The sequence below is a fragment of the Xenopus laevis genome, chromosome 8S (genome assembly GCF_017654675.1).
Source record: "Xenopus laevis strain J_2021 chromosome 8S, Xenopus_laevis_v10.1, whole genome shotgun sequence".
NCBI classification, from domain to species: domain Eukaryota; kingdom Metazoa; phylum Chordata; class Amphibia; order Anura; family Pipidae; genus Xenopus; species Xenopus laevis.
The window spans coordinates 25,692,612-25,980,969 of NC_054386.1; the positions used below are offsets into that span (position 1 = coordinate 25,692,612).

General features: G+C 37.8%; 10 protein-coding genes, 1 long non-coding RNA gene and 1 pseudogene across 18 annotated transcripts in view; 3 read left to right on the forward strand and 9 right to left on the reverse strand.

Annotated features, from left to right (window-relative positions):
• Nucleotides 1-2,759, reverse strand: part of irf2bpl.S (interferon regulatory factor 2 binding protein-like S homeolog) — a 3,502-nt gene extending 743 nt beyond the window's left edge. The window contains 1 exon segment of the mRNA NM_001086557.1: nucleotides 1-2,759. This exon segment is cut by the window's left edge and continues 743 nt beyond it. Within this exon segment, the coding sequence (NP_001080026.1) occupies nucleotides 478-2,550 (2,073 nt within the window). The 5' untranslated portion in view covers nucleotides 2,551-2,759 and the 3' untranslated portion in view covers nucleotides 1-477.
• Nucleotides 2,760-18,325: 15,566 nt separating this feature from the next.
• batf.S (basic leucine zipper transcription factor, ATF-like S homeolog) lies at nucleotides 18,326-23,886 on the reverse strand. Its single transcript, XM_018232453.2, has 3 exons — nucleotides 22,678-23,886; nucleotides 20,682-20,786; nucleotides 18,326-18,798 (listed from the first exon to the last, which is right to left on the reverse strand). Exons 1-3 carry the CDS (start codon nucleotides 22,936-22,938, stop codon nucleotides 18,622-18,624), a joined length of 543 nt encoding a protein of 180 aa, XP_018087942.1. The 5' UTR covers nucleotides 22,939-23,886; the 3' UTR covers nucleotides 18,326-18,621.
• A 7,181-nt stretch (nucleotides 23,887-31,067) lies between these two features.
• Nucleotides 31,068-37,781, reverse strand: tmed10.S (transmembrane emp24-like trafficking protein 10 (yeast) S homeolog). Its single transcript, NM_001086292.2, is given in 5 exon segments — nucleotides 31,068-31,599; nucleotides 31,727-31,853; nucleotides 33,061-33,134; nucleotides 34,665-34,785; nucleotides 37,554-37,781. Coding segments are annotated over 5 exon segments (624 nt in total). The 5' UTR covers nucleotides 37,734-37,781; the 3' UTR covers nucleotides 31,068-31,477.
• A 20,173-nt stretch (nucleotides 37,782-57,954) lies between these two features.
• fos.S (FBJ murine osteosarcoma viral oncogene homolog S homeolog) lies at nucleotides 57,955-60,791 on the forward strand (the record flags this gene model as incomplete). The annotated part of the gene is given in 4 exon segments (NM_001093908.1): nucleotides 57,955-58,182; nucleotides 58,616-58,840; nucleotides 58,959-59,066; nucleotides 59,224-60,791. Coding segments are annotated over 4 exon segments (1,107 nt in total). The 3' UTR covers nucleotides 59,854-60,791.
• Nucleotides 60,792-83,893: 23,102 nt separating this feature from the next.
• zc2hc1c.S (zinc finger, C2HC-type containing 1C S homeolog) lies at nucleotides 83,894-91,596 on the reverse strand. Of its 4 annotated transcripts, none has more exons than XM_041574726.1 (4): nucleotides 91,457-91,596; nucleotides 85,177-86,412; nucleotides 84,824-85,143; nucleotides 83,894-84,260 (listed from the first exon to the last, which is right to left on the reverse strand). In XM_041574726.1, exons 2-4 carry the CDS (start codon nucleotides 86,366-86,368, stop codon nucleotides 84,006-84,008), a joined length of 1,767 nt encoding a protein of 588 aa, XP_041430660.1. In that variant the 5' UTR covers nucleotides 86,369-86,412; nucleotides 91,457-91,596; the 3' UTR covers nucleotides 83,894-84,005. The 4 variants fall into 4 exon arrangements, with proteins under 4 accessions (XP_041430660.1, XP_041430659.1, XP_018087944.1 ...); XM_041574725.1 differs by having other exon boundaries at nucleotides 84,824-85,110; nucleotides 85,144-86,412; XM_018232455.2 differs by adding an exon at nucleotides 86,826-86,937 and having other exon boundaries at nucleotides 84,824-86,412; nucleotides 91,457-91,499.
• Nucleotides 91,535-100,912, forward strand: acyp1.S (acylphosphatase 1, erythrocyte (common) type S homeolog). Of its 3 annotated transcripts, none has more exons than XM_018232019.2 (3): nucleotides 91,535-91,618; nucleotides 95,662-95,789; nucleotides 98,893-100,912. In XM_018232019.2, the coding sequence occupies exons 2-3, from the start codon at nucleotides 95,706-95,708 to the stop codon at nucleotides 99,106-99,108; spliced, it is 300 nt and encodes a 99-aa protein (XP_018087508.1). In that variant the 5' UTR covers nucleotides 91,535-91,618; nucleotides 95,662-95,705; the 3' UTR covers nucleotides 99,109-100,912.
• Nucleotides 100,913-105,341: 4,429 nt separating this feature from the next.
• On the reverse strand, nucleotides 105,342-170,464 carry eif2b2.S. The gene is made up of 4 exons (XR_001932878.2): nucleotides 169,818-170,464; nucleotides 108,614-108,725; nucleotides 107,343-107,409; nucleotides 105,342-105,627 (listed from the first exon to the last, which is right to left on the reverse strand). It is a non-coding gene; the product is annotated as a eukaryotic translation initiation factor 2B subunit beta S homeolog (long non-coding RNA).
• A 109-nt stretch (nucleotides 170,465-170,573) lies between these two features.
• LOC108699839 lies at nucleotides 170,574-181,555 on the forward strand (annotated as a pseudogene).
• Nucleotides 181,556-188,895: 7,340 nt separating this feature from the next.
• dlst.S (dihydrolipoamide S-succinyltransferase (E2 component of 2-oxo-glutarate complex) S homeolog) lies at nucleotides 188,896-203,563 on the reverse strand. Its single transcript, NM_001087234.1, is given in 15 exon segments — nucleotides 188,896-189,453; nucleotides 190,719-190,886; nucleotides 191,513-191,596; nucleotides 192,373-192,446; nucleotides 192,938-193,068; nucleotides 193,979-194,076; nucleotides 195,726-195,802; nucleotides 196,042-196,197; nucleotides 198,556-198,667; nucleotides 198,749-198,804; nucleotides 199,088-199,162; nucleotides 199,283-199,338; nucleotides 199,442-199,487; nucleotides 199,566-199,599; nucleotides 203,468-203,563. Coding segments are annotated over 15 exon segments (1,359 nt in total). The 5' UTR covers nucleotides 203,525-203,563; the 3' UTR covers nucleotides 188,896-189,318.
• Nucleotides 203,564-212,296: 8,733 nt separating this feature from the next.
• fcf1.S (FCF1, rRNA-processing protein S homeolog) lies at nucleotides 212,297-222,381 on the reverse strand. The gene is made up of 8 exons (XM_018232457.2): nucleotides 222,241-222,381; nucleotides 219,175-219,242; nucleotides 218,289-218,357; nucleotides 217,981-218,129; nucleotides 217,785-217,857; nucleotides 216,406-216,493; nucleotides 214,564-214,658; nucleotides 212,297-212,706 (listed from the first exon to the last, which is right to left on the reverse strand). The coding sequence occupies exons 1-8, from the start codon at nucleotides 222,241-222,243 to the stop codon at nucleotides 212,658-212,660; spliced, it is 594 nt and encodes a 197-aa protein (XP_018087946.1). The 5' UTR covers nucleotides 222,244-222,381; the 3' UTR covers nucleotides 212,297-212,657.
• An 8,424-nt stretch (nucleotides 222,382-230,805) lies between these two features.
• npc2.S (Niemann-Pick disease, type C2 S homeolog) lies at nucleotides 230,806-238,481 on the reverse strand. The gene is given in 5 exon segments (NM_001090006.1): nucleotides 230,806-231,160; nucleotides 231,402-231,574; nucleotides 236,421-236,528; nucleotides 236,610-236,703; nucleotides 238,430-238,481. Coding segments are annotated over 4 exon segments (453 nt in total). The 5' UTR covers nucleotides 236,695-236,703; nucleotides 238,430-238,481; the 3' UTR covers nucleotides 230,806-231,073.
• A 9,023-nt stretch (nucleotides 238,482-247,504) lies between these two features.
• vsx2.S (visual system homeobox 2 S homeolog) lies at nucleotides 247,505-281,753 on the reverse strand. 3 transcript variants are annotated; one of them, XM_041574940.1, is made up of 5 exons: nucleotides 281,329-281,753; nucleotides 270,448-270,616; nucleotides 264,768-264,891; nucleotides 255,264-255,444; nucleotides 247,505-248,322 (listed from the first exon to the last, which is right to left on the reverse strand). In XM_041574940.1, the coding sequence occupies exons 1-5, from the start codon at nucleotides 281,600-281,602 to the stop codon at nucleotides 247,949-247,951; spliced, it is 1,122 nt and encodes a 373-aa protein (XP_041430874.1). In that variant the 5' UTR covers nucleotides 281,603-281,753; the 3' UTR covers nucleotides 247,505-247,948. The 3 variants fall into 3 exon arrangements, with proteins under 3 accessions (XP_041430874.1, XP_041430876.1, XP_041430875.1); XM_041574942.1 differs by having other exon boundaries at nucleotides 247,505-248,259; nucleotides 270,535-270,616; nucleotides 281,329-281,752; XM_041574941.1 differs by having other exon boundaries at nucleotides 270,535-270,616; nucleotides 281,329-281,751.
• Between the last annotated feature and the right edge of the window lie 6,605 nt (nucleotides 281,754-288,358).

Sequence of the window (288,358 nt, forward strand, 5' to 3'; positions counted from 1 at the left end):
CCACTTGCACCCACCAACCTGCCTCGTCCCAATTAAGTAAGGAGTACATTGGGGTGCACCATTGCTAATCCCTTAGGCATGTCTGTATTTCCATGATAATTACAAATGTCACGGCATTACCCCTTGGAGGATAGATTAAAAACCACAGAGTTTTATGGTGTCTCTTCAAGCAACCCCCTAATGCCAATAACTGATTCACTGCACACTGTAAGTGTCCTGCCCTTGAAGTTGCATGTGTAGACCAGTAGGTTCCCTTAGCTTGTTTCCAGTAAGAGGCATTTTGGGAATGTTTTAGGGAAAAAGGGAACAATTTGACTCATTACATTCCATTTTTCAGAAAGACATCCTGGTTCTTTCCCTCACAAAACCCCAACCATTAGAACCTGTCTTTGGGTTGCAGGTTACTGGTGAGGAACTGAACATATACATGAAAGGGACCCCTAGCACAGAATAGGTGCCCATCTTTTACCAGTGTTCCTAAGGGTCCCTCTCCTTTTTCACCTTGACATCCCCTGCCAGGATGGTGGCAATTTCCCCTTGCATGAATGCCCATGGTACATTAGAACCCACTAATGGGCACTTCTCCCCACTGGGACAGTAGACTTCGCCAGTTGCCCCTTGGGCTTTAATGCTGTCACGGGAACAAGGAAAGCAGAATTTGTGGCTGGGCACAGATGGACACTGGACAAAGTGTGTGTCCTCTAGACGCTCATGACAAATGGTGCAGCAAAGAGGGCCACTGTTAGCCATGGGTGAATCAGGAATATTTTGTGGATGCACTTGGTCCATTCCCAGATGAGGGGCACCCCCAGCAGGTGCCACTTGGAGACTCAGTTCTACTGAACCTGCTCCATTGCGAGAGTTAAGACGTCTTTGCCCTGTTACTGATGCAGGTGAAACCGGACTGCTACTATTTCTGCGAGCTGACGAAGTGGTGGAGTGAACTGGTGGAATACCACCTGTCTGTCCTTCCTTGGGGGAGTGGGCATTGCCCAGAGTGTCTGTAACAGACTGAAGTGCTGCCATAGGTGATGGGCCATTTGGAGGGGCACTCTCGGGTGGGGTAGTGCGCTGTGGGTGTCCAGGGCCTAGCGGTGGGGGAGGAGCAGAAGGTACTCCATAGGCTGCAGATGACGAAGAAGATGGTGTGACTCCTGCAGGTGCCATGCTAAGTTGCTTTATACCATCAGACTGTCCAGTTATCCACATTTGTCCATCGGCTGAGTCTGGTTCTGGGGAAGCTTTGCGTTTCCTTACACCACTTCTGGTCTGCCCACTGCTGCCAGCTGATGATGAGGCAGCTGCAGCAGCCAGTGCCCGTGGCAGGTTTACAAGTGCGCTGGGCAGCATGGGGCACCCAGGGTCAAGGTAGGGTTGGGGCAGCATATCAGCTCCTACCATTTCTTTAAAAAAGCGTACAGATTCGGGAAGCAAATCCCCAAGCAAACGCCAGTCTCCAGAACCATGTTTTTTCTCATATTCCAGGTATTTAAAACCAGATGACAGACCACGACCAAAGTCCTTCATGCAGTCCTGATACATCTGTTTGGCTACACCCGAGGCAGAACTAAATATATTAAGTGAGCCACTTGGATATTCTACAAACAATTTCAATTCATAATCCAGCAGGCCTGGCTTTGAGGCAGCATCAAATGCAAAGACTCTCCCCAGCAAGTTATGGTCCTTTTTGAAGCGAACATCAAAGGGCGCAGAGGCAGTTAGCGTGAGCAATGCATCTCTCACTGCTTTAGGCTTCCCTACCCACTCTTCTGTTCTATTACGTAGGCTCTCTGTCAGTTCAGAAAGAGCCTCGCTGTTCCGTTGCTTTTCTTTAAGTTCACGTTCCTGGTCAGTACTAGATACAGAACCTGGCCGCTTGGGGTCACCGGATGAAGAGGCTGTAGGTGGAACACCGAGGCCACTGGAACTTGCAGGGCCTCTTCCCAGAACATGTGGTGCTCCTGTTGGATTGCCTGATGGTGGTCCATTGAGAAGAGTCTGGGGTAGGAGATTAGGAGGCACACTCAGTTGCCCTGGCACCAGCTGTGGGATTAGCCCATGTCCTGATCGCCCTCGCGAGTTGGGGCTTTGCCTGTTCAGCTCTGGGGGTCCATCTTCCCCTGGCTTGGGGAACCCATTAAGGCCATTGGGAAGGCGAGCAGCTAATGAGTATTCAAAGCGACCACGTTCTGTGGCCAGTCCATATCTCTCCAGCCCAGAGGCAGCTGATGCCTTAGTGGCCCCATCTAAGTGGTTTAGCTGAGCAGTATCTTTTGCCGTCAGCGCTGCCTGAACTGCTGGGTGTTGTTTGTTGGAGGCTCCTGAGCCAGGGCCCTGGGGGCCAGGAGAACGACCATCCTGGAAACTGTGGCTGCGTTTCAGTTGCCGAGCCGTGTCAATGACAAATTCGATTCTGTCTGCCCCCTCATAGTTGACACAACCGCGACAGACAGGCTCAGTGAAGTCCCAGATCATAGCCCATGGCATCCGTGGCAAGTCACACAGGTAACACGACTGACGGCGTGAGGAGGAGACCTGTGCAGCCGACATGCTGGTGAGCGAAGACTCAGGGGAGGGGGGAAGGAATAGTCAGCGTCGGGGGAGCATGCAGTGCAGGGTGGTGCTGGTTCTTTCTGTTCGATCCGGATGCTGCTGAGGAGACGGTGGCTGAACAACTGTCTGTTTAACACTCCAAGTCTGTCTTTCCGACGTTCTTCTCTCGCTCTCTCCGAAAGCCGCAGCCCGCCTGGCACGCGCACTCACATAACCGCGCACACGCCGCCCGTCACCAAGGGTTGGGATTCCGCGAGTGCGTGCGCGTCTCCAATCTGCACCGTAATGACGTAGCCCACGAATGCCACCTGGCTTTGTCGTCATCTTCCCCCTCCCCCCCCCACACTGACAAACATGTTGTCCGCCGCTAGTCACGTGACCCGCATACCAGTTGTGCTTGGGAACAAAATGGTGACGCGCAATGAAATACAAAAGCAAAACGATGACGAGGGCCGCACCCGGGTTACGGATCTCCCCTTTGATTCTGAGCTCGTGCAAATGATATCTATTAAATGGATAATCAGCAACAATTCCACAGTGTTTTATGTGTGTTTGGCTTTAAAAGGGCAGAGGGAACGGGTGAGGTCCTGCTTGCCTCTTTGGGGCAGTTGCTAGTATATTAGTCAAATTGAAGTAGAAACAAGCGAAAGCTTCGAGAAACCGCCTTCATTCCTGTGATAAATTATTTGTGCTGAATTTAGGACGTTTTATAGTATGTAAATCAGTAGAGATGGAGCAGACCTGCTTCTCATATTAGTGGAGCCTGCCCTAAGGATCTGGCCACACGGGCAGATTTGGGGAGTTTAAGCGCTAGGCGACTAATCTCCCCGATCTGCCTTCCGTAGGGTTGCCACCTTTTCTGGAAAAAAATACCGGCCTTCCTATATATTTATCTTTTTTCCCTATTAATAACATTCGGATCAACCATCATTTTTACCGGCTAGGCCGGTAAAATACCGGCCTGGTGGCAACCCTAGCCTTCCACCGGCTAAAATGTAAATCGCCTGGGGGCAGGCACACAGAGCACTTCGTTTTACAAAGTCGCCACAACCTGCCTTCTGGCCATTGTGTGCGTGGCTCCACCCCCTTGCACGGCACAACCCTCCCCTTTTACATCACGGCTTTCCCCTTTTGTTCCCGCCCCCACCACCGGCCGCTAGAAATTTTTTAATCAAAATATCCTGGGCCAATGCAGTTTTCTCCTGATAGGAGCACCGGCCCGGGGTGTCGGGTAAGTAAATGCGACCACTTGGGGGTGCCTAACATCTGGCTTGCTATGATTGTGAAGGAAAGGAAAGAAGATTTAAAAATGTATATAGTGTAAGTAAAGTTTATTCTGCTTGACAATCATAATAAAAAAGAATTTGGAATTATTTCGTAGGGTGACAGGTCCCTCTTAAATCTGTTTGTCAGATATATTAAAGGGATACTGTCATGGGAATTTTTGTCAAGTTAAAATGCACACGTTAATAGTGCTGCTCCAGCAGACTTCTGTACTGAAATCGGTTTCTTGAAAGAGCAAACAGATTTTTTTATATTTAATTTTGAAATCTGACATGGGGCTAGATATATTGTCAGATTCCCAGCTGCCACCAGTCATGTGACTTGTGCTCTGATAAACTCTTTACTGCTGTTCTGCAAGTTGGTGTGATATCAACCCCCTCCCTTTCCCCTCGGCAGCCTAACAACAGAACAATGGGAAGTTAACGAGATACCTGAAACAAGATAACAGCTGCCTGGTAGATCTAAGAACAGCACTCAATAGTAAAATCCAGGTCCCTGCGACACATTCAGTTACATTGAGTAGGAGAAACAACAGCCTGCCAGAAAGCAGTTCCATCCTAAAGTGCTGACTCTTTCTGAAAGCACATGACCAGGCAAAATTGTTATGTTTTGGGTAGCCGAGGATGAGTAGAATATAACAATGCTTTATTAGCAGAGTCTCATGCAGGCATTACACAACAGTAACTTTCACTTTTAAGCTACCAGGAAGTATTCATAGTATAAGTCTGAGCACAATGACATATACAGGCCATTTGTATAAACACCACATATTCCCCGTATAGTAGGAAAGCATTTGAGCAAATGTAATAAACAACAGCAATGCATCTTAAAGCAATAACATACATTCTTCACATGACATAGTCCTGGGTCCATGCAGGTAGTTTTCTGATTATCTCAGTACGCCTTATAGGTTCACTTTCTTCAGGCCTATTGCAGTTGACATCAGGAGTAGGAAAATGTCCTTCATCAAATGGAGCTACTGCAAAGTCATATCTAACAGGAGCAAGACGACTTGCATTCCATATGCGTCCATCAGACAGTTCATATGTATATGGTCCTCGCTGGCTTCTCACTTCAAGTGGTGTAGTAAATTTAGATTGTCCTTGTTTCAGTATTCCTGGTTTCTTAATTCTGACTTAGATCCAGGCTAAAAGTGTACTTCTCTTGCACCACATTTTCTGTCAGTATAAGCCTTGTATTTGGCTTGTTGACGTTTCACAATGTCAGCAGTAGATAATTTTGTAGGCACAGTATTTTGTGGAAGTTTGATGTCTGCAACATGTAACTTAGTGCGCATCTGTCTGCCATGTAATAATTCAGCTGGAGATGATTGGGTTGTTGCATGGTGCTTTGCTCTCTAGTTATGTAGGAACTCTGTTAAGATTTGCTGTCTGTAGTGCTTCTTTCAGACTTCTGTTGAATTGCTCGATTTCTTAATTTTTTTGTGGGTAATACACTGAAGATTTCCTATGCACAATATTCCTCTCTCTCAGAAATAATTCAAACTCAGATGAGACAAACTGTGGTCCGTTGTCTGATATTAACTCCTTTGGATTATCTTCTCTGCTGAAGACTGTAGACAGACATGTTATGAATGTAGCTGATGTTATATGAGAAACAAATACAATTTCAGGCCATTTACTGTAGTAGTCTATCAAGTTTATAGCAAATCTGCAGTCTATAGGAGCATCTGTAAAAGGACCGACAATATCAATAGCAAGTTTTTCCCATGCTGAATCAGGGAATGATGTTGGTTTTACATCTAATCTCTTGTGTATAAGGTTCTTTGTACAGCCCAGTGAAGTTTTGCTTTGTGGTGAAATTTTAGACACTGGCTGTGTGGCAGGCACTGGTGCTGTAGTAATGAGACCATCAACTAATTGTAGGGTTAATGCAGCAAAGAGATCCCTTCCAAGTATAGCAGTACCCTTATTCACAATTTAAAAATCACATTTTGCAGTATTTGATTTAAATTATACAGTCACTGGCAAGCAACCAATCACAGGGATTGGATCCTTTAAGTAACTGACCGTTTCAGGGCAGGTGCAACAAGCAGATCTTTTGCAAAGTATTTCAAGAAAATATCCTTTGGTAGTATAGAAACAGCTGAACCTGTATCAAGCATCAGGTTAATGGAGTGTCCATTGTCAGCAGACGCAGTATTGACACTGACATATAAACTGCATATAAACTTGTCTGGAATAAATGTACCGGCATTATCCACACTTAATACTGTAACATTTGTAGTAGTGACTTCATGAACATCTTGAGCAGAACTACGGCAGATCTTAGCAAAATGTCCTACTTTTGTGCAGTTGCAGCACCATTTAGCTTTTGCAGGAAATGTAACATGATTTGCAGTGTGATGTGTTGAACCACAGTGAAAGCAGTATTTTCTATTTGTATTTGCTGTATGGTTTTGCAGTGTAGGTGAATCCCTTTCCTTAGCACTGTATTTTGCCTGTGACTGTGCATTATTAGGCCACAGTGTTGAATTCACAGTCTGTACATTCCCAGCAGTTCCCTGACTTAGAGTTTTAGCCTCTGCCACTGCTGTTTCAATTTGGCTAGCAACTTTAATAGCCTTTGCAAGGGTTAAATCCTGCTCTAGGAGCAGTCTCTCTCTAATGCGAGGTGAGTTTGTTTTTTCCACTATTTGGTCTCTTAGTATTTCATCTGTTAGATTCCCAAACTCACAGGTAACAACCAGCTCTCTCAAAGCTGCTACAAATTGTTCTGTGGATTCGCCATTACATTGTCCACGTTGGCGGAATTTATACCTTTCAGCAACCACATTTACTCTTGGCATGAAAAAGTTCTTTATAGCAGTAAGAGCAGTTTCATAAGTCTCATCAGGTAATGGTAATGTATAGAATATACGCTGTCCCTCTGCTCCCAGGCAGTGAATAAGTAAAGCAAGCTTTCTAGCAGCAGAAATCTCTCCTTGGTCAGCAGCAATAATGTAATTTTCAAACATACGGATCCAAGCAGTAAAAGGTATGGTAGGCTCACCAGGATTTGGGAGAAAAGGTGCAGGCTGCTGCAGAGGTAGAAGAGCCATCCTTGTCGTCAATCTGTTATGTTTTGGGTAGCCGAAGATGAGTAGAGTATAACAGTGCTTTATTAGCAGAGACTCATGCAGGCAGTACACAACAGTAACTTTCACTTTTAAGCTACCAGGAAGTATGGACAGTATAAGTCTGAGCACAGTGACATCTACAGGCCATTTGTCTAAACACCACAAAAATGACCTGAGATGGCTCCCTACACACCAATATTACAACTAAAAAATACACTTGCTGGTTTAGGAATGAAATTTTACATGGTAGAGTGAATTATTTGCAGTGTAAACAGTGTAATTTGGGAATAAAAACGACACCATAAAAATCATGACAGAATCCCTTTAAGGACAATACCCAGCAGACTTCTTGGCTCACAAAGACTGTTGTTTTTATTTACATGTGGCCAAGGTTGTGGGTGCAGTGCAAGGCGGGGTGTCCTGCTTTGTCCTCAAAAGCCTTTTCCTGTTGTGACGCTGAAATGACTCATTTCTTAATCATGTTTTGTGTGCAGAGTGGAAGCTGCCAGTGCATATATTAATGTGTAGTGTGCTGATGCTTAATGTGAAGCAGCTTGTTTCTGTGTCTTGTTGGGGCTCCTAATGATACTACTACTGTGTGTTACAGCACCTTTGTATGTGAAAGGGGGGTGAACCCTGCAGTGTCAGATCATGTAAGCAAATTATAAGTATCTCACTTCTCACTTTCCTCTGTTTATGAAGGGTGAATCTGTCAAGGTAACTTGCAGTGAACTATTATTATTAGTTATTGGCACTATCCTGCTCACTTTTTTTTTTGTATCCCCGCCCTGTTTCGTGATTACTATAATTATAAACACAGAGTTACGTGAAAACAGAACAAATACTCGCCCCAGCTGCTTCAGCTTGTGTACATGCATGGGCTGAAACAAAACACAGCATTGTGTTAATCTTTACAGTATTGCGTTACATTGTTCCTCTGCTGTGTTTTCCTGTCTCTTGGGCAGATGTCCAGCAAAGGATTCTGGGATTCCAAGTTAGTTCTCTTGGCACTGAGCCATTTCTCCCTCCCTGCAGATGCCATTTTGTGTTGCCAAGGCGAGTTTTAGATGAGCGCTGTCTGACCCCACCCACAGGAATCACTGAGCTTTAACCCATTCGATCCTGTGTCATCACAGACCGTATTTATTTCCCACAGAATATTCACCCAAATCAAGAATGAACTTTCTTAAAATATGAGTATATACATCTGACAACCTACTCTTCTACTACCAACATAAACACTTACAATGTACAGTGCATTAACCTTCAGCTTTCAGCAAACTAATGTCCACTTCTCAACACATTAACCTTCAGTTCTAAATATAAACAACTACAACTAACTCCGCAGCTAAGAACATACTACCGTTCGGCTATTAATACTCCTAAGCACTGACTCACCTACCCTGATATTCTGTCACTATATATGTATTTATGAGTGCAAGTGCAGTGTGCAAAGTCATCATGTTTTTTACCCATACTACAACATTAATTCCAGTCTAATTACAATTATGAGGGGAGGAAGAAGCCAAATACATTTACATTTAGTGTATAAAAATTGGGTCAATTCTATAGAAATTAGTCCCTGTACAAGTCATTTATATGGAGTCCCCCCATAAACACAAGTAAGTAGTCAACATTTTTGTCCACACACCCCTTGGGTTGTAGGTTTTGTGCAAAAGGTTGAACTTGTTAGATATATTTTTCATCTACAGCTACTATGATACAAACTCACCAATCCGTTTTTTTGAAAAGCAACTATAACTAGAGAGGAAACAATTGCTGTATCTGCTGGAGGGGGGGGGAGGTCAGGAACTATAGGGGGATTGTTAAAGGAGAACTAAACCCTTTAAGAAAATCCATACCCACCTACCCTTCATAGACCCCCCTTCCTGCTCCCCCCAGCTTAGCTGCTACCCCTGGTAAATGCATCTAACTCTTTACTTACCCCTCGGTGCAGATTCAGGGCATCGGAGTTCATGGGCACCATCTTCCGGTACTTCGGTAATCTTTGAGTCTTTTTCTTTATCTTCGCCAATTTCAAGGGAAGATTGCTCCAACTGCGCATGCGCCGATACACTGCTCTCATTCCAAAATTACTTAAGAGAAGAAGATGGCTGCCGTGAACTCCGCTGCACAGAATCTGCACCGAGGGGTAAGTAAAGAGTTAGGGGTATTTACCAAAGGTACCACCTAGGCTGGGGGGGCATCTATGTAGGGTTGGGGGGTAGGTTTTTTTAAATTAATTAATTCCTTTAAGCAGCTGCAATATATGTTCATGGAAGATGTCTTGTTCCCAGAGTTTAGGGGCCCAATGAGCTTGCTGTGGGGCCCAATAACTATAGATGGATCTCAATATAAACAGCTGATTTGTACTCTATAATAATAAATAGTTCATAAAAATGCTTTCATTAATTAATGGGCTAATAAGCCAGTCAGTTCATTTGGGGGAGCTTGTCCTACCTTTAAATTCTACCCACATTCCTGCTCCTGTCCCATTGTTTTGCATTGTCATTGCTTGACAACTTAGTTAACTAAGTTTTTACCAAAGTGATGCAGTTTTAGACCTGGCATCAAGGACTGGCCATTCAAGGTGTTAATGAAAGGTGCAAGACAATAAGAACCATTCTGTACACATGTTAAAGTTGATTTTTAGTAAAGTTTGAGTTTATATCATAGATATAGTAGCTGTGGATGAAAACACATGTCCAACAAGTTTCTGTACAGAAAGACTTTTCTGTCAGTTTATCCCAAGGCTGCAACAAATGCAGGAAAATGCCTGACAATTCTTTATTTGTATCTGTAGTAGTAGTAGTGTTTTTGAGAAGAAAAGCACCCACACTTGCACTTCTTAGTGTTTCCCATTGAAGTCTCTATCGTGGTGGCAAGTGGTAACAAGCATTTCATTTCAGGTGACATTAATTTAGGTAAAAGCAATTATAAAAACAGTTAAGGGGTAATCTGTGTCCCCTGGGGCCGCAAGTGCAAGAGTGCAATTGTGCATTTCCTAAACACTTGCACCCCCTTGTTAGCTGGTCTTTGCATGGAGTGCCCTGTCTGGATGCAGCCTGTACTTACTGATGCTCTGTACATCTAAATGATGTGCACAATACGGTGCAGGAGTGGGAACCCTATTTTACTCCCCCCTTCTGCCTCAAATGAATTGAGTGCTGCCTAATGCAGGTGTAGTACACAGGTCTTTTTGCTCAAAAATTGAACACAGAGGTAAAATGCCCATTTTAGAAATAAAAGGCCTATTTAAAGTCAACGTGAAATTAAAAAATCCCAGATGGCAATCAAACATTGCCTTACTCTGCAGGGCGATTTGAGCCCCTAAGCCACCCGAGGCAGGTCCTGGGATGCCACCCCCCCCCTCCCCATGGCTCTTACCATCTTCTGTCGGAGCAGAAGGTGGTACATCGCTAATGCAGAAAGCAGAGTGGGAGGCCACCAAGGCCCAGGCCTAGGGTGGCAGGATTTTAGGGGTGGCATGCTGCCAAACCACACCCACATTGGTTCAGAAACACTGGGGATGCACAGAGATACTATCGTTTTTTTAAATTTCCCCATTGCTCCGGTCCCGATGATGGGGAGGGGACGGGTGGTGACAAACGACAGCTGGCCTAGGGGTGCCCGCTATGTAAATCCGGCCCTGGCAGAAAGCGCAATTGCACTCTCATGCACTGGAAGACCTGAATTAAAAAATAAAAGAATAAAACCTGTAAATTCAGCTCTTAAAGTTACCAAGAGGGAAATGCTACTTCTGTTACCCACTTCTATGCCACTGGTATAGCAATCACATACTACACTTACCTTCAACTTTTCTGTCTAGAAATTCACTTAACCTGTGCTTGGGCACTTCATCAGGTCCTCCCCTTTAAGTATACACAACATTTAGGGATGATGCAAAGCTTGCTTTTAAGACAACTACTGGCATCTGGCTTCTTGCTGTGATTATGCATTCGAAAGAATAAAGGAAACAAAATTGAGGTAATTTGATTACAACAAGTTTATTTGACTCTATCACCATAATAGAAGAGGATATAAACAAACTTCATGGAGTAACAAGTCCCCTTTAATTAGAATACTTGTTATAAAAACTCTTTATGCAATAAAGCTTACGGGAGCAAATGCAAGTTTGAAAGCCAATGAATGTATTTGCACCCAAAACCACACCCTAAACTTCCACATACTGTAGTTGCCCTTTACGCCACTGCATTCAAACCCACCTCCTGTTGCAAACTGTGTCCAAATGCGCCCAGGGTCTCATATCATGCAATGATGTTGCAGAGACAAAGCTTCATGTTCTTTATTCGAATACAGAGACAATTCATCTCCTACGTGAACTTTTTAGCAGCGGAATTGGGCACCACAGCATACACATACACAATTTGCTTAATTTATGGGAAAACTTAGTTATACTGAGGCAACACCTTGAAAGGCATTCTGTCACTTGAAAAGATTTGTTAATATCAGTTAATAGTGCTACTCCACAAGAATCTTGCACTGAAATTCATTTATTTAAAGATTTATTTTTATATTTCATTTTGAAATTTTACATGGGTTTAGACATGTTGTTAGCTTCTCAGGAGCCCTCAGTCATGTGACTTGTGCTCTGATAAACTTCAGTCACTCTTAACTGCTGCACTGCAAGCTGTGCAAGCCACCTCTCAACAAAACAATTGGAAGGTAACAGAATAACAACTCCCTGACACCTTAGATGCTCCCATGCACCAAGCACTCCACTGTGGAGGAGAAACAATAGCTTATCTGAAAGTATTTACATTGTGAAGTGCTGGCTCTTACTGAAAGCAAAGTCGGTGATGTAATAGGAAGTGCAGTTACACACACATAGGCAGAACCTCTCCTGAAGCTGCAGAAACTGCTCCGCTGATGTCACTGAAATAGTGTGTGCATGCGCACATCGGATTTTTCGACGCAATCGTGCAAAATCTGCAAATATCATCAAAAATCGGGGGAATGTGGGAAGTAATGGGAGAGCGTGACACACTGTAAAATCTGGTAACTCCTGGTAAAATTACAGGAGTTGACAGCTCTGTAGAGACTAGGAGAATAGAGGTTGACTGAGTAGAGGGAGAATAATAGTACTAAAAGTTGGCCCCTGGTCTAAGGTTTTTTTGGTCAGCCCTTGGTCTAAGGTTTTTTGGTGGGCCCCTGGTATCTCAGTCCGACACTGAGCATGTGTAATTGCTAGTGTCACTTTACCAACAGTATCTGAGTCACAAATAACCTTAAGGATTCTTTAATACCTATCCAACAATAAAAAAAAAAAAATTCCTTCATCAAATTGTGGACCCAAAAAGGGTGTTTTACTGGACTTTGGCTGGATATTGGTGAATTGTTGGCATGGTTTAAACTGCCCTGCATCATACTTCTTTATTATAGTTACCACTCCGTTATATTAAGCAGTATAAAATCAGTCTATAAGTAAGCATAAATGCAAGGCCTGAATAATTAAGGATAAACAAAAGTGGTTTGATATGTTTTAATTTAGCAACATATTATTAACACAATCTTAAAAAATGTAGAGGTGCTAGAATAATTTAATGGGTCGCACTGCCAATTTATTAGGAATCAGTGGGTTTGTGGATAATAAAAACACAGAATAAAAAAGTGGTCAAAATATCAATAAACCTGAAATAAACTGTCAGGAGAATCTATTTTGGCTGTCTAAATTTAGGCTGATGATTGGATGGTGATTGGATCTATCTGAAATTTTCTAATCTTTTGTGTTTATTATGTACCTAAACAAAAATATGCTTTCAAAAATTATTTACAGATTTTGTACTACCATTTATTTACATAGCATGAAATGGGTTTATGTGTTCAATGCTGCCCCCCAGAGGCAGACCATAAAAAACTTTTTTTAATTTTGAAAAGTGGGTGCTAACTTAGTAATTTAGCAAATGCAGTGAAAACAAAAACTCCCCAGCTTTCTCACTGATGCTCACTGTACTGACGAGGTTTTTGAAACCTCAACTAAACTCACTTTCTCAATAACCATGAGTGTCATGAAACTTATTAAAACAGGAAAACCGCACAATAACTACAACTTTTCCATATTGTCGGACAAAAGCCAGCGCTGAAAACACCCATAAACCTTTAAAACCATGTATCAAAGAAAGACATTCCAGTTGTAAAAGGGACATCTGCCATTGGCTTAGCATCATTTCAACAGGTCTTAGCTGGAGTATTTTCGTATTCAGAATTGTTGCAGTTTTGGCGCATAATAAATCCCGGAAAAGTTGAGATTTTTTTCTGCAACTGTTTTGGATTTTTGGTGTCAAAAAGCCCAACCCCAAAAAAGATGCAATTTAATAAGTCAGCACCCTTGGAGTAGGTAGGTAGGCAGGCAACTGATGTATGTGCCCTAGTCATGTGCCTCTTCTGTCTACAACTAACTCTGGCTTTGGTTAGCATTGCTGACTTGCATTAATAAGAGGACTAGGTTTAATTCCAGCAAGGTCACTATCTGTAAGGAATCTGTGTGTTCTATCAATGTCTGTATGGGGTGGGGTGTTCCTGGGGCTGCAAAACTTTGGTAAGATTACCAATTTTTTACCAATAAATTGCACCTGATCTATAATAGGTTCTATCTACACTCCTCTACCCTTTGCAAGTGTTAACATGACAGGGGGCATATTTATCAAAAAGTGAAAATAGAGTTCGCCACAGTTCACAAAAATAAAATTCTGCTCCTCTGTATTCATTGGTATGGGGTTTTTAAAAGTCAATTTGTTTCATTTGTAAAAGTATAGTTCAGTGCATGCATGTATGGATGTTGTCTTATAACCAGAAGGGGAAGGTAAAGTATGCAGTGTCGGACTGGGATGCCAGGGGCCCACCAGAAAACCTTAGACTGTGGGCCACCGGAAAACCTTAGACAGTGGGCCCACTTTCCAAACTATTATTCCTCCTCTTCTCTCTCAACCTCTTATTCTGCTTGTCTTTTATATCTACTGAGTATATTTTTCCATTAATAAGCATTTTTCCCCCATAAAGGAATAGGTAAGAATCATGAAATAGGCTAAATGGTTAGAAGCAAGAGGCCCCACTGACACCTGGGCCCACCGGGAGTTTTCCTGTTATCACGGTGGGCCAGTCCGACACTGAAAGTATGTATCTGTAATCTTGTGATGTTGCCTTTTTTATGCAGGTCTCAGGACAAGAGCAATATTGTACTCTTAGTAATCCAAGAATACTTCCTCCTCTTCTCTGGCCAGACTATTTGTGTGTCACTTATAACTGTCAGTATGCAGCACTGCACAAGCCAGAAAAACTTGGTGAAATACCTGTAGGAAGCTGGAGTGTGTCAGTAGTATTATATTTGCTCAATAAATGTTCATAACTCATAAGTGTCCAACTGTAGTTTCTCCAGCTATGTTGTATAACGAGAGAGATCTGGCTGTGGTACATTTTCTAAGATAATGAAAAATACTCTGATTATTGCAATGAGTTTATTTCTATTTTCTTCAGATAAGCAGATATACTCCAGCCAACAACTCCTACATTTGCCTTACTGTGAATGTGCCCTACAACCACCACCTTATACTGATTAAAGGTGTGACTGACAATGAGCCAGGTGAGCTGCTTGAGTTCATGAGGTTCTACAGTTAAGAGGATGGATTGCGCCCCTTTCACCTGGCATTTCTCTCACCGGTGTTTTTGCCCATTCTGTTGCACCAAATGTCTTGCCTGAGTTTCACAACACCTTTCTGAGTTACTAGCAACTTTTTAGCAAAGCAGGCAACATACTGTAATGTTGGCACTAAGGTGTGTTGTTTGCGTTAAATAGCACAGAGCAGTGATCCCCAACTAGTAGCTTGTAAGCAACATGTTGCTCTCCAACCCCTTGGATGTTGCTCTCAGTGGCCTCAAATCACGTGCTTATTTTTGAATTCCAGGCTTGGAAGCAAGTTTAATTGCATAAAAACTAATTATAGTGCCAAGCAGAGCCTCCTGTAGGCTGCCAGTCCAAATAGGGGCTACCAAATAGCCAATCACAACCCTTATTTGGCACCTCAAGGGACTTTTTCATGCTTGTGTTCCTCCACAACTATTTTTACATTTGAATGTGGCTCATGGGTAAAAAAGGTTGGGGACCCCTGGCATAGAGTGTCTTTTTACAGGCCACCCTTCAAACTGAGCCACAGTTTCTACCTAACATCAGTGTACAGCCATTTTCTACCAACCAAAGGCCGTTGTGAGGTCACTACCTTAACACTGGGGATTGGCAGCACAGTGGATTACGCCATGGTGAGTTTGGTGCAAGATACTCACAAGAAAGGCATTACTTTGTAACAGGATTTTATAGTAGAGTCCTGCTTTCTGTGTCTCAGTTAGGCCTAGTGGGGGCCCTAACTGAAAGGATAAGTAAAGATTTACAATAAGTGAATGTTACATTGATGAGGGTGCTATTGTAAGAGCTTTTGTAAAATTAAGGGATATATTTAATACAAATTCATTTTCTTACAATAGCGCCACATGCTGTTCAGTTTCTGATCACCAAGTAGTCAAGGAAGTTGTCAGGAGAAAGAAAAATGGCTGCTCTGATCTCTTTCTGGTTAATAAAGATGAAAAAAAAAGAGAAATGTTTTTTAATTGTTTTCCTAAGCAGAAGAGCTATTTAAGCAGAAGAGCATCAAAGCAGCCCTCTCTCTTTCTCCAGTCTTGATAACTTGTTGGTCAGAAACTGACCAGCAGGTGGCGCCGTTGTAACAAAATTCATTCATATTAACAGTACATGTATCCCTTAATATCCTGGAATGAAAAATAAATAAATAATGAATGTACATTGCAAAAATTCTTAGAAAAGCACTCTCATTAACTTTACATGAATTTATTTTAATCCTTTAAGCATAAAAAAATCTCAATTCTTTATTAAGCTTGTACTTGCATCCAAGCAAGTAAAATATAAAAGCTTGTCATTTTCTTTGTTAGGTAACCAGGTTAATCAGGACAGGCATCTAAAACTACTAGGACGTGCCTTCTCTATGTGCCTTCTCGCTTAAGATGATCTCTGGGTGGCTCAAGGGCTACCAAATCTGTTTTTTTGCTCAGACCACCTCTGTTTACTAGCCCGTTTTAGCCTAGACTTGTCTACCCTCTGAACAAGAAAAGTAAGTCTGTTCTATAAATCTGCACACCAGTAAAAGATAAGTTGTATTACTTGTAATTACTTGAACTATGTGCAGTGTCACATTTTAGGTCCTGTTTATGAATGGATTAAATAAAACTATTTTTGGCCACATTTTTTTGGTTCACTTATTTATGAAAAAATACTAGTTCAACATAAATGTTTGAATTTTTTTTACTGCATTTGTTATGGATATTCTGAATAATACCAACCTGTTGACCAGTGTTTAATTTGATTTCTATAAAAAAAAAATGTGAAGGGGTCAGAAGAGTCTATCTTTTTTTTTCAAGTTTCTTTAGCATAAATAACTTTTGTCATGGGACATTTTTTAAGATATTATATATATATATAAATCCCTTTCAACCAAAATGCAGTCTATTAAAATTTTGTTTAATATTAGCCTGTTTATACAAGGCCCTTTTGTCTAAGGTAATTTTGTACTAGGTACATTTACAAACCCTTGTGTTTGTGAGTATTGATTACTTTTCCACTTCAGTAAGAGCATTGCTAAAACTGTACAAAACCTAAAACTGTGGGAACTGTTTGTGATCCAGCAAAGACAAAGCAAAACACAGCTTCATGCCATTTTTTTTATAACTTGAAATATGTATTTTTTTTAACAAAGCTTTATTTAAATAAAATACTGAACCGAATCCTAATTTGCATATGCAAATTAGGGGTGGGAAGGGGAAGGGGAAACATTTTTTACTTCCTTCACGTACTTTCTGTGACAAAAAGTCATACAATTTCCCTCCCTGCCCCCTAATTTGTCTATGCAAATTAGGATTTGGTTTGGCCGGGCAGAAGGATTTGGCTGAATCCGAATCCTGAACCGAATCCTGTATTCAATGCATCCCTACCATAAAGTTTACCCAGTGGAGAGTCCCCCACTACTATTCTGTGGGCATAGAAGCTTGAGAAGCTTTCAGGGCATGTGTCAGCGTGGGTGGGCTCGCTCTTCTATACGAGTAGGCGAGGTTATAATTGTTGCCCCCTTAAATTGGGGATGTACAGTATGCCTAAACTGAATATAGCTAAAAAGCATTTTGTTAGGCAGACTGTATTTTATTTTTAGGGTTTGAAAGTCTAGTAATTTACCCTCTTCTATTTTGTCTTGAATATACTTTATTTTGTAACTGGCCCACAATTGAGGGTCTGGTATAGTCTGCATGTGTGGCAGTTTGGGGTTACACCGGATTGGGGTGAGCCTAGAGCAATAGTTTGCTTGCTTTGGGCAGAGGCTATAATCCGTACTCCATGCCCACACCATTTCTTTCATGGGTGGAGTTGTTCTTGTTATATATATATAGTTACAGCCTCTATATAGGAGGGTTTTAAGTTCCTTGTTTGACTTTATTGCTTGGGCCTCTAGGCGTATGGCAGGGTTGTCTAAGGATGGGATTGTCCAACACTTTGCTATAGCTAGCTTCACTGCCAAGTAGTATAAGAAAAGGTTTGGGGCTGCCAGGCCCCCAGCCTGTGTTGGTAATGGTAGTTTAGCCATGGCTATTTTGGGTGTAGAGGGATACCAGTATAGCTGTGTAAGGAGGCTTCTAATCATTCTGAAGGAACTGTTTGGGATCTTCATAGGAGAATGTTTGAATATATAAATAAATTTGGGGAGCATCACCATTTTGAATAGGTTGATGCACCCGATCAAGGATAAAGGTAAGCGGATCCATGTTCTTACTTTCTGACCCAGCCCCTGTAGTAGAGGTAGAATATGTATTTCTTTAAATGCAAATATGAATTTTCTCAAAGCTGAATATAAAATATCGTTTTTCTGTAACTCTGTTCTAACAATGCCGTTATATAGATATTAATTGAAAACAATAAAAATAGATTTCCTGTTTTCCGTGTAATCTAATACACACTAATATAGGTCAGTACGTTTGCTGGGCAGAGATTGGGTAACCATTTCCTGCAAAATCTTTCATCGTCTATATCAAGGTGCTTATCTTGATCAGAAAGCCACCATAGTGGAACTGGAAGAGGCTGGAAAACTGGTATTTCATTGCACAGTGCCTCAGTGTAGTTGGGTATAAGGAATACACCTTAGTGAGCACCACAAGGAAATAAAATAAAGACATTGATGCAGATATACACATTATATACTATACACAGCTTGTTGTATCATATATGAGTAACATAGGCACTTGATGTGATTCATGACCACAGACACTATAGTCTTACACCTTTAGAAAGGATAAAGTACCAGTATTGTGCATGCTGTTGTCTTATTAATACTCAAGTACACAATGTATGCTTTCCTATATTGTATAAATAGATCTCAAACACTCACATGTACTTTGCATTTTTATAACATCTGCCCATCTAATGTGAACTCCTTATATTAAGAGTTGCCCAACACATGATATCTAGGTGTTTTTTTTTCAGCACATTCAGGCATTCTACAACAGACAAATGCACTTTTCTACATTCGCTTTAGAGAACATACCCGGAAACCCAACATGCAATCATGAGCCCAAGAGCATATCCTTTTATGAACTATGTTATTGTTCATTCATGTGGTATCACTGTCCCTATCTCCTTAGTGCTGGTAGCGAGTGGATCCAACGTGTGGGAGAATTGCTTGTGGTTTTGTTGGACCGAGGACACAAACAGGTTGATGAGTACTAAGCACACATGAGAGGTATTTGAGTTCCTCTCGCAGACCACAGATTTCTCCCCGTAGTACCGAATTCAGGCGCTCCAAATTCTCACTCTCCTGGAACCAGACAATAACAATAACACCTCTGGTTATTACAGTTCTGACAGGAACTCTGGTTTATGCACAAATCTATATTCCAGAGAACAGTTTAAATGGAAAGTAATCTTTCACAGCAAGTACAGTATCTTTGGGTAATGAATACAACAGCTCCCTAGTGCAAAGCAGTAAATAAAATTTAACAACAAAGCATTATACAAAGGACATTCAACTGAGCAGTAACTACAGTAAGGGGCAAATTCACCAAGGGTCGAATATCGAGGGTTAATTAACCCTCGATATTCGACTGGGAATTAAAATCCTTCGACTTCGAATATCGAAGTCGGAGGATTTTAGCGCAAATAGTTTGATTGTTCGATCGAAGGAATAATCCTTCGATCGATCGATTAAATCCTTCTAATTGAACGTTTCGAAGGATTTTCATCCAACGATCGAAAGATTATCCATCGACCAAAAAAACCTTCCCCATAGGCTAACATTGAGTTTGGTAGGTTTTAGATGGCGAACTAGGGGGTCGAAGTTTTTTCTTAAAGAGACAGTACTTTGACTATCGAATGGTCGAGTAGTCGAACGATTTTTAGTTCGAATCCTTCGATTCGAAGTCATAGTCGAAGTAGCCCAAAAAACACTTCGAAATTCGAAGTTTTTTTACTTCTAATCCTTCACTCGAAGTTAGTGAATGGGCCCCCTAAGTATCTCTCACAGAACAGTAAGGGCAAATGATATCTTCTATAAAGCAGTATGCTTCCTTAAATGCTATATATAGAACAGATCATCACCATTTTGGAAAGTGTCTGTGACACTCACATGCTCAGTGGGCTCTGAGCAGTTGTTGAGAAGCTGATCTTAGGGGTTTTTGCAAAATATCAAGCAGAAAATGAGGTTGGACTGTAATATAAGCTGATGCTACAGGACTGATTATTAAATTCTGATGCTAGTTGCACTGGTTTCTGTGCTGCCATGTAGTAATTATCTGTTTTAATTACTAGTCAGATATCAAACAGACAACCCAAAATACAGCCTTGTGGAGAGTGTGGAGACGCACACAAATACTTGACTTGTGCAGACAAACACTACTTACTCAAGGGACAACGGTCTCTGCAACCTGATCTGATTGTACTATGTTATTATTTTTGAGTAATATGATGTTGGTTATAGTGAAGGAAGTGCCTTTCCCTTTTCTTTACCCCTGTACCCGGATTCTTATCCTTACTAACAACCCTCCCTTTCCCTTCCCTAGTGGTGTACTAAGTTATGCGTAAAGAAATGTGTATGATGCATAAAAGTCAATAAAGAACATTTGGAAATTAATTACTAATCAGCCTTATGTTGTGACATTTCTATTCTATGTGTACTGTATATTGTGAGCTCAGTAAGTGACAGCAGCACAGAGCATGTGTAGTGAATCAGCAGTCTTGTCAGCTTATGCATGCCTTTATGAATGCTTTATTGTGCTACATAAGCAATAAATGCTATATGAATACAAATATAAATCTACTTGTTAAGCTATGGTTAACATAAAAATACAGCAGCAGAAACCAAACCTCCGCTTACAGGAAAAGGTAGTGAGCAGTGGGGGCTGTGAGTTTGGAGGGGTGGAGGTGTCTTCCTGTAATGGGAGGGAAAAGAAGTTTTCGACATACAGAGAGGATGCAAAGAAAAAGATTGTTGCACATACAGTAAATATATCAATGAATATCATGCAGCAGAGCACACTGCATCACTTTTTCCAGCTTACAAATTAGCACTCTAGTAAGCAAAAAGCAGCTCAAAAGTCAGGTCCATAGAGATGTTTTTTTCGGGCAGTGGTTAACAGAATGGTAAAATGATTCTGCAGAGAACTATGTGCAGAATTGAGCATTCAAGAGTGCCTGTTTACTCACAATGTGCAACAAGTCTGCTTTCTGTGTCTGCCGGTGACGGCTTTTCTGTGCTGCAATCCTATTTTTTTCTCTTCTCTGAATTTTCTTTGTATCGTCTGAAGAATCCTAAAAAAAAGAGGCAACTAGTGTTAGATTGCTTAGAGACTATTAAGGCAGAGACCCACGGTCAGATTTGGGGATATTCTCTTCTTCAGGACCATTGATCTCCCCGAACTGCCTTCCCCTGCGGCTAGAATGAAAATCGCCCATGGGATGGCACTCAGCAGTTTGTTTTCCAAAGGTGCCCGAAGCTGCCTCATGAGGAAACTCCTGGCGACTTTGGTAAACTAAGCGCTCAGATTGCCATCCCGCCTGCGATTTTCATTCTAGCCAGCGGAAAGGCAGGGGAAGGCAGTTTGGGGAGATTAGTCGCCCTGAAGAAGAGGAGATTTGTCGCTGGGCAACTAATCTCCCCGAATCTGACCATGTGTCTCTGCTTTTATGTGCGAATGTGACATCATACAGAAATGGTCACAGTCTAGAGACCTTGATGTCACTGAGAAATCATCAGAGTAGTGAGCATTCGAGAATTGCATCAACTAGAGAACTCCACGTCAGGGTCTGTGGAAGCAGCTACAGCCTTTTAATGTATATCAAGAACCCAAAAATGGATAAAGGCAGCGGCACATGTGGTTTGAAACTTAAAGACTACATGAAATTTGCTGTTGAAAATCATTTCAGTTCTTGCAACAGGAACATATAAATGAATCCAGATTTTATTTTGTTTTTGATATATGTCCATTTAAAGGGATACTTGAATTAGAACCATATTCTTTAAGCAGCAACTGGCATGTTTATTTTTTTAAATATCTGTAGTAACTCTACCCCCTCCCAAACAGGACTAGAATGTGCCTATTTCAAGATACCACTTGAGCAGTGGGGTTGCTGGCCACCATGTTTGACAATGTTGCATCAAGTAACCAAGCTCCCTGGCAGTGATAGCCAAGTAGAAGTATGCATATTTGAAGTTGAAATTACTAGGATGCCAGTAATGCTTCTGGTTAGCTATAGTTTGTTGTTGTATCAAAAAATGCATCCAATAGAGATGAAATCATCTACAGACTAATACTGGGGATTGCAAATATGATGCCCTCCCACCAAAGTAGTCAAATTGCTAACCCTGTTGCCTGGGATGCTGCACTTTTTCCATAAAAATCACAACGGCCTGGATACTTTAATGAAAGACATTATGGGGCAGATTTATCAAGGGTCGAATTTCGAGTTTATGGCAGTTTCTAAAAACTCCCATAAACTCGAAATTCGGAAAAAAAACGAAATGTATTAAAAATGTATTAAAGAAAAATCTAATTTTTTAAAAACAGGTGAATAGGATTGAGCTGCAAATTTGAATGAAATTCGATTCTAATTATTTTCACCCAAAAAGAATTTTTTTTAAAAAAGGGACAGTAGATGATAAATTCCAAAATTCGAATTTTAATTACATTAAAATAGACGCAAAATTCGAATTTAAAAATTTGAATTTTCAATTCGACTCTTGATAAATCTGCCTCTATGTCTCACCACGTTGCAGCCAATAACTCAAGTATCCCCTGCAAGTCCACAAGTAATATAGTAAATTGTGATGATTTTACTATTCATGTACTTTAAATAGCCGGCATAGTGGACCCAGAAGTAAGATAAGATAAGATACCCCAAATGTGTGCTAAGCACACCTCTGCATCAGCCATTACAAAGAACTGGTAATACTTAACAAATTCATTGATATATCCTCATTATTAAGAGCCATAAACATTATTGCTTCAAATGAAAAACATCACCCTTTAATGAATCTGGACCTATACAGATAACATGCTTTTACACTGTATAGATTTTGGGACATCTATAAAATTGCGTGCTGGCCATGAATTACTATGACATGAGAAAAAACCTGAGACATCAAAAACCATATCCAACTGGGGATCTTATGGTCACAGAAGATTAAGAGGATTTGGCTTACCTGTTTGGTGCTAGAAGAGGAAGAGCTGGCATAGCCCTGCTCATTTCTGTCAGACTCTTGTTGCATATCCCCCTTGCCTCTTGAGGCGGCTCTGTCAGTCAAACTTTTCTCTCTGCACTTGGTTTCCTTTCCCCGTTTCTCAGGGGAGTCAGAGCCTTTGTCAGCTGCAGACTCTTTTCTGAGAACTTGTACTTCCTTTGCAGTATTTACGTCCCTTTTACACTTCTCCCTCTGTCTTTCTCTCGCTAGGTCATTAACCATGACGCCTCCACCTCTCCCTGCCACCTTTCCCGTGTGGTTTTGGTTTCTGGGGACCAGAGCTGGAAGTCACATGACAGAAACATATAAATGTCAGCTAAAAAACAAAAACACATTGGGGACAAGGTGAAAAAATACCCAGGAAACCCCCACATGTGAGCAGATAGAGGTGCGTGGGAGGCATGAGACGAGTAGTGTTTCACTGTATGTCTTACATTGTTATTACTGAGGTGGAAAATAATGGTGATTAAAAATAAGTGGAACCTTAATATAGTCAAAATAGTGATAACAGCAGGCAATACATCTAGGCCAGTGGTCCTCAACCAGTGGCTTGCGAGTAACATGTTGCTCTCCAAGCTCTTTGATGTATTTTCCAGTAGCCTCAAAGCAAGTGTTCATTTTTGGATTTCTGACTTGTAGGTAAGTTTTGAAGGCATAAAGACCATTTTAACTGCCAAACAGACCCACCAGTAGTCTGCCAGTCCACATAGGAATTACTAAATTACCATTAACGGCTCTTATTGGGCACCCCAAGGAACTTTTTTCATGTTTGTGTTGCCCCCCAACTTTTTTTATTTAAATATGGCCCATGGGTAGGCTGTCAGATTTTCTTGCCTTCCGCTTTTGTAACAGAAACTTATAAGACTATAATGGCCATACACTGGCCAACCAGCCAGGTCCCTGAATGATGTCACCACCGTACAGGGTATAAAATAGATAACTGATAAGCCCTGTAGAATCCCACTGTTAAAAATACTATAAAGCATATCCATCTGCTGTGTATCCTGTGCCTTTTCTCCTTTTTCAGCAATGAATAAAGTCCCCCATGGCTACACAGCAGCTTGTTTATATAAACTATAGTAGAACTTTAGTAGCAAAAACATTAGTTTTACCAATGTAAAAGGCATGCACCTGGGATGTAAAAATACAACTGCACTAGGCAAATTCAAAATGGAAAATGACCTTGGAGTCCTTGTAGATAATAAACTTGGCTGTTGCAAGAAATGCCAGTCAGCAGCTGCAAAGGCAATCAATGTGTTGGGCTGTATTAAAAGGGGCATAGATTTGAGGTAGGAAGGGGTCATTCTTTCACTGTACAGAGCGCTGGTAAGGCCCCATATAGAATATGCCGTACAGTTTTGGTCTCCAGTGCTCAAACAAGAAATTATTGAATTAGAGAGGGTCAAGAGAAGGGCAACTAAGCTGGTAAAAGGTATGGAAAATCTCAGCTATGAGGAAAAACTGGCCAAAGTGGGGTTGTTCATGCTGGAGAAGAGGGGTGATATAACTATGTATATATATAGGGATCATTTAATAATCTCTCTGATGCTTTGTTTACCAGTAGGTATTTCCAGCTGACACATGGGCACCCATTCTAATTAGAAGTAAGGGGTTCCGCCGAAATATTTGGAAGGTGTTTTTTTCAGTGAGAGCCATGAAGATGTGGAATCAGTCATACAGGCTGATACATTAGATAGCTTTAAGAAGGGGTTGGATGGTGTTTAGCAAGTGATGGAATACAGGGTTATGGAAGATAGCTCATAGTACAAGATGATCCAGGGACTGGTCCGGAATTTTTCCCCCTCTGAGGCAAATTGAAAAGGCTTAAAACAGGGTTTTTTCCTCTGGATCAACTAGCAGTTATATATAGACCTAAAAGGTTGAACTTGATGGACGTGTCTTTTTTCAACCTTATTATGTAATTCTCCCATAAAGCTTTAACTAAAGGCCAATAGCTCCTTCATATTTGTGATAGCTCTCTTGGTGGCCTCCCTCACTAGTTTACTTCGTGTACAGTCACTCACTTTTTGGTAAATGGCCTGTTTTTTGCTGAGAGAGCTGTGCCATACTGGTTTTATTTCTTTTCGATTTAACTGTATTACCAAGGATATTCATCAGCTTGAAAATGTTCTTATATACATACCGTGACTTATGCTTGTCAGTCATATTTTCACAGAGTTGCTTGGAGTGTTCTTTTGTTTTCATGGTATAGGGCAGTGATCCCCAACCAGTGGCTTGTGAGCAAAATGTATCAGCCTGTATGACTGACTCCTTGGCTGTTGCTCCCAGCGGCCTACAAACAGGTACTTTTTTTTGAATTCCTGGCTTAAAGGCAAGCTTTAATTGCATAAAAACCACATGTACGAACAAACAGAGCCTCCTGTTGCCTTTAAGTCCACACAGGAGCTATCAACAGAAGCCCCAGGAAATTTGTTCATGCTTATGTTGTTACACTTGAATGTGGCTCACGAGTAAATAAAGGTTGGTGACCCATGGTATAGGCTGTGCCACGATACGGACTCACCAGACACTGGTCATTGCATTTATACATACATACAGGTACGCTCCATTTAATTATGTGACATTGAAACAGAATTGAACCACTAAAGGTGTCATATTAAAGGGGGTGTACACTGCAATCGTGTTTACTGTAATTAAATTACATTAGAGATCTGTTCATTTTATTTTGATGCAATATTTCATAAAAAACTTCCAAGTGGGTAAATACTTTTTATAGGTACTTATGTGGAGTGAACTCATTTAAAATTATTTTTGTTACTTTGTTAGGCTATTTAAATCTGTATATATTAATATATGTGGGGGGAAAGATAGCATTGCTATTGTATTAATTTAGGTTAACAAACTGGGAGCCACTGTTTCAAGCACATGTGCCCCGTGTGATATTATTGTTGCTGAAACATTTTTATAGACATTTATATATTGAAAGCTGTATTTTTAACATGTGCATACAAAAGTGTGTTTATGATTAATATTTTGTAATTGCTAGAAAAAATATCATATCCCACTCATACATAATCCCACTCATATGTATAATCCCACTCATATGTATAATCCCACTCACGCATACATGTAATGCATGCATGCTTAAGTGGGGTAATGCATGAGTGAGTGGGATCATGCATGAGTGAGCAGGATTATGCATATGAGTGGGATTATGCACGAGTGAATGGGATTATGCATGATTGAGAGTGGGATTATGACAGATTATGCATGAGTGAGTGGGATCATGCATGAGTGAGCAGGATTATGCATATGAGTGGGATTATGCACGAGTGAATGGGATTATGTATGATTGAGAGTGGGATTATGACAGATTATGCATGAGTGAGTGGGATTATGCATATGAGCGGAGTATGCATGAGTGAGTGGGATTATGATGGATTATGCATGAGTGAGTGGGATCATACATGCTTACTGTTAACCTTTTAACAACCAAAAGATTACAACAACTAAAGATTTCAAAGAGGCCGTTCACTGATTACATTTTTATGAGGGGGGGTTTACATGTCCTTTAAACAATACAAAAACTATACAATCCGCATTAGATTACATGACAACACAGGACCCAGTGCAGTCTGTATATTCTGATTATTAACCAGTCTTGTAGTATCGGCTTCTGGCAGATATTATTTGACTTGTGCTCTTTTGATAATTTATGACGATCCCTAAGCAGCCCAGACCACACTGAGCATGTGCAGGGTCAGGGAAAGATGTTTAACAAAGTTACAAGATGGTGACCCCCTGTGGCCACCTTTGGAAGCATAAATCATTTATTTGATTAGGATTGTGGTGCAGTAAATTCATGCTTATGTTTAGTATACAAAATACAGCATTTCTAGCCTTATTCTATTTTAGACTTTCCTTGTCCTTTATTAAGTTCAGAAATAAAGTAAAAAAATCCAGTTGATCAAATGTACATGCTATGTAGAAATATTATGAAAATAGAGAATGGTTATAAACTGTGATCCAAGCAATGATATCCGTACCATACAGATTAATTTATGATAACCAGTATGGAAACAATATATGCACTTTGTTCTTCTAGAAGCTTCCCTAGGAACCACTTAATGCATATTTATAGGGTGTATGCCACCTGGTAACAGCAGAGACCAGTCTGGAAGCAATAAAAGCTTGCAGAACTGCTTTCTTATGGGATCTTAACTTTGTAGAAGGCAGTCCCAAAGCTCCAGGCTATGCATATGTATGTGAAAAGTATATTACTATTTGCTAATTTGCCGTTTGCTGAACACGTGTCCAGTAAGTTATGGTAAACAAGGGTAAGTTGTGCTCACAACTATTTTTTAAAACCATTAGGCGGAGGTGCAATGAGGCTGTGACCACAAAATACATATAGTCAAATACAAGAGTCCTCTGCACTCAACCCATTATCAATATATTTAAGATATATGTAGCTCCCACCCTTCCCAGCTATAGTCAGGTGATCCCACTGGTGTCTAATAAAAGGGCAGCCAAGTTTGGGAGTTTTACTTTGAAAGCAGCAAGTAAGTTGCAGGTAAAACTTAGTCCCTTTGTAAAATGTATAATGAAGCAATAGAATTCTTAATGAATCAGATGAAAATTGAGCATAGGACTGGCCAGATATGGGATGACTTCGACGTAGTTGGCCATCTTAAATATATTGCAATATATGGACAAACAATCCCTGTTTTGTTTAAAGGGTAAGGCATTTTTCAGTAGCAGTATGCACAAAATGTCGCTGTCTTAAATATATTGATAATGGGTTGAGTGCAGAGGACTCTTGTATTTGACAGTAAGTTATGGTGTCAGAATTGTTACAGCACATTCCTTGGCCCCATGTTTTATTAGTAATGTAGTGTTTGTACACATGCATATTTTGAAAAACAGTTTCTACTTTCAAATTATCATCATAAAGATGCTTTACTTCCTGTAGTGCTCTGCTAAACTGCAAATGGTATTGTAGCAAATACTGTGTCACTTAAATAGCAAAACGTGCAACAATTACACAACTGAAAGAAAATCAAACAATAAATTGTTATCATGGACAGCTCTCCATTTACCCTGCTGTTGTGGAGGAGGATCAGTCCATCATTAGTTTTATGGGATTGGGAGCATGTTTGTATTCTGCAGCCAGACACATAACTGCAGTGGAAATTCATAGTTTTGTTTCATTTAAATCATAATGCAAATGCATGCATAGCTTGGAGCTTTAGGAAAAGCAGCACATTAGCGTTATTTTGTGAAAATACAACTTTGTTGTTCAGGGGAAAGGAGATTTGCCACAGGTAACAAAGTAACCATCTATCAATACATGTAGAGCTGCTTCCCACAACAGAATTAGAAAAGAATCCAGTTGGCGATTGATCTCTGCTGCCACTAAGTTGCTTAAATATACCCTTTTACACTATAAGTATCTGTTTAGTGTCTTCCAACCCCTTCAAAAGTAACTGGTCTTGATCTCCTGCTAAATGTCTGATGAAAAGCTAAAGCCGATCTACACACAAAACTGACATTTTGCATAAAGAAAGAAATTTTAATTTTAAAGGTGTACTTCACCTTCAAACAACTAGTTGTTTTCAGATAGATCACCAGAAGTAAAGACTTTTTTCAATGACTTTCTATTTTCTACGTGTGACCGGTTTTCTAATATTGAAGTATAAAGCGTCACCTTCTGAAGCAGCTCTGGGAGGGGGTCGCCGACCCTGTAAACTGTTCTAAATGTATACATTTAATTGAAACATTTCTTATCTTTGTCCCTGCTGAGCAGAATCTCTGGGTTTCATTACAGGCAGCTGTTAGAACTGAAACAATAGTTGCTAATACTCTAGAGATGCTGCTGAGAAATGTATCAACTAAATTTGGCAAAATTCTAGTTTTAGAATTTTTAGTTTAGAGTCTGCACTTGAATTACTGAGCTGCCAGACTAAAATAACAAAGACAGGAACATTCAACTTTAAACTTAGATTTTGGAAAAACAGTCAAAAAATAAATAATGGAAAGGAAAGTAATTGAAAAAAAAAAAAAAAGTCTTTATTTCTGGGGAACAACAACTGATTTTAAAAAAAGTGTTTGGAAGGTGAACAACCCATTTAAGCAACTCTCCATTATACATAACTTAAAACTACTGAAAAGGTTTAATTCATTTTAAATTAATTACCATTTAAAGCAGTGTTTATCTTTCTGTTCTGGTTCTGACTCTTGGAAATGTAAACCCTATAAACCCTTACCATGTCTGGTGCACCATGTCATTACGTTGGCTTCTGCTACATTGTTTCAGGAGTCAGATCAGATTCAGGAGTACAGAGAATGTAAGGAGCCAAGTAAATACGGTTTTCAGTTGCAAATCAATTTAAACACAAAACAACTGTGAATTTCTACTTACTGCATGTTGGAACGTTGTTTGGAATTAAATTCTTTTATTAGTAAGAATTTTATTTTTGGGTTTAGTATACCCTTACATTGCATTTCAAGAGGAACAAAAAACATTAATTCACTCCTTCATTTGCCCCCGGCTATGAATGGAGTAAGTGTAACATTGGAAAATTAACACAGGGTTATAGTTTCCCTTAAAAGAAGCAAATGACTTAGTTTATGTAACTTATATTTGGTCACAGTATTTGGTAAAATGGTTTCCCAGGAAACTTAAAACTTGCTGATTTGATCTCAAATTGCAGATATGCGACTTACTGTATAGAAAAAAAAAAACTCTGGGCCATTGTATATTGCTTATATTTGAGTTAGTTGAGATCATGAAGATTATATAAATCCATATGAAACGTTTTCTTTCCTTATAGTAACCCCTAACAGTAAAAATACAGTAATTCACAATATAATTAATTGCACTGATTTTTATGACCATGAGAGGGAGCCCCAGCAACATTCTCTCTAAAACTCTCAGTGAATAAATAAAGCTACATGTACCAACATCATCAGTCAGTGTGTGTATAGTAACTGCGCTACACTTATAGACAGCCAAATTGCTCTGATCCAAGACTAAGTGGAAAACCAATCTAAACTCTTAAAAATCGGACGACGATGGAAAGTGCCATTTTTTTTTTTCATGCACTGGGATTTAGCTGGTTTGCATATACAAACAAGAATTTGGTTTTGTACTTAGATGAAGCTGTGATAGATGTTTTTGTTAATTATCCAAAAATGCATTTGGCGCATTCTTACAAGATGGAGAGTCAAAACATGGAACCACCCATAGACAAGTGGATAAGAAAAGAGGGAAATACCATGTAGCTTAAAGGAAAATTATACAGGTATAAGATCCCTTATCCGGAAACCCGATATCCAGAATGCTCCGAATTACGGAATGGCTGTCTCCCATAGACTCCATTTAATCCAAATTTTTAAAAATGATTTCCTTTTTCTCTGTAATAATAAAACAGTAGCCTGTACTTGATCCCAACTAAGATATAATTAATCCTTATTGGAAGCAAAACCAGCCTATTGGGTGTATTTAATGTTTAAATGAATTTCTAGTAGACTTAAGGCATGAAGACCCAAATTACGGAAAGATACGTTATCCGGAAAACCCCAGGTCCCGAGCATTCTGGGTAACAGGTCCCATACCTGTACCCCCAAAATGAATACTTAAGCAACAGCTGTTTTCTATTTATGATTACCCAATGGCACATACTGCTAGAAAAGTATATTATTATGAAAATGGTTTATTTACATGAAGCAGGGTTTTACATCTGAGCTGTTTTGTGCAATATCTTTTTATAGAGACCTACATTGTTTGAGGGGTATAGTTTTCCTTCAATACTACATGATGTGTATTTTCCAGTTAGTCACAAAGATTTCTAGCAACATTTATGCAAGAAACACTCAGACTACACAATTAATTCACAATAAACTGAACACAAAGTAAATGATCACATATACGGGTTTAATAGACCTAAAAACAACGGGACATTTATAAATTTCATTTTAAGTCTATTTTAGTTTAATTTAATGGGAGTGTGCAACTGTCACAAGCCTTGTGCAATTATGCAACATTTCTAAATTATTTTATCTAAAAGAAGTTTTTAAATTGAAAACACAACTGATGTAACTATCAAAATATTTTAGTTTAGTGCGACTGCTTCTGCTGCTAAATTGTACAACAGGAACTTGGGTATTTAAATTATTTTAAAAAAAACACACATTTTTATCTGAAACAAATTAAAAATGTCCCCACATGACTCTCTTACCACTTCATGCATACCCTCTCATACCATCAGGTGACCACTCAACCATCATGTACTGAACACAAGAATACCAAAAAAAAAACACCTCATTGGAGTCCTATGTTCATGGGTTCCACCCATCAGTCCTATATTTCATGACATGCCTCGTCATTTCTATAAGCTACCAATTTATTTTGTTCATGTTTTCACCATATTACACTTTTTATCAAGAACTGGGTTTCTGAAAATATTCTCTTTTTACAATAGAAAAAAAAAAAAAAACATCCCACACCTTTGTTGGAAAAAAAAAATCCAAAATATGCAGCAAAGTTTGCAGAGTATTAGAATCAGAAGAGAAAAATTAGAGTAGTGCTGGTCTTAAATTTCACCATATTGTTGGTGAAAACACAGAGCACTTCGACAATGTTGGAGATCTGTGGTAGCTTATTGAGGTTTCCATAATTAAACAGACATATCCATGGATAACCCAGACTGAGAAGTAGGAAGCAGCTCTGCAAACATTTCCCAGATGCAAACGCCTGATGGATGGAGAGGCCAGCTGTGTATCTGTAAAAATTGTTTCTTCACTCAATTAGTTTTTTGGCCTTAAAGAAACGGCGCAGATAGAAAACTTGCCAGGTGGCCAGTCCCATTAGGCAACACATAGAGAAAATGCTGAAGTAAAGAACACGTACATTGGTGGATTCTGTAAGAGATAAGGGAAAAAAAAAAAAGATGATGACTTTTATAGAATTATTTGGAATAAAAAAAAAACGCTAGAAATCGTACTTAACTGAGTATGATGCTTTTAAAATTCAAATAAAGTAACTCACCATTTGTGTCCCTCATTTCTTCCTCTCTCTTTTTCATATAGGCAAAATCATTGACGATAGATTCGGACAAATCCTCAAGACGCCGTAGTTCGACCTCAAGCGGTTTAAGCTTCTCCACCTTGGCAATCTGATGAAATAGACCACAGTCCTCAAATACTTGCATTTTATACCCTTATTACCTTCTATTAAAGGGCACCAGTCATAACTAAAATCATTTAGTAAGTAAATACACTATGCGAAAGTTCAAGAAATTCAGATTTTTAAAACAGTTAGAATTGTTTGTTTAATGTAAGTCATCAATCCCCTATCTCCACTGCAGTTCTAGCTGAGGCAGGCATCTTGGATTTCACTCGCTCCTCCTACCTATATCTTCCCAGCCAACAACAGCTCTGAAATCTCGCACATGTTCAGTTAAAATTCCCTGGTTGCTTAGCAACACTTCTAATCAGCCAAACCTCTGTGTTCGCTGCTGTTCAGTAGTGCTGCCACCTGCTGGAAGTTAGTGTGCGCCCTTCATTTGCATAATAACATCACCAGCAGGGGACAAGATAGGGAAATCTCGTGATACTTCTAATGGAGGAGTTTACTAAAGCTAGGCATTCTGGGTAGAATACCCAAGGCAGTGTTACAATGTGAGCATGCTCCTAAAATTTGCATGTTATAGTCTCAGTATGGACTCCCTCAGTGAAAGAACACATTTGAAAAAGTAAGGCATTTTTTTTTTTTTTTTTTTTTTAAAAACCTGCAGTTTTTTTCAAAAAACTATATATGTAGTTTGATTAAACGTGTTTAGGTTGTACTGTCAGATTGTTAATATGTGTTTGATTTTGGCTGTGATAGGTACCCTTTAAAGGGGATGCCAAATCGTAAAGTGTGCTTATTTTGCTACCAATTCTATAATTGTATGGCTCCTTTTCCCCACACAGCGTAAACCAAAAGAGCAGACATCTAAGCGGAGCTGCAGCCAACAGGGAATCGATTTGCTGCTATTCTACTCAGACAGGCCTACAAAACGTAAAGATTTTGTGGTTTTATCCTGCAGAAGAGAAGCAGCCACTGGATAGCAAAATCTGTAGGAAAAAGGGTATTGAAAAGTAGCTCATTTTGATCACTAGAAGAATAATAAACTTTATTTTTTACTATTTGTAACTTTATTATTTACTTTATGAATTTATGTCACTTTTATTTTTAAATCTAGTGGGATTCAGGTCTAGGACCCCAAATATCTTTATCATACCAGCAAAAGCTTTCTTCCCCTTACACAAATGGCCTGCCTCTATACCGACGTATACTGTGTATAATGGCAAAACGTATGTTCAGGTTTTTCAACCCACCTCTTCATAATTTTTTGCCTCAACTCCATGCTTCATAATGAGATTGACCATCTGATCTGGTACTCGCCCAGCACCTGGGATATAAAATAAAACAAAAAGCAAAAAAACGAAATCAATCAACTTAAAATTACATTTGATATCAATCAATTCAAAATGACTATGATGTAACAAAGCTAGTGGCTTGCCAACTTCAGTCAAGCAACCTTGTAGTTCTTGAAAATGGGCAGATGCAAATAGCTAGTTATGTTTACAAAAATCGCATGGTATAAAATAGAATGATTGGCATTGGATTGGAATTCCGGCAATACAGTGGTGCGTCTGTGCTTATAAGGGTATTAAAATACACAATATTTTTTTGGGGGGGTCCCAATTATTATATCTATAATCATTTACACTTGTTAATATAAAGGGGAACTCTGGCTTCCAAAACAAAATTTGATAAAGAGGACCACATAAAACAGGAACCCCTAATATACCAATCACAGCTACCTGTTTCTTTAAAAAGTATGAATAAATGCCATTTTCTATGCTGAAATCCAGCTGTTTAACAGTTCTTCTCTTTCTACATCATTTGAAATCCTGGCAGGGAAGGAGCGACTAACTAACTAACTGATGTTACAAATTGTAACAACTTCTCCACAACTTACAGACAGCATGCAGGAACTACATAAACCCACAATGCATTGCACTATGATGTTCCTTTCCTTATTGAAATCATGTGTGCAGGGAATTGTGGGGTTTGGAGGATGCAGGCCGAGGACAGATGGCTGTTGATACAAAGTAACAGTAGTCAGCCAGCTCAGCATAGTAGTCAGACAGATCAGCAGGAGAGCAAGGCTTAGGGTACTGTTCCAAATAATTAAAAATAATGAAAATTCTGAATATTTTTTAATTGATTTATATTGCAAAGTTGCTGGAAATTATGTTTACTTTTCAAAAAGCTTAAGTTATGTTTGTGTGGAGTTCCCCTTTAAACAAAATTGCCTCTGTTTCGAAGCTGCACAGACAGTAAAAACCAGTACAAGAGCGAAGTAAAATAATTATTCACACAATTAAATCTAAAGTTAGACACAGAAAATTGTTTGGGCAATTTAATAATTTATAAACGACATTTTTCAACTACTGTCCCTGTGTCGGCTCCTTTGGTAACAGTTTTATGGTAGTGTTGCGAGATTGCAATGGTTCATTGTCAATGATCTGGTCATTCAGGTCAAATAACAGGTAGTGTATCATCTTATGTATGGACTAGTGATGTGTGGGTCAGGCTTTTCCCGACCCGCCCACCACTCGCCTTCCCACCACCTGTGCCAGACCGAGCCCAACTTCTGGGTCTCTTTCATAGACCCGCGCCACTGATGATGTAAAAAAATGTGGCGGGGCGAGAGGCACACATCTATAAAAACTTAACCAGGAAGTCGGAAGCCGGCATTTGGAAGGTCGAGTGTGGGGAGAGCAATAGAAAGAGCTCAACCCACACCCGCCCGGAAAGGAGCGTGCAAGGTCAGCCCGAAACCCGCCCGGTATCGGGTCAGCCCGCACAACACAACTATGGACAGTTTAGTCTATCCTGACTAGTGCAAATTGATTCTAAGAATTCTCCTTACCTGCTGGTAGCTTACTATCGAAGCAGACCTCAAACATGTCATACTCCTCAGTGGTGAAAGCAAATTTCCCCTTAGAAGCATCTTCCTTGGAGTACAGAATGTGTCCAGCAGAGTCTGTAATCTGAAAAAAAAACAGTTATATATATCCAGTGTATGATTAAGAATGTTACTAGTTCATGCAGGCATTTGTGATTGTTATTGTGCTCTCATGGAGATTCCCAGCAATCACAAGACCCGACATTCATTTACACAGGGTTTTCATGAATGCGGATGTCAGCTTTTCAAAACAAGAGCCCAAATGAAGGCAGCCTATTTCCTATTCAAATAATTAGTAATGCCAACCAATGAAGACTTGTGTTTTGACTGCCTCAGTTCTCCCAAAGATTGTCACCACAAAGGCCTCAGAGCTAATGTAACAAAGAGCATTTTGGTCACCAAAACAACGTGAATCTTTCAGTCTAGGGTCCCTTTTCAAAAACATTATTGGAAACCATGAGAAAGATCCCCTGAATTGAAATGCTAATTAAGTCACTTAGCATTGTCCATATAAGCACAGGTGGAAAGGTGAATATGTAACTAGTTGCTTTTTTTTTTTTATAGTTCAATATAAAGTGGAGTAGGGATGCACCAAATCCACCAAAATGCTCTGTTACATTTGCTCTGAGGCCGAACTCCTGAATCCTTCGCGAAAGATTCGACCGAATTCTGAACCAAATCCGAATGGGTTGGGAAGGGGAAAACATTCACTTCCTTGTTTTGTGACAAAAAGTCTTTGGCCTAATCCAAATCCTGCTGAAAAAGGCCAAATCCTGGCTGAATCATGAACCGGTGCATCCCTAAAGTGGAGTAGACAGGGGACATTCTCACGCATGTCAGCATCACTAGTTGTCCACACTTTTCCGTTAATGCTGCTGTACAAATAAATCCTAAATGCTGTGCTCAGAAATCTCAAAGTACTCTTCATAAACACAACCAGCCATCATGCTCCAAACATAAAAAAATAAAACCCTTGACATTCATCTCCAAAGCTAATAACACCTACTTTCAACTCAATGGAGACCCTTTCATAAGGGATCTCTCTCAAGTGCAAGAGACGGTTCAGCTCATCAGAATCAACCAGCAAAACCAAAGCTCAAAAGACTGTCTAGAAAGGCAAAAATAATTGTATATAAAATATAGAGGCCTATAGGCAGAAGGGAGGTTTTAGATGGATACAATGTGGCAAGGTTTTGCATGCAATTTGGGACAGCAGTTCCAGGAGAGGATCATGCTTCTTCCTGTAACAGGCCAAATTGCAGCCCCCACTTGTACCAGTATATGTCCAACAGATGCAGGATAATGTTTAAAGGGGAAGTCTAAAATAGAATAAGGCTAGCAATGCTGTATTTTGTATACTAAACATAAATATGAACTCACTGCACTACAAACCTAAATAAACAAATGATTTATGCTTTCAAAGTTGCCTTGGGGGGTCATCATCTTGTAACTTTGGTAAACATCTTTGCAAGACCAAGACTGTGCACATGCTCAGTGTGGTCTGGGCTGCTTAGGGATCATCATTAATTATCAAAACAGCACGTCAACAAGTCAAATAATATCTACCAGAAGCCGATACAGCAAGACTGATAAATAGTCAGAATATTCAGACTACCGAATCCACTTTTTTGGATTTGGCTGAACCCTTCGTGAAAGAGTCAGCTGAATACCAAACCGAATCCTAGTTTGCATATGCAAATTAGGGGTGGAAAGGGGAAAACATTTTTAACTTCCTTGTTTTGTGACAAAAATTCACTTGATTTGGCTCTCCGACCCCTAATTTGCATATGCAAATTAGGATTTGGTTTGGCCAGGCAGAATGGTTTTGCCAGAATCCGAATACTGCTGAAAAAGGCTGAATCCTAGATTCGGTGCATCCCTAGACTGCACTGGGTCCTGTGTTGTCATGTAATCTAATGTGGATTGTTTTAGTTTTTGTATTGTTTAATACAAACTTTCTCCAACTCTCCAGAACCAGGGGCTGCAGCAAAATAATCCTCCAAAGAGAATCCCAGTTTATCTGTTTAAATTTAGCTCCATGATCTTTGTCCCTGCAACTGGAAACAGTAAAGGAGATGTAAAGTCAAAAATAAAATCCAATACAAATCTCTACACAGTCGCCGACTGCTCTGCAGGGAAACAGACAAAGCTGCTTGAGTTCTGCATGGCTGGGAAGTAAGGCTCCCCTGCTGTTCAGAAGTACGATTGTATACCCTGCAGAGCAGTTAGGGACCATCTGACAATTCCTATTCACGGCAGTAAATGAAGGGAGAATTTCACTGCACAAAGTCAGGTTTCTTATAAAAACAGTATATTGGAGATAGGTTTCTTTTTCATTAAAGTAAAAATGGGATTTTATTTATTCTTTTGCCTTTACATGCCCTTTAATCATAACATATGGGCTGAAAAGAATGAAATGAAGCCTTTCATGAGACACCAGACAAGAACACGTGTCCCTCAAGCAGCTGCAGTCACGCCCTCAATAGCTGGACACAACATCTGCTTATTCCCACACTGGGGTAAACGGAGGTTGGAGGGGGAACAGGCATTTCTTCTATGTCCTGTTCTCGCGTGATCGATCCCCGCATTCCGAGAAGTTCTACTACCCCTTGTGATGCCTCAAGCGCAGTTCTGAGAACACTTTGTGCCTTTATACATTAGAACAACAAACTCTGTGTTCAGTGCAGACGTCACACGACCCACACGCAGCAATGACATTTATCCACCCCCTTGTAATGCTCCTCACAAAGAAATCTTCCATTTCACAGGGTACCACTCACAGGCCAATAATGGCCATTGTCTCTCCACAAACATTACAAATCCCCGCCCCCTCTGTTTCCTTTACTGTCTCACCTTTAGCCGCACTTGGCCCTGATTGTGGACCTCAGACAGCTCGTATTCTCCAGTCACAAGCACGTTCTTGTGGATTTCTTCACGCAGACACTTACGGCTGTTGGGCGGCAGCGAAAAAGCGATGGGCCGCACGTAGCCGCAAAGAAGCAGCGAGAGGAGGACGGGGAACAACCGGGCCATGGAGGCAGAAGACCGGAACTAGAGGATCGGAAAGGGAGGAGCCAGGATAAGCGACTGAACGTTCTTCAATCGCCTTACCGTGCAAATTCAGCCATTTTACAGCCGGGCATGAGGAGAGTATACTTCCTACATAGCTCGTGGACATTTCTGATTGGCTGCTTCACGTTTGTAGGGCTACGTAAATCATAGCTGAACGTCCAGGGCGTAGCAAATAAACGTTTCCGTGGTTACTGAATAGGGTGGTTCACCTCCGTCGATACTTCAGATTAGTTCTTTCACCAGTAAATTTGCCTTCTCCAGCTCTCGGCAATTTCTTTATTCGTGGGAACGGAAAGTCGGTTGTAGGATTCCGTGCTCTTGGGAATAACATACTCTGGCGAATAAAGTGAAGGCAAATTTGTCGGTGAAAGAACTAATCTGAAATAGCGCCGGTGTGAGCGCCCAAGCGCAGGGAACTCGCATTGAGTTGTGCACAGATCTTATTCACACACATGAGACCAGGATGTTACTGTTTCATCAATGTCGGAAATGGAATTGGAACAAAACAAGAGGGGAGACTGGACTGAAATATTTCCTCTAAATCAGAATTCTTATTGTTTCTAAAAGCATTTTTTGTGAGAGAATAGGATTAAAAATGACAAAATATTTACAAATGTCCCAGATTTAAAAATGTTGGTCCTGTTGGTTTCCTGCCCTTCTCTCCGCAGTCTCCCCACCAGGGGAATTTTTAAAGAGGCCGTACGTGATAAATTTTAATATTCAAATTTTCGGATTTTTTTCAGGTTCTAATTCAATTTGGATTTTGCTGTAGTCAAAATACACAAAAAATAGCTCGAAATTAATATTTTTTTCATTCGAAAATTCACCTCGACTTTTGATAAATATGCCGTACTGTCTCTTTAAAAATCCGACCTCAACCATTCGCCATCTAAAACCTATCAAATTGCTGTTTAAGCCTATGGGGGACCCCCTACAAGCCATTTGGAGTGCATTGGTGGACTTTGAAAATTCAAAGTCTTTTCTAGGAAAAGAACTCTGAATCAAATTCGATCGAATGAGCAATTCCTTTGATTCATATGATTCGAATTCAGCCGAATACAATCAAAAACTGACCTATTCAACCAAAAAAAAAACCTTTGACTTAATTTCAGTTGGGTATTTTTGAATTTGAATTCCAAAGTTGTTTCAATTCGAAATTCGACCCTTGATAAATATGCCCCTTAGTATATTATAGAATGGACAATTCTAAGCAACCTTATTTATTTTTCTAATCATTTTTGAATCATTTGCCTCCTTCTTCTGACTTTTTCCAGCTTTCAAATGGGGGTCACTGACCCCAACTAATAACAAATACTCTGTAAGGCTACACATTTATTGTTTTTGCTACTTTTTATTACTCCTCTTTCTATTCGGTCCCTCTCTTGTTCATAGTCCAGTCACTTCTTTAAATCCATAACCATAGCAACCAGATTGCTGTAATTGCAAACTGGAGAGCTGCTGAATAAAAAGTTAAATAACTCAAAAGCCACAAATAATAAAAAATGAAAACCAATTGCAAATTGTTTCAGAATATCACTCTCTACGTCATACTAAAAGTTAATTTAAAGGTGAACAACACCTTTAAGATACGATACTCAGACCTGCGTGACTTATAATTACTAAGATATTGTTAGATATCACTTTTTTACATTTCGTCAGATATTTTTCGGAAACGCTGTTTATTATACATCACATTTATTAAGCACCTTGTTACTCACAGTTCAGATATCAACTTCTCTCTATGATCCACACCATCCACGCTGCAAAATATGCTGGCGCTATATAAATAAATGTTAATAATAATAATCCAGACTTCACAACCTACTGGGAACAGCAGACCCCCAGGAATTGGAGCACACGTCTTTTATCTCTATAGGCAGCGGCCACCTAAAAGGGTATATTAACCCGATCTCCACAGATATATTGTAGCATGGTTGGAATAATCATAGATGGAAAGTATATCCCTCCCAGAATCCTCTATGAGGCAGTACAGAGAGCTGTGAAAATGAGGGTCTGATCAGCAGTGAGGGATGATTAGACTCACCTGGAGTTAAAAGGTGTGGCTCAATTAAGGCCTCATCTGGGGGAGAAAGGAGAACCATTAAGGCTGTATTGGGGAAATTTCAGTTACACTGCATGCAACTGGTGTTATTTGGCATAAGGATTATTGCTGGACACTTAAAGGAGAATTCAACCATTAATTTAAAAAAAAACTCCTACCCTATGTAGACCCCCCCAGAGGAAATGCCCCTTTTCACTTACCCCTCAGTGCAGATTAAGGGATTGTAGTTCACGGCAGCCATCTTCCAGGTCTTCGTGTCTTCTTCCAGCAACTTCCGTCCGTTTCGGCGCATGCGCAGTTGTCGCGAACCAGGAAGTTGCTCCAACTGTGCATGCGCCGCCTATTTCATTCTCAGATTACCAAAGACCTGGAAGATGTCACCCGTGAACTACAATCCCTGAATCTGCACCCAGGGGTAAGTAAAAAGTTAGGGGCATTTTTCCTGGGGGCAGGGCAGCTAGGTTGGGGGGGAGGAGGGTCTTTTAAGTTAACGGTTGAATTCTCCTTTAAGGTTTTCTCCCAAGGTAGCAATGACTGGCTACAAGCTGCTGCCCTAAAGTGCTTGGGAGTGAGCTGCACCTGCTCCAGAGAGAAAGCCCAGGGAAGCTCCAAAAGGACTGTGAATGAACTTTGTATTTGCTTATTAGATTTAACTTGCTCAAGTGAGGCTGTGGGTCATTTGGAAAGTACATTTTTCTTTACCAGCACATACCTCCCAACATTTTGGAAGTAAAAAGAGGGATATAAAAAATTTTCACACGAAGCGCAGTGAAATTTTTTGACCACGCCCCTTTGTGTCCACACCCCCTAATTACCATGTTAATTTTACGAAATTTCGCAGGTTATGAAAATAATTCTCCTTATCTGAACTGTTTTTTTGTGTCACAAAATTGTTACAAAGTATCTTATTTGCACCTGTTAGCTGTTCTGGGCTCTCTGATAAAAGCCAATTAAGTGAGAAACTTTGTTTCTTTTTCTGGCTGTTCAGTACAAAGAAAATAGGGACTTTCCAGTACAAACGAGGGACTGTGGGTTGAGCTGTCAAGAGGAACTGTTCCTCCAAAAAAGGGACAGTTGGGAGGTATGCCAGCTCTAACTATTTTGCTTTAATGCAACCTCAGAGGTTAAGAACTTTCATTTTGTGTTTAAACTGCACATGCAAAGATCAGCTGGAAACCCGGTGTACTGTGTCTTATCTGTGTGAAAGGAGGAGCTGCTGCTACTATCTAAAGTGCGATCCCATATATATATATATATATACTTAGTCCAAGTGGGTTCAGCACACCATGTGGTAGGAAATGACCCAGGTGCTACTCTCATTAGCAGTATACAAAATAACAAAAAAGCGAGGTGCACACCAGGAAACTTTAAAGGGTTAAAAAATCCTTTCTTTATTTAATACATCTTTAAAAACAGATCAACGTTTCGGTCTTTGCCTAAGACCTTTCTCAAGACCAAGATCTATCATCCATGACCGCCACATAACATTGACAGGGCACAGTATCCTGCAGTTTTTTTTTTCAGTAAGATAATGTATAAAACACTGACAGAGTTTGTCTTAATCACTGTAGGGGTGCTAAATGTAAAGCGCTGCCAGGTTGGAACCAGCCCTGATACTTTTCAGGGAGCACCAGGGGTGCTTCGCCAATGAGGCGAGTTGAGGCTGTCGCCTCAGGTGGCAGCGCCCCACTAGGTACCAGGGGCAGCAAAAATGCTGCTCCTGGTACTTTAAGAGCGAATTTCCGGGGGAGGGGGGGGCAGCAGCAACTGTGCAGTAGAGTGAAAAGCTGAACTTTGTGGTTTTCACTCTTTTGCAGCCATGGGGCATTGATGAAGGAAAAAGTGGTAGAAGAGGATAAACCCATGGTACTTGCTGAAAAGGACCGCGGGCCGGTGCAGTTTTCTGATAACAGGAGCATAGGCCTGGATTATCAGGTAAGCGATTACAATAACTGGGGGGTATCTAACATTGCTTCTCCTTTAAGACTGTTTTTTAAAGGAGAACTAAACCCTAAAAATGAGGTGCTAAAATGCCATATTTTATATAATGACCTTATTGCATCAGCCTAAAGTTTGAGCTTCTCAATAGCAGCAATGATCCAGGATTTCAAACTTGTCGCAGGGGGTCATCATCTTGGGAAAAGTGTCTATAACACTTGTCATCACAAATTGTTATATAAAATGATGCTATAGAGCAGATTAGCATTAAATCTGGATGCTAGTTGCACTGTTTTCTGTGCCATCATGTAGTAATTATCTGTATTAATTACTAATCAGCCTTATATTGTGACATTTATATTCTATGTGTACTGTATATTGTGTGTGGGTCCCTAAGCTCAGTAAGTGACAGCAGCACAGAGCATGTGCAGTGAATCAGCAGAAAAGAAGATGGGGAGCTACTGGGGCATCTTTGGAGACACAGATGTTTACGTCTAAGGGTAGGACTACATGGACGTTTTCGGCGCGATCCAACGTGCTGCAACAAAACGCCAGCGTCAAATCGCATGCGCCGGAAATAAGGTTGGAAATGTCGGATGAAGTCGCAGCGTTGATCCAACACGATTGTCGGATGCAGACTAGGCTTGCAGCGTCTGCATCCCACAGTCGTGTTGCATCGGATCAACGCTGCGACACCATCCGACAATGCATTCTCTTACCTTATTTCCGCCGCTTGCAGTTTGACTCTGGCGTTTTGTTGCAGCATGTCAGATCGCACCGAAAACGTCCATGTAGTCCTACCCTAAAGGGCTGTGGTTACCTTGGGCTGGTACATAAGCACAAAACATAATGTACCAACATTTCTAGCTACTTCTTTAGTTAGGCTTTAGTTCTCCTTTAAAGGAGAAGGAAAGGTTAAAACTAAGTAAGCCTTATCAGAAAGGTCCATCTAAATATACCAGTAAACCCCCAAAGTAGTGCTGCTCTGAGTCCCCTGTCAAAAGAAACACTGCATTTCTTTCCTTCTATTGTGTACACATGGGCTTCTGTATCAGACTTCTTGCCTTCAGCTTAGACCTCATTGCCCTGGGCAAGAGCATGCTCAGTTTGCTCCTCTTCCCCTGCCCCCTCCCTTTTCTACTGTAATCTGAGCCCAGAGCAGGGAGAGACTCAGGCAGGAAGTGATGTCACACCACATTAATACTGCAGCTCCTATCCTAAACAAACAGAGAGCTTCTAGAGCTTTTTACTCAGGTATGGTAAAACATTCTACAGAATAAATATAGCATTCTAGCTTGCACTATTGCAGCTAATCTATTGGCAATAAAATGCCTCCGTAGCTTTCCTTCTCCTTTAAGCTTGGGTATCCAAGCATTCTTCAACATGTAATCAACTGTGAAAACAGTTATATTTGTGAACCCAAGCTTAAAAAACAGGGCCTTGGGACTAATGCACACATTGCATTTTCTCTGCCAGAAACCCCACTGTGTCTGTTTCTCCCTGTCTGAAACCCCTATATGTTTTGAAACAGGTAGATCATCATTTCTGTCATAACACACAGGATGGTAGGGAGAATGCAATATGTACTATATGACTGCTAAACTGCTTGAGAAAGCTATACTGTACTGAACTATACTAGTTATAAAGCTAATTTAGGCAGCATCCTGCGTATGACATTCAGGTAACATTATTAATAATAACCTTTACCTGCCCAGAAAATGAGCAGGCATGCTCATGTTCTTTGTAGTTGACATTACGATTGAATATAATATTCCCTGGTAACACTGACAGAGCTCTTTCATTCTGATCTATTTCTGGAATGGAATATACATGAACTGAGGGTGAGCTGTTCTGTGCACACAGGGAAAGTCTCTGAAGCCCATTCAGACGCACATTGGCGTCACTGCTTGGTCTAATTTTAGTGCAGTCTGACAGAGGGAGCAGCTATTCCTGTCTCTGCACTGGAAAATTATAAAAAGCTATGACCTGAATCTTATGATATTGCCTACTACATAACCTTGGTGCTGACTTATTTGTGCGCATTCCTGCTCCTATCTGTCAGCATTATATTTCTATTAAGCATATCTGTGTGTGTGAAATCATGTTTTATTAATGGAAGCATGTTGAATCTTGTTGAATCTTTAGCTACTGGAAGCTCCTGGGGCATGGTTCCCCCTTAAAGGAGAAGTCAACTTGTACGGGGAAAAAACCCTCCCCTGTGTAGGTCCTCTGCTGCTTAGATCACGGGCGCCATCTTCTCCCGATCGCTCTTCTTCCTGCTTTGCCTGACGTTTTTTGGCGCATGTGCAGTACGAGGCATTTATGATATTTATCAACAATTATGATATTTCTTGGAAAAGATCTTTCCAAGAAAGATTAATTTCAGCACACATGTGTAGAGCTGAATCGTCGGATATACAGGTAGAAACAATAGAATTCTACCTGTATCTGACGATTCCACACCCAATCAAAATTTTCCACCTGGGCAGATCGATGAGCCAACCGATATCCAATTCTTCTGCCGTTATTGGTCGACTCATCTCCCACCATTCACTCACCAAATATCGGACTAAATTTCTTTTGTACGATATTTGTGCAAATATGACCACCTTCAGGGATGGGAAAACACCAGTCAGCCTGATGAGCAGCCTGTGACAATGAAACCCAAGTTCATTGGGATGCCAATTTTTTAGAAACTTCACGGTAACTCTAACTGCTAATGGAGGAACCAAATGTAACACTCCTCTTCTTTTAAAAATGTACTGGATGTACCCAGTTAATTGTTTGGCTAATCGGGCTATATAGATCAGAATAAAAAAAATCACAGCAAGACAAGTGAAACATCAGACACTTCTCAATAGGAACAATGATCTTTATTTACCATAGAAATGTGCATATGTAACATATATCTCACTAAATGCTGTGATGATTAAACTCAATAAAAAACCAAAGTTAAAAAAATTCACTGGATGTTATTCTTCTGCAGAGATCCAGGTAATCCCCTGCACTGCACTGGGCAAGTACTGAATTTCTTTGGCAATTTTTGTACTGTGCCTACGCACATCTTAATTTACTACAAAAAAATCATTGGGACGAATGAATTATATGGTGCCTGTGAACACAGAATATACCCCAAGTTGGTTGGTTAAGTAATTATAGGAATAGGCTACAGAAGAGTTACGGTTATATTGTGCTAGAAGCACAGAGACACACCATAGAGATAAGATAAATCAAGAGTCACAGTGAGATACATTTTTGAAAAATGTGTCCCTTAGAGTTGGGGCCTAAAGCGACTGCCTTCTGAAAATTTTGAACCTAGTAAACATAGAAGAAGAAACATGCTTCCATCAAGTTTAAAACTTAAGGCAAATGAGCAGCAGTTACTGAGGAGGCAAATGGCCACCCTGTCAACTTTAAGAAGTTTTGAAAAGAAAATAGTGCAATAGTGCTGCACTAGTGATCCCATTCCGATGCAAAAATTGAAGCATGGAGCAGATATAGGGGTTGCGTTGGGGCTGCCGACTCAGGCAGCAGCAGCCTCAGAGAAGTCCCTGGTAATTATATTCAAGTTGACCTAATCTTCTCCAGTGTAAACAATAGCACTTTGTCTTTCCCATTTTTTTTTCTCTAGGTAGAGAGAAACCATATTTTTTCAGTCTTCTATTTTTCCTGGAAAGTGCCGTTGTGTGCTTCTTTAAAAGTTAATACTGTAAAGATGACAGAAATATGGCTTCAACACAGATCCATGTGATATACCAGGCTTCTCAAAGGATGTTTTACTCCTTTATGTACAAACCTTCAGCAAATTCTCTATCAAAGTACATAAAAACTAAAGTAAATGTTTTAGTAGACCATTTTAGGAAGACTATTTTACATTTTCCCCACCTACTACTCCTTTCCTTACTATTACATTCATAAGTGATGTGCTGGTTGACAGTCGACCCGCTCCCAATGGGTATTTATACACCCATGCCTGACCTGTCCATCTCTGATGTTACCGAACAAAGCAGGTGTGGGAATATAAATACTGACTGCCAGAGGTGAAAGTGGAGTGAAATTGCAGGTTGGGTGGGAAAAAGGCAGATTTCATGCCACGCCCTCAAAGGATATATGTTTTCCATGTTTTTTCAGGCTGGCCTGCACATCTCTGACAACCAAGGTTTCCCCTTAGTGTGCATTTACAGTAAGCATGGTTATACCCTTTTAATAATTGTTTGTTTTCAAGTGTTTATAAATGGGGATGATAGTAGGGTGCTTTCTTTACAAAACTGTGATATTATATCTATTCGGCTAAGCAGTAGTTCCATGTCTATTGGTTTAGAAAGTATATCAGAGCTTTCCAAAAGCTCAAACAAATTTTATGCATCAGTTTACATGGGGAGGAACTATATTTAGCGCATACATCTAGAATGGTTGGGTTGATTTTGTATAATCTGTGGAGTTAGATGAATTCTGTGCAGTGAGATTGTACCATTTTGTGGGTTTTTTTTTCTTTTGTAAATAAACTTTAGGACAGGAACTCTTAGGGGCTGATTCACTAAGCTCGAGTGAAGGATTCGAATGAAAAATACTTCGAATTTCGAAGTATTTTTTGGGTACTTCGACCATCGAATTGGTTAAATTCGTTCGAATTCGAACGAAATCGAACGAATCGAACGAAAAATCGTTCGACTATTCGACCATTCGATAGTCGAAGTACTTCCCCTTTAAAAAAAACTTCGACCCCCTACTTCGGCAGCTAAAAGCTACCGAAGTCAATGTTAGCCTATGGGGAAGGTCCCCATAGGCTTGCCTGTGATTTTTTGATCGAAGGATTTTCCTTCGATCGTTGGATTAAAATCCTTCGAATCGTTCGATTCGAAGGATTTAATCGTTCGATCGAACGGAAAATCCTTCGATCGATCGATCGCAGGATTAGCGCAAAATCCTTCGACTTCGATATTCGAAGTCGAAGGATTTCAATCCGAGGGTCGAATTTCGAAGTATTTTTAACTTCGAAATTCGACCCTTAGTGAATCGGCCCCTTAACCTACGTACGTTTCACTACTCAAAATATGGGCCCCCAAGATGTCCTATGATAATGGGACCATATAAAATATGAATTAAAATGAAGTGGAAATAATAAAACACAGACTTACTTTTGGTCCCCTGAGAGAAAGTTTAGAAAAGCTGCTTTAGGATAAAACCATCTCTCTTTTTGTCACTAGATGGCGTAAAAGAATGATGTCCAATTCCACCACTAGGTTGCTGGGTATTTGTACCTGATTTTTGAAAGTCTTTAAATTATGATTAATATGATAAGCAATTACATATCTGCAGAAATTGTAACATGTAACAATAATAATATAGGTTAGATGCTGATTCTGTTCTGGTCAATTTAGCATGTATACATCATTTTCTAAATCTTTTCAAAGTTTCTTTTACCTAGAAAAAACGCGGACCCCCTCACCACTTTCCCCCTACTTTTCAAATAACTTGACTTTGGGTTGAGAGGAAAATATGTGTAATATGCACTATATAGCCTACAGACCTGTACCATGTTTAAACATCAGTACATATTTCTTTTTTGCAATAACTTCTTTACTTTTGGAGAGGCTAGTTTATAGTGTACATGTGTTCCATATATTAGTTGCAGACCATAAAGGCTAAAGAGAATCTATGGCCACAAATGCAGCTGCACTGAATTTGCACTACCCCTTAAAACTGCTTGGGTCCAAACACACTCCTTGCTCTTAAATTGAATCCATCCTGCCTCTTCTGCTGCATTGTGTGCAATTGTGCCTATTGCCGCCGTGGAACCCTGGAGCTACCACTACCTGGAATGTGGTGTTTGAGGTTATGTAAGTGCGTGCAGCAGACTTGCTCCCAAAGAATCATAACACCCCAATGTGATTTTAACGGTAATCACTGGAAGTGATGCAATCCTGACCCAAACCTTAGTAAGGGTTGAAGGCAAAAAGGATTGTGAACCAGAGGGAGAAAGACGGAACCTCTACTATTTGCCATGTAGTTGTATATAAATGGGAAATCCAGAGGCCACACTAGGTGATGTAAACTCCATGGGGCAGGGATATCCTTCCTTTCTCTTGTCTCTTAAAAGGTGAACTAAAGCACCCCCAATAATAAAAACCCCTACATACTACCTTACATAGCTTCCCCCCCCCCCGTACAGGTGCAGAGTAAGCACAGCGGAGCTCATGGGCACCATCTTCCGGCTCTTCGGTATTCTTCGGGTCCTCTACCTTTTGGCAATTTCCATCACTTTTGGCGCATGTGCAGTTGCTTTGAACTGGAAGACTGCAACAACTGCGCATACGCCAATATGGTGTTCACTTCCAGAAGAGCCAGAAGATGGCGCCCATGAGCTCCGCTGCACTTACTCTGCACCAATATGTGAGTAACGAGTTAGGGGCACTTTCAGGGGTAATCACTTATGCGGGAGGGGGGGACTATGTAGGGTAGTGGGTAGCGGTTTTTATTATTGGGGGGTTTAGTTCTCCTCTAATGCTTCAGGGGTAGGGATGGGTGAATTTTTTCGCCTTGTTTCGCCGAAAAAATGATGCCCATAGACTTGTATGTGCGTCAAAATAAAAAGACGCGCATCAAAAAAATTGTCGCGCGACGCCCATAGACTTTAATGGGCGTCGGCAACATTTCGCCGCCAGCGAATTTTTGGCGAAGCGAAACGGGTCAAATTCTCCCATCCCTATTCAGGGGCAATAAAATGGACAAAGGAAACAAATTTGTGCACAAATAAAAATTCACGTCACGATATAATATTCGATTTTTATTACATTGTCACTTAATTGTGCACTTTTAATAAGTCATATAGCAAATGTAACAACTTTTTCAACTTTTTTTTTTTTTGCATATTACTGCAAACTATAAGAATTACTATCCTACTGTCGCATGAGGGACAAAGACTTTGCAAAATGTTCTTAAAGGCAAAATTGTTTGCAATGAGAAACATTTATTCACATTGCACATGAACTGCGAATGATTTTTCCATTAGCAACCTATATTACATTCCCACATTAATCACTTAATGACATGCACAGCAATTAAAAATCGCTATTGAGAAGTCTCTAACTACTTGTTACATGGAGAAATACAACACAACTAAAACATTTTCTGAGTACAGTCTAAATGGTCTAATCAATTAACCAAAAAGAAAGAGAAACTGAAACCTTGTTTGTGGCTGAGTAATACCTTCTATTAAAAACCCACTTTGGGAGCTGGTTTTTCAATATATACTGGACAAACCTTTACTTTGGCTCAATTAGTTCACCACTTAACTCTTAATTAATTATTTTATTAATTTAATTAATTAATATAGTATAACCTGTTATGATGAATTTTTAACAGGTTATACCATATTAATTAAGAGTTAAGTGGTGAACCACTTATTCATTTATAAGCACCAACTATCATTTCTTCTTATTTGCATATGTTTTTCTTTTTCATCTATATATTTAGCTGCATATTTATCAAGGGTCGAATTGAAAAAACTTCCAATTCAAAAAGACTAATCCAAATGAATCGATTCGCATTAGATCGAATTTGATTCAAAGTTTTTCCCCAAAAAAACTTAGATTTTTCAAAGTCCACCAATTGACTCCAAATAGGTTCTAGGAGGACCCCATAGGCTAAAACAACAATTCGGCAGGTTTTAAATGGCAAATGGTCGAAGTCGAATTTTCAAAGAGATGGTACATGATAAATTTTTTTCAAATTCGGATCAAATTTGGACTATTCCCTAGTCTAAGTACACAAAATAGCTCAAAATGTAAAAAAATTTCATTCGAAAATTCACCTCGACCTTTGATAAATCTGCCCCTTAGTGTAATTTCTACTATCCATCATTTTTTCTCCATAATATCTTCCAGCAGAGCCAGCTCAACAAATTATGGAGTTTATGGCAAATGTACAGTGTGAGGCCCTCCTACCATAGGCAGGAATGCTACAGAACCCTTAGCCAAGCTGCTATCTCAGTATGGCTTTAATGAATTTGTGGACTCAACTTGAACCAGGATGTTAATCAGACTTCCATTTTGACATATTTGTTCTTCTATCTAGTCTAGTGCCTCAAATAAATCATGCAAACTTGAATGGATAAGTATAATCATCCTTGCATACAACATATCCAGGAGTAAAAGGAATATATCTATCTATTTAACAGAATCTGTAAAGCTGGCCATAGCATTTACAGTATGTTGACTGTGCCATACTGTATAAATAACACAAATCACATACACAGGCACAGATTCTGGCAAATGCCAGAGAAGCTGCTGTAAGATGCCATAGACAGTCACTATTTATTGGGCCTGTGGAAGGCTGTTTGGGCCTCTGTGTACTTAAAATGCCAGAGCAGTCCCATTCAGACCTGTGCAAACCATAAGACTTGACATCCACTGTAACAAAATAATAGATGAATGAGAACACTTAGAATAATAATGCTTGGCAATTGCAACCCACTATATCAAACAGAAGCTGGAGCATCTTCACGAACCCAAAAATAAAGTCAAAACTGTCTATTTACTGGTTGATAGCCAGGATGCACAGGAGAAGGGGGAACAACTAAAATTAAACTTAGCGCATATTTAGAAGACCCTGTGCCATATTGGTTATGTTATCCCAACAGAACATTATATGATATGGCAGGCAGATATCTCTGCTGCACTAGAAATCGCTAAATCCAAGCTACATATCACAGCCCCCTCCCAGCAGTGCTGTTAGCTTCTAGAAAAGCATTTACCCCTGATGCAGTATAACTCATTCTCTTCACAACCAAATAAATGTTTATATTTCCTCAGCTTTCAACTGTGTGGTGTGAGCAGGTTAAGCAGTTCAACAGGAGCCTGAAAACCTGACAAAAACCCCCCCAAAAAAAACAGCACTTCAATGTTCTTTAACTTGGTATGTATTACCTCAAAGCTAAGAAGTAAAATGTCATATGAATCTGCTGTTAGTAGAACACCAATAGTGACGTGTATAATCTATGGGCATTTCTGAATGCAGCATACTAGAGTAGAACCTCAATTTTACATCCCCTGACTTTTCACCTTTAAGGTAATGTTTAGTATGTTAGAGAATGGCCGGTTCTAATCAACTTTTCAATTGTTTTTCATTATTTTTTATAGTTTTTTTAAATACTTGCCTTTTTCTTCTGACTCTTTGCAACTTTGAAATGGGCGTCAGACCCCTTCTAAAAAACAAATGCTGTGTAAGGCTACAAATGTAGTTATTTCTAATTTTTATTACTCGTCTTTCTATTCAGGCCTCTCCTATTCATATTCCAGTCTCTTATTTGAATCAATGCATGGTTGCTAGGGTCATTTGGACCCTAGCTACCAGATTTTTAAAATGCATATTGAAGAGCTGCTGAATAAAAAGCTAAATAACTCATAACCCTTAAATAATAAAAAAAATTAAAACCAATTGGATGAACCCTAATCCACCCACTAAAGACACCTGGATCTGCCTGATCAACTCCACAATCCCTCTCATTAAACTTACCTATGAGGCCAGAGGTATTTACAAAAAAATTGATAAAATCTGGAGACCCTGGTGGGAATCTGGGCTGGGAGCCTCAACAACTTTCAAACTTGCTGAAGATAGGACTGTCAATGCCCTTTGAGACTCACATGGGAATTCTCAGAACTCTACAGTAAACCAAGCCTGACTTTTTCAATTTGAACCTTAACTTTAATTCAATGACCAAAACCTTATAGGTTACATAACACACTGTATCTACTGTTTAACCGGAGCCCTTTATATGCTTGTTTTTTTGTTTCTTTTTCTATTATGGTTTTACTGTTCAATTGGGAATAAAACAATAAAAAGTTTCCTTTAAAAAAAAAAAGTTATCTCAAAGGTAAACCACTCCTTTAAATAGAAAAAGTATTACTAGCCATTTTTTTGCCCTCTCGAGAATTGGTTTCACGGGTCAAAACACCCTGGGTCCTTTAACCCTTCGTTTTCTCTGGTTCCTTTAAGGTTATTATAATAAGCACAGTTTTCTCTCATAGCAAATATTGAAATAAAACAAACAGCAGTTTGACAGACGGCTGAAGCTACTTAGGAGTAGGACTACACGGACGTTTTCAGCGAGTTCCGATGCGCGGCGACAAAACGCCCGCGTCAAGTCGAATGCGAAGGAAATACGGTAATCGAATGCATTGTTTGATGGTGTCACAACGTTGAGCCAACGTGACACGACTGTCGGATGCAGATGCTGCAGTCGTGTCAACGATGCGACTTCATCTGACATTTCCATTACTTACCTTATTTTCCGCGATTTGACGCCAGCGTTTTGTCGCAGTGCGTCGGATCGCGCCGAAAATGTCCGTGTAGTCCTACCCTAAAGCGGGACCGGACCCTGCTTATCCCACCCACACTCCTGGCAAGAATACAAAAACATCAAAATAATACTACAGTTAAAAAAGTTCCTGTAGAGCAGTAAATCCGTAAGTGGCTGCGACATCTACTGGCATGCTTTATGGCAGGCCCAAGCGATTACCCCTGCATAGAAGAGTGCAAGGAACGCTTGGCCAGCTGAAACAGCTCGTTCAGCAAGACCGATCTTGTCGCTTGCCGTGGCTCTCTCCGCGCAGCTGAATATTCATAGGAAGAAGTAAGGAATGACAGACCATGTGATCCACAGAGCTTCAGGACAGAAGCTATAGTGAGACAAGGGCGTAAGGAGCAAAGGAGCTTGATTGAAAAAAACACACACGTAGTCATAGTAACGCCGCACCCACTAGGCGGGACCACATGACGCCTAAATGACGTACTGTCCTACCCGTTCCCACAGAGACACACAATGACGTTGGCCTCCTGCCCATATTTGTCTAAAAGTGCGAGCCAAATATTTCTTCCTCACCATAGCAACAGCCAGAAGATCCGGTACGGCTTAGTAACAGAAGTGTTATTGGCTATCTCTGTCTTGGGGCGTGGCTCTACCTCCCATAGCAACGGTCTGAAAGTGTTTGTTGTGCTGCAACTTTGTGTGTTGGGGTTGCACTTGCGTGTTTGTGAGATGTCTGTAAACAGAAAGCGGTGGCTTTGGTATCTAGTTGCGATACAGAAACTTGGCGTTAAATGGAAAGTACATACATAAAAAAAAAAATATGTTGGAATTGAAATGTGTGCGTTAATGCCACAATTTAACTAAATATAAAAAGAAAGAAACAATAGAATTGTGTGTGGACTTATATGTGACATACAAATATGTAAACATGAATTTGTTTATATAAGTGTATATGTATTAATGTTATATCAGACACACACTTCCTATCCTTAAATGAGAACCAAACCCCACCCACCCCACATAGACTCCCCCAGTCTAGGTGTTATCTTTGGTAAATGCCCCTAACTTACCCCCTCGGTGCAGATTCAGGGCATCGGAGTTCACGGACGCCATCTTCTTCTCTTTGGTAATCTTCAGGAAGAGAGTGGCGTAGCGGCGCATGCGCAGTTTGAGAAGTCTTCGGTTTTGCGACTGAAATCACGAAAATTGCAGAAGCGCCAGGAAGAAAACACAAAGATTACCGAAGAGAAGAAGATGGCGCCCATGAACTTCAAAGCCATGAATCTGCACCGAGGGGTAAGTAAAGCGTTAGGCGCATTTAACAAAGGTACCACCTAGGCTGGGGGGGGGAGCAGGGAGGGAAGTCTATGTAGGGTAGGGGGTAGGAGTTTTTATTAGCAAGGGTTTGGTTCTCCTTTAACATTACTAGTAGTACACTTGTACATTGCTTTGCAACCTGCCACACAAACATACCTAAGAGCAGTGATCCCCAACCAGTAGCTCGTGAGCAACATGTTGTTCTCCAACCCCTTGGATGTTGCTCCCAGTGGCCTCAAAGCAGGAGCTTATTTTTGAATTCCAGGCTTGGAGGCAAGTTTTAGTTGCATGAAAACCAGGTGCACTGCCAAACAGAGCCTCAATGTAGGTTGACAATCCACATAGGGGCTACCAAATGGCCAATCACAGCACTTATTTGGCACCTAAGAAGATTTTTCATGCTAGTGTTGCTCCCAATCTCCTTTTCCTTCTGAATCCTCAAAAGGTTGGGGATCCCTGCCTAAGAGCATAGAATTGTGCTGGTTTTCCCTATTTTAAGACCAACATTTATTGGAACACAGAATATCAGACTGGGTGGTTCAATCACTCTTAATTTAATTTAATTAATTTAATGAATTAATTTCATTAATGAATTAATTTTATAATAAATTTACATTAGTGCAGATCATTTTAAATACGCTGTGACATAAACCCTAGTTAGTGTGTAGGAGGGCAGTGATTCAAAGGTCCCTGGGGTTTATATCACCTTGTTATAGACAATAGTCAGGGCCGGATTTGCATCCGCAGTGCCCCTAGGTCCGCATGCAACCTCCCGCGCGAGCACAGGAATGCTGAGTTCCTAATGCGGCTGGGCGGCATGCTGTCCCTAAAACTTCGGCACCCTAGGCACGGGACTTTGTGGCCTCGCCACAAATCCGGCCTGACTGTAATGTGACAAATAAAATACCCCCATCACTGAAGCACAACCCTCCAAATGCATATATAGATGCTAGATAGACAGACAGACACACTGTTGAGAAAAAACAGCTGTTACCTAAAATAAATAGTTATTTTCCATTTAAATTGGAATACATAAAACAAAGGAAAACACCTATTATATGAATTTACATTCTAACAGTATTCTCATAATATATTGGATATAATTGTAAAAACATGTATGCAAGAGAATTACCAGAACTACTTGTATAAACTCATTATGCTGAGTGTAGCATCCATTATCTTAAGAAAACAGATGCTAGGCAGTATGATTCTATACTAAGCAGAACAAAATCCACTTATGTTATAAAAATACTCAGCATTATTATTATTATTATTAATAGTAACACATATTTATAAACACCAACATATTCTGAAGCGCTGTACAATAAATGGGTGTATACATTGAGCATATAGATAACAGGCGTCTGTCTGCTAGCATCCTATGCGTAGGTTATACAGCAGTAGTACTCAACCAGTGGCTCCTGAGCAATATGTTGCTTACCAACCCCTTGGATGTTGCTCCCAGTGTCTTTACAGCAAGTGCTACATAGATACCTAGTTTTGAGGCAAGTTATTATTGAATAATAACAAAATGTCCTGCCAATCAGAGCCACCTATAGGGTGACAATCCTCAAAGAGTCTATGAAATAGCCAATGACAGTCCTTATTTGGCATCCCCAGGAACTATTATCATGGTTGTGTTTCTCCCCAACCTCTGTTATTCAGTATAAACACCTTTGTAACTGCATCTGCTTCATTTAAAGGTCCAGTTCGTGCCAGCCTTCTGTTTTATGAAAAAAATATAAATTTCCTCTCTTAAGATGATGATTTGGGTTCTGTGTGCCTGGACCATACATTATCTGCTATAAATTCACTCAAAAAAAAGATTATATTGTATAAAGCGACATACACAATATGCTATCAGTATGTGGCATTCAGTTAAAACACTCCAGATCCGTGCAAATCATGTTCTGTTATTATGTGCCTTCCTAACTAAAAGCATAACAGAATACATTGAATATAAACCTCCAGTAGGGCATTTATGCTCTTAATCTGATCTGTACAATATTTCCTTAAATGTGTTTGCTAGATCTACTGTGTAAAGTGTATCCCTCAGTTTTTCATATTAACCAGTTTCTCCTTTGAAGAGTTTAGACTGTGATTTGTAAAAAGCTCTGTGGTCCACTGCAATTATTGGTTATTTAAGAATATATACTGTAAGTAGGAAAATGTTGTCTAACTGGAAGAGCATTCTAAGTGAAGTTATCCGTGCAAGTTGCTGATGTCACTGCTGGCAAAGGGAAGCCCATTCCGGCCCTTAACTGTGGGAGGGAGGGAATCCCTGTCCCGGCATCAGATGAAGGAGGGAGAAAGGGAGGGAAAGGGAAACCCTTTGCTGGCCTCTTATGTGGGTGTGAGAGAATCCCCTGCAGGCCCCAGGGGGAGAGGTGGTACCTCCCACATTTGGAAGGGAGCCTCCAAATAGTAACAGGAAAACAAACAAAGAAGAATAAACCAAAACAGAACATGGAAACCAAAACAGATAGTATTTTGTTTCGCCCAACAATAGTTATTTTTGCACTATACACATATATACAGCATTACATTTCTGTATTTATGTATAGCACTGCACATCACAGGGGTGGACCTGGTGGAGATACTTAACACTAAGCTAATGTATGCCCCAGGTATCCTTGATCTGCTTCTATATATAGGAAAGAGTATATTTGTATACATAAGCATGCAGTGCTGTGTCATACTATACACAGAGCATCTGTTTTATATAATGTGTTGCAAATAAGATTATAATAAACATTTGACAGTGTGTGTGTGTGTGTTATACACAGAGGAGAAAATGTGTCTTTAGAACAGAGTACTGATATTATAGACAGATCAGGATCCTCCACAATCCAATAACATATAGAAAGGAGTAGGGGGTTGCTAGTTTACTATTTTTGTTTCTGGAGTTTAACGTTCAGAGCAGCAATTATCAGTATTAATCTGTTGTTATACAGATTAGTTGGTGACATTACTATCACGAGTGTAATGGGGACCATCTGGAGGTTCCAGTGTGGTGGGATGCTAAATCATGCATGGAAAGGGGCACAGTTGGGCAGATTTATCAAAGTGTGAATTTGAGGGGCAGATTTGTTAAATTGTGAATTTAAGGGGCAGATTTATCAAAGTGTGAATTTAAGGGGTAGCTTTATTAAAGTGTGAATTTAAGGGGCAGATTTATCAAAGTGTGTATTTAAGGGGCAGATTTATCTAAATGTGAGTTTAGAGTTTAAGATATAAAAATTCACCCACATTCTATTCATTCCTATGGAATTTTTTAGAACTGTATTTATCGAATGGTGAGTTCTAACTTTCACCCATTGAGAAATATACAATAATTCTAAAAATCCCATAGGAATGAATAAAATGTGGGTGAATTGTTATATATTAAACTCTAAACTTACATTTTGATAAATCTGCCCCAAAAACTCACTTTCTATTCATTCCTATGGGATTTCTAAAAGCCTATTTATCAAATGGTGAACTCCATTGATAAATATGATTCTAAAAAACCCATAGTAGTGAACAGAACATGGGCGAGTTTTTCTGTGGTGAGCTCTAATCTCACATTTTGATAAATCTGCCCCATAAGGGTAAGGGCACACCTGGCGATTCGGGGAAATTTAGTCGCCTGGCGACTAATCGGCTCTTCTGTGGGGTGACTAATCTCCCTGAACGGATTCCCCCTGTCTTCCGCCGGCTAGAATGAAAAATTGCCTGCGGCATGGCACACCCGGCGCTTCTCATTCTGAAGTTGCCAGAAGTTTCCCAGTGAGGCAACTTCGGGTGACTTCGGAAAATGGAAGCGCCGCATGTGCAGGCAATTTTTCATTCTAGCCTGCAGAAGACAAGTGGAAGCCGTTCAGGGAGATTAGTCGCCCCAAAGAAGAGCCGATTAGTCGCCAGGCGACTAAATCTCCCCGAATCGCCAGGTGTGCCCGGTATTCTTTTATATCTTTCACATGCAGAACAGAGTTTTCTTTTGTATTAAAAACAGCAAAGTGTTTAACTCTTAAGTATAGGAAGGGTACAGTGCCAATGAATAAAGATACATCGTAGTTTATGTGGAACGCAATTAAAGTGAATATTTTCTTTACAATAATGGCTTTTTTTCTACACCTTTCTCCCCAAATTGCTCCCCCAACCCCCTCCCTATTTGTGTATCTTTGCTCGGAGTCGCTAGGGTTCTTCCCGGCAGCCCTTCCCCTAGCCGCCTCAAACAGGATGTTTCCCTTATAAGGACATCTGCGTCATTTGGATTCCCGAGTTCGGCGGAACCATTGGGTTCATCGCGGGGGGAGTTGAAACAAACAAGAGCGTTTGGTAGCCAACGCCACCCTAAATATTGATTTACTTTATCTTGGAGAACCGAAGAACATTGATTATTCCGCATGATTTTAAAGAAGCTGACGGTAACCAACGCTGTTATTCGAATGATCTCCCCCTTTGCATGGTGGTAGAGGCGGAAATCCGTGACGTAAGTCACTCAACAGCGTATAAAAGGAGGAGAGCGGGCGAGTTCTGTCACAGTAACCGCAACGATCTATTCGGGAAGGGTAGTTTGAGAACTCGGCGATCCAGGACTGACGGTCTTTCACTGTCACCCACTACTGACAGAGCAGGATTTGCATTTATACTCCATCATGTATCACGCCTTCTCCAGCAACACTGACTACGATGCAGCTTCTTCCCGTTGCAGCAGTGCCTCTCCAGCCGGGGACAGCCTGACTTACTACCCATCCCCTGCAGCCTCCTTCTCTAGTATGGGCTCTCCTGTTTCTCCACAGGTAAGTCTATTATCCGAATAGGGGGGAGGCATAATTGCGGGCGGTGTATAATTTGTGTATAGGCTCATATAGGCATGGATATGCGACTGCCACTTATCAACCTAAGCACGGCACTTAGAACTGACACCCAAATAAGGGCTCACCTTGTTGTAGCCCCGACTGTAACCGGGTCTGTGCACCCTCCCTCCCCTCCCCACACTGTGTGTAAAGCGGTTCCATTGATAAAAATCCAGAGTTCATTCAGGAGACTCCAGAGCTGTTCCTGCGTCACCAGTGACGTCGGAGCTATTTTTGTCCTGGTGTGCTGCTATTGGAAATGCGGAACCCGGGTGGGATTATCATTTTCAAAGGCTGTGTGTATTATATATTATTCTCTGTCTGCATTGTTGCCTGTTGCATCCCTAATTGTATTTTATTTCTATATGTGTTTCAGGATTTTGGTGGTGATTCAAGCAGCAGCTTTGTACCCACAGTCACTGCCATTTCCACGTCACCAGATCTTCAGTGGCTTGTGCAGCCAACCCTTATTTCTTCTGTAGCCCCATCCCAATCTCGGGCACACCCATATGGGTCCACGTCCGTTTACAGCCGATCTGCTGTTGTGAAAGGATCTACTGGAAGAGGCCAGAGCCTGGGAAGAAGAGGAAAAATGGAGCAGGTAACTGTCAACACATCTTTCTTCTTTAATTTCTGCAGTACAGGAGTAGGTAGAGGTTGCTGCTCTCAAATATTCTTGATATTGACAGTCTGTCTGACTTTTTTTTTTGTTGTTGTAGCTGTCTCCTGAAGAAGAAGAAAAAAGGAAGGTTAGACGGGAAAGAAATAAGATGGCCGCTGCCAAGTGCCGCAACCGCCGTCGGGAATTAACAGACACCCTTCAAGCGGTAAGTAAACTGATAAATAGGCAGTTGCTGTTTATATAAGCCTACAGAGTAGTGCCATTATATTGAGGGATGGAAAATGGATCTATAGTGCTCTCCGTCCCTAGAGGATTTGAATGTATGTTTGTGGTTCTTATTTTACAACTTTCTTCCTCTGTAGGAAACTGATGATCTGGAGGACCACAAATCTGCCCTGCAGGCCGAGATTGCCAGCCTTCTGAAGGAAAAGGAAAAGCTGGAGTTGATCCTTGCAGCTCACAAACCAGCTTGCAAGATTCCACATGACCTTGAAGGGGCTTTTCAAGACTTGACCTCTACTCTTGATCTGGGTCTGATTGCAGAGACCCCCTGTTCTTCCAGCTCTCAAGAGCCTGTAGCAGAGCCTCTGTTTCCCATTGGCCTTTCTCAGTCTTCCATGCCTGACAAGGAGAACACCCAGATGCAAGTGTCTATGGATCTCAAATCTGAACCACTGGATGATTTCCTGTTTAACTCTCCTCATGCAGTTGTATCTGATGCAGCGCGCTCTGTGCCAGATGTAGATCTTGCCAGCTCTCTGTACACATCAGAATGGGAGCCTCTCTATAGCACTCTGTCTGTAGACACGGAGCCTCTGTGCACACCAGTTGTTACCTGCACTCCAACATGCACTACCTATACAACATCCTTTGTCTTCACATACCCAGAATCTGACCACTTCCCCAACTGTGGAGCCTCACATAGGAGAGGAAGCAGCAGCAATGAGCAGTCATCAGACTCCCTAAACTCCCCTACCCTATTGGCACTGTAATGCTGAGGGACATTCACACAACTATGGTGAGATGCTGCTGGGGACTGTTTCACTTATACCTGTTGAACTGGTTCATTTTGGTGCCTCCTTCCTTTGACTCCAAAATGCAATAAGGCACCACATGTGGCTTTTACTGTCATGCTTTGAGGACTTCCTCTTTTGCGGCCATAATTGTTCACTGTGCATGTCAAAAAACGATGGTACTAGCATGTGACCTTGGCTCAGATATAGGCAATGTTCTAAAAAAGTGTAAATATCACAGTGAGCACTGTATTAGGCCAAGAGTCTTCTACTTCCCAGTCATCACAAACTTTAGCACTAGTTCCTTATCTGATATATGGTTGTGTAGTTGACTCCTACTTCCAACTGCCACTGGAGCTTGACGCCTCCTACTGAGCTGTAGCACTGGCATGGACTTGTTGTGAATTCTGTTAATATGTAGCATGATGTTTTCCATACATTAACTGCTAGTGGCAGTGACCTACATTATCCTGTTTAGGTAATTGTGATATTGATTAAAGCCCTGTGCTGTTTGCTTGGAAATGCACTCTAAGCTAGCACGCAGGAATGTTATGGTGCTGGCTGAGTAGAAGGTGTTTAGAGGAGCTAGCTCTAAGTATCCTTGTATTAGCCATGATCGTAATTTGTAAGTCCGATATATAGATCATATATAGATATCCTCTAAAAGCCGGACACATGGTGAACGTGCTGTTTCTTCCGTTAATTGTAATACTGTCTTTCCAAGTTTTCCATGAAAACGTTTATTTCTTGTCGTTGTTTTTGTTTAATTTATTATGATTGATATTGAAAATATTTATATTTTTTATTTTCTACTTTGACATTTGCGAACATAGTGCCAATGAGTCTGGAGCAGGATCACAAGCATTTATTTTGCTTCTTGTCCAAGACACATAAGAATAAAATCTTTTTTGCATTCACTACAGTTGTGGTATTATTCCTATTTTGCGTGGTAGTTTTATTTAAAAAAAAAAAACAAAAAAAACCTTTGAGGGGGAGGCGTAATATTGCCAGATGAACCTGTCTATATGCTGTGGTAAATGTGGTGTTATAATACTATATATTTATAGAAATGTTGAAAAAAAAAAATGGGCAAGGTATCTGTTTGGTATTGAATGAACCACAGCTGCAGAGTAAAGAACCTGGTTGTTTCATCCCACCCAAATTAAAAGGGGTGAAATATACAGTATGTAGAGGTTTCCTGAGTAATTTACTAAGGAAAACAAATCTTTGACCATCAACCATAAGGCCCATAGATCTAACCCACTAGGCACTTGAATTGCGACTACTGAAAGCAAAATACTTCCCAAAAGAAATGCATTTTGCGTGTAGTAAAATGAAAGCAACATATTGCAATCAATGTCACTACTTGTTATACAGTAGTGACAAAACACCAGTGTCATAACATAGCCTTAACGTTGAGAAATATCTCATTAAATGGATAACGAGTTATATACATTAATAGAAAAGCTAAAATGCAGCAGTTACACACAATAACCCTTTCCTCCAACTTGCCTTGGGCCTGGCCCACTACCCAACAGGTAGTGGGCATCGAAGTTGGTAGTCACATTACAATAAGAAGGATCAGTTAAGCTTAAGTTTATATTCGTACAGCCCATGCATTTGCACACATGCTAGATATTTTATTTGGAAACCTTAAAAGGCAGATTTATCAAAGTGTGAATTTAGAACTCCCCACAATAAAAGTCGCCCATGTTCTATTCATTCCTATGGGATTTTTAGAATCTAATTTATCAATGGAGTTAGCTATTTGATAAATATGCTTTTAAAAATCACTGTCAGACACATTTGAGTTTTTTCTTACGGAGAATCAGTAAATTGTAAATCACGTTGTAAGGCCATCTTTAGCAAAGGACTCCGACGGTTTAGCAACTGCTAGAACAGATCACTGTCTGTATTTATCAGTGTTAAACTATATTTGCTTTGAATCTCATTTGCCATTTAGCTGTCTAGTCTCTGAATTCATTTAAAAAACTCTGCAAAGGGAAACGTGCATGTAGCCTGTGCTTTTGATGAATTTAGTCTAATAAGAAAATAGATTAAGATTACTTACAAAGTCATCCTCAAGGTAATTTTTTAATTTGACATGTCCATAATCTTGAGATAATCCACTAACAACACTGGTCCAACTAGAAACATTGACCTTTTCTCAATGTTTAACCAGATCTCTCTACAATTAGAAATACTAACATCAAGGCCAATATTCCTTAATATAAATCTTTGGACAGAGACAACTTTTTTCTAATTTTGGTTCTGTACATTACCACAATGAATTTTAAATGAAACAATTAAGATGCCATTGAACTGCAGACTTTCAGCTTTAATTCAGTGGGTTGAACAAAAAGATTGCATAAAAATGTGAGGAACTAAAGACTTTTTCTTAAAACAATCATTTCATTTCAGGGGCTCAAAAGTAATTGAACAATTGACTCAAAGGCTATTTCATGGGCAGATGTGGGCAATTCCTTTGTTATGTCTATCAATGAAGCAGATAAAAGCCCTGGAGTTGATTTGAGGGGGGTGTTTGTATGTGGAAAATTTTGCGGTGAACAGACAACATGCGGCCAAAGGAGCTCTCCATGCAGGTGAAACAAGCCATCCTTAAGCTTCAAAACAGAAAAAACCCATCCGAGAAATTGCTACAATATAAGGAGTGGCAAAATCTACAGTTTGGTACATCCTGAGAAAGAAAGCAAAAAGACCTGGACTTCCACGGAAGACAACAGTGGTGGATGATCGAAGTATCATTTCCATGGTGAAGAGAAATCCCTTCACAACAGCCAAACAAGTGAACAACACTCTCCAGGAGGTAGGTGTATCGATATCCAAGTCTACCATAAAGAGAAGACTGCATGAAAGTAAATACAGAGGATACACTGCAAGGTTCTACTACTCATAAGCATCAAGAATAGAAAGGCTAGATTGGATAAAAACATATAAAAAAGCCAGCACAGTTCTGGAAAAACATTCTTTGGACAGATTAAACCAAGATCAAACTCTACCAGAATGATGGCAAGAAGAAAAGAATGGAGAAGGTGTGGAACAGCTCATGATACAAAACATACCACATCATCTATAAAACATTTGGGAGGCAGTGTGATGGCTTGGGCGTGCATGGCTGCGAGTGGCACTGGGACACTAGTGTTTATCCATGATGTGACACAGGACAGAAGCAGCCAAATGAATTCTGAGGTGTTCAGAGATACTGTCTGCTCAAATCCAGCTAAATGCAGTCAAATTGATTTGGAGGCGTTTTATAATACAGATGGACAATGACCCAAAACATACAGCCAAAGCAACCCAGGAGTTCATTAAAGCAAAGAAGTGGAATATTCTTGAATGGCCAAGTCAGTCACCTGATCTAAACCCAATTGAGCTGCATTTCACTAAACATTAAAAAGAAAGACCCACAAACACAGCAACTGAAAGCCGCTGCAGTAAAGACCTGGCAGAGCATTAAAAAGGAGGAAACACAGAATCTGGCAAAGAGACTTCAGGCTGTCATTGTCAGCAAAGGGGTTTCAACCAAGTATTAGAAATGAACATTTTATTTTCAGTTTTTTAATTTGTCCAATTACTTTTGAGACCCTGAAATTAAGTGATTGTGTTAAAAAAGAGTCTTTAGTTCCTCACATGTTTATGCAATCTTTTTGTTCAACCCACTGAATCAAAGCTGAAAGTCTACAGTTCAACTGCATCTGACTTGTTTTATTTAAAATTCATTGTGGTAATGGCCAGAACCAAAATTAGAAAAAAATGTCTCTGTCAAAAGATTTATGGACCTAACTGTATATCAGTAAGCTTCTGCTTGATGTACATTGTAGGTTTCTATTCACCTCTTTGTAGAAGGCAATCAGCAGGATCCAAAGTGCATAACACAATATACACATATATACTTAGGGGCACATTTACAAAGCTCGAGTGAAGGATTCGAATAAAAAAAACTTCGAATTTCGAAGTGTTTTTTGGGCTACTTCGACCATCGAATGGGCTACTTCGACCTTCGACTACTACTTCGACTTCGAATCGAACTAAAAATCGTTCGACTATTCGACCATTCGATAGTTGAAGTACTGTCTCTTTAAGAAAAACTTCGACCCCCTACTTCGGCAGCTAATAGCTACCGAAGTCAATGTTAGCCTATGGGGAAGGTCCCCATAGGCTTGCCTGAGATTTTTTGATCGAAGGATATTCCTTCGATCGTTGTATTAAAATCCTTCGAATCGTTCGATTCGAAGGATTTAATCGTTCGATCGAACGAATAATCCTTCGATCGTTCGATCGCAGGATTTGCGCTAAATCGTTCGACTTCGATATTCGAAGTCGAACGATTTTAGTTCCTAGTCGAATATCGAGGGTTAATTAACCCTCGATATTCGACCCTTCATACATCTGCCCCTTATAGTCTTATGGTGTGACATTTATTCCAGTATCTTATCTCTTAATATCTGCTCTAAAAGATTTTCTATAGCAGATATCATAGTACAAGTACTGGTGAATATGCTAACACTTTTTATATGATTATAATTACTGGCCTATTATTTGCAGCTGAGAACAGGTTCCCTTTCTTTGAAAACTGCCATTGCATTAACAATTTGCCTGATAACAAAGAGAGTTGGATTCAGTAAAGATAAAGTAAAGTGGCCTGGCAGCACAGAGCTAAGATCCTTAAGGCCAGTGAAACACAAGTTGTAATAGACCCAATCGAAAACAATACACCTTTGTGTATATAGATAACTTACAATTTGGACCAGCACTACATTAAATTAATTTTTAAAAAGTTGCTGACATGTCATGACCAACAACGTAGTGCATATATGAGCTACCTTCAAGATGAATAATAAAAGGGTACTCTATCAGTCTTACATGCTACCTGCCATATTGGTCAACACTGCACAGTGACATCATACATTTCTAAATTGCAGTTTCCATAGAGATACAAGACTTGCTATTCAGCTTTGTAAAAGTGAGGTAATGTAGATGGTTGATGAAGAATAAGTCATCTATATACATTTTCATGACCGAATTCCTACTTGATCATATTTAGTGAACGCTACATTAAACCTACTTGAACCTACTTAATGCATTTAACATTATCAGGGACTTTAAATAAGCAATGGTAAACAGGAAAAATACCTCAGTGTGGGGGGAGTCCTGTTTGCCAGTCCACACAGGGCAATATAGATTCCAGGATTTTGCTCGGTTCCCAAGGCACTCTCAAAGATTCAACGAAAAAAGAAAAAGATGCGGTTCGCATCGGAGCTCACCCGGATCAGCTGTGTCCATCCAGTCGCAGCCTTTACGAGACGCCGGTTACTCTACTGAATTCATCACACTCTCGCGTTTGCGGCGCAGATCCTGGACATCACTCGGACAACAGTGTTCATGTGTCTGTGTCATTAATTTGCAAAAATATATACAATAAACATAATCAGATCAGTATATTAATTGAAATGGATATATAAAAATGAATGAATTAATTGAAATTGAACACTGAGTTGATTTATTTAAAATTTAAAATACAACCAAAAACAATAATTTTTACTTTATTGTTCCTGCTCAAAAGATGACATTAGACAAAAAGCAATGGTTAAAAAGTTGCAACTGGTTATAAACAGAAATAGAATGCTACAATATATACTGATTAAAAATGATACATGAATTGATACAATTGAACATGAGTTCATAACCAGTCCTCTAAAGAGAATACAAATGGTTTTAAAAGAATTTTCTCATTTATATCTATTTAATGATTTTATACGTTCACTTTAAAATACAGATATGAACACAATGGTTTGCTTAATATAAGGCTTTGTAAAAAACACGTTTATATAACAAATATATGATTTGATTATTTAAATTAATCACCACAATATGATATACATTTTCGTTGTTGTTTTTTTTTTATAACTTTCTTTTTATTAAGATTTTTCAAGAAAATATATTTCCATACAAAACATTGCAAAAATAAAGATAATACAAAAACAAAAGTGGGCAAGAGGTACACATATACAGGTACAGCAGAGTAGTATAATGAACACCCACCAAACATTTCCGTGAAACATACATAAAAGTTACCAGTGGGGCACAAAGTGTTCAGAAATAAAGGAAAACCTAGAGAGAACTCTATTGCTTTTTGAAAGAGGCAAATCGCAGAAGCTCCAATCAGTGGCTATATCTCCTCGTATCCCCCTCGGGCACAGTGAGTTCACAGGCACCCTGACCCCAATACGTTCCAACCCCACCAATTCTCCTACCATAGGAGATCAGTCCAATGGTCTGGATACAAGATATAGTAGCTGCCAAGCGCTCCAGACTAAATCACCCGCAGTGGTCCCCCCAGTTGGGCTGTGTCCCAGCTACACCAAATTTTATTAAAGTTATCTATAGTATCATTTCGAAGTGCAGTCAGCTGTTCCATCCTCCTTATATACCGAACTCTCTCCAGGAGGTCCGCCTCTGTCGGAGGGAGGGTATTTTTCCATTTCCCCGCTATAGTACATCTGGCAGCTGTCAAGATGGAGTTAGCTAGCTTTTGGGTTGGAGTATTTAAAGTAGGAATTCTCTTCCCCAGTACCAATATCAAAGGGTCTAGTGGAATATCAATCAATAACACTTTAAGCAAACATCGTGTCACTCCCTCCCAAAATGGCTTGATAACTGGACAAGTCCAGAATATATGTAGTAAAGTGCCTTCCTGACCACACCCCCTCCAACAATGAGACGAAACAGACTGAGGGAACCATTTATGCAATAAAGAAGGAGTGTGATACCATCCCATTAATATTTTGTAAATGTTTTCCTTCAGGGTGACACATATAGGTGTTTTTGTAGCATTCTCCCATATATTATACCAAGTATCCAAGTTTATGGGTTGACCCAAGGCCTCTTCCCACTTTTTCATATACACATGGGAGCGGAAGCGAGATCCCTGTCATTGAGGAGACCATACCACTGGGATATCAGCTTCCTCTGGGAGAACCCTGCCTTGCAGAGTCTCACAACCACAGTGATTTCTGGGGCTTGACCCCGCGGGCAGTGGGAGAGTGCAAAGTGCCTCAGTTGGAGATACTGCATTTTAGTAAGATTGCCTAAGTTCACCTCCTCTCTCAACTCCTGGAACTGTTTAAGTTTCCCCGAAAGGGGATGGAACAGTCTACCCAGATGAAATAAGTTCCCATCTCTCGCCAAGGCTATAAAAGGCTCTGAAAAACCTGGGGGAAAGTCTGGGTTCCTGACCAGAGGAGTCAAGTGTGCTGGGGGGCTATCCCACTTCCCCTTTTTCAATGTCTTCCGCCAGAGGGTAAGTGTATGTATAGTGGGGCCAAGCATTTTATCTCTAACCTCTAGCGGGAGTGGCCGGGTTGACCACAACCAGGAGGCCAAATGCGAGGGACCACTAAAGTCAGATTCCAGGGTGGCCCATTTCGTAGAAGGGATGAAAGCCACCCAGTCTCCCACCTGTTTTATCTGAGCTGCCAGAAAGTAATGCTGAATGTTCGGAACCGCCCAGCCACCCATAAGTCTGGAACAGTACATAGTAGTCCTGGAGACTCTATGCCTCTTATGCGCCCAAATGAAGCCAAGAATGGCTGATTGCATTTTAGAGATATCTGTGGAAGGCATGAGGATTGGGAGTGTGTCACATAGGTACAGCAGTCTAGGGAGTATGTTCATTTTAACCGAGGCTATCCTGCCCATCCAAGAGATAGGGTACTTATGCCAGGTCTGTAACTCCTGCCGTAACTTATGCAGAAGAGGCGGATAGTTACATTTATAAAGAGATGCGTAATCCTTAGCCAAATGAATCCCCAGGTACTTCAGAGAGTTCTCTACCCACCGGTAATGGAAGTTTAACCGCAACAATTTAAGCTGGGCATGAGGAATGTGAACAGGGAGGGCCTCAGATTTATCATTGTTCACCCTATATCCAGAAACACGCCCATATTCGGTAAGTAGGTTATGCAGATTTGGGAGTGTAATTAATGGACGAGTTAGTGTTAGCAGGATGTTTTCGTTGTTGTTTTTTTCAATTTATTGTATAAATAATATAAAATGCATGGTTATATCAAGTCATTTTTAAACTGTCAATTTTTAATCGTGTTATCACTATTTTGAACGATATATGAATAATAAGTATTGATCATTAATGAAGTTTGAATACACCTGTATTTTTTGAGCACTGATGTCAGTCACTGTTGCTATTTAAGTCTAGAGTCATGTGATATTCACTGACTCTGAGGAAGTGCCGGTGGATCCGGCAAGAAACGCGTGAGTCAGCGTGCATACCCACCGCCCAAACCCTTACCTGTGTGTATGATGAAATAAAGCCTGAATTTTGCATTTAACACTGTTGTCCGAGTGATGTCCAGGATCTGCGCCGCAAACGCGAGAGTGTGATGAATTCACTCTCAAAGATTGCTTGAAAAAATTATCCCACAAACCCCTGATTATAAAAATCAAAAATCTTTTATTAAGTTAATGTAACGGTTGGCACTCTAAAACTAGAACCGATGCCAAGCACCCTGGTCTCGGCTCGTGCTTCTGCCTGTAGCAGCCGCCTTTGGCCTCGGGAGGAGCCCTCAGCTACTCAGATGCCGCCAGGTCTTATAACGAGAGGTGCGAGGAGAGGGGTTCTAGACAGGCAGAGGGGCACAACAGTTGGCAAAGTCTTTGGGCTGAAGGTCGTGTTACAAGGCATTAGGCAATAGAGTAGTCAGATCAGGCCGGGTCGGGGCAGGCAGAGAATAAACATAGTCAGTCAGGCCAGGGTCAAACCAGGAAGTCAATCAGGAGGGTTAAGCAGAATCGAAGTCGGTAATCAGGCAACGGTCAGGTTTCAGAAGGTAGAATCGTCAAAAAGCCAGGCAAGGGTCAAAAACAGAAATCAGAATAACAGATAGCTCAAAGCTCAAAACACCACCAGGATAAACCTGTAACGGGCAAGGTCTGAAAGCCCAAATGGGTCATTTATAGTGTTCCATTTTTGTGCCATTGCGCGCCTGCATCATTACGCCAGCACCTCCACGTCAATATAAACAACGAGACGCGGGTGCGCACGCCCTAAGAACCTAAGATGTCGGCTGTACAGGAGCGGCGTGGTGGGCATTCAGCGCGAACGGCGCGGCGGGCGTCCCTGCCGCACCACTGGACCACCAGGGTGAGTACTTTTTATTACAGTTAACATAATAAAAATTGGTACATACTGACCCTCAGATGATCCACCTTACGCGTTCCATACCCTCTGGTACTGAAGACACCTATGACTAAGCACTGGAGGGTATGAAACGCGTAAGGTGGATCATCTGAGGGTCAGTATGTACCAATTTTTATGTTAATTTAATTAAAAAAATTAGATTTTTATAATCAGTGGTTTACAGAATAATTTTTTCAAGCAAACTTTAAATAAGCCAGATACCTCTGTTACTAAACTGTGGTTTCCCCTGGTTTTCCTTGTTCCTATAAAATATGCAGGGGCATTTCTACAGAGGAAGCAGACCCTATGGTTGCAGAGGGACCAGGAGTGCAGGGAGTCCACGAGGCCCTAATTAAGGAGTCATTTCCATATATCTTGATAGAAAAGGTCAACTTACCAATGTTTTGCTTTGGGGTCCAGTAAAATCTAGTTACGCCACTGAAAATATACATTTGGCTACTTTGGTGTTACACAATTATGATTACTCTGCAAGTACTTTCATGGCTAAATCTGATACACATGACTGCTGTAGAAGGCCTGATGAATTTTTAAGATAGGGAAGGGTGGACAGGAGGGACAGAAGGGTGGACAGGAATGTTATTCCTTTCCTTTTTTTAATGCAGCATTATGGGTTCTTTCCTGGTCTTCCTGCTCCCATACAAGCAAGACACCTGCACTGCTGTCAAAGTTCAAATTAAATGCTTTGCCCGACAACGCAAGGGCTGCTTTGACTAACACTGCAACTTAGTGAAAATCAACAAGAGAAATAGACATGTTGCCTTTCACTGCCCTGTGTATGTCTGGTAGGGTGCTTTTAACTAATTATAAGTGGTGACAGATGGCAGAGCCGTTTTAAGCCCTTGGTGGGCCCTGGACAAAGAGCCAAATGATGGGCCCCATGATCCTGCCGCAGGCAGGGCAGCAACAATTTTTGGAGGCCGCGCCTACTTTTTGGCCACACACCCATTTTACCTAAACACAACCCAGATGTAAATCCCTAAGTAAAATGGATAACAGCATATTAACCCTAGGCATACCAGTATGACTACTACAGAGAATTGATAATCATCTTATTAACCCGAACTGCACCAGTTTAATCACTGTAGAAATGACCAGTAAGCACTCCATCAATTCCAGATGTGTCAGCAAGATCACTGAAAAATATCCAATAAGCACTCCATTAATGTTAAACATGCCAGTAAGACCACTTTGGGAGACACTCTTGCTAATAAACCACTCCCATGTTACAGATACACTATCAGTGACTATACAAAATATAAATATTTAAAAGAACAGAGTGGCAATTTCATGTATTCCTCCAGAACTCATAGAAGGATGGCACATATATTATTTCATGTATAAATACCCCCAAAACTCATAGAAGGATGGCACTGAGATTATTTCACGTATAAATACCCCTAAAACTCATTTAAGGATGGCACAGAGATTATTTCATGTAGAAATACCTCCAAAATGTATATAAGGATGGCACAGAGATTATTTCATGTAGAAATACCTCCAAAATGTATATAAGGATGGCACAGAGATTATTTCATGTAGAAATACCTCCAAAATGTATATAAGGATGGCACAGAGATTATTTCATGTAGAAATACCCCCAAAACTCATATAGGGATGGCACAGAGATTATTTCACGTATAAATACACACAAAACTCATATAGGGTTGGCACAGAGATTATTTAACGTAGAAATACCCCAGTGCCTCCTGTGCCACACTGTTAGAGCTGAACCCTGCTGTGATCGGCCACTCACCTTGGAGGATCCAGAGAAGGTGCCTGGGGGGAGGCGTAATCTCTGTGGGGAGATCTGCACGGCACTGATGGTGGGTGTCTGGCCATGAGGAGCAGCAGCTTCCTTTGAGTGTAGGAAATAATAAAACTAATGCTGGTAATAATAAAAATAGTGCTGGGAATGCATCAATGCATCCTAAAATTGTAACATCTGTTTGCTATACATTAATGTAAATTTGCTAAAATAAACATTCAGATTTCCCACAAAGGTAAGAGCTCACATTCCTTTTTAGCCCATAGTAAAACATATTGTCAATATGTTTCTTCTATGCTAATATGCTTTTTCAGAGCCTTTAGCCCTGTTTATATGAGAGTTTCAAATGTATCAAAAGCTCCTACATCCCTACATGTTTTGTTTATTGAATTGATTTCTAGGTAGATATAGATATTTGCACTACAAATCTTGCATTCTGCAGCCATATTGGAAGCTTTGGGCATATACACCCCTCACTTTATTTCCATTATTATACTTTAATTTTTTAATAAAATGCACGGTTACTGTCGCAAGCTTGTGGCCTACGTTCCCTCCTAAAGGAATACAAACTAGGACCAGTTTCAATGATAAACAAGTATACACAATGGTTTTGAACTGTGGGCTAAAACAGTAGCACCTGCATTAAAAAAAACATGTGAATTAGAGAAAATATAAATGCCTTGCAGAAACTACACTGTTCAGAATCCAACCCCAGACGCAGGTCCGGATTGAGAATTAAAATAGGCCCAGGCATTTCAGGTAGACAGAGGCCCAAACAGCCTCCACCAGCCCACTAAATACTGACTTTCTATGGCACCTTATAGCAGTCCCTCTGGCATTTGCCAGAGCCAACAGATTGCCAGTCCGGGCCTGCCCAGACATCAGTCCTGTATGATACAGCAAATACCGCAATACTTCATAAAACATAAAAGTTGGAGGACCAGAGGATATTGGATGTAGTGTAGTCACAGGAAACCAATGGTCTTCTCTGCATTTAAGGGTGAACATTTTTTAAAGGTGTTTTTTTTTACACTTAGGGCAGAGACACACAGTGAGATTTGGGGAGTAGGGATGGGTGAATTTTTTCGCTGAAAAAATGACGCCCATAGACTTGTGCGTCAAAATAAAAAGACGCGCGTAAAAAAAAATTCTGCCGCACGATTACATTTTTTTGACACCCATAGACTTTAATGGGCGCTGGTGACATTTCGCTGGCGCCTAATTTTTGGCGAAACGAAAGGGGTCAAATTGGCCCATCCCTATTGGGGAGATTAGTCGTCCAGCGACAAATCTCCTCTTCTTCGGGGTGAGTAATCTCCCCGAACTGCCTTCCCTGCTGGCTAGAATGTAAATCACCGGCAGGGTGGCACTCGGAGCACTTAGTTTTCCGAAGTTGCCGAAAACTTCAGTCTCCAAGTGCCATCCCGCCGGCGATTTACATTCTAGCCGGCAGGGAAGGCAGTTCGGGGAGATTACTCACCCCGAAGAAGAGGAGATTTGTCGCCCGCCAACTAATCTCCCAGAATCTTACGATGTGTCTCTGCCTTAAAGCATATTGCGGAGAGGGGAACAATGACTGGAAGCTTAGGACGGCTTATAGTGGGAGGGTTTAGTTCTTCTTTAAGGCTTGGGAGTTAGGGAGTAGGTGTGAATGAGCTTTACCCGGGATGGTAAGAGAGTGCTATGCATATTATTTTCAAAATAGTCTGGTCTTCATTCATGTCAAGTGAAAAATTACTTGGTACTTAAACATGCAGCTTATGGGTCCATTAGTAGCTTTAAAGTCAGCCCATGTATGGGACACATTTCAGACTGTAGTGCATTTTAAGACAAAAAAATCTTCCTGTGTGCTCAGGTGAATTCCAACTTTTGCCAGTTGCTTATAATATGGGGCTGAATACCATATTTAAATACTCTCTTCAATGCATATTTCCATGTTTTGTTTTTGCATGTCTTTTTTGAGACTGTATTATATGTACAAATATTTTATGACTGGCACAATGGTGACACCTATTGGTATAGGTAAATAATGGTTTATTGCGTTGGCCCATTACATATTAGCACGATGAAAACTTCATTTTGGCACTTTTTTGTTGTCTTGTATTAACCTTAATAAATTAAGACCTGCTCCCCTGATAAGTGCGGCTGTTTGTGCATGTGCGCTGGGGGCATAGTTTAAAAGTTGGGAGGGGACCCCCATGATTGCCAGGAGGGCCGTTTTAGTTGCAGTCCCAGTGGGCCCTCAATGCTCCAGTCTGACCCTGGTAACCCCTGTGCACAAATGTGACTCGACAAGCAAAAAAGAAAAACATAGTGACCAGACATGAGTAGCAACAGTAATCAGTGTAAAAAAGTGATACTGAAAATGTGCAAAGATCCAAATACAGTTTGGCCAACATTGTAAGTGTTAAAAGGGAACGGTGGTTATTTGCGGAAAGCACCGATGAAACCAGACCATGCTATCCATTATCCAGAAAGCTCCGATTTACAGAAATGAAGTCACCCATAGACTCCATTATAATCAATATTTTTAAACCATTTGCTTTTTCTCTGTAATAATAAAACAGTACTTTGTACTTGATCCATACTAAGATATAATTAAAGGGGTTGTTCACCTTTGAGTTAACTTTTAGGGGCATATTTATCAAGAATTGAATTTGTGAGTTGTGTGAGGGTTTTTCTACTTGGGAAAAACTCGAATTTTGAACGTTTGCGTGTTTATGGAAAAACCCGAATGTCAAAAACTCGCACGAAAAACGACGGGGGGAAAAAACTCTAATGATCGAGATCATGTCCCAAAAAAACTCAATCGAATTTATGTCCAGAAATTTCGCATTGATCGAGTTTTCTGATAAAATGAAATTTTTACATTTGAATTTTCTAATTTCTTTTCTTATTAACATTCGCGTTTTCAAAAAATATAACTCGAATGTGTAGGTTAGTGAGATAAACCTGCCCCTTAGTATTATATAGAGAGTGATATTCTGAGACAAATTGCAGATGGCTTTAATTTTGTATTATGGTTTTATGGTTTTTGAGTTATTTATCTTTTTATTCAGCAGCTCTCCAGTTTGCCATTTCAGCAGTCTGGTTTCTAGGGTGCAAATTCCCCTAGCTACCATGCGTTGATTTGAATAAAAGACTGTAATATGAATAGTAGAGACCTGAATGGAAAGATGAGAAATAAAAAGTAGCAATAACAATAACTTTGTAGCCTTATAGAGCAATTGTTTTTTTTATATGGGTCAGTGACTTTTCATAATGGGTGCAATAGAAAAACTTCCTTTGGTGTTACCTTTTGACTCCAGTGCTTGCACTACCTTTTGGCTCTGAGATGCCTCATTTTTACACCTCTAATAATGCACTGTGATGGTTTTATACACATCATGCAAAAACCACACACACATCTCTTTATTACATTCTTCTGTATTTTTATTTAGTGTTAATAAATATAAACATTTTAATATTTCCAGTTAAAAAAATGTTAGCAAATATTAAAAGTGTACTTACATAAAATACTTATATTGAATTTATGGGGCCCATTTACTTAGCTCGAGTGAAGGAATAGAAGAAAAAAAACTTCTAATTTTGAATGATTTTTTTAGCTACTTCAACCATCGAATGAGCTACTTTGACCTTCGACTACGACTGCGAATCAAATGATATTCGATAGTCGAAGTACTGTCTCTTTAAAAAAAAACTTCGACCCCCTAGTTCGCCACCTAAAACCTACCGAAGTCAATGTTAGCCTATGGGGAAGGTCCCCATAGGCTTTGCTAGCTTTTTTAGGTTGAAGAAAAATCGTTCGATTGATGGATTAAAATCCTTCGAATCGAAGGATTTAATCGTTCGGTCAAATGATTTTTCGTTCGATCGAACTAATTGCGGTAAATCCTTCGACTTTGATATTCGAAGTTGAAGGATTTCAATTCGGCAGTCGAATATCGAGGGTTAATTAACCCTCGATATTCGACCATACGTAAATTTGCCCCTATGTGTTCCAAGAAAAAAAATAAAAATCTCAGTAATGTGAAACAAATTCAAGTGGTTCAAAGGTGCCCATTTAATTTAGAACTCTCAATGACTCTGATGGTGCTAGCCATCTCCTGCCATTCCTGTATACAGTGCAACAGAGTTACATTTTGGGAGTGCAAAGAATTTCCGATCTCTAAAGCCCTAGTTACTGCTACTTCTGAGATCCCCACAGTCATTAGAAATAGATGCACGAAGCTCGTTGCTATTCCACAGAGTCCATGGGAGTTTCCAGAAATTAATTTAAGATCAGGTAAAGCCAAAGTGACTGAGCAATGGAAAAAAGTGTTGGTGGCAGAGAATAGTAAGATCATTTCACTTGCCCATAGGGGCTGGAAGACCCAACAATGATGGTGAGCAGTGACCTGCAAATATTAAGGAAAACCCGCACAATGGGTCTCTTGCAATCGGGATTAACTCTGCGTGTTTATTAAGTGCAAACAATGTTTCGGGGCAAGCCCATTCGTCAGATGTGCTGGTACAACACATGCAGGCAATGCAATTAGAAGTCAGAGGGGAGTAGTTTCAGGTGTCTGAAACTAAAACTGAAAGGGGGGGGGAAATTTCACAAAAGTGATGATATTGAGACAAAATCTTCTTCATATCATTTTAAAATGTTACCAACATTTTTTCTGCATTTGTCTTTGGCTCTTCCTAAATCTGTCAGACTGGCATCAGGTGACTCAGCTATACATTTGCCTCGTACTTGGGGTTGCCATCTTCCCAGTTTTGACCCGGACAGCTGGTTTTTTGAAGGGCTGCACTGGTCAAAACTGGTCCGATAATTGACGCAGTGACCAGCCAATCGGCGATTGCTGTGTCATAGCCCCGCCCCTGACATCACCGTCCCGCCCTGCTCAGATACCATGGAGCGAAAAACAGACTCCCCTTATGTATGTTGTTCTTTTGGATATGTCACGTTAGATTGTTTCTGTGAAAGCAAACCAAACAAAGACATCAAAGGTTAAAACAAAAAATCTAATTTATTCCTCTTATTAAGTTTTCCTAATTACACTATTTTTCTTTTATCACATTTTAATTTCTATCAACCCTACCATTCTTTCATTTCACTGTATGTTTGCCGGGGTGCTTGGTCTGAAAATAAAACCAGGGTTTCCCTGTACAGTTGATTTGGCTATTTTTTTGACTATTGTGAGAGATTCTGTTTTCATGCACTTTTTATCTGAGCATTTGTTTTTCTTCTGGCTGTTAGTTGCAGTAGATTCACTATATGTATATATGAACTAAAAACAAGGACATTGCAATCATGTATTTAATTCTGGCTTTTAACTTAGCCATTTTGGATTTACTGGGAAGTTTGAGGTTTTTGTCATGTTCCAAGGTCCAATTTTGGTTGAGTTTTACTCTTCTGAGAGATGGTCTCACTTCATTCTAAAGCACAATTGGACCAATGAACAATTCGTAGTGGATTCCATGGTGGTGATCTGCCCAGGCCTTGATGCAGTAAAACAGTCCCACACGATAATATTCCACCATCATGTTTTACAACTGATATCATGTTCTTCAGGTTTCTAGACGTTCTGCAATCTTTTTAAATGCTGCCCCAAAATCTTGAGCATAGCGCTTTCGGTCTACGAATGGTGACATCACACACTTCAACAACAAAGAGTAAATCATACAAAATTAACAAAGAGACGTGCCTATGAATTATTGTTGTAACATTTTACAAAATAAAGGTTTATTCCGGGGTTGTCTACTAAGTAGGAAATGTGGGTTACTAATACAGTGTGTGTGTGTGTGTGTGTGTGTGTATATAAATATATATATATATATATATATATATCTATAGGGGCAAATTCACTAAGCTTCGTATTTGCGCTAGCGTCCGCTTTGCGACACTTCGCCAGGCGTATTTTCGCCAGCGCTACGCAAATTCACTAAAATCCGAAGTTGCGCTCAGGGCAAGTGTAAGGTTGCGAAGTTGCGCTAGCGTTAATTCGGCAAGCAAATCGAAGTTATGCTAGCGATGCTTAATTTGCATATGGCGCCAAATTCAAGTTACAATGGAGGTATATGTAGCAGCACTACACAAGCCTGGGAAACCTTCAAAACAGCAAATTAAATGTTTATTTTGCCCTACACATGTGCCCACTGTATAGTTAAGTTGCCATTAGTTAGGAAATGTAGGGGGGAAGGAGAGTAGCCCCTAAAATTTTTTCGATCTTTTTCAGCCTATCACGCATAAAAAAATTAAAAAACGCCAGCGTTTTTTGGGACTTAGAAATTTTTTTAACTTTTTTTGAAGCAATCCCTATCTACTCTATTGCACTTTGCCTGGTCTGAGGTGGCAAAGGAAGTCTGGCGTAAAAGGTAGAGTTCAGAAAAATCCGCACGTTAGTGAATTTGCGTAGTTACGTCTGTTGCGCAAATTCGCCAGGCGTAAGGGTGCGAAGTAACACTAGCGAATTTACGCCAGTGTCCGTTAGTGAATCGGCAAATAAACGAAAATGCGATACGCTGGCGAATTAACGCTAGTGTTAGGCGCTTCGTCTTTTAGTGAATTTGCCCCATAATATGTCCAGAAGTACCTGCACTCTGCCCACTTCAATCTCTTCACGGGTGCTTGGTCAAAAGAGTATTGTACAACAGTCGAAAATGGACCAGCACTCCAATTTAATCAAATAATAGTGTTTTTATTCAGACATCACTCTGCATCCAAAAAAAAATCTGTGTACTTAGTCGAAAAAACAAAAAATGTTACATATTGCTTATGTTGATTCCAGAAACAGCAGATACACTGTAGCAGCACCTATAAACAAAAACAAACCTTATCTCAACCATTTGAAACATATGTATCAATCATATCAGGACCATAACCAATACCTGGATACATATCATATGCTGTTTCTGGAATCAACATAAGCAATATGTAAGTTTTTCGTTTTTTGGATTAAGTACACAGAATTTGTATCACTACAATCTGGTGACAGAATTTGTATCACTACAATTTGGTGACACCTAGTGGCACAAAATGATAAGGTATTTTTAACCATGTATTTTTCTAATCATGTATTTTAATCTAATTGCACTAAATGCTTATGGCACACCTTGATGATGTCATGATGGGGGGTTGTGGGTATATAAATTGTTAAATTATCACAAGCACTTTTATCCTTGATAATTTTGGACAGAGACAACTTTTTTTCTAATTGTGGTTCTGTACAATTAATTTTAAATGAAACAACTCAGAAGCAGTTGAACTGTAGACTTTCAGCTTTAATTCAAAACATTGCATAAAAATGTGAGGAACTAAAGACTTCACTTCATATCAGGGGCTCAAAAGAAATTGGACAAATTAAAAAACTGAAAATAAAATGTTCATTTCTAATACTTGGTTGAAAACCCTTTGGTGGCAATGACAGCCTGAAGTCTTGAACTCATGGACATCACCAGATTCTGGGTTTCCTCCTTTTTAATGCTCTGCCAGGCCTTTACTGCAGCGGCTTTCAGTTGCTGTTTGTTTGTGGGTCTTTCTGTCCAAGGTTTAGTCTTCAACACAGTGTCAGACTGGGACACCAGGGGCCCATCCAAAAACCTTAAACCAAGGGCCCATTCTCAGTACTATTTCCTCTCCTCACTCAGCTTCTATTCTCCTAGTCTTTTTTCTTTACATACTATAATCTATTATTCCATCTATTTAGCCTCTTTGTTCTCATAGGAATAGGGAATGACCATGAAATAGGCCAAATGTTTAGCAGCATGAGGGCCCACTCACACCTGGGCCTACCGGGACTTTTCCTGGTATCCCGGTTGGCCATTCCGACACTGCTTCAAAAAGTGAAATGCAGCTCAATTGTGTTCAGATCAGGTGACTGACTTGGCCATTCAAGAATATTCCACTTTTTTGCTTTAATAAACTCCTGGGTTGCTTTGGCTGTATGTTTTGGGTCATTATGAAAAGCCTCCCAATCAATTTGACTGCATTTAGCTGGATTTGAGCAGACAGTGTCTCTGAACACCTCACAATTCATTGGGCTGCTTCTGTCCTGTGTCACATCATGGATAAACACTAGTGTCCCAGTGCCACTGGCAGCCATGCACGCCCAAGCCATCACACTGCCTCCACCATGTTTTATAGATGATGTGGTATGCTTTGGATCATGAGCTGTTCCACACCTTCTCCATACTTTTTTCTTGCCATCATTCTGCTAGAGATTGATCTTGGTTTCATCTGTCCAAAGAACATTTTTCCAGAACTGTGCTGGCCTTTTTAGATGTTTTTTTTAGCAAAGTCCAATCTAGCCTTTCTATTCTTGGTGCTTATGAGTGGCTTGTATTTACTGTGTATTTACTTTCATGCAGTCTTCTCCTTATGGTAGACTGGGATATCGATACACCTACCTCCTGGAGAGTGTTGTTCACTTGTTTGGCTGTTGTGAAGGGGTTTCTCTTCACCATGGAAATGATTCTGCGATCATCCACCACTGCCTTCCGTGGACGTCCAGGTCTTTTTGCGTTGCTTTTATCTGCTTCTATATATCTATATCTATATCTATCTATATCTATATCTATCTATATCTATATATGATATCGTCAGTACATTTGATCCACCCAATATGGCCACATCTATTAAAACATACTGTGGAATTGTACAGAGGGAATGCTCTGAGGCCTTGAAATAAACTAAACAATACTTCTCTAATTTGACTAAACAAGAGAGGGAGGGGATTAAGTCTTTACGTAATGAAAGAGAAATTATTATACGCCCTGCTGATAAGGATGGTTTGATTGTCTTGTTAGATAGAGTTTATTACAGAGCTGAAGTTTGACAACAGCTATCGGATACTTCAGTATATGAGAAACCAACTCGGGATCCAGTTAATGGGTTTAAAACTAAACTTGATACGTTGCTACTTACTGCTAAGGCTGCTGGGTGCATCAATGAAAGCTGTTTTCATTATTTGGAAACTAAGTTTCCACAATGCCCAATTATATATACGTTGCCTAAGGTGTATAAAAATTCAGTGGCCCCACCTGGTAGACCTATAATCTCGGCCTGGAGTTCTTTGTTCTCCAATGTAGCATGCTTCCTGCAACCTCTGTGTACATTCATGCGGTCATATACTGCTGATACCTCATCGCTCCTTGAATTATTGAAAACATTTGATACATTACCTGAGAACACTGTATTCATTACAACAGACGTGTGTAGTTTGTACACGATCATCCCAGTGGAGGAATTAGGCGGGGGGCAATGAGGCTGTGACCACAAAATACATATAGACAAATACAAGAGTCCTCTGCACTCAACCCAGCAGCTAGTAAGTTGCAGGTAAAACTTAGTCCCATTGTAAAATGTATAATGAAGCAATAGAATTCTTAATGAATCAGATGAAAATTGAGCGAAGGACTGGGCAGATATGGGATGACTTTGACGTAGTTGGCCATCTTAAATATATTGCAATATATGGACAAACAATCCCTGTTTTGTTTAAAGGGTAAGGCATTTTTCAGTAGCAGTATGCACAAAATGTCTCTGTCTTAAATATATTGATAATGGGTTGAGTGCAGAGGACTCTTGTATTTGTCTATATATATATATATATATATATATATATATATATATATATATATATATATATATATATATATATATATAGTACACAGCAGTAAACTTTTTCTATTAAAACAAACTCAGATTATTAGGAAAGGATTTACATATATATATATATATATATATATATATATATATATATATATATATATATATATATATATATATATATATATATATATATATATATATATATATATATATATATATATATATAAACAGCATGGAGTCTCAGAGCACAAAATTCCTGAGGACGGCTCAAGTGTCCGAGCCGAAACGTTGAATAAAAGATATTTTCTCTTTTTTACCTAAGTCCTGTGTGTGCGGACCTTTTTTGAAAATTATATATATATATATATATATATATATATATATATATATATATATATATATATATATATATATTCCACCATGGTGTCGGCACTCACGAAAACGATCTTAGTATGCCTAGGTGCAGAAACAATAATTCTATCCACAACACTCCAAAGGAATCCGCACTCACAGGTCTTAAAAAAGTTAAAAATATTTATTAGAACAGATGACTAACGTTTCGGCCTCTCCGAGGCCTTTCTCAAAGTCTTTGAGAAAGGCCTCGGAGAGGCCGAAACGTTAGTCATCTGTTCTAATAAATATTTTTAACTTTTTTAAGACCTGTGAGTGCGGATTCCTTTGGAGTGTTGTATATATATATATATATATATATATATATATATATATATATATATATACAGTGGTGTGAAAAACTATTTGCCCCCTTCCTGATTTCTTATTCTTTTGCATGTTTGTCACACTTAAATGTTTTTGCTCATCAAAAACCGTTAACTATTAGTCAAAGATAACATAATTGAACACAAAATGCCGTTTTTAAATGAAGGTTTACGTTATTAAGGGAGAAAAAAAACTCCAAATCTACATGGGCCTGTGTGAAAAAGTGATTGCCCCCCTTGTTAAAAAATAACTTAACTGTGGTTTATCACACCTGAGTTCAATTTCAAAGGTTATAAAGCCATTTCTAAAGCTTTGGGACTCCAGCGAACCACAGTGAGAGCCATTATCCACAAATGGCAAAAACATGGAACAGTGGTGAACCTTCCCAGGAGTGGCCGGCCGACCAAAATTACCCCAAGAGCGCAGAGACAACTCATCCGAGAGGCCACAAAAGACCCCAGGACAACATCTAAAGAACTGCAGGCCTCACTTGCCTCAATTAAGGTCAGTGTTCACGACTCCACCATAAGAAAGAGACTGGGCAAAAACGGCCTGCATGGCAGATTTCCAAGGCGCAAACCACTTTTAAGCAAAAAGAACATTAAGGCTCGTCTCAATTTTGCTAAAAAACATCTCAATGATTGCCAAGACTTTTGGGAAAATACCTTGTGGACCGACGAGACAAAAGTTGAACTTTTTGGAAGGTGCGCGTCCCGTTACATCTGGCGTAAAAGTAACAGCATTTCAGAAAAGAACATCATACCAACAGTAAAATATGGTGGTGGTAGTGTGATGGTCTGGGGTTGTTTTGCTGCTTCAGGACCTGGAAGACTTGCTGTGATAGATGGAACCATGAATTCTACTGTCTACCAAAAAATCCTGAAGGAGAATGTCCGGCCATCTGTTTGTCAACTCAAGCTGAAGCGATCTTGGGTGCTGCAGCAGGACAATGACCCAAAACACACCAGCAAATCCACCTCTGAATGGCTGAAGAAAAACAAAATGAAGACTTTGGAGTGGCCTAGTCAAAGTCCTGACCTGAATCCTATTGAGATGTTGTGGCATGATCTTAAAAAGGCGGTTCATGCTAGAAAACCCTCAAATAAAGCTGAATTACAACAATTCTGCAAAGATGAGTGGGCCAAAATTCCTCCAGAGCGCTGTAAAAGACTCGTTGCAAGTTATCGCAAACGCTTGATTGCAGTTATTGCTGCTAAGGGTGGCCCAACCAGTTATTAGGTTCAGGGGGCAATTACTTTTTCACACAGGTTTTGATTTCTTTTCTCCCTAAATAATAAAAACCCATTTAAAACACTCATTTAAAAACTGCATTTTGTGTTTACTTGTGTTATCTTTGACTAATAGTTAAATGTGTTTGATGATCAGAAACATTTTGTGTGACAAACATGCAAAAGAATAAGAAATCAGGAAGGGGGCAAATAGTTTTTCACACCACTGTATATATATATATATATATATATATATATATATATATATATATATATATATATATATATATATATATATATATATATATATATATATATATATTTTTTTTTTTTTTTTTCACATTTCATACAGAATGCTGTTTACAGCTCAAGGAAAATAAAACCGTTATTCATTACGCTGACATTGTGCAGTAAAGCATTTGTAAAAGAAGAGCTGAAGTCATTCCAACATGGTAAAGATAACTTTTGAAAAACTGTTGGCAGTGATCTATGTGCTAAGACTAAAACCTTGCCACCCATATCCCTTGTTATGTAGGTACATCAGACATGGGTGTTAGAAAATGTCATTATTATTATAAGTTCTCCTGAAGGGGTGATGTGGAATTGCATTGTATTTTCCAATTATATAATTCTGAGGTGAATGCTTGTAAATCTGACAGATTAAGTTGGTCCAGTGCAATAAAATCTGCATATCTGGCATTTCAAGTACATAGAGGCCAAACAGCCCCCCATAAACCCAATAAGTAGTGACTGGCAGTGTTGCAATATCAGTGGATATTTACACAATTTGGCCATCCAGGTGGTGGCCAAATCAATCTGATCTGATGTAAGCTCATTTGGGCAGGAACCCTGCTTTATATTAATTGTACCCCTGGTTGTGGTTATGGTTTGCTAATACAGGGTACATGTTTGGTTCTATTTAATTACAATTTGATTGTTTGGCCCTAGATGAACAAAGATAACATTGGGGCCTGTGAGAACCTGCCTGAAGGGAACATAACTAAAACACTGACTATATATTGATTGGATACGCCTTTAATTAGGCCCCATATAGTACATATAAGCTGCCAACCAGGTCCAAACTGGCAACTGTAGGTTCTGGCAAATGCCAGAGGGGCTGCTATAAGGTGCTATAGAAAGTCAGTATTTAGTGGGCTGGTGGGACTGTTTGGGCCTTTTGTGTGGGCTGATTGGGCCTCTGTGTACCTGAAATGCCAGGGCCTATTTTGACTCTCAGTCCTGACCTGCTGCCAACTCATCAGGAAAGACCATCTTAACACAATAAATCTCATGATTTAACATGTTCCACCATGTACTGTGAATAAATGTGTAAACCTCTGTTCACATCTTAATGTTGCCTAAAGCTCCTCGAAGTCAGAATAATGATATGATCCTACAGTACATGAAGGCTGACTGACGGCTATAATGGGACAAAATCACTAAAAGTAGACCTTGCATTAATAAAGTATGGGCACTCCTTCACTAATGTTTATAAAAGGCATACAAGTAAGTTTTACAAAAAGGTAGAGAGACATCTTGATTTTACAAAAAGCACAAACATATTCTTTACTTGCAGTCCACTCATCTTTAGCGTCTACGAGGAGGTAACGGCCGTGGTTTGCTTTTAATATTCTCACATTTAGGGATGTGCCTTTCTGCTACTCGTGGGGCAAACCGACGATTGCAGTGAGGGCAAGTCACATAATCTGGGTTTTCCTCAACTGGAGGGGGAGGCAGATCAGATAACTTTCCCCCCCGGGCTATAATCTGCTGCACTGCACGAGCATGACGAATTGTTTGCTGAAAAGACTCATGTTTATGCTTCCATGCATTGTTCTGTATCTAATTAGGGGACAAAAAAGAAAAGTCAACTGAATGTTAGGGGGTGAGTATAAGAAAACTTGCAAATTCCATTATTATTATTTATTTATACTAAAATGTTACTCATTCCTTCACAACAACTGTTTATTATTCATATTGGTCCATGAATTTACGATCTAAGTTACCTAGCACATTCTATCAACATACATGCTGGGGTATGTTTAACCAAAAGGCAATGCATTTATAATATTCAGCTAGACACAGATCTCAAATACAAGACCAAGGTAACAAAGTAGTAGTTTAAGATGTTAAACATAAGCTTTAGGCAATATAGAGGTGCAATATTACATGTAGACCAAATTAAAGGGTAAGTATAGTGAACTGACTAATATTTATTAGTTATGTAGAGCAGCCCCCCTTGATCCCAGGGGCTGCACAGACAAATGCAGATGCAAAAGCTTAATTACAAGCTACAGCCAATAAAAAAAAAAAATGGGATCAAGGGGAATACATAACCAACAGATATTGGTAATGTTACTTTCCTTGTCATTTAATGGAATTGTTTGCAAATAAACAAAGCTGACCTTGGGAGCATTCTGCTGAGTTCGTCCTTTAGTTTGCAAGTATTGCTCAAGATCTGTTCCTTTAGCTCGTGCTTTAGATGAGTCAAATACTTTTCGATTGGATTGTTGCATCTTTTGACAAACTTGAGTATGCTTCTCCAGACGATGTGCTAGAAATTGACGTCCACACAAGCTACAGGGGACCAGCTCTGTTGCTGCTAGTTCTGGTGCATCATTGTTAGGCACATCCTTGAGTATTTGGTTTTTCTCTTCTTCTTTGAAATAAGCTGCAAATTCTGGGCTTCCATCTCTGTGAGTAGGATGTTCTCTCTCTGTTCCACCTCTGTGAGTAGGATGTTCTCTCTCTGTTCCACCTCTGTGAGAAAGATGTTCTCTCTCTGTTCCACCTCTGTGAATAGGCTGTTCTCTCTCTGTTCCACCTCTGTGAATAGGCTGTTCTCTCTCTGTTCCACCTCTGTGAATAGGCTGTTCTCTCGCAGTTTCACCTCTGTGAATAGGCTGTTCTCTAGCATTTCCACCTTTGTGAATAGGCTGTTCTCTAGCATTTCCACCTCTGTGAATTGGCTGTTCTCTAGCATTTCCACCTCTGTGAATTGGCTGTTCTCTAGCATTTCCACCTCTGTGAATTGGCTGTTCTCTAGCATTTCCACCTCTGTGAATTGGCTGTTCTCTCTCTGTTCCACCTCTGTGAATAGGCTGTTCTCGCTCTGTCACATTGTTTGAAACCGGTTTAATTGTTTGAGGGTCTGTTGTTTGATAAGTTAAACTTTGATTTCTAAAATGTTTATTGGATTTCCCTTTTGCCTTCAACGTAAAAGCAAGGTTGTGCAAATTCCCAACTCCTTCATCAGATTTGCCCATTGTTCTATTTCCTTCTGAGATTCCTCTAAATGATGTATCCTCTAGCTCAGCTGCCTCCTTTTCTCTCTGAATCCTGCGTAATTCTTCTTCCGTTCGACGCAATTTTTCTTTCAATAAAACTTTCTTTCGGTAGATTTCTTCTTCCAAACTCAGCTCTGTCTTCTGCAGTTGGAACCATATTTCTGGTCTACTGGGCCCTGATTTCAAACGTAAATGTTCTTCTGGGTGTGGAATGTCCAGTTTGATTCCTACAGAATGAGCAGACTGTGAGCGGTAAATATTTGTTTCTGTTTTGACACTCCCTTGGTTCTTGTGGTGAAACACAGGTTTCAGAGGGTGTGCTCTATCCACTCCAGCACTCCGTTTGGAAACAATCCAATTTGAGGCCCAGTTTTTTTCTTCCATTGGCAATGGAGCTGTGTGCAAGCTAGGAGGATAGTGATGGCCATTAATATTCCTTCGTTCGTTGCTGCTGGCATTACGACGCAGCTCTGAAGTGCGTAGGGAGGATCCATGAACCTTCTGCGTAGCATACTCTTGCTGCTTTGCGAATAGTGTCAGTATCTTCTCCTCTTTTTCTCTATGGACCTTCTCTTGATAGTGATTTCTCATTTTTTCAAGCTTGGACAGACTTTTTGGTACTGGTAACTCTCTTTTTAGCACAGGCAACTTTGCTTCACACATTACTTTAGACTACTGTACTACTTTCTGTTTAGATATGCCAATACCTGAAAAGAAAATGAATGTCTGCTGTTGAGAATATACAGAACATGATTTCTAAATAAATATTATGAGCGGTAGAAATATAAACATTGTCTAGCCATTTTTTTTGTGTGTCTCTCCTTATGATACATCCCTCTTTTTTCTCCAATATATTATATATATTTATTTTTCTACCATTAATGTCTACAGTACAAATATCTCATAAATGTACTATTTGAATTCCCCATCCTTTTAAAAAGAGAAATATATTCTCATGTATTTATATTGTATTTTACCACCCTGACTGTCCTTTCTCAACCTGTCAGAGAGTTTCTAATGCTAACGGCCTACTGCTGCACAAATTTGGCAGCCCCCATCATAGACAACACTGGGGATAAGATGGGGAATGTAAAAGCACTGAACAAATACTTTTTCTTACAATTAGGTGTAACACTCTCAGAAAGCTCTTTGGTTTGCATCGGCTTTGTGCCCACGACCACCATTTGTAATTCCATTCCGTTAAAGGGGACGTGTCACCCAGACATAAAAACCTGTATAATAAAAGTCCTTTTCAAATTAAACATGAAACCCAAATATTTTTTTTTTTAATAAAGTGCCTGTACCTGTTATAAGGGCTGGGGCACACGGGCAGATTCGGGGAGATTTAGTCGTGGAAGCGGAAGGCAGGGGGAAGGCAGTTCGGGGAGATTGTCGCCCTGCAGAAGAGGCGATTAGTTGCCAGGCGACTAAATCTCCCCAATTCTGAACGTGTGCCCCTGGCCTCAAAGTTATTTTAAAATCTCAGCTGTCAATCATATATTACCTGCCCCTTCTCTATGCCTTAGGGAGCTGCTATAATGAGAAAACGCCAGCGCCAATGCACTCGCGGCGCTTCGATTTCCGAAGTTGCCCGAAATTTCCTCGTGAGGCAACTTCGGAAGCCTATCTATTTACTCAGTTTTTATTTTTACACTGAACAATTCCTTTAATGTTTGAAATAATTTGCAGCATGCTGCAAGTTTGTACTAAGAGTTGTGTAGACATAAGTGAGATGTCACTTTTGTTCACCGGTTAAGTAAATAAGTACCAAAAGGTGTCAGTAGCGTGAAAATCAACTGTGCACTGTTTCGATTACTCCACAGTACAGACTTAAGTCTAATGTTCACAATATTAATAACATCACCACAACCATAAACCCTGGACTGTTCCTGGTGTGTAGACCACCCATATTTATAGCACATAAACAAAGCAAAAGACAGCTGTATTATTATCATTATAACAGCAATCTATATCAAAAGTTAACTGATCTATTTGATACTCTATGGAAGGACTGAAGGAAAACTATATCCACAAACAATCTAGGTCTAACTAAAAATATATTGCATTAGACAGCTCATATGTAAAACTCTGCATCATGTAAATAAACAATTTTCATAAAATTATACTTTTTTAGTAGTATGTGCCATTGGGTAATCCTAAATAGAAAATTGTCATTTTAAGAATTAGTCACAGTGCACACAACCAAACCATACATGTTAGGTTACTTGAGCCAATTAACAGACAAAATACTGTCTTTTGCTTCCACACTTCTGCATGTTACAGCTAGAGCTGCAGTATTTCTGGTCAGGTGATCTCTGAGACAGAACACAATGGTGGTTCAAGGCAAGAGGCAAGGCAATATTTACTAAAATATATATTTCAGTTTAGTAAGATTCTTTAATATGCCATTAATAGGATATAAACTATGTGTTGCTTAAATGGACCTGTCACGCAGACATAAAAATCTGTATAATAAAAGTCCTTTTCAAGTTAAACATGAAATCCAAATTCTTTTTTTTATTAAAGCATTTATAGCTGTTTTAACTAAAGAATCTCAGCTGTCAATCATATATTGCCTGCTCCTCCTCTATGCCTTAGGCAGGCAACTACTTTCACTTTCCATTCAGCACTTTCTAGATTTCACTGCTCTCCTGATATTCCCCCAGTTCTCTTAACCATTACATTGTGTAGCCAGGACATGGGGATGGACATCAGGTCCCCCATTCTGATGCACAAACAAGATTCTGAGATGATGAAAGGCTTGCCTTAATAACAGTGTCCACAAAATAGCTCCTGCCTGCTTGCTATCATTATGAGTTCCTAGACCAAAGGAAACACATTTCAAATAATTTTTAGAGTGTAATTAAAGTTAATTTTGCTTGACTAACGTGATAAGATAGGATTTGGAAAAAAAAATCTGGGTGACGGGTCCCATTTAAGTATTCATTTTGGGGGTATAGTTTTCCTATAATCACGGAATAGTATAAAAAATAAAATAGATAAATACATTGTACTCTGTTTCTTAAAAATATGAATTTAGAACTCACCACAATAAAACTCACTTTATATTCATTTGTATTAAAAGCATATTTATCAAAATATGAACTCCATTGATAAATATGATTCACAATTATCACCACTATTGTGCATCCTGGTTTGTCAGGGTTTGATGACATCACATGCTCATTATACTAAGGGCTTATTTGTGGACTTGTAATGCGTTTACTAGCTTCTCCCATGCAAACCTTGGCTCACAACCAGGGTGTGCTATAGTTAGTGTATTTGTTTTCTTGTTTAGTGCAAGAAATAAAAAAAACGGTAAATATTAATTAAAACAATAAGCAACGGTATGAAGGACACAAGCCCTATTCATTAAATCTTAAATTGAAACAAAAGGTTAGTGGTGCAAAGTAATCACAGGTCTCACATCTTTTCTCCTTTTCCTTAATCCACAAATGACACACTGGGGGTTTAAAATACATCTATGTGTATATATGTCATAGTTACGTAAGCACATTATCTAGCGCTGTGACACAATCGAATTACCTACTTCCCACCGGAAAGTTGCCAGGTTGGCAGTTTTTTAGCCGAATTGGGCTACTAATTTAATGCCCAGGCGGGTTTTGAAAGTACAAATTAGCCTGTGTACAGATTTAGGCTACTTTTTGGGCCTATGGCTGATTTGTACTTCGGAAACCAGCCAAAGGTTTTTCTTGCCCTAACGTGCCAAGCCTGCGTCTCCCAATGCATGTTGGGTAATGTAGTTTTTGTTTAACCTTGGCCAACTGCCAAGTTTAATGTAAGACTGCAATACACAACATGCAATGGGACTAACTTGTGTAGAAGTCAGGAGTTACCAGATGTTGGGCTCTATATCCCAGTCTCCCATCCCATCACTCTTAAAGGAGAAGGAAAGGTTAAAACTAAGTAAGCCTTATCAGAAAGGTCCACCTAAATATACCAGTAAATCCTCAAAGTAGTGCTGCTCTGAGTCCCCTGTCAAAAGAAACACTGCATTTCTTTCCTTCTATTGTGTACACATGGGCTTCTGTATCAGACTTCCTGCCTTCAGCTTAAACCTCCTTGCCCCGGGAGTGAGCACCCTCAGTTTGCTCCTCTTCCCCCCCCCCCCCTTCTCTGCTGTAATCTGAGTCCAGAGCTATAAGTGAGCAGGGAGAGACTCAGGCAGGAAGTGATGTCACAGCAAGCTAATACTGCTGCCATCCTAAACAAACAGAGAGCTTCTAGAGCTTTTTACTCAGGTATATTAAAACATTCTACACAATCAATATAGCATTCTAGCTTGCACTATTGCAGCTAATCTATTGCCAATAAAATGTCTCTGTAGCTTCTCCTTCTCTTTTAGCATGGGGCAAAAATCTGCTGGCCACCAAAATGTGTAGAGGTTGACCTGTTTTATATTTATTGAAATTGTATATTTATTAGGACCTTATGGGGCCCCTATAGCTCCTGGACACCCTCTAAAATTGCAACACTGATGAGCAGAGATTCTGTCCCATTTTGCTACATGGAAAAATGTGAAAAAGGCATATTTTCATATATATTTCATTTATTTTTTTAGACTTTTTTTTCACTGCACATATTGAAGTGCCTCTTGGCTAGATTTGGGCTGGTTTTATAGCTGAATTTGGCTGGTTTTGAAAATTAGACCTGGCAACCCTGGGAAGAGACTTAGGGGCAAATTTACTAAGTGGCGAAAATTCGCCAGTGACGACTTCGCAGGCAGGGCAACACTTCTCCAGGCGAAAATTCGCTTGACAACGCTAATTCACTAACATGCAAAATTGCGTCCAGGGTGCTGAATGATGGCGAAGTTGCGCTAGCGTTAATTCTGCAAGCAGAACAAAGTTGCGTTAACGTTGGCTTTATAGTTGGCCATTAAAGTTGAATGGACGTATATGTTGCAGCAAATACATTACACTACACAAACCCAGGGAAGCTTAATAAAATAAAATAGAGGTGTTATATTGCCCTACACATGAGCCCAGTGTATAGTTTTTGTGCCTTATGTTACGAAATATTGGGTTGGAAGCCGGTTACCCCCAAAAAAATTGGCGCTTTTTTTGCAGCCTATCACGCTGAAAAAAGGAAAAGACGCCAGCGTTTTTTAGCACTAAATTTTGAAGAACTCCGATCTACTCTATTGCACTTCGCCTGGTCTGAGGTGGCGAAGGCAAGTCTGGCGCAAGAGATAACGTTCAGTAAAATCAGCATCTTCGTGAATTCGCATAGTTACGCCCCTTTGCCAGAGGCAACTTCGCCTGCCAATTGAGTGTGAACGAGCGCCAGCGTCAGTCTCTTTCACTAGCGAATTTATGCCTGCGCCCGTTAGTAAATCGGCGAAGTAGCAAAATGAAGTCATTTGCCCCTTTAGTAAATTTGCACCATAGTGCAGCCCACGGTTATACTCCTCCCTGCATGGAGAAGCTAATAATGCGCATCACGTACTGTATATACTGTATAATATCAGGGCTTCTATGCACAATACACTTTTTATTTCTTTTTTCTCTTCTCAAAGAATGTTAGGAGCTAGTCAGGGATAACTTCATGGCTTCATCAGTATTGCACCCAAACCTAACCGGACATTTTAAACAAAAGCAGTGCTTGAGCATTTAATAGGACATAAAGCTCCCGTCGTATAACGGATAACACTGACTAATAGAAGCTAGCTTAACTAAAAGCCAAACCAAACTTGCTACATTTACCGTCCCCGCCACTTCCCAAACCTACCAGTTTATCTCGCTCTCCTTCTACCTCCGCGCTGTTTTCATGGTTTCACGGTTGCTAGGAAACAACAGGCGCAGTCGCTGCACGTATAAGTGATGACGTAATATTCTGTGCGCCACAGGAAGGGAAGGCTGGGCTTGTGCAACCGCTGCTATAGTAACGAAGGTTAGTAACTACACGAGTGGGTTCTTGTTACAACTTACTCATATGCGTCGTATTTGGGTGAGAGGTATGGAGTAAGAGGGAGAGGAGATTGCTATTAGAGAAAGGCTATATAGGAACCCTGCTCATTGAAATGCAGCTTTCCGGATAAGAGGTTCATATGTGTTCAGTGATGGCTGTAAATATAGCAGTGGGGGCTCCCTTGCTCTCAACAACAATCTATATGTGTATAGGTGAACCTATATGTACTTCTTAAAGGATAATTATATTAAAAATCAGCGTTTGTTAAAGTGAATGTCTATTAAAAAAAAACACAATTCGAAGCAAATGTTCTATGGTTGGTATATGTATAGCATTAAATGCAGTGCTTTTCTGTCCCCTTTTTTTTTTTTATAATTTATAAGGAATGGATATTAAAAATTTGCTTAGAATGATGTTTTCTTTTATTAGGCAAACTTTTATTTGGCTTGACTTGCCCTTTACGAATAGTTGTTGACTAGTCATGTGCGGGTCAGGGTTTCCCTGACCCGCACCCGACCCTAACACGCCCTGCTATGACCCGCCCTGCTGATGACATCACAAAAGGGGCGGGGTGAGCAGACTCGAGACTATAAAACCGGAAACCTGGAAGTCGGATGCCGGCATTTGAAGGTGCCCGCCCCCTACAAGGAGCACTGCGAGGTCGACCCAAACCTGCCCGATCGGGTTGGCCCGCACATCACTATTGTTGACATATTTTCATCTTGGAAGTCAACATTCCCTCTAATTTAATGAAGACTATTTGCACATAAATCTTTGGGTGAAGAAAACGGTGAGCAGGTTTATAGAGGAGGAAAAGTTTGTCATAATCCATGTAGATCACATTCACTATGCCACACACCATACAACACAGGTCCATTCCTTAAAATGACCTGGCTGCTATGGAACTATTGTTTGCTACCTAAAACTAAGATCAGATTTTCCAGTTTCCCAAAGCACTGGGCATATGATAATCTGTGTATTTAATTAAACTTTTTTTTTTGAAAATAAATTTAGCACATTTGAGTAATTATGTTATGCATGTCTCATAAGTAAGAATTGACTTCTCATTAGGATTCGGTTCGGGATTCGGCCGAATCCTTCTGCCGGGCCCGAACCAAATCCTTATCCTTATTTGCATATGCAAATTAGGGGCCAGGAGGGAAATCGCATGATTTTTTGTCACAAAACAAGAAATTAAAAAATGTTTTCCCCTTCCCACCCCTAATTTGCAAATGCAAATTAGGATTCGGGTTCGGTATTCGGCCAAATCTTTAACGAAGGATTCGGGGGTTCGGCCGAATCCAAAATAGTGGATTTGGTGCATCCCTACTTCTCATCTCCGTCTTTATTGCCATCTAACTTACAGCACATGCTAATGCTCCTGCTGTAAAACATAGCTCATTGCAGGGAAAATATTGCTGGGCTTCATATGTTTTTTATGTACTGTGGAAAGTTAACAAAGCTAGCAAATTCTGATTAAGACAGCATTTCTATCTACAGACAAGACAACTATTTTCTGATAAACCCTTTAAAATATAGAATTTTACAAATTGTTGTTTGTGATTCATGAAAATAGTACTTTGCTTCTACATGTTCACCTTTTCTTGTTTTAGACCCTGGATTTGTTTGGGAGCAATATATAATATATTAGATTTCAATCTGGCATGGTATCCTGTTGGACATATAAGAACAGCTTAGTTGGAAATGTACATTTTTCCCAAAGACAGGGGTAAAATAGTTCAGCTGCAGATATCAATGTTTCAGGCTTCCAACCGACAGCACTAAAGGGCTAGTTTGCCAAAGGTCGAGATGGAAATCTTTCTTATTATCAATGGAGAAATATATTTTCTTCTGGACATCAATTTCTTTCCACATCTGTGATGCCAAAGCTCAATCTTTCAGTCCAATTAAGTGCTCTTAAGTATTCTTAAAAAGCATCTACTGTATCACTGAAATTGTTCCCCTTACCAAGCTTATGTCATATCATGCACGTTATGAGCAGTCTGGGGTACTCGTTCATTATGTGTATATGCATGCCTCAACATGGCCACCCAGACCCAAGCAGGTAGCTTAGCACTGATAAGGGGTATATTTAGTAAAAATAATTATTGCTGAAATAAAGAATATTGCTTGTGCTTAACTTACTTTCCAAACCCAGAGGTTCAGCAGTCATGAAATAGTAATGAATTGCCTTCAACCTTATCCACAGGAGCTGCTTAGAATGTCTTTTGTGTGCCAGTGGTACTGTCCTGTTCTGTGTTCTCCGGATTGCTGTTGATCAGTTAGGCTTAGACGTTATTGGAAATTAAATAGTGAATTATGTACACCCTATTGTATATGATAGGGATATTATCACAGAGGAGTACCAGAACCATATATGAGGCTGAAGGCTAAGTGCTGTTATAGAGTTCAGATGTGACTTCTAATATCCTCATATTTTACAACATGGAGTACATTATTTATTTAGGGATGCAAAGAATCCAGAATTCAATTTAGAATTGGGCCGAATCCAAGTTCCTCACCGAACCGATACCGAATCCTTAAAATCATGTGAATTTTCATTATACAAACAAGAAAATAAAAATTTGATTAGCTTTGCGTGCAGTTCTCTTTAACCGTTTTGCCCTAATTTACATATTCAAACTAGTTCGGTATTAGGCCGAATCTTTCACAAAGGATTCGATAGTGGATTTAGCGCATCCCTATATTTATTAGAATACATAAGTGTCTATTCTGCCACATGAGAGTCTGAATTCAAAGAAACCCTATATATGAAAATGAATTACTAATCACCCTTGTACTGTAAATTTTATATAATTTATGTACTTTTTAGTGTGTGTGTGAAAGTACTATGGGGCAATTTCCGAAAATTACACCTAGGCTGGGGGGAGCAGGGGGGGGTCTATGTAGGGTTGGGGTTTTTATTAATAAGGTTTTGGTTCTCCTTTAAATTAATATTTAGCATGATGTAGATCGTGATATTTTGAGACAATCTTCATTTTTCATTTTTTTATTATTTAGCTTTTTGTTCACCAACCCTCCACTTCGTAATTTCTTCAGATATCTGGTTGTTAGGGTCTAATATACCATAGCAACCAGGCAATGGTTTATATGAAAGACTGAAATTTGAATAGGATAGTGCCTGAGTTGAAAGATAAGTAAGACAAGTAGGAATAGAAATAAAATTGTAGTTCCACATAGTAATAGTGCAGATACCTTTGCATCAGCATCCTTATGGTTCTTACAAAGACGTTTTTTTTGAGTGGTTTGAAAAGCACAAAAAAGTTGTTTATATGCATTTTTATAAATGCAACTGATTGCATTTTGTCACTTCAAAAACTCCCTATCCTATGAATGTACATCAAGGGCAAAAAACGACAGCATGGTATTCTAAAACAATGTAATAAAACTTGACAATAAGGGGCAGATTTACTAAGCTCGAGTGAAGAATTCGAATGGAAAAAAATTAGAATTTCGAAGTATTTTTTTGGGTACTTCGACCATCGAATTGGTCAAATTCGATCTAATTCGATCGAATCGAACGTTTCGTAGTAAAAATCGTTTGACTATTCGACCATCGATAATCTAAGTACTGTCTCTTTAAAAATATACTTTGACTTCATACTTCGCCACTTTAAACCTACCGAGGTGCAATGTTAGCCTATGGGGACCTTCCCCAGCACTTTTCTAAGTTTTTTTTGATCGAATAAAAATCCTTCGATCGATCTATTAAAATCGGTCAAAGCTTTTTTTCTAAGGATTTTTACTACGAGGGTCGAATTAGAGTGTTGATATTCAACCCTTGATAAATCTGCCCCATAGTCTCAGTGCTAAATAGACATAGGCAGAATATAATGGATTTAGTTAGCTGATGCTTTTAGGTGTATACAATCTGCATCTAATGCAAAGGAAAAAAAAGGGGGAAAATGTGTGTAAGATCTTACATGAGAGAGGGACCACACTTCATTATAATAGACAATGTTGTTTTTTTTTTTAACAAACATGTAAAAATCTTTATTTTTTAGGCTTGATCAGAAGTTAAACTTTCAGTGACAAAAAGGGAGGAAGCATGGTTGAGGAAGAGCAGCCAATCTCTGTGGACTATGAAGTGTTTGGAAAGGTCCAAGGTGTTTTTTTCCGCAAGTACACCCAGGTAATTTGTCTTCTGGGTACCATTATTTTGTATCAATTCATTTGACCCTTTTCTTGACAATATCGCATTCTGTTGTGACTTATATAATAGTATTTAAATATTACATTCTGAGAAACACAACAAATAAGGTCTCAGATCTAAGGAGGCAGCTATGTTGCTGTTTATTGTCATCCACAAAGGATCTTCGAGATCATAAATCCTGCTTTTTTCCATATGCTGTTATGGTTGCTAACTCGATTTTTCTTGCCCATAAAAAAAGATAACAACAGGGTTATATATTTTTCTATGATTTGTAAATAAACTAATGTATGATACTCTTAACGCAATCACAGCTCTACTCTTCACACACCCTAGAACAGGAGTGCTCATACTTTACTAATGTGAGGTCTATTTAGTGATATTGTCCCATTATGATCTAAATCCATGAGCATTTTTAGCACTCCTTGAAAAATATTACTTAAATATTGATTTATTAACTTGAAAAAATGTATATTGTTGTGTTTAAACATCTATTTATTATGTAACTTCAACATAATATCTGAATAAAAAGCATGGAACAGAAGGGTGATTTAGACAAGCTATTGACAGTGTCTTGAGATCTTCTGATCACAGCTAAAGGTCTACTGTTGATCCAGATCTACCTTTTGGACAGCCCTGCCTTAGAAGTAGTAATCTCATATCAATGAACTAGTCCCCAGTGCTGGGAAATGCTCAAAGTGGTGTATAACTCCAGGAATCTTCTATTCCTGAGCCTAACCACTTGAATCCTGACACTCTCCATTCATGTCTATGGGATTTTTAAAAGAGTATTTATCAATGGGTGAAAGTTCACTCTTAGGGGCACATTTACTATTGGTGGAATATCGAAGGTTAATTAACCCTCGATATTCGACCATCGAATTAAAATCCTTCGACATCGAAGTCGAAGGATTTACCACATTTCCTTCAATTGAACGAAAAAAAAAAAAAACATTTGGTGGCCAGCCCCCCAGTTAAAAAACATTGGTGGGCACCCCCCAAGTTAAAAAAAAAAAAAAAGAACATTGGCGGCCAGGGTGCTCAATTGAAGTAAGAAAAAAAAATTCACGGCTTTCCCCCTATTAAAGTTAAAAACAACACTGGCCAGGGATTTTTAAAAAAAGACCATTGGTATTCAGTGGAAACTTACTGTAAAAATTTAGCAGACAGTCTTCTTCCTCCTAGGAGACAGCAGCTTATTTGTTCAGTGCTTTTGGCTCTTTTTGGGCCGCTTTGGCTACCATTTAGCTTTTCAGCTTTGGCTCCATATTCGGCTTTGGGTGTCCATTTGGTGGCACAAAATTCCCCAGCCCACATAACCCTTAATTGACCAGCCCACCAGGCATTCTCCTGAACTTCTAAATGGCCAGTGTGGGCCGGCTCCCCACTGTAAACAAGAACCAGCTCTTAGCTATCAAAAACCCTCCTGGGGACTACCTGGAATAAAGGTTGACAATACCTTTAACTTCCTACTCTACTATTTTTTGACAGTCTCTTTGCATAACTCACCCTGTACCTTTCTGTATGAACTTGTACACTTCAGGGTAATTACTAAAACTTAACTTTTCTCACTATAATTGACAAAACTCCCCTTAATTTACCATTATAAGTCATGACAAAATTGTGCGTAATCGTGTAGTAATATCTGTGTATAAGGTACACAATACAGGTTACTGCATCACACCTGAAACAAAAAAAAGCCCCCAGTGACCCTAAGTAAATATTTGTAAATAAAGGTAATCATTTTAACTGCATCTGATTCATTGCTTTTTCTTCTTCTTTATTCCACTATTATTTCTAATAATTGGGTAATTAAAACTTTTTGAGAGAGATGTTTGTAATGCTAGGTTCAACCAATCTTATTTTCCTCTCAGTCTTAAAAATTGTATCAGTCAGTTTTCTAGGGGGTTAAAGGAGAAGTAAAGCTTAACTAAAGAAGTAGCTAGAAATATTGTACATTATGTTTTGTGCTTCTGCACCAGCCCAAGACAACCACAGCCCTTTAGCAGTAAAGCTCTGTGTCTCCAAAGATGCCCCAGTAGCTCCCCATCTTCTTTTCTGCTGATTCACTGCACGTGCTCTGTGCTGCTGTCATTCTTTATATACAGAATAGAAATGTCACAATATAAGGCTGATTAGTAATCAATACAGATAATTACTACATGGCAGCACAGAAATCAGTGCAATTAGCATCAGAATTTAATAATCAGCCCTGTAGCATCAGCTAATATTACAGACCAACCTCATTTTCTGCTGGGTAATTAGTGACGACCCCTAAGCTTAGCTTCTCAACAGCTGCTCAGAAACCACTGAACATGTGAGTGTCACAGACACTTTCCAAGATGGTGACCCCCCTGTGACAAGTTTGAAGTCCTGGATCATTGCTGCTATTGAGAAGCTGAAACTTTATTCTGGTGCAATAAATTCAGTGTATAAAATATGGCATTTTTAGCCATATTAATTTTTAAGGCTTAGTTCTCCTTTAAGGTAAAAGGCAGGTGCTCACAATCCCTCACAATCAGGCTCCATGGAAGCAATGGGCACTGCCAGTCAAACTTTGGTCCTAGCCCACTGTGCTTGCTCCCGCATAGCGATCACCACCATGGAGCCTGGAACTAGAAGTGACATGGGGTCCACCAACCCCCGACTGCTTGATATTGGTTAACTTTTTGGTAGTGCAGATGATATGAAAGGGGTCCGACAATTAAAAAGTACTGAGGAGGGTTAGCTTAGCATTCCTCCACACATGGTCCACCAAATTCTTCTTCCTTCATGACATAATTCTCTATTTCCCTCCTCCTTATCTAAATCTTGACTATGTAGTTAATTTGCTTCTTTTTTAATTAATGCAGCCCTGTACTCCCCTATAGCTTTTTAAACTTATCAAGGGGTTACTTTACATTCCTGTAGTTTCAGTATTACATTAGATATCCAATCAATGCTGCCTCTTCATACCTAATAAATGCAAAATAGTGCCTTATGTCTGCTAAATTGACAAACTGTTTCTAGTCGGTGAATAATAACCATTCTTATTTGCCATGCCTGTCACTCACGGTTTTTGCATTCTTTTATTTTCCTGTTGCAGGCAGAGGGAAATCGCTTAGGTCTAGTTGGCTGGGTGCGGAACACAGACGCAGGGACTGTTACAGGACAGTTGCAAGGACCAAGTGAAAAAGTACGGGAAATGCAGGTCTGGCTACAGAAGAAAGGAAGTCCTAAGTCCAGAATTACAAAAGTGCAGTTCCAAAATGAGAGGAGACTCCCAAAGCTGGAACACAGCACATTCAGTATTTGTAAATAAATCTGTTTCTTTGGTTTGCTAAATATATCCAGTAAGACTCTGTACTTGCATGTTTACCGTCTTCAGTTGAAGAGCAGAAAGTTTCATGGCCAGTTACTTGTCATTTATTGCTTTTATTTTATTTATTTTATTATTTATTTATCTGGGTCTAGAAAGATTGTCCAGTTGTGTCTGTGAAAACAAGCTAGTCAGTTTACACTTAAACTCAAATAATAAGCCCATAAATACTTGAAGCATTTGCGTTCAGTATTATGATTTGATAAGATAAACAATGTCACTTTAATGTGATATAAACGTTTGTTTAACTAAAGTTAAAATGATTGGGGGTGCCAAACATTATAATGACTTACCTGATACGCCAGGCCAGTGCTCCTATTAGCAGAAAACTGCTTTTGCTGTGTTATTTCTGTAGAAGCTCGTTCAGCATCATCTTCCTTCTTCTTCTGTCTTATTTCCACCAGGAGTGGGCAGGCACTATGGGGTAGAGTGAAAGGGCTGGCTTTTTTGTGTCTACGTTCAACTTTCACTCTACTGCACATGCACCTGTTGTGTATGAAAAGAAGATGGATGAAACCAAATCCCTGGGGGGTGCCTAACATTTTTGCACCCCACTGATTTTAAAGGCAAATTCAATCGTTCACCAAAAACAACCTCAACCCCACATAGACCCCATCCCTCCTCCCCCCTGCCTAGCTGCCCCAGAAGAAATGCCCCCTACCTTTATACTTACCCCTCGGTGCAGATTCAGGCATCGGAGTTCACCGCAGCCATCTTCCGGGTCTTCGTGTCTTCTTCCATCGCTTCGGCAATTTCCGTCTATTCTGGCGCATGTGCAGTTGTCGCAGACGGCAAATTGCTCCAACTGCACATGCGCCGATTCGCCGGCCTCCCACTCAGCTTACCAAAGACCCGGAAGATGGGTGCGGTGGACTCTGATGCCTGAATCTGCACCGAGGAGTAAGTATAAAGTTAGGGGCATTTCCCCGGTGGGGCAGCTAGGCTGGGGGGAGGGGGGTCTACGTGGGGTGGGGAGTAGGTTTTGTATTGGTAAACGGTTGAATTCTCCTTTAAACTTAGTTCTCCTTTTATTGAACTTTGACGCAACATATACCATATCAACATTAAAGTAATGATGTGTCATTTTTAGGGGGCTCAGCTAGTACATATAGCATTAGCTTTCATCTTTGTTGGTATCATATCATGAGTAAAAGGGTTGTATGCCATACATAGCACTTAGCATGTACACACACAGCTGGGTCAGTGAATCTATGATGATTCAATTGGTTGGTCTGTGGGTCAACAGTTGAATGTATATAGGGGGCCTGGCCTCTCCATCTGGTCACATTCACTGCTTGGGGAGGTCCTTATCTCAGGACTGCTTGGCCCAATAAAAGACTAATCAGATACTGATAATGGATGGTGTTATTTTGAGCCTATGCATGGGCCAAGTCAGCAGCCAATCTCTGTTGGTGTGTGAGCAGCTGTACAAGTAGCAATCATTACTTTGTAGCCCAGTGTCAGACATCAACATTCCTAGAATCGTTTCCCATGTACCTTAATGGCACTGGCCGAGACCCACACAAGAACGGTGAACCCAACAAAATAACCATTTTGATTTAGAAGGGTCACTTTTCGTAGCAACTAGATCATTTGCAAAGCTGGTTGGTTTACTTTAGCCTTAGTCATTATAGCTTATCTGCTATTGGCTGTTCTCCTATTCATCCTTCATTCAATCTAATGCTTGATTGATAATGAGTATGTAGAGCTGTATAACAAAAATAAAAAACAAAATCAAAATGCTTAACTATTGTCTTTGTCTACATCATACTAAAATGACAAGCCTCAGTAATATCCTCCCTCTTTCTGAACCCACTACATGTAGCCATTGCCTCTTCCTTGTTTTGTAGAACAGCAAGCGGGGTTGGTGGGCACTATCTTTTGCCACTTCAGGTCCTCTTCTTCTAAAAGGCAGATGAAGAGGACATGGCTTCAACTGTGCATGATCAGTCGCCAAAATGAGTACCTGAAGTAAGGCAAGGTCGCGCCCACCAACCCACTGGCTCTACTCTGATTTACAGAACAAGGCCATGCTTAAGGTATTCCAAGTGTTACTTGGTCAGGAATGGGTCCAGTTATTATGAAGGGTTTTATTCAATTTGACAATCTCCCTTTTGGCCATGAGCTTATTCATTTGGGCTAACAGTCGTATGGGAACCCCTCTTAATTCTTTGGAGTTTTGTTTATCATTGGCTGAGCTTTCCTTTTAATATATAACATGCTTTATGGAAACAGTAGTATTTCAGCAGTGACCAAGTTTATTGGATTAACAGAAATTATGCAATATGCATCATAACAAAATTAGACAGGTGCATTAATTGAAAGATAGACTGAGCCTCTTTTTGCAAATGTAACAGCCTTTAGATGCCTCCTTTTATTATTATTATTATTAACATGTATTTATATAGTTCCAACATATTGCGTAGCACTCCTTTAGCCTTTGATGAGTGTCTGGATTCTGGATGGCGGTATTTTTGACCATATGTCCATACAAAATCTCTCCAGTTCAGTTAAATTTGATGGCTGCCGAGCATGGACAGTCTGCTTCAAATAATCCCATAGATTTTCATTGATATTCAAGTCAGGGGACTGTGATGGCCATTCCAGAATATTGTACTTCTCCCTCTGCATAAATGCCTTTGTAGATTTTGAATTGTGTTTAGGGTCATTGTCTTGTTTGAATATCCAACCCCTGTGTAACTTCAACTTTGTGACTGATGCTTGAACATTATCCTGAAGAATTTGTTGATATTGGGTTGAATTCATCCGACCCTCGACTTTAACAAGGGCCCCAGTCCCTGAACTAGCCACACAGACCCACAGTATGATGGAACCTCCACCAAATCTGACAGTAGGTAGCAGATGTTTTTCTTGGAATGCAGTGTTCTTCTTCCACCATGCAAAGTGCTTTTTGTTATGACCAAATAACTAAATTTTTGTCTCATCAATCCAAGCATTTTGTTCCAAAATGACTGTGGCTTGTCTAAATGAGCTTTTGCATACAGCAAGTGACTGTTTGTGGCGTGAGTGCAGAAAGGGCTTCTTTCTCATCACCCTGCCATACAGATGTTCTTTGTGCAAATTGCACTGAATTGTTGAACAATGTACAGATACACCATCTGCAGCAATATGTTTTTGCAGGTCTTTGGAGGTGATCTTTGGGTTGTCTGTAACCATTCTCACAATCCTCCGCATATGCCGCTCCTGTATTTTTCTTGGCCTCCCAGACCTGGGTTTACAGCAACCGTGCATGCGGCCTTCCATTGCCCAATTACATTCCTTACAGTTGAAACTGATAGTTTAAACCTCTGAGATAGTTTTTTTTTGTAGCCTTCCCCTAAACTATGATACTGAACAATCTTTGTTTTCAGATCTGTTGAGAGTTGCTTTGAGGATCCCTTGCTGTCAGTCTTCAGAGGAGAGTCAAACAGAAGCACAACTTGCAATTGGCCACCTTAAATACCTTTTCTCATGATTGGACACACCTGTCTATGAAGTTCAAGGCTTAACGAGCTAATCCAACCAATTTGGTGTTGCCAGAAATCAGTTTCGAGCAGTTACAGGCATTGAAATTAACAAAATTACAAGGGTACTCAAATTTTTGCACAGCCAGTACTCAGATGTTCCTGGGAAATGAAAGACATACCACTGTTATCTTTTTTGTTGAGAGTTGAGTAAATTAATATGCAGGCTGAGAGGGGTTCCCAAACTTTTTCATATGACTGTATGTTAGTGTGTTATACTTGAATAATGGCCATAATACATTTGTTTTTACTTCCTGGTAAAACCGGATCTTAAAAGTCTGAAGAGACAGCGCAGTGTCTGGGAGCTGACTGAAGGTTACCATCTTACCACACCACACAGCCTACCAGTACAAAAAAAGGTAGCAACACAACAGCCAAATAATTAAAGGGCTTGTTCACCTTTAAATCAACTATTAGTATGATGTAGAGTGTGATATTCTGAGACAATTTGCAATTGGGTATCATTTTATTTAATTTGTGCATTTCAAGTTATTTAGCAATTGTAGCAGTCGGGTTGCTAGGGTCCAACTTACGCTAGCAACCATGCACTGATTTTAATGGGAAACTGGAATATGAATAGGAGAGGCCTGAATAGAAAGATGAGTAATAAAAAGTAACAATAAACGTGTAGCCTTAGAGAGTATTTGTTTTTAGGATGCGGTCAGTGACCCCCATTTCAAAAAGTCAGATGAGAAAGGCAAATAATTAAAATAAAAATGATAAAAAAAAAAAATACTGAAGACCAATTGAAAAGTTGCTTAAAATTGGCCATTCTATAACATACTAAAAGTTAACTTAAAGGTGAACCACCCCCTTTAATTGACTAATGGAACAATGCAGCAATCATAAACTTCTAACATTGAGTGGTAAGGAAGGTAAAGCTCTTCCTAGCATTCTTTACTAAACTAAAATCTCAATCTGTAAATTAATTACTTATATACAAACATCTTCGGTAAACTTTCAAAACAGACTGAGAAAACAATAAAAAAAAACTGAACTCTGTCCACAGTCTCTTTCTTTCTTACTTTCTCCATGCCTTTTATTTTATATGATGCAAGCTCAGTCTGCTACTAATATGATGTATACAACATAAGCCCCTTGGGACATGCCAGCGTGGGAAGCTTGATTTAATCTTAAAGGATGGTTCACCTTTAAGTAACCTTTTAGTATGTAATTGAATGGCCAACTTTTCTATTGGTTTTCATTATTTATTTTTTATAGTTTAAGAATCATTTGCCTTTTCCCTCTGATCCTTTCCAACTTTCAAATGGGCATCGCCATCTAAAAAGCAAATGCTCTGTACAAATGTATTGTTATTGCTAATTTTTATTTCTCATCTTTTTAGTAGGTCCTTTCCTATTCATATTGCAGTCTCTTATTCAAATCAATATCTAGTATAGGTCAATCTAAAAACAACTGGACTTGCTGAGTAATCAATGAAGACATTTCACTTCTCATCCGAGCAGCTTCTTCAGTTCAACTGCATGGTATACTTCATAGTCATATTCAAATCAATGCATGGTTACTAGGGTTATTTGGACCCTAGCAACCAGATTGTTTATAATGCGAATTGAAGAGCTGCTGAATAAAAAGCTAAATAACTCAAAAACCTTAAATAATAAAAAATGAAAACCAATTGCAAATTGTTTCAGAACATTACTCTCTAATCATACAAAAGGTTAACTCAAAGGTGAACAACCCCTTATTAAAAAAAACCCTCCCTCCTTCCCCCCCAGCCTAGCTGCTACCCCGGGCAAATGCCCCTAACTTTTTACTTACCCCTCTGTGCAGATTCACAGCATCAGAGTTTATGCCAGCCATATTCTTCTCTTCGGTCTTCATCAAGAAGTAGTTCCGTTTCTGCCAGTTGGAGCAGTCTTCGGGTTTCTGTCAACTGCGCATGCACCGAAAGTCACGAAAATTGCCAAAGAGCCAGAAGAAGACCGAAGAAGATAGCTGCAATGTGAACTCCGATGCTGTGAATCTGCATCAAGGGGTAAGTAAAAAGTTAGGGGCAATTGCCCGGGGTAGCAGCTAGGCTAGGGGGGTCTATGTAGGGTACAATGTAGGTTTCTATACATAAAACAGCTCATGTGTAAAACCCTGCTTCATGTAAATAAACCATTGTCATAATAATGTACTTTTTTAGTAGTATGTGCCATTGGGTAATCTTAAATAGAAAATTGCCGTTTCAAAAAAATATGGGCTGCCCCTGGGATCCTACGATTCACAGTTCTGTCTTTTGCTTCAACATGTCTTCCTGTTAGAGTTGTAATATTTCTGGTCAGGTGATCTCTGAGGCATCACATAGACCATCACAAAATGGTGGTTCAAGGCAAGAGATGTAAAAGGGCAATATTTACTTAAATATATATTCCAGTTTGGTAACATTCTTTACTGTGCCACTTAATTTGATATAAACTATCTGCTGCTCAAGTATTGAGCATTTTGGAGGTATAGTTTACCTTTAAGACAGTTCTAGTCTGCTAATAATTTTGTTTAATGATAACAACAGCCTTTGTGGTATTTTTGTAGACACGAGATCAAACAGGCCCCTCCAAACCATTTTTAAATTAATGCAGCAGAGAGAAAAATATAAACCTTTTAGGATATCCAGCAGCACCACATTAATATTACGAGACACGTTCTAGGTTCTTTCAGTCTGAAGCATTTATTAATAATGGTAAATAACAAAAGCATGTGGGGTAAGATTCACTGTGCTGAGAGACGTCATACTAATGACACTGGAAGCAGAATAAAGTCCCTTTGAGAGGCTCTTGTCACAGTTCATGGTCTGATGGGTGGTACAGCTCGCTCATTAGTCGATAGATTTATGATGGTGCATTTCCTCCAATGTTTGAGATGAATAATGTGATCAGTTCTGGAGGTACGTGGTCAAAAATCAGGCAATAAGCACTGACCTGAGAGAGGATCTCACCTAAGAGAGTCAAATACAAAAGTTTTATTATGTTACAGTATGTTCATATTTTCACTGGAAGACATGGCTTCACAGTTTCTTGCAAAGCTTTTTAAGTAAAGGCACCTAACTATACCAACTCATCCACAAGAAAAACTGTAGCGCAAAAGCCATCTCATTAGGGTGTGCCTTAGTGCTATCAATTCTCAGAGCATTCGTTTCCTCTCTTACAATCTATGAAATACCAAAAAGGAGTATACAGTAGGGTCCACCACCAAGAAGTGAGTATTTCACTCATATTCATTTATGATTAATTATTTTTAATGTACCAGGGGATCCATTTCCTAGCAGATAATAGACTCCAGCACAAATCCTGCAAGTAGAATATTTCAGTCATTTTGAAAGAGTGAACTAATAACATCTTTTAGGGTCACGGCAGATTCAGGGAGATTATTCGCCCGGCGATAAATCTCCTTTTCTTCGGATGACGAATCTCCCCAACCTGCCTCCCCGTCGGCTGAAATGCAAATAGCCGGCGGGATGGCACTCGGCACGATTATTTTTCCGAAGCTGTCTGAAGTTGCCTCGTGAGACGACTTCGGAAAATAAATCGCGCCGAGTGCCATCCCGCCGGCGATTTAGCTGACGGGGAGGCAGTTCAGAGAGATTAGTCGCCCCAAAGAAGAGGAAATTTGTTGCAGGGCGAATAATCTCCCTGAATCTGCCCTTTGTGCCCTGACCCTTAGGCAAATGGTGCAATACCCTCACTAAAAGGATTAGACCTGCCAATCACACTCTTAACTCAAACTCCTGCATGAAGAGGCTCAGGTTGCTAAGAGGGGGTGAAGAGTAACTTGATTATGTCAGAAACAGTACAAACTTTTTAATTGATTATATGTAGAATGTTTCTAATTGTACTAAGATTCTTATATTAAATTGTTATTGTCAGTTTCCTAGCTACCCCCAGTCATGTGACTTGTGCTTTGATGAACGTCAGTCATTCTTTAAGGCTATACTGCAAGTTGGAGTGATATCACACCCCCTCCCTTCCCCCCACCCAGCCTAACAAAAGAACAACAGGAAGGTAACCATATAGCAGCTCCCTAACACAAGATAACAGCTGCCTGGTAGATCTAGGAACAAAACTCAACAGTAAAAGCCAAGTCCCACTGAGACTGATTCAGTTACATTAAGTAGGATAAATAGCAGCCTGCCAGAAAGTAAAGTGCAGGCACAAGTCACATGATTGGGGGCAGCTGGAAAATTGACAAAATGTCTAGCCCCATGTCAGATTTCAAAATTGAATATAAAAAAATCTGTTTGCTCTTTTGAGAACTGGATTTCAGTGCAGAAGTCTGCTAGAGTAGCACTATTAACTGATGCGTTTTGAAAACAACATTGTTTTTCCATGACAGTATCCCTTTAATGAAGATTGTTCAGTTGCTTATTAGCTTACTTTCATCCAGGATGGCCAACAACAGTGACATAAAATAACACACCAGACCCTTCTGGATATGCTCTTGTCATCTTCTTCATAGACGTTTATACAAAGTACTAGCTGCGATTGACCACCAAATACCGAGTTTTTCAGTAAAGATTTTCCTTTACATCAATAATTGTTTGAAAAATATAATTTTAGTACTTTGTTCATATGATGAAATAAACAGTTCTTGCTGGTGCCCTCACTGTCCCTACTGTATGTTCCTTTTTTGACCTTCGCAGTACCTTAACCATACCTTCTGAAAATGGAAGAACTTCCTGTGGCGATACAAACTTGTGAAAGGAATCTTCTTCATTGGGAAACTGGAGAAAAAGAAAGCAAAATGTGGACTGACTGCGTACCCACTAAATGTACCTAACAAAGGGGAATATCGAGGAATAAATATTTGCAAGGGTTACCTGTGGGGAGAGTTTGAACATTGGTGCACTTACGATCAGAGGAGTTGAGTGATGCTTCACTGCTAAGTGCAGTTACTGGCAAACCACTGTAGCTTTTAGCATCGTGTATAAGCATTCTAGTTTCATGTATAAGAAGATGCAGTTGACCTTTATTTGTTTAAACTGGTTTTGTCTTTAGTTTGAAGTTTGATTTGAAAGATAAAAAGGACAGGTTCAGAATACAAGGTCAAAGGAAAACTATACCCCCCAAACAATGTAGGTCTCTATTAAAAGATACTGAGTAAAACAGCTCATGTGTAAAACCCTGCTTCATGTAAATGAACCATTATCATAATAATATACTTTTCTAGTAGTATGTGCCATTGGGTAATCATAAATAGAAAATTGCCATTTTAAAAAATAAGGGCCGCCCCCTGAGATCGTAAAATTCACTGTGCACACATACAAACCACATGTAAGGTCACATGAGCCAATTAACAGACAGAGTTCTGCCTTTTGCTTCCTCACTTCCTGTTACAGTTAGTGTTGTAGTATTTCTGGTCAGGTGATCTCTGAGGCAGCACAGATAGAGTCACAAAATGGTGGTTCAAGGCAAGAGATGTAAAAGGGCAATATTTATGTAAATATATATTCCAGTTTGGTAAGATTCTTTAATATGTCATTCAATTTGATATAAACTATCTGTTGCTTAAGTATTCATTTTGGGGGTATAGTTTTCCTTTAATGAAAATTAAGAGAAAGGGGTATTACTACCTCTAGGGTAAGGGCCACCAGGGCTATGTGGTACCCTACTATCTGAACAACAAGGAATAGAATGTTAAAGTAGTTTTTAATCAAGTTGTCCATTTGTCACTTGTGAGTCAGGCAATTACTGCTCAGAAACACCATCATTCCCCATATTAAATGTTCCCAGACAAATGTTCCTTATTCAAAAAGGAGTGCGGAGGAAAAGGGAACTGGTAATGTAACTAGAAACATACAGGTACAATGTGTATCTTTACTAAAGTTCTCCAGACAGTCCAGTGCCTCCCAAAGCTTTATTATCAATACTAATTTTGTAATATGGTTCTTGAGAAAAGTGGTGAAGTGGTATTAGAAAGGGACTCACCTGCTGTACTCCTCACGGATCAGTTTCAGCACCCGGCGTACCATGTTCCCCACTGTGGTTTCAGATGGTTGAGCTGCTGTCATACGTCTCCCTTCTCTACGGATAATCTCTCCTGAGACAAGAGAGTGATAAACTTGGTAGTTGTGTCATGTATTACCCTCAATATAATCAATTAAACATTCAGACTGTTTTAAATATGTAAAGGTTTAGCAGAAGCTTTCGTTTTTCCCATTAGTGCTTCACTTTTCCCAGTGAAGGGTGGAAGCTGTTTAACAATGTTCTAACTGGCTAGAAATGTTCAAACAAAACAGCAAAAAAAAAAGCTCTAGTACATCCTCTACACGTAGAGGCACAGATTTGCCCATTGATTATAAGGGCTGAACTCCACGGTGCGGCTTGTTCCAATGCGATGCGCTGAGAGGAAGCGCATGCGACGAGACGGATACCTTATATTTGCCACATCCGTCTCGTCGCATACGATTCCTCTCAGCAAATCGCTTTGGAACTAGCCGCACCATGGAGTCCAGCCCTAAGTGATGCTTAAAGGTGGTTAACTTTTAGTATGTTATAGAATGGCCAATTATAAGCAACTTTTCAATTAGTCTTCATTATTTATTTTTTATGGTTTTTGAATTATTTGCATTCTGCTTCTGAATCTCTCCATCTTTCAAATGGGGGTCACTGACCCCTTCTAAAAACAAATGCTCTGTAAGGCTACACATTTGTTGTTTTTGCTACTTTTTTGCTCATCTTTCTATTTAGGCCTCTCCTATTCATAGATAAAGAAAGAAAAATGCGGATTGTTTCCGAGCTCACCCGACAACTGTGTCTTCCCCGTTGCTGCCCTCGCGAGACGCCGGCTACTCCATGCCGGTATGGTACTTGCGAAACTCGTTCTCTCGCACCATGAGCGCTAGTTGGTAGAATAATGTTGTGACACAGTCTTCATAAAAAGTAATCGGCTTTATTATGGCTCACACTTCGTGGATTGTAACAAGAGTCTTCCTCAGACTCTGAGGAAGTGCCGGGATAACGGCAAGAAACGCATAAGTCATACAGTGCAGCATACCCACCGCTTGTTACAATCCATGAAGTGCGAGACATAATAAAGCCGATTGAGTCACAACATTGCGATCGTAAGATAAAAACGCTCGAATCGTATGATTCGAAGTACGAACAGAATACGATCGAACGATGAATAAAATCTATTCGATGGCCTGTGATGCGAGAGAACGAGTTTCGCTTTCCTATTCCAGTCTCTTATTCAAATCAAAGCACGGTTGCTAGGTTAATTTGGATCTTAGCAACCAGATGGCTGAAATTACAAACTGGAGAGCTGCTTAATAAACAGCTAAATAACTCAAAAACTACAAATAATAAAAAATGAAAACCAATTGCAAATTGTCTCAGAATATCACTCTCTACATCATACTAAGGGGCAGATCTATCAAGGGTCGAATTTCGAAGTGGAAAATACTTCGAAATTCAACCATTGAATAGAATCCTCCGACATTCAAATTTTATTCATCGTACGATCGTATTCCGATCGTACTTCGTATCGTACGATTTGCCTTCAAAACCAAAACACTTAGAAGGTCCCCATAGACTAACATAGCACTTCGGCAGGTTTAAGTTGGCGAAGTATTGAAGTCGAAGTTTTTTTTAAAGAGACAGTACTTCGAATCGTTTGAATCGAAGTCGATGGTCGAAGTACCCCAAAAATTACTTCGAAATTCGAACTTTTTTAACTTGAAAATTCACTCAAGCTTAGTAAATCTGCCCCTAAATGTTATGTCAAAGGTGAACAACCCATTAAAAGCCTTGTACACAGTCTCTTTGCCTCTTGTGCACTATTCAGCTGCCACACGATCTGCCCCTGGCCGGCAAGTGCCAACAAGGTGTACAAATAGGACATTATTTTCAATGAGGCTGAAATTTGAATTCAAGAAAGAAAAAAAAAAGAGGTAAAAAAAGAAAGCTACACATTTCACTCCATCAAAAATGATGTCAAGACATTTTGTTTGAACTTGCTTGTTTAAACAGACTGGGAGGGAAACTTATAAGACAAACATTAATATACAGGATTTAGAAGAAAGTCAGAAGAAGGAAAGGCAAGAGCTATTTTTCTGGCTCATGATGGATAGTCAGCTGTCAGGTGTTTATAGGCCAATATCAGGTAAAGGCTTGTGTCTATTTAAATCTAGATAGGCATAAAGCTGAATTAAGCCAGTCATACACTGTACTTTAAAGGGGCTATGAAAATGTCAACATAAAACCAGCACAACTCTCCCGGCGGCCTCACCAGCATTTCCCCACCGAGCCTGCGCTATTATGTGGCGCAACAGCCCCACTGTCTTCCTAGCAGTTTCCTCGGAACTTGGTCGCCCTCCGCCTCGCTTCAACTCAGCCACAAAAGCCTCTATCCGCTCTGACAGTTCCGACTCCTTCTCAGCTATTCCCGGCATGGTTAAGAGTGAGCACCAAGATGGACGCAATCTCAGTTTACAGGAGTCCCAACATGGCACAGACGTCATCAGTGTAATCCAAATTGCCGGCTGCGAGTCATGTGGAGGAGATCAGCGCAGGCACATTGTTATCTGATTGAACGCAAATAGGGTTACGTGGTCTGAGGGCAGTGGAATGGGATATAACTGAGTGTTTTTGTTACACTGAGGCCTTTGCCCGTGTAGCTTTTACTGAACTACAACTTCTATTCTATCCTGTCATGTCAGTGGCTCAATAAGGAAGTTGAAAACTGTAGTTCACAAAATCGCTTCTTATATTTGTGATGGCGAAAACGAATACTTTGTCTGTGCCTCATTATTAAAGGGGTGGTTCACCTTTACTTTAACTTCTAGTATAATGGCTAATTCTAAGCAACTTTTCAATTAGTCTTCATTGGGTTTTTTTTATGGTTTTTGATTTATTTTCCTTCTTATGACTCTTTCCAGCTTTCAAATGGGGGTCACTGACCCCATCTAAAATCAAAAGCTCTGTAAGGCTACAAATGTATTGTTATCGGTGTCGGACTGGGCCGGTGGGACACTGGGAAAAAACCCGATGGATCGCTGCGCTCATGGGCCCCCGCTGACCCAGCCCCTCGATCTCAGGGCCCCCCACCTTTCGCGCCTGAGCGCTGACGTGCGCGCGTCCGCACATGTATGCCTACGTTCATGTGTCCGCGCATTCGTGCTGGCATTTGCACGTCCGCACTTGCGCATAGGATCATGTCCAGTCCGACCTCCCCCCCATATCCAGTCCAACCCTGATTGTTATTGTTACTTATTACTACTCATCTTTTTATTCAGACCTCTCCTATTCATAGTCCAGTCTCTTATTCAAATCAATGCATGGTTGCTAGGGTCATTTGGACCCTAGCAACCAGATTGCTGACATCGCAAACGGTAGAGCTGCTGAATAAAAAGCTAAATAACTCAAAAACCACAAATAATAAAAATGAAAACCTATTGCAAATGATCTCAGAATATCACTCTTTTAATTAACTCAAAGGCACACAACCTCTTTAAGTTCGGGTATATGTAGCAAAACCTGATGCATCTGGGTGCACTGCAGTATAATACTAAGAAGCAAGTACCACAAACACTGTTGTGAAAATGCCATAAAGCCGACACCCTTAAAAATGCCTTTGTGTTTTATTAATTTACTATTTCATTTAGGGGCAGATTTACTAAGCCTCGGCTGAATATTCGAATTTCAAAAAGTTTGAATTTCGAAGTAAATTTTTGGATACTTCGACCATCGAATAGGCTACTTCGACCTTCGAATTGGACTTCGACTCGAACGATACAAATAAAAAATCTTTCAACCATTCGATAGTCGAAGTACTGTCTCTTTAAAAATCCTTCGAATGCAATACTTCGCCAAGTTAAACCTACCGAATTGCATTATAAGCCTATGGGGACCTTCTACAAACATTTTCTAAGTTTTCGCTACCGAATAAAAATCCTTCTAACGATCACTGAAAATTGTTCGTTTCGAATGATTTAATCGTTCGATCAAACCATTTTTATTAGATCGATCGAATGCTTATTTTAGCGCTAAATCCTTCAAATTCGATATTCGAATATCAGGCTCTAAGACATCAGGCTCTAAATCTCTCTCAAAACGAGATTACCTGGTTGATGCAGCCAAAGCAGTTGCACGTGGTTCTTGAGAGGCAGTCCACGAGGAGTACGAGGCAGCTTTTAGCCATTATAAACATGGAGTGGAACTGCTGCTCAGTGGAGTCACACGTTTGGATTCTTCAGACTTTTATATTATGTAAACTAAGGCAACTGACTTTGTCAACATTTAATTTCACACTACGCAAATACAAAATCCTTTATTATTACAAATTAGGACTTCGTTCCCTTTAACAAAATTCTTGTCCTCACATACTACTGTACAGTCTGAGCATTTTATCAGCCATTTAACAATATCAGCCATTTTACAATAATCTTGTGAAGTGAAGGAATAGAAGAAAAAATACTTCGAATTTCGAATGGTCGAATATGGCTACTTCGACCACAAATCGAACGATTCAAACTAAAAATTGTTCGACTATTCGATAGTCTAAGTACTGTCTCTTTAAAAAATACTTCGACCCCCTACTTCGGCAAATAAAACCGAGGCCAATGTTAGGCTATGGGGAAGGTCCCCATAGGCTTCCTAACAATTTTCTGATCGAAGGAAAATCCTTTGATCGATGGATTAAAATTAACCCTCGATATTCGACCCTATGTAAATTTGCCCCATGGTATGTAGACAATTATAAATATTCAATCGGAAATCAAATATTCACCGTCTTTAGGATCCTGTTATATATTTCTTTCCCAAAACATCCCCTATTAGTATTCCTTCCTTTACATATTTTGACTTTCCTTCATCCCATATTTGTGTATCTCCAACCAATTTAATTTATATTATGACTTTCATGCTTCCTGCTTTTCCTTCTCAGTCATCTTCTTCTTTTGACATTCCTTTTTCAAGTTCCTTTCTTTCTTACTATGTTTTAAATTTTGGCTCTTAATCTTTCACATAAATTTGTCCATTTGTAACCTAGTTTTTATTCTTCCATATGAATATTTTTCGTCTTGGCTCTTCATTCCTTCATGTCATGGCCTGTGTATTTCTTTATTTTCTTCTTGCTTTTTTTCCCTCTACTGTTTTAGTTGATCCAAGCAGGGAACGTCGTGAAGCTGTAAAAGGCAAAATCTCACAATATTTAAAATGTGCTGAAGAAATATTTAATTGCCTCTTGCAATGGCCTGTGGGAAATGTCTATAGTGCAAGAGAGGTAAGTGACATCAGGAAATCACCCAGCACAGAGGGTTATTTATAGAGGAGAAGAATTGTATGGTATATGTTTTTAAAGGGACTTGATTCTTTTGTGGGTCCTTGTCATCAGTATGACTGAAATCTCTATTACTTTGGTTATTAAAGACATTTCTTGCTAGAAAATGTTACTGGCAGTTGCAGCAATATAGCAGTATCAATATATAGGCCAGAGCTAGTACATATTGGAGGAACAAGGTACGTACAGGGCTCCTGTAAGCATGGGAGAGGTATGCTGTACATGCAATAAAGAGACACGACACCATAGCTTGAGGGGAGAAAAGGCCGTAGCATTTATTATAACTCAATAAACTTTTAACAGCAGATTCATTAATGCCAAATAAATGAATATGAGCACATAACAGAATCTGAATGTATGCATGGCAATGACACCTAGCCAGCCTCAGTCCATTTAACAGGCCGCCTATTGATTGACCATTTGTGAAAAGGCTCAGCCTTATCCAACTCCTAGCCACGAGCCCTTTGTTTAAACCTCAAATTTTCCTCCATGCTGCGACAATATATATATATATATATATATATATATATATATATATATATATATATATATATATATATATATATATATATATATATATATATATATATATATATATATATATATATATAGTATTTATTTTTTTATATGATAAAAGCATATTTTAACATATTTAGGGAGGGAGGGTGGGGGATTCAAGTGAACAAGCTATCCAGCCGCCAGAACAGAAGAGGTATCTGTTCTGGCACCCCTTTTTATACCCCCCGAACTTCCCGCTCTTTAGATCACATGGTTACAGGATCCAATCATGCCCAGAGATAACCTTGCCCTTTGACATCATAACCCAAGCAACAGTAAATTACTGTGGTAACTCTAACACGTGACAGCTCATCTACTGTCCCACATTAACCAATGCACTGCCAACAACCCTCCTATGCAGGTCCAGGGGAAAATGAATTCCCCTGCACCTCACAATATATAGGCCTTGAGGCAGTGAAGAGGGCTCTGTTCATCTAGTTTTTGCTATGTCTTGGTAGAACTGGTTATTGGCACATAGTAATTCTTATGAACTGGTTGTTTGCTATTTACACTTGAAGCAATGCAGAGTCCTAAAGATCATCGGCAAGGTAAATTGTCAAAAAGAGAAGGATAAGAGGATGATAAAGTGAAGGAAAAGTAAAACAATTGGGGGGGGGGGTGCCAATGAGTTAGGCACCCTCTACTGACTATAATTGCTACCCTCCTAGCTTAGGCCAGTGCAGGGTCGGACTGGACATGGGGGGGCCCACCGGGTAACTATACTCCGGCCCCCCCGCGCGCATGCGCAAGCGTCTGGCCGCTCGCCAGCGCGCATGCTCAAGCGTCTGGCCGCTCGCCAGCGCGCATGCGCGAATGTCTCGGTGCACGCTGGTGTGCGCGCAAACGCCGGTGCGCATGCGCAAACACCGACGCGCATGCGATACCGGCAAACAGATTAATTTTTATTTGGGGGCCCAGACATTGGCGGAGGGGGGCCAGAACATTGGGGGAGGGGGGCTGGGCCGGCGGGGGCCCATGAAGGCCGGGGCCCACCGGGTTTTTTCCCGGTTTCCCGCCTGCCCAGTCCGACACTGGGCCAGTGCTCCCTCTGGTCAGGGTACTTTGGTGCAGAATGTGCTGCTACTATTATCTTTAGTGCTTTTAGGTATCACCTGCAGACAGCTCTTCTAATGCTACAGTTGCAATTGCCACTAATATATGATAAAAAAAAAAAGACTTTCAATTACACACAGTAAAATTACTTCCCCAAATTGATCCCTGGGCGTGTCATGTTTAGATGTTTGGTGCTGATACAACTTTCTATGTTTAAGGTGCAGTTGGTTCACGACCCATGCTCGGAAGCCACTTTTGTGCTTAAGGTAATCAACACCTCTCCTCTTTAGAGTATACTTTGCATTGTTTCATCTGTTCTCTGTGTTTTTATCAGCTGATGCCTTGTTAGGTACATCATAAATTGTTGTTATTTACACAAACATTAAAAGTTGTCTGTTTGATTCCTTCTTGATGAGTGTCACTTGCTGTGATCATTTAATTCAGTTCTCTCTTAAGGGCTAACTATAGATGTTAGTATCAAAATAGCCTTGGATATTATGCTTGTCAAGAAATCATACAAGCCACTCTTAAAAGTCTTAATGAAATCAGCCATCACATCATCACCCGGCAGTGCATTCCACAACCTCACTGTCCTGATTGTGAAGAACCTCCTACGTTGCTTCAAATGAAAGTTCTTTTCCTCTAGGCTGAAGTGCAGCCTTTGGTACAGTCCCCTGCTATTTGTCTATAATGTCCTCTAATGTTCTTGTAAAGTGTAATCATGTCCACTCGCAAATGCCTTTTTTTGTAAAGAAAACAACCCAAACCTTGACAGTCTCCCCTCATAATTTAAGTCTTCCATCCCTCTAACCAATTTAGTTGCATGTCTCTGCACTCTCCCCAGCTCATTTATATCCCTCTTTGAGTAGAAGGAAAGGTTAAAACTAAGTAAGCCTTATCAGAAAGGTCCACCTAAATATACCAGTAAATCCTCAAAGTAATGCTGCTCTGTCAAGTGTCCTCTGTCAAAAGAAACACAGCATTTCTTTCCATCTATTGTGTACACATGGGCTTCTGTATCAGACTTCCTGCCTTCAGCTTAAACCTTCTTGCTCCGGGAGTGAGCATGCTCAGTTAGCTCCTTTTCCTCCCCACCTTCTCTGCTGTAATCTGAGCCCAGAGCTATAAGTGAGCATCGAGAGACTCAGGCAGGAAGTAATATCACACCAAACTAATACTGCAGCTGCTATCCTAAACAGAGAGCTTCTAGAGCTTTTTACTTAGGTATGGTAAAAGGGGAAAATGATTTCCCCTGCACCTCACAATATATAGGCCTTGAGGCAGTGAAGAGGGCTCTGTTCATCTAGTTTTTGCTATGTCTTGGTAGAACTGGTTATTGGCACATAGTAATTCTTATGAACTGGTTGTTTGCTATTTACACAGGGTTACAGCAGTCTGAGATTTCGACCTATTAGAGCTTTGAACGCAGCAGTTGAAAACTTGAAGCACTGCAGAGTCCTAAAGATCATCGGCAAGGTAAATTGTCAAAAAGAGAAGGATAAGAGGATGATAAGTGAAGGAAAAGTAAAACAATTGGGGGGGGTGCCAATGAGTTAGGCACCCTCTACTGACTATAATTGCTACCCTCCTAGCTTAGGCCAGTGCTCCCTCTGGTCAGGGTACTTTGGTGCAGAATGTGCTGCTACTATTATCTTTAGTGCTTTTAGGTATCACCTGCAGACAGCTCTTCTAGTGCTACAGTTGCAATTGCCACTAATATATGATAAAAAAAATAAGACTTTCAATTACACACAGTAAAATTACTTCCCCAAATTGATCCCTGGGCGTGTCATGTTTAGATGTTTGGTGCTGCTACAACTTTCTATGTTTTAGGTGCAATCTGAAACTGCGGGCAGAGGAACCAGCTTAACGCGTTTCGTGACCAAAGTCACTTCATCAGAAGCACAAGCGCCCCCTACAGGTACTAGACTTATAAAACCAAACCAATTAAAAATGCATATTAGTTTAAAATCAAGTGATCACCATACAAAAATGAAAAGTCTTATAATGAATGTAATTAATAAACATTATGCATATTAAATGGTAGCATATATCGTAGATATTATGAATATTCAAGCAGCGGATGGAACTTAATACAGCCCATAATACATGATTATGATTATATGGATATAATACACAAAAGCTATGAATATCCTGTAAATTATATCCTTATAAACGGTGAGTTCTGATGTCATCAGTTATAAACGGTGAGTTCTGATGTCATTTCTGTCACATGACTCACTAAAATTTGTGTATTATAATAAATAAAGTACCCCCAGTTGCAAAATATGAGGATATTAGAAGTTACCTCGGAGTTCCATGACCTGTATAAAAACACTCGGCCTTCGGCCTCGTACTTTTATATGGTCATGAAACTCCTCGGTAACTTATAATATCCTTATATTTTACAAGAGGGGGTACTTTATTCACTATATATATTATCTATAATAAAGATGTATATTGTTCTATCAAAACAGCTCGGTTGTACAAAAAAGGTGCTTCAAAACCAAAATAATTGGTGGTAGTATTTAACATTGGTTATAACGTTCAAATGTGAATGTAAATATTAGACCTAACCGGGATGTAAGATATAGACAATATGTAATAGGGATGTATCAAGGTACATGATCAAAACCTATACGAAATCCAGGTTCAAGTAATAAATATCAAAATATCCAAGTTACAAAATTACAATACTTGAATCTATTGAACCTAAGAGAGAACTCCCAAAGCAAAACCCAATAAAATCCTAAGTAGAGCACATCCATTGCCATCCCAGAATCGAGGTCCCTACTCAGCTTCTCATAAAAAGAAATTAAATTAGTCTGGCAAGATCTATTACACATAAAACCATGCTGACACAAACTCATAGTATTATGATTTTCAGTGAAGTCCAGTATCTTATCCCTTAATACCCCTTGGAAATCTAACTGGCAGACTAACTGGACAGGTTTAAAAATCCCGTTGGAGCAAGAGCTGCATTGGTGCATTGATGTGGTCCTTCCTCTGACTGCTTTATTTCCTTCATTTTGATCCCATAGTTGGGTCCAATCAGATTAGCCCATTCTTTTCAAAAGAATCCTATATTGTCTATCTTATCTTTTATTCCAATTACTGGCACAGTACCAATTTTTAAGATGATGTAAATATAGTAATGAATATATGTAATGTTCGGTATTAATTCATCTTCTAGTCTTTAATGAAGTCTGGTCGTTCTGGACATGGAGCAGTCACTATTATTCCTCAGTGTGTCCCCTTCATGGTCCAACTTTAGAGATTTTACGCGAGCGATGATTCTTTGCACCTTCAACTGCAGTACATCCCGGGTGAGAAAAACTGCTCTGCATTCTTTAATTCTATTCTCCTTCTTTCCCTATATTCCATCTCATGACTTTGTCAGGTTTTGTTTTGCCTTCTGTTCTCCCAATCGGGATCTACCAGTAGACCTTTAGCTGGTGATCAGTAGATCTCAAGACACTGTCAACAAACAGATTGTCTAATTCATCCTGTTTCATGCTTTTCATTTAGATATTTATTATGCTATGGTGGCATTAGAAATAGTTGTTTGTTAAATATAGCAATTTATATTTTCTCATAAACCAGTATTTAAGTAATATATTTTCATGGAACAGAATGCTTTTATGGATGTAGATCACAATGGGACATCATCACTAAAAGTAAACCTTGCATTAGTAAAGTATGGGCACTCCTGGCCTAAGAGAAAAAGTCAGTACTGAAAGAAATAATTGACATTGCCATTGTACAACAATAAACATTGCCTTTACAGTTATCCAGTAAATGCATAAGCAATCTTTATTGCTCATGGCCATATTACTTGTATTGTGTGTCTTTGCTTTCATTTTGGGCTTTGAAGATTCAGATCTGCCTCACTTTTCACGTCTCATTTGGTTTTCCAATTACTAATTAGATACACCCACTTTCCTGAAATGTCTTTCTACAGGAGGTTGTCTATGGGAGCAGCTCAGGAAATATCAGGCCAACTACCAAAGTACAAACTAATATTTTGCCCACTTCAGGCCCTAACCAACCTCTGGGCCCTGATAATGACTCCACACTTGATCATAGTCCAACAGGTCATCTGACAGAGTTATGCAACCCCAGTAACTCCAATGGATTGTGCAATGGGCCAGTTGGATGCATCTCTGAATCACAAGTCAGATTGTGGGGAGCACAGCTTATTCTGGCTCTGGAGACTCTTCACCAGGAAGGTGTGCTATGCAGAGATTTGAATCCTCGCAACCTTTTATTGGAAGACAATGGTAAGAAATTTAACACCTGTGCAGATATATAGTGTAAGGCCCCCCTTAAAGAGGAACAAAAATCTAAAATAGAATAGCTGTATTTTGTATAATAAACATGAACGTACTGCACCAGAAGCCTAATTAAACAAATGATTTATGTTTTCAAAGTTGGCCGCAGGGGGTCATCATCATCATCTTGTTATTTTGTGAAACATCTTTGCAAGACCATGCACATGCTCAGTGTGGTCTGTTGGTAGGTTGAGCATATCAAGACAGCACGAGTCAAATAATTTCTGCCATAGAAGCTGATACAGCAAGATTATTAATCAGAATATGCAGACTGAACTGGGTGTGTGGATACAAATCTCTACATGGTCGCCAGCTGCTCTACAGGGAAACAAACAAAGCTGCTCAAGGTCAGGGAAGTAAGGTGGGGGGCTCCCCCCTGCAATTTGAAAGTATGATTGTTTCCCTGCAGAGCAATTAGGGACCATCTGAAGTTTCCTATCCTCAGCAGTCAGAGCAAGTAAGAGAAAGTGTACAACTGCATCCCAGAATTTAGAAACAATTTCACAGTCCCACCATAGGTGGAGCATAATTCTGGTGTCTGTACAGCCTCTGAAGCAATGTGGGTTGCAAGTGCGATAAAGTATGTTCAGTCTTGCTGGGACTAAGTATGTCCTGTGAAGTAGCTCAATAGATGTTTCCCTTACAGTTACACAAGTGCTCCCTTTAGTTGCAGTGAGGCTGCACATTGCCCATTATTGGGTTGATTAGTGTTATGTTGCAGTCTTTTTCGCATTTCAGCATATATTTAAGTTCTTTTTGTATGGGGAGGGTTGATTAAACATTTTGTACACTAGTGTAGTGTTCCCCGTAGTAATGGGTATTGCCGACAAATGGTTTCCAGGGTTGTTGCCGTTAAGATATTATGCTCACTACGCCTTGTCTGTGGCTGTATATAGTGGGCCAATTGCGTGGCTTTGAACATTTCTTGTGTTGGGGGGTTGTAGTAGTCCAATAACTGTTGGAATTTTAGGGGCTTGCCATATCTGGTCAACCCATATAGAGTGGTCACCCTGTTACTGATTCAACATGAGAATGCTCATTTTGACAGCCCAGGTGGGAAGGCCCATTTTTTTACCAGAGGGGTTAATGGTGAGGGCTTGGAGTTTAGATGGAACCTTTTCCGTAGTTCGCTTCAAATGTGCATCATGTCCATTGGGATTGAAGAGGGATCGGTAAGACGGTCATACAGTATATTTAGTAGCCACAGAATGTGTTGTAACTGAAACGGGTATAACAAATTATCCTCCATTTGAAATGGCGCTACAGGCCTAAAAATGCTGCCCGTCACAAAAAGGTGCTTTAAGTGGGCAGCAATATCCCGCTACTGCCAAATCTGGTGCGTATTGAAATGAATGATGCCATTTAATGGGTTTGGATATAGAGGGGGCAGTGAACATTATCAAGCGAGGCTGAGCAGGTGTGTGTTGCTCCTGCATTCCAGGTTGTACCGACCCTCCCTGACATCATATAATTTATGGGGTTTAGGTAGAGTCTCCATTGGGTTGTGGTCGTGATGGTTTTGCTCTTGGAGGTAAAGTTTGAAAGGGTGTTTTTGCTATCTGGATGGTGGTAGCGTTGTCCACTCTAGCTCTGGTTGGGGTGAGTTGGATGGTGATTGACTGCCCTTACTTGGGGTGTTGGTGCTGCCTTCTAGTATCACTTCAGGTGTATTGATCATGTTATTATGTCCTTTCCATGAGAATTGCAGAGAGAATGGGAAACACCACCTGTATTTCACCTGATGCTGTATGAGCAATGTATTAACATGTTTCATTTGTCACTGCATTTGGAGAGTTGTTGGTGCAATGTCAGTGTACAATTGCATATTGTGTGCGAGTTTATCTCTGGTGGCCGCACAAGCTGCTTGCAGAGTTAGGTCTCATCTCCACATGATGCAGATTTAACACTCTAGGGAGGTTAGGGTTGCATGGACGGCCCAGAGGCTTGTGTATTCTTTCAATATGCAAATGTTCATCAGGACAGTCAGGGATTAGTTGGTGTAGTACCCCTTCCATTAATTGTGTAATATCAGTTATTGATTCAGGGACCCCCAGACCCCCAATTACCTCTCAGTGATTGGTTCTCCAAGTCCACAACTTTATTTTCCAGTTGTAAGACCAGGTCTTGGTGTAGTGTGAGTTGTCTTTGATCCTCCTGCAGGGCTGTCTCCTGCAGGTCCGCAGTTCGTTCCAGCTTGTCCACCCTCTCGCCAAGTTCATTAATGTGGCGTGCGAATTCCATTGCTGATAGTTCAGTTTTAAACAAGGATTCACTTGGAATGTGGCCTGAGTTTCAGTAGCGAGCGCTGCTTCGTCCACAGCCGAATCTTGATCTGCACATGCTGGTAAAGATGGCAGCTGCAAGGTTTAGGTGGCGTGCCGCTGGAACATTGGCAGCATGCTAAATTGTTGCTTCTTTTTCATGGACAGTTTAGCCATCGCCAGGGTCTGGAGGTTTCCAGCTTAGGTCGGTGCACCCGTTATATTTGTTTGGGACAATATTCTCTCCTGTCGAGTTATGCAACTCATTTACCTTACTATTTTCTATTGTGGGAGAAAAAGTTACTATATTCGGGGATCATGGTGACCAATTTTTGGGTCCTGACCCATGTTAAGAATCCTTGCTCTACTTGTTGCCTGCATAAGAGCTTTTGTTACCACACAGTAAATTGCACTCCTTTCTGTAACCTACAGGTGATGTTTACCTGACATATTTTGGGCAGTGGTGCGAAGTGGAGAATTCCTACTGCCCCAAGGCAGCTGAGTGCCTTTATGTGGCTCCAGGTAAGCTGCTATCAGAAAGGCACATGATATTGCTTAAAGGAGACTATACCTTTAGCAATAGATATGGCAAATAATCTTATTCAATTACATCAGTAAATATTGCCTTTGTACAGGTTTGCCTTTGTTTTCTAAATACAATCAATTCAAAATCCTGTACCATTTCTGAAATAATAAAGTGTATATCTCAACATCAGTTTCTCTTTATTCTGCCTTCATGCAGGAGATGCAGATATTCATTGACAGTTAGATCCAATATATATTAAAGGGGGGCTCCCTTTGCCCAGAAGATGTATTAGAGCTCACTCTATTAAAATCACCAGACATCATCAAAGTCAAAGCAAACTTTATTGTCATCTCAGCAGTATACGAATACACAGTGAGACGAGACAACGTGGCTCCAGCTAGTACATATCACAAAAAGGAACTTAAAAATACACAATAAGTATGTAAACATGAAATGTGAAATATATTGGCAGAAATTGGATATATACATGTGTAAACCTTTAGAATTGTGCAAATAAATTAACAGTTCACAAAGTTAAGTTCACAGTTCAGGTGTGTCTGGAATGTAGTGGGAGGGCAGGCAGTGAGTTGAGGGAAAAAAGCTTTCGCGCAGCCTGGTTGTTCGACTTTAATGCTGCAAAAGTGTCTGCCGGATGGGAACAGCGTGAACAGTCCGTGTGAGGGGTGTGTGGAGTCCAGTGCAATGCAGGAGGCCTTTCTTGCACAGTGCTTGTGGGAGATGTCCTGCAGTGATGGAAGAGCTGCTCCAATGATGTTGCCAGCTGCTCTGACAGTCCGCTGTAGACTTTTCCAGCAGAGCTGGCACTACTGTACAAGAAGGAGATGCAGCTCATCAGGACGCTCTCTATGGTGCCCCTGTAGAACACTGTGAGGGTGGGAGGTGGAAGGCTGGCCTGTTTAAGTCATCTTAGGAAGTGAAGACGCTGCTGAGCCTTTTTGGTGATGGAGGCGGTGTTGGTGGTCCAGGTGAAGTCATCAGAGATGTGGACTCCCAGGAATTTGTTGTTCTTTACTGTCACTACTGTGGAGCTGTTGATGTTGAGTGGTGTGTGAGCAGGGCGAGTTCTCCTAAAGTCGACGATCATCTCTTTCGTTTTATCCACAGTCAGTGACAGGTTGTTCTCACTTCACCAGACCACCAGCTGCTGAACCTCATCTCTGTACGCCGACTCGTTGTTGTCATCGGCACTCGTTGAGTCATCGGCGAAGTTGATGATGTGGTTTGAGCTGTGTCTAGCTATGCAGTCATGTGTCAGCAACGGGCTGAGAACACATCCACTGATACGAACAGACAGGCCTCTCTGACAGAAAGTCCAAGATCCAATTGCACAAAGAGGAACTCAATCCCAGCTCACTTAGTTTCCCACTCAGCTTTTGAGGGATGATGGTATTGAATGCTGAGCTAAAGTCTATAAACAGCATTCTCACATAACTGTCTTTCTTGGGAAGAAAAATCGCTTTTTATTTTTACATCATAATCCATTTACATCCATGTAAGCGATTTTTCTTCACATGAATACAGTGAGTGCTGATCCTTCTTACTCTATTTATCCTGTTTTGATCATGCACCATGGACCAGCTTAATGCTGGTACTGCGGGACTATATATATATATATATAGATATATATAGATATATATATATATATATATATATATATATATATATATATATATATATATATATATATATATATAAAACGTTTCGGCCCAGTCACATGAGCCGTCTTCAGGAAGTCTTGACTTCCTGAAGACGGCTCATGTGACAGGGCCGAAACGTTGAATAAACAAAATTTTTTTCTTCACTCAAGTCCTGTGTGTGCAGGCTCTTCTTGTTACCTCCATACTATGTTTAATTGCTCCAGCACCTAGGCATCCATTTTGTGCTCTGTGTGCACCGACCCCTTGGTTGATATATATATATATATATATATATATTCATCCATCTATATACACTCTGCATAGAGATATATATTCATCCCTCTATATACATTCTACATAGATATATATATATTCATCCATCTATATACAATCTCCATAGAGATATATTCATCCCTATGTATACATTCTACATAGAGATATATATTCATCCCTCTATATACATTCTACATAGATATATATATTCATCCATCTATATACACTCTGCATAGAGACATATATTCATCTCTCTATATACATTCTACATAGATATATATAGTCATCCATCTATATACACTCTGCATAGAGATATATATTCATCCCTCTTTATAAATTCTACATAAATAAATATATATATATATATATCTATATATATATATATATATATTCATCCATCTATATAAATTCTGCATAGAGATATATATTCATCCCTCTATATATATTCAACATAGATATATATTATATTCATCCATCTATAAACACTCTGCATAGAGATATATATTCATCCCTCTATATACATTCTACATAGATATATATATTCGTCCATCTATATATACTCTGCATAGAGATATATATTCATCCCTCTATATACATTCTAAATAGATATATATATTCATCCCTCTATATACATTCTAAATAGATATATATATTCATCCCTCTATATACATTCTACTTAGATATATATATATTCATCCATCTATATATACTCTGCATAGAGATTTATATTCTACATAGATATATATATTCATCCCTCTATATACATTCTACATAGATATATATATTCGTCCATCTATATATACTCTGCATAGAGATATATATTCATCCCTCTATATACATTCTAAATAGATATATATATTCATCCCTCTATATACATTCTAAATAGATATATATATTCGTCCACCTATATATACTCTGCATAGAGATATATATTCATCCCTCTATATACATTCTAAATAGATATATATATTCGTCCATCTATATATACTCTGCATAGAGATATATATTCATCCCTCTATATACATTCTAAATAGATATATATATTCATCCCTCTATATACATTCTAAATAGATATATATATATCCCTCTATATACATTCTAAATAGATATATATATTCATCCCTCTATATACATTCTAAATAGATATATATATTCGTCCATCTATATATACTCTGCATAGAGATATATATTCATCCCTCTATATACATTCTACATAGATATATATATTCGTCCATCTATATATACTCTGCATAGAGATATATATTCATCCCTCTATATACATTCTAAATAGAGATATATATTCATCCCTCTATATACATTCTAAATAGATATATATATTCATCCCTCTATATACATTCTAAATAGATATATATATTCATCCCTCTATATACATTCTACTTAGATATATATATATTCATCCATCTATATATACTCTGCATAGAGATTTATATTCTACATAGATATATATATTCATCCCTCTATATACATTCTACATAGATATATATATTCGTCCATCTATATATACTCTGCATAGAGATATATATTCATCCCTCTATATACATTCTAAATAGATATATATATTCATCCCTCTATATACATTCTAAATAGATATATATATTCGTCCACCTATATATACTCTGCATAGAGATATATATTCATCCCTCTATATACATTCTAAATAGATATATATATTCGTCCATCTATATATACTCTGCATAGAGATATATATTCATCCCTCTATATACATTCTAAATAGATATATATATTCATCCCTCTATATACATTCTAAATAGATATATATATATCCCTCTATATACATTCTAAATAGATATATATATTCATCCCTCTATATACATTCTAAATAGATATATATATTCGTCCATCTATATATACTCTGCATAGAGATATATATTCATCCCTCTATATACATTCTACATAGATATATATATTCGTCCATCTATATATACTCTGCATAGAGATATATATTCATCCCTCTATATACATTCTAAATAGATATATATATTCATCCCTCTATATACATTCTAAATAGATATATATATTCATCCCTCTTTATACATTCAACATAGATATATATATATTCATCCATCTATATATACTCTGCATAGAGATTTATATTCAACATAGATATATATATTCATCCATCTATATACACTCTGCATAGAGATATATATTCATCCCTCTATATACATTCTACATATATTTATATATATTCATCCATCTATATACACTCTGCATAGAGATATATTCATCCCTCTTTATACATTCTACATGGATATATATATTCATACATCTATATACACTCTGCAGAGATATATATATATATATATATATATATATATATATATATATATATATTCATTCCTCTATATACATTCTACATAGATATATATATATATATATTCATCCATCTATATACACTCTACATAGAGATATATATTCATCCCTCTATATACATTCTACATAGATATATATATTCATCCATCAATATACACTCTGCATAGAGATATATATTCATGCATAGAGATATATATTCATCCCTCTATATACATTCTACATAGATATATATATTCATCCATCTAAATACACTCTGCATAGAGATATATATTCATCCCTCTATAAACATTCTACATAGAAATATATATATATATATATATATAGTGAATAAAGTACCCCCTCTTGTAAAATATAAGGATATTATAAGTTACCGAGGAGTTTCATGACCATATAAAACCACGAGGCCGAAGGCCGAGTGTTTTTATACAGGTCATGGAACTCCGAGGTAACTTATAATATCCTCATATTTTACAACTGGGGGTACTTTATTAATTATAATACACAAATTTTAGTGAGTCATGTGACAGAAATGACATCACTACTCACCGTTTATAACTGATGACATCACTACTCACCGTTTATAAGGATATAATTTACAAGATATTCATGGCTTTTGTGAATTATATATATATATTCATCCATCTATATAAACTCTGCATAGAGATATATATTCATCCCTCTATGTACATTCTACATAGATATATATATTCATACATCTATATACACTCTGCAGAGATATATATATATATATATATATATATATATATTCATTCCTCTATATACATTCTACATAGATATATATATATATTCATCCATCTATATACACTCTGCATAGAGATATATATTCAATCCTCTATATACATTCTACGTAGATATATATATATTCATCCATCTATATACACTCTGCATAGAGATATATATTCATCCCTCTATATACATTCTACATAGATATATATATATATTCATCCATCTATATACACTCTGCATAGAGATATATATTCATCCCTCTATATACATTCTACATAGATATATATATATTCATCCATCTATATACACTCTGCATAGACATATATATTCATCCCTCTATATACATTCTACATAGATATATATATATATGCATCCATCTATATACACTCTGCATAGAGATATATATTCATCCCTCTATATACATTCTACATAGATATATATCTATTCATCCATCTATATACACTCTGCATAGACATATATATTCATCCCTCTATATACATTCTACATAGATATATATATATATGCATCCATCTATATACACTCTGCATAGACATATATATTCATCCCTCTATATACATTCTACATAGATATATATATATATGCATCCATCTATATACACTCTGCATAGAGATATATATTCATCCCTCTATATACATTCTACATAGATATATATATATTCATCCATCTATATACACTCTGCATAGAGATATATATTCACCCCTCTATATACATTCTACATAGATATATATCTATTCATCCATCTATATACACTCTGCATAGACATATATATTCATCCCTCTATATACATTCTACATAGATATATATCTATTCATCCATCTATATACACTCTGCAGAGATATATATATTCATCCCTCTACATACATTCTACATAGATATATATTCATCCATCTATATACACTCTGCATAGAGATATATATTCATCCCTCTATATATATTCTACATAGATATATATATATATATATATATATATATATATATATATATATATATATATTCATCCCTCTATATACATTCTACATAGATATATATATTCATCCATTTATATACACTCTGCATAGAGATATAGATTCATCCCTCTATATACATTCTACATAGATATATATATTCATCCATCCATATACACTCTGCATAGAGATATATATTCATCCCTCTATATAGATTCTACATAGATATATATATTCATACATCTATATACACTCTGCAGAGATATATATATTCATCCCTCTATATACATTCTACATAGATATATATTCATCCATCTATACACACTCTGCATAGAGATATATATTCATCCCTCTATATATATTCTACATAGATATATATATATATATATATATATATATATATTCATCCATCTATATACACTCTGCATAGATATATATATATATATATATTCATCTATCTATATACACTCTGCATAGAGACATATATTCATCTCTCTATAAACATTCTACATAGATATATATATGTATCCATCTATAGACACTCTGCATAGAGATATATATATTCATCCCTCTAAATACATTCTACATAGATATATATATTCATCCATTTATATACACTCTGCATAGAGATATAGATTCATCCCTCTATATACATTCTACATAGATATATATATTCATCCATCTATATACACTCTGCATAGAGATATATATTCATCCCTCTATATACATTCTACATAGATATATATATTCATCCATCTATATACACTCTGCATAGAGATATATATATTCATCCCTCTATATACATTCTACATAGATATATATACTCATCCACCTATATACACTCTGCATAGAGATATATATTCATCCCTCTATATACATTCTAAATAGATATATATATTCATCCCTCTTTATACATTCTACATAGATATATATATATTCATCCATCTATATATACTCTGCATAGAGATTTATATTCAACATAGATATATATATTCATCCATCTATATACACTCTGCATAGAGATATATATTCATCCCTCTATATACATTCTACATATATTTATATATATTCATCCATCTATATACACTCTGCATAGAGATATATTCATCCCTCTTTATACATTCTACATGGATATATATATTCATACATCTATATACACTCTGCAGAGATATATATATATATATATATATATATTCATTCCTCTATATACATTCTACATAGATATATATATATATATTCATCCATCTATATACACTCTACATAGAGATATATATTCATCCCTCTATATACATTCTACATAGATATATATATTCATCCATCTATATACACTCTGCATAGAGATATATATTCATGCATAGAGATATATATTCATCCCTCTATATACATTCTACATAGATATATATATTCATCCATCTAAATACACTCTGCATAGAGATATATATTCATCCCTCTATAAACATTCTACATAGAAATATATATATATATATATATATATATATATATATATATATATATATATATATATAGTGAATAAAGTACCCCCTCTTGTAAAATATAAGGATATTATAAGTTACCGAGGAGTTTCATGACCATATAAAACCACGAGGCCGAAGGCCGAGTGTTTTTATACAGGTCATGGAACTCCGAGGTAACTTATAATATCCTCATATTTTACAACTGGGGGTACTTTATTAATTATAATACACAAATTTTAGTGAGTCATGTGACAGAAATGACATCACTACTCACCGTTTATAACTGATGACATCACTACTCACCGTTTATAAGGATATAATTTACAAGATATTCATGGCTTTTGTGAATTATATATATATATTCATCCATCTATATAAACTCTGCATAGAGATATATATTCATCCCTCTATGTACATTCTACATAGATATATATATTCATACATCTATATACACTCTGCAGAGAGATATATATATATATATATATATATATATATATATATATATATATATATATATATATATATATATATATATATTCATTCCTCTATATACATTCTACATAGATATATATATATTCATCCATCTATATACACTCTGCATAGAGATATATATTCAATCCTCTATATACATTCTACGTAGATATATATATATTCATCCATCTATATACACTCTGCATAGAGATATATATTCATCCCTCTATATACATTCTACATAGATATATATATATATTCATCCATCTATATACACTCTGCATAGAGATATATATTCATCCCTCTATATACATTCTACATAGATATATATATATTCATCCATCTATATACACTCTGCATAGAGATATATATTCATCCCTCTATATACATTCTACATAGATATATATATATATGCATCCATCTATATACACTCTGCATAGAGATATATATTCATCCCTCTATATACATTCTGCATAGATATATATATATATATTCATCCATCTATATACACTCTGCATAGAGATATATATTCATCCCTCTATATACATTCTACATAGATATATATCTATTCATCCATCTATATACACTCTGCATAGACATATATATTCATCCCTCTATATACATTCTACATAGATATGTATATTCATACATCTATATACACTCTGCAGAGATATATATATTCATCCCTCTATATACATTCTACATAGATATATATTCATCCATCTATATACACTCTGCATAGAGATATATATTCATCCCTCTATATATATTCTACATTAGATATATATATATATATATATATATTCATCCATCTATATACACTCTGCATAGATATATATATATATATATATATATATATATATATATATATATATATATGTATCCATCTATAGACACTCTGCATAGAGATATATATATTCATCCCTCTATATACATTCTACATAGATATATATATTCATCCATTTATATACACTCTGCATAGAGATATAGATTCATCCCTCTATATACATTCTACATAGATATATATATTCATCCATCCATATACACTCTGCATAGAGATATATATTCATCACTCTATATACATTCAACATAGATATATATATATTTATCCATCTATATACACTCTGCAGATATATATATATATTCATCCCTCTATATACATTCTACATAGATAAATATATACATCCATCTATATACACTCTGCATAGATATATATTCATCCCTCTATATACATTCTACATAGAAATATATATATATATATTCATCCATCTATATAAACTCTGCATAGAGGTATATATTCATCCCTCTATATACATTCTACATAGATATATATATTCATCCATCTATATACACTCTGCATAGAGATATATATATATATTCATTGTTCTATATACATTCTACATAGATATATATATATTCATCCACATATATACACTCTGCATAGAGATATATATTCATCCCTCTATATACATTCTACATAGATATATATATTCATCCATCTATATACACTCTGCATAGATATATATATATTCATCCATCTATATACATTCTACATAGATATATATATTCATCCATTTATATACACTCTGCATAGAGATATATATTCATCCCTCTATATACATTCTACCTAGATATATATATATTCATCCATCTATATACACTCTGCATAGAGATATATATTCATCCCTCTATATACATTCTACATAGATATATATATATATTCATCCATCTATATACACTCTGCATAGAGAGATATATTCATCCATCTATATACATTCTACATAGAAATATATAGATATATATATTCATCCATCTATATAAACTCTGCATAGAGATAGATATTCATCCATCTATATACATTCTACATAGATATATATATATTCATCCATCTATATACACTCTGCATAGATATATATTCATCCCTCTATACACATTCTACTTAGAAATATATATATTCATCCATCTATATAAACTCTGCATAGAGATATATATTCATCCCTCTATATACATTCTACATAGATATATATATATTCATCCATCTATATACACTCTGCATAGAGATATATATATTCATCCCTCTATATACATTCTACATAGATATATATATATATATTCATCCATCTATATACACTCTGCCGAGAGATATATAGTCATCCCTCTATATACATTCTACATAGAACTATATATATATATTCATCCATCTATATAAACTCTGCATAGAGATATATATTCATCCCTCTATATACATTCTACATAGATATATATATTCATCCATCTATATACACTCTGCATAGAGATATATATATTCATCCATCTATATACACTCTGCATAGAGATATATATATTCATCCATCTATATACATTCTACATCGATATATATATTCATCCCTCTATATACACTCTGCATAGAGATATATATTCATCCCTCTATATACATTCTACATAGATATATATATTCATACATCTATATACACTCTGCATAGAGATAATATATATATATTCATCCATCTATATACACTCTGCATAGATATATATATATTCATCCATTTATATACACTCTGCATAGAGATATATATTCATCCCTCTATATACATTCTACATAGATATATATATTCATCCATCTATATACACTCTGCATAGAGATATATATTCATCCCTCTATATACATTCTACATAGATAGATATATATATTCATCCATCTATATACACTCTGAAGATATATATATATTCATCCCTCTATATATATTCTACATAGATCTATATATATTCATCCATCTATATACACTCTGCATAGAGATATATATTCATCACTCTATATACATTCTACATAGATATATATATTCATCCATCTATATACACTCTGCATAGAGATATATATTCATCCCTCTATATACATTCTACATAGATATATATATTCATCCATCTATATACACTCTGCATAGAGATATATATATTCATCCATCTATATACATTCTACATAGATATATATATTCATCCATTTATATACACTCTGCATAGAGATATATATTCATCCCTCTATATACATTCTACATAGATATATATATATATTCATCCATCTATATACACTCTGCATAGAGATATATATTCATCCCTCTATATACATTCTACATAGAAATATATATATATATATATATTCATCCATCTATATAAACTCTGCATAGAGATATATATTCATCCCTCTATATACATTCTACATAGATATATATATTCATCCCTCTATATACACTCTGCATAGAGATATATATTCATCCCTCTATATACATTCTACATAGAGATATATATTCATCCCTCTATATATATTCTAAATAGATATATATATTCATCCATCTATATACACTCTGCATAGAGATATATATTCATCCCTCTATATACATTCTACATAGATATATATATATATTTATCCATCTATATACACTCTGCAGATATATATATATTCATCCCTCTATATACATTCTACATAGATAAATATATACATCCATCTATATACACTCTGCATAGATATATATTCATCCCTCTATATACATTCTACATAGATATATATATATATATATTCATCCATCTATATACACTCTGCAGAGAGATATATAGGTATCCCTCTATATACATTCTACATAGATATATATATTCATCCCTCTATATACACTCTGCATAGAGATATATATTCATCCCTCTATATACATTCTACATAGATATATATATTCATCCCTCTATATACACTCTGCATAGAGATATATATATATATTCATTCATCTATATACACTCTGCATAGATATATATATATTCATCCATTTATATACACTCTGCATAGAGATATATATTCATCCCTCTATATACATTCTACATAGATATATATATTCATCCATCTATATACACTCTGCATAGAGATATATATATTCATCCCTCTATATACATTCTACATAGAAATATATAGATACATATTCATCCATCCATATAAACTCTGCATAGAGATATATATTCATCCCTCTATATACATTCTACATAGATAGATATATATATTCATCCATCTATATACACTCTGAAGATATATATATATTCATCCCTCTATATATATTCTACATAGATCTATATATAGTCATCCATCTATATACACTCTGCATAGAGATATATATTCATCACTCTATATACATTCTACATAGATATATATATTCATCCATCTATATACACTCTGCATAGAGATATATATTCATCCCTCTATATACATTCTACATAGAATATATAGATATATATATTCATCCATCTATATAAACTCTGCATAGAGATATATATTCATTACTCTATATACATTCTACATAGATATATATATTCATCCATCTATATACACTCTGCAGATATATATATATATATATTCATCCCTCTATATATATTCTACATAGATCTATATATATTCATCCATCTATATACACTCTGCATAGAGATATATATTCATCCCTCTATATACATTCTACATAGATATATATATTCATCCATCTATATACACTCTGTATAGAGATATATATATTCATCCATCTATATACATTCTACATAGATATATATATTCATCCATTTATATACACTCTGCATAGAGATATATATTCATCCCTCTATATACATTCTACATAGATATATATATTTATTCATCCATCTATATACACTCTGCATAGACATATATATTCATCCCTCTATATACATTCTACATAGAAATATATATATATATATTCATCCATCTATATAAACTCTGCATAGAGATATATATTCATCCCTCTATATATATTCTACATAGATCTATATATATTCATCCATCTATATACACTCTGCATAGAGATATATATTCATCCCTCTATATACATTCTACATAGAGATATATATTCATCCCTCTATATATATTCTAAATAGATATATATATATTCATCCATCTATATACACTCTGCAGAGAGATATATAGTCATCCCTCTATATACATTCTACATAGAAATATATATATATATTCATCTATCTATCTATATACAACTCTGCATAGAGATATATATTCATCCCTCTATATACATTCTACATAGATATACTATATTCATTCCATCTATATACACTCTGCATAGAGATATATATCATCCCTCTATATACATTCTACATAGAAATATATAGATACATATTCATCCATCTATATAAACTCTGCATAGAGATATATATTCATCCTCTATATACATTCTACATAGATATATATATATATTCATCCATCTATATACACTCTGCAGAGATATATATATTCATCCTCTATATACATTCTACATAGATCTATATATATTCATCCATCTATATACACTCTGCATAGAGATATATATTCATCCCTTTATACATTCTACATAGATATATATATTCATCCATCTATATACACTCTGCATAGAGATATATATTCATCCCTCTATATACATTCTACATAGAAATATATAGATATATATATTCATCCATCTATATAAACTCTGCATAGAGATATATATTCATCCCTCTATATACATTCTACATAGATATAATATATATTCATCCATCTATATACACTCTGCATATATATATATATTCATCCCTCTATATACATTCTACATAATGATATATATATTCATCCATCTATATACACTCTGCATAGAGATATATATTCATCCCTCTATATACATTCTACATAGATATATATATATTCATCCATCTATATACACTCTGCATAGAGATATATATATTCATCCCTCTATATACATTCTACATAGATATATATATTCATCCATTTATATACACTCTGCATAGAGATATATATTCATCCCTCTATATACATTCTACATAGATATATATATATTCATCCATCTATATACACTCTGCATAGAGATATATATTCATCCCTCTATATACATTCTACATAGAAATATATATATATATATTCATCCATCTATATACACTCTGCATAGAGATATATATATTCATCCCTCTATATACATTCTACATAGATATATATATTCATCCCTCTATATACACTCTGCATAGATATATATATTCATCCCTCTATATACATCTAATAGAGATATATATTCATCCCTCTATATACATTCTAAATAGATATATAATATTCATCCATCTATATACACTCTGCATAGAGATTATATATTCATCCCTCTATATACATTCTACATAGAAATATATATATATATCATCCATCTATATAAACTCTGCATAGAGATATATATTCATCCCTCTATATACATTCTACATAGATATATATATTCATCCATCTATATACACTCTGCATAGAGATATATATTCATCCCTCTATATACATTCTACATAGATATATATATTCATCCATCTATATACACTCTGCATAGAGAATATATTCATCCCTCTATATACATTCTACATAGATATATATATTCATTCCATCTATATACACTCTGCATAGAGATATATATATTCATCCCTCTATATACATTCTACATAGATATATATATATTCATCCATCTATATACACTCTGCATAGAGATATATATCATCCCCTCTATATACATTCTACATAGATATATATATTCATCCATCTATATACACTCTGCATAGAGATATATATTCATCCCTCTATATACATTCTACATAGAATATATAATACATATTAATCCATCTATATAAACTCTGCATAGATATATATCATCCCTCTATATTGCATCCTACAGTAGATAATATTCATCCATTCTAGTATTATCACTCTGGCCATAAGATATATATTACATCCCCTCTATATACATCTTACATAGACAATATACTAGAACATATTACATCCCATCCAGATAACTCTGCCATAGAAGATCATGATATTCATCCCTCTATATCATCTCTACATAGATATATATATTATCTTCACTCATTATATACACTCCTGCAATATAGTTCATATATATTCATCCTATATATATTCACACTAGATCTATTATATATTCATCCATCGAACTACACTCGTGCATAGAGATACTATATTCATCCCTCTATATACATTCTTACAAGAATAATAGTATTCATCCATCTATATACACTCTGCATAGAGATAATTATATCTCATCCCCTTCTATATACTTCTACCAATAGAGAAAACTATATAGATATTATACTAGTCATCATCTATATAAACCTCTACAATAGGATCACTATATATTTATCTAGTTACTCTATCTATACATTCTACATAGATATATATATCTTATATTCATCCATCCTATATCACACTGCTGAGATTAGCCTTATATACATAGACTACATCACTATCACTCAACTAATATATTCATCCCTCGATTATTCACATCTCACTCCGACTCTTATATATCATATTCAATTCCATCTATATTACACTCTGCAATAGAGATTATATATCATCCCGTCTGATATACATCTCCACTAGGAACTAATAATCATCGCACATATATAACACTCTGCATAGAGATATATATATTCATCGCATCGTAATACCATTCTACATAGATATATATATTCATGCCGATTTATAATACACTCTGCATAGAGATATATATCACCCCTCCATATACCATTCTACATAGATAAATAGTATATATTCCATTCCATCGTATATACTCACTCCTGCATAAGAATATATTCCCATACCCTATCCATAATTCATACATCTCCTACCAGTAGACCACAGGTTCTTAATATCAGGTCTCTTCTTATATATATATATTCATCCATCCTATATAAATCTGCATAGAGATATATATTCATCCCTCGACCTATATACACATGCTCTACATAGATATATATATTCATCCCTCTATAACACTCTGCATAGAGATATTATTTCATCCCCTCATATATAAGTCTACACTAGAATATATATTCATGCCTCTCAATATATATTAAATGAGTAATATATTTCATCCCTCTAATACATTCTACATAGATAATTCAATAATTACCATCTATAGACACTCCTGCAGATCTATAATATTATTCATCCCTCTTATATTACATTCTACATAGAGTACTATATACCATCCAATCTAAATACATCTGTAGATATATATTTAATCCTCTATATTAATTCTACAATAGAAATATACTTACTACTATTATACTATAGGAATATAATATATATGAGTACTTCCATTCCGATCCCTATATAACACCTCTCTGCAGAGAGTATGATAGTCATTCCCTCTATATACATGTCTACACTAAGAATACATATTCCATTCCCTCCTACTATTGACACTCTGCCATAGAGAAATATATATCATTCCTGCTAATACATTCTACATAGGATATCATATACTATATTCATCCATCCTATATACACTACTGCAGATAATACAATAATATTCATCCCTCATATAATATATCTCACATAGATCTATATAACATTCCATCTCAATATACACTCTGCATACGAATATTATTCATCCTCTATATTAGCATTCCTACAATAACATATATATTGCATCCATTCTATTAATACACTGTTATAGGAACCTACTTATATATTCATTCCGATCTTATATACATTCTACATTCACATATATATCATTCATCCATGTATATACACTCTGCAATAGAAATAATTCATTCCCTCTAGATTTACCATTCTACATAACTATTATATACATTCATCCATTATATACCACTCAGGCCCATAGAGATACTATATTCATCCCTCTAGTATACCATATCTACATAGGACACAACTATATATAGTGATTCATCCACTAGTAATAAACTCTGCATAGTGAGATATTATATCCATCCTCTAAACTTCTAATAGATTATATACTTCAATGCCCTCTACTATACACTCTCGCATAGAGATATATATTCATGCCCTCTATAACATACATAGAGATATTAATATCCCTCTATATATATTGCTAAATATGATATACGGTATACATCCATCTATATACACTCTGCATAGAAATACATTCACCCCTCTATATACATTCTACATAGTATATATATATATTCTATCATCATAATACTGCTGCAGATAATATATATATATCATCCCTCTATAAACATCTACATAGAATATATATAATATAATATATAATTACTATTTCATCCTCATATAAAACTCTGCATAAGAGATATATTCATCCCTTCTACTATATCAACTTACATAATATTATGATTATTCATACCACTCTATAATACACTCTGCATCAGAAATATTATTCATTCCATCACTATACATAGTTTTCTACATCAGACGCTACTTCACGATATACTATTCATCCACCGTATATACACTCTGCATAGAGAATATATCATCCCTCTTGATAATTACTACATAAACTTTTTAATTACCAAATTTCTCTTGTTCCACTTTCTATTAGTAAACAGCTCTTTCGCTGGGGGCATTGACTATCGCGATATTAGTATCTCACTCCATCCATATTCGATACTTCTACGTACATATATATATTCGCCAATTTACATGACACGTCCCTGCATAGAGAACCTCAGTCATATCACTCCCTCCTATATACCATCCTGTACCAGTAACCACTATCATCAAGTCGATTCACTACATATCTCCCATCTATACTACACTCACATGCATACGGCTATGATGATAGATCCCGCAGTCATCATACATTCTAAATTAATATATATATTCAGTCCACTCATATACATCTGGCCATTAGAGGTACTAATACTTATCTTCATTCCTCTATATATCATCATGTACGTAGGGATTAATATGAACTATATTAATTCTATGTAGAATGGAATAAAGGGATGAATATATATATCTCTATGAAAGATGTATATATGATGGATGAATATATATTATCTATGTAGAAATGTAAGTAGAGGGATTAATATATGATCTCTATGCAGAGTGTATATAAGAGGGATGAATATAATATAATCAAATGTAGAATATAATAGATGGATGAATAATATATCTCTATGAATCAGAGTGGTATATAGATGGATGAAATATATATAATCTATGTAGAATGTATATAAGAAAGGGATGAATATATTCTCATGCAAGAAGTTTATATAGATAGATGAATATATATTATAAAAAATTAATCTATGTAAGAATGTATATAGACGGGATGATATATAATCTCACTCATCTGCAGAGTAGATATATAGATAAGATGAATATACTCAAGATCTAATTAGAATATATAAGAGGGATGAAATGATATATCAATAATGTAGAATGTATATAGAGGGATGAATATATTCTCTGAGAGTTTATAAGATGATGAATAATATAATATATTATTTCTATGTAAATTAGATATACATAGAGGGATCGAAATATAGTTATGGCAGAAGATGAGTATATAAAGATGGATGAATGAATAATATAATATATGTAAGAATGTATAAGAGGAGATGAATATATATCTCTATAGCAGAGTGTAATAATGGATGAATATATATAATCTATGTAGAAATGTATAGGATAAGATGGATGAATATATAAATCATCTATACAGAGATGTATATAGATGAGATGATATATAATAAGATCTATGTAGAATATAATATAGAGGGATAGAAATATATATATATATATATATATACTGCAGAAAGTAGTATATAGATGGATGAATATTTATAATTATGTAGAATAGATAATTATGAGTAATGAATATATATCTCAATATGGCAGAGTGTTTATATTAAGATGGATGAATATATATATATAATATATCTATGGTAGAATGTATAGGTACTGAGAGTGATGAATTATATATCTACTATGGCAAGTGTATATAAATGGTAGTATATATATCGATATGTAGAATGTATATAGATGGATAAATTATATATCTCTATGCAAGTGTATATAGATGGATGAATATATATATCTATGTAGAATGTATATAGAGGGATGAATAATATAATAATCTATGAAGAGTGTGTATATAGATGGATGAATATATATTAGTAGTAGAATATATATAGAGGGATGATATATATATATATATCTGGCAGAAGTGGATTATAGATGGATGAAAATATATATAATCTATGTAGAATGTATATAGAGTAATGAATATATATCTCTATGGCAGAGTTTATATAGATGGATGAATATATGATAGTCTATATATTGGCAGTCTTTTTATGTAGAGAAATGTAATAGAGGGATGAAATATATGAATTCATGCAGAGTGTATATAGATGGATGAATATATTATATCTATTGTAGAAGTGTATATAGAGGGATGAATATATATCTCTATGGCAGAGTGTATATGGAGATGGATGAAATATATAGATCTATGTAGAATGTATATATAGAGGATGAAATATATATATAATTGCAGAGTGTATATAGATGGTATGAATATATAATATAATATTCTATGTAGAATGTATATAGATGGGAATGAATAATAATAATCTCTATGGCAGAAGTTTATATGGATGGATTAATATGTATCATATATTTCTATGTAGAATGTATATAAGAGGGATGAATATATATCTCTATGCAGAGTGTATATAGATGGATGAATATATATTATCTATGTAGAATGTATATAGAGGTGATGAATATATATTCTCTATGCAACGAGGTATTAAATGGATGAATAATATATATATCTATGTAGAATGTATATAGATGGATGAATATATATATCTCCTTTAGATGCAAAAAAGGGTGGGTATAATATGGATTTTGGGGATGAATATAATTATTAAAAAACTAAGTTAGAATGTATATAGAGGGATTGAATATATATCTCTATGCAGAGTGTAATATATGAGGGATGAATTATATATCTATGTAGAATGTATATAGAGGGATGACTAATATAGGGTCTCGTAATGCAGAGTGTATAAGAGGATGAATATATATAATCTATGTAAGAATGTATATAGAGGGATGAATATATATCTGCTTGCAGGAAAGTGTATAATAGAGGGATGGAATATATAATCATGTAGAATGTATATAGAGGGATACCGTATATATCTCTCTGCAGAGTGCCCTATGATAGATGGATGAATATATAATAATATATAGGTATATCTATGTAGAAATGGTATATAGGAGGGGATGAAAAATATCTATGGGGCAGATGGTATATAGATGGACTTTAATAATATTTATCTATGTAGAATGTATATAGAGGGATGAATATATATATATCTGCAGAGGTATATAGATGGATAAATATATATATATATCTATGTAGAATGTATATAGAGGGATGAATATATATCTCTATGCAGAGTGTATATAGATGGATGAATATATATATCTATTAGAATATATATAGAGAATGAATATATATCTCTATGTAGATGTATTATAGGAGGGAATAGAGATATATAATCTCTATGCAGAGTGTATATAGAGGGATGAATATATATATCTATGTAGAATGTATATAGAGGGATGAATATATATCTCTATGCAGAGTTTATATAGATGGATGAATATATATATATATATTTCTATGTAGAATGATATAGAGGGATGAAATATATATCTCTAATGCAGAGTGTATATAGATGGATGAATATATATATATATCTATGTAGAATGTATATAGAGGGATGAATATATATCTCTATGCAGAGTATATAAATGGATGAATATATATATCTATGTAGAATGTATATAGATGGATGAATATATATATCTCTATGCAGAGTGTATATAGATGGATGAATATATATATATCTATGTAGAATGTATATAGAGGATAATATATATCTCTATGCAGAGTGTATATAGATGGATGAAATATATATAGATCTATGTAGATATATATAGAGGGATGAATATTATATATATATCTGCAGAGTGTAATAGATGGATGAATATATATATATATATATATATCTATGTAGAATGTATATAGAGTAATGAATATATATCTCTATGCAGAGTTATATAGATGATGATATAATATATCTATATATTCTATGTAATTGTATATAGAGGATGTATATATCTCTATGCAGAGTGTATATAGAGATGAATATATATATGTATAATTATATAAGGGGAATATATATCTCTATGCAGAGTGTATATAGATGGATGAATATATATATCTATGTAGAATGTATATAGAGGGATGAATATATATCTCTATGCAGAGTTTATATAGATAGATGAATATATATATATATTTCTATGTAGAATGTATATAGAGGGATGACTATATATCTCTCTGCAGAGTGTATATAGATGGATGAATATATATATCTATTTAGAATATATATAGAGGGATGAATATATATCTCTATGTAGAATGTATATAGAGGGATGAATATATATCTCTATGCAGAGTGTATATAGAGGGATGAATATATATATCTATGTAGAATGTATATAGAGGGATGAATATATATCTCTATGCAGAGTTTATATAGATGGATGAATATATATATATATATATTTCTATGTAGAATGTATATAGAGGGATGAATATATATCTCTATGCAGAGTGTATATAGATGGATGAATATATATATCTATGTAGAATGTATATAGAGGGATGAATATATATCTCTATGCAGAGTGTATATAGATGGATGAATATATATAGATCTATGTAGAATATATATAGAGGGATGAATATATATATATATATATATATATATATATATATATATCTGCAGAGTGTATATAGATGGATGAATATATATATCTATGTAGAATGTATATAGAGTAATGAATATATATCTCTATGCAGAGTTTATATAGATGGATGAATAAATATATCTATATATTTCTATGTAGAATGTATATAGAGGGATGAATATATATCTCTATGCAGAGTGTATACAGATGGATGAATATATATAGATCTATGTAGAATATATATAGAGGGATGAATATATATATATCTTCAGAGTGTATATAGATGGATGAATATATATATCTATGTAGAATGTATATAGAGGGATGAATATATATCTCTATGCAGAGTTTATATGGATGGATGAATATGTATCTATATATTTCTATGTAGAATGTATATAGAGGGATGAATATATATCTCTATGCAGAGTGTATATAGATGGATGAATATATATATCTATGTAGAATGTATATAGAGGAATGAATATATATCTCTATGCAGAGTGTATATAAATGGATGAATATATATATATCTATGTAGAATGTATATAGATGGATGAATATATATATATCTCTATGCAGAGTGTATATAGATGGATGAATATATATATCTATGTAGAATGTATATAGAGGGATGAATATATATCTCTATGCAGGGTGTATATAGAGGGATGAATATATATATCTATGTAGAATGTATATAGAGGGATGACTATATATCTCTATGCAGAGTGTATATAGAGGGATGAATATATATATCTATGTAGAATGTATATAGAGGGATGAATATATATCTCTAGTGTATATATGAATATATATATCTATGTAGAATGTATATAGAGGGATACTATATATCTCTCTGCAGAGTGTATATAGATGGATGAATATATATATATATATATATCTATGTAGAATGTATATAGAGGGATGAATATATATCTATGCAGAGTGTATATAGATGGATGTATATATTTATCTATGTAGAATGTATATAGAGGGATGAATATATATATATCTGCAGAGTGTATATAGATGGATAAATATATATATATATCTATGTAGAATGTATATAGAGGGATGAATATATATCTCTATGCAGAGTGTATATAGATGGATGAATATATATATCTATTTAGAATATATATAGAGGGATGAATATATATCTCTATGTAGAATGTATATAGAGGGATGAATATATATCTCTATGCAGAGTGTATATAGAGGGATGAATATATATATCTATGTAGAATGTATATAGAGGGATGAATATATATCTCTATGCAGAGTGTATATAGATGGATGAATATATATATATATATCTATGTAGAATGTATATAGAGGGATGAATATATATCTCTATGCAGAGTGTATATAAATGGATGAATATATATATCTATGTAGAATGTATATAGAGGGATGAATATATATCTCTATGCAGAGTGTATATAAATGGATGAATATATATATCTATGTAGAATGTATATAGATGGATGAATATATATATCTCTATACAGACTGTATATAGATGGATGAATATATATATCTATGTAGAATGTATATAGATGGATGAATATATATATCTCTATGCAGAGTGTATATAGATGGATGAATATATATATATCTATGTAGAATGTATATAGAGGGATGAATATATATCTCTATGCAGAGTGTATATAGATGGATGAATATATATAGATCTATGTAGAATATATATAGAGGGATGAATATATATATATATCTGCAGAGTGTATATAGATCGATGAATATATATATATATCTATGTAGAATGTATATAGAGTAATGAATATATATCTCTATGCAGAGTTTATATAGATGGATGAATATATATATCTATATATTTCTATGTAGAATGTATATAGAGGGATGAATATATATCTCTATGCAGAGTGTATATAGATGGATGAATATATATAGATCTATGTAGAATATATATATCTGCAGAGTGTATATAAATGGATGAATATATATATATATCTATGTAGAATGTATATAGAGGGATGAATATATATCTCTATGCAGAGTTATATGGATGGATTAATATGTATCTATATATTTCTATGTAGAATGTATATAGAGGGATGAATATATATCTCTATGCAGAGTGTATATAGATGGATGAATATATATATATCTATGTAGAATGTATATAGAGGGATGAATATATATCTCTATGCAGAGTGTATATAGGTGGATGAATATATATATATATCTATGTAGAATGTATATAGAGGAATGAATATATATATCTCTATGCAGAGTGTATATAGATGGATGAATATATATATCTATGTAGAATGTATATAGAGGGATGAATATATATCTCTATGCAGAGTGTATATAGATGGATATATATATATATCTATGTAGAATGTATATAGAGGGATGAATATATATCTCTATGCAGAGTGTATATAAATGGATGAATATATATATCTATGTAGAATGTATATAGATGGATGAATATATATATATCAATGCAGAGTGTATATAGATGGATGAATATATATATCTATGTAGAATGTATATAGAGGGATGAATATATATCTCTATGCAGAGTGTATATAGGTGGATGAATATATATATATATATCTATGTAGAATGTATATAGAGGAATGAATATATATATCTCTATGCAGAGTGTATATAGATGGATGAATATATATATCTATGTAGAATGTATATAGAAGGATGAATATATACCTCTATGCAGAGTTATATAGATGGATGAATATATATTATATATATATATTATATATATATATATATTTCTATGTAGAATGTATATAGAGGGATGAATATATATATATATCTGCAGAGTGTATATAGATGGATAAATATATATATATATATCTATGTAGAATGTATATAGAGGGATGAATATATATCTCTATGCAGAGTGTATATAGATGGATGAATATATATATCTATTTAGAATATATATAGAGGGATAATTATATATCTCTATGTAGAATGTATATAGAGGGATGAATATATATATATATCTGCAGAGTGTATATAGATGGATGAATATATATATATATCTATGTAGAATGTATATAGAGTAATGAATATATATCTCTATGCAGAGTTTATATAGATGGATGAATATATATATCTATATATTTCTATGTAGAATGTATATAGAGGGATGAATATATATCTCTATGCAGAGTGTATATAGATGGATGAATATATATAGATCTATGTAGAATATATATAGAGGGATGAATATATATATATCTGCAGAGTGTATATAAATGGATGAATATATATATATATCTATGTAGAATGTATATAGAGGGATGAATATATATCTCTATGCAGAGTTTATATGGATGGATTAATATGTATCTATATATTTCTATGTAGAATGTATATAGAGGGATGAATATATATCTCTATGCAGAGTGTATATAGATGGATGAATATATATATATCTATGTAGAATGTATATAGAGGGATGAATATATATCTCTATGCAGAGTGTATATAGGTGGATGAATATATATATATATCTATGTAGAATGTATATAGAGGAATGAATATATATATCTCTATGCAGAGTGTATATAGATGGATGAATATATATATCTATGTAGAATGTATTAGAGGGATGAATAATTATCTCTATGCAGAGTGTATATAGATGGATGAATATATATATCTATGTAGAATGTATATAGAGGGATGAATATATATCTTCTATGCAGAGTGTATATAAATGGATGAATATATATATCTATGTAGAATGTATATAGATGGATGAATAATATATTATCAATGCAGAGTGTATATAAGATGGATGAATATATATATCTTGTAGAATGTATATAGAGGGATGAATATATCTCTATGCAGAGTGTATATAGGTGGATGAATATATATATATATATCTATGTAGAATGTATATAGAGGAATGAATTATATATATCTCTATGCAGAGTGTATATAGATGGATGAATATATATATCTATGTAGAATGTATATAGAAGGATGAATATATACCTCTATGCAGAGTTATATAGATGGATGAATATATAATATATATATATATATATATATATATATATATATATATATATATATTCTTGTAGAATGTATATAGAGGGATGAATATATATATATATCTGCAGAGTGTATATAGATGGATAAAAATATATATATATATCTATGTAGAATGTATATAGAGGGATGAATATTATATCTCTATGGCAGAGTGTATATAGATGGATGAATATATATATCTATTTAGAATATATATAGAGGGATAATTATATATCTCATTATATATCTCTCTAGAGGGATGAATATATATATATCTATGAGAATGTATATAGAGGGATGAATATATATCTCTATGCAGAGTTTATATAGATGGATGAATATATATATATTTCTATGTAGAATGTATATAGAGGGATGAATATATATCTCTATGCAGAGTGTATATAGATGGATGAATATATATATATCTATGTAGAATGTATATAGAGGGATGAATATATATCTCTATGCAGAGTGTATATAAATGATGAATATATTAATCTTGTAGATTATATAGATGATGAATATATATATTCTATACAGAGTGTATATAGATGGATGAATATATATATCTATGTAGAATGTATATAGAGGGATGAATATATATCTCTATGCAGAGTGTATATAGATGGATGAATATATATAGATCTATGTAGAATATATATAGAGGGATGAATATATATATATATCTGCAGAGTGTATATAGATGGATGAATATATATATATATCTATGTAGAATGTATATAGAGGAATGAATATATATATCTCTATGCAGAGTGTATATAGATGGATGAATATATATATCTATGTAGAATGTAAATAGAGGGATGAATATATACCTCTATGCAGAGTTTATATAGATGGATGAATATTATATATATATATATTTCTATGTAGAATGTATATAGAGGGATGAATATATATCTATGCAGAGTGTATATAGATATGTAGAGAATGTATATAGAGGGATGAATATATATATCTGCAGACTGTATATAGATGGATAAATATATAAATATATATATATCTATGTAGAATGTATAATAGAGGGATGAATATATATATCTATTTAGAATATATAATAGAGGGATGAATATATATTTCTATGTAGAATGTATATAGAGGGATGAATTTATATCTCTATGCAGAGTGTATATAGAGGATGAATATATATATCTATGTAGAATGTATATAGAGGGATGAATATATATCTCTATGCAGAGTTTTATATAGATGGATGAATATATATATATATATATATATTTTCTATGTAGAATGTATATAGAGGGATGAATATATATCTCTATGCAGAGTGTATATAGATGGATGAATATAATATATATATATCTATGTAGAATGTATATAGAGGGATGAATATATATCTCTATGCAGAGTGTATATAAATGGATGAATATATATATCTATGTAGAATGTATATAGATGGATGAATATATATATCTCTATGCAGAGTGTATATAGATGGATGAATATATATATATCTATGTAGAATGTATATAGAGGGATGAATATATATCTCTATGCAGAGTGTATATAGATGGATGAATATATATAGATCTATGTAGAATATATATAGAGGGATGAATATATATATATCTGCAGAGTGTATATAGATGGATGAATATATATATATATATCTATGTAGAATGTATATAGAGGGATGAATATATATCTCTATGCAGAGTTTATATGGATGGATTAATATGTATCTATATATTTCTATGTAGAATGTATATAGAGGGATGAATATATATCTCTATGCAGAGTGTATATAGATGGATGAATATATATATCTATGTAGAATGTATATAGATGGATGAATATATATATATCTCTATGCAGAGTGTAATATAGATGGATGAATATATATATATCTATGTAGAATGTATATATAGGGATGAATATATATCTCTATGCAGAGTGTATATAGAGGGATGAATATATATATCTATGTAGAATGTATTAGAGGGATGAATATATATCTCTATGCAGGTTTATATAGATAGATGAATATATATATATATATTTCTATGGTAGAATGTATATAGAGGGATGACTATATATCTCTCTGCAGAGTGTATCTAGATGGATGAATATATATATCTATTTAGAATATATATAGCAGGGATGATATATATCTCTATGTAGAATATATATAGAGGATGAATATATATCTCTATGCAGAGTGTATATAGAGGGATGAATATATATATCTATGTAGAATGTATATAGAGGGATGAATATATATCTCTATGCAGAGTTTATATAGATGGATGAATATATATATATATGTAGAATGTATATAGAGGGATGAATATATATCTCTATGCAGAGTGTATATAGATGGATGAATAAATATATATATCTATGTAGAATGTATATAGAGGGATGAATATATATCTCTATGCAGAGTGTATATAGATGGATGAATATATATATATATCTATGTAGAATGTATATAGAGGGATGAATATATATCTCTATGCAGAGTGTATATAAATGGATGAATATATATATCTATGTAGAATGTATATAGATGGATGAATATATATATCTCTATGCAGAGTGTATATAGATGGATGAATATATATATATCTATGTAGAATGTATATAGAGGGATGAATATATATCTCTATGCAGAGTGTATATAGATGGATGAATATATATAGATCTATGTAGAATATATATAGAAGGATGAATATATATATATATCTGCAGAGTGTATATAGATGGATGAATATATATATATCTATGTAGAATGTATATAGAGTAATGAATATATATCTCTATGCAGAGTTTATATAGATGGATGAATATATATATCTATATATTTCTATGTAGAATGTATATAGAGGGATGAATATATATCTCTATGCAGAGTGTATATAGATGGATGAATATATAATTATGTAGATGTATATAGAGGGATGAATATATATTCTCTATGCAGAGTGTATATAGATGGATGAAATATATAGATCTTGTGAAATATATAGAGGGATGAATATATATATATCTGCAGAGTGTATATAGATGGATGAATATATATATATATCTATGTAGAATGTATATAGAGGATGAATATATATCTCTATGCAGAGTTTATATGGATGGATAATATGTATCTATATATTTCTATGTAGAATGTATATAGAGGGAGAATATATCTCTCTATGCAGAGTGTATATAGATGGAGAATATATATATCTATGTAGAATGTATATAGAGGGATGAATATATATCTCTATGCAGAGTTTATATAGATGGATGATAGATATGAATATATATCTCTATTAGAATATATAGAGGGATGAATATTATCTCTATGCAGATATATAGAGGGATAATATATAATATCTATGTAGAATGTATATAGAGGGATGAATATATATCTCTATGCCTATATGATGGATGTGTAGAATGTATATAGAGGGATGAATATATATTCTATGATGATATATATATCTATGTAGAATGTATAGATGGGATGATCAGGGATGAATAATATCTCTATGCAGAGTGTATATAGATGGATGAATATATATATATCTATGTAAAATATATATAGAGGATGAATAATATATATATATATATATCTGCAGAGTGTATATAGATGGATGAATATATATTCTATGTAGAATGTTATATAGAGGATGAATATATATCTCTATGCAGAGTGTATATAGAATGAGATATATATATCTATGTAGAATGTATATAGAGTGATGAATAATATCTCATGCTCATGTGAATATATATAGAGGGATGAATATATATATATCTTCAGAGTGTAATAGATGGATGAATAATATATCTATCTATAGAATGTATATAGAGGATGAATATATATCTCTATGCAGAGTTTATATGGATGGATATATGTATCTATATATTCTATGTAAATGTATATAGAGGGATGAATATATATCTCTATGCAGAGTGTATATAGATGGATGAATATATATATATCTAGGGTAGAATGTATATAGAGGGATGAATATATATCTCTATGCAGAGTGTATATAAATGGATGAATATATATATCTATGTAGAATGTATATAGATGGATGAATATATATATATATGCAAGTGTATATAATGAATATATATATCTATGTAGAATGTATATAGAGGGATGAATATTATCCTATGCAGAGTGTTATATAGGTGGATGAATATATATATATCTATGTAGAATGTATATAGATGAATATATATATATCTCTATGCAGAGTGATATAGAATGAATATATATATCTATGTAAATGTAATATAGAGGATGAATATATACCTCTATGCAGAGTTATATAGATGGATGAAATATATATATATATATATATTTCTATGTTGCATAGAGGGATAGAATATATATCTATTGCAGAGTGTATATAGATGGAGATGTAGAATATATATATATATATTATTTCCTATGTAGAATGTATATAGAGGGATGAATATATATGTCTATGCAGAGTGTATATAGATGGATGAATAAATATATATATCTATGTAGAATGTATATAAGATGGGATGAATATAGTATCTCTATGCAGAGTGTATATAAATGATGAATATATATATCTATGATAGAATGTATCTAGATGGAATGAAATATATATAATCTTTCTATACGAGTGTATATAGATGGATGAATATATATATCTATGTAGAATGTATATAGAGGGATGAATAATATATCCTATGCAGAGTGTATATAGATGGGATGAATAATATATAGATCTATGTAGACATATATATAGAGGATGAATATTATATATATATATATATATCTGCAGAGTGTAATATAGATGGAGAATATATATTTCTATGTAAGATATGTATATAGAGGGATGAATATATATCTCTATGGCAGAGTGTTATAGGATGGATGAATATATATATCTATGTAGAATGTATATAGAGTGATGAATATATATCTCTATGCAGAGTGTAATATAGATGGATGAATATATATAGATTAAATGTAGAATAATAATAAGAGGGGATGAATATATATGTATATCTTACAGAGTGTATATAAGATGGATGAATATATAAATATCTATCTATGTAGAATGGTATATTCAGAAGGGATGAATTATATCTCTATGCAGAGTTTAAATATGGATGGATGTAATATGTTATCTATATATTTCTAATGTAGAATGTATATAGAGGGATTGAATAATATTAAAAAATTTCTTCCCTATGCAGAGTGGTAATATAGATGGATGAATATATATATATCTAGGTAAGAAGTATATTAAAAGGGAAGGGGGAAAAAAAATTTTTGAAATATATAATCTCTATGCAGAAGTGGTATAATAAATGGATGAAATATATAATATCTACTGTAGAATGTATATAAGTGGAATGAATATAATAATCTATGCAGAGTGGTATATAAGATGGATGAATATATATATCCTATGTAGAATGTATATAGAGGGATTGAATATATATCTCTATGCAGAGTGTATATAGGTGGATGAATATATATATATTCATATGTAGAAATGTATATAGAACCAATGAATATATATTATCTCTTGGCAGAGTGTATAATAGAATGGATGAATATATAATATCTATGTAGAATGTATATAGAGGGAATGAATATATAACCTCTTAATGCAGAGTTTATATAGATGGATGAACATATATATATATATATATAATATATTTCTATGTATAGAATGTTAAGAGGGATGAATATATATCTATGCAGAGTGTATATAGATGGATGTTATATATTTATCTAGTAGAATGTATATAGAGGGATGAATATATATATATATATCTTCAGAGTGTATATAGATGGATAAATATAATATATTATCTATGTAGAATGTATTATAGAGGGATGAATATATTATCTCATTTGCAGAGTGTATAAGATGGATGAATATATATATCTTTTAGAAATATATATAGAGGATAATTATGTATCTCTATGATAGAATGTATATAGAAGTGGATGAATAATATATCTCTATCAAGGAGTGATATAGAGGGATGAATATATATATCATATGTATGAATGTATATAGAGGGACTGAATTATATATCCTATGCAGAGTTTATATACATGATGAATATATATATATATATTCTATGTAGAATGTATATAGAGGGATGAATACATATCTGCTATCAGAGTGTATATAGATGGAATGATATATATATCTATGTAGAATGTAATATAGAGGGATGAATACTATATCTCTATTGCAGAGTGTATATAGAATGGATGAATATATATAGATCTAATGTAGAATATATAGTAGAGGGATGACATATATATATATATCTGTCAGAGTGTAATATAAGATGGATAGAATATATATATATATCTAATGTAGCAATGTATATAGAGGAATGAATATATATATCTCTAGTGCAGAGTAATATATAGATGGATGAATATATAATATTCTATGTAAGAATGTAAATAGAAGGGATGAAATATATAGCCTCTATGCAGAGTTTTATTATTAGATGGATGAATATTATATATATATATTATTTCTATGTAGAATGTAAATATAGAGGATGAATATATATCTAGTGCAGAGTGTATATAGATGGATGTATATATTATCTATGTAGAATGTATATAGAGGGATGATATATATATATATATCTGCAGAGTGTATATAGATGGATAAATATATATATACTATGTGAATTGTAATATAGAGGGATAATACTATATCTTATGCAGAGTGTTATAGATGGATGAATATATATATCTATTTTAGAATATATATAGAGGGATGAATATATATCTCTATGTAGAATGTATATAGAAGGGATGTATATATCTCCTATGCAAGAGTGTATATAGAGGGGATGAATATATATAATCTCTGCAGGAGTTTATATAGATTGATGAATATTATATATATTCTATGTAGAAAATGTATATAGAGGGATACTATATAATCTCTAATGCAGAGTGTATATAGATGGAATGAATAATATATATATATATCTATGTAGAATGTATATAGAGGGATGAATATATATCTTATGCAGAGTGTATCATAAATGGAATGAAATAATATAATATCTATGTAGAATGTATGTTAGATGGATAGAATATATATAATCTCTATGCAGAGTGTATATAGATGGATGAATATATATAGATCTATGTAGAATATATAAGAGGGATGAATATAATATAATATATCTGCCATGAGTGTATATAGATGGATGAATATATATATTATATAGTATTCTATTGTAGAATGTATATAGCGTAAAATTATATATCTCTATGCAAGTTTATATAGATGGATGAATATATATATTCTATATATTTCTATGTAGAATGTATTAGACGCTCCCAGAATTTATCAGATCTCTCTTATCAATGTATATAAATGGATGCGCCCGTTATTGTACTATATCTATGTAGAATGATAAGGCGAGAGACGCTAGGATCACGAATGTCGTATGTTAGCTCCTATGTCAAGTGATATAGTAGATGCCACCGATTATGAATACTAATTCTATGTACGAATGTAATAGAGGTGGCACGATGCAATATACTATCCTATATAGCTCTAGGAGCCCCCTCAAGCTGTGGGCATATCTGTATAGAGGGATGAGTCCGCCTATGAATATCAGTTATTATGTATATCATTGCCTCTAGAATATATACTAGCAGCGCAAATAGCACATTATATATTAGATATATCTGCGAGTATATAATGGTAATAGACGGAATATATCTATACTACGTCGATGTATGAAATGGCTGCACCTATTTAGTTCTATTAAGAGTAAGCACATTGAAAGGAGTGAGTATCTCCTATGCAGCAGTGGGACAACTGTATTTATAGTGTTCAGGTGAGTTTTTTTGCATAATTTAGTATCTAGTACTATTTCTATGTAGAAATGTATTAATGAGCAATGCAGACTCAGATAGTCATGAATTAGCTAAATATTCAGTTTCTTTGCAGAAGTGTATTTAATATGACCCATTGCCCATGCCCTCAATCAAAACCCTGACTTGGTTATACTTGCCTTAAGATTCTAAATGTCTCCATGATTGAGAAGCATAGTAAAGGAAGAGCTGAAAAGCAGGATAGAAGAATATATATCTCTTATGGCTCACGTTGGCATGTTAATTTTATAATTAGTCCAATCACTGTCCGAACACTCATATCACAAGCATTCCAATTTGTTGAAGTAGCTATATATATCATGTAGATATAGAGGCATGATAGAATATATTCTGCCAAGAGTATATAGATGGTAACCATTGTCAGATAATATATATATAACTATTTTCTTTTTGTATTTGTACTATAGACGGTTGAGTACCCATACACATTATTTTATCTGTCCCTTTATTTAATAGAGTTTTTTATACGTTATTATTAGTCACAGGTGGAAGTTATATAATGCACTGGCACTTGCGGAGTCCGATAACCTATCGATGCTTCGCCACAAATACCCAGAGGGAGAAGGCAGAGGAAAATGTATTTCATATATATATATATATATATAATATTATATATTATATACTTAATATATTCATCCATCTATAAAACTCTCATAGAGATAATATTCATCCGACCTATATACATCCTACATAAAATCAATTCAATCCATCTATATACACTCCTGCAATATATATAAAACTATAATATATATATATATATTTATCCTCTACTTATACACTTCAACAAATCTATATATTCACCCTCTATAATACATTCTACATATAAACTATATAAATATATATCACCATCTATAATAAACTCTGCATAAATATATATTCATATACCGACCTATAATACATATACTAGAATAATAATATTCATCCATTCTATTAAATCACATATAATTATCGATATATCTAATAATCATATATATAGTTCCATTATATATATACTCTGCATAGAAATATATCATCCCCCTCTATAACATTACATAGATTTATAATCATCCAATTCTATATAAACTCAGAAAATATTCATCACGACTTATATACACTTTACACTGAATATATATTCATCGATTAATACCACTCTGCACTAGAATAAAATTATCCCTCCTATATACATTTTACCATAAATATATATATACTTCATCCATTTCATACCACTCTGCATAGAAATAATATAATACCCTTTACTAATATACATTCTACACTAGAAAATATATATATTCATCCATCATATATAAACTCTGACACTAGACACATTCATAGCATCCCTCAAATATACATCTCTACACTAGATATATATATCACCATTCATAACATTCATGATTAGAGATATATAATATTCATCCTCATTAATATACATCCTTCTACACAGATATAATATTCCTCCATTTATACTACACTCTGCATAGAGATATATTCTCCCATCTATATACATATCACATAAAATATAATACTTAACTAAATAATTATCATCTTAATATAAAACTCTGCCATGAGAAATATATATATCATCTCGACCTATATCACATTCTACATAGAATACATAATACTATCAATCTAATTCTATATACATCTCGCATAAATTATCATAGAATATAATCATCCCCACTATACATTTTCTTAATAGAAACTATATATATATATATATAAAATAATATATAATATTCACCTCCATCTATATAAACTCGCATTAAGATAATGTTCATCCCTCTCATTATACAGATCTACATAGCAATATAATTATAATTACTATATTATCCCATCAGATACATTCTACATAAGATGTATACTATTCATCCAGCCTAAATTACTACACTCTGCATAGAATATATGGCATCACCTCTATATACACTTCTACATAAAATTTATAGATAATTCATCCATCATAAAACTCTGCATATAAGAAAATTCAATCCCTCTATATCACATTTCACATCAGATAATATATTCAATCCATTTAATATACACTCTGGATAAGATATATATCATCCCATCCTAATACATATCTACATAATAAATTATTTATCCATCATAACACTTGATATACGAAGATCATAATTACATCATCCTCTATATACATCTACATTAATATAATATATATTCATCCAATTTACCTTATCTACACCTCCGCATAGAGATACTAAATTCACCTCTAATATACCATTACATAAAATAACCTTATCTCATCACATCTATATACACTCGAATAGAGAGTATACTCATCCCTTCTATAAATACACTCTAAATAGGATATATTATAATTTATCCAATCCTAATCATACACTCTGCATACGAATATAATATTCATCCCTCTATAATCACTTCACAAGACTAATATATATAGTCACACCATCATAACTACACTCTGACATAGAAATATTATACTTCACTCTCATATACATCTAACAAAATTAATATATAATCATCCATCTATTATACACTCTGCATAAGATATAATTCATCCCTCTATATTAACCATTCTACACTAGAATATATCATATCACCATCTAATATAAACTCCGATACGTTAAAATTATATCCCTCTATATACTTCTACATAAACATATATTATCTATACATCAATCTTATATACACTAATGCATAAGATAATGATTCATCCCTCTATATTACATTCTAACATAGATAATAATATATATATAATTTATTGCTTCCATTTATATACTCTGCATAAATATATATTCATCCGCTATAATACCATTCTACAAGTAATATATTACATCCTATAACACATCGCATAGAATATATAATATCCATCTCTCTATATACATTCTACAAGAAATTATCATCATCCATCATATATAACACTCTGCATAGAGATATAATTACATTCCTCTGCAACGTTCTACATAACAAATATTCATATTCATCCAATCTATATACACTCCGCATAGAAGATATATTTCACTCCACTCTATAAATTCTACAAAAAATATTACTATCTCCATCTAATATACACTCTGCATAATATTAAATTATTCCTTCTAATATACATTCTAACATAATATATAATACTTCATTCCATCATAGATAAAACTCGCATAATGATCTACATATTATCCCTATATACATCTACAAAGACAAATAATATTCACCCATCTACTATACACCTGCATAGAAGAACTAATTCATCCTCTAATAACATATCTAATATAATAATTTTCACTCCATCAATTAAACTGCATACAATATATATCCATCCTCTATATACATTCTACATAAATATTAATATTCATCCATATAATAATAAAACTCTGCATAATAAATACTATTCATCCCTCTATATACATATCTACATAGATATATACTAATACTATTATATTCATCATATATATACCTCTGCAGATTTATAATATCATCCCTCTAATACTCTCTACAAGATACTTTATATATTCACATCCAATATAATATACTCTGCAGAGACTATAATGATTCATCCCTCTATAAAACACTTCCTACACTAGACTAATTAATTCATCCATCTATCAACACTCTGCATACGAGATCATATATTCATCCCCTCTACTTACATTCTACCATAAATATATAACATATTAATCCATCTTATATATACACTCTGACATAGAATATATTTCATTACCTCTATATACATCCACAATAATATATATATTCAATCCATCTAATTACCACTCTGCAAAAGAGATATACTATCATCCCTCAATATACATCACTATCATATATTCAATCCATCTACATACACTCATGCATAGATATATTAATATAATATTCATCCCTCTATATACATCTACATAATATCTATACTTTCCTTCCATTATATACACTCTGACAATAAATATTTCCTCATAACATTCTACACTAAAATATAATATATAATATCATCCGTTTAATAAACTCTGCAATATACTACTATATACATTCACTATCAACATTCTACATAATATATATATTATCATCTATATACACTCTACATAGTGATATTAGATATATATCATCCCTCTATATACCATTCTTAATAAAAATATATATTATAATATATATAATATATATATATAATATATATTCATCCATCATAAACTCGCATAAATATTATATTCATCCCTCTATATACATTCACAAGATCAATATATTCATCAATCTATATAACATCTGCATAGAGAAATAATATTCATTACCTCTAATATACAATTCATAACAATAGATAACTATTATAATAATATATTATTCATCCACTTAGTATATACACTCTCAGATAATAATATATTATCCCCCTTCTATATACATTCTACATAGTATACTAAATCCATCCATTTTCATATAACTCGCAGAGATATTGTTCATCCCTCATAAACATTTACATAACGATATATATATCTCATCCATTCAATATACACTACTGCATTAGAACTCATATATCATCCACTCTATATACACTTCTACATAATAGATACCTATATACTATTCCATCCATATCTATATACACTCTGCATAGTATATATTCATCCTCTAAACATTCCACATAATATATATATTCATCCATCTACTTACACATCTGACAACGACATAATTCATCCCTCAATATACAATCATACATAGATATATTATTTCATCCATCTAATAACACTCTGCATAGAATATAGTATACTATATTATTCAATCCCTCTATATACATTCCATCAAATATATATAATTCCATCCATTTATATACCTCTGCATGAGATAATATTTTCCCTCATCATAAAAAAAAAAAAATAATAATATATTCATCCGTTTATATAAACTCTGCATAGATATATATACATTCGAACTATATACATTCTACATAGATATATATATTCATCTATTCTATATACACTCTGCATAGAGATATATAGATATATATTCATCCCTCTATATACATTCTTTATAGAAATATATATATATATATATATATATATATATATATTCATCCATTCTATATAAACTCTGCATAGAGATATATGTTCATCCCTCTATATACATTCTACATAGATAGATATATATTCATCCATTTATATATACTCTGCAGAGATATATGTTCATCCCTCTATATACATTCTACATAGATATATATATTCATCCATCTATACACACTCTGCAAAGAGATATATATTCATACCTCTATATACATTCTACATAGATATATATATTCATCCATTTCTATACACTCTGCATAGAGATATATATATTCATCCCTCTATATACATTCTACATATATATATATATATATATAGATATTCATCCATCTATATACACTCTGCATAGAGATATATATTCATCCCTCTATATACATTCTACATAGAAATATATATATATATATATATATATATTCATCCATCTATATAAACTCTGCATAGAGATATATATTCATCCGACTATATACATTCTACATAGATATATATATTCATCCATCTATATACACTCTGCGGATATATATATTTATATATTCATCCCTCTATATACATTCTACATAGATATATATTCATCCATCGATATACACTCTGCATAGAGATATATATACATCCCTCTATATACATTCTACATAGATATATATATTCATCCATTTATATACACTCTGCATAGAGATATATATTCATCCCTCTATATACATTCTACATAGATATATATATTCATCCATTTATATACACTCTGCATAGAGATATATATATTCATCCCTCTATATACATTCTACATAGAAATATATATATTCATCCATCTATATACACTCTGCATAGAGATATATATTCATCCCTCTATATACATTCTACACAAAAAAAAAAATATATATATATATATATATATATATTCATCCATCTATATAAACTCTGCATAGAGATATATATTCATCCGACTATATACATTCTACATAGATATATATATTCATCCATCTATATACACTCTGCCGATATATATATATATATATATATATATATATATATATATATATATATATATATATATTCATCCCTCTATATACATTCTACATATATATATATATATATATATATATATATATATATATATATATATTCATCAATCTATATACACTCTGCATAGAGATAAATATTCATCCCTCTATATACATTCTACATAGATATATATATATATATATATATTCATCCATCTATATACAATCTGCATAGAGATATATGTTCATCCCTCTATATACATTCTACATAGATATATATATATTCATCCCTCTATATACATTCTATATATATTTATATATTCATCCAGCTATATACACTATGCATAGAGATATATATATTCATCCCTCTATATACATTCTACATAGAAATATATATATTCATCCATCTATATAAACTCTGCATAGAGATATATATTCATCCGACTGTATACATTCTACATAGATATATATATTTATCCATCTATATACACTCTGCATAGAGATATATATTCATCCGACTATATACATTCTACATAGATATATATATTCATCCATTTATATACACTCTGCATAGAGATATATATACATCCCTCTATATACATTCTACATAGATATATATGTTCATCCATCTATATACACTCTGCATAGAGATATATATTCATCCCTCTATATACATTCTACATAGATATATATATATATTCATCCATCTATATAAACTCTGCATAGAGATATATATTCATCCCTCTATATACATTCTACATAGATATATATATTCATCCATCTATATACACTCTGCATAGAGATATATATTCATCCCTCTATATACATTCTACATAGATATATATATTCATCCATCTATATACACTCTGCATAGATATATATATTCATCCTTCTATATACATTCTACATAGATATATATATATATATTTATCAATCTATATACACTCTGCATAGAGATATATATTCATCCCTCTATATACATTCTACATAGATATATATATTCAAACATCTATATACACTCTGCAGAGATATATGTTCATCCCTCTATATACATTCTACATAGAAATATATATATATATATTCATCCATCAAACACATTTTTATCAAAACAACTTATGTAGAACAAAGCCTAAACCATAGAAAAACAACTCTGACTTCAATAACCTGATCTATTTAAAAACCTTATTACAATAATACCACAACAAATGAATTAAACAATTAAACAATAATCAATACAAATCAATGATCATATACATATCTATAATAACAATCCAATTACTGAGGACGCTTAGGGAATTCCCTCAGGGGTCCACCATACACCACCTCTACCTATCCACACATAAAGGACCTCTTTGGGTGAGCATGCCATACACTGCAAAGGGACCCACCCCCTTGGGGAACTAGCATTTCAATTGTCTACCTATTCAGGCCTATACAAATCAATTGTCCAATATACTAAGCACAAAAACATTAAAATGAAACACTATAACTTATAAATAACAAGTAAATAATACATAGAGAACAAATATTCTAAAAGAAACCCCTAACTATTTAAAGCCCTTATCTATTAAAATGTTTTTATTTAATACACATAAAAAATCTCATAATATAAATTCTCAATAATGATATAGGTATGGGATAAAAAATATCAGCTTTCTAAAACTGCAGCTTACTTGATTTACTCCTTGCACATTCATATCTTCTATAGCTGGGGTCCCTAACCTTTTTTTGTACCGGTGGCAAAAATGTTTTTTTTTTTTTTATTATTATTATTTTCGCGAGGACCGGGGGGTGGGGTTGGGGATGGGGTCGGCGGGGTTTTTTTTTTTTCCGCGAGGACCAGTGGGTGGGGTCATGGATGGGGTCGGCGTGGTCGGCGTCAGCATAGAGATATATATTCATCCCCTCTATATACATTCTACATAGATATATATTCATCCATTTATATACACTCTGCATAGAGATATATGTTAATCCATCTATATACACTCTTCATAGAGATATATATATTCATCCCTCTATATACATTCTACATAGATATATGTATATTCGTCCATCTATATACACTCTGCAGAGATATATGTTCATCCCTCTATATACATTCTACATAGAAATATATATATATATATATATTCATCCATCTACATACATTCTGCATAGAGATATATATTCATCCATCTATATACACTCTGCATAGAGATATATATTCATCCCTCTATATACATTCTACATAGAAATATATATTCATCCATCTATTTACACTCTGCATAGAGATATATATTCATCCCTCTATACACATTCTACATAGATATATATATACAGTGTCGGACTGGCCCGGCGGGATACCGGGAAAAAAACCCGGTGGACCCCGACCCTCGTGGGCCCCCGCCGGGCCAGAACCCTTCAGTAGATATTTCCAATCGGAAAAAAAAAAACTTTTTTTCTCGCGATGCGCAGCGCCGCCTGCGCATGCGCGCCAAACGGCGCTGCTGCGCATGCGTGCCGAGCGGTGTCGATGTTGCGCATGCGCGCCCAACGCCACTGTTGCTGGGCCGACGCGTTTTAGTAGGCCGGCGGGGGCCGGCGGGGGGCCCCTGGACAGCAGTCCCGGTGGGCCCCGGGCCCCCCAGTCCGACCCTGTATATATATATATATATATATATTCATCCATCTACATACATTCTGCATAGAGATATATATTCATCCATCTATATAAACTCTGCATAGAGATATATATTCATCCGACTATATACATACTACATAGATATATATATTCATCCATCTATATACACTCTGCATAGAGATATATATTCATCCCTCTATACACATTCTACATAGATTATATATATATATATATATATATATATATATATATATTCATGCATCAAACACATTTTTATCAAAACAGCTTATCTAGAACAAAGCCTAAACCATAGAAAAACAACTCTGACTTCAATCACCTGATCTATTTAAAAACCTTATTACAATAATACCACAACAAATGAATTAAACAATTAAACAATAATCAATACAAATCAATGATCATATACATATCTATAATAACAATCCAATTACTGAGGACGCTTAGGGAATTCCCTCAGGGGTCCACCATACACGACCTCTACCTATCCACACATAAAGGACCTCTTTGGGTGAGCATGCCATACACTGCAAAGGGACCCACCCCCTTGGGGAACTAGCATTTCAATTGTCTACCTATTCAGGCCTATACAAATCAATTGTCCAATAAACTAAGCACAAAAACATTAAAAGGAAACACTATAACTTATGAATAACAAGTAAATAATATATAGAGAACAAATATTCTAAAAGAAACCCCTAACTATTTAAAGCCCTTATCTATTAAAATATTTTTAGTTAATACACATAAAAAATCTCATAATATAAATTCTCAATAATGATATAGGTATGGGATAAAAAATATCAGCTTTTTAAAACTGCAGCTTACTTGATTTACTCCCTGCACATTCATATCTTCTATAGCTGGGGTCCCCAACCTTTTTTGTACCGGTGGAAAAATGTTTTTTTTTTTTATTATTTTCGCGACCAGTGGGTGGGGTCATGGATGGGGGTCGGCGTGGTTGGGTGGGGTCAGCGTGAGCAGGGGTCGTGGCGGGGTTGACAGGAAATTTGGACGTACCGGCTCATTACGGGAGTGTCTAAGCCCGGTGGTTGGGGACCCCTGTTCTATAGGTTTTCTAAAAATTATTTACATTGTTTTCATCTGTTTCTTTCCATCGTTTTTGACTATGTTTTTATCGTTTTTTGACTAAGGGCTTGAGCCCAAATTAGTAGGGATGCACCGAATCCACTATTTTGGATTCGGCCGAACTCCCCGAATCCTTTTCTAAAGATTCGGCTGAATACCGAACGAAATCCGAATCCTAATTTGCATATGTAAATTAGGAGTGAGAAAGGGAAAACATTTTTTACTTCCTTATTTTGTGACAAAAAGTCATGCGATTTCCCTTCCCGTCCCTAATTCGCATATGCAAATTCGGATTCGGTTCGGCCGGGCAGAAGGATTCGGCCGAATCTGAATCCTGCTGAAAAAGGCCGAATCCTGGCCGAATCTCGAACCGAATCCTGGATTCGGTGCATCCCTACAAATAAGGCATTAAAAAATTTTGCTTCCCAGACTATTTTACACTGTTCACTCACCTGCCTAATTTGGCAGCTCTGTGTTATAAACTGTCACTGGACTTTGCATACAACATCCCATAATAACAATGCATGGACATATCTAACAGCATACATAATTAAAAATGTGCCTATATGCTGCATTTTCCCATTCCAAACATTTTCCCTGACAAACTATGTGTAACAGAACCTAGCCTCTCCTCCAATAACAAAGACATTCATGGTTTATATGATTTATGTATGTAGTTAATCAAACCAACCCTCCTATTCACTGAAAAATTAAAACTTGGTCCAAAAAATCAAAAATCTATTCTCAAAACATGTTTTTTCAAATCAAACGCTGCTGCAAAATCACAACACACAATATAGTTTATTAAAAAGAAACAAAAAAATATTTTACCAAATGCATAAAATCAGCATTTTAAAAATGAAACTAACTTGCTTCACACCTCTGCCCATTCATATCTTCTAAAAGTTTATAAAATATCTTGTTCTTCTCTTTACAAAACATTATCATTTTATTTCCTTTCTTTTCTCTTTTCTGAAGGTTTGAGGGCATGGGCCCAAATTAATTAAAACTATTTTGTTTGCGAGTCTCTCTTATACTGTTCATTCAACTACTCAATATGGCAGCTCTGTGGCAGTTATAAACTGTCACTAGACTTTGCACACAACATCCCATAATAACAACATCCCAAAATAACAATGCATGGGCATTTGTACCAGCATGCATAATTAAAAATTAGTATATTTGCTGGATTCTTCCATTTTCTAGTTAAATGGCTTAATATTGCCTATCTGTAACAGTACCTTTCCTTTCACACAATAACCAAGAACTCTGTGGTTGATACGATTTATGTATTTAGTTATCAAACCAACCCTCCTATTCTGACACATTAAAACTTGGTCCAGAAAATTGAAAATCTAAGTTCAAAACATGAATTTTCAAAACAAAGGCTGCTGCAAAATCACAATGTGGCAGCTCTGTGGCAGTTATAAAACTGTCACTAGACTTTGCACACAACATCCCAAAATAACAACATCCCATAATAACAACATCCCATGATAACAACAAAAAATGGAAATATGTACCAGCATACATAATGGAAAATGTGCCTATTTGCTGGATTTTTTACAATCGACAATATAGTTATTTAACAAGAAGCAAAAAAAAATTAACAAATGCATAAAATCAGATTTTTAAAAAGTGACAGTTATAAACTGTCACTAGACTTTGCACATAACATCCCATAATATCAACATCCCAAAATAACAACAATCTATGGAAATATTTACCAGCATACATAATTGAAAATGTGCCTATTTGCTGGATTTTTTTTTTGCAATCGACAATCTAGTTATTTAACAAGAAGCAAAAAAAGATTTACCAAATGCATAAAATCAGATTTTTAAAAATTGACAGTTACTAACTGTCACTAGACTTTGCACACAACATCCAATAATATCAACATCCCAAAATAATAACATCCCATAATAACAACAAAGCATGGAAATATGTACCAGCATACATAATTGAAAATGTGCCTATTTGCTGGATTTTTTACAATCGACAATATAGTTATTTAACAAGAAGCAAAAAAAGATTAACCAAACGCATAAAATCAGATTTTTTAAAAATTGACAGTTATTAACTGTCACTAGACTTTGCACACAACATCCCATAATATCAACATCCCAAAATAACAACATCCCATAATAACAACAAAGCATGGACATATGTACCAGCATACATAATTGAAAATGTGCCTATTTGCTGGATTTTTTACAATTGACAATATAGTTATTTAACAAGAAGCAAAAAAAAAATTAACAAATGCATAAAATCCGATTTTTAAAAATTGACAGTTATAAACTGTCAATAGACTTTGCACACAACATCCCATAATAACAACATCCCATAATAACAACAAAGCATGGAAATATGTACCAGCATACATAATTGAAAATGTGCCTATTTGCTGAATTTTTTACAATCGACAATATAGTATTTTAACAAGAAGAAAAAAAAAAAATTTACCAAACGCATAAAATCAGATTTTTAAAAAGTGACAGTTATAAACTGTCACTAGACTTTGCACATAACATCCCATAATATCAACATCCCAAAATAACAACAATCTATGGAAATATTTACCAGCATACATAATTGAAAATGTGCCTATTTGCTGAATTTTTTACAATCGACAATATAGTTATTTAACAAGAAGCAAAAAAACATTTACCAAATGCATAAAATCAGATTTTTAAAAATTGACAGTTACTAACTGTCACTAGACTCTGCACACAACATCCAATAATATCAACATCCCAAAATAACAACATCCCAAAATAACAACATCCCATAATAACAACAAAGCATGGAAATATGTACCAGCATACATAATTGAAAATGTGCCTATTTGCTGGATTTTTTACAATCGACAATATAGTTATTTAATAAGAAGAAAAAAAAAAATTTACCAAACGCATAAAATCAGATTTTTAAAAAGTGACAGTTATAAACTGTCACTAGACTTTGCACATAATATCCCATAATATCAACATCCCAAAATAACAACATCCCATAATAACAACAATCTATGGAAATATTTACCAGCATACATAATTGAAAATGTGCCTATTTGCTGGATTTTTTTTTTACAATCGACAATCTAGTTATTTAACAAGAAGCAAAAAAAGATTTACCAAATGCATAAAATCAGATTTTTAAAAATTGACAGTTACTAACTGTCAACTAGACTTTGCACACAACATCCAATAATATCAACATCCCAAAATAACAACATCCCATAATAACAACAAAGCATGGAAATATGTACCAGCATACATAATTGAAAATGTGCCTATTTGCTGGATTTTTTACAATCGACAATATAGTTATTTAACAAGAAGCAAAAAAAGATTTACCAAACGCATAAAATCAGATTTTTAAAAATTGACAGTTATTAACTGTCACTAGACTTTGCACACAACATCCCATAATAACATACTTAATTAAAAATGAGCCTATTTGCTGAATTCTCCCATTTCTCTAATTAAATGGCTTCATATTGCCCATCGGTAACAATACGTATCCTTATAACAATAACTAAGAACTCTGAGGTTTATATGATTTATGTATTTAGTTATCAGATTAACCCTCCTATTCACTAACAAATGAAGATTTACTGCCGAAAATGGAAAAAACGATTCTCAAAACATATGTTAAAAAAGCTGCAGCAAACTCACAATACAATAGAGTTAATTAACAAGATTTTTTTTAAAAAAACATCACCATTTGCATGAAATCAGCATTTAAAATAGCATCTTACTTGTTTCCCTCTGCTGCCTGCTCGTCTGCTTTCATGATTTTTTTTTACAGAGACCTCTCTTTGCTCCCCAGTGTTTTCCCCTTGTTCCCTACCTTTGTCATCTTCTCTCTTTCATCTCCTTTTTCCAATTTCTGACGTGTCAGGTGACTCAGGTCAGGTCCAAAAGCGCAGAGGAAATCACCTGTTCATCGGCTGATCGTCTCCCCCAACTGACAGAAAAACGGCAGTTATCTGGGTCATGTGACCATGGAGCCGCTGTGATACAAGTTAAGCTCCGCCCAGGGACACGCTCATTGGTGGAGCTGCGGCGTGCTATTGTTTTGCTGGCCTATTATGGGAAGCTGTCTCTGTGTGGGAACTGTACAAGTGATGATAAGAACCTGTGTCTTACACAAATTATGGTTCTCAGGGTATGAGGGCAAGAAATCGCTGCAAGTTGTTACTCTAGAACTCAACACTGGAGAAAGCAAACTTCATGTTAGAGCTTTTCGTTGCTTGGCAGCAGTGTGCCGCCCTCGTCACATGCCCCGCCCACTGCAGGATCTGTCTGGATCACTTGCCGTTTACTCCCAGCCTGCGTTCTCTATTGCCCCAGCGGCGGGAGACAGCATGAGCAAAGAACAACTGTCCCTCTATGACGGTGTCCCATCTTTCCAATTTGGACTCGTTGGGCTAGGAACTAGGGGTAGGCACGTGCGCAAAACTTGGGGCGCCAGGCAGGTACCTGTCACTGCTGCCTACCCCTAGTCCGACTGTAGCGGCTGAGTAAGTTCCGAGCTTCCGCCTATTTTTGCGCATGCGCGTGCACATGACGGACAGGGGAAAGTGTACCGGAAGGGGTTCCGTGGCCTGTCAGCGCGCACTCTTCCTACGTGCGCCAGGGCTGGCCGAGTTGCTGAGCTTCAAGCAATACGGCCAAAGTTTCCACGCATCCAGCATTGTCATTCCAGCCTGCCATGGGCACCCATCCCTTGAGTGCAACCTCTGTACCGACGCAGACATGAATGCCTCTGTGTCCAAAGTAAAAGTCAATCTTAAAGACAAGTAAATACAATCCCTTTTTGTATACAGGCTGTTAATGCCATTATAAAATTATGAACATTGTTGGGCAATTATTTGTGCCTTCTCTCTTGTAGATTCAATGCTTCAGATATCCCTGCAACCATACCCAACTCTAGTGCTGCTGCCCTTTCTTTTACTCATAACTTCCAAGCCCAATGCTACAGCACCTGCCAATAGCCAGCCTAATAGTTCAGCCTAGTAAACTAAGATAAAGCTCACCTGTACTGCTCACTTCTCACAAGCAGTTGTCGAACTTGGTTCTTTCCGTAGTTGTAAATACACAGGTGCTGCCTACTTCCCTAGTCACCTGGGTCTTATAGCATTTTTAAAATTTGCCTTTGCATAAGGGTTAGTTCACACGAGGAGATTTTGTCGCCTGGCGACAAAGCCTGGAGGAAACTTCGGGCGACTTTGCCGCATGTGCTTTAGCGCAGGTGACTTTTCATTATAGCCTATGGGAGTTCAAGGAGATTGTTGCCCAGAAGACGAGGCGATTAGCCGCCAGGTGACAATCTTCCCGAATCTCCTCGTGTGAACTAACCCTTAAGGCAATGATAAAAAATAATCTAGTACCTAAATTCAATCTGAGCTAAAAGACACCGTCACTTTTTCTTATACTGTTTTACTATCTAAATAAATAAAAAGATTTTAAAGGAAAACTATACCCCCAAACAATGTAGGTCTCTCTAAAAATGTATTCCAAAAAAACGCTCATATATAAAACCCTGTTTCATGTAAATAAACCATTTTCATAATAATATACTTTTTTAGTAGTATGTGCCATTAGGTAATTCTAAATAGAAAACTGCCATTTAGAAAATAAGGGCCACCCTTTGGGATCGTATGATTCACGGTGCACACAAACAAACCAAGCAAACCATACTTGTTAGGTCACATGAGGCAATTAACAGACATAGGTCTGTCTTTTGCTTCCACACTTCTTTTACAGTTAGAGCTGCAGTATTTCTGGTCATTTGATCTCTGAGGCAGCACACATACCATCATGAAATGGTGGATCAAGGCAAAAGATGTAAAAGGGCAATATTTACTTAAATATATATTCCAGTTTGATAAGATTCTTTAATATGATATAAACTATCTGTGACTTAAAGGGGACCCGTCACCCAAAAAAATTATTCAAAATCCTTTTTTTTTCAGATTAGTCAAGCAAAATGAACTTTAATTACACTATATAAATTATTTGAATCTTGTTTCCTTCAGTCTGGGAATTCATAATTATAACAAGCAGGCAGGAGCCATTTTGTGGACACTGTTATTAAGACAAGCCTTGTATCATCTCAGAATCTTGTTTGTGCACCAGAATGGGGGACCTGATGTCCATCCCCATGTCCTGGTTACACAATTAAATGGTAAAAAGAACAGGGGGAATATAAGGAGAGCAGTGACATCTAGGAAGTGCTGAATGGAAAGTGAAAGTAATTGTCTGCCCCGCCTCTATGCCACGGGCATAGAGGAGGGGCGGACAATATTTGATTGACAGCTGAGATGTTTAAATGAGTTTACAGCAGCTAGGAATGCTTTAATAAAAAATAGAAATTGGATTTCATGTTTAATTTGAAAAGGACTTTTATTATACAGATTTTTGTGTCTGCGTGACAGGTCCACTTTAAGTATTAATTTTTGGGGTATAGTTTTCCTTTAAGAAAACCTTCTCTGAAGAATCCCATAGATCTCCGATCTCTTCAGCTCTTACTTATTCTTGACACTATCTGTTCCTTTAAGCAGGGATGTAATGTAGTTCCCCTGAATGACTTTCCATAAAAGTAATGGGTTTATGGCCTTAATTGCCTAACAACTGGCCCAGTGGCATCAGGCTATGCCCCCCCCAAGTTCTAGTTGGTGATTTTAACATATTGGGTGAATTATGAATTTTTTTTTACTTCTACTAGAGAAATATATACGCAATTTAATTGACTCCTTAGTTGCCATTAATACATATGTTTTTAATGTTTTTAAAAGCTGTATTCTTTAAATGATATTTCAACTCCACATGCCAAATCAAGTATTTCAACTGCATCTGTCCAGAAAACAAAAATATTTATTAATCCATATTAAAAGACACGCAGCACATCTAGCTTGAAGCGTTTCAGTCGCAGGCGCCCTTAATCATAGACATAGTGGAGCAGCAAATAGAAATCCATATAAATAGACCAATCGAAACAGCAACCTCTATTGGTAATCTAATGAGATATAACACGTTAGGTAATGGGATTGCGAGATATACCAATTATAGAATTATAAAAGAAACATGGTGGATTAAAATAAACAAAAATTCAATTTTAACAAAAAAAGATCATTGCCATTTTAATCACATCATCTGTGAGATCATGTCACAGGCCATGGGGCACCTCTTGATGTCCTGTTTTAACTAGGTAGTGCTTCAGGAGTCACAGAACTACTACTAATTGCCTGCAATTACTACTACTTACTATTACCCCCCCCCCCAAACTGTGTACTGTACAGAGCTTTACTCTTTGCATGAAGGAACGATTTTTATGATGACGCAACAAACATTAATATACATGCTCCCACCTGCCCCATTAAAGTTCTTGGATTAAACAGATTCATTATAGGGGTTCATTTAGGTAGCTCTGCCTTGGTAACAAGAAAAAGAACATTTCTTTGATATCAGTGCAATTTTTAAAAAAAATATTTTGAAATAACCTGAGGCGATAAATGATGTGTATTTGCTAAGGCACCAGCATCCATGACAATGTCCCTCTCCCCCCTTCCTAATTAGATTGCAGATTTGCAAAAGGAACTGGATGATCTGAAAGCCTGGAATAGCAAAGTTTGTCTCCAAGTTTGCAGCGAGGAGGAAAAGAGACATCTGAGGGTAGAGTCTGAAAGCCTTCTCTCCTTCTGTCTGGAGATTAAGGAAACAACAGAGGTAATTGCATCTCTTGCAGAGCTAATTAAATAGAATATTTTGCTGTACTAAGGCTGAGCAAGATGGATGCTTTACTATACAGATTAACCTCCCATCCTACTGATTATTAGTATAATTAATGGGATGGTGTAATTGTGCATGATCGTCGCTCAGTGCCTTAATACCTACAACAGGGTTTAATTGCTCTTGAATATAGCCAGGTTGCTTTCTGCAGGCAAAAAGTATAACACAGTAAAGCCAAACTGGTGAGGATGCTGTAATGGAAATATGCCATTAGTGGGCCCAGTGCAGTCTTCTTCCACATATCAAATTTGCCAACTCTTCTAATGCAAATACATATATTAGACCTGTCTACTATAAAATCCAGCTGTAATTAGAAGAAACAGGCAGACAAAACAGAACTTCCAAAATTCCTTTTACTAGCTTTGTGCTGGTTAGAAATTGTGCAGAGATGTTGGCAACTTGTAACCACAAGGGATGGGGTGGTACACATGCAGAATTATTGTTTAACTGGCACCTACAATTTTTAAGGGTTGAAATTCATTTGGGAGCTCAGTAACTAATAAAATTTAATGAATTGAGATATATTATACAGAGTGTGACTTTTGAGATACTTTTTTTCTAATCAAACTCATATGGTGTCTTCTGTCAGGAACATATGGACATATACAGTATGATATCAAGGCAAGCTCAGGTTCAATAACCCATAGCCTTAACCAACTGATTGATTAATAAGGCCTAGGTAGAAGTTTTTGTATTTTCTTCTAATTGCATATTGCTGAAAACAATAGTAAAGACTTACTGTTCTCTTACCAGGAGATTAGTGGACTAAACCAATATGTAAATAATGCAGTTCAGGATGTCAACGATGTCTTCGATCTGGAGTGGGATTAGTATCTGGAAGAAAAGAAGTACGTATTTTGTAATTTAAAATAAAGTGGCACACCTGGCCTATCTAAACCAGTTCAACAGCTTATCATTTATGGGGCATTCAGAGGGTCCTCCTGTTCAATCGATATCTGGCTTGTTTGAAAGTATTGTTTGGCAAGGGCCTCGTCGGTGTGTTAATGTGGTTCACTATAAGCCCCAATTATGATGAGATCATTGATCAGGGTGCCAAATGATTGGTCTATCCCAGTTTGGCCCAGTGTTAGTAGTCAAAGGTAAAATATTCTTTTGCTGAAAGGGCCCATGTTGCATAAGCCTAAACAGCAGGTGTCATATGTCTTATAAATAGATATATTAGAGCAGAAATGACTGTTTACAAGACCTTAAACAGCCTATTTAGGAATTAGAACACTGCCACTTTACCCAAGCCTGTAGGCTGACCACCTCAAAAAAACAGTTGTCTTCAGGCTCCTCTTTATGGTATCTAGAACAAAACATACATTTTCAGACCTCTTGTCTTGGTGATTTCAGGGGCATTATTATTTTTGACAGTGAGATGTTATTGAACACCAAGAGATTATATACCAGCAACGACCATGGTTAGAGCAACTGGGGGAAAGCCTGCAGAGGCTGCAGTTATACAACCAGATCTCTCAGTGGAACATGCCAGACTTCAGCACCAAGAGGTGAGACAGTTTTCAAGTCTCTCTCATGCACCTTCCCAATCGAGCATACCAATGTCAGGGATAATTTCCCTACAGCCCCTGCAAATCGAAACCTCTTTTGTTGAATCCCATAGATTGTAAGCACTTGTGTCCTTGCGCTGTAAACCTTATTTGTTGAATTATTGCAAGACCCCTGTTTGTTATGAATCCTTGTAAAGCACTGTGAAACTTCCTAGTGATTTAGAAATAAATGATGATGATGATGAGCTCTTGCTTTAAATGTTAGTTAATGCTTTATTCTTGCACTCCCCTCTTTACAGTTTTGACATTGAGTTGAAAAACCTGCAGAACTGCATGTCCCATACCACAATAGACACCCGAACAAGAACACAGCCTAAACTGTTAGTAATATACTTAGTTACTACTCCATGTTGAATCTCATAATAGTCTGGGTCTAGTAAGGAAGGACAGAATGGAAAATAGACTCACAGAGGAAAACAAAGTAACTGATTCTCACATGAAAATATTACAAAGTGAGGGATTTTCATTACCCAATTCTCACTTGTCATTACTGTATTCCTGGTGTTTTCAATATGGGATTGGTTTCCTGACCACCTTCTGTGCTCTGTGCATGGCTCATTCTTTCCACTTGGATTGTTGTGTGAAGAAAACGGATTTCTGACTTCAGTGTCCCGTTTTTATAAAGGTATGACTCCACTAATCCAAAGGTCTAACAGCATTTACTAGTTTACTCTTACCAGATGTTTACTGCTCTTAAGGGGCATTATACTGACTAACTTTGTATTTAAACAGATACATTTTTTTGGCCTTCCTTAGAATCCTGTTGTATAAAAGGTACGGCTCTGCAAACTAAAAAAGTTTTTTTCTACGTGTATGACTAGGGTTAAGGTGGCCATACACGGAGAGATTCGCTCGACTGGTAAAAAAAGTTGGGGACCCCTGCCCTAATGCAGGGGATAGACCCAATCTATTCCAACTGGTATGTTCTTCTGTGTCTTTCCCTTGGTATTTGGGTTGCACTATCATAATTGTTATGTTGACTTAAGCTGTTCTTTGTCCATTTGCAGCCAAGCTGTCCAAAGTGAAGCAGAGACAGCTAAGAGACTTAATAACTAAGAGGAAAACTCTTCCAGTCTGATATCTTGCTCCAGGTACCTTTCCATTAATTAGAGATAATGTGGCAGGAAATCTCTGGGAATAAGCAATAATTAAAGCGTAAAGACACTGGTCCTTTTCTTCGCTTGCATAGAAGTGTGTACAGCACTTTCGCCATGCTTTAAGGCAGAATGTTTATGGTCAGAGACCTAAAGCATGTTTGTATACAGTTTCTGCTGATAGATGCCTGTGACTAAAGCTAATGGAACAGATAAGGAGCTAAGAAGCCCCAGGAATAGTTTTAATGGCACCAAGAAGAATGATTAAACTTTTTGTATGAAGGGCTTGTTTTTGATACTACTGCTTTGAATGGTGTGTGCCAGGAGAGTGGGACCTGGCCTTGGCATGGCTTCTGCACCCTGCTACAAGCACACATAAGTAGGGAACGATCATCTGGCTTAGCGATGTGTTGAAAATGTCAGTGAAGACGTCAGCCAGCTGATCTGCACAGTCTCTGAGCACACGACCAGGAATGTTGTCTGGTCCAGCAGCCTTTCGTGGATTGACCTTGGTTAAGGTTCGCCTCACTTCGGCCGTGGGTAGACAGATGACTTGGTCGGTGAGAGGAGGCGTGGCTTTCCTCACAGGCTCTTTGTTTAGCGCGTCAAACCGTGCGTAGACCATGTTCGGTTCCTCTGGGAGTGTGGCGTCTTCATTGCTGCTGCTCCGCGCAGGCTTGTACTGTGTGACAGTCGGAATGCCTTGCCATAAGTTGAGTGAGTCTTTTGAGTTGTGTAAATGATTTTGATTCTTCAGTGTGTACTCCTGCTTTGCTTGTCGGATGGTTCGAGAGAGGTTGGCCCTGGCTATTTTAAGAGCAACTCTGTCCCCTGATCGGAAAGCAGCATCTCTCTCTCTTATCCGTGCACAAATCTTTGCTGTAAACCAGGGTTTTTCGTTGGCTCTCATGGTGACAGTTTTGGAGATGGTAACATCCTCTATGCCAGTGCTGTCCAAGTTCTGTGGTACTGAGGGCCAAAATTTTACTGGCCTATGTGGTGGAGGGCCGATAATGGAAGTCAGTGTTGGCCACTCCCCCTTTTAAACCAAAACCCACTGTAAACCACACCCATATTACCACAAGAACTTTTAAGATCATATCCACATTAACGGTGGTGGCACACCAAAAACCAAATGGTTGGTGCTCACTGCAGGGAAATCCTTCATCACTCATATGTGAAAAATTGAAGTCATGTTAAAAACACACCCTTAAACCCATATGCCTCATCCTCCCCTGTGGATAATACAACAACCCCCCAACACATGATTAAACACCTTAGGGGCCTCTTAACAACAATTTCCAAATGCTAACAAACCCCTAACAGGCTTACATCCCACAGGTAGGGTAGGGCAAGCAGCACTGGGCAAGCAGAGAATGGCACACACAGGGAAGCAGAGCCGGGCCAAGGTATTTTTGCACCCTAGGCAAAGGCTTCAATCAGTGCCCCCCACCCAGTCCTGCATTACCATTTCCCACCATACCAGTCATATAGTCCCCTGTACCTGTGCCAGCACCTATCATATTGCCTCCATTTGTACCTATACCAATGGCAGTCAATCCCTCAGATTGCCCCCAGGCCCCAATCTGTACCTGTGCCAGCATAAGACAAAACATCCATCATATTTTTACCCCCAATCTGTACCTATGCCAGCGGCAACCAAAAGAATCCATCATATTGCCCCAATTTGCATATGTTTTAGCAGTAACCAAAAATCCATCATATTGCCCTCAAACATCTGTGTACCTGTGCCAGCAACCACCATATTGCCCCATGTACCTGAGCCAGCAGCAGCCAAACCCTTATATTGCCCCCAATCTGTACCTGTGCCAGCATCAGCCAAAAAATACACACTATTGCCTCCATATATGTACTTGTGCCAGCAGCAGCCAAATATCCATCATATCATCTGTTTACCTGTGCAAGTAGCAGCCAAGATATTGCCCACAAATATGTACCTGTGCCAACAGCTGCCAAATGGGAGCTGGTGAGTGATTCTGTCTGGAACAGGGGGTTTATAAAGTTGAAAAACTATTAAAGGCCAAGCAAATCAGGGTTTAAAAAAGAAAGAAATTAAATTCCCCTTAAAAGTATGCCCCACCCATGAATGCGCCCTAGGTGGGAACCTACTCTGCCTGCCCCTAATTCCAGCCCTGCAGGGAGGGAAGACAGAACAGAGCAGGAGACAAGGAAAGCTATCAGTCTAATATGTACTACATACAGTGACAGTGCTGGTGCCCCATTAGCATTTTGAATAAGGTGTGAACAGGTGAACAATGTGGGCAGTTTCAGTCTGGGTCTCGGGTGTGAACAGTACAGGACTTTAGGGGAGTGAACAATAGAGGTGTCACAAGTGTGAACAATACAGGGGGGTCACAGGTGTGATACAGGGGATTAGAGTCTGAATTTGAGGTTTAAACAATGCAGGGTGCAGTTTATCTCTACAGTGATACCTTTTAAAGATTACCTATGGTAAAAAGACACAGCAACTGGGGGGCCAAAGAAGGGGCAGCCCGCGGGCCGCCAGTTGGACAGCCCTGCTCTATGCATTTGTTGATGTAGCAGGTCACAGAGTCAGAGGTCACATCCTGTCTCTCTACATGCAGAATTTGTGCAAAAGGCAGTTATTTTGTTAGATTTTGTTTGTACTGGAATCAGTTACTTGAGTGAGCTCTAATACATCTGCTAGAAAAGGAAGCCCCCCTGTAAGATACAGTATATAAGATCTAACTGTCAATGAATATCTGACACCCAACTGCTGCATGAAGACAGAATGAAGAGAAACAGATGCTCAGAGAGGGATAGTGAACATAAACGTGATTATTTCAGAAACAATGCGGAATATTTAATTGATTGTATTTAGAAAGTTTCTTATTTCAGTTTGATGAAGCTTAAATTAATTTTCATTTTCACAATAGTTCCCCTTTAAAGAGACAATAACATCAAAAAATGTTTGCCTTTAACTGGTAAAAATATTGTGTTAGCTCTAAAAAGTCATCTTGTACATTAACAGGATCCAACATTAACCATACTTCTTTATTACCATCTAGCTTTGGCTCAGCGGAGAGCACATATTCATAAGTCTATAGAATTATATAAAGTGACGCATACTTTTAGAAGCTGCAGCTACATTTGACTATTCTGCGGCCGGGGGCTGATTTGGTACTGCAAATATACTGTAGTTGTCATCATCCTGCTTCCTTTATGTCCCATTCAGAGGTCCTGGGAGTGGGCACAGTGAATGAAGCCTGCGATTGGTGGATTCTGGGAGTCCTGCTGTATGAGATGCTAACTGGACAGGTAAGGCTGTGAAAGTTTCTAAAGTATTTATGGTGTCTTGGTGATGATAGATATCTGTTTCACCATTTCTTTCTCCAGTCTCTCTTTGACAGTTTAAGTTCCGGAGTTAATGCTTACATGCAGGTTCCTTTTCCAGATACTCTTCTGCTGCCATTTCTCTGCTCACTGAGGTGAGGATTCTTTCACATCTGTGAGAATTTTCATTTAAACTATATATTTTTCTACCATGTATATAAGTTGGGCACATCTCCCCCACCCAAATTGCATTATTTGTACCTCATACAGTATATCCCTTTCCTTTGCCAGCTCCATCATATTTTCCTAAAACAAATCACAACTTTCACCCGGAAGATATTTTTCCTTCTGACTCATCATCAGTGACATGGGTAGGCACATTTATCAAAAGTAAAATTTCAAATTCATGTGAGTTTTTTAAAAACTTCCATAAACTCAAAATTCAACCAATCCAAATTCATTAAGAAAAAAACTAATTTGTAAAACTCGGGTGAATAGGATCAATCCGAAAACTCAAATCGAATACACCCCTTATTTGCAAATAGGGGTGTATAGGCTCTCCTCGTCTATAGGAGTCCAGTGTGATCATGGGCCCATCTAGCTTTTATCAATAATTATTTTTTCTATTTTCTTTTAATACTTTATTTTTATTTGTGTTGCTGGGTAAAAAGGCAGGTGATATGCCTGGATGTGTGCAGATCCAGCAATGTAACTGGAATGCCAAACCAGACCTGGTGTAGAGAACTCTGGTGCGGCAAGTCTGAAGCTGCACACAGCAGTAACCTAGAAGGGGGGCCTATGTAAAGGTATGTAATCAAGAATGATTTGTTTAAAAGTCCTGCTTGGATAGAGCACGCTTGACGTGTTTCGTGGGCAAAGCCACTTCCTCAAAAGCAGTATTTGTTCAGTCCATGCGGACATTTAAAAGGATAGAAACCACACCCCCTAAAACAGTAACCCTAAAGGAAGTGGCTTTGCCCACGAAAAGCGTCAAGCGTGTAGTTTGTTGTGCGCTCTATTCATGTTTTTAAATAATATCTAATAAAGTGATGGTTTTAACACCGCTGGTGCTTCGTGTCTAAGAACTTGGTTTGGGTTAAAGGAGGAGAATGAATCCTAAGTGATTAAGTGGATGCTGCAGCGTTAATACTAACCTTTTCACAAAAGGAGTGGCAGGTGTTTAAATATTTCAAAGAGGCTGTTTACAGATTAAAATTTTTTTATGGTGGGGGTTTTTAATCCCCAAAATACATTTACCCTACAGTGATACCTTCAGCCAATGAAAAACGTCATATTCCCAAACTGTACATATTTCTTAGGTGATGTTTTTTTTTTTGTTTTTTTTTTTTTTTACAGCTCTTGAGCTATGATCCCAGTAGGCGTCTTGGTTCTAGTCCTGGGGGAGTCCAGAAGATAAATACTCATCCATTCTTCCATGTAGTCCAGTGGAACAAACTAGTGTGAAATACTGAAAAGACATTTCAGAAGTGAAATATTGCAGTTCCCACACACAACAATGAAGCCATCTCAAAATGCGTCTAACATCATGTGAACTTCTAAAGTTGCACAGACATTTCAATGCATGGGCTCAGGTGTGCATATGGCTCACAATGTGGTCACACAGTCCTACACCTAAATGGAAGCAAGGTCATCACAGTCTCATATTGTTCACTCAGTATCAAAGCTCTAGGGTATCTGTTTTTGTGCATGGGAAGTCTAACTGCCAGTTGATTATGTATATAACACATAGATATCTGAGATATGCAACACCCATTTGTTGTCTTGAATGAATAAATGGCCATTTGGAAACTCTAGCTCAAGTTTCTGTTGCTTAAGTAACCAATAGCTCTGGTACACTTTTTCCCACCACTGGCTGTGTTTTTCAAAATGTTCCAATAATTTAAAGGAACAGTAACACCAAAAATAGTTTTAAAGGAATGACTGTATAATGTACTGTTGCCATACACTGGTAAAATGTATATGTTTGCTTCAGGAACACAACTATAGTTTATATAACAAGCTGTTGTGTAGCCTTGGGGGCAGCCATTCAAGCACAGGATACACAGATAAGTACTACTATAGTTTATATAAACAAGCTAGCACAGGATACACTATAGATAACAGATCAGTTCTAAAGAATCATGTTGTATGCTACAGGGCTTATCTGTTATCTGCTGTGTATCTTGTGACTTTTCTTGTTTTTCACCTTTAAATGGCTGCCCCCATGGCTACACAGCAGCTTGTTTATATAAACTATAGTAGTGCTTATCTGTTATCTACTGTGTATCCTGTGCTTGAATGGCTGCCCCTATGGCTACACAGCCGCTTGTTTATATAAACTATAGCAGAGCTTCTGAAGCAAACACACCAGTTTTACTAGTGCAGCACATTATATTTTCATTACTTTAATACTAGTAGATGTGCAGGCCAACTCGATACCCGCGTGTTCGTCTGACCTCTCACGCTCCTTTCTTTCCCCGCCCGCGACCTTCCAAATGCCGGCTTCCAGGTTGAGTTTTTATAGATGTGCGCCTCTCGCCCGCCCCTTGTGACGTCATCGTCGGGGCGGGTTGGCGCAGGTCTATAAAAACTCAATCTGGAAGTCGGGCTTGGGTGGGTGCGGGTGGTGGGAGGTCAGGTTAAAAGTGTGTTAAATAGTGATGTGCGGGTCGTGCTTTTCCCGACACAACATCACTATTTAACACACTTTGAATTTTTAGGGTTACTGTGCCTTTAAAATGTTTTACATTCCTAAAATATCTTCCATATGCAGACAATGTATTTAATCCATTTACTTGTATAAAGATGCACGAAATTCCAGATTCAGTTTGGGATTCAACAATTTTTGCAGGAATCAGATTCAGCCACACCCTGAATGCTTGGCCAAACCAATTGTGAACTTTAAATAAGAAGTGACTTAAGACCACTGGAAACCAAAGTCTTTTTATATACCACTTCAGTTGGTGAGGGATTTTTTTATTTGCTTATGCAAATAAGAATTTGAATTCAGCCTAATATTTTGTAGTTTGTATTTAGATGCTCGATTTGGTGCATCCCCGGTGTAAAGACTTAAAGTGAATCATGACTTTTATGATTTAATTTTTATTTCTGAACTACACTGTTGCATTGCAAATTCTTGAACCAATTTTGAGGCAGTTATTGTTTCTCCCCTTCCCATTGTAAAATTCGACCCAGGTTGTGTAATAGCAAAGCATAGGTTTTCCCTGCTTGGGTGCTATTCTCATGTCTACCACTAGGCGCTAGCAATGCAAATAATTTCTGACTTCACTTTGATCTCTACAATGCTCAAATCTTCTCCAGCCTTCGGCAAACCTGCTTTTTGGAAGGGTAAGGGGTCTGGGGTGTCAGAAATCATTGTCTCACGTTATATTTAATGCATTTGGGCCTATAGTTCTACACTTTTTTGTAAATGGGGATAAAGTTCCCACTGCTTTTCATCGTATTTAATGTATTTTGGGTGCCACTACTTCTCTCTCCACTGCATAATGTATCTATGGTCTGAAGTTATTGTTCATAGAAGCCAGTGTGTACCATTATTTACAAGTGCTTACTGTGTGTATATATCTATATAATACACAAAAGCCATGAATATCTTGTAAATGATATCCTTATAAACGGTGACTAGTGATGTCATCAACAAAAATTTTTTATATCAAAAACGATATAAGTCCCAGGCCTCTTCAAATAAAAAATATTAATTTATTGTAATTCACATTAAAACAGTAGCTAGTACATACAACCCCACATACCCCACCTTACGCGTTTCGCACCCTCCGGCGCTTAGTCATAGGACATATGACTAAGCGCCGGAGGGTGCGAAACGCGTAAGGTGGGGTATGTGGGGTTGTATGTACTAGCTACTGTTTTAATGTGAATTACAATAAATTAATATTTTTTTATTTGAAGAGGCCTGGGACTTATATCGTTTTTGATATAAAAATTTTTTGTAGTTGAATGCCTTTCTGAACTGGGGCGAGTCCCTTGTGCCTGGCTGATTAATGATATGGACTCCCGATTTTGAATTACAATAGTGATGTCATCAGTTATAAACAGTGAGTTGTGATGTCATTTCTGTCACATGACTCACTGTAACTTGTGTATTATAATAAAGTACCCCCTGTTGCAACATATGAGGGTATTATGTTACCTCGGAGTTCCATGGCCTGTATAAAAACACTTGGCCTTCAGCCTCGTATTTTTATATGGTCATGAAATTCCTCGGTAACTTATATCTTTATAATTTACAAGAGGGGGTACTTTATTCACTATATATTCTTTACTGTACAAGTTAATTGAGACTAACGAGAAATGGGACCGTTTTTCCATAGTGTATTTTAGCTGGCAGAGAAATGCCTGAAGCCACCTTAATTTATTGGGAGGTAGTATAGGCAGTTTTGCCTGTTTATTCACTTGCTAAAATTCAAGACAGTAGCAGCAGTGCTATTAGCCCATAGAAACAGTATTCGTTCAGGGAGATGTATCCTTCAGCAGAGGTGTCAGGGAGCTATCTGATTACCTTCCCATTGTTCTGTTGATAGGCTGCTGCTGGGCTGCTGGGATTTAATGTTTCTAATTTCCTAATTAATCGAATTCCTAAACCCCAGCAGAGCCTAACGGCTTGGGAGGATGCTTCCATGCTGCAGAAGCCTTATCATCAAATGGAAATACCTAAAATTTCTTAGACAAAGTGAGTCTCCTCTCAGGCTTCAACCATTCCTTAGAAGTGATATATAAATTACATCATGCACTGGAAAAACTCATAGGTGGAGGGTAACATTTGCACTTGGGAAGGCTACTTAAAGGAACAATAACATCAAATAATGAAAGTGTTTTAAAGTAATACAAATATAATGCAGTGTTGCCCTGCACTGGTTAAACTGCTTTGTTTGCTTCAGAAACACTACTATTGTTTATATAAATAAGCTGCTGTGTAGCAATGGGGGCAGCCATTCAAAGTAGAAAAGGCTCAGGTTACACAGCAGATAGCAGATAAGCTCTGTAGAACATAATGGTGTTATCTGTTATCCACTGTTTAACCTGTGCCATATAGCCTTTTTCTTATCAGCCATTGCTACACAGCAGCTTGTTTATATGAACTATAGTAGTGTTTCTGAAGCAAACACATCAGTTTTACCAGTGCAGGGCAACACTACATGATATTTTCTTTACTTTAAAACACTTTCATTATTTGGTGTTACTGTTCCTTTAACCATTCCTTGCCAGGATGTTTTGATTTTATCTCTCTGCTTATGTCCTGTAAACACAGGGCGAGCCATAGAAGAAAGAGCTATTGCTATGTTATACGGTCTATGATAGCTAACTCTCTAGAATTTAATATTTGGGGCAGGTAAGGGGGTAAAAGAAGCTGTTCTAGTTTTGTAATGAACCTTTGTTTGTATCTCAGTAATAAATAAACAAAATGCCAAGAAATGTCTTGCCTCTCACTAGTGGCAAGATGGGTAGGTGTAGTGCTTATTCCCTTGAAAAAGGGTGAGATAAGCTCGAAACGTTGCCTGGTTGTTTGACATAATAATAAATTCAAGTTTTCACTTTTTGCAACAGAGGTGCTGCAGCTGTATTTTTCTTTTACTCTTAAGCTGGCCACAGACGCAAAGATATGATCTTACGAATCATCGTACAATCGGACTTCCCCATCTCCCGACCTGCCATTAACCATTCAGATCAAATAAAGTAGAAAGAGAACAGATCAGCTGATGTTCTGCCCCTGACAGCAATCATATGAAAGTTATGTCCGACAAAAGCGAGTGACAGTCTCCCACTGAAATCGTACGATCGGCAATACATGCAGAGATATTACCCGCAGCTGACAAATCTTTTAACCTGTCCGATCGACCAAACAACCGATCTCCGCCGGACGAAAAATGTCTGGACTCTCCACACATGGTCCGAAAATCTTATGAATCCTCGATTCATACGATCAGATCTTTGCATCTATGGCAGTGGTCCCCAACAAGTAGCTCGCGAGCAACATGTTGCTCCCCAACCCCGTGAATGTTGCTCCCAGTGGCCTCAAAGCAGGAGCTTATTTTTGAATTCCAGGTTTGGAGGTAAGTTTTGGTTGCTTAAAAACCAGGTGCACTGCCAAACAGAGCCTCAATGTAGGTTGACAATCCACATAGGGGCTAATAAATGGCCAATCACAGTCCTTATTTATCACCCAAGATCATTTTTCATGTTAGTGTTGCTCCCCAACTCCTTTTACTTCTAAATTTTGCTAACTGGTTCAAAAGGTTGGCGATCCCTGATCTATGGCCATCTTAATTAACATATTTATTTACTCTCTGTAGTCCATTTTCTAGAGTATAAAGTTAATCACAGAAGCAGACATGGAATAAACTTCAGCTTTTTTTCCCCTCAAAGTAGAAGTCCCTGTTCTGCCACTAGGGGATTGGCTAGGCTGCAAGACGCATTCTTCCTCCAGTCTAGCCAGTCCTCTTGAGGCTGTACCGGGATTTACACCTTGCGGGGGGAAAAAGGAAGTAAATTTTCTCTTGATTCTTTATTATCAGCCTGGTTTGGGAAGGCTTAACCTTCCTTAGCCTTAAAGGAACAATAACACTAAAAAAATTAAAGCATTTTAAATGAATGACAATATAATGCACTGTTGCTATGCACTGGTAAAACTGGTGTGTTAGCTTGACAAACACAAATATAGTTTATATAAACAAGCTGTTGTGTAGCCACAGGGGCAACCATTCAAGCACATGATACACATTAGATAACAGATAAATTATGGAGAATCCCATTGTTTACGACAGCTTATCTGTTATCTGCTGTGTATCCTGTGCCTTTTCACCTTTGAATGGCTGTCCCCATGGCTACACAGTAGCTTGTTTATATAAACTATCCCAATGTTGCTGAAGCAAACACACCAGTTGTACCAGTGCATAAAATGTTCATTACCTGAAAATCCATCCATGCGCTAGGGGATTTTTTCTGACCCATGAACATCATATCCTGTTTGGAGCTTGGATTATCCTCATCTTTAGGGTCCATAGAGGACCTGATAGCCTTAACTAGATGATCTATATTCTCCACAGCAAATACATAAGTGTCCTCTCTTACTTCTCCATCAACATATCATGAATCTCTGGCTAGCAGAAGAAGTGTTGAGTCTCAGATTCAACAGAGGCTCTGAATGTGACAAAGGTCTGCTGCATATTTGTTTTGAACCAGGACATGAAATTGGACATAGACTCAGGCATTTCTTGCTGAAAATTCTCTGTAAAGCAATCAGGACAGCTCCTGTTAGGATCATCATGTGGAAGCCTGGACTTCTGTAAAGCACATCTGTCTCTCTCTCTCTTAAGCTTAACAACTGAAGGGTAAACCCCAGAGAACACAAGGGACTTACCAGAACCAGGACTGAAAAACATAAACCAAAGAGTTAGTAAAGCCACAAGAACTGACCTCTAATGACCCTTTTAAAAACTACCACAGATGAGCCAGCAGAACCCGTGAGATGCTCCTGAGATGTCCCTTCTAGCGTCAGCTGCTGCCTCAGCAAAGGTATACTTGTGATTCAGTCCCGTTCCACACAATGCAGTGAACCAGGAGAGCCGCGTGGTCCTCAGACTCACATGTAGGGGTATAGGGACGGTAGATACCTATCCCACCCTACCCAGCTGGGCAGAAAATAACTTAGGAATCCTGTTGGACCTCTGCAGCATACTTACCAGTCTTTGGACCGGGGCCCCCGCCCTTGACGATCTATATAGGAGATGACCATAGCGTTGTCCGTCTGGACCTTTACGGATTTCCCCACAACAAACTTCTGAAAGCTTAACCCCAAGCTTACTGCTTTTAACTCCCTGAAATTTAAGGTCTTCTCTATTATGGACCATGAAACCGGAAATTTGGCTGTACTATTGCGAAAGAGCGCAATTGCACTCTCCGTACTAGTGTTCCTGCCTCCCCTACTGACAGGTAAGCCGGCAAGGGGGGCCTCAGGCTGCTCCTTCTACAGAATCGGCGCTGGGTCTCCCCTCTTGGATTCCCACTTCAAACACTCCACACAATGCCCCCTCTGGTAGGGGTGCCTCACACTCCCTACAAACAATATGCTTGCTCTTCCTTGTTCTTTTTCTAGGCCCTTGACTCTCCCCTGGGCTTGATATCTAAGGTAGGTAAGCAACATAAGACTTTTATAAGATAACATAAGATATTTGCTTCTCTTTTTTTTTTTTAAATAAAAATGCAAAGATACCTTTAGGCTCCTTAGGAAAAAATTCAGGCAAAATCCTCCTTTGAAACGAGCACCATTTACACCAGGAGGCTGTAAATGCTGTCTTTAAATAGGCCACTACGTTACTCTTTTCTGTGCAGGCGCACTAATGGCTTCCACCATACAGTATATATGACAAACTAAACGGATGGCACTTCTGGACAAGACTTTATTGGCAGGTAGCTGTACAATGCCCAACGCGTTTCGGGAGTGTATACTGTCATGGGAAAAAAAATGGTTTTTTTCAAAATGAATCAGTTAATAGTGCTGCTCCAGCAGAATTCTGCACTGAAATCCATTTCTCAAAAGAGCAAACAGATTTTTTTATATTCAATTTTGAAATCTGACATGGGGCTAGACATATTGTCAATTTCCCAGCTGCCCCAAGTCATGTGACTGGTTGGGGGAAGAGCGAGGAGCTGGAACAGACTCTTTGTTTTTTATATGTATGTAGGTATCCTTGAAAAAGGTTCTTGTGTGGGACCGAAACGTTTGACTAATAAACCCTTCTTTTTGGTTTTCAAACCATATTGACTTTGTTGTATAAATCCTGTGAGTGCCATTACTACAGACACTCTCTCTCTCTCTCTAATATATAATATATATTGGATCTAATGGTCAATGATTATCTGACACCCAACTGCTGCAAGAAGACAGAATGAAGAGAAACAGATGCTGAGAGAGGGATAGTGAACAGAAACTTGATTATTTCAAAACTATGCAGGATATTCAATTGATTGATTGTATTTACGAAGTTTCTTACTTCAGTATGATTATTATATTCCACTTCCATTTTCACGATAGTTCCCCTTTAACCTGGACACACAACATATATGTAAAAAAAAATGGCATTGCTTGGCCATGCACCGGCAAAAACATGAAAAGGGAAACTTTTTAATAGAATTTATTTAACATTTAAAATCAATATAATTAAATATTGTAGTTAGCTCCATACAATGGCATATAGCAAGGTGCCAGCAGTAAAGTGTATACACCCTCATTATTGGCTAGAAGAAGCGGCTTGTGAGGGTGAGGTCAAAATCACCCATCTCTCAGGGCAAACAAAAATGGAGCAGTGTCTGCACCCAAACTGAGGTGTGCCCATTGAGGACTCTACTTGCAGACATGCTTCAGTTTCACAGGGAAGAGAGAAGGACTTTGCTAGGGATACTTTAAAGTCTTTAAAATACACTGGCATCCACCACCTGGATTCTAGAGGGGTAGTTGTGCGGTCCCAGTTGTATCACATAAAGAAACATAAAAATAGGGAGATGGTACATAATGAAAAAGTCCTTGTGAACGGGAAGAACCTCACAAATCCAGCAGCAAAACACGGGGATCTTCTACTGCAGATTTGATCTTGCGCAAGAACAGGACAGCTTCTCTGCCATCGATAAGACGGTGATCATAGGTCAGGGCTATATACATCATAGGACGGATCTCCACCTGTTGGGACAGAAGCAAAAGTGTTAATAAAATACAATGACCAACCAAGAGAAAATGCAACAACACAGATCAATAGGATCAATCAGAGCATCGACCAAAAAGGAAAAAAACTACTTATGGTGCAGATTAGGAATTGTGATATGAAAGGCATGGAGTACTTTTAAAGGCGAACTAAACCCTAAAAATAAGCATGGCTAAAAATGCCATATTTTACATACTGAACTTATTGCACCAGCCTAACGTTTCAGCATCTCAACAGCAGCAATGATCCAGGACTTCAAACTTGTCACAGGGGGGGGGGGGTCACCATCTTGGAAAGCGTCTGTGACACTCACATGCTCAGTGGGGTCTGAGCAGCTGTTGAGAAGCTAAATTTAGGGGTTGTCACAAATTATCAAGCAGAAAATGAGGTTGGTCTGTAGTATAAGCTGATGCTAAGGGGCGGAATATTAAATTCCTATGCTAGTTGCACTGGTTTCTGTGCTGCCATGTAGCAGAAAAGAAGATGGGGGGCTACTGGGGCATCTTTTGGGGTACAAATCTCCCCTGCTAAAGGGCTGTGGTTGCCTTGGGCTGCTACAGAAATCCAAAACATAATGTACAACATTTCTAGCTACTTTAGTTAATCTTTATTTCTCCTGGATTACACAGGCACACTCCATACATACTCAAGGCACTGCTGGTAAACACAGTGAGTGCAATTTATATTGGGCAAAGCACAGAGTGGACTCATTGTATGGCCAAAATATTCTGGCATTCACACTTTTGGGGGCAATACTGGTAAGGTTAAACTGAGTTCACAACATAGTTGCATAATGCATGAAGTTTATAAAAAAACAAACAAAAAAACAAACCACATATATGTGTGTGTGTATATATACACATACACAACAACATACCGGTGCACTCAAAAATCCTCAGGTAGTCACTGCCCAGGTGCTGGTTAAAAATATCATATAGAACTGCAAAAAGAACCGCACTCACAGGACTTGTTCAAAGTGTAGAAAATAATAAATCTTTATTTCAACGTTTCGGCTCCAAACTCAAGCCGTCTTCAGGAACGGCTTGAGTTTGTAGCAGAAAAGTTGAAATAAAGATATATTATTTTCTACACTTTGAACATGTCCTGTGAGTGCAGTTCTTGTCCTGTCGGGACAAAAATACTGCTCTCAATGTATAATGGAAATATGCTTAGAATAAAAATGCAAGCAAACTACACCACCATACTCATGCAAACCTATGTTTTCTTTTATTTTTTTACAGACCTTGCCCGACACAGCCACAGGACGATCAAATATGCCGTGCATTCCCAAGATAGCAGACTGTGGGGGATTAATGATCGGTGTCCCAAACATGGAGCCAAACACCCCACCGTTACTAATTGTGAAGGTCCCTCCATCCATATCTTCTATAGCCAGTTCATTCTTCCGAGCCTGCAAGAAAAGGTAGAGGGTAGAGTTGTGTCATAATAAACGCACATGAAGCCAGAGCATGCTGAACTGTCTTTTTAATGTACCACAGTTGTACAAATCTCTTTCAAATGACATGCGTGTGAAATGTTAAATTGTAGACTCTGCTATCCCATCACACACCTTATGATGAAGTACAAAGATACAATTTTTATATTTGGTACCTGCTGATCTAATATGTGACCATGTCCTGCTATTTAGAATTTAAAATGAAAAACTTTTTTTTAGGAATGTGCAGTTTGCTATATGTAGTGTAGCAAAAATTTGCTTTCACAGCTTGCTGAACCTTAGTTACTCAAGTGTGCAAAGTACAATGCAGTGCAGGAAAAGTATATAAGGAGGTTGTTCCTTAAAGGACCTTAAAAACAAAAATCTGAAATGATTTTGTACAAATTTTGATGTTACTGTTTAGAAAATGTGGCAGAAGCACTACTACAGTTTTTAAAAACCAAAGAAGCTATACAGCCGTGGGGGTTGTTCACCTTCCAACACCGTTTTTCATTTCAGCAGATAAAGACTTTTGCAATAATTTTCTAGAGGAAGGAGGGTAAAGATTTATGGGGAATGCAATGAAAAATTTTGGTCATCACCTTTTCCCCTAGCTCGGTAATTGTCCTCTCTATATTTGCAAAGTTCATAGATTCCACATTTCTCAGCACAGGAACTACAAGACCCTGAAGGGAAAAAATGTCATACAGATTAGTGTTAATTATCAGTTTTAATGAATACCATAAAAAATATTCCTCTACAGATACGGACACCTACAATTTAAGTCTACGTTTCTACTGTTTTATTTTACTCTCGACATACTCCATTCACCCACGTAAGTTGTCTGCGGACACCCTAAACATTCCTGGTGCTAAAAATGCTAACATGTGCAAAGTGCCTAAACAAGGTCTATGCTTTCTAAGGGCAGGGGCACACAAAGCTACAGGGGGAGATTAGTAGCCCAGCGACAAACTGCTTCTTCTTCGGGCGACTAATCTCCCCAAACTGCCTCTCTGCCGGCTAGAATCTAAATCGCCAGAGGGATGGCACTAGGAGCGCTTCGTTTTCTGAAGTGGCCCGAAGTTCCCCGTGAGGCAACTTCGAGAGACTTCGGAAAACGAAGTGCCACGGGTGCCATACCGCCAAAGATTTACATTCTAGCCGGGAAGGCTTTTCGGGGAGATTATTCGCCCGAAGAAGAGACGATTTGTCGCCAACTAAATCTCCCTGAATCTTAGCATGTGCTTTTACCCTATAAGAACTATTTTAATATCCTGAGAATGAATCAGGACAGTGCAGTACTCTGTTTCCCAGCAAATTAGTCATTTTATGAAACACAATGCTATATCTTATTATACTTGTAATTTGTTGCCCATTGAGCACCCCCTTTACTATTATTACTAGTGTTAATTTCCTCCTATTAATATAAATAACAATATTTGGTTTCATAGCAGTTTCTTACCCGGGGGGTAGACACCGCCACACTGATATCTATATAGTCTCTGTACACAATCTCCTTGGTTGTATCATCGATCACTACAACAGAACAATGCGAGATGTTTTACTTTCCAAAAAAATGTAAATATGTTATGTACATGGGTCTAATACCAAAAATAAATTGTAGGGATTCGGTAAACATTCACTATATTCAACAAGTCTGAGGTTATTACACTGAAAAGTGGACCCAGCAGAATGGAATTTAGGGATAACTATGATGAGATGAAGTTTTAAAATGTAATAGTTATTCTAAAAGTGAATTTAAATGTTTAGTACATTTGTGGAAAAATGAAAAGATCTTATGCTGTGAGCACGGAATTGTGTGTGTGGGGAACCAAAAGGTTTAGAATGACCTGATCTAATAAAGGACGAGGGTATCATATTGCTTAGGCGAACTCGAAAAAAGTTTGGCAGGCCAAGGTGGAAAGATTGTTTTAATGATCCTGAAACTGTTTGATAATAATGCACAAACTGACAACATCAGGATTTCCGATCAAGTCTAACAATAGACAGTATGCATTTAGTTGTACCTGCATTGACAGCTGGCTGATCCTGCAGAGCAAAGGCTGAAGCTTTAACAAAGGCTGACATGAATCCTAATTTCAAGCCATGTTTCTTCAGGAAGGCGTCTTTGTGTATGGATCTCATCTGCTGAATGTTACTGTATATGATAGCAATTGTTAATGGCAAAAACAATGAACTAAAAAAACCTTTTTAAGCAACATCACCTGTCCCAGCACTAGGGATGAGCTAATTTTTTTTCCGCCAAGAAAAATCACCCATAGAATATTAAATATTTACTTGGATAGTAAAAAAATTGTTGCACAGTTGAAAAATTGTTGTGCAAAAAACCATCCATTGACTTCAATGCATTTGGCAACTTTTTTGGAATTTTGCAAATTTTTTGGCAAAAAAACCCCAAAAAAACAACCAGGTCAGATTCGCCTACCACTACCCAGCACCTTTCGTGCGCCACAATCATTTCTACCTTCACACATGAGAACAGCTCTTGGCACACACCTTAAAGAAAAACTATATACCCCAAACAATGTAGTTCTTTATAAAAATATATTGCATAAAACAGATCATATATAAAACCCTGCTTCATGTAAATAAACCATTTTCATAATATACTTTTTAGTAGTATGTGCCATTGGGTAATCCTAAATAGAAAACGGTGCAAACAAACCAAACCATACATGTTTAACAGACAGAGTTCTGTCTTTTGCTTCAATACGTCTTCCTGTTAGAGCTGCAGTATTTCTGGAGTATTAGCAACTATTGTATCAATTCTAACAGCTGCCTTTAATGAAACTCAGGGATTCTGCTCAGCAGGGCCAAAGATAAGAAATGTATCAACTAAACGTATCAATTTAGAACAGTTTCGGTAACCTCGCCTGCTAGAGCTGCTTCAGGAAGATACAAGAAGGTGAAAATTTAAATGTTGAATTTTAATATTAGAAGACAGGTACAAATAAAAAAGAAAAAGTAACTAAGAAAAGTCTTTATTTCTGGTAAACAATTTGAAAACTGAACAGTAATTCTTTCCTTTCCCTAAAAATTACACTGACCTCATATCAACTTCATTGAAAGTTGTCAGCATGGCGCATGTGTTCTGTGCTTCTTTCAGACGCTGTGCAATTCTTTGACGCATCCGGTTCATCTTCACCTTAATGTGTAAAGGAAACAGGCCTTTCTGAGCTAAATAAACAATGTGTGTGCCCCACAAAGTAAAACTAGGGTACACTATGTAACACCTAATGCTAGCCAGGGAATCCCTTTTACATTGCACGTGGTCATTACTGGCTTCTCGAAAAAAGATGGCAATAATTGATATTGAATGGCTCCTTTATTGTGGATTTTAGTAGCTGCATAACAGTAGATGGAATCTCACACACTGAAAAACCTGGTACCCATGGACAGTTTTCTGGAATCGAATTTAGAATTTGATCAAACTCGAGTTTTTAACTCCAAAAAAAAACTTGAATGTCAGGAAGGCTGCAAACATCTCCAAATTGATCTCTGGACCTCTCCAATTGACTTAAACATAAGTTTTAATATTGACTGTAAGTCTGGATACTCATTTGTTGTAGTAAAGTATAATTGAATCTTCTGAGCCCCTGTTTTGTTGCTCGAAAACGTTTTCCAAGACACAGAGCTCAGTGGACTGACCCTCCTGGGGATCCGTAGTTTGCATGCAGCAACCAGGAAGAGAAAGGGAGATGGTGTGTAAGTGGAAGAAAAAGCAGCAGACTGTATTGTGAGCTGGAGCACCCGATGTTTGGGAGCCTGTTCTATTATATGAACGGAAGAATCCTGTACAATCTTCAGGAATCTGATCATTAATACCACAGTACTACACATAGGGGTCCATTTACTTAGCTCGAGTGAAGGAATAGAAGAAAAAAAACGTTGAATTTCGAATGTTTTTTTTGGCTACTTCGACCATCGAATGGGCTACTTCAACCTTCGAATCGAACGATTTGAACTAAAAATCGTTTGACCATTCGATAGTCGAAGTACTGTCTCTTTAAGGAAAAACTTCGACCCCCTAGTTCGCCACCTAAAAGTTACCGATGTCAATGTTAGCAATGTTAGCCTATGGGACGAAGGTCCCCATAGACTTTGCTAGCTTTTTTTGGTCAAACAAAAATCGTTCGATCGATGTATTAAAATCCTTGAATCGAACGATTCAAAGGATTTAAACGGATAGCGCTAAATCCTTCAACTTCGATATTCCAAGTCGAAAGATTTAACCCTCAATATTCAACCTTTTTGAGTATCGTGAGGAGTGGTGGATGTGAGAAAGTGATCGCTGTACTGAGACAACGTGTGCTTAAAGAGACTAACTTTTGGGGAACGGAACTGATCCCATAAACTTTGGTGATATTATTCTTAGGAGGCGCACACTCATTCTATTACTTATAGTAAACATTAATTTGCTAGGTTTTAGGTGGCAAATTTGAATTCTTAAAGGGCCAGAGTATGATAAATCTTGCAAATCTAATTTTTTAAAAAAACTGGAATTGAGTTTGGATAATTCCCTAGTTGAAAAAAAATCAGACATTCTAATTTTTAATTGAACCCTTAATAAATCTGCCCCTAATAGTTGCCATAAAAACAGGTAGGACAGACATGAACTCCCCAAAGTCAATTGCCGTATTACCAATGTGCTTTATTGGATCTGCTTAGGTCTGTGCAAACTCCCAAGGCAGATACCAGCAAGCTTATTTGTTTAAAAAAAAACAAAAAAAAAAAAACAGTCAAGTTAGGACAGTTGAAGAAACAAAGCAGAATCTGTAACAGTGGAAAACTTACCCTATGCTCTGATCGCGCACTTGTAGGCTGGGTAGCATCAGCCACAATGGAAGCAGAAGATGGCTTTACTGCAGACACTAAAAAATAAATTCAATGAAAAAAGCCCACACTGAGCCAACCAGTATTTACCCAATTAACATAGCTTGTATATAAAACATATTCCCTTACACCCATAAACCTCATCTCTAACACTTCAGTGAACATATCTTTCAATATATTTAGTCTTGAAGACACCAATTCTAAAACCCATGTCTGAAAAACGACTTCATATACAGTTTAGATTGAACATTAGAATGTACCCTGCTACCCATTTTACCAGGTTTGGACTCCAGAGGCTGTGTAGATACAGGAGGCACCGGTGGGATGACAGTAGGAATGGGCCCAGATGAGGGAGCAGAAGGTGGAGCAGGTTGAGGTACTTGAGCAGGTGGAGTTGCCACAGTCTCAGCTGGTTTGGCCTTAGAAGGAGCAGCTTTGAAACAAAAAAAAATCAGCAAATGTACAAAGGACTAGAATACCTCCAACCAAACCAATGACCATTACACCATTCAAAACACCTTTTGTGTGTCATGCAAGAGCAGCAGTACTCTAGCATTATAAGGTTTAACCTGGGAAAATTTGGTCTCAAGACATAGAGACTCTCTCAGAGATTGCAGAAGGGAGGCTTTAAGTAGTTGGTGAATTTGTCTTGCTACAAGACCAGTGAAGGCCAGGTTATTTTTCCAGATGGTGGACCAAGAGATGCAGGGGGTCCTGTTATGGGACAATCTATGGATTACAGAAATGAATGTTGCCATGGGAGCTACATCTTCACAATTCACAATCTGATTAAGAGATTCTAAATATAGATACAGAGAGCCAAAAAATATGAGGAAAACACTTAACAGCTTCATCCCAGGATCCTTTCCTTCTGCTCTGGTGACAGAACAACAGTTCTGCATTTGTGATTTTAAATTAATTCAATGCAGTTTGTTTCATTTTTAAAGATCCCATACCTTCCGGATGATTTTATCCAATACTTGGAGTTTGCGTTACTGATAATTAGATCACATGATTCTAAAAGATACCCGACAGGGCCATTCTATATCTACCACGCTATAACACAGCATACCAATATTTTGCTGAAATTTGGGTACTGGGAAGTACTAATGGGACATTGTGTCCTGGAGCCACCACTCATTCACAACGAATGTAAATGATCCTGTGCTCTCCTACCTTAAAGGAGAAGGAAAGGTTAAAACTAAGTAAGCCTTATCAGAAAAGTCCACCTAAATATACCAGTAAACCCTCAAAATGGTGCTGCTCTGAGTCTTCTGTCAAAAGAAACACTGCATTTCATTCCTTCTATTGTGTACTCATGGGCTTCTGTATCAGACTTCCTGCCTTCAACTTAAACCTCATTGCCCTGGGCAAGAGCATGCTCAGTTTGCTCCTCTCACCCCCCCCCCTCCCTTCTCTACTGTAATCTGAGCCCAGAGCAGGGAGAGACTCAGGCAGGAAGTGATGTCACACCACATTAATACTGCAGCTCCTATCCTAAACAAACAGAGAGTTTCTAGAGCTTTTTACTCAGGTATGGTATAAAATTCTACAGAATAAATATAACATTCTAGCTTGCACTATTGCAGCTAATCTATTGGCAATAAAATGCCTCCGTAGCTTTCCTTCTCCTTTAAGCACAGGTAACAGGAAGGAGGAAATGTTCCAGTATGAAAAGAAAAAGCAGACCCAAACTCTTGGTATTTATTATGCAGTTTGAAGATCCAAATATTAGATTGCATGTCCATTTTCCCCCTTGCACCCAGACACAAAGGGACTTCCTAGCCGGTAATGTATGTCTTTTTAATTGTATTATAAAATTATATTAGTGTGTACTTATGTGTGTACTTATGTAATATCTCAGTTTTGTACGTATTTGTATTTTAAAGGTAAACTTTCACAAGTCTACCCTTAATGCTCTAAATCAATGATCCCCAACCAGTGGCCCGTTAGTAACATGTTGCTCACTAACTTGGATGTTGCTTTCAGTGGCCTCAAAGCAGGTGCTTTTTTTTTTTAAAGACCAGGCTTGGAGGCATGTTATAGTTGCTTAAAAGAGAACTAAACCCTTAGTTTAAAAAAAAAACCCTTCCCCCCTACTCTACATAGACCCCCCTCTCTGCTCCCCCCCCCAGCCTAGCTGTTACCCCTGGTAAATGCCCCTAACTCTTTACTCACCCCTCGGTGCAGATTCAGGGCATCAGAGTTCACGAGTGCCATCTTCTTCACATCGGTAATCTTTGGGAAGAGAGCGGCATATCGGCCCGTGAACTCCGATGCTCTGAATCTGCACAGAGGGATAAGAAAATAGTTAGGTGCATTTACCAGGGGTAACAGCTAGGCTGGGGGGGGTCTATTTAGGGTAGGGGTCTTTTTAATTAAGGGTTTAGTTCAAACAGGCATACTGCCAAAAAAGAGCCTCCTGTAGGCAGCCAAATAGCCAATCACAGCCCTTAATTGGCACCCCTCAGGAAGTTTTTTCATGCTTGTGTGGCTCCCCAACTCTTTTTACAATTGAATGCGATTCACATGTAAAAAGAGTCTGGAAACCCCTGCACTAAACAAAACCATAGCCTGTATAAACATATGTGCAACTGTACCTTAATAAAAGGATTATTCATTTAAATGCTAATTAACCATTTTAAAGCTGGCAGAAAGTGTTTTTACCCTTCCTCCTCTGGAGTGTTTTGTGAATCAGTAGAACCTTTGACTGCTGTCATTTGCTCTATTTTTCTCTGACCATCTCATCAGCTTCCCTGTCTGACCCAAAGCATCCCCATTATTCACATACCTCCAGACTTTCTCAGCACAAAAAGTGGCGTTCCACCTTCAACTTTTCCTCCATCTGGGACAAGAAGAGCCTCAATTACCCCTGCAGATGGGGATGGTACCTGAACTGAGGTCTAAGAATAGAAAATGCTATATAATTTTTTGGTTGCATAAAACAAAAATATACAGAAACATGAAATGATTTGCACACAAACCTTATCAGTTTCAATCTCACAAACCACTTCATCCTCAGAGACAGTGTCACCAACAGCTGCAAGATACAACATGGAGGCATCAATATTAGTCAAAACACAAAGTTTTGGGGAAATGGCTGCCAAAAGTTAGCCAAAAGCAGTAGAGGTAATTTTGATGTACCTCAGCAGTACATGGAAGACAGGCTTCAAACAGGGATCAACACTATTTTATTGAAGTGAATCAAAATTCATAGTAAATGAATGACCCTATTAACATATTCTCGTGCAGACTGCTGGTCTATAGTCATAGAAAGGGCTGTAAATGACCAGTGTTTTCCACTGCTTGGTGGAGGTACTTACCCTTTTCCCACCTGACATCTCCTTCCGTTACAGACTCTGCAAATGCTGGAGTATTAACAGTAACTGCATCCTGCCCTACACATCAGAGTAGAAATGGTTAAAAGACTAATCAACATATAAAATATATTATTTTTACTGCAGACAAAAAAATGGAGCAGACTGTATTCCCCAGACTATGTGTGTGCGCTCACTCACGGTAGACAAGAGAGGTTCTGTAGAATCGGACTTGGCTCAAAACAAAGCTAGATACTCTGAGGAGTAAAGAGAAATAAAAAAGTATGATAGGAGAAAAGGAAAAATATATGTAAAATTAAAAAAGTGTATCTAGCACCATTAATTTTTTGTTAGACTTACCTGGGCTTGTAGTCAGTTGCTGGTGATATACAGCACCCAGATATCTCTAAAATGAAAACAAATAATGAATCTCTCACATGCCCTGAAACTGACTGCAGAAACAGATAGAGCAGAAGATACTTACCAACAAGAGGGCGACTCTGTGTCTCACCAGGGCCCTAAACAGAGAGAAAAATAAATATCTTTACTGTGGGACCATTATTACCTATGAGTACAAAAAAATTATTTTTTACATTTAGTTGCTTGTTAAAATACCAATACTATAACAGTTAATGCCCAAACCACAGTTATTAATTTTCTGATTTGGGTTAACAGTAAGTCATTGTTTGAGCTACAAGATATGTTTTCCCTGGTAATAAATGGAACATAAGTACTGGCTCGCGGGTAAGGGCGAACAAAAAGAACACCTCCAAATATTTTGTTGGATTTATCCTCGTGTGACAGGGTTGTACTGAAAACTACTCAGAGAACTCCTTTCTAGCCATATATTTTGATGGGTTCTAGTGATGGTTCTTTACATTTTGCAGCAAACATTACTCTTCAGTCACATCAAAAAGCTTTTACAATTTACACCGGAGCCCACCACATTGGTTACACAGAGTAAACTGGTTGAAAGGCAGTTAGTCAAATTACTCTCCCAAGTTAAAGAGATCCAAACAAATAGTTGTCAAAAGTTTAGTTGAGGGCACAGAAACACCAAAAAATAGAAATCTTCTAAAGTAATGAAACCATAATGTACGTTTGTGCTCCACTTGTAAAACTGGTGTATTTGCATCAGAAACACAATTATGGTTTATATAAACAAGCTGCTGCGTAGCCATGGGGGCGGCCATTCATAGCTGAAAAAGGAGAAACCGTACAGGATACACAGCAGATAACAGATACGCTCTGTAGTATACAATGGGATTCTTCAGAACTTATCTGTTATCTAATGTGTATTCTTTGCTTAAATGGCTGCCCCCATGGCTACACAGCAGCTTGTTTATATAAATTATAGTAGTGATTCTCAAACAAACCCAACAGTTTTACCACTGCAGGACAACAGTACATTATACTGTCATTCCTTTAAAACACACATTTTTTGGTGTTACTGTTCCTTTAATTCAATCTGTGTTGAAAACACATACAGATATATTTTTAGTGGCATATCTGAATATATTTCATTATGTTTCCTTCCAGCTATATGAGCTTTTCAGTGTGTTACTAGTCATTATCTAAAGTTATTAACAGGGAGAACTGCTGTGATCAATATATCCCTAATCATGTTTCTGGTTCCCATGAAAAAAGATGATACAAATGTATTGCTATTGATACTTTTTCTTCCTCATCCTCTATTCATATCTCAGTCTCTTGCAAATTAGAGAGTTGCTGAATAAAAATCTAAATAGCTCAAAAACCACAAATGAAAAAATAAAAATTGTCTCAGAATTTTACTCCCTACATCAAACGAAAATATATTTTAAAGGTGAACAACCCCTTTAAACTGTCCATTCCAAATTTTCCCCCTTAAAGGGGTTGTTCACCTTCACTTATTTCAGTTCAGTTCAGATTGTTCACCAGAAATGACTTTTTCTAGTCACATTGTATGTTATGTGACCGTTTTTCTAATATTGAAGTGTACGTTTTAATTTTTCACCTTCTAAAGCAGCTCTGGGAGGGGGGTCGTCGACTCTTTAACTGTTCTAAATTGATACATTTAGGGTCAGGGCAGATTCAGGGAGATTAGTCGCCTGGCCCCTCTGTGGCAAATTGGAGAGACTTCAGATGAGTTTTTTGCCTTCTTCTGGATCAACTGGCAGATAGGCAGGTTAAAAAAGTAAAAAGGTTGAACTTGATGGACGTGTGTCTTTTTTCAACCTAACTTACTATGTTACTATCTAGTGGGCTGCTGGGGAGCTGTTTGGGTCTCTGTTTACCTGAAATGCCAGTTCAGGCCTGGACTTTTTTTTTTTTTTAATTTAATTTTATTTATTTTTTTTTTTACACACAATTCCCTAATCACCACCACAAACATACAAAGAGAAACACTTATCAAGTAATATGCCACTTAAAATAAATCTAATTTAGTTGCTATTTATAACAGCAACAAAGAGAGCACCCACGTACCTTACAGTGTACAGTCCTAGAAGCTTTAACTGCATATGAATCACTTCAAGTTATAAAATCACCTGAGCTGCTTAAGGGTAGGAATACATGAACGATTGACAAAAATGAGGTAAATACATTGTCGCATGGTGTAGCAACGTTGATCCGACGCGACTGTAGGATGCAATCGCTGCACGCTGCGTCTGCATCCGACAGTCGGATCAATGCTGTGACACCATGCGACAATTCTATCTCTTACCATATTTTTGTCGCATGCGTTTTGTCACAGCGCGTCAGATCCCCCCCGAAAACGTCCATGTAGTCCTACCCTAAGGGTCTGGCCACACGGGCAGTTTCGGGGGGGGTTTCGTCACCAGGTGACAAATCTCTTCTTCGTGGCGACTAATATCCCCGATCTGCCTTCCGCCGGCTAAAATGTATATCGCCTGGGGGCAGGCACACGGAGCGCTACGTTTTCCGATGTCGTCCGAAGTTTCCTCGTAGCACTCCGTGTGCCTGCCCCCAGGTGATTTTCATTTTAGCCGGCGGAAGACAGATCGGGGAGATTAGTCGCCGCAAAGAAGAGGAAATTTGTCGCCTGGAAACTAATCTCCCCGAATCTGCCTGTATGGCCAGACCCTAACACTAAAATAGAAATTTTCAGACATGCAGGCTATATTATCACATAATAATGAGCCACAAAGCTACAGGATAAAACAATGGTAAATAGATAATTGTTATCACTTCTTGCCAGGATCACCTCAGAGTGGCTTTAATGGGAAGTTGTCTGGGTGGAGCATTGCTTCTATTTCTGACAAGAAAGTGTAGGATGACCTGCAGAGGCAGAGTACTCACTTGGCAGCTGCATCGGAATAACCAACAGTCAGTAAATGCATGAGTTACATTACCAAGCAGTTAGTAATTGCCATTGGCTACTTGCTGATTCAGTGCCATTTTAAGTACTAAATTCTGTCCCTTTGACTCCCATGAGGTGAGGTGATCACATACACACCAAGGACACACATACATATTTGGTCACATCAGCTATGAGAGTTGTGTATTTAACTCCCGTACTTGTTCCCGTACAGTCCGAGAATTTATCCTGTTAGGTGATAAGTGAGTAACATTAAAATGGTGACGATTTAAATGCTGTAAACGGGCAATATTTACGGATATTCACTTGCCCATTTGAGGTCACTGGCATATAAATTAAGCTCTGTTTACTGCAGAGGATTAAACTCTCCTTTAAAGTAGGGATGCACTGAAATCCAGGATTCAGCCTTTTTCAGCAGGATTCGGCCGAATCTTTCTTCCCAGCCAAACCGAAACTGCATATGCAAATTAGGGGCGGGAGGGAAATTGCGTGACTTTTTGTCAGAAAACAATTTGCATATACAGATTCAGTTCGGCTGGGCAGAAGGCATATCCAAATTAAGGCTCGGATTCAGTATTCAGCCGAATCTTTCGCGAAGGATTCAGCCGAATCTTTCGCGAAGGATTCGGCCGAATCCAATAGTGTAATCGGTGCATCCCTACTTTAAAGTGTTAACTGCAACAAATAGTATCGTACAGCTCTAACAACACAACAGTTCCTTCTTTGCAAAATGAGGATTTGATGGGTGATTTTTATGCAATAAGCAACTTTATTGGGCACATACTAAATATGTCCAGAGACGCTTTAAAACAAGTTACACGTTATTAACTATTAGTAGTTCTATGTAATACTAAACTAACAACTCATTCAACACCACGTAACACACCAACCACCACCGGGCGTGAAAACAATTCCCAACAACTGCGGTACAATAAGTGTCACCTGACATTGTGACTTGAGAGCAGAAAGTGCAAGAGAAATGGAGGACACTGTAGTTTCTGGCATGACAAGTGCAACAGGAAGACACACGAGTTAATACTGAATTAGGCACATAATGTGCTTCATACCCGTCTAAGTGCAGTCAAAGGGCGACGTAGGGACCGGGTAAGGCAACGGGACAGCATGGCTGCGGACACAGCTCAAGGACAAGCCGGAAACAGGGCCGGACCAATGACCCCGGTGAAGGAAAACGAGAATCGTCACTTCCGGTAAAGGCATTACTTGGTTACGCTTGGAGAAAGACGAGTGTAGTACTTGACGGTGCAGCACGGGTTAAGGCTGTGCATGTGATTGATTTGGCTATGGGCGTGTGAGGAATGAACGATGGCGTTACAAACCCATGACGTTTCTTCCTTATACGGCCAACTTTAACCACAATATCTGTAACAGATCCCGATCAAGTACTGAATTGTGCACCATATGTAGGCAAACTGCACAGACCTGACATTGTTGCCATTATTGGTGTAAATGATGAATAATCTCCGTAAAAATAATTAAAATAGTGAGGCTGATAGTTGGAAGACTATAGGGTTACATTTACTGCTCCTCTTCTGCACGAAATTCTGAATGAGCTGGTGGGACGTTACTGATATGTGAATGGCACAGTGTATTGAAGCAGCCCACTGAGACACCATCATGGGGAAATGTGCCATCCAGAGATCCCAACATTTACGGAAATACCCCCCCCCCCCATTCCTTTATAGGAATGGAGTATAAAAACTGGATAAATAAATAGGCTGTTTAAAATCAAAAATGTTTCCAATATAGTTAGGCAAAAATGTCATCTATAAAGGCTGGAGTTACTGGATGTAGAGTCCTGCAGGGGGTCGGGTACCAGCAGAATACCTGCAAAGTGGTCGGTTTCGGGCAAAAAGTCCCATATTCCGGTCCGGTTTAATAGTCTTGCGTCTGCTCACCCCGCCCCTTTTGTGGCGTCATCGGTGGGGCTGGTCGGCGTGGGTCTATAAAAGGACCCCGAAAGCGTGGGCGCGGGCTGGAGCAGGGCGGGTTAGAGTCCGGTGCGGGTTAGGGAAAACCCTGACCCGCACATCACTACCGTGCAGGCAGTCCATGGGTAACCTGGCTGGGTACCCAACAAAGGTGTGGGCTGCCTTGATCCTTCCCACTAGTGATGTGCAGTCGGACCGATACCCGCGTTTTTACACGGGTCCAGGCCCGGACTGGCCATCTGTGAGATCGGGCAATTGCCCGTTGGGCTGCCCTCTTCCTAAAATAAATGGGCCTCTGGGACCTTTCCATTATACAAATAGAGATAAAGAAGACTGATGTAATGTGACAGCATGTAAAAAGAATCGGAACATCAGTACTGACTTGAGCCTGTGCAGCAGGAATTGTGTGTGTGTGTAGGAGCCGATTGCAGACTGAGAAGAATTCCCTCCCCCTTCCTGGGTCCTGAACTGCTGCACATTTACATAATCACTACGCAGTCAGCCCAGCCAATGCTTTCTATAGGTCAGTTGTCTTACTCACTGACCTATAGGAGATGATACAATAGGCGCGCCTCCCTGTTTGAGAGCCTGCAGCCAACATCGGGACTGGTGCTGTGTGACCATACACTGATCGATTAACCCTCTCAGCCTGGATCTGCACAACGAGGGATCAGTAAAGCAGCTGAGCATAGCAGGCAGGTTGAAGACTGACAAAACTGTAAGAACTTTTACCTGTAATTGGCAGCAAGGGCAAAATGCTCAAAATAGGAGATGTCTGCCTGATTTTTTATAATATAACTCTGTCATTAAAATAAAAGAAATGTTCAAGCGTCCATTGAATTGCCCTCATTTTAATAGAATAGTTACCTAATTCAGCACATGCTAGCAGTGATTGTGTACATCATCCTGTTAAATGTGGTAGAACTACAGCTCTCAGATTTTGCGGGTATTCTAGCCTCTAATTCATTATTTAATCATTCTGCTTCCAACCACAATGAATTATCTGTAAAACCATTTGGGAGGAACTGGAATATCGGTTAATGTTGTCCACCCATAATTAGAGAGTTGTAGTACAACCATATAAGGTATACCTTATTACTTCCTCATTAGGTATTATGTGTTGGTCAGACGCAGCCAGAGGGTCTTTAGGGAGAGTGTATTGCCTGCAGATAGAGATTTTTAGTTGTTTTGACTTCACTGTAATCGTTGTTGAATTTCAAGTCGCAGCATTTTATAGCAGCATCCAGTAGCGTAACTAGAGGGGGACGGGCCCTGGTGCGTGACATGCAGCCGGGCCCCTCCCCCCTCCGTACCGCCCGCATTTTCAGTGGCGCGCGGGCTGCCGGGGGGCCCTAAGAGGGTGCGGGCCCAGGCCCACTCGCACCCCTTGCTCCCTCGGTAGATCCGCCACTGGCAGCATCTGAGGACCTGATGCTGTATAGCTAATCTATTTACTGCACTTGATAGCCCACTTTTCAAAGAATGTTTACAATAATGTCTTCTGTTTATATAGCCACTTATGCAGGGTGTTGATAAAGGCTTAATGGTTCAAAGGATGCAGCAGGTAATTACCATACTATTACTCACAATGCCTGTTATTTTAGGTGGTTTAAACTCTCTTGGTTTTTGGTGAATTTATACTTTATGGTGACCTTGTTATATTCAGAGAAATTCCACTGTGACTATGGGATAGCAGGTATAGTAGGGAGAGATGGTGCCTATAGTAACAGTGGATAATAGTCTCTGCGAAGGGAGTGTGACTGTGGGATAGCAGGTATAGTAGGGAGAGATGGTGCCTATAGTAGCAGTGGATAATAGTCTCTGGGAAAGGAGTGTGACTGTGGGATAGCAGGTATAGTAGGGAGAGATGGTGCCTATAGTAACAGTGGATAATAGTCTCTGGGAAGGGAGTGTGACTGTGGGATAGCAGGTATAGTAGGGAGAGATGGTGTCTATAGTAACAGTGGGATAATAGTCTCTGGGAAGGGAGTGTGACTGTGGGATAGCAGGTATAGTAGGGAGAGATGGTGCCTATAGTAACAGTGAATAATAGTCTCTGGGAAGGGAGTGTGACTGTGGGATAGCAGGTATAGTAGGGAGAGATGGTGCCTATAGTAACAGTGGATAATAGTCTCTGGGAAGGGAGTGTGACTGTGGGATAGCAGGTATAGTAGGGAGAGATGTGTCTATAGTAACAGTGGATAATAGTCTCTGGGAAGGGAGTGTGACTGTGGGATAGCAGGTATAGTAGGGAGAGATGGTGTCTATAGTAACAGTGGGATAATAGTCTCTGGGAAGGGAGTGTGACTGTGGGATAGCAGGTATAGTAGGGAGAGATGGTGTCTATAGTAACAGTGGATAATAGTCTCTGGGAAGGGAGTGTGACTGTGGGATAGCAGGTATAGTAGGGAGAGATGGTGTCTATAGTAACAGTGGATAATAGTCTCTGGGAAGGGAGTGTGACTGTGGGATAGCAGGTATAGTAGGGAGAGATGGTGTCTATAGTAACAGATACCCTACAGTAAATAATAAGGATATTAGAAGGGGTTCTGGACCATATAAAGACACAAGGCTGCAGAATATTTAACATATTTTACATGAATTACACAAGCGAGAAAGACAGCTCTTTATGCACATAATTCTTTGCAGTTTTATCCCAATAAATGCGTGGATGTGTACAAGATGATCATAAGTTTACATGTGGGCTGCTTTGATGTTTTTGCCCGGGCTGCTTTTTACTCCCAGTCCGGCCCTGCACGGGTCGGTCGGGTTTGAGCCAACCTCAAACCCCCATTTGCAAGTGGAGGGCAGGTCTGGGGTCAAACTCTTCCTCCTGCTCTCCCCATCACCTTACACTGCCGGGTTCCGGTGTTATAGCCGCTTGCCCCGCCCCAGGCTCGGGTGGGTGGGGGTAGCGGGAGGCCAGGTGTGGGTTGGATTTTACCGGACCCACAAATCACTACTTCCTACCCTTGTGGTTCTTCCAGTTTTTAAAAATGTTTGGGTACATTTGACAACGGATGTTGTCCCCCGGGTCGGAAGGTTAGTTGGCCTATTGTGGTCGGCTAGCGGGAACATGCGGGTCAAATTGCGATTTTGGGTTGTGGGTATGGGTCTGATACGGGTTTCAAAAAAATGGACCATGCAGTAATCTAACTGGATGTTGAACAGAACACTACTTCCTGCTTTGCAGCTCTGTTGAGTTCCACTTATTGGTAACCAGTAACCAATTAGTGACTTGAGAGGGGCCACATGTGTAATTGTTTGCTTTTGCATCTGAGCTGCATGCAGGGCCGGACTGGGTCTAAAAAGCAGCCCTGGCAAAAAAATCAAAGCAGCCCAATTCTGGTATTGGGTACCGTTATCTAGAAACCCATTATCCAAAAAGCTCAGAATTACAGAATGACTGTCTCCCATAGACTCCATTATAATCAAATAATCCAAATGTTTTAAAATGATTTCCTTTTTTTCTGTAATAATAAAACAGTGCCTTGTACTTGATCCTAACTGAGATATAATTAATCCTTATTGGAAGCAAAATCAACTTATTGGGTTTATTTAATGTTTACATGATTTTCTAGTAGACCTAAGGTATGAATTACGGCAGGTCTGGACTGGGATTCAAAATAGGCCCTGGTATTCCGAGTACAGAGAGGCCCAATCAGCTCCCCACCAGCCCACTAAATAGTGACTTTCTATGGCATCTTATGGCAGCCCCTCTGGCATTTGCTAGAACCTACAGATTTCCAGTCCAGGCCTGAATAACGGGATGATCCGTTATCCAGATTGCTCCTGCAATGCCGCCCCCTTCGCCTGCAACACTCGTGCAGTTAGCTCAGTGCGCTCTCTCACACTTGTAAAGTGCCTTAAAGGTACCAGGAGTGGCTTTTTGCCGCCCCTGGTAACCTATTTGGCGCTGCCGCCTGAGGAGAGTTTTTCAACTCACCTCATTGAACTGGCGCCCCCGCCCCATGGTCTCCGACACATGTTGGTGGGAATGCAGACAGTTGGGAACACTTTCTCATATTTTGTGGGACTGCCCCAAGATTATCCCTTATTGGGAGATGGCTTTTACATATTCCAGTCTCTTATTCAAATCAATGCATAGTTGCAAGGGTAAATTGGAAACTAAAGAGCTGCTGAATAAAAAGATAAAAAAAACCCACACAATCGAATTGGATATACCATTTTCCCAACATTCATACAACAACATAATCGCTATGACCTTCCAGAATATAGGGGCCCAGAGCGCCTACACAGCATGTGCAGTTTATGACTGCAGAGAATGGACACGACTACGTTCTTTGATTAGGGCCTCTTTGCACCAAGTCCTCCTTTCAATTTTTCAATTTTTCTGCGATACTTTGGACCCACACCTCCTAATTCCATATCACTCTTTGACTGGTTCACCCAGATACCATACTCCAAACTTTGCTGTAGAGTGGGGCTGCACCTTGTGAAACCTTATGACACTGTGATATTTTATTGTATATACTATAGCTGGGAAGGGTGGGAGCTACAACATGGAGCTGGTCACTGCTCCTGTATAACTATAACAAACAAGGGAAAGTTGTGCTCACCACTTCCCAGCTATAGTCAGGTGATCCCACTGGTGTCTAATAAAAGGGCAGCCAAGTATGGGGGTTTACTTTGAAAGCAGCAAGTAAGTTGCAGGTAAAACCTAGTCCCTTTGTAAAATGTATAATTAAGCAATCAAATTCTTAATGAATCAGATGAAAATTGAGCATAGGACTGGCCAGATATGGGATGACTTTGACGTAGTTGGCCATCTTAAATATATTGCAATATATGGACAAACAATCCCTGTTTTGTTTAAAGGGTAAGGTATTTTTCAGTAGCAGTATGCACAAATGTCGCTGTCTTAAATATATTGATAATGGGTTGAGTGCAGAGGACTCTTGTATTTGACTATATGTATTTTGTGGTCACAGCCTCATTGCACCCCCGCCTAATGGTTTTAAAAAATAGTGGTGAGCACAACTTTCCCTTGTTTGTTAGAATTATAGTAATTATATCCTTGGCAGGGTTCCTACTCAGAGGAGGTCATAAATTTAGGCCATGCCCCCTTGCATTCTTTAGGGAGGGGGGAGTGTCATTACCTGATGCCCCTCAAACCATTGATAGTCAGCTCTTCTGACTAAACTTTGGATTTACTCAAGAGGATCCAATTCTATGGGACTTTATCCCATTTGTTTCCCTCTGATTCCAGGACCAGGAAATTCTATATTTGGAGCAAAGTATAAATGTTTAGTTTTTTCCCCACCTTTTATTTTATTAACTGTTTGTCATATTCTAATTATGTTCTTTTTGTTACATCTTTTGTACAAATGCACTGTTATACCTTTTACTGTATAATATGAAATATATAATAAGAGTCTCCCTGGATCCTGACCTGCTATAAATCTGAGTTGTGCAGAGTTTAAAGGCAACATCTTCCGTCTGTCTCTGATCCTCTTCTGTTAGAGCGGCAACCGGATATTGCAGGTGTATGTGCAGTAGAAACTGATTTAGGACATAGATTCAACTGAGATTGCCCTTCCAAGTCCTGTGCCACCGCTCTAACGAGGGTCAGAAACAGGCAGAAGATGGCCCCTTAGTACTCCACTTAGTTCAGCTGACAGGGAGACGTCTAAAAAGAAGTGATTCAGTGGGGATGGAGCGTGGAGAAGGGACAATGGAGCAGGCAGTGGAGGGGGCTACTTTATAGCACTTCACCTGGTCTGAGGTGGCAAAGGCAACTCTGGCGAAAGAGGTACTGTTCAGTAAAATCCGCATTTAATGAATTTGTGGAGTAATGTCCGTTCGAGTGAAAAGTCGCCTGGCGATAGAGCGCAAATGACTGCTAGCGACGGTATGTTTCGCTAGCGAATTGGCGTCTGTTGGTCATGTCCCTGCGGGTGGCAACGCTGGCAAAAAGTTGCTAGCATTAGCCACTTCACCCTTTAGTAAATCTACCCCTACGTGTTTTCAATACTTTGAATGACTGGAGGATATGATTGATTTCACAAAGTTTCAAGAAGTCATTTAAATCATAGTTGTAAAACATGCTGTCCTTTTATGCAGGTCTAAAATGCTGGCTCTTTGTAAAATAAAGCATTTCAACTAGTCTATGTACAGCTAGTTAAAAAGAGTATTCAAAACTATATAATAAAGTTGTAAATATAGAAAATGAATAAAATGTTATTTCCACATTCTAATTTCAATATTTAAATTTTTTTATAAAAAGTGAACATATTTTGAATGTTTGCACTGCGTTTCATACTTACCGAGGGACATCATTTTTCTGGAGGGCCAATAATGGAAGTCAACGTTGACCACTCTCTGTTTTTAAACCACAGCCACTTTAAACCACACCCATGTTATCATAAGAAATGTTAAGACCATGTCGACCTTAATGGTGATAGCACACCCAAAAAAACAAATAGCTGATGCTCACTGCAGGGATATCATTTATTACTCGTATGTGAAAATTTTAAGTCATATTAAAACATACCTTTAAATCCATATACCGACTCCGCCCCTGTGGAAAGCTTAGCACCTCCCCCAGCACGATTACAGATCTTAGGGGCCATGAACAACAATTTCCAAATGCTAACAAACCCCCAGAACAAACTATCAGGCTCACATCCCACAGGTAGTGTATGGCAGGCAGTATGTCTTCTAAACAACAATTTTCACTGCTACAATACTATAAAATTAGTATTATACAAAAAAAATAATGAGTACTGGAACATGCAATTTTTTAAACCAGACTTGTAACAGTTTATTGCACACAGCATCATTCTAACTACATTTTGCAAACAAAGCTAACCATTGACTGTCTGACTGGTTGCTGGATCATCGGCTCCTGACAGAGTTGGCAGCTTATTGGCCAGTGTATGAAGCCAGAACAACAGCTTCCCTGACTGATATTGTGTGAATTAGATACTTATCCCAAAAGGCTATAAATCCTGTTGGGTGAGGACTGCATCAGGTTGTGGATGCTGTCACTTTCCTACAGGCTGCATGAGGTCTATGTTGTCCAATATTTGGCTGGAGTGGACCAAACCATGCAAACTACTAGTTTGGCTACTTCACCAAAATACCAGATATTCCAACTTAACCTAGCTCTGCAGTGTACTTGGCTTGGAAAAGGAATGTAATTTAAGTATGCTGCATTAGATGTACTGTGGCAGAAAATGTAGTAAGATAAACATCTGTGGATTGCTCTGTGGAACATTGAATGGATTGGTACATGGTAGGGTGTGTATACTGAATTCAAGAATCTTTAAAGGGGTTGTTTTTTTTCTTCTTTTAGTATGATGTAGAGCAGTGATGCCCAACCGTTAGCTCGCGAACAACATGTTGCTCACCAACCCCTTGGATGTTGCTCCCAGTAGTTTTAAAACAGGTGCTTGTTTTTGAATTCCTGGCTTGGAAGCAAGTTTTGGTTGCATAAAAACCAGGTGTACTGTCAACTAGAGCCTCCTGTAGTCTGCCAGTCCACACAGGGGTCACCAAATAGCCAATTACAGCCCTTATTGGGCACCCCAAGAAGTTTTTGCATGCCTGTGTTGCTCCCAAATGTGGCTCACAGGTAAAAAAGGTTGGGAACCCCTGATGTAGAGAAATGTTCTCAGACATTTGCTATCAGTTTTAATTTTTTTTTTACTTGTGTTTTTTTTTACTTATTTAGCTTTTTATTTAGCAGTTATCCAGTTTGCAGTTTAAGAAATATGGTTGCTAGGCTCCCAATTATCTAGCAACCATGCACTGATTTGAATAAGAAAATGGAATATGAATAGGAGACGTCTGAATAGAAAGATGAGTGATGAAAAGCACAAATAACAATAAATCTGCAGCCTTAGAGAATTTTTTTTTTATAGATGGGGTCAGTGACCCCATCTTGAAATCTGGAAAGAGGAAAAAGAAGGCAAATAATTAAAAAACTATGTATAAAAAAAAAAAAAAAAAAAGAGAGTAATGAAGGCCTATTGAAAAGTCGCTTTGAATTGGCCATTCTATAACATTATAGAAGTGAACTGAAAGTTGAACCACCCCGTTAAATTAGGAGTCATGAAGGGAAGTAATGATTTCTAAAACCTATGCACCAGCAGGATCAACCAAACTAAGAATGTCATAAAAACAAAAAAGTCTTTGAAGTTGATCCATGGAATCTGTTTCTGGCTGGTTCTGAAAACTTGTTGCAAAGGTCTTTATCCCAGAGTTCCAAGTAGCAGAGCCTAACTGCTTTCTCTAGAAAAGTGTCCACATTATAATGAAGGTTTGAATGCCGAACAAACAAGTCTTAAAAACGAGGAGCTCCATAGTCATCTGGCATTCGTTCAATATTATATCTGTGGGTTAAAAAGATATGAGTCAAATTATTTGATATAGTATTAAAAAGAACACTTACTTTTGGTAGCAGATGAACAGAACTAATTCTATAAATAGGAATAATTTCAGATGAACACTTTATGCTCTGAAGTTTTCACCACAAAAGAAAAAAGGAAACCACAGTGAGACCCTCTATACAATAAAACAATTAACAAAATGACTCTACTCTAGGTAGCAAGACTCTCACATCCAATATATTAGACAGAATTAAAGGGCTTTTATTAAGGAATCCTTTTTTAGTACACAGCACAAAACACAAAAAAATGTAAACAATAACAACAAACATCATAATCCTTAAGGTTTATAATCTCCACCAAAAATAGTTTTTTCCCCCCCAACGGTGAGTTTTGTAAAAGTTTGCTATTTAAAGGAGAACTAAACCCAAAAACAATGGATGCGTTGTGCTGGTACAGAACCCAAATCATAAATGTGTAGCATTTATACCCTTTGTCTTTGTTAAACTTTAGTTCTCCTTTAAGGTAGTATCAGTCTGAATGATTGATTGAACTTCTTGTTTTGATTCCAAAAATCAATGTAGCAGTGGCCAGCTGATTTACAGAGCAGGAAGAGAACTTACTTCTGCAACACTGCTTTAAGAGTCAGATCAGGAGAAAGGGTTCCGTAAATATTCATTTCATTTGCTATTGTGGTTAATTGCACCTCCCACCTAAAACTGAATACTGTGTAGTTATTTAATTTTTTATTTAGATAATTATGGAGTGCTTGAAAATCCAGAGTATATGCATCAGTTTATGCATCATGAACTATGGGAGTAAAGAAAAAGGGGTCCCCAAAGACAAATCACCAATATCCCCTTCCCACCTATACTGCATGAGTAACAAGATATTCTAAAACATAACTTTTAGTAGTATCTTAATACCTCTCATTGTTTCATGGAAGGTTATGTTAAAAAATAATCATGTATTGCAACTATAGGAAATGCATTTATGTCAATAAGGAAAAAGTAACAAGTGCAGCTTAAGCTTGTGTGTAGTCTTGGAAAATGTCCAGATATAGCTACCCATGAGATAACACACGTATATAATCTGTAATATTTGTGGGCAATGTGGACAAATGCACTGGATTGCAAAGAAAGGGGCAGAGAGGATATCACAATTGTACCCAAGTGTGTGTACAACCCATTCTGCGAGGAAGATTCCAAGTGGACAGACATAATCTATCAGTTTGATAGCAGATAGACAATCTTCTTTAACCCAAACTGCATCCACATATACGGTATACAAATCCAAAGTTTGCATTAGGGCACTGGCACACAGTGAGATTTGTCACCTGAGGTAAATCTGAACTACTGTGGGTGACAAATCTCAAAATACCTTCCCATTTCTTAAGCCTTGGATCGCTGCAAGTAAATAAAAAGTAAATAATAATTAATTGTAGCAATTCCATTTAATCACCTTCCTTTTTATTTCCTTCAATTAAGCCTGATTGCTGTGAGTAATGTGTTTTACTTGCGACAATGCAATATTTAAGAAAGAGGAAGGCATTCTGAGGAGATTTGTTTTGTCCATATTAATGTAGATTTATCACAAGTGACAAATCTCATTGTGGGCCAGTGCAGTCAGACAGGAAGAGAAGACAAGAGGGATCATTTATGACCCCAAGTGCAGTCGCACTCCCGCACCTGCATATGATTTGCACAGAATGTGCACACAGCCGCATTAGAAAGAAAATCAATTATCTAAGTGTAATTTAGTCTTTTTTCTGGTCTTAGCTGTATTTTTACAAAATCACATTCCAATCCTTGTCCTCCACTATCTTTAGAAAATTCTTCACTCTGCCTGTTTCAATTATCTAACCTGTGGTTTGAGATGTACATGATGGGAACACCAGGGATTTTCCGAATTCTTCTTTTCAGGTCTCTGTCCACTGTAGCCACAATATAACATTTGTGCTGAGGTAAAAAAAGAAAGAGGTAGTAACTTAAAACACATTATTTTGCTTTATCACAATCTAATTTAGGAAAGCAAAAAGCCCACATCTGTTTCCTCTAGATTTGAACACTTAAAAGACATGTAAACCCTACATTCATATAACATGTATAGGTTGGCCAAACCATCCCCACCCAAATGGCACAATTATCCTGCATATATCATCAACACCATTACATTTTCCTAAAACAAAAAGCAGCTTTCACCCAGTGGCTATTTTCCCTCACATAATCAATGACATTTACATCTGCAGACAAGTTCATGCAGTGACGAATGCAGGCTTGCACTGGCACAACTTACTTTGATAAAATAATCCTTCTTGGATTGAGAACTGTAATGGTTACACTGAGCTCTAGAGAGGAGTTTAGGATAAAAAAAATAGGAGCAGCCAGCTGGAGCAGCATTTCTATGGGGACCAGCAATACCATCTATTCATGAAATCTGAGCTCAGAAGAACAGAGCATGCTCAGTAGCCAACAGCCAAAGTAAATTCCTAAGGGAGGGGGCTGAGTGGGTTACAGGAGGAGAGGGATTGATTAAATGGGAGGTTCACCTTCAGAACATAGTCTATATCTGAATAGCCCCAGTCAGAAGAAACATTTTTGTAATTTATCTTTATAATTTCAAATTGATAGTTTTGAAGCTACAGACCATATAAACTGTGGATTGCTGCTACTAAAAGTCTCTCTCCTCTGCTGTCTATCTGCTAGGGATCAGCGACACGGTTTTCCAGTATGCCGACACTGATCTCCCCTCTCCTGTTTTATTTGCATTTCACTAATCCTATTGGCTAAATCTTGCAAGCCAATCATATCAAAGACATGCAAATGAAACAGGAGGAGGAAGCATGAGCAGAGCCAATTCAGTCTGATTTTTTTGTTTTGGGTAAGGGCACACCTGGCGATTCGGGGAGATTTAGTCACCTGGCGACTAATCACCTTGTCTTTGCGGCGACTAATCTCCCCGAACGCTTTCCCTCTGTCTTGTGCCAGCTATAATGAAAAGTCGCCTGCGGCATGGCACACACGACGCTTTGTATTTTGAAGTTTCCTCGTGAGGTAACTTCAGAATATGAATCGCCACATGTGCCATGCCGCAAGCGACTTTTCATTATAGCCGGCACAAGACAGAGGGAAGGTGTTCGGGGAGATTAGTCGCTGCAAAGAGGAGGCGATTAGTCGCCAGGCAACTAAATATCCCTGAATCGACAGGTGTGCCCTTGCCCTAAAACGAGCACAGATGAGAGAACTTTAGCAGGGTTGATCCATGGCTTATCGTGTCTGTAGCTTCAAAGCGGGACATTTAAAATAAAGATGATTTGCAAAAATGTTTTTTCCCCACAGGGGCTATTCAAATGTAGAATATGGTCTAAGGTGAACATCCCCTTTAAGGGTATGCTGCAGCCTATTAACCGTAATGAACAAGCAAAGTGCCAGATATTTAAAGATTTCAAAGAGGATGTTGACTAATTACTTTTTTTGGAGGGGGATTCACGCATTCTTTAATTCTCCTTGTCATGCACTACTTAGGTCATAATAACAAAGGTTAAGAGAAGAGTCTTTTTAAAATTATTACTCACACATGCTCTACCATGACCATCAGCCATTCCATTAGATTCCATCCTTTCAAAATGCAGCTTATTCAACCCTAACACATTGCATTCAGTTACTTCCTTCACAAACCCCCTTCCAAAATTAAATCCTAATGTACCTGAGTAACTCTTTGTACAAGGCAGTCATCTGCATAGGTTCCAGGGTGAGAGCAAGGCAGCCGTTCAAATGATGGGTCCTTTGCAATCCTGAAATAAAAAAAAAAGGGGAAAAGTGATGCACTTTGGCCATACTTTGCCGAAAATAGCTTGAGCATATTTCCCATAATCCTGAACATCCAAGACTTGCCTTCAAGCATAGAGATAAAAAAAGTTTAGCTTCATCTATAAAGAACAGCAACGGTACATGTAGGCTTCTAGTTCAACAAAGCACCTTGGCAACTGCACAAAATTTTTCTTGCATAAAAGTGTTTACTTCCCTTTGTATTGCAGATCTGTCTCACTGGAAAGTTTCTGATCTTTAAACAACACATTATACAACATTTGAAAAAGTGCCCTTTTAATTACTTACAGGAACAGTTACACCAAAAATTTAAAGTGTTTTAAAGTAATGAAAATAGAATGTAGTGTTGCACTGCATTTGTAAAACGGGTGTTTGCGCTTCAGAAACACTAATATAGTTTGTATAAACAAGCTGCTGTGTAGCCATGGGGACAGCCATTCAAGCTGGAAAAAGGAGAAAAGGCACAGGATACACAGCGGATAACAGATAAGCTCTGTAGTATACAATGGGATTCTTCAGAACGTATCAGTTATCTACTGTGTATCCTTTGCTTGAATGGCTGCCCCCATGGCTACACGACAGCTGGTTTATATAAACTATAGTTGTCTTTCTAAAGCAAACACACCAGTTTTACAAGTGCAGGGTAACAGCACATTTTAGTCATTCCTTTGAAACACTTTGATTTTTTTGTGTTACTGTTCCTTTAAAGGGGTTGTTGACCTTTGTTGAGCACTACACATAAAAATACAAATAAATAATGTTCCCCCAAGCTTGATATATAATGTAGTTTTCAGTGTCTGTCTCTCTCTCTCTCTATATCTATCTATCTATCTATCTATAATTTCTTGGAGCATTCTGGACATTTTGGAGAGGGTGAAGTGTATCTATCTTAGATGTGCAAGTCACATAGGAGCGTGGTGACATCATAAGCATGTGCCTTCCCTTTCTATAGTTACAATTTGTTGGCCCCTCACTCCCTCCCTTCACCAGTATATCTGACATGAAGCAATTATAACATTACACAGTAATGTTATAATGAGAACATCATACCAAAAGTCAAATATGTAAGGGATAGTGTGAAGGTGCTGGAATGTTTTTCCGCTCCCGGACCAGGAGTAGGGCTCCTGAATTTTACCACAGAATTTTTAAGTATGTCCAGTCATCTGCCAATGAGAGCTGGGTGATCCAGCAAGACCATTTTGTACTGGCCTATTCAAAGTCCTGTCTGTGTGCACGTATCTAAGTCTGTTTGCTCACCTCAAAGCCACTCTGTATTTTTGACCCAGTTTTTCCAATTCAGCCATCACACAGTCTGTGATACAGGGGACACCTTCAAGAAGACCAAATTAAACAAACAAACAAACAAAAAAAACACAGCCTGTGAAATGCAACTTAGAGAAAAACAAGACATGTTTTACAAAGACAAGAAAGGAAATATATCTGTATTACTTACATTTGGCATAAAGGCAGTCCATCATAGATTGCACTAGGTCCAGCTTTGCTTTGATGGAAAAGTTGATGAAATTGGTATCCACAAGGATGTAATAGGGTGGCCCCAAGTTGGTATTATATTGGAAGAAAAGACATGATGGGAGCTGAGGGCTAGAAGAAAATGAAAAAGCAGTCACACCCCATCAAAATTTGTTTAGATTCTGGTCATACTGTTTGCAGTGACACATAACTTTATAACCTTCCTCCATTTCTCCCTTTCACCCAGAAGAAAAAGCAAAATTGCTGCTGTTAATCCCAAGTAAAACTCACACTTCTCTTTCTTTGATGGCGGTCGAATCTTCCTTTTTTGGCTGAATTTTTGCTCTGTCTTTCTCTTTACTAAAAACAGAAAAAAAAGATTGACTTTGTAGAAATTATAAAATGGTAAAAATTATACCCTTTTTGGCAACTTGCCTTCTCTTACACCAAAATAAAATTGGCCATGGGAAATCATACCATACTAAAAAAAGAAACTGTTAGAATCAGTGCGTGTTCAAAAAGCCATAAGCCCCCACCATAAATTCATCTAATTATGAGACCTGTTATCCAGGATGCTCAGGACCAGGTGTTTTCTGCATAATGGATCTTTAAGTTTACTTAAAAATACCATTAATAAACAAACCCAATACATTGTTTTGCTTCTAATAAGGATTATTTATATCTTAGTTAGGCTAAAGTACAAGATACTGCATTATTACAGCAGAGAAAATGGAAATACTTTTTAAAAGTGTTGATTAAAACGGAGTCTAAAGAAGATGGCCCTCCCGTAATTAGGAGCTTTCTGGATAACAGGTTTCTGAATAATGGATTCCATACCTGTAGTTGAATGCAAAATTATGGGCACCCCTTGTCAAATCAATTTTGTGAAAAGTAGTAAACAACTACTACAGATTTCACTGCATTTAAACAAGTTTGCAAATGTTATTGTTCAGTTGCATTTTATTTAAAAAAGGTTAATCATACAAACAAAGACATTAAGCATTACTAATGCAATTGCAGAGCTTAATAAAATCGGACATCCCAAACTTTGGGCTGTTTGTTTTCACGTTTAATTTGAGAAGGGCTTTTAATAAATGGCTTTTTCTGGTTTACATGTCCCTTTAATTTTTTTAATAGACAGAAAACAGCTTCAATTAATTACATATACTTTTCTTACATGCGCTGATCTTTAAGGCTAATTCGCTTCTTCATTACAGCATATTTCTTGGTTTTTTTCTGCTTTCCCTAGAAGTAAAAATAGTTATCTATTTTATGTACACATAAGTAGCTAAATCACAGTAAAAATCTACCTAACATGTTAGTGCACACAAAGTACAATTTCTCTCAGTATGCTATTAATGTTTGACAAAATCAAACACTGTGCTCCTTTCAAGTGAAATGTGCCAATAGATCAACAGTTAACCCAGCAAATGTTTATTTCAGCTGCAAATCAGACGGATAGACTCATTTGCAGGTGTAAACAAACTTGGCACATTGGCTAGGGTGGGCAGGACAGAGCTTGAGAGGTGTGAGGTGCTTGAGCTAGTAATAAAGAATTAAACCATGGACTGGGATGGGGGGGGGGGGAGTACAATCCTAAAATAGCAACTATTCAACTCAAAGTAAACAGAGTAGACAGAGCTGGACAGGTGACTGGGGTGGGCAGTTAAGCTGGCTGGAAAAGTGGCAAAGACTGCAAGAGATAGGCAAAGGTAAGAGGGAGAAAAACATTTATCTAGAAATATCAAGCTATAAAATACCTAGAAAAACAGAGATTATACTATGCCAACAGTATGAGCAAAATGTGTTTAATGTTGCTAAATTTTATATGCGGAGTGCTGGAGAGCTACAGGTTGAACACCATGGATATATGAAATGACCCCCTCATCCAGATGCATTGCATTATGTATTCTCATTTAAGTACACATTACCTTTGTTTTAACTCAAACGCATAAATGTTTAAATATATATATAAAACTCCATTATAAATATGGATATGTCTTTTTCTTCAAGAGACCCTTTGTGAAACAAATAGCATTACAATTGAGCCACTACAGTCCAACCTTTTCTATGTAGTGGGCCAATTATCTAGTACATCACATGTACACAGACCAGACATAATTTAAGGAGTCCTTGAGAGTAAAAATAAATGTTTAGAAAATACATATATGGTATGTGTGCCTTCATTTAGCGTTTTGCTCCTGAGTGGATATCCGCAGGATAACCAAGTGCAATGGAGAATCAGGGGAGAATGAGAGGGAGTGAAATGTATCTAGGGTATACAATCAGTTATCTGCAGTTCTGGGGCAGGACTTCTAGTAGGTTAATTGTTCATTACACTACAGATTTGAAGGATAGAGGACCATCTGAGAAGTTTGGAGGCGCATAAACTGTGAGCAACATCTGACCCACAATCCTCCAGTTGGACTGCCTGGTTCTGCACTATTCTGATTAGTTCTCTTAAATTTCTCTCTGGTCCTCTCACTTGCTTTGTAGTATGTGTGGGCAAAAGCAGTGGGTTCTTTAAGTGAGATCCAAGCAGATCTCCACTTCCAATTGTAGAGAGTGGGACTAAGGAGTAGTAGTACATTGCATGTCAAGCTACAGTTCCTGTGTTTGCATACATTCTACCTTCTAAAACTAAACTCCATTGGTGTACAGAACTGTGTATTAATACAAGCCAACTTAAAAAAAACTTGGTAAATCAGTGTCTGTATTGTATCAAATATTGTGTGTAAGTTGAAAGATTGTTCTGGCTCACTTCTTGTCAATTGACAGTTTCTCTCATGTGCAAGTAGGAGGGACTGGCTCAAAAATGTTCAGCCTAGGTTAGCTGAATGCAACTTCTTTCAGTTCTCCAGTATTATTGGGGTGTTTGTGCCTATTGCTTTTCACTCTGTATAATATACTAGGGATGCCAGTGTCCATTTGTTACTAGACCCATCCCGGTGTGTGCTGAAGTAGAAGAGCTTAAAAAGTACAACACGCAGCATATGATTGTATTAAAGGAGACATATAGGATAAACGAAAAAACTATATTTTGTAGGCAATTATGTATACTATATGGTGTTGGTTTTACATTGTGCTAAAAATTATTATCTTTAAAAATGGCCCCTTTATTTGAGCTCCCTATATATCAGTGATCCCCAACCAGTGGCTCGAGAGCAACGTGTTGCTCATCAACCCCTTGAATGTTGCTCCCAGTGGCCTAAAAGCAGGCGCTTATTTTTGAATTCCAGGCTTGGAGGCAAGTTTTGGTTGTATAAAAAAAAACAGGTTTACTGCCAAATAGAGCCTGCTGTAGGCTGCCAGTCCACATAGGGGCTAACAAATGGACAATCACAATACTTATTTGACAACCCAGGAACATTTTGTCATGCTTTTGTTGCCCCCCTAACTCTTTTTACAATCGAAAGTGGCTCACGGGTTAAAAAAAAAGGTTGGGGATCACTGCTATAGATGTTCACTGGTCTCTGTCTGTGTTTCAGATGAGGGGTGGGCACGTCCTAAATGTCCCTGCCAGAAGCACAGTAGGAGGGGAACAGCCAATCACAGCCCTGCTTCACAGGCTTCAACTCCCTGTCAGGTCCTGCCAGCTGCTGATTGGTTCCTGTCCTACAGTGCCGTGAGCCAAATGTCACTGGCTCCCCTGCACAGCCTGGTAATTCAGGGAGCAGGAACAGATGGGCGGGACTAGTAGGGATTTTTGCAGAAATTCTCAATTAATTAACCAGAAACACAACTTTTTAAAGCACATTCCTTCTATATCTAAATTAGTTTAATGCACTGGTACATTCTTGTTTTTTACACAGTATGTCTCCTTTAATTCCCATGTCACATTGGTTGAACTGAAAGGGTTTACAAACTGCCACTGGTACCAAAGTATGGGGACCAAATAGACACATTTCTCTTAAGTTTATTTTGGTGGTGTCTATTTTGAGTATCTGTGGTTCTTAACTGTATGTTGAGACGGGGATAATGATTAGCTAACGGGTTGTGCAAGGTAACCACATTCTATAAAATGACTGAGAAGAGACGTTGTTGTTTCAGAGTCTGAGAGAAAGTGTCCCATGAAACCAAATCAGTTTGGAGGAACCAACAACGAATATTCTGCTGTTTCATTTATATCCCACACGTGTGAAACAAACCAGTCTCTCCAAAAAACTTCCTCTCCAGGAAACGTCTCCTTCCTGCTAATTCTGTAGCCTTTTCAAATTATACTTCAAATGTCTAGATTTCTTACCATGCTGCTGCCGAAGTTTAGCTTCCGTCTTATTCCGGTCGCACACTGCTGACGTCACCTGATATGCAGGAAATCAGTCCCCATAAACAGCCAGGAAACACAATTAGCAATTATTTGCTGGAACCGGCACTTTGTTCACGTGACCAAAAACAAGACACACCTTCACTGTAGCAGGAAAATGTGGTAAGAAAAAGGTTTAAAGGGCGACTGAAGGAATACTGTGGAAGATTTGGAGAAGGTTACATAGATTTCACGACAGGAGTGGGGTGGTTGTCACCATTATCGACAGGGTGCAGGTTTATGTATGGGCTTGGAGTCAAAAACATTGCAGGGCGTGCAGATTACACATTATGTAGTTTAAAAGGTGAAAAGATTGAGGGTATCTCCTGTCATATATTAGTATCACTTTAATTTAGTTTACTTGAGTTAAATTCAAGTTTGGTCAAAGTGTAGTGAAAGGGCATGAGTCAGGTCCAAATGAAAGTTTATCATGACCTAATCTTGAGAAAGTCAGATTTCAGCTTCTGAAGATCATATCGTTAACCGATTAACAGGTACAGTGGATAGAGAGAGGCTTTAAATTACAACAAATGTTAAATCACTTGAGATGCTAACAAATTAGCTCCCCAAATGATTAACCTTGCTTTGTTAGCATTTTTTTTACTAGCGATGCAGCCCATCCACTATTTTGGGATTAAGCGGAATCCTTTGTGAAAAAAATAGCGGAATTCGAACCCTAAATTGCACATGCAAATAAATTAGGACTGGGAAGGGGTTGCATTCACTTTTTAAATTCATTGTTTGTGTGATGAAGTGTCACATGATTGTAAAGGGGAACATAACTTAAGCTTTTTGAAAAGTAAACATAATTTCAAGCAACTTTGCAATATACATCAATTAAAAATATGCAGACTTTTCATGATTTTTAATGGTTTCTGACAGTTCCCTAAGCCTAGCCCCCTGCTCTTCTGCAGATCTCTCTGACTACTTTGCTGAGCTGGCTGACTACTGTTACTTTGTATCAGCAGCCAGCTGTCCTTACAGGACCGGTAACATAAAAAAAGTTGAGTGGAGACATGCTGCCTCCCCCCCGCCGCCCGGCTGCTAGGGCACCGGATGAAGCGGCTGCGGCAGCTCAGACATCCTGCCAGTTCTGACTGGCACTGGGTTCAGATTTCACGGAGAACCCTGGTGCTGCTGTAGGCTGGAGCTGTAGCCCATAGGTGGAGAGAGATGCGCGCATAAAGGTCTGGGCTCCGGGCAGAGGGCTGTACTGCAGGGCGCTCATGTTGTTACGGTGCATGTGCACTGTGGGCTAGTTACTGGGGCAGGAGCAGTGAGTCCGGTGGGAGCAGCGTGTAGGAAAAGTCTTGATTTCTGTGGCCGCCTTCTGTGGAAGAATATGGGAGAAGAAATCGAGCGATGCACAATGGATCGTCGTCGCCCTGTCGCCTTTTCTGTAGAGGACAGGAAGCAGAGTTACTGTAAGTTATTTCTTAATAAAAGCTTCACTATTTTAAAGTTTAATTTGTCTTGGTGTTTTTATTTCATTCTATACTAACGAATTTTTTAAAACATTTTTTTGATGTTACTGGTCCTTTAACTTGCATCCTCCAAACCCCACAATTCCCTGTACATGTAATTTCGATAAGGAATAGAACATCATAGTGCAATGTATTGTGGGTCATGTAGTTCCTGCATGCTGTCTGTAAGCTGTGGAGAAGTTCTTATAATTTGTAACATCGGTGTTTTAGTCACTCCTTCCCTGCCAGGATTTCAAATGATGCAGAAAGAGAAGAACTGTTAAACAGCTGGATTGCAGCATAGAAAATGGCATTTATTCATACTTTTTGAAGAAACAGGTAACTGTGATGGGTATATTAGGGGTTTATGTGTTATGTGAGCCTCTTTATCAAATTTTGGTTTGAAAGCTGCAGTTCCCCTTTAAGGACTTGGATTTGTTTCAGCAAGGCACTTAGATTCAGCTTATTTCTAATCCTGCTGAAAAAGCCTGAATCCTGGCTGAATCACGAACTGAATCTTGGTGCATCCCTATTTCATACAGTAAAAGGCAGGTGGTACTGACCCTCCAAGCATATTAGATACAGTGAGAGCTACATTATATACTATACTCACGCCCCCTTACTTCATTATACACAATAGTATTCACTAGATACTGAAATCCTAAGCCCATTATATACAGCTAGAGGCAGGGGATGAGGCACTTCAAGGGTTTATGTTGTATAGAAACAATGTATAACCAAATTCTCTTCACCAATGTGCTTCTTGAGATATTGGGTCAGTTCACTTTTTCTGTAGTACCAAACAGGTGTCCTATGTGCGATATAGTCATCACTTCAGTGCAGTATTGACACTACTGCTTTCTTTTTTCATAAGCATCTTTGGAATTTGTTGGAAGCTCATGATAACCATGATCTTTTGGCTATTTATTAATCCAGGCTGATTTCTACATTCATCTCATGTGGCAATTTCTACTGCTGTTAACCTCCCACTGTGTCCAAGTTTTTATTTGTTTAGTGATAGGAGGGTTGGAAAACGCTTGTCTTATTTAATTTAGCTGCTACTTAAAATTCCACTTCAAAAAGATTTATGTAGAAATTGTGAAGGGAAATATATACCCCACCTAGTTGAATATGGATGCAATCAGTGTGTGCTGAACATACTTTCTGCCTATTAGTTTAATTTTAATACATCTTTGCTTTTATTACTTGAGCTAAGCAGGACAAACTAATGGAAACTACGTGGGTTGGGGAGTAGGGTTTTTTTGCTAAAGGGTTGAATTCTCCTTTAAGCTGGGCATTCACATTGTATTTCGTTTTAATTCGGGTACTCTGTATCTTAAAAGCCATAGCTGTATATTATTCCACACAGATAAACGTGTTTATTAATATATATCCATATGTTTTCCATATTGCTTTAGGATACTAGAATAACATCAGTAATATACCACGTATTTCCTGTTACACTTAAGCTGACCATATACAGGCCGATAAAAGCTGCCGAGTTCCAGCAGATTAACTCATTTATAAGGTCCTCTGAAGGTCCTGCCCAATTGATATCTGGCAGGTTTGGGGGTCCTCCCCCAACAGGCCTCTTTAGGCTCCTGTTAAATCATCCCAATTTGGCCCACCACATTGCTTGTTTGGCAACCTTTACAATTAGAGGATCTTGCCATGTATGCCAGGCTCTTGGCCTCTTGATTGAGGCAACAACGCAGGGATCAGTTGCATGGGCCTAAAACAATGCCCTCTCCAATCAATATCCGATCTGGGATTGTGGTTTACAAAATGACCAACCTGTTGTTCCAGCCACCAGGCTAATTGGCAGATAAGAGACTGAGCATCGAAGTGGCAGTTTGGGGCCAGTGAGCAGATCTAGATTCTGCTGTGTATGACCATCTTAAAGGAGAACTAAAGCCTAACTATAGAAGTAGCTAGAAATGTTATACATTATGTTTTGTGCTTCTGTACCAGCCCAAGGCAACCACAGCCCTTTAGCAGGGAAGATCTGTGTCTCCAAAGATGCCCCCGTAGCTCCCCATCTTCTTTTCTTTTGATTCAGTGCACATGCTCTTTGCTGCTGTCTCTTACTGAGCTTTGGGACCTACTCACAATATACAGTCACAATATAAGTCTGATTAGTAATTAATACAGATAATTACTACATGGCAGCACAGAAACCTGTGCAACTAGCATCAGAATTTAATTATCAGCCTTGTAGCATCAGCTTATATTACAGGATAATTTAGCTTCTCAACAGCTGCTCAGAGCCCAGATGGTGACCCCCCCCTGTGACAAGTTTGAAGTCCTGGATCATTGCTGCTATTGACAAGCTGAAACTTTAGGCTGGTGCAAAAAGTTCAATATATAAAATATGCCATTTTTAGCCCTATTCATTTTTAGGGTTTAGTTCTCCTTTAAGAATATAAGATACCTGGAACCAAAATCCATTTGTCGGTATAACAAAAGCCTCTGGGTAAATGTAATGGCAATTTTGGGGAGAGATTAATTGACATAAATTGGTAGCTTGTTTGAGGGGTAAACTTGCGAGGACTATTGAACTGTAATTAACAATGTTACAAAACTGTAAATTAGAATTAAAATGTTCAAAAATTATCCAAAAGCTAATTTGCATATGCAGATAGTCTTGCTTACCCTCTCCTGCTTTTGCATGCTCTTTCAAAAATTAGTAAGCCAGGATTGGAGTAGAAGCTGAGTATATTATACTATTTGCACAATAGACAACTGCTTCCTTTGCCTAACCCTTAGTTAAGTCCTGGTCAAGGGAGATCTTTGCCATTATTATTAAGGAGCAAACAAAATTTGTATAGAAACACATAGGAATTACACTGTTGTTTCAAAGTAGATATGAGAATCTTTTAAAGCCAAACTCTGTATTCACCTCTCTACTGACCCTTTGCATTGTAACAGTCAGTGTAGCACCCCAGCAACCTGAAACATACTGTGGCTGTCTTTAAGCATTACAATTCTTATTGGGATACTGTCATGATTCTTATGGTGTAGTTTTTATTTCTAAATTACATTGTTTACACTGCAAATAATTTACTCTACCATGTAAACTTTCATTCCTAACCCAAAAAGTGTATTCGTTTTAGTTGTAATATTGGGGTGTAGGTAGCCACCTCAGGTCATTTTGCCTAGTCAAGTGCTCTCAGAAAGAGCCAGTGCTGCACTATGGAACTGCTTTCTGACAGGTTACTGTGTCTCCTATTCAATGTAACTGAGTTACAGGGGGACATGGATTTTTACTATTGAGTGCTGTTCTTGTATCTACCAGGGGGCTGTTATCTGGTTACCTTCCCATTGTTCTGTTGTTAGGCTGCTGGGGTCGAGGGTGATATAACTCAACTTGCAGTGCAGCAGTTAAGAGTGACTGAAGTTTATCAGAGCACAAGTCACATGACCTGGGAAACTGACAATATGTCTAGCCCCATGTTCAAAATCAAATATAAAACATCTGTTTGCTCTTTTGACAGATTTCATTACAGAAGTCTGCTGGAGCAGCACTATTAACTGATGCATTTTGAGGGGAAAAAAAAAAACGTGTTTTCCCATGACAGTATCCCTTTAAGGCTGTGGCACATGGGCTGTTTTCATTTCAGTGGGGGACAGAATTGATACTGTTGCTTTCTAATAAGAAAACAAAAAGCACCAGTACTGGGACTGTCAGACTTTCCACATTGAAGTGAACAAGAGGCAGCAATGGCAGATTTTGGACACTACTTCACCAGCTGAAATATGCTGTATGTGCCATCTGTTCACTTGCAAACACAGGCCCCTTCAAGTTCTGCTTCTTCAGCACCACGGGTAGGGGTGAATGAGCCATTAAGTCATGAGATACAAGACGTTACATGAAGCTTGAGTCAGCATGTTACTTTCTCATGTGCTTCCGAGGGATGCCAGGTCACTAACCATTCCTTCATATCCATGAAACATCCAAACCTCAGGACTGATTTGGGTGCCGAAGCTGTATCACTCATGCTTTTGTCACTAGGCTTAAAGGAACAGTAACATCAATACATTTAATTTTTTTAAAGTAATAAAAATATAATGCAGTGTTGCCCTGCGCTAGTAAAACTGCTGTGTTTGCTTCAGAAACATGACTATTGTTTATATAAATAAGCTGCTGTGTAGCAATTTCCCACATTGCTACTCAGCAGCTTGTTTATATGAACTATAGTTGTGTTTCTGAAGCAAACAGATTAGTTTTACCAGTGCAGGGCAACACTACATGATATGTTCATTACTTTAAAACACTTTAATTTTTTGGTGTTACTGTTCCTTTAACTCTTGACTTTACTGCTTACATCTGCTACCTTGTACTGTAGTCGCCTTTAAATTTTGGCTTTTAGGTAATGAGCTGGTTCTGGGCTATTGTCAGCAGCCTCACACAAGTTTACGACTGGATCTTCACAGCTGCCACCCAGGGGTTTGCAGCTTTATCCCCAAGCTTCCAAATCATTGGATCCCCTGCCCATGGCACCTTACCCACTGTCCACACTTGGTAAGTTAAACAAAACCTGTTCTCTCGTTTTGTTTTATTACTATATTTAACTGTACTACATTTATGTTTCACTTTTAACATTTCCTTTTATTAAAAAGAGTATTTTAGTAGAAAAGGTGTCTGTTTATTCTGACAAATCGGTACAAATCAGTTATTCACTATGACCTGTTTTTTTTCTAAATCCAGTTTTTGTTTGTTAAATCAATAGACAACTAAGAGACTGCTATGCCTCATGTGACTGGCGTGTAGTATGAGCAAAGGTCATAGATCCTCTGCATAGGAAACCAGAATTGGTTACTCAGCAGCACTAGTAACATGACTAATCATAATAAGAAAACAATACACTGATATTGGCTATGCTCAGGTATTTATAGAACAAAAAAAGGGAAAGGAACAGCTCAAATAAAATATTTTTGCGTGTGTAAAGATTTCAAAATGCCACTTATAGTTGTGTTTAAAATAATAGCCGTAAGTAAAGCTCAAAATCCTTATAATGGATTTTATTTCCATACACACAAATGCATTGGGAACACTGCACATTCTATTCCAAATCAAAACATGAAAGAGAATATTAGGCTGTTCAAAAAAAATTGTAGTTTCTACATTCTTTTTTTTGCAAACATTCACTGTATAAACTAAAATATGTTTCAAGATTTTGCTTTCATTTGAATAACTGAACTAATATTTCTGAGAACTGCTGCACATCTGTGTTACATGGAGTCGACCAACTTCTGGCACCTGTTACATTCAACAATTCTTCTGCATTTCTTGGTTTTGCCTCAGAAGTTCGCCCCACAAGTCCTGGGATTGGGCTGACCACTACATAACGTCAATCTTGTTGGTCTGGAACCAAGATGTTGCTCGTTTACTGGTGTGTTCGGGGTCATTGTCTTGTTGAAACACCCATTTCATGGGCATTTCCTCTTCGGCATAAGGCAACATGACCTCTTCTAGTATTTTGATGTATTGAAACTGATCCATGTTGCCTGGTATGCGATACATAGGCCCAACACCTAGTATGAGAAACATCCCCATATCATGATGCTTGTGCCACCTGCTTTACTCTGTACTGTGGCTTGTATTCAGTGTTTGGTGGTCGTCTGAGAAACTGTCTGAGTCCCATAGACCCAAAAAGAACAATTTTGCTTTCATCAGATCATAAAATGTTGTGCCGTTTCTCTTTAGGTCAGTCAATGTGTTCTTTGGCTAATTATAATCTCTTCAGCCCACATCTTTTTTTTTTTTCAACAATGGGACATTGGGGCTTTTTGCCAATAGCTTGGCTCCACATAGGCATCTTCTAATTATAATAGTATCACAGGTAACTTTAGACCTTTTTTGATCTTCCTGAAGCTGATCATTGGCTTTGCCATTTTATTTATTCTTCTATACATTCAAATGGTAGTTTTCAGTTTTCTTCCATGTCTTTCAGGTTTTGGTTGCCAGTTTAAAGCATTTGAGATCTTTAACTGAGCAGCCTATAACTTTTTGCACTTCTTTATGTTTTCCCCTCTCCAATCAACTTTTTAATCAAAGTATGCTGTTCTTCTGAACCATGTCTGGAATGACCCATTTTACTCATTTTATTTTCAGAGAGAAATGCAATATAACTAGCATGCACAAAATTTGCTGCCTTCCTTTCTTAAATAAGAACTGTAATTTACACCAGTTTTTCGCAGAATGAATGACCTCACTAATTGAACTCTACACTGCTATTATTTGGAACAAGCTATTATTATTTTGAACACTGCTATTATTTGTAACAAGCCTCAATTCATTATTCAATTACTCAGCAGCATGTCATGACTGTTGGGTCTGTTTGTTTTCTGTTACTCTACTACACCGACTAGTAAATTATTTGCCATGTAGAAATAGAATTTCTACCAAAAACAGTGATTGATCGGGTTTGTGATGTCAGACTGCAATTATTCCAAACACAACTTTTTAGTGGCAGCATTTCCTTTTGACAGGTTACACCTAAACAATTATTTCCTTTCTCCTAGTTTTAACCAACTCTGCCTCTCCACCTATGATTCATATGAAGAAGATGCACAAGATGCTGAAACTCGCCATCAGTGAGGGCTGAGGAATGCTGTGAGGCAAAATAGGCCTTACATTAGTTTATTCTCCAAAAAATTGCAGTGACCTCGGCTATTTTAAGGTGAATAAAAAGGCTTTAAGAAGCACAAAGTTTTGCCTGACCCAAAGCACTTCAGTTCCTGTGCCATGCCAACTGGATTGGGATGCATTTAAAATATATGCAGTATGACTGGTCACAGCACTAGGCTCCTGGCTCTGTGCACCATGGAACATTAAAAGACAGGGATCTCCATTTTCTTCATGGAATTTGGTTTGTAATCGGTTACAAAGCTCACCCCTGTGCTGTATGAATCATGTGCACATTATCCATATGAAAATCATCAGCATTTTCAGAACACAATGTAAACTGAACCTGGCTGCAAAAAAGTAGAAGACAGTAGCATGTTTTTTTTGTAACATACAGACAGTGAGCAGTAGATCTTAAAGGCAATGTTTTATTTGCTTTCCACAGAAGTAACAGATTTCCTTTGCAAAATGTTAGCAAATTTGAACGGGATGGAAACATTTTTGTTAAAAGAAAAAAAAAAAATCAAGGTAGGGGAAATCTCATTCATTCTTTGTTATTGTAAAATGAGTACGGTTATAACTGCACAGCAGTCAGAACAGAGGAAGGAAGTCTTTCATCAATGTTAATTGAGGTTGCTGGATCTATAGCATTAGCAGAAGTATAGTCGTGTCAGTTCCCAGCTCAATCCGTAATATGAACAGGGAGAAGCCAGCAGAAAAGATTCTGATTATTTTCATCCTGAAGTTGCCACTTCACTACAAGCTTGATCTGTAAAACAAATTCATCTGAAATAGTCAGTGGGAAAAGAACATTGCTTCAATTAATTATCATAGATGGTGTAAACGTGTGTTGCGGACAGGGAACACACCCATGTATCTGTGTGGTGGAAAACTATTTACAGATTTGCAGTAATATACATGGTCATTCAAGTTCATGTCATTCAGCTGAGTGTTTTTTTTCTTTTTGCTCTTGGAGTAAAGAAAAAAAATATGATTCAGTTGGCACTTACACAAGGATACTCGCTCTTGATAGGCAACTTGGTGAGGTAGGTATAAGTCTGCCCACTGTTGATTGGGCAGGATATACCAGTTTTACAGCCATCTGGTTCTGAGATTGGGAAGGGGGCAGGAATACCCATAATGATTCCATGTACCACAGCAGTAGCACTTTTACTGTTTACATCTGCAGGGAGAAAAAAAAGGAAAATTAAAACAATTAATGGCATGGGGAAAAAGGATCAATACATACATGCAAATATATCACGGTCTGCTAAGAAAAAAAAAACCTTGGAGCGCCAGATCACACTTCTGTAATATATTACAATTAATGGAAGGCAAACACATGGAAACAGAACCTACTGCACATCTTTGTCTGCTACAACCAGATGATCTCATCTTGAGCCTTTAGGTTATGCAGTGGAAAATCCAACATGCTCTATTTATGAGGTTATTTATTCCCCCCCCCTTTTTTTTTTTTTTACAGTTGAACTGCTATCTGGCTGCTTGGGGATTAATTATCATAGGAACCAAACAGCAGTCTTTTAAGTCAGAATGGAAAATATATGATAGGACAGAAAGTGGTGTTTTTTTGCTGAAAAATCTGACAATATTTTCATTTACAAGGCTAACTTTAAAAAAGTAGCTTGGAATAATTCTACCTATAACATGAAAGTTAGGTCTAAAGACCCCCATAGACACAAAGATTTTTCTTTGCCGAACGACCGATTTTAGCGAAATCCAACCAATCCGTCAAATTATTGTGAAGTTAGTGGGATTCGAACGATCATACATCTTATGATTTTTCGTCCGACATCTGTCGACCAGGTTAAAATATTTTTATCGGTCCCAGTGCAATCCATCTATGTTTGCAGGGCCAAGCAGGCAGCTACCCTTCAGTTTTGCTGGCAATATTGTCTGAAATGGTCTTTTTAGTTAATGGACACATCATACATTTAAACGATTGTTTTGAGATAATCGTGGTCTCATGATAACGAAAAGATCTTTTTTAAATCTATGGCCAGCTAGTTAGTTGAACTTTTGTTTACCAATATATACACTAAACTGTCTTCACCAGGCTAAAATGCCTTAATAATGCTGCAGCAACTCACTTCTGGTTTTATAAGAAGTTGGGCTAGTGAACATTACATGGCCCAAAGCACACCTTTGCTGGCTATATTGTCTGCCCACCCGATGGATAAAATCCTGTAGTGGATTAGGCAGCAGAAAGACAAAACAATTCTTTTGGTCCCATGTGCAGATGATGCACTGGCATTTCAGTAAATAATATAATAATAATTGGCAGTTTTAATCTGCAGATGTATGGACACCTGTAACCATTTTCCTGCAGGACCACTGTTCTGGTTAGCAAATTGTACATTGGTAGGCAACATGCTTTTCGCATAGCTCAGAAATGAACCTGGTAACGTAGATATTACACTGGTGACTTGGTTTGGCAAATTAGCAAAAATGCAGAACCAATGTGTTTGACAGTGAAAGCTTTCAATTGGTCAAACATGAAAAAGATATAATTTGCTAGTTCTAACCAAACTGGCCCATATTGCTTTTGTGCGAGCTAGACTAGATATTCCAGTAATAATAAACCAGATTCTAAATGGACACGTTAGTAAATTAGTTGATGGCTGCTTTGGCATGTGCACAAGCTTCAGATAAATGACTTGTATCATTCTCAGAGGGTTGATCACCTTCCAACACTTTTTATAGTTCAGTTGTTTTCAGTTCGCCAGAAACAGACGTTTTTTTCAGTTGCTTTTTATTTGCGACCATGTTTCTAATATTGAAGTGTAAAGTTTCATTTTATCTTTGGCCCTGCTGAGCAAAATCCCTAAGTTTTATTAATGGCAGCAGTTATCATTGATACAATAGTTGCTAATATTCCACAGATGCTGCTGAGAAATATAGCAATTAATTGTAGCAAATTGTAACAGTTTGAAATCTGCCCCTGGATCACTGAGGTGCTAGACTGAGACACCAGAAACACTTTAAACTTAAATTTTCTTTTGGTCATGTAGTTCAGTCTCACTAACCTACAATCTACATTCTCCTGTTCTAAAAGGTAAAGCTTTGTCTTCCTCACACAGCCTCTGTGTTGACTGATGTGCTTGGGACCCACATGGAGCTGTCATCCAGTGAGCCACAACCCTGTCACCTCATACCTCTTCTTGCAGTTGCAAATGCCAGGTAGGCAGTGACTCACTGGGATTTCTCCCTGTGTTCAGTCTGACCTTGCACAGCATTATTGCTTTCATAAAAACTATTCTTTTTAAAAAAAAAAAGTGAAAAAAAGAAAAGGGAGTGCTGAAAAAATGGCAAGATTTACTACATTCTGTAGAACTGCATTCCATTTAGTATGCTGTTTTTGAATCTGCCTGGAAGGCACCTAGAAAAAAAGTCCCATAAGAAAAAACACGTAAAAATGTTACTCCGTTTTTTTTAAATGGCAAAGTGCGTCGATTTGTGGTGTTTTATGCCACCATTTTATTATTTTACACAGCATAATAAATATGTTCCATAGTATCAACTGGCAATCTCTAGCTGGAACTGTAGTTATTGGACATAAGTTGTCATAAGTACCAATAAACAGATCAAATTTCAAAAAAGAACAATGAAATCTTTCTTGTAAAGTGACTACTATTTAAGCCCCCTTGTTGTGGCAGATTGCCAAGTTTTTTTTAAAATAACATATATTTCACATGCATTGCCTCTGACCGATCCACCAAGGGGGCACTTTCTGATCAGTCACCACAGCTACCAGTTTGCAAGCACTCGTACTTTATGCACATGTACCAATTTTAGAAATGTGTACTGAGCATGCTACAGGTCTTACCCTGGTAGGTGAATAGTGGAATTATGGGTTTTTTGTTTTTTTTTGTTCTAAAAAGAGGCACTGAAACAGATAAAAGGCTGAAAACTTACAATTAATAGTACTATAAAGGAGAGAAAAGGATAATCTCCTTTATAGTAACACCTAAAGAAGTAAGCTAGAAATGTTTTCCATTATGTTTTAGGTTTCTATACGACCCCAATGTAACTACAGCCCTTTAGCAGTAAAGGTTTGTGCCCCCAAACATGCCCCAGTAGCTCCCCATCTTTTCTGTTGATTCACTGCATATTCTCTTCACTGCTGTCAGTTACTGAGCTTAGGGATCGACACACCATATACTGATACCAGTGCAATTAGCATCAGAATTTAATCAGCCTTGTAGCATCAACTTATATTACAGCCAAACCTCATTTTCTGCTTGATCATTTGCAACAACCCCTAAGCTTAGCTGCTCAGAGCCCACCCTTGATAGAGATGCTGAAACTTTAGGCCGGTGCAATAAGCAATATTAATGGTTAATGTTTAGTTCTTCTTTAAAGGTAAGGCTCTCAATGAAACTAAACTAACTTTCCTTGTCCTTTAATGTAAACATAAAACAAGAACATTTTTTCCCAACATCAACCTAACATCATAACAAAAACAAGATACAGTTTAAGTTGCCTTTGTTATCGTAATTTGAAACGAACCAAACAGCTATAAGGTGGAGCTGAGACAAAAAAAAAGGGAACTCCAAAAAGAGAACAAAGCAAAAGTTAAGAGGAACAACACATCAAAACAACACAAAGGTGTGCAGTGCTGAGAATGTACTCATTTGTATGTGTAGGAGACTAATGTAGCAGTGGTGGGTATAAAAGTTCACCCTCTGACATTACGATGCGTCCACAGTGTGGCTTGAGTACATTAGCACTTTCATTCTGGAGCTGTTTAGTGTTGAGAGTAATGTAGGATTGTACCAAGACAATGGGCATACCCTCTTATCTTTTAGTGTATAAATATTGAATGCAGGCTAAGTATATGATCATTCTAACCATAACTGGTGGTAGGAGGGTCAGCAAAAGTAAACATATGTGGGCTTAAAATAGGCTTTGACGTATATATGACTAGTTGATGTTTGCTGAATTGGGAGTCGTTGCAGCTACGAAGTATGGCCAGTTCTGAAGTGCTCCCAGTATTATAGTAAAAACTTCCTAGCAGTATGACTGGATAAGGCAGCATTCTCACATCATGGGCATAAATGTGCCACTGGCAGAGTTATACCTACCACAGGGAACAGCTGTGAATATATTCTATGCAGTCCTATATGGGTATAGTATACCATATAGACGATTTATTTTTTTATAAGTTTGTGGACTACATTCAGGGAGACAAAGCCTGGCACCTCTGAGTCATCTCGCTATTCATTATCTGTTGGCTACTTTACAGACAGGTGTGTGTATGTGATTATATAAATGGCCATATACTGGCTCATTAAGTGTGGAAGTTGCCATGGGTATTAAAGTGAAATATCTATGGGCTAATAGCCTAGTAATAAAATGTGGTTGGTCTATTTATGGTTTGTTGGTATTACAAAAAATAAAAACAGGTAAAAGGGGAACAAGTGCTGTGAAGCTGGTTGCATTACTGCAGAATGCAGGATCAATATGTGAGAGCCGGGCAAAACACTGACTTTTACTGGATTAGTGATATTTTTACCCATGAACTAATTGTAGCCCATATTCCAACATGCTCTTTCAAATTCCCCAGTAATCAAAACATGAATAAGGAAAATGGGGGAAGACATGGATGATAACAGGTGTATCAAATGTTTGTCCATATCTTTAAAGATATATTTTTCCATTCATTATATAAATATAGTGAGGTTTTCCACTTAAAACCTGTGTAAAACACATAGGGGTATATTTATCAAAGAGTGAAGTTATAGATAGCCACAGTCCTCTAGAGTGAAATTCCGCACTCTCCATTCATTTCTATGGGATTTTGAAAGGCATATTTATCTAAGGGTGAATTTTCACTTTGACCCATTGATAAATAATCTTTTAAAAATTCCATAGTAATAGGAAAACAGGGGCATCTATACTTAATGGTTAAACAACAGTTCAATTGTACAAGAGTTCTCTTATCCCTAAACTCTTTAATACATTTCCCTTACAATAAGTTTGAAAGAATGAATCACAAAAGTGAAACTTACTGCTTATAAATGTTGCATTAATGGTGTATGTGTCCCCTCGCTTCAGGGGACATGGCTGTTCTGGGCAAGGAGACACATCAAGAAGGGTCAGCTTTCCACTTTGGCTACCTGCAGGAAAATATCAACACTGTCACACTGAAAGAAAAAAAAAAAAAAAAAAAACAGGTTCTCCAACTGGCTATTACTCACCACAGTCCTTGTAGACAAGGGGCTCTGGAACTGAACTTGGTATAAGAAAGACTGTCAGCAGAACTGTCAGCAATCCTGAACACATGATGGCACACTGAAAGAGAAATAGGATACTTACAGGAAGTACAAAACAAAGTAAAAACAATGTTGGGGAAATCAATGTTCAGCTTCTCTATAAACCAACTCTCTGCAGCCATACACTTTCAAGATAACTTAATATGGTACAGAATGTCCTGTTAATTTTTAGCATTTTTTACTTACAGAGTATCTTTGAATCTGCTATGTACCTGTGCCTTTTCTCCTTTTCCAGCTTGAATGGCTGCTCCCATGGCTACACAGCAGTTTGTTTATGTAAACCATAGTAGTGTATTCAAAGCAAAAACACCAGTTTTACCCCGGTAGGGCACCACTAAATTATATTTTAAATACTTTAAAACACACTCATTTTTGGGTGTTGCTGTTCCTTTGCTATTTCGGGATACATTCACCAGTTATGTGTAATGCCAACCTCCCAACTGACTTCTCCGTAAATTGCTTGAAAGTGCATATTCATTACTGCCCAGGTAGTCAATTCACACATAGGGCAATGGGAAGCAATTCTGATCATTTGGTCCTGCTGAGATAATAAAAAAGGGGAGCAAAGAGAAGGCGCAGAAGAGTCTCTGTGGATCATGTGACACTACATGGTCAAGCTAAAAGAATTCCAATAATTCTTTTTTGTAACATTTGTACATTGTTTCTTAAAGGAGAAAATCAACCTGTGGGGAATAAAAACCCTGTTTTCAAAACAGGTTGAATTCTCCTTTAAGATGGGCATAGACTCAAAGATTTGATCGTACGAATCTCCGTTTTGTACGATTTTCGGGCCGTGTGTGGAGTGTCCCGACATTTTCCGTGAGATGGAGATCGGTTGTCCAGTTGATCTGAAAATTTATGTTGGGTACCGATAATATCTCGCCATACTGGTAATATCTCGCTGAAGATATCAGTGGGAGACTGTCACCAGCTTTGTCGGACATAACTTTCGTACGATTGCCGTCAGGGACAGAACATCGTCTGATCTATTCTTCTACTACTCTATTTGATCTGAATGGTTAGTGGCAGGTCAGGATACAAAGGCAAATCTACACGTCTATGGTCACCTTTAGCCCTAGATTGAATGTGACAGGAGCCCTAGATTGAATGTGGTAAATTGCCTAAGAAATTGGTATTTGGATTAATGGAAACTAGGGTGCGTTAAGTGCCCGTTGCCTTTATATTTGCATTTTAATAGATTGTGAGCTCTTTGGGGCAAGGACCTCCTCCCACCTGTGCATTGAAACACCTTGAACACAGATGTGTATCTTTACTGCATGAATTAATTGTAAAGCACTGTATATCATTTTGGTGCTATATAAATGAATACAGACATAAATACAATTCCACCAGTCGCTAAAGAATCATTGATCAGTGTTAGCTTTGAACTAAACACCTCTCTCACTGTATCTGCCCACAGAGGCATCTAAGAATCTTACTGCCACACACATAACAAAGAGCAAGAGTAAAGGAGCAGTAATACCAAAAAAATCGGTGTTTTAAAGTAACTGAAATATAATGTAGTGTTCAGAGACACTCCTAGTTTATATATATATTTATAAATATATCCTAGTTTATATATATATATATATATATATATATATATATATATATATATATATATCGCTGCTGTTCCTTTAACAAAAAGTTTTCTGTGCAAGTTCAAACACTAGCAAAATGTTATAATGAATAAAGAATATACTGGTGGGGAAAAAAACCTCGTCTATATTGATATAATTACTTACCGACATCCTGTTAGGGTACAGCAACTGACACTACTTCCCTCTCTAGATCTTGTGATGTTTTCAGAGCTTTCCACCCTTCCGTGGTCAGCTGATGACGTTAGAATATGGAGAGAGCTAACGCCCAATCATGAGCCAGCTTGCGTAGGCGGTTAAGAGCTCTGAAATCCAATCAGAGCTCAGTGCGCGATAAGGAACACAAAGATGGCGGCCGGGAGGTCTCTCTTTAGTGTAACGGCACGGAGATGAGAGGATCCGGTCACGTGTACCTCGTAATGTTCAACTTCCTGTATTCTCTAGGCTTGTTGGAACCGAAGTTACCTCAAAGTACACTGACCCACAAACAGGCCGCTTGAATTACAAATAATTTCTGCTGTTAAATGGCAACTAAAAGGCAAGGAGTATATGCCTTTGTTTTACTACTAAATAAAAAGTCTAATCACTAACTTGCTACTCCCCAGGCCATTAATTCTGGAGTAGTTGCTTCTGATCAGTTAGAATCACTGAATTTGGCACTAGGGTTGCCACCTTTCCTGGAAGAACATACCTGCCTTCCTATATATATATATATATATATATATATATATCATACCTCCCAACTGTCCCTTTTTCAGAGGGACAGGCCCTCTTTTGAAAGCTCAACCTATAGTCCCTCATTTGTACTGGAAAGTCCCTATTTTCTCTGCACTGAACAGCCAGAAAAAGAAACAAAGTGTCTCACTTAATTGGCTTTTAGTAGAGAGCACAGAGCACCTAACGGGCAAATAAGATACTTTGTAACAATTTTGAGACACAAAAAAACAGTTTAGATAAGGAGAAATATTTTCAAACTTTCATAACCTGCCAAATGAACATGGTAATTAGGGGGCGTAGCCACAGAAAGGGGCATGGCCAAAATGTCGCTGTTCTACGTGCATTTTTTTTTGTCCCTCTTTTTACTTCCAAAATGTTGGGAGGTATGATTTATCTTTTTCTCCCTATTAATTACATTGAGATCAACCATCATTCGGTAAAATACCAGCCAGTGGCAACCCTATTTGGCACCCCAGTGATAATACATGTGCATCTTAAAGCCATATAGCTGATTTGCCACTCCCTGCAACTAGGGTTGCCACCTTTTCTGGAAAAAAATACCGGCCTTCCTATATATTTATCTTTTTTCCCTATTAATAACATTGGGATCAACCATCATTTATACTGACCAGGCCATTAAAATACCGGTCAGGTGGCAACCCTACCTGCAACTGAAAGCCCTACATAGCAAGTGTGATTCCTTTATATTCTATCTTTATTTTTTGGGTTTCGGCCTTTTTCATCAGGAAGGGAAAAAATTAGGGGCAGGGAGGGAAATCGCGTCATTTTTTTACCCTTCCCATCCCTAATTTGCATATGCAAATTAGGATTTGGTTCGGTATTCAGCCGAATCTTTCGTTTAGGATTCGGGGGTTTGTCCGAATCTAAATAGTGAATTTGTTGCATCCCTAATTTTGTCAATAACGAGTGTTTTCCTGTGTTTTATTGTCCCAATGTAACTGTTTACTGTGAATCCTTCTTCCCATCAGATTATTATTGATTTATTAAGTGGTCTGATTTCCACTCCACCCCCTCATTTAAAGGAATATCTTTATTTGTTTTTTTCTCTAGCCTTTTACCTTTCACTGAAGAAAAAAATGTTTCTTCTACAGCATTGTCCTCCTAGCACTACTGTCCTCTGAGCTTCCTATTCGCCCTCCTCTCAAGGAGGGAAAAATATTGCTAACTGACCGTTATATAAAGGTGAGATTTTTATTTTGCTAAAAAAAAATTTTTTTCCTTACAAAGGAAATCCTGCAAAACACAGGACTGATCTGTTAAAACCTGAACTGGGGATTCTTGTAGAAAAATGCTATATGTGGAGTGAAAGAAAATATTGAACTGATATTTTGAGATCATGATTAATATATCCAATATAATAGATATGGCAGTGGTGGAGCGTCCTTTTCTATCAATCTGTGAACACTAAGAAGAATTTTTTAATCATGAAACACGTGTCCGTATTAGTGGTTTTGTAATCTGTGAACAATGAATGTCCTACTACACAAAGACTTTTACAATAAATATTATTAGGACTGCTGACAGATGCTGCTACAATTAGATACCCAGGGCAAGAAAAGGACTGAACTAAATGGCAGGCATTGTTTACCACGTACAAGAAAAAAAATGTGTTGGTACGCACAGATGGTGTGAGAGGCACTGCCACGAAAGAAATTATTTATGTGTGTGTGTATATATATAAAGAAAGTAAAGAATAATATAGGTGTCTCCTTATCACTGTTTTCTATAAAGCAAGATATGGTTCAGAGTATGTCACCTGAGTCATTGATATTTTTTATTCTATCATAACAATGCAAATTTTAGACAAAGTTACAGACCATTTTTGTGGCCATGACATGGGGTGTCAGTAAATACATTAAGGTCAAAAGTAGTTCTAAGAGGAATGGAACTCAGGTAATAATTCTATTTATTAACAATAATAATTAGACCATACACAAAGGGATCGTCACATGTATGGCCAGCTTAAGTTATTTGTAAATCTTGAGATCACTATTTAATCATTATACTACATTTCCATATTCATTGAAACAATTATTAATTTTACAAGGTTACCAGTGCGGATTATATTTCAAAAATAAAAATATAATAAAAAAATAATGAGATAAATTCTGATTTTGATAAATAACCCACCTTGGTGTTCATAAATGTGTATGTGAGGTATTTTCTTAAAACTACGATCTGTATAGGGTATACTGATCGAGTATTTAAAAAAAAATACTGCAGGGACATGGTACAGATTTGGGAGGGTACAAAGTACTTCAGGGACACTACTCTATCCCTTTAGAGCCCAGTGCTGTGAACTTAAGGTGCGCTCTTAAAGGAGAAGCAAATCCTAAAGTTAAAAAAACCCTACCCCCCTACACTACATAGATCCTCTCCTTCCTCCCCCTAGCCTAAGTGTTCCCCCGGACAAATGCCGCTTACTTTTTACTTACCCCTCGGTGCAGATTAAGGCATCTGAGTTCATGGGCGCCATCTTCTTCTATCCGGTAATCTCTAGAATGAAGATTCAGCATAGCAGCGCATAGGCAGTTGGAGCAATTCACGAAAATTGCCGAATTAACAAAGCGGCTGAAGATGGTGCCCGTGAATTCCAATGCCTGAATTTGCACCGAGGGGTAAGTAAAAAGTTACGGGCATTTGCCCGGGGAAAACTTAAGCTGGGGGGAGAGGGTCTATGTAGGGTAGAGGGTTGGGGGTTTTAACTTTAGGGGTTGTTTCTCCTTTAAAGGGGAACTATAGCAAAAATGAAATTTTAATACAAGCTTCATCATACGGAAATAAGAAACTTTCTAAATACAATCAATTAAATATTCTGCAGCGCTTCTGAAATAATCAAATTTATCTTCACTATCCCTCTCTCAGCATCTGTTTCTCTTCATTCTGTCTTCATGCAGGAGTTGGGTGTCAGATATTCATTGACAGTTAGATCCAATATATCTTATAGGGGGGCTTCCTTTCCTAGCAGATGTATTAGAGCTCACTCAAATAACTGATTCCAGTGAAAACATAATCTAACAAAATAACTGCCTTTTGCACAAATCCTGGATGTAGAGAGACATGATGTCTGGTGATTTTAATATAGTGAGCTCTAATACATCTTCTAGGCAAAGTGAAAAAAAATCTCTTTATTGGTTGCACTGAATGATCGTTACAATGAATATATGAATTGCTTTATTAAAGGAGTTTCTCACCTTTAAATTAACTTTTAATATGATATTGGGATAAATCTTTTGAGACAAATTGCATTGGTTTTAATGTTGTATTATCTGTAGCAAGGGCACAGTGCATCCCCTCACCATGCCCCCCCCCAACAGGGGCACAATGGGCCTCTGTGTACTTCAAATACCAGGGCCTATTTTGAGTCCCAGTCTGGGTTTGCACTGCACAAGAGGGAACATATACAGTATTTTCTCCCTAAGAGGATCAGAGTACAGTTCACCGGTCTCCTGTGTCTTATAGTTACAGAGGGTATACTAACAAAAATCAGTGCCTCTATATGCTGAATTGACAAGTGCCGACCATCTACAGAGATTTGCTTCACTAGTGCAGAATTTTGAAAAGAAGTGCAGCATTAACAATCATTGGGCTAATGATCCTGTAAACCATCCATTTTAACATAAGTCAAAATTCTGTTTTGTTTTCCCTAGTCTTTATATAGCTCCAACACCCTGCTATACAGAGATATTTCATCATTCACTTCAATCCCATTGGCAGTGGTGCAGTGTAAGCTCACACACATAGTTTCATCAGGAGCCCATTAACCTGCTTGTAGGGATAGAAGAGGACACCCATGGGAATAATATACAAACTCCTTGCAGATAGCAACTAGATATGAATTAAACTCAGGACTCCAGCTTACTAATGAGCTGTCACAAGTTCATTCAAAATATATCTCTACAAAATGAAAATGATAAACATGCTTTTAAAATAGTACTATCATTATTTCCTGTGCATTGAGTTGTATTTTTGAAGATATCTCATTAAGTGTTTTTAACTGACATTTGGATCTGATTTTTTTGCGAAGGTTTATAAACCTGTGTGTTGGGCTGTTTCCTCGCTGGTCATCTCAGAGTAACCATAAGGAAGTACAAGGATGCTGATACAAATGAGCCCTAAAATGTCCATTTACATGTAATCCTGTAATCAGATGAAAACCCTGCACGTTCCTCACTCTGCTTATGGTGGCCCTTACAGGTAGAAACATTCTTTTCCACTTCCATTCCATTCTGCTTTGTAGACTTGCATACATGTGTATTTTTGTTGCATGCATATTTTAAATATGGCATAATCTCAAATTGCAAATATTTATGCGAACAGTCTGCATTTTTCGTAATGCCACTATTTTGGTGGCAGAGAAAATTTTCGCAAGTTGCAAATTTAATTAATGTCACCACTATTTAAGCACACAATGACTTTGCACAGTGCCTGCACTCATGCAAACACCCATCTCATTAGTAGTGCAATATTTTAGTGTTCAGAAAAAAACATGGGCAATACAACCATTTGTGAAAAAATATGCAGGCACAAACCTAATAAATGACCCCCATTATGTAGATATCTGTTGGTGCCTGACATTTTAACACCTGACACTCATGCTGTATAACAGTTCATCTAACAAAGGAGTCACATGTCTGTCTGCCTCTTGTTTTTTGTTGCACAACGTTAAGCATAAGCACGACATTAAGTCAGTACAACAGTATGTCAGCAGTATTTTTGGACACCAGGATTGCACGAAGCACACTTCTAGTAGTAGGAGTGTTATGCGTTTGTAAATTTGCTGGATAAAAAAGCAAGAACTGCAGTGCTCCAAATAAGTTTAGTTTCAATGTAATCAATGCAATCAAAGTCCTGCACAGGTACATTTTTTGGAACCCGTACCCGACCCGCAGGGTTGCCACCCAGCCTAGCTGGTAAAACATCTGCCAGGAGCAGGGCCGGTATTACAAATTTACCGGCAATGTAGGTGCTGGTAATTTGTAATACCTTTAACAAAAGCACTTGGCCCTCGGGTGGTAATTTACCTCTTCTTTGTCTTCTGCTCTTCTCGCGATGTGGCCCCGCCCTTTTTGCGTCACCCCCCCCGTGGATCTGCCCCTTTTGACATCACGGCCCGCCCATTTAGTTACTACCCCCACCACTGGCCCGGTAAATTTCTTTTAAAAAGGTGGCAACCCGCATTCTTACCAGCTTGGACCCGCTACCCGACCTGCAAGTACCTTATCTGCAAAGATCAGAAAGTGCTGTCATTGTAAACCGGAAGTGACATCATCGGAAGTAGGCATGATCAGAAAAAAGGGAGTAAAACAGGAAGTGCTGTCATTGTAAACCGGAAGTGACATCTGCGGAAGTAGCCCTGATCAGAAAAAAGGAGTAAAAATTGCTGTTGAGAAGACCCGCGTCCCCGCAGAAATACCGACCCGCATCTATACCCGCACCCGAAACTTCTACCTGCAACACACAGGGTACCGCAGGTTTATGTGGGTAACCCGCTGGTACCCGACCTGCTGCAGGACTCTATTTTGTATGTATTTTTACATGTTCTGTTTATAATAATTTAATTATTGGCCCTGTAAATAATATTCTAACAGGTACTACATTTCCACGTCACAACCTTTAGCCAAATCTTTTGCACATGGATTTCTTGAATCAGTCACTTGACAATGGAGCTTTCTCTCAGAGCACATATTTACCTGAGCATTGAAACTCTGACCCCAAGTAGAGTGCAAGCTGTGTATCTACTCCAGGGCATCAAAAAGCAAGGTAAGTTCAGGAATTTGGAAGCACTGTGATGTCCATCCAAAAACACTAATAAACAGTTAACGCCTACAATGTTCCAGCAAAGCTCCAGTTGTAGTACTGCATTTCCAGCAACCTCTTACTGTAACCAACTGATGGAGACTGGGAATGTTGAAACCACAACTGCAAGACCATTGATTTGATAGGGCCATGGGACCACAAGACATAGTGGTAAAATTAATATTATGGAGGGCAGGTAGCTGGCAGCAGGAAAAGGCCAATAATATCACAAGTGCATAGTGAGAGGTTTTTAAGTAAGCAAATATTTTACCCTACAACCACAAGGGGTCATTCACAAGCGCTGTTTCAGTTGAGCAAACTCTGCAGTCAGTTGTGTAGTAAATCTGATTTATTAAAAGTACTAGTATCAAAATGCACTACTAGAGCCACTATATAGTTGTGCTCAGCGCCCTTTGTGCCTCTTTTTCCAAATTATGGCAACTGCGCTTGAAACTGCACTTTCCTCACTGCAGCTGCGGTCATGAATTAGCCTTCAGTCTTCCATATACTTAGAATGCAATGGTCAGAATTCGAACTATGGACTCTGTATATTAAATATGAGCATATATCGAAGTCGAAGGATTTTGCGCAATTCCTTTGATCGAACAATTTGAAGGATTTTAATCCATCGATCGAAGGATTATCCTTCAATCAGAAAAACCTTGGAAAGCCTATGGGGACCTTCCCCATAGGCTAACATTGGCCTCGGTAGGTTTTAGGTGGCGAACTAGGGGGTCGAGAAATTTTCAAAGAGACAGTACTTTGATTATCGAATGGTCGAATATTCGAACGATTTTTAGTTGCCAGGCAGTAACCTAAAATTTATAATTGACTTTGTGGGAGCATATGGCTCATAACCACTTGCTTTTGAATCTGACCTGAATGCTAAGGATCAAGGCAAATTAACTGAACATTTATGTCCCATGCGGACCCCTTCTAGTTGACTAACTCAGAGTTAGTGAGCTGCAAAGCAGGAAGTAGTGGTCTGGCTATTACATTAGACATCAAGCCATTCCAACCTTTATAGACTACGTTTTTGGCTAACTATGTTAGAAACATTTTTTATTTTGCACATTTATTTACCCAGTTTTTATTTTTACACTGAACTTTTCCTTAAAGACCTTTTTTGGTGAGCAGAGCTGGGTAATAAGGCAAAGCGTAGGGAGAGTTAACATTTCAACATCATTTATCACGACTTTGTGCAGATGCCTCCATACTTCTTACTGGTTTTATAAGTGCTGTCTTGCAGGTACAACCACCTGCTCTGAAGTTGCCATTACTTTGTTTCCTACAGGTATCTCTGATAAACAGAACAGTTGAACTTTATCAAAAGGTGGACTGGAACTGGTGAGACTGGGGAAGTGGCTTAGAATGTGCTCTTCCCCATTGGTAGTTTTACTTTTTGTCTAAAATGACTTTTTTTTTTATAGGTTTTAAAATGACTTTTTACTTCTTACAGGCAGGGCCGGATTTCTAATTCCGGCCCCTAGGCCGTCTGCTCTGCCCCCCCTCCTTGGTCCTGGCAAAGTAGAATACCAGGAAAAAAAACCCTCCCATCTCCCATTTTTTGCAAATGTTAGGACAACAGATAAGCATATGCACTTTATGCAGGGGGGTTATCTGTGTGCTGGTAATCTAATTATTTACCTTGCAAGGGCCAAACATAGAGCAGCTTCAGTTTACCTGGTTGCCCAGTTAAGCTCTAGAGATAACCAAACAGAACTATAGGTGAAAAGATAGTTTATTGCAAGCCACATCCAATGAACTCATGTTGAACAAAGGGGAATACTATTTCTTTAATTTCACCTGATTTTTTGTTTTTTTTCTCACAAATTCCCCTGTGTTTTGTATAATAAAAGTAACCCCACATATATGTGAACTTAAAGCTGACCTGCTTGTCAAGATTTTGCATCTACACATAGCATTCACAGTCTCTCTTAAGGTAAGGGCACACCTGTCGATTCGGGGAGATTTAGTCGCCTGGCAACTAATCTCCACGAACGTCTTCCCTCTGTCTTGTGCCGGCTATAATGAAAAGTTACCTGCGGCATGGCACTCGCGGCGCTTCATATTCCGAAGTCGCCCAAACTTTCCTCGTGAGGCAACTTTGGACGACTTTGGAATACGAAGCTCAGAGATCTCCGCGAATCGCTAGGTGTGCCCTTACCCTTATATGTTATTGGTTTTGATAAGATGTCTGTAAATCTCTGCAGTTTATAGCCAGCTCCTAAAGGTGGCCATAGACTCAAAGATCCGCTTGTTTGGCGACATCGCCAAATGAGCGGATCTTTCCCCGATATATCGGGGGTAATTTGAACGTTCGGCCGTATGGCCGAAAGATCGAATTACAATGCGCCAAGGGGCTCCGACGGGTCGCTCGGTTAAAAATCAAACCTTCCCGATCAATATCGTGGCCAGATATCGATCGGGAAGACCCGTCGGAAGTCCCCATACACGGGCAGATAAGCTGTCAAATCGGTCCAAACAACCGATATCGGCAGCTTTATCTGCCCGTGTATGGCCACCTTAACTCAATAAAGTGCCAGCTGATGGCATTCCATGTATTGTTGAGCTCCAACCAACCCCTCACGAAAGCAGCACCTGCTGCAGGTGGACCATTAAAGTAATATCTATTCATGGTGACAAACAAAAGACTGATTGTTAGTTCATTATATACATGTTTTATTTTACAGACAGTGGCACAGCAATCACATATAAGCTAAAGAAACCTTCACTTTTATCTGTACAGTATTTACAGTGATGGGAGTGGGCAGAGACTTGGCAGGATGCATCACATTATGGGCTCTGATAAGAAAGTCCATTACTTCACTGACATAAATTTGTGAATAAAACTAACCTTATGGAACTTTATTGTTTGTCCCATAGGGGTTAGTATGGCTATTGCTGTTTAGATCATTAGTAAACGTTTTCCCCTCAAGTCCTCTCAAAGTCCTATATGATGTATCTGTCCTGAGATGGAGACCTTAAGTCTAACAGTCCAACTGTGGTTAGTTCAGCAGTAAAACATAAACTGACATGACAGGACTCCACTGTTCCTCTCCTTACCCCTGTCCCAGAGAAGTCTCCTGCTCAGTTTAGGATAACTAGTTGGGATAAAGTTCTTCATTTTCAGACCTTTGGCTCTTGCTGCTCTGGTGAATCACTTCTCTGTTTCATTTCTTCCTCCTCTCCATTTTCTGTTTTATGTTTCCTTACAGGCGTCTCACAGTTAGTGCTCCTCAGGACTTTAGTGCTGTGCTCTTGTGCTCTGGCACGTAATGCTGCGATGCTGTTCTCCCTTAGTTCCTCCTCAGAGATGGGAGCCGACAGCTCAGGCTCCCTTCTTTCATTGGCTGTGGGTTGGCTTGGAAGAGCTGGTGCCTCTTGTTCAGGTTGCTGCACTCTATCTGCTGCTGCCTCCAGAGTCTTTTTGTGCATTCCTGCAAAGAATTGTTGGTATTCTGGTTTAGAAAATCGTCTGGGCATTTGCAAGCCATCTTGAACTGAAAACAGTAGAGACAAAGAGCAAATTAAGAGGAATAGGAGTAGGGAAAATTACAAAATGTGCGGGACTGGCTGCGGAGTGGATGATCCTTTTTATCTTCCATCAAGTGCTCATAATGCTCGACCTGGCCCCTAGTTCCTAGGCCACACCCCAAAGCACTTTTATTTTGAGAGGATTATCACACATGGACAAGATTGTTGGAAGCTGATTGGAGGAGAGATTACACAAAGGTGAATAATTGCACTCTTGAAAATTAATATTAAGCATAATTAGATTATAAACTAGGGAAAACTATAGGACATCTATAGGATCTACTATCTTGTAATCTGAACAATATGAAAGGGAAAATAGAAAAGGGTGTTCTATATTGTTAGAGTATGGGTTCTGATACTGATACATAGCTGTTCAAGTTTCAAAAAAATTCTCTGTATCCATGCTTTTTTAGTTAAATGGGGGCAATGGGGATTAGGGATTGCCTATGACTAAATTCTAGGTAAGCAGGCCCGGATTTGTAGCAAGGCCACAAAGGCCCGGGCCTAGGGAGGCAGATTATTAGGGACGGCATGCCACCCAGCCGCTCTATGGGGAGCACTGGGGACGCGCAGCCGAGCAAGGCCTGCGCGGCCTAGGGGTGCCTGTCCTTTTTCTGAAAATCCAGTGCTGTCGGTAAGCATGAAACGCGTTAGTTTTCATGTGGGGATTTTGTGATTTTAATATGACATAATAAAAACTTTTTAAAAAAAAAAAAAAAAGCATGGATATAGAGACATTTTTGGAACTTGAAGTTTTACCTCTTTTTGGTCACTAGAGGTCTCTATTCACAACATATTTATAGTGTTCTGTGGCTAAGTCTTTTGTGTATGAACATAGCTGCCTATTGTCTAAATCAGAACTAAAATATAAGGAACATGGCAAAGCCTCTCAATGCCACAGTGCCACACACACAAATATATATATATATATATATATATATATATATATATATATACTGTATATATATATATATATATATATATATATATTTTTTTTTTTTTCAATTATCGCTAGTGCGTAGGTAGACATACAGATAACTATGTACAAAATATTATTTTTACAATTATATTAATAACTCCATTGTCTCTTCCTCAAATGAGCAGGGTGTATTGGTGATATAATTGTTTCCACTATTGGGCTAAGTAAAATAAAACTAACAGTTTTATGTTTCAAACTATTTTTAATAAAAAAAAAAATTATCCATTAAAGTATCTGACAAATGCTATTGTATTTTTGCTGCAATTTATTTATGGGTTATAGGCGAAGAGCCACTGTCTTAAAGGGGATCCAAACCCAAAAAGTAAATAGTTGTAAAGGTAACTGAGCAATTATGCAGTTACATTAGGTTTCTATTTTTAGTGGTTTCTGAGATATTCATATCCTGGGGTTAATTCACCATTTAGGTGGTCCAAAGCCATTTAATTTGGTATGAGAAGGAAAGAATGAATGGCATCAATTAATTTGTTTTCCACCAGGGAGCAAGGATTTAGTTGAGTGATGGGGCCGAGCACTACTTTTCAACTAAACAGAATGAAGCTCAGTTGTTCCAGGCTGTAGAAAACATTCTTGACATATTTAAAAGGGAGCTATCACAAAAATTTAATATAAGCTTCAGCATACTGAAATAAGCAACTTTCGAAATAGAATCAATTAAACATTCTGTCCTTTTTCTGAAATATTCAAGTTCATCTTCACTATTCCTCTCTCAGCATCTGTTTCTCTTCATTCTGTCTTCATGCGGGCTCATTTAAATAACTGATTTCAGTACAACAAAATAACTGCCTTTTGCACACATTCTGCATGTAGAGATTTGTAGTGACTTTAATAGAGTGAGCTCTAATACATCTTCCAGGCAAAAGGAGCCCCCCTATAAGATATATTGGATCTAACTGTCAATGATTATCTGACACCCAACTCCTGCATGACGACAGAATCATCAGAAACAGATGCTGAGAGAGGAATAATGAAGAGGAACTTGATTATTTCAGAAACGGGACAGAATGTTTAATTGCTTCTATTTAGAAAGTTTCTTATTTCAGTGTGATGAAGCTTATATTAAGTTTTCATTTTCTCGATAGTTCCCCTTTAATAAATGTGTTCAAAACTTTCCTGTCAGGAATATGTCCCTGAACAGAAAGTTTTGATAAATAAGAAAATATAGATCTGATGAGAATCAAGCAGGATTCTTCATTTTGATAATAAATCAGTGTCTTAGTGACTAAAAGGTGGGAGAGCTATGTTCACATAAAAAGGGCTTAGTCTGGGACCAATTAGGCAGCTTTTTATATATATATCCTTTGTGGCCAGATGAGCTACTGTAATGTGACATTCTGTTTTGAAACCTGCACAGACATTGTCTTCATAACACATGTTTGTTGTCTGGACTCATATGAGGCTCCATTGACTCAAAATTGCCATCACAAGCGATCAGATAGCATGATAGCTGTGCAAATGGGGTAGTAGATCTATAACGTGCGCTGTAATGATGAAAAATTACTTTATTCATCTTCTGGCTTGTAGTAATTGATGCCCCAGCCTTAAAGGAGAAGGAAAGACTCTATGGGGCAAATTCACTAACCTGTGGAAATTCGCCAGCGACGGCTTCGCTCACATCGCCACACTTCTCCAGGCAGAAATTCGCCAGGACAACGGCAATTGACTAAAATGCGAAGTTGCATCCAGGCCGGCGAATGATGGCGAAGTTTCGCTAGCGTTAATTTGGCAAACAAAGCTAAATTGCGCTAGTGTTGGCTAATTTGCATACAGCGGGAAATTAAATGTCAATGGACGTATATGTTGCAGCGAATACATTACATTACACAAGCCCAGGGAACCTTAATAAAAACAAATAGTGTTGTTATAATGCCCTACACATGTGTCCAGTGTATAGTTTATGTGCCATATGTTAGGAAATGTAGGGGGAAGCCAAAAAAAATTTACGAACTTTTGCAGCCTATCACCCTGAAATATGAAAAGTCGCCAGCATTTTTTAGGACTAAGAAAAATGCTCAAATCTTTTTTGAGGAAGTCTTATCTACTCTTCGCCTGGTCTGAGGTGGCGAAGGCAAGTCTGGCGCAAGTCTGAGTACATAAAGCCTTTCCTTCTCCTTTAAAGGGGCATTATGCCCCCTTGTTCAGCACGACATCAACAACTTCTACTGAACATACTTTTTGCCTTTTGTTTTAATTAAAGTGGAAATTAATCTTTATATTAACATTTAGTATGTTGGACTTTTTCTAAGAATCTTTCAACTTCATTATTTATTTTCCTTGCTTTTTGAATTATAAGATTTGCTATTTGGCTTTTTTTGGACTACACAGACCCCAGCATTGCCACCAGAAAACTGTGACTGTGGGGATTCAAACTTATATTTAATCTTGTTTTTTTTTTTATAGCGGTTTTTCTTTTTGCACATGCACATGCTACTTATTCACCTTCCATTGTGATTTCAAGAATTCTCACTGGTTGCTAGGGTAACTAAACCACAGCTACACTTTAAAAGTTTGAATTGAAAGGATGTGCAGATGCAAGAAATGTAAATAATTTAAATTCTGCCATAGTAAAACGAATTTTAACAGAGCAGCCAAATTAAGGAAAATGTTTTTTTTGTTAACGAATATGAAAAAAGTGTGTAAACAAAACAATGATCCATTTGTGTTTTATAATAAAATAAAAACATATGTATTTCTTTGGTATAAAAAAAATCGGCAATAGGTGGAGTGCAGTGTCAGCATATGTTCTACTTATTTTGCTGCTGATATATGCATACAAGCTGCTCCTTTAACGTTATAAATCTAGCACCACAATAAGCTAAATCACATATCCACATAGAAAGGGGACACCCACCTCTCTAGACATCCATGTTCAGCAAAGCATCTGTTCCCCTTACCTGTACGGCTTTGATGCTTAAGAAGGGCATTACAGTCAAAGGGCTGACACAACATGGGCAAGAATAAGCTGCTGTGGCTCAATGACAGCAGTAGAGGCTTGTGTTTGTTGTGTGGTCTAAGCAGGCATTAACATTTGCCATTCAATTTGCATGTACACTGGTTATAGTAAATGGTTAATAGGACAACTGGATCCAAGGCTGGATCGAAACTTGCCAGTGTAATACACTTCCTCACTTACCTTTTATACATATAACAAATACTTGATTTTGTTCGATACTTCATTTAGCAGTGAAGCTTAATAGTAAAGGTATGGGACCTGTTATCCAGAATGCCCGGGACCTAGGGTTTTCCGAGATAACAGATCTTTCCGTAATTTGGATCTTCATACCTTAGGTCTACTAGAAAATGATGTAAACATCAAATAAACCTCAATAGGCTAGTTTTACCGCGATAAGGATTTATTATATCTTCGTTTGGATCAAACACAAGGTACTGTTTTAAAATTATGGAGAAAAAGGAAATCATTTTTTAAAAATTGGATTATTTGATTATATGGGAGGCCGCCTTTCCGTGATTGGGAGCTGTCTGGATAACGGGTTATCTAATAACGGATCCCATACCTGTATAATGTGACCATACATACAGCATGTAATGTTCCGAGTAATATACCATGATACTTGATTCAGGTGCCCTAAAACAATCTTCCTGCAAGCCTGACTGATGTCAATTAGTACTACAGAGCACTTTTTACTTCCAGTATATGCAATCATTTTTGTATATACAGCTATTCAGGGCCCATTGGGTGATGAGGAATAAAATACTGTTCCCGCAGTGACAATAGGGAGTGCAGGAAGATGGCACAAAAATATAGAGAGTTCCGAGCCCTGGGAGATGTGGTGTACATTAAAGAGATTGTAAGTTTAGGAACAGGGATCAGTGGCAAAACTAACTATACGGCAGACCCTGTGGTTGCAGTGGGACCTGGACTGCAGGGTCTGCTGCATCTTAGGGGCACATTTACTATGGGTCGAATATTGAAGTCGAAGGATTTACCGCAATTCGTTCGATCGAAGGAAAAAACGTTCGATCGAACGATTAAATCCTTCGAATCGAACGATTCGAAAGATTTTAATCCATCGATCAAACGATTTTCCTTCTATCAGAAATTGCTAGGAAAGCCTATGGAGACCTTCCCCATAGGCTAAGATTGGTGCTCGGTAGGATTTAGGTGGTGAAGTAGGTGGTCGAAGTTTTTTTTAAAGAGACAGTACTTTGACTATCGAATGGTCGAACGATTTTTAGTTCGAATTGTTCGATTCTAAGTCGTAGTCGAAGGTCGAAGTAGCCAATTCAGTGGTCGAAGTAGCCAAAAAAATACTTCGAAATTCGAAGTATTTTTCATTCTAATCCTTCACTCGAGCTAAGTAAATGTGCCCCTTAGTCTTCCCCAGCCCTTCTTATACTTTTAAAATAGTAGTGAAAAACACTTTGTGCAGGGGGTGAGCAGACCTGGCAGGGGCGCTCGCCTCAGGCAGCAAAAATGCCACTCCTGGTAACTAAGGGCCAAATTTCCGGTTTTCACTCTGCACTAGCGACATCATGGACTCCCCGTCCAGCGCTGAAGGTGAGTGCCGTCGGGAGGCAGGGGGCGGCAAAAACAAAGGCTGTCTCAGCCGGCAAATTGGGCATGATCGCCCCTGAGACCAGGATGGGGGCCTGGGGAGGAGGGACTGTTTGTGCTGGGCCCAAGTTATGCCACTGACGGGGAGCCCTGGGAGATGAGATGTACATTAAGGGGACTTTCGGCAGTAGTAACAGTGAGCCCTGGGAGATTTGATGCACAAAGTAGAAATTCACAGTGAGCAGGCAGCCCTGAGAGATGAAATGCACAGAGGATACTTGCCAGCTGTACGAGCTTGGTGCCCTGGGTAATGAGATGCAAAGATCAGATTAAGTCGAAAAAAAAGTTTTATACTGGCATAAGGGGAATACACAGTTGCTGTTTTTTTTTTAATTTACTCTGGAGGATTTATCAGTTCCACATACATATCTCACTGATCCCGTGTCCTTTTTATATGTACACAATAAAGCTATGCATTAGAGACTTGCTTTCAAGTAATACTGTATTATTTAACTAATGCTCTGATTAAAATTATAATTAAATCTGTTTTACGTTTTTTTTTTTAAATATAAACTTAAAACTGTAAAATAATTTTAATGTACAACCTCAGCCCAGTATGTGCATTGGTCCATCATTGCAGTGAAATGTGAAAAAAACATGCTTCATGCCATAGCGTCCAAGCATACCATGGGGAAGATTCACTAAAGGACGAAGTGGCTAACGATAACAATTCGCCAGTGTTGCCACCCACAGGGACATCGCAGGCGCCAATTCACTAACGAAAGAGACTGTCGCTCGCGTTCGTTCGCACTCTATCGACAGGTGTCTTTTTGCACTGGTGAAAGGTTGTTACTCCGCAAATTCAGAAAAGTGTGGTTTTTACCGAACGTTACCTAGCGAATCTTCACTATGAAATTCCCACACTGCCAAAGTAACGCTAGCGAAAAGTCGCCAGCGTTCGGCGCCCAGGGCGCAACTTCTCATATTAGTGAATTAGGGGCAGATTTATCAAGGGTCAAAGTGAATTCGAGGGAATTTTCAAAGTAAAAAAAATTTGAAGTAATTTTTTGGATACTTCAACCATCAAATAGGATACTACGACTTCGAAAATCGGTCGATGGCGACAATTCACCCTTTAGTGTATCTGCCCCCATGTATACAAAAACATGGCAGTGGTGTTTAAGACAAGTAGTTTATAAATCAAAACAAAATTGAGAATTCAAACTGTTTTTAGATGAAGTAGCTTGCTGGTACTATAAAAATAAATGATGATGATGATGATGATGATGAAGTCACTTTTTTGGTAGACATTCTGCTGAAATGATACATTTACATACAGTACATATTCATTGGGTCATGCAGTGATGCATGCATTGATAGAATATATTTCTCACCCAGAAGCCAAGGAGCACAGGACTCCATTATGCCATCCTTTGCTGATTTTAAGATTGATTCTGGCAGGGGGATTGAATGTCGCACCATTGCCCCATACAGACCATATTCGGCCATCACGCTACTTCGACCCCAGCATTTCTCTCTTTTTCTCCATTTCGCTCGTCTGTTCTGGAACCAAACCTAACCAAAATAGCGGCATGTGATGTCAGTGTTATGCACTTTACCTATTGTTATGGCATTTGTAATGGAATTTGCAGCTAAAATGCGAATATAGTAATAGTAATGCTCTTGCTATAAATGCACCTAGTGTTGTCGCCATTAAACATTGCAGACACATAAAATGAAAAGGGATTGGTTTAGGGAATGTACACATCCTTAGGTGACCATAACATTTTTTTTTCCCCAGAAGAGGGGGTGATAGACTCCTCCAATTAAAACATAGGGAAATGTTTTAGATTCACAAATTAGACACTCTTTGGCCACTGGGTCGCAATAGGGATTATACTCCATCTTTATTCATACATAAGTAGGTCATCAGTCTTTTACATGCATTTAAGATTGTCTGTATCATCACATTTAACATTGTTCCTCTATTTTATTCTAAGGATATTAAAAAATTGACATTGAACACCCTGAATGTGGTTCAGGACTACTCCATGTATAAAAAGCGTCTCAGGAAATGTGCGGAGAGCCAAATGCAGAACTATACGTCTCAAGTATGTCGATTATCAGATAGTCAAAGAACTAGATATTCACATATATTTATGTAAGTTCAATGGACAATAAATTGAAGTCCGGATCCCCATTAGAGGTGTTTTCCTTAGACTTTATGTGTTATGGACTTATCACATGATTTTTATGGACATTATTAAGAGACATTTGTACATTGTGGACTACTTAAAGGGATACTGTCATGGGAAAACATGTTAATAGTGCTGCTCCAGCAGAATTTTGCACTGAAATCCATTTTTATAAAAACAAACAGAATTTTTTTTATATAAAAATTTTGAAATCTGACATGGGACTAGACATATTATCAGTTTCCCAGCTGCCCCCAGTCATGTGACTTGTGCTCTGATAAACTTCAGACACTCTTTACTGCTGTACTGAAAGTTGGAGTGATATCACCCCCTCCCTTTCCCACCCCAACAAAAGAACAATGGAAAGGTAACCAGATAGCCAGGGGCAATCCTGGACCCTCTGCCGCCGCCCCCTCCCCTGTGCGCTTACCTTTTTGCGCCTGAGGGGGTCCAAGAGGGTGGCAGAGAGGGCCAGTATGCTAGCGCAGAGAGCCTAACTACGCTCTCTGCGCTAGAAGAGCCAAATTTCCAGTTTGAAAAATGGAAATTCAGCTCTTAATGTACCAGGAGCGGCATTTTTGCTGCCCCTGGTACCTAGTGGGGCGCTGCCGCCTGAGGCGACAGCCTCAACTAGCCTCATTGGCGAAGTGCCCCTGCAGATAGCAGCTCCCTTACACGAGATAACAGCTTTCTGGTAGATCTAAGAACAACACTCAATAGTAAAAGCCAGATCCTACTGAGACTGATTCAGTTACATTTAGTAGGAGAAATAACAGCCTGCCAGAAAGTAGTTCCATCCTAAAGTGCAGGCACAAGTTACATGACTGGAGGCAGCTAGGAAACTGACAATATGTTTAGTCCCATGTCAGATTTCAAAATTCAATATAAAAAAACTGTTTGCTCTTTTGAGAAATGGATTTCAGTGCAAAATTCTGCTGGAGCAGCACTATTAACTGACTCCCTAGACTTAAACATTGCCTTACTTTTGAATCCTTATGGGCTAAATAAATCACCTATTTTCACACAGCAATCTGTTGGTGTGCTATTGGATTTTTTCTACTATTGACTATTGTCCACGTGCAAGGAAGGGGATTTGTGGTCGAGCACCCACCACTTTCAACAAGTGGAAATTCTACAGGTAGAGGCTAGAGCACTCCATTGTTTTTGTCTAAACAATGAAAATGCTCATCTGCAGCTGTATATTTCAGAAAATAGTGTGAATATTACTGGCTATATATATTGGGTGGCTTATTCTGGAGTTGTGTTGCATTAAAATATTTTTAACATTTATAAAAAAAACTTAAATTGGAAAGTTATTAAAAAAAGTTAAATTGTGCATACTTGTCACTATCAAAAGTACAATTGCAAATTTCCACAAATAAAGAAAAATGCTTCTTTATGCAAAGTTTTTTTTCAAGAAGAAAAACACATAATTAGCATGAAAAGGATAAGGAGCTGCTAAAAGGGCTGGATCAATATCATTATAGGGCTGCTGAACCTCTAGGCTGGTATAGTCCCTACAATGCATAAAGTAAAGCATTTTCAGCCATAATGCTTTATTTGCACTTTAAAGATTCAATTACTTGTGCTAAACAGATTGATAAATATAGATGCACCAGAGGTAAAAACTAGAAGCTCATCGTGGTTCTGGTGCAAAATTTGCACCACCCTATTACACCACAGCCCAGTGATCATCAGTTTCTTATTTTCCAAAATCTATTCACATATACAGTGATGCTTGAAAGTTTGTAAACCCTTTAAAATGTTTTATATTTTTATATAAATGTGACCTAAAACATCAACTGACTTTCAAACAAGTCCTAAAAGTAGATAAATCAAGTTAAACAAATGAAACACAAATTATTATATTTGGTCAAGAATTCAATAACATATCTGCGACAAAAGTAAGTGAACCCTTAGGATAATCATATGATTCGAAGGTGAAATCAGAGTCAAGTGTTTTCAGCCAGTGGGAGGACAATCAAGTGTGAGTTATCTAGCAAAGCCTAATCACACATACAACATATCTGTGGATGTGTATTATGGCTAGAACAAAGGAGGTGTCTGAGGACCTCAGAAAAAGAGGTGTTGATGCCCATAAAGCTGGAAACTCTTACTTTCTTTGTGAAAAAGAAAGAAAAGTGTAGGTGCCAGGTCTACCAAGAAATTAAAAGCCAATTTTTAGATTTTTTTTCCTGACATATTCCAGGTAAGATACCCTTAGTCCTATGAGAATTTGCCGTTTTCTTTCCATTATTCTGTATCGGCTGTAGATGAGGGGTTGGAGCATCATGATTCCTGTCCTTGCAGAAAGCTGATTGAAAAATCACTTAATTTCAAGATGAATCAATGCTCCTGAAGTGCCTCAGGAAATTAAATCCTCTCAGCTCTGGGACCCAGCATTGACCCATGCTAATTAATACTGCGCTTAGTCCTCTATCTCCAGCAGTTCCTCAACAAAACATTTCCTCCCATTTAACTAATTACTAGGGACGGGAGGGGGAACTCTTGTCTCATCAGACATCAGATTATCATGAGGTCATTAGCACATTAACGAGATGCTCTGATATCTCATTGAGTGATGACAAGCGATTTCAATCAGCAGCTGTGTTGGCAGGGTCACTGGCAGAGTCTGAGTACAGACAGGGATTTGGGAAACCATTATGGATTGGAACAGGATTTTTTTTTTAAACTTTAAAATCCCTCCACACTCCAATAACATTGGGACAACCACTGCAATCCAAATAAAACACCACTTAATCTACTGAACAAGATATCATATTGGTAACTGTACAGGCTACAAGCTGCAGTTCAACAAAAGTGAAGGGCTATTGGTTTGGCTTTTTATAAATAGTGGGAACTCTCTTTTGATTCTGGCTTAATCAACCCAACCATTTATGCTATCAACCTCTGGCAGATTAACTGCTACAATTCTTTAATCTCCAGAAATCAACCCATTCAGTGCATCTCATCATCCATATAAAGTCACATTGTTACAGCTGCTATAAAAGAACGCAATCACATAATGAAAATACTGGAATACAGGGCCACCCATAAGTTACAAAAAAACTTTGGCGCCAGGGCCACTCTTACAAGTTAAAAAAAAAGTGGGGCCCCAGAGATAATTTTTAAAAAAACATTAGGCAGCACACACAGGGTTAACTCCCGCTCCTCCTGATAGACAGGTAGCCCAAACAATTATTAGACAGCCTTTAAACAACCCCCTTAATCCCTCCCCCAGCATGTTTTTTTCCTGTCCTACTTTAGGATGTGGTAGTGAAGATGGATGAAGATCCTTAGGGATTTGAAGGTCAAATGGGGACTACCTGAGGGTGAGGCCCTGGGGGAATGGAGGCATTCCTAGGCAGAGGAATCGCAGGGGAAGCGATTCAGCAGGCTGGCCAAGGTTTATTCCAGTTAGATGAACTGAAGGCAGCAGGGGATGCAATGGATGTGATTCAGAGGCGCATCAGCGTGACATCACTTCGGCCTTACATGTGCAGACCAGGAAGCAGGGCATGGGGAACTGGAGCTGGCGTTTTTTGTCAAGAAAAAGGTATTTATATCCCTGTATTGTCCTTCTTGAGTTGGGATGCGTTTATTAGCCAGTCTAGTAGCGTTTTTTTCCCTTAGACTATTTGTATGCCGAGTAGCTGAGCTTTCTGCCAGGCTAGATTCGTGTGTTATAAGACAAGGTAAGTAAGGTTTGGATTTGGTGCATTAAGCTGTGTGCTAGTCAGAGGGGTACATTTGTCTAATATGCATATTATTATTAGATGTCTAGGTCTCCAGCAAAAAAGACACAGAAACTGAAGCACAGATGCTGTATGGCTTGTGAACAGCCTTTACCGGATGATTACGTTAACAAGATGTGTATGTCATGCATGAGGTCCGTGACAGGAGAGAAACAGACACAGAAATCAGAATGCTTCATTGATTGGTTTAAAAATATGATGTCTCAAACATTTGAAGAAATGAGGCAAGCTGCTATGTCAGCAGAGGATGTAAGTAAGGACGACCTTATTGTAATTGACCAGGTGTCAGAATCCGATTCAGGGGAATTATCATCTTCTCCATCTGATGTTAAAGGGGAAGCAAAAGATATTTCGATATCAAGAATGTCAAGAAGGACGACAATTCCAGTGGAGGATGCTTCAGGTTTGAAGGATCCGATGGACAGAAGGGCAGATACAGCACTAAGGAGATCTTATGTGGCAGTATCGGTGTCCAGAACTTTAAAGTGCTGGTTGAACAATCTGGCTGAAGATGTTAATTCAGGAGTGTCAAGAGATGATTTATTGGGTGCTTTCAAGTATATTACTTTGGTTACAGATTTTTTGTGCGACACAGCGGTGGAATCTGTGAAGTTATCGGCAAGATTAATGACTTTATCATCAGTAGGCTTTGTGGATGAAGGCATGGAAGACGGACTTGTCATCGAAAAACAGCCTGTGTTCTATGGGGATTGAGCCAGGAAAATTGTTTGGTTCAAAACTAGATGCTCTGATTGAGAGTCTGCAAGGGGGAAAGTCCAAGATTCTTCCACAAGATCAAGGATATTAAAACTGATTTTTCGGTACAGATCAAAAAGCAGGTCTCCAAGATCCAAACGACCTAGATTGCCGTTTAGGAATAGATAGTTCTCAAGAGGTGCCAGAGGATCAAGAGCGGCAGAGTCGTCAAGGGACAACAAGCAGAGATCCGAGGCCAAAGACGCAAATGAAAAAAAAAATGGAAATTCTGATGCCAGGCCCCAACCACAAAAAGTGGGGGGCAGATTATCTCTCTTTTTTCATCGGTGGCAAGAAACCACAAAAGACAAGTGGGTTCTGAAAACAATCAAAGAGGGGTATCAGATAGAATTTGTTCGCAGGCCACCAGAAAAATTTATAATTTCTTCTCAAAAAGACAGAATGTTTCAGAGGGCAATAAAGGATTTTATTCAGATGGATGTGTTGGAAGAGCTATCATCTCTGGAAAAAGAGAAAGGGATATACTCTACAATGTTTCTTGTGCCCAAAGCTGGGGGCAAAGTAAGACTAGTCATCGACTTAAGTAATTTAAACAAATTTACAATGAAGAAGAAGTTCCGGATGAAGACTATCAGGTCAGCTCAAAGTATTCTCAACAAGGAAGATCTTATGGCAACCATCGATTTAAATGATGCCTATCTGCATGTGTCAATTCATATGGAAAGCAGAAAGTTTCTGAGACTAGCAGTGTTCCTGGATGGAGTTCTCAAGCATTTCCAATTCAAAGTATTACCCTTTAACATAACATCAGCACCAAGGGTGTTTACAAAAATTATCGTGGTGCTGGCAGCAGCTTTAAGAAAGGAAGGGATTTACATTATACCCTACCTAGACGATTGGTTGAAAAAGGCATCAAGCGTCAGCGAAATGAGATATTATCTACAAAGAACAATAGAGTGTCTGGAAATGCATGGCTGCTGGTGAACATAGAAAAATCAAATCTGCATCCGTCAAAATCGGTAAGGTTCTTGGGGTTTCAAATTGATACAAGAAGCATGAAAATGATTCTACCAAAAGAAAAAATAAACAAGATTGTGCAAAAGACAAAATCTATTGTGTGGAGAAGGAGAATTACCATTCGCAAAGCGATGGAAGTTCTAGGTGTGTTCACAGCAGCAATAGAGGCAATTCCATGGGCAAAAGCCAGAATGAGAGATTTTCAATCACAGATTCTGGGAGCATGGAACCCGAAAACAGCAGGTCTACACAAGACCACAAGTGTGACAAAGAGACTGAGAAAGTCGTTGCAATGGTGGTGTCAACCAGGCAATCTGAACAATGGGAAAGTGTTTCTTCCAACAGAGCCTTTGGTGATAACAACAGATGCATCCCTCCAGGGTTGGGGGGCACATCTGGGGAACCATACTGCACTGGGCTTATGGTCTATAAAGACGAGAGCGGCATCATCAAACTACAGAGAGCTAAAAGCAGTATGGAAGGTGCTGAGAGTTTTCAGGAAAAATATTTTTTCCAAACATGTACTAGTTCAATCGGACAACATATCAGTTGTGGCCTATATCAATCACCAAGGAGGAACATGATCACAGAAATTACCCAAATTATGCGCCAAGATTATGGCCTGGGCTAAGAACATGTTATTGCATATTGCTGTGATTCACATAGGGGAGTAGACAATCAATGGGCAGACCAGCTCAGCAGGCAGAAGATAGTGCCGGGAGAGTGCTCGCTGGATCAAAAGATCTTTCAAGAAGTAGTCAGTCTGTGGGGACAACCTCAGATTGATTTGATGGCTACCAGAGAGAATCGCAAATGCGAGAAATTCTGTTCCATTTACCGGAAGGACAGGCCAACATTTCTGGATGCTTTCTCCCTGACTTGGGATTTCCAACTAGCATATCTGTTTCCTCCAGTACCTATGATCCAGAAAGTAATCAAGAAGGTGAAGCAGGATCAGGCGAAGGTGATATCGATTATACCAAGTTGGCCCAGGAGGTCATGGTTCCCAGAACTTTTGCACCTATCCAGGGGCAAGTGTTAGAGACTACCAATGAGGAAATATTTGATATCTCAGAAGGGGATGAAATTTCCAGACTTGGAGAGAATCAAGTTGACAGCCTGGATGTTGAACGCTCAGCATTAGTATATCAAGGACTGTCTCAAGAAGTAGTGGAAACTTTACTTCAATTGAGGAAAAAGTCAACATCTTCTGCATACTTAAGAATCTGAAAGATATATAATGAATGGTGTTCTCAGAAGGGGTTATCGTCACTTCATAAATGAATTGCACAAATTTTACAATTTTTGCAAGAAGGGTTTGATAAAGGATTGCAGCCAAGTACATTAAGAGTGCATGTGTCAGCGTTATCTGCCCAACTGAATGTAAGGTTAGCTCTGGAGGCTATGGTGAGAAGGTTTCTGATAGCCACTAGGCAATTGAGACCAAGAGTTAAAGCAGTGGTTTCCCTGTGGGATCTAGATTTTGTTCTTAATAGGTTGTGTATGCATCCTTTTGAACCATTACAAGAAATACCAATAAAGATGCTCACGCTTAAAGCAGTTTTTCTCACAGCAATAACATCAGCAATGAGATTAGGAGAAATACAGGCATTGGGAGCCTCGGAACCATGTATGATTTTCTTCCCAGACAAAGTATGCTTAAGGACTTTACCATATTTCATACCAAAAGTACCAACATCTTGGTGTGCAGATCATCAATTTACCAATATTTTTTCCAGATCCAAAGGATGACTCTGAAAGGCTACTTCACAGTCTTGATTTAAAGAGGTTCTTAACAGTGTATCTGGAAAGAACCAAACTGTTCAGAAGATCAGATCATCTTTTTGTTCTTTTTAATGGGAAGAACAAGGGAAACAAAGCTTCAAAAGCATCAATTGCGAGATGGCTTAGAGAAGCTATTACAACAAGTTATGTGTTTGAGAAAAGGGAACCTCCTCAAATCACGAATGCCCATTCGACAAGGAGTATGGCAACGTCATGGGCGGAAAGAGCTTGTGCATCATCTCAGGATATTTGCAAGGCAGCGACTTGGAGCAGTCTGCAAACATTTGTGAAACATTAGAGACTAGACATCTTACATACTGCAAGCAGCTCTTCCAAAGAAGACTTAACCCACCCAGTTAGGGAAGCTAGCAAATTCCCTGTGTGTGCTGCCTATAGGACGCAATGGAATGAGAAAATTGGTATACCAATTTTCTCATTGATGTTCAGTAGAATTGAACTTGTTGCTTCAAGTTTGGCTCCTTTCATGACTTTTGGTCTTTCCGCAGCTTCAGGACTTTTCGGCGGTTCAGGACTTTCGAAGAGGTGGAAATTTTTCGGCGCTGCCAAAGAGGGCCCGGCTATTTTAAAAACTGCAGCACAACAGAGCCCCCCCTTTAGGCCCGTGCCAGGTACACTTGTACCCCTTGAATCCCCCTGATGGTGGCCCTGATCAGCCCACGCTGCTCTGTTTAATCCAATCCAGTCTCAGGCATTTAATCACATGCACAGCAGTGACATGGCCAAAATTTGGAGCGTGGGTAGACACTGTCATTGCTTCCCCATAAAATGTAAAGCACTAATATCTCAGCACAGTGGATAACTGAACCTGGGTTATTGGGTTTGGTTCTGATCAGGGCACTGTTTGTGTGGAGTTTGAACTTATTCAATAGGGTGTCTGTGGCAGCGCAACTAGACTGTAAGTGCCATGGGGGAAGGGACTAATATAGATGATTGAACACATTTCATGTTAAATATCATATAAAAGTAATACAATATATGCTAAAACACCTGTTCCAAAACAATATTTGGAATCTCAGTAAAATTATCCCCAATCACAAACTATATAACTGAGAATTATATAAATAAAAAATATATCTATATTTGTCCCCTCAAAAGGGAAAACGGATATCTCATATAGTTAATGAATTCATAGATTAAATATGGGTAATCTTAACTATCTGTGGGGGGGGGAAACTGGTGTGGAATTGTTCAATGACTGAGCCTGAATATGCATATCCCTAAATTTTATTCTGGCTATAAATTGAGGTCAGGTTATTATCTAAATGGGTCCCTTTATCAGTACAGTTATGCAATGTCATGTCTTGTATTCAAACCATTTTGGTATTCTTGTCTCCAACTTAAGAATCCATAAAAAGCAATGCTGCCCAGATCTATCATATTAACCATTTAAGTCAGTATTGCATCATACCTGAATTCTGTCCTCTGGGAGCTCCGTTTTCATGGCCAGCATCTCTCGAGCATAGACGTCAGGGTAATGAGCTTCATTAAATGCTTTTTCAAGTTCTTCCAATTGGTAAGAAGTGAAGATGGTCCTGGAGAGCAATAACAACCTGTGTAAAGACATGTACAGTACCCAAAATCTGTAGGCTATGAACCATTCACACACCCCAGATAATCCTCCTGTCAATTAATAGAGAAGAATTATTGTTAACTCTGTGAACACAATCGTAGACATTTGGGTGCCTAAAAAATAATTTGCCGTGGGGCCCAGTAATATATAGTTACGCCACTGAGTACCATGGCATGTTAGTTTGGGAAGAATGAAAAGGTCATTTGGTGTATCATAAAATAACTACTTTGATCTACTTTCTGAAACAATACAAGGCATACCTTCCAGCATTTTGAAAATAAAAAGAGGGACAAAAAACTTGCCACGCGTAGTGTGTCGAAAATCTTTTGATCACACCCATTTTTGTAGCCATACCCCTTAATTACCATGTTCATTTTACAAAATTTAGCAGGTTATAAAAGTTTGATCATATTTCTGAACATATTTTCAGTTTTGCTTATGAAGGCGAATTGCCCTTTAAGTTGTGAGTCTAACTTTTCCCAACGGACCTGTTATCTTATATTGTTACAATTACATATTTGCTTATCTAGATACATTTGAATTGTTACAAATGTATCTTTTGCTGTGGCTGTTCTTGGCTCTCTGCCAAAAGCCAATTAGGTTAGAAACTTTCCAGTACAAATGAGGGACTGCAGGTTGAGCTGTCAAAAGAGGGACTGTCCCTCTAAAACCGGGACAGTTGGGAGGTATGATAAAAGGGACTTACGATTCACTGACGCACCCCTGTGTCCAAAAACATTTCCCTCTACTCTCTGTGATGTCCAAGTAAGCCAACCCTATCTCCCCCCATCCATATCAGTACATGTATGGCTACAGACCAAATCTGTTTTCTTGCCCTACACATACATTGCACAACAATCTGTCCATTCCCAGTTACCCAAAAAATATATTGCTTTTTTTCCTTATATTAATAAAATTGCAAGTGAATATGTATAACCTAGTCAGCAAAGAGTATTTAGTAATTTGTAAAGGAGAGGTGTTTATGGACTATCCTCAATGAGCTTATATACATTCCAGGAACTTCACAAGTGCCCTGTTAAAATATTTTCAAAACGCATCAGTTAATAGTGCTGCTCCATCAGAATTCTGCACTGAAATTCATTTCTCAAAAGAGCAAACAGATTTTTTTATATTTAATTTTGAAATCTGACATGGGGCTAGACAAATTGTCCCAAAGTTTCCCAGCTGCCCCCAGTCTTGTGAATTGTGCTCTGATAAACTTCAGTCACTCTTTACTGCTGTACTGCAAGTTGGAGTGATATGACCCCCTCCCCCCAACAGCCTAATAACAGAACAATGGGAAGGTAACCAGATAACAGCTCCCTAACACAAGATAACAGCTCCCTGATAGTAAAAATCCAGGTCCCACTGTGGCACATTGTTACATTGAGTAGGAGAAACAACAGTCTGCCAGAAAGCAGTTCCATCCTAAAGTGCTGGCTCTTTCTGAAAGCACATGACCAGGAAAAATGACCTGAGATGGCGCCTTCACACCAATATTACGACTTAAACTAAATACACTTGCTGGTTGTGGCTATTGTAGAGTCAATTATTTGCAGTGTAAACATAAAATCCATGACAGAATCTCTTTAAAGATGCAGAGAAGGAATGTTTTGAATATCTAGATTATTCCTCATGTTATCTGTTTAAAGGAAAATTAATGGGTAATAAACTCCACTTGATGTGTTGTGCTCATAATGATTCACTATATGTTTAAGTTATCAAAAGCTTTACATTACTTTCTGTGCTACTACTGGAACTTATAATTGAAACAAATGCTATTTATGTATTGACATTGCTCCAGTATGCTGCAGGTAGCACATAACATAAATATACTGGGGTTAGCTTCTCTGGGTCAAACCACTTTGAACTTATTTTTCATTTTTTTATTATTTGTAGATTTTGAGTTAAACTCATTATTCAGCGCTTAGCAATTTTAGGGTCCAAATTAGCCTACCAACCATGCATTGATTAGTATAATTTGTATAGGAGACTGGAATATGAATAGGAAAGGGCCTAAATGGAAAGATGAGTAAAGTTTTAAAGGTGAACCAACCGTTTAAAGCTGGGTAAAAACAGACCCAGCTGTTCGAACTGGTGGTAAAATAATAAGATTATGCATTTTTAAGCCTTTCAGTGCCAGACACTTTTCCTTATTCTATTAAAACCTATGGTAAAACAACCAGTGCTAGAGTAGATGCACAGCCTAGAAGTTAAAAGGTTTAGATATGGTGGGTAAAAGTGACCACTAAAGGCTCATATTTGGTTCATATGCAAGTGTCTGAATGAGCAGTTTACCCTTGGGAGTGATTCATCTTGTTTTATCACCGACTGCTATACACAACAATGCAGATTTACTACCAGATGAGATTGGAATCTGCTCAGATGTGGACCAGGGTTTTTTTTACAATGAAAATTTACCCAGAGTCTTGAGGTCACAGCATGGATTTATCTTCTTGAAATTAGTACTTTTAGACAAAATTATATGAAATGGTGTGGGCAACTAACACCTGTGAGGACATAGAAATCTGGATGGGCAGGCCTGTACGGGGATTCAAAATAGGCCCTGGCATTTGAAGTACACAGAGGCCCAAACAGCCCCCTACCAGCTCACTAAATAGTGTATGTATATGGCATCTTACAGCAGCCCCTCTGGCATGGGTTTTCCTATTCAAGAAATGATTAAACAATAGGCAAAATGTATATAGCACATTAAGATCTCTTTTCCACACACTAAAATTGAGCATCATGCCCCCCTCATCTCTTGCAGCTGATGGGTCTGTTGCCACTGTTGTAACACCTCTGGGAGATCCTTAGAAGACCAATATATAAATATAGCCCTGCTGACAAGTGTCACATGGAGTGGTAAAAAACCATCACCATTATCTGTAATAACGATTCTGTCTTTGTTATATGAAAATCTATTGGATAATTTGGGGACGGTTCAAGAGGGGTTAAATAGTATATAAATTTGGAGGAGGAAGAATGGTCTGGGGCTGTTTTTCATAAGGGCAGGGCTTCTGGTTTTTGTTAAAGCAAATATGTGCTTCCTTCTTTATGACATCTATCTGGGAAAGGTCTTTTCCTGTTTCAGCAAGATAATGAACAAATAATGGCCCATATAGAATTGGTTGCTGAGACTGTAATGGAACAAGAGTAGGGACTGTCATAGCAGCAATAGGAGGACCAACTTAATATTGAAACCTTTTCAATTATCAGCCAGATAATTTGTGAAAAAAAGCTTATTTGCCTCCCACATTAGGAGGCAAATTTATCAAGGGTTGATTGAAAATTAAAATTTTATAACATTTTTATGGTCAAAACTGTCATATTGGACTAGGGGGTTATTCAAATTCGATTTGAGTTTTTAAAAAAAATCAAATTCCATTTTCGAGATGTATCATACTCTAGTCCTTGAAGAACTCAAATTCGACTATTCGCCACCTAAAACCTGCCGAATTGCTGTATAAGTCAACGAGAGAGGTTCAGAGATCAATTTTGAGTAGTTTGCAGCCTTCCTGACATTTGAGTTTTTTTGCAGAGAAAAAACTTGAATCGACTTTTTTAAATTCAAATTTGGGTCGATTCCATTCATCCAAGTTTAAAAACATTTGGGGACAAATTTACTTATGGTTCGACTGTCGAAGTTAAATCCTTCGACTTCGAATATTGAAGTCGAAGGATTTACCGCAAATATTTCGATCAAACAATCGAACGAAAAATAGTTTGATCAAACGATTAAATCCTTTGAATCGTTGGTTTCAAAGGATTTTAATCCATCGATCGAACGATTTTTCTTTGACCAAAAAAAGATTGCAAAGCCTATGGGGACCTTCCCCATAGGCTAACATTGACTTCGGTAGGTTTTAGGTGGCAAACTAGGGGGTCGAAGTTTTTTTTTTTAAAGAGACAGAACTTCGACTATGGAATGGCCGAATAGTCGAACAATTTTTAGTTAGAATCGTTCGATTCGAAGTCGAAGTAGCCCATTCGATGGTCAAAGTAGCCAAAAAAAACATTCGAAATTCAACGTTTTTTTTATTCTATTCCTTCACTCAAGCTAAGTAAATGGGCCCCTTAATGTTTTTAATAAATTTCGATTGGTCGAATTCGAGTGTAGGGGTGTTTTTAAAAACTCACATGAATTTGAAATTCGACCTTTGATAAATGTGCCTCCCGTGTTAATATAATTATAAAACAACACATATTTATGGTCAGTGTCGGACTGGCCCGGCGGGACACAGGGAAAACACCGGGCCAAACCCCCTCTCCCGATATTCGGGATTGTGCCAAAAAAAATTCTTCAGCTCCGTGCAGTGCTGTCTGCACATGCGCAAAGAGCACGCAGTTTGCGCATGCGTGTGGTGTAGTTCACACGCGTAGAAAGTAAGTAGAGTTGATGCATTTATGTACCGAGGACTCCTAAATGCAAATACATTTTTTCAGCAACAAATTATATCATTCGTCCACATTTGGCCTGGCCAACGGGTGTGCATCTACTTATATACCCACAACTGACCCGCCCCTGTCTCTGACATCATGGAGGGGGCAGGGCTGTTGCCCGTACCTATAAGTGGATGCTGCCAGATGCAGACGTGGGGCATAGTTAGGTTGCAGGTGGAAAGCGAGGCAAGAGAAACCCACTGACCCACGGATAAATGCACAGGTCCCACAGGCTTTGGGCCGGCTAGCACATCACTACTTTTGGATAACAGTTGCAATCTAGGTCCAAAAGTATTTTGATATACAGTAAATGATGGTGGTGATACCAGTTCATTGAGCATGTTTTATTGTGCAATATTAAGGGGCAGATTTATCAAGGGTCGAATTTCGAAGATAAAAATATTTTGAAATTCGACTTGAAATACTTCGAATATCGAAGTCGAAGTTTTTCCCGCTGAATTTGGGTATCCTGCGGTCTAAGTAAAATTGTTCGATCGATTGCTGATATCCTTCGAATCGAACGATTTTACTTTGACTTCCAAAAACGTAGAAAAATGCTCTAGAAGGTCCCCATAGGCTAACATAGCACTTCAGCAGGTTTAATTTGGTGAAGTATTGAAATCGAAGAGACAGTACTTCGATTATCGAATGGTCGAATATTCGAACGATTTTACTTTGAAGCAAAGTCGTAGTATCCTAGTCGATGGTCGAAGTATCCAAAAAATTACTTTGAATTTCGAATTTTTTTACTTCGAAAATTCCCTCGAATTCATTTGGACCCTTGATAAATCTGCCCCTAAGTATAGTTGCCATACAATCTACTTGGACACACCATCTTGAATTCAAAATAGAAACAAAATAAATGATATTGTAATTACAACTGGGGCTGACATGGCATGAACTGTTCTTCATATCAGCCTTCTACATCTATCTAGCACTCCTACAAAAGAAATCCTTTCTGAATCTTTACCCTTAGTCATTAATTGTCAGTAGTAAAGTATATGCCATGTTGTTTTGTGTAGCAATCCATTTTATATACAGTCTACTCAGCATGCTTCTTATCTCATCATCTGACCTGAATGATCTGATGGCTCCCTTATTCCCTGTGAAAACGCCGAACTTTATTTTGGGCCTATTCCCCTCAAACATGATGTTGGGGTACCTGTGCCGCCTCTTCTTGCGTCTTTTGCTCTGGTTGAGGGATTTGGGAAGTTTTCTATCAATGGAAGAAAGATCTTCTGAGTCTGTTCAAGGATAGAAAGAAAGATTATTATAAGTTATGTGATTGCAAGTCTCTGTAAACACACACACATACATGACATGTTATTATGCTTATGAGCACCAACTGGTAAACCTAGGCTTACATGTTACTTATTCCCTATTCTTGAGGCATACTATACCACTTGTAAATGGACATTGCTCTCAGCAAACACATCTTAGTAGCACATGATTGGGAATCAGGATCTACAATAGTGGCAAATTGTAGATTTAATCAGCAGCCCATTAGTGTGATATCGGCCATTATCCTCCTCTATAGCTATGAACAGCAACCAGTCACACCTAGAAACCCTAAGCACAAAATAATAGAATGCTGTAGTTTGTAAACTTTGCCATTCTATCTTGAGGTGCATGGACATAACAGCAGAAGGTGCTTCTGTTACACAATTACCTTTTGTGTAAACAATTCCTAATATCATGAAATCTAAAAGAAAAATTAAATTAATTATAAATATTTTATATGTTTAATTGCTCTGAGTGAGCACCTGAGCGCTTTTCTATTATACATAAAGGTGATATAAATTGCAAAATTGCTCAGAAGAGCACTGTGTGAAAATTTACATTATCCATAATGTACATATTTCCTTTAAAGTTTGCTTACTAGAAATCTCCCCAACTTGTTTAGTTGCCCATGTGTTGGTGGCCTTAAAGTCAATGTACAGGCAAACTATCATTTGGAGATTGTAAACCCTCGAGAGCAAGGCTATAAGATTCTATTTTTTTATTCTGTATGCCTGTGCTATTAAATTATTTTAAAGTGCTGTGTGAATAAATAATGATGATGATGACAATGGTAGTAGAGTACTTGATCCAGAAGGTTTACAGTGTGTTTCTAGAAGTCGCTGGGAATGAATGTAATCTCTTCCACCAAAACTCTCAGTAAGATGAATTATTTGCAAATATATACTAAGACTGTGAAATCTGAACCAGTATGGACCCCATTATTCCCCATTACATATAACTACATATCTAAGTGTTTTTGGCTTTATATATTACAAGTATGGGACCTGTTATCCAGGATACTCAGTAGCTAGGGCTTTCTGCACAAGAGGTCTTTCTGTAATTCGAATCTCCATATATTAAGTCTACTAAAAAATAATTTAACGCTTAAATAAACCCATTAGGATTGTTTTGTATTAAAGGGATACTATCATGGGAAAAAACATTTTTTTCAAAATGAATCAGTTAATAGTGCTGCTCCAGCAGAATTCTGCACTGAAATCCATTTCTCAAAGGAGCAAACAGATTTTTTTATATTCAATTTTGAAACCTGACATGGGGCTAGATATTTTGTCAATTTCCCAGCTGCCCCTGGTCATGTGACTTGTGCCTGCACTGTAGGAGAGAAATGCTTTCTGGCAGGCTGCTGTTTTTCCTTCTCAATGTAACTGAATGTGTCTCAGTGGGACATGGGTTTTTACTATTGAGTGTTGTTCTTAAATCTACTAGGCAGCTGTTATCTTGTGTTAGGGAGCTGTCATCTGGTTACCTTCCCATTGTTCTTTTGTTTGGTTGCTGGGGGGGGGGAAGGGAGGGGGTGATATCACTCCAACTTGCAGTACAGCAGTAAAGAGTGATTGAAGTTTATCAGAGCACAAGTCACATGACGTGGGGCAGCTGGGAAATTGACAATATGTCTAGCCCCATGTCAGATTTCAAAATTGAATATAAAAAAATCTGTTTGCTCTTTTGAGAAATGGATTTCAGTGCAGAATTCTGCTGGAGCAGCACTATTAACTGAATCATTTTGAAAAAAATGTTTTTTTCCATGACAGTATCCCTTTAAGGATTAATTATATATTAGTTAGGATCAAGTACAAGCTTCTCTAAATTATAGAGAAAAAGAAAATAATTTTGAAAAATTTTAATTATTTCATTAAAATGGAGTCTATGGGAGCATTCTGGATAACGGGTTTCTGGATAACAGATCCCATAGCTGTACTAAAATCATATTTTAAAAAAATCATGGTTAATGCATTTTATTAGAGATGTACCAAATCTGGGATTTCTCCTGAAATTTAGCAAAATCCCAGATTTGTTTCTTAACATTAAGATCATGGTTTTTTTAAGGTTTTCCTCAAGGGACCAGATTAAGCCTGTGAGTCAGCTTTGTGAGCCAATAATTGTCTTAGAATTAATTATACACATCATTTCAATAACTGTTGCCTGTTGTATGCAGAAATTACACTGTATTAAATTAAATAACGGAGACCTGCTATAAACAGAATAGAGCAGCGTTGTAATCACAAGTAGAGCAAATACAAACTTTAATGAGCTGGACAATTAAAGAAAACAAACGAAAGATACAATTTGGATGATCTCTGATCTGATGGGAACTGGGAGCCAACTTAATTGATATAGCAGCTCTGACAAATCTCTCAGCATAAAATGTATAAATATGATATATTTACCTTGTAAATTATCATGGATTTTTCCCCCTATATAAGCAACCATTATTAGCAGTACATACACTTTCAAATTAATGTACATAGGATGTGACCTTTATAACCTGGTTAAATTTCCCTTTACACAACAGCACATTTCTTTAATAGAAAATAAAAAGGAGAACCTACATAAACAGACTAAGGCTAAGGCCACACGGCGCGATTTCGCCGCGATTCTGCGCTGGGCGAGTTGCGAGTTGCGAGTCGCTGCGGTTTTTAAGCCGAAATAGCTTTGTTAACTTTGGCGCTGGCGTCAATGCAAATCGCTGCGAAATCGCTGCGCTAATTCACACGCGGCGATTCTTTTTCTACTGTCGCCCGGAAACGCCCAGCGAGGCAACTTCGGGCGACAATAGAAAACGAATCGCCGCGTGTGAATTAGCGCAGCGATTTCGCCGCGATTTGCATTGACGCCAGCGCCAAAGTTAACAAAGCTATTTCGGCTTAAAAACCGCAGCGACTCGCAACTCGCCCAGCGCAGAATCGCGGCAAAATCGCGCCGTGTGGCCCTAGCCAAATGAAGCTTTCCCTTTTACTTGACTCCTTTAGGCTAGGGCCACACGGCGCGATTTTGCCGCGATTCTGCGCTGGGCGAGTTGCGAGTTGCGAGTCGCTGCGGTTTTTAAGCCGAAATAGCTTTGTTAACTTTGGCGCTGGCGTCAATGCAAATCGCGGCGAAATCGCTGCGCTAATTCACACGCGGCGATTCGTTTTCTATTGTCGCCCGAAGTTGCCTCGCTGGGCGTTTCCGGGCGACAGTAGAAAAAGAATCGCCGCGTGTGAATTAGCGCAGCGATTTCGCCGCGATTTGCATTGACGCCAGCGCCAAAGTTAACAAAGCTATTTCGGCTTAAAAACCGCAGCGACTCGTAACTCGCAACTCGCCCAGCGCAGAATCGCGGCAAAATCGCGCCGTGTGGCCCTAGCCTTAGGGTAGGGGCACACGGCGCGATTTCGCCGCGATTCTGCGCTAAGCGAGTTGTCGCTGCGTTTTTTAAGCCGAAATAGCTTTGCTAACTTTGGCGCTGGCGTCAATGCAAATCGCGGCGAAATCACTGCGCTAATTCACACGCGGCGATTCGTTTTCTATTGTCGTCCGAAGTTGCCTCGCTGGGCGTTTCCGGGCGACAGTAGAAAAAGAATCGCCGCGTGTGAATTAGCGCAGCGATTTCGCCGCGATTTGCATTGACGCCAGCGCCAAAGTTAGCAAAGCTATTTCGGCTTAAAAAACGCAGCGACAACTCGCTAAGCGCAGAATCGCGGCGAAATCGCGCCGTGTGCCCCTAGCCTTACAGGCATTCCCCAGAAGATAAGATAAGATTCTTTATTTGTCACATGCATAGTTATACAGGTACAACATGCAGTGAAATGCATCCTGATCCATTTTCTTTAGACTGTGCAAAGTTAAAACATACTAGTTAAATACTACAACTAAGTACAAAAGGATTACCATAAAAAAGTAAAGTTATATCTTATATGAATTCAAGGAGAGACTATAATATGTACACACATTGCTATTCTATCTTTTCTGCTATGAGAAACCCAGAATTACAGTATAAACCAAGCATAAAAGGAAACAATTATTTAGCCTAGAAATCACAATAAAAGAGCAATCCGTAATAAGATCATATAACTAGAAAATAACCCCCAATAACTAGAGAATTAACTCTCATAAATGATGAATTAGCCAGGATTCATTAACAATAGTATTGTAGTATTGTGTAATAAATACAATATAACAAAAAAAATATGTTAAGCAAATTAATTAATATGAATTGTAGTAAGGATATTTATATGAATATACAATATAATACAATAAATATACTAACCAAATAAATAGTAATATGCATTGTAGAAAGGCTACTAATATTACTAACCAGAATTAGGAAATGATATATAGTTTCAAAGGATGCATCTGTTCTTCTTTTCCAGAATTGTGAGCCTATTATTCAGGTACTGTCTGGTGATTGTATTATATATTCATTTGTATCCAGTCTCTTTGTTTTGTTGTGCTACAAACCCTGCTCATTCACTCCCTGGCAGATTGGATTTCCTTGGGCTTTGGCAATGCCAGGACAGGAGACTGGTCGATGTAGTGGTAGCAGCTACCCTGACAATTCACAATTGGGCACACAAGACGCTGCCACAGTCTCAGATAATATAAAAGCAGGTAAGATAGATAGATAGATAGATAGATAGATAGATAGATAGATAGATAGATAGATAGATAGATAGATAGATAGATAGATAGATAGATAGATAGATAGATAGATAGATACAAGTCCCCTGTGTGCATCCTCCTTTTTTGCTTTTTTTTCAATAGAGCAATTTTTGGTAGCACCAGGTTTATGTACTATTTTGTGGTGTGCTGAACACTTTTGGACTAAATTATATATATGTGTGTATAGATATATATCTATATATATAGATATATATCTATATCTATATCTATATCTATATCTATATCTATATCTATATCTATATCTATATCTATATATATATATCTATATATATATATATATATATATATATATATATATATATATATATATATATATATATATATATATTTGGGTACAAGTGTCTGGACATACATCAGTGGACTTTCTAGAGTCCATGTCTTGAACAGAAAACACAGAATACAGTTCTACAGTGCAGATTATTCGTTTCTTTACACCAGAACATTTGTACACATTTTCTGCAGCATTAATACACTTAATATAATCCATGACAACACCAATGAATATGCAGTAAAGATAAATACGTGCTCATAGTCATTACACAGTCCATGTATCAAAACCAGGTTAGTGCTGCGACCAGAATGCATTGACACTGTCCCTTTATACAAGAGTACGTTGGTTTTGCACCTTTACTTTGTTCGTAGGATTTCGATTCATTTCATTTCCTAACAGATAAATGCAGAGTTCCTTAGAAGAACAAATAACGTTTTCGTTCCTACTTTATTATAATGTAATATTAACTAAAAAAAAAAAAAGGCAATGTACATGGTGTATATACATGCATAGAACACACTATCTTTAATCTAACTAACTAATCTAGTAAATTTAGATCTAGTAATCTACTAACCTGGCAAATCGGACATGGATAACATTACTAAAGCAGAATAATGAAATATAAGCCTATCAAACATTAATATTATTAATCAAGGACAACACACCCCTCTATCCATCATCCTTTGATCGCAAGGAGCAAATATAATATTAATCCCCCAAAATAGAAATATTTATTTTATATATATTTATATTTATATTATAAGCACTAAATGAGAACATGATATTATCACAATAAAAGCTGTAGTAAATATCAGTAAGTAACCAATCAGAAAACAGGAATCTTGCAATAAGTGAGAAATACTGGAGCCTTTTATTATTACTAACCTGCCTTAGCCCTGAGATTAGTATTTCATAACCCATCATGATTTTGCACTTAGTAACCGCATCCCTGGTATAATCAGAGAATAATTTAACACATTTATTCATACCAATAGCTGCTCCCTTGGGGGGGGGTAGACTGTAAATTGAAAAATAGAATTTTTCCTATAGAAATAAATAGCATAGCTAAATAACTTTCCAGTATACATTAATAAAAAAAATGTTAAAAAAAAGTATTTGTAAATATTTTTGCAACTGAAAACAAGATTTGTATGTCCCTTTTTTTGGGGATGCTTGAAATAATTTAGCAGAAATCAGCAGAACTCTAGCCTAGACTCCAATACCCACAATGCCTTGTATTCATTTCACAGGTCAGCTAATTATCTGGTGCACTTTTTCAAAAGTCAGAACCACCAGGGCACAATATAGAAAAGGCACACAGGCGCTGCTTTCAATAGCAAATATATGTATACATATACTTTAAAAACAATAGAAACAATGGGGCTCATTTATCAAAACTGGGCAAATTTGCCCATGGTCTGTTACCTATAGCAACCAATTAGATTGCTGCATTCATTGTTCTTCTTGCAGCTGGCTTTAAAAAGCTAATCACTGATTGGTTACATAGTTACATAGTTAAATTGTGTCCAATCAAGCTATAAAAAGTCCATCAAGCTATAGGTAACAGCCCATGGGCAAATTTGCCCAGTGGTTTCTCCCAGAATCTCCATCAGGTAGAACCACTGTGAAACTATACATTTTTCGTTTTATATTTGCACTGACAATGAAAGATAAAAGTATTTGTGCATCCATACCCAAAATTTAAGCTACCTGGATCCATATTTAAAGTTGTTAATATTTAAAGTAGTTCACCTTAAATTGAAATCTGTTCTCTCAGGCTTGGAACTGTAATGCTCACTGGTAGCTAGGGTTTCGCTACCCTAGTAACCAGGCAGAATGGTATATGAATATCACAGAGACTGAATAAAAAGATTTAAAAAATTAAAGCCTCTAATTCGATCTGTTTTTGGTTGCTGGGGGCTTCAGAACTAGGTCACATATTCAGTTGCAGCCTGGAATGAGACCAAATAAGATGAACAGAAACTAGTCAAAAAAGAAGACCAGTTGAAAAATTGCTTGGAATAGAACCATCAATAACAGTTTATCTAAAGGCGAACTTCCCCTTTAAACCGGATCAGTATGTAGGTAGCTAAAGGCACAGTATGTTAAAATGCTGTTTATTTGTGATTATTTCGTGCATTAGACTAGCCGCAGCTACAGTCCTTATGTAGAACTATAATTCCCAACACCTGCATTGGAGGTGATACCAGAGCAATACATATAAATATATTATATCATAAGTATTATATATACATATACAGGTAGATGGCTGGTTATTTGGGGAGTAATACTACTGTTAGTATATAAGGGTATCCCACTATTGATTACTGGCCTGAGAGTGCATCTCCTTATTCTCAAATCAATAAGAACCATACATTATTATTTCTAGTATAACACAGTGGATACAAGTGACACAGCATCCCGTTAGTACAAGGCAGTATTTATATTTTATTTAAAATGTCGAATTATTATCTAACCGGATGTGATCATTTCATTTCTCGGTCATCAAACAGAAGAGCATAATACAAATTGCTAGAATAATAAAAAATTGCTAGAATAATAAAAGTTGCTAGAATGTTAATAAAAATTACTAGAAAAATAAAAATTGCTAGAATAATAAAAATTGCTAGAAAAATAAAAATTGCTACAATAATTAAAAATTGCTGGAATAATAAAAATTGCTAGAAAAATAAAAATTGCTAGAAAAATAAAAATTGCGAGAAAAAATATAAATTGCTAGAATAACAAAAATTACTAGAAAAATAAAAATTGCTAGAATAATAAAAATTGCTAGAAAAATAAAAATTGCTACCATAATAAAAATTGCTACAATAATAAAAATTGCTACAATAATAAAAATTGCTAGAATAATGGACTGGGTTACAGTACCGAAACTGTGCCAAATGACTGGTTGTTGGCAGAAGACAGAAATCCCAAAATGGTCTCGCAAACAAACAGTAATTTAATGGTAATAACATAACAAATAACACAAGGAGGAGAAAGTAGCTGTCACTTTCCAGGATGAATGTGAGTTTATAGGCAGCTGATAGATAATCGGGTACAAAGGCGCTGGAGGGCTGGGAACAAATAATAATAATAATAATAATAATAAAAATAATAATAATAATTATAATAATAATAAAAAGTCGGTGAGTAACGTCTGTGCTGCACTTTGTGTGTCCACATGTAGCTGATTATTTCTGTTCATTGTTAGCAATACAGACGCGCTAATTACTTGTATGGCACGGGCTGTGTATTCACACTGGATCAATAAAACTTATGTTTCAGCACAGACACAAGTTGGAAGACCCACAATTATAACACAGTCCGGCGCCCAATTTATTTACGATTATCTCTGTATAGATATTTATATATATATGGGTAACAGGCAGCTACAAAAAGAAGTTGATCATTTGTTGGGTTGAGTACAAAATGGGTCAGTGTCGAACAGCGGCTGCTCCATTATCTCTGTCCCCAGTCAGTCGCATTATAGTGCTGGGCTCCAGGGAACAAACGGTGCTGGTCAGAAAAAGTACTTGCATAGTCCGAAACGTTGTCTTGACCTTGTCCTTTGGAAAACAAAGGCGGTTTTACTGACAAAGAATTGGAGCGCTGCGATAGGTACATACCACTTACATACCCACAGACTTTTACACCTGATAGGAATGCTGCCAACCTGTTACTAGAACTCACCCACTGAGCTCTAACTAGAAATTAGAAAAGAGGGTGCACACCTTTAACAATATATAGTGCGAGGTGCTAATCCATAGGGAGACTCCCCATGTGGCTTACTTTTTATTTCTGTAATTTTTGTATATTTTTATTTTCTTTTTTTACTTTTTTTCACCCTCATGTCATAAATATATTATTTGTATTTAATTTCTGTAAATTGAGTTTGTAATCCTTTTTCACTTAGTTCTAACAGCGGCCACAGTTTGGCTCTTCATTTCCAGGCGATAGAGTCTGACAGCAGTAAAACCTGAGTTTCTACACTAGATCAATGTAAATATTGTCAGTAGGAGCAGCAATCAGGGGTGTAACTACAGGGGCCCATTGTCGAAGTGGCCCAATGGGATACCAGGAAAACTCCTGGAGGGCCCAGGTGTCAGTGGCCCCTTATGCTGATAAACATTTCATGTTCATTCCTTATTTCTATGAGAACAAAGAGGCTAAATAGATGGATTAATAGATTACAGTATGTAAAAAATAAGAGACTAGGAGAATAGAGGTTGAGTGAGAATAATAATACTGAGAGTGGGCCCTAATCTAAGGCTTTTTGATGGGCCCCTGATCTAAGTTTTTTTTGGTGGGCCCCTGGTGTCCCAGTCCCACACTGTAGGGGCCCCATAAGGCTGTAATTCATGAGCCATGTCAATATATATTGGTAAAAAGTACAACCTCTGGATACGTTGGGGCCCTAAAACTAACTTGCTATGGGGCCCAGTAACATCTAGTTACTCACTGGCAGCAATGGCCACACTTAGAGCCCCACAGAGGCAATGACATTTCTGTTCTCCTGCTTTTCTGTCCCTGGATCTGTGCTGGGGGATTATTATTCCTATCATTGGTCAGATAAATTTGTCACTAATCTATTCTATACAAAGTGTTTCCTCACAAAGCGACGGGTTAATTCGTTTGAATAAAATCTGGGCCGAGCAAACAAGATAAAAGATTAGGTATTGCGCTGGCTCTGGGGGAGATCTCGTTGCTGCTGCTGCTAATATCTGGCTGCTTCAGTATAGCGCATATTTGTTTGGATAAAATGACATTCCCCTCAGGTGGCCCAGAGGCAGACCAGGGAGTCACTTTGATAAACATATAAAACGTGTCACGATATTCGCGTTGTGTAGTCAGAGCGCATGGGGTTACGGGGTGCAGTGCGCAAAGTGGACTGGCTCAGCCTCAAACGTGGGTCATACCACCCCGCTCGCTCCGCAGGGGCTGAGATTAACAGAAGGAGTTGTGTTACTCAATACTGATAATGCGTTACTGCCAATGCCTGCTTCTCCTGTTCACATTATAGCCTTAACATTAATAGCTTGTGATGCCCACACGGTGCCCAGCCCCGGGTAACAGACGCCTTTATTGATGTATTAAACGTGTCCTTGTGTGAGGGAAGTCAAATTCCTCCTGTGCTACAAACCCGTAAGTAAGAGTTTGGAAGAAAGAAGCGGTGCACTGCTCTGTTGTGTTATACCTGTTGTGTATCCTTGTTGTGAATCCCTGCTGTGCACTGCTAGACTCCTTGTGATTGTGTAGACCTGTGTAATACCACGTGTATACCTGTTGTGTGTTCTCTGTGCCTCTTCTACATTGTGCAAATATTACATTGCAGCGATGTTAACACTGCATTTATATTGCACATTGTATAGGTGTGTTTGTTCGCATTTTGTGCACAGTCTGGAAGTGTTGCTAACTGATTTCAATGAGGTGCATTGTGTGTTATTGTGCATTAATTGGGAGTGTGTTGTGTATTAAAATTGTCCATTGTTCTTTGGTGTTGTGTATATGAGAGAGAGTTAACCATTTAGTATGAGTGCCAGGGAGTATTAGTGCAGTAGCTAGTGTTAATACTGTGTATTGTATTGTATTGTATGACTGATGGTGTGTCAGGACTGTGACATGCAGTGTGTGTGACAATATATATATATATATCTCCTGTTCTATATAGCAGGGGAATAAAGTTGTGCCATTTCACCTGTTGCCCTTATTCTCCATTACCTGAACTGCAGGTTCTGCTTCCCTCCTCTTGACCTGCCGGCTGTATTCTTGGCCCCAGGGGGTCCCCCAGTAGCAGCCCCGGCTGGGTGTAGAAGGTGGGGATCCCCCCAGCTGCCAGAAGCCCCAGGCCAGTGCGGGCAGCCAGCAGATGGGTCCCAGGAGATAAAGGGTGCAGGTGCCTTTGGGGGGGTGTAGGGGGTTCTTTGTTGAGTCCCAAGATCTCTTGGATGCCAAATCCCGTGCTCCGAACGGGGGGCCCCTCTCTGCCGGTCATATTGGCCCTATTCTGGTCCCAGTGCTCACTGCTCCCAATGCCTCCGCAGGTCCCTTTATACCCAGCCGGGTGACAGCAGAGCAGCCAATGGCAGGAGCAGCTGCAGGGGAGAGTGCACAGCTGGAGCTCACTGACGGGAGAGTGTGGGCTTGGGAGCAAATGTATGGTCTCTGTATGTGTGTGTCTGTGTGTGTGTGTGACTGTGAATCTGTGTGTGTGTGTCTGTGTGTGTATATATGTCTGTGTGTGTGTGTGACTGTGTATCTGTGTGTGTATCTGTAAGTGTGTGTGTGTGTCTGTGTTTGTATATGTGTCTGTTTAAGTGTGTCTATGTATCTGTAAGTGTGTGTCTGTGTTTATATGTGTCTGTGTAAGTGTGTGTATTTGTATCTGTGTGTGTGTCTGTGTATCTGTAAGTGTGTGTGTGTGTCTGTGTGTGTATATGTGTCTGTGTAAGTGTGTGTGTGTCTTTGTGTGACTGTGTATCTATGTGTGTATGTGTGTGTATGTGTGTGTGTATCTGTAAGTGTGTTTGTGTGTCTTTGTATCTGTAAGTGTGTATGTGTCTGTTTATATGTGTGTGTATATGTGTGTGTATCTGTAAGTGTGTGTCTGTGTGTGTGTATATGTGTAAGTGTGTGTGTGTATCTGTAAGTGTGTCTGTGTAAGTGTGTGTGTCTGTGTATCTGTAAGTGTCTGTGTATCTGAAAGTGTTTGTGTCTGTTTGTGTGTATATGTGAAAGTGTGTGTATCTGTGTGTGTGTGTCTGTGTATCTGCGTGTGTCAGGGAGTAGCAGAGGTGCCAGCTGATTAGTGGGGGTGCTGTGTGCTAATATTGGACATATATACATAGTAGTGAAGCAGAATGGATTTTATGAATACTTGCGTCTTTTGCAATGTGGGGCCCAGGGGGTGAGGCAGGACTGGACCTCAATTCAAAATATGCCATGCCATTCCTAGTACACAGAGCCCGAAACAGCCCACTTAGTAGTCACTTTCTATGGTCTTACAGCAGCCCCTCAGGTATTTGCCAGATCCCACAGATTGCCAGTCCGGGCCTGGGGTGAGGATGTGGCCATGCAAAGGTGTGTAAATGGGAGAAGACTGGGGTGCAGGCTGGGAAAGTAACATTTCAATTTTCTTCATTCATTAAAATGATCAGTTATTTACTACTAGATGATGAGTTCCCAGAGCAAACCTTCTCCGCCTACAATGGCATGTTAATGGCAGCCACAGAGCTAAAGCAGGAATATTAGCTGCCCCTTCCTTGGAACACACCCAGGTGCCAGTTTTATGCACCATGGATCCTGAATTAAAGAAAATTATATATATATATTTTATAAGTAAGGACGAGCACTTTGTATAACCTTTCCAGTGTACATTTACATCATTTCTAGAGTTTCCATGCCCATCGCAACCTTTTTTTACCTCTAAAAACTTGTTCCAACACTGATTGAAACGTTGAGAGAGAGTGAAATATGATCACAGTGAAAAAGTTATATGGAGTGATGATCCATTCTATGAAAAAAATACACACACAATTAATTACTGATGAATTAATTGTAAATTGTGAGAATTGTGATAAATATCCACATATATATAAAAGGGGTTGTTCCAAAAACTTTTTTTTAGTTCAGTTGTTTTCAGCAGTGCCCGGCCAACGCGGGCAGGCGCCCTAGACAGCCTGGCACGGCAAAGTGCCCAATACGTGAGTGCGCAACGCGTGAAAAAACACAAGTGCGCATGTGTGAAAAAATACGAGTGCGCATGCGCACTTTCGTTTTTCACGCATGCGCACTAGTATTTTTTCGCGCATGCGCACTCGCGTATTGGGCGCTTTGCAAAACAAACACGCACGTCGGCCAGAGCAGTGACCAGACTAGGGTATAGCAGAGGCAGAGAAGGTGCGTGCCTGGCGCCCCTCCAGCTTTGCGCCCTAGGCACGTGCCTACTCTGCCTACCCCTAGTTCCGGCCCTGGATTTCAGATAGTTTACCAGAAGTAAAATACTTTTTAATTAATTTTTTTTTTTTTTTATTTGTGACCATTTTTTGTAGCGTTTAAAGTTTCAAGTTCTTGTCTCTGGTGTTTCATTCTTGTAGCTCAGTGATCCAGGTGCAGATTCTAACCTGCTACAATTTGCTCCATTTAGTTGCTACAATTAGTTCATACATTTCTCAGCAGCATCTGTCGAATACTAGCAACCTCCAGAGCTGCTTCAAAAACACATACGAAAGTATAAAATTACACTTTAAACTTCAATATTAGAAAAACAGTCACACTTAGGAACAGGGCCGGACTGGGGGTTAAAAGCAGCCCAGGCAAAAAAAATCAAAGCAGCCCACATGTAAACCCCTCAGTGACTTCTAATATCCTTATCATTTACAGTAGGGGGTACATTATCCCTTATAATACATGAGTGATACTCAGAGTTCCCTGTATAACTCAGCCTGCAGCCTTGTGCCTTTATATGGTCACAGAACAACTCCTCAGTGACTTCTAATATCCTTATAATTTACAGTAGGGGGTACATTATCCCTTATAATACATGAGTGATACTCAGAGTTCCCTGTATAACTCAGCCTGCAGCCTTGTGTCTTTATATGGTCACAGAACAACCCCTCAGTGACTTCTAATATCCTTATCATTTACAGTAGGGGGTACCCTAAATCATTATGGTTAATATGGAAAAGGCCCACATTACTGGATTCTTTCTGAAATAAAGATCAAGGAATTAAATCTTATGTTTTTACACTGGTTCCTGTGGTTCTTGCCTGATTGCACTGATCGCTGACCTGTATATGAAACTTGGCATTTACCCCCCCCCCACACACACACACCTGACCCCTGACCTTTATATTGGACTATGGCTTCTGTCTGACACCCTGACCTCTGATTTGTGCTCTGGACTAATTTACTCACCATAAGCAGGTTCTACTCTCTGTCATACTTCCACACTGCAGACTGTTCCATTACCTGCCTTACCCAGTCTGTGGGCTCTGTGCCAGCTATACCCAACCACTTCACTGTCAGGGCCGGTCTTACCAACTGCAGGGCCCAATTAGGGCAACTTTGGCAGGGCCCCCAGATTTAAAGTTGACAGACTATTTCTTAACGATTTTTATAGAATGTTTATTCTGTAGAAGAAAATAATGGGGCTTTGCCTCATGCAATCACCAATGTTTGGGGACCTCTTTTATTATCTCAAGTCATATTTAGTTTGCAAATAAGAAGTTACACTACTGGGATAAAAAGATGGATCTACAATGAGCACTGAGAAAAGCGATTACACAACTTCATCTTGCTAAACCACTGCAAAACTAAACAGAGAATAAAACATACCTTCTTAACAAGATGAATTTAAAAATAAAATATTTTATGCCAAATTATCTAGAATAAAGGTCACAGTGCAGTTGCAGAGTTTCTTTTTGTTTTACATTTGCAGATATAACAATATGCTTCTGGCTGCTCGCTTTGCACTAATAAAAGATGATAATGCAAGTACATATTATATGCAGCCTGACTTACTTTCTCAGTCATGTCATGACTGTGTGGCGCATGGCAGGAAGGATAATTCAGTAGGTAACGGGCGCGGGACCCAATTGCGCCCAATCGGCCTAAGGCCGGCCCTGGACATGGGCATGTCCATCTCCTGGATTTTGTTGAACATGAGTGATTATCTATCAACATTCTTGTGCCAGCAGGATTAGTGGAGAAATGTACCAGTGTAGAGCTACAACAGGTAGTGTAATGCTGAACATTAAATGCCAATGTACAAGTAGAAATACTACCCATTATGTGCCAACAAGATCTCAGCTTTATAAGCCACAGTGCCACCAGGAACACTGCCTTAGCTATGGAGTTGAGGCAGTGGACAGTCACAAATATGCTCTCAGCCCTTAAACACATTATAAAAACACATTATAAAAACACAAGGTACTGAACTATTGGCACTAGTTAAGTAATCCATTAGCTGCTCACTTGCTTTAGCTTGAGAGGGGACTGAGACCGTTTAAGCAGCTGCAGTATCTGCTGGAGGCCATGCTCATCCGACTTCCCCACACACAGCACGGCAGCAGGTCCGGACTGAGAATTAAAATAGGCCCTGGCATTTCAGGTACACGGAGGCCCAATCAGCCCACATAGAGGCCCAAACAGCCCCCACCAGCCCACTAAATACTGACTTTCTATGGGACCTTACAGCAGCCCCTCTGGCATTTGCCAGAACCCACAGATTGCCAGTCCGGGCCTGCACGGCAGCAGCAGCAGCAGCAGCTTGAGAACAGCGACGAGTGGGAGGGGCGGAGCTACAGTGGGAGTTGAAGGAGCGGTCCTAGAGACTGCCAGATGCATTAAAAGGCAGTTTCTTATTAGGAGTAAAGATAGATCACGAGCGGCCCACTTAAATGAAAAATAGAGTGGCCTTTCGGGCAATTGCCCGAAGAAACAGATTACCAGTCCGGGCCTGTTTAGGAATATATATTTATCAAAGCATGAATTTAGAGCTCACCACAGTTCCCTACAGTGAAATTCCGCCACTCTCCGTTCATTACTTTGGGATTTTTATAGAGTATTTATCAATGGGTGAAAGTGAAAGTTCATCCTTTGATAAATACGCCTTTCAAAATCCCATAGAAATGAATGGAGAGCGGCGGGATTTCACTCTTGCAGACTGTGGTGATCTCTAACTTCACTCTTTAATAAATATACCCCATATGAAAACAACTGGATTGATAAAAGTGTTGGGAGGAACAACCCCCTATAATATAAAACATTTCTAGAGTATAGACTGATATATTAGTCTCTGACCACAGCTGAATATGTATGACCATCCCATGTGTTTTCTGAACAGCAAGTTTAGGCAGCCTAGATTTCTTATCTACATACAGATACTTTAAGGTCATACTGGGCGATAAGTCGCCCGCGATTTTTAAAAGCGTGTCCTGGCGACAAGTCGTTCATTTTGTCGACACATCAAGATTCATGCAAATCGCGAGCTAATATATACACAGCGCGATTTGAGATCGCCTGTAGCTATAAAACGCGCAGAGACCCTTTTTGGAGCAATAGCTGAGAAATAGCATGTACATAAAGAAGCACAGAAATCTCCCACAAACAAACACACACACAGAATAGTAGCCGCGATAATATGGAAATTTTCGTGCTGACGTCAAGACACTACGTAACAACGCTTCCATAGGCTGCACCGGTACAGACAAACAGCGTATTGATGTAGCGCACAGCACTATGGGATGATAATCGATTCCTCGTAAAAGTCACTCTAAACTTTCCTTCACCTTTTTATTTTTGCAAAATACAGCTTCATTAATAAAAGGCTTATCATTGTGTGATAAGTGGCTCTATGACGAGGTCTCTCACTATTTCACAATTTTGTTGGGTACTTCGTAATAATTCAACAAAACAAAACGCTGAACAACAGCTTGATGAGATGTGGGTTTGTTTTAAGGAGAGAGGGTACCCAGATTAGTTATTGCATACAGCTCTAGAGACAGCCAGGAGAAGAGCTGCTGGGACAGGTAATGTACTGAAAAAAGAGCCTAGACTTGCTTTTACCACCTTATAACGCATGTTCTAACACATAAATGTGTGAGAGATAACTGTAAAATCATAGAGGCTGATACTGATTTGAAACAGATGGTCTCGGGTTCCCTTATGCTGTGTTATAAATGCGGCACTAATCTAAGGGACTTGTTAGTTAAGAATGATCCAATTGATTGCTACTCCAAGAAACCCAGCAGTTGGTTATGAGGCGGGAAAGCTGGTTGCTTCCGATGCCAGAGTTGCACCTCTTGTAGGTACATGACCCCTGGTACAGCATTTCTCCATCCCCAAACAGGCAAACATCTTTCGATTAGACACCACATTACCTGTACCACTACTTACATGTGCATGCGAATTATCTTATGTGGGGAAAACTGACCAAACATTGCGATTACGGATGGATAGGCATCGTTCTGCAATTAGCCCAGCATTAAAACATGGCCTAACGAATAAACCTGTTGCAAAACATTTCCTTGCAATTGGCCACAGATCAATTGGTTGAGTGTCATGGCTTTAGCTATTTAAACACTGTTGTTTTAAACACTGTTGTTTTATTGTGAACAGGGTCTTGATAAAGGTCTTAGAGCCAGACAGAAACGTTGGGCGGTTCTTTTAAAATGTAATCAATAAATATGGATTTTTAACCTTAGTGAAAATCCCAAATTCACCTTTTTTTCTCTAAACTTGGAATAACATAGCTATTTAAGGTAGCACCTGGGTACAAGTTCCATACAAAATTTGTTTTCAATCAGTAGTTTATACACATATAAGCATAATGTAGCTAGTCCAGCTGTCTCTCAGGTACTCCGTCCATGCACCTATGTATACCAATGTATAAATTCAAATAGGAGGACAAAAGGACAATATGCAGAATAACTGCCAATGTGCAATTTATTGCTATCCACACGACATGTCGTGTGGATATAGTGAATAAAGTATCCCCTCTTGTAAAATATTAGGATATTATAAGTAACCGAGGAGTTTCATGAACATATAAAAAAAAATGTTTTTATACAGGTCATGGAACTCTGAGGTAACTTCTAATATCCTCATATTTTGCAACTGGGGGTACTTTATTTATTATAATACACAAGTTTTAGTGAGTCATGTGACAGAAATGACATCAGAACTCACCGTTTATAACTGATGACATCAGATTCAGAACTCAACGTTTATAAGGATATAATTTACAGGA

What these genes read in the sequence shown, in the direction of transcription:
- zc2hc1c.S (XM_018232454.2), bottom strand. Translation starts at nt 86,368, where the DNA reads ATGTGTGAAGCAAAGTTGCCTGTGCTAAAAAGAGAGTTACCAGTACCA. An exon ending in CTCAGCAGAATGCTCCCAAG is followed by an intron (nt 84,261 to 84,823) that starts GTCAGCTTTGTT and finishes TCCCCTAATTAG; the next exon opens with ATACAGAACAATGCATGGAA.
- fcf1.S (XM_018232457.2), bottom strand. An exon ending in GCCATCAAAGAAAGAGAAGT is followed by an intron (nt 218,130 to 218,288) that starts GTGAGTTTTACT and finishes ATTTTCTTCTAG; the next exon opens with CCCTCAGCTCCCATCATGTC. An exon ending in GGACTGCCTTTATGCCAAAT is followed by an intron (nt 217,858 to 217,980) that starts GTAAGTAATACA and finishes GTCTTCTTGAAG; the next exon opens with GTGTCCCCTGTATCACAGAC.
- vsx2.S (XM_041574940.1), bottom strand. Translation starts at nt 281,602, where the DNA reads ATGACCGGCAGAGAGGGGCCCCCCGTTCGGAGCACGGGATTTGGCATC. An exon ending in AAGCAGAACCTGCAGTTCAG is followed by an intron (nt 270,617 to 281,328) that starts GTAATGGAGAAT and finishes ATCCTTGAACAG; the next exon opens with ACTCAGAAGATCTTTCTTCC. An exon ending in CTGTGCTCCTTGGCTTCTGG is followed by an intron (nt 248,323 to 255,263) that starts GTGAGAAATATA and finishes TACTGTTTTCAG; the next exon opens with TTCAAGATGGCTTGCAAATG.
- batf.S (XM_018232453.2), bottom strand. Translation starts at nt 22,938, where the DNA reads ATGGTTAATGACCTAGCGAGAGAAAGACAGAGGGAGAAGTGTAAAAGG. An exon ending in CCTCTTCTAGCACCAAACAG is followed by an intron (nt 20,787 to 22,677) that starts GTAAGCCAAATC and finishes TCTTTTTTTTAG; the next exon opens with GATTCTTCAGACGATACAAA. An exon ending in AAGCAGACTTGTTGCACATT is followed by an intron (nt 18,799 to 20,681) that starts GTGAGTAAACAG and finishes GTCTGGTTCCAG; the next exon opens with GAGAGTGAGAATTTGGAGCG.
- acyp1.S (XM_018232019.2), top strand. Translation starts at nt 95,706, where the DNA reads ATGGTTGAGGAAGAGCAGCCAATCTCTGTGGACTATGAAGTGTTTGGA. An exon ending in TTTTCCGCAAGTACACCCAG is followed by an intron (nt 95,790 to 98,892) that starts GTAATTTGTCTT and finishes TTCCTGTTGCAG; the next exon opens with GCAGAGGGAAATCGCTTAGG.